Here is a 288,358-nt window from a genome sequence, read left to right on the forward strand (position 1 = left end):
GGTTGCCACCCCGCCCCCACCTTGCTACACCACTGCCGTTGACCTGTTGGGGGTGCCACCAAAGTTTTGAAATGTCTGCTGGTCTGGTGGAGCCACACGTCAAAGTTTCAATTTTTTTTCTAAAAGAAAATCCCAAAACAGGTTTTTGGGGGGGGGGAATGGAAAAGAAAATGCCATGCCTCCTTCACAGTGGAAGTTTCCTCCCATGGTGGAGGGGCATTCAGCACTTTTCAATCCCCTTACCACTAGGTTTTTCCTGGGGGTGACGGGGATTGAAAAACAGCTATATGTCCCCCATCTAAATTAGGAGGGCGGACATGCAGCCAAACCTCCAAATATCCTTACTCCATCATAGACATTTGACAAAAGCAGAGGCTGAGTAGTCTCACCATCATCAAACTATGGTCCACCCACATTTAAATCTGGCAGGCAGACCATAGTGCTTGCAGGAAGGGAACTCTGTCGCCATTGCGATGGAGATTCCTCTCCGCCAAGTTATACATTTGTTCCTCAGTCCTCAGCCTATTACGTTAAAAGTAGGCTCTATGTCACTCTTGCTTAATTATACTTTGTACAGCCTACTTACTTGCTTTGGAAGTGCACCCGTGTGGAGCCCCTTGCAATTTATTGATTTATTATTGGCGAGATGTATTGCTAATGCCCTAACAGATTTCTGGCTTCTGCAGTGATTGTTTTTAATTTAAAAAAACCTTAAGGTCTTTTACTTTAAATCTTGCCTTGTGAAGGTTTTCTTGACGGATTTGGGTGAGACCGGAAATGATGCCGGCTCTTTTTTTCCTGCCATTATGCATTACTTATGCACTGCAGGTTCATGTAACTCCCATATAGCAAACCAAACGTATATTAGTCACAAATGTGGGTGTCCTTTAAAAAACCATTACTAAGACTCAGTAAACTATAAGACCATTTACCTACTGTAAACCCTCCTTAGGCACAGAGAATGGGCCCGATTTTCCTCACCTCCTGGAGATAACACTATTGGGGGTACTGGTAACTCTGGCACATTAGGAGTTGAACACTAAGGGTCCATCAGTCAATACGGAATCACTGGGATAGCTGCAAATTCTGGGCATAATTCTCCCAGTAATTCCTCCTTTTACCCACACATTTACAAGGACATTTCACCTCCTTTTATCAGCTGAAATCTCAAAATTAAATTAAAAACGTATATGTCTGATGAGGCAGGTGACTGCTGTTACCAGTCCTATCAGAACTAATAGGTTGCTCGCAATGAGGGGCCTTCAGTTTCTGTAATACCTGATCACAATTAAGTTAAGTGTTCTGACTGAAGAGGAATTGGCCATATCTGTTAACTTAAAATTGTCAAAGCAGGATTGAGTAGATAAAACAGAGAATGTTGCCTTTAGGCTAAAGAACACCGTCAATAGACAAAAACATTTATTGTATATTAGAACATTGGAATGTTGGGAGCTCCATTGAAAACAATGGAGTGCTCCGGGCTTATAATGCCTGGTATAAGCCTGGAGATCCAACATTCCAATGTTTCTTTGTTCACAGCTCTGGCTGTGAACAAAGGCTTCAAGGACCCTGAGGGGATTCCAATCCCCGCACGCTCCCATAAGGCTTTGTTCTTTTTTGTTAGGACATTCTGCCCTCTAGTGGCAGAATGTTCTAATAGCCTTATAGCCTTTCGTAGCTGGGCTATACCAGCTATTAAAGTCCCTCTCCCTTGTTAAAGGCCCTCGCCTTCGGCTCGGGCTCTTTAACGCTAGAGAGGGCCTTTAATAACTGGTATAGCCCTCTACGGCGGGATATAAGGCTATAGTATTTGTCAATGAAACCATTTACGGACTAAATTAGCAAATGTAACACAATGAAAAGAAGTTTAATTACATTAAAAGTATACTGAGTTATATCTTTTGATTGAGCATTACTTTCAGTGTAAGTGCGAAGCACAAACACACATAATACACATTTTATGGTTTCATTGTGGGCTCAATTATACTCACCTTATTCAGTCCAGTGGCTACACATTTTTATGAGTGCCAGTGATACGCAGATTGTATTAAAAATCACAAACTAGGTGGAATTTTTCCACTACCAAATTGCACAATTAACTATCAGTGAAGGAGCTATATTAAGTACTGAATTTGAGCGGGTGGTTGGAAGTGAGACTCACTGGCACTCATTCTTGGGCACCAGCACTTATCTTTCTTCATCAGGCTTTCACCCAGAGCAAAAGAGAAAAAAAAACACACAAGGGCGAAAGAAGGAGGAGTAGAAAGATGAAAAAACAACATTACAAAAGTAGAAGGGATGAAAAATCTATCAATCAGGGAATTATGACATGTGCTACTCACCCGTAAGGGTCTGAAGGCCCGGGGGCGGGGGGGGCAGGGGGAGCAGATCCGGTCAGTCGAAGAGCCAGGTCTTGAGGGTCTTCCTGAAGATGTGCAGAGTGGGGTCACGTCTGATGTTGATCGGGAGCTTGTTTTGTTTTGGGTGAGGTCGGCGGATCAGAGGTTTTTCTTGGGTACGTGGAAGGCGATTCTTTCATTGAGATATTGGGGTCTGGTGTTGTGGAGGCATTTGTATGCATGGGCGAGTATCTGAGAAGGTTACTCTCTTGTCAACGGGAAGCCAGTGGAGGTCTTGCGGGCGTGGGATGATGTGTTTGTGTTGAGGGATGCCGAGGACTAGTCTGGCAGCAGAGTTCTGTATGGTCTGGAGCTTGCAGAGCAAAGATTTGTTGATCCTGGAGTTGAGGGTGTTTCCGTAGTCCAATCTGTTGGTATGAGTGCGTGGGGGACGGTCTTTCTTGATTGAGGGGGATCCATTTGAAGGTCTTGCGAAGGATGCGGAGGGTGTTGAAGCAGGTGGAGGTGACAGCGTTGATCTGTCTGGTCATGGAGAGGGAGGAGTCGAGTATGATGCCCAGGTTCCGGGCGTGGTCCATGGGGGTGCTGCCTAGGGCGGTGGGCCACCAGTTGTTGTGCCACGCAGAGGGGAGGGTCCGAGTAAGAATATGTAAGTGTGAGATAAAGTGTTAGGGACTGTCTAGTGGTGAATTAATGAGGCATAAAGTAGAATCAAGTCTATGCAGACATGGTATTCAGCAAGCTAGCATTCAAGAGTGCTTAGCCTCGGTTTCTGAGCATAATGTTGGGCTCCAGCACGTAGTCCTTATTTATTTTATGCATTTTTATATAGCGCGGACTTTATCCGAAGGTGTCAGAGCCCTTCACAATAGGAACAGTAATGATACATGAGGAGAAAATTACAAGTGAGCAAATTACAAAAGCAAACGTCACAAATGTAGCACTGCCTCTGGTTGTGCCAGCATCTGTGGAAATTGAATGGCAGCAAAATAGATGCTGCTCCCATTTGCCAATAATCAATTTCTGTCTTTTAATGAGACCCATACCCTTGTTACTTGTATATGAAAAAGGTTGACTCTGAAATGAACATGACTTCTCAAATCAGTTCAATCACAAGTTTGTGTTTTTTCTACCTCTAAACTTGGAAAATAATTCTCAACTCCTTGTGTTGTCCTCACAAGATCATGATTTTGACTTCAATTATATATCCTCGATTAAACCAGAGTAAGATAGTCACCTGCATTTGCCTAAAGTTTCACTGCATAAACTGCAGCTCATAGAGAATGCTGGTACTGTGCTGGTCTACATAAGACTGCTTATGTCTAGCTTTGGTCTCACTGAATTGGCCATCTATTCAGCAGCGAACTGTGTTTAAATAACTGTGATTGGCCAAAAATCAATTAACAACCATAAACAAACGCTTTTGGGGAAAATAAATGGAATTCCCTGCCCCTCCCCTTACTTCAGCAGGGTAATTTCTGCTTCATGTTCCTAACATAAAGCAGGGCAAAGTTGGAGGCTAGTCCTTCTCGATTGTTGGAGTTCAGTAGAACCATCCGCCTTTGCCAATAACCTCAGAAACCAAATCTGGTAAAGTCTAGATGATTTTTAAAAACATGACTATTTCCTTTTTAGAAGTCACATTGACACTCAGCAGTATATCAGTTACTAATATTCTACAGCACGAATATGCAATTGGGTGTACAATTGCAGGTTACAAAGCGCCAAAAATACAAGTTTTGTAGCTAGCTATGCTGATCTTAGTTTGATAAACACAAGTACTCTCACAAAGTGCTTATATTTTAGGGTGCAAAGACATGCGATGTTCAGAAGGTTACTTTACCTTCCTCAGAAGTAAATACTGATTTCTATTTATATAGTCAGGCATAAAGACAGTGTATAAGGTGGTACTGCTTACATCTGTACAAGCTGCCCATTCTGAAGAGCTTGATCTTCTAAACTTCAGGACAACTTCTCAAATTCCATGCATGAATCTCTACTTGAGTCCACATGTTTTCTTTGCTTTCTGTTTCTTGCAGTCCTGTTTATTCCATTCAGGACTACAAATACCAGAACACCCAGAAAACATTTGTACTGGAAGAGCTACGGGAGGAGCTTCTCTCGTGTGGGCCTGGGAAACCTCTGAGTCTTTTACTCTCCTCGCCCTGTTGCCATCTGTTGGAAGAACTCTCTGACCAGGCAAGACTCACAATTCTAGCGCAGCGCGCTGATCAGCAGCGCATTTATCTCTATTAGACTCGGAGTGTGAATAACTTTTAAATTACCCGTTTTGTATCTTATTTAATTATTTGTCAATTCTACCCTATTTTTAACCCACTTACTTGCTCAATAATTGTGTCATCACCGCTTTTGGCGGCCCTTCTTCCCTTGCTTCGTATTTGCAGCGCCATCTTGGGGGTAATTTTCATGACGGTAGCGCCATTCAGGGCAGCGTACTAGGCGGCGTGAATACCGAAGGTATTTAAGGTGGGTTGGGTTTTGGGATCCGGACATCTGACCAGGCAAGACTCACAATTCTAGCGCAGCGCGCTGATCAGCAGCGCATTTATCTCTATTAGACTCGGAGTGTGAATAACTTTTAAATTACCCGTTTTGTATCTTATTTAATTATTTGTCAATTCTACCCTGTTTTTAACCCACTTACTTGCTCAATAATTGTGTCATCACCGCTTTTGGCGGCCCTTCTTCCCTTGCTTCGTATTTGCAGCGCCATCTTGGGGGTAATTTTCATGACGGTAGCGCCATTCAGGGCAGCGTACTAGGCGGCGTGAATACCGAAGGTATTTAAGGTGGGTTGGGTTTTGGGATCCGGACATCTGACCAGGCAAGACTCACAATTCTAGCGCAGCGCGCTGATCAGCAGCGCATTTATCTCTATTAGACTCGGAGTGTGAATAACTTTTAAATTACCCGTTTTGTATCTTATTTAATTATTTGTCAATTCTACCCTGTTTTTAACCCACTTACTTGCTCAATAATTGTGTCATCACCGCTTTTGGCGGCCCTTCTTCCCTTGCTTCGTATTTGCAGCGCCATCTTGGGGGTAATTTTCATGACGGTAGCGCCATTCAGGGCAGCGTACTAGGCGGCGTGAATACCGAAGGTATTTAAAACGGTCATGGCAGCGCGCAGCGGTCGCGCGCAGCGGGAGCACGCCGGAGTTACGCCAGAGTCCAGCCCGTCTGTGCCCGTCCGTGCCCAGACGGGCTCAGGGCATGTCACTCTGTTTGATCCTGTACGTCACATGGATCCCATTATCAGGTACTCTAAGGATACTCTGATGTCACTGCATGCCCCCAGACGCTCTGGTTGTAGCTATTATTGGGTAGAAGGTACCCCCTATTCGAAATTTGCTCTCTGTAGTTCGGCCTGTGGCGCCAGGGATAAAACACAGTTATCTATGGCTTTGCTCAATTGCAGGTCATTACCCTGCCATGCCACGGAAATCCATTCTCTGATTTTAGACCATAATTTGGACGTGTTGTTTCTAACAGAAATCTGGCTAACCCCTAGCTCCGGACCGGATACTGTAAAAGCCCTCCCGCCGGGATACCTCATATTTCATCAGGACAGGCCGGAAGGGAGGGGGGGAGGGGTAGCCATCCTGTATAGAGACAACTACATGTGCAAGGCTGTTGATTGCGGCATCAATAATTCTGAAAGCTGTCAATTTGTGCTGCGATTATCCTCTACTCTTTCCATATCAGGCCTCCTTCTTTATCGGCCTCCCGCCACTATGGGAAACTTTGTCGAAGCGGTGATACCATTAGCCGCTGCATCCTCTAATTTTGTAGTTCTTGGGGACCTGAATGTGCACTTTGATGACCCTCACGATGGATGGGCGAATGACTTACAAGGCATGTTGGGCTCACTTGATCTTCACCTTGTTAATGTCGGCGCCACCCATGAGAGAGGCCATCAGTTGGATGTTGTTTTTGCGAACTCGGAAAACCTGCTTGCCCTACAACCCTTGGCTCTTCCCTGGACTGACCACCGGTTGGTTCCTTTTAGATGGCAGCTGGTGAAGGGGAAAGACCCGGTACCCCAACGGTACACAGTGGAACGTCTATGGTCAAGGCTACCAGTGGAAAGCTGGGCAGCCGAGTTGGCAAGAACCTGTCCTCCCCCTGTTACTGACCCCACTGTAGCGGATCAACAGGTGGGCAATTGGCTCACTAATACTTTGGATTCGCTGATCCCGAAAAAGAGGAGGCCTCTCAGAGAAAGAAGAGTTGGCTCCGCCCCATGGTACACTCTCGAACTCAGGGCTCTTAGAACTTCATGCAAAAGATTAGAACGTGCATGGAGAAGAGAGCGGACCGACGAAAATCGGAACGACTACAAGACAGGGATGAGGAAGTACAAAGTGGCTTTGAAGGAGGCTAAAAAGAACTTTTTTAGTGATAGGATTGAGAAGGCAAGCAATTCACCAGGGGAATCCTTCAAGATCTTTAAAGAGCTGCTGAAGGCTCCGGTCCCCCCAGTTGTCCATGACAACCCGCAGGAGAAATGTGAGGAGCTGGCCGATTTCTTTCACTTGAAAATCGAGAAGATTTTGTCCTCACTGCCTGCGACGTCGCAGAGTTTGGAAATGGACGGCAGCCCAACAATAAGCCCCGTTGAGCTGCCCTCGTTCGGCCCCTTCTCAGAGGAGGAGGTCGAAAAAGTCCTGAAAAGGATGAAGAGTGGGTCTCCAAGTGACCCGGCGCCCATGACATTCCTTAAACAGGTGGCAAATGTCCTTTCCACTCCGCTTGCGGATCTTATTAACCTTTCGCTTGCCCAGGGCACAGTGCCTCAAAGGTGGAAATCCGCTGTTGTCAAAGCACTATTGAAGAAACCTGGATTAGATCCATCAAATCTGGCCAACTTCAGGCCCATTTCACTCCTGCCCGGCTTTTCAAAAGTCGCAGAGAAGCTGGTCAACTACCAGCTCTCTCGCCATCTTGAAGACCACCATCTGTTAGGGGACTCCCAGACGGGTTTTCGCCCTGGTCAGGAGACAGACACAGCCTTGCTGGCAGTGGTGGAGGAAGCAAGGAGCATTCTTGATTCAGGGGGATCAGTGGCAGTGATCCTCCTGGACTTGAGTGCGGCCTTTGACACCGATAATCATCAGGTGCTCCTCCAACGGCTGGCAGAGGTGGGTGTTAAAGGGATGGCCTTGAAATGGCTGAAATCTTTCCTCTCAGACCGGTCTTATCAAGTATGGGAAGGGGGAGAACAGTCCACCCTGTTCCCTCTTCAATGTGGAGTCCCGCAGGGCTCATCCTTGAGCCCTACCTTATTTAACACCTATATGGCTCCACTTGAAAGAGTGGTCTCCCCTTCAGGAGTGAAGATCATCAGCTATGCAGATGATACTCAGCTGGTTGTAGGCCTCACCCAGCTGGAGGAACAACCCGAAGTCCTTCATGACTGTCTTACTAATGTTCATCGCTGGATGTCCCAGTCCGCTTTGAAGCTCAACGGTGACAAGACTGAGCTGATGGTGCTGGGCAAGGCCAGTCCCTCTCTCATCACTAGCTGTTGGCCTCGGTCCCTGGGTGACCCGCCATCCCCCAAGAAGGAAATCAAGAGCTTGGGGGTTTGGTTAGAGGAAGATTTATCCTTCAGGACCCATGCTAGGAAAATCGCGGGGGTTTGCTTTGGCTTGCTGCGATCTGCCCGCAAGGTGTTACCTTTGCTCCCTAAATCATCTAGGAAGCTTTTGATCCGTGGTCTAATTCTGTCGCGGCTCGACTTCGGGAATGCGCTATTTTTGGGCGCACCCGAAGCGACTTTTAAAACCCTTCAGCAGGTACAGAACGCAGCCGCGAGGGTTCTGATGGATGTGCCGCGAAGACAGTCAGCTGCCCCCGCCCTGAAAGCGCTCCACTGGCTCCCTGTTAAGGAGCGGGTGAAATTTAAGGCGCTATGTACGGCCCATAAAATTTTGCATGGTAGGGGTCCTTCTATTTTGTCCGCGATGGCACGCCCCTACAAGCCCACACGTCCATTGCGCTCAGATCAAAGACATCTGATGCAGACTACAAGAGTAAAAAGAGGTCGCTCTGGGGGCCAACGTTTCTCGGTGCAAGTGGCGGCACACTGGAACTCCTTGCCCCTCAAGATCCGCGCTGAGCCCAATATCCTGCACTTTAGGAAACTATTGAAGACACACTTGTTTCCGGTGTAGGACTGAGTGAGAGCCTTCCTTCCTGTGTTCACAGCGCCGGGATGCCCCTGGGTAACTGCGTGCGATACAAATTTTATATAAATAAAATTATATAAAAAATATTCAGTTGGTTTAACTTGCTTGGTTATTCTTCCTCCTTACCCATCCACAATTTGGTCAGCCTATTTGTTTGGGTTCTATGCAGGAAGATTCCACCACAGGCCATAAGCATGCTGCACATTAACAGACGAATGGCAATATTACATGGAAAAATATTGTTAGACCATAAATAAATATCAAATGGTTATCTATCTGTAGGAAACCTTGAAAGATTAAGGGTCAAGAGGTATAATGACTGCTCAGGCTGAGCTAAGTAAAAAATAGGAGTTGGAGAAGAGGAGACAGGGTGGAAGAGATGGAGGACAAACTTCAAATCCACATTTATAGGAGTGGATAGTGGAGTACAGTAAAAGCCTAAGGGAATGGGAATGGAAAAGAAAGCTGAGGTGGAAGAAAATATGGATAGGAGGAGAGACGTGAAACACCACTATGAAAATGGCACCAAAATGGATTCTGATAACTTTTTAGTTGCAGAGCTTTCTTTTGTCCAGGTAGCTCACAAAGAAAAACGGACCAACTCAAACAGCTTAGGCAATAAAACTGGTCCCCTGGGCCATATCCTCAGTAGCATGAGATAAGCCCTGGGCGATACTTCAATTAGGTATGAGTCTGGGATCTTCAAGGTCAAAGGGTCTCAACTAGACAAATGCCAATGCTGTCAGCCCCTCATGTCTTACTACTTTCTCCACCAACCTCCAACTGACCTTTCCTATTCAAAAGAGTCAGGCAGCACTTAACACTCTAAAAATTACCTGACTAGCCTTAATCTATCCGTTGGTAAAATAGCGGAATGCCCCAGACACACTCACACATACTCACTCGCATGCAGAAGCAAACAATTCCAAATGAAATGCAGCCCCCAATGAATAAACAAAACAGGCATGCTGCCTCAAAAGTTATAGCCAGGTAAGGCACACAGTAATAACTATTGGCAAGCCAACATGTCTCACATATAAAACCCATTGGCTTTGCCAATGTTTTTAGCCAGCTTGTAAAACAAAAATATCCATGTCAAAGTTGTAGCACTTTTATTATCCCCCTGGGTTCAGTTATTTTGTGTCTCCAAAGAAAGAGAACAAGAGAGAGAGTGTGTGTGGGGGTGAGGGAGAGAGAGAGAAATAGATAAATGTCTTGAACTTCAAATAGTAACATGTGGGAGATATTTCAGGCAGTTCAGCCGATGGCGGCAAGTTTTTGAAGGCAGTGGGGGGCTAGGGTCATGGGGGTGGGTGGGGGGAGAAGGGTATTAAATTAAAATACACACTTACCTGTCTGCCGCCCGCCGTCGCCTCCACTCGGTCCTCTTCATCGCTTCCAGGGCAGGAAGCAGGATACACCCGTCTCCCAGCCTCCTGATAACCAATCAGCATTGTCATTGGTCTGAGCACCGTAGTTCGGTACTCAGAACACAGGGGGTAGGTGGGACAATCAGAAGAGTAAAAGGCATAGAGTAATATTTGGAATTGCCCTTTAAGCTATAAGTGCATCAGGAAGGGGTGGAACATCCCTAAGCGGGTAGGGTGGAGCCACCAGGGACTAAACATGTACAACCAACTTTTCGGCAAACACCAGGGATGGTGTCAAGTGTTTTAACCTTGACTCTTGCCCGGGATTATCTCTGCCCCCTCTCCCCGGTATGCTAATGTGTGAATATTTAGAGTTCGATCAATTTAAAATCCAAGCCAAAGTTGTATTGTCGCCATAGCCGAATTATTTTATGTTTCCAAATGGATGAGTGGGAAGTAAGATACTTATCTTGGACTTGAAACTGCAAAGGGGAAGGGTGGCGCATAGAGTTGCCTACCATAATCTCAGGGTGTAAAGTTATTTTAAATTGAGCTGTGATATCACGCAGCAACTGCCAGAGCCAGCAGACAACGTGAACGTAATGATAAAGTAGATTTTCATTTTTTTTAATTTCTGTTTTCCTAACATCAGAAAGCATTAGAAGAGACATTTACAGCAGTATGTTTTTTTTTTGCACAGCTGGAATTCATTAGAATAACACAGGGATCTCTCTGCATGATATCAAACAAACCTTGAACTGTAGCGATATTTCGAAAGTGAAATTACATTCGACTGCTTACAATATGTTTTGCAATACATTACCAGCTGTAGATTGGTGTGCCTATTTTTGTTACAGATGTCGCATTCAGTCTGTAACCAAACTATGTCATTCACATGCAAGAGGCAAAGTATTTAGACTTTTTGTGAGACAAAATCTCCAGTGTCTGTGTTTGCATGCACGTATGAACTTGCAAGCACATACATTTGCATGTTTCAATGTGTCTGTTCACATTTCAGAGTTTGTGTGTGTGTGTATGGAATGCATGCATTTGCTTGTGTAGGGCTATGTGTTTATTTATGTGCTTACTAAAGTGTGTACGGCTCGCACATGTCCAAGTATTCAAACATGTACTCATGTTTGTGCGTGGAAAAACAAAAAATCTCACAGCCAGTTCGATCAACAAGGAAACCTGACCTGAGATTACAGATGACCAGGACAATTGCTTGTGCTCACACTGCATCAGTAGTAATTCGCCTTAATGAAAATAGTACAACCTGAGAATCCTTATCTATTACTTCATTTAGTTATTTGATAGCATACTTTCTTCACTTATTGTAGTATAGTAAAACAGAATACATGTTTTCGCAATAAAAGTGTTCCTCTCACATCATTTCCCCCAAATGAAACAAAATCCTTAGTGGTGTCTCTTTATAGCTAATAAAAATGATGCATTCCTGTGTAAGTATTTATTTTTTATTTATTTATTTATAGAGTTTTGTATAGCGCGGACAAGACCCGTGGGTATCAGAGCGCTTAACAGGGAAAGAATAACATGTAGGCATTATAGTAACAGTAAATAACAAAAAACATAGTTATGAGGTAGAAGGTCATGTACTATATAGACATATTAGATATATATTTCCTAATATCTGTGCAATTAGCATTCGGTGACGAACTAGACTTAGCTTGTGTCATGGTAGTAGTCCGAGCATGGAGAGGTAGAGTTATAAGGAATTTCAGTGCATATCAAGGATAATATGGATAAATAAATATGGTGAGGTAATGTTATATAGATTATGACTGTGAGATAGAGTTATAAGATCTCAGGTATATGAGGTAGCAGAAACGGGTCAAGCCTCGGCTTGACCAGGAAAAACAGTCAGTTGTCAGCAATCGATTTTCCAGTTTTATGAAGAGGACCGCCCTCTAGTCGCGTAAATGATCATCCCCGTAATCTGTCGGATTCTCTATGTAGGGTATTTACTCATCAAATGCGACTTCAGTTCCCGTTTGAATGATACTGTGTTTTGAATTTTCCTGATGTTTGGAGGTAGTGAGTTCCAGATTCTGGGGGCAGCTCCGGAGAAAGCTCTGTTGTAGGTCTTTATCTTGTGGAAAAAGGCAGGTCGTAATAGGAAGTCTTTTGCACTTCTAGTTGGCCTGTTACCTCCTGATAGCTTAAGTTTCTTAGCTAGGTATCTAGGCATGTTGTAATGAACCGCTTTATGTGTAATACAGGCTATCTTCATTTGAATTCTGGTCTCATAAGGTAGCCAGTTTAGTGCTTTCAGGTGAGGAGTTATGTGGTCGAATTTCTTCGTTCCGGAGATGAGTCTGGCCGCAGCGTTGAGGCAGGCTTTTAGTGGGGCTGTGGAAGTTTTCGGAAGGCCAGCTAATGTGGTGCATCCGTATTCGATCCTCGAGATAACTAGAGATTGGATAGCCAGTTTTAGATCCGTTGCTGAGATAAAGGGTTTCATTTTTCTTAGGTAATTTAAGTGGAAGCGGGCGCTCTTAGCCATTGAGTTAATGTGTTCTTTCATGTTGAGGTTTTCATCTAGCGTGATTCCTAGCGATTTGGCTGAATTAACTAGGGTCGGGGTGCAATTTAGCGCCGTCACTAGTTTAGTCCATTCCTTAACTTCGGATTGGCTCCTTGTCGGTGAGATTAGCAGGAATTCTGTTTTCTGGGCGTTTAGTTTCAGATGGTTAATTGTTAACCATCGCAAGGATTCCTTTAGTGTCTGGTTTATTCGGTCAATGTCCTCAAGGGAGGCGATCTTCATGTAAATTTGCGTGTCATCTGCATACATATGATAGGATATCTGTGATTTTTGGAGGATCTCTGTGAGAGGTTCTACATACAAGTTGAATAGATCAGGGGATAACGTTGAGCCTTGAGGAACCCCGATTGTATTGGGGCTTGGGGAAGAGATTGCTTGGTTAACCTGGAATCGCTGGGTCCTGTTCTTTAGAAAAGAACAGAACCATTTCAGTACGTTTCCGGATACGCCCATCCTGTCTTGAATCCTGGTCATTAGTATTTCGTGCTTTACCGTGTCAAATGCTGCTGACAGGTCGAGAAGAATCAGTAGGCATGTTTGGTTTCGGTCTAGGGCCTGTAGGGCGTCATCAACAATATGTAGAATCGCCGTTTCAGTACTGTGCCCTGTTCTGAAGCCAGATTGGCAATCATCAAGAAGCGAGAACTTAGCGATGTGTTGGCTTAATTGGCCCTGCACACATTTCTCAATGAGTTTGGCCAGTAGAGGGATGTTAGTCACTGGTCGATAATTATTTGGATCTGTTGCATTGGCTGTCGGTTTTTTGATGATGGGTACTACCTGACCTGTTTTTAGGCAGTCAGGGAGGCTCCCTTGTGCCAGAGAGGCATTTATTATCTCAGTCCAGATTGGAATTAGAGTGTGGCTGATTTCTTTTACACATTTTCCCGGTAGAGGGTCTTGATAGTGGTTGTTTGGTCTAACTTCCATCAGCGTTTTGGCGATCATTTCTTGGTCATATAATTCAAATGTGTCCCATTTAGCATTGTTTTTTGTTTGGAGACCCTCCGTTGCCATGTTGGCCTCATTTTTCAGTGGGGGAAGGGTCGAAAGGTTAGCTGCAGCATTTGTGAGTTCGATGTCTAGTATTTTTGATTTTTCGGCGAAAAATGAGGAGAATTCTTCGCAGCTTATGGGAGTATTTGTGTTCTCTTGAACAGTTTTGGCTAGTTTGTTTGACTGTTGTTTTAAGATCTGGAAGAGTTTACGAGGTCTGTTTCTGGCATTGTCCAGTTCAGCTCTGAAAAATTCTTTTTTGGAGTCGATAATCTTTTTGTTGTATTCTTTTCTTGTTTTTCTGAGGGCTTTCAGCTCAGGGGAAGAAGGATGTTGTCTCCATTTTCTTTCGGCCATTCTCAGTTTGCGCCTGTCCTCGTTCAGAGACTCATTAAACCAAGGATTTTTTGGCTTCTCTGAGACTTTTTTCAGTTTTTGGGGCATGGTGTCGTTGACGATATTTCCGATTGAGGTTATGTAGTGATCCGTCAGCTCATTGACATTTTGCTTAATGTTGGGTGGCTTCAGGTCTTTCTCACACCTTTCAACCAGTAGTTCCATATTGGCTTCTTTTGTGTCTCTGACCAATTTCTTGAGCTTGCGAGGTTGCATGGTCTTTCCCTTTTTCATTGTCGGTATCGCGAATGTTATGATGTGATGGTCCGACCAATCACAAGGGTCTATAGCGAGGACTGATGTCTCTGTATTTTTTTAGATAATCCAGTCTAAGGTCGATCCTTGTATGTGCGTGGGTTGGTTGCATGCTTGTGTAAGTTTTAGCTCACTGAGGAAGTCTTTAAGCGAGTTAACCAGTTTGTCATTGCCGTCCTCCCAGTGGAGGTTAAAGTCGCCTAAAAATATGTTGATAGCATCGGAGTTAGAGTTGGTTGTTATGATCTCTATCAATTGCTCTGTGAATTTTGCGTTCTCTCCTGGTGGGTGGTAGAATGCATGCAAGTTGCATCTTTGATTGTTTGGCGTTCTCACATTGACACCAAGGTATTCACAGGATTCTAAGGGGTCAGATTGGAATTGGCAGATCTCAATCTCTGAGCGGTGAATGCAAGCTATACCTCCTCCTACATTCCTTGGTCTGTCTAACCTGACGATGTTATATTGTGGTGGTATTAATAGATCCATGGTAGGCGACGATGATTCATTGAGCCATGTTTCGGTGAGGATGGCCAGGTCAATTTCCTTGTTAATGATGAGGGCGGCTATGTCTGATGCATGTTTTGTTGCAGACCGACAGTTAAGTAGTAGGCACTTCAGGGGATTCTGTGATTTAGCAAGTTCTCCATTATCAGATTCGGCTGATGATAGCTGAATGTGTTGTAGGTTGTGGTGAATTGCTTTCCTGTCATTCTTTCTAGACGTTCTATTAGGGTCAATAGGTACTGTTTTGATATTCTCCTCTCTGCCGGGGGCAGTTTGTTCATAAGATCGGAGTAAGGCTAGAGCTTCTTCATTTGACAAGGGCTTGGTCCTGTTAGGTCTGTTGGGTCTGAGTACCAGATTCTGGATGTGTGAAACCTTGGTGTGCGTACTTATCGTCATCTCCCAGATTTTTCCAATTGTCTGTGATATTTTCATCGAGTTTTGTGCCAGGTTTCCTACAAGTTTCTGGAGCTCCTTGACTTCTTTCTGTGTTCGGGTTGGTTTCTTGTGTAAGAAAGATCTGGCTGGAAGTGTATTGCAATTTACTCTACTCCGTGAAAGACCTGATCTCGTTGCCATAAATCTTTTCTTGGTATCATTAGTTTGGTTGAGCTTTCTGGCCCTATTAGAGGTATCTCCATTACTTCCTATGTTATGGTATGTAAGGGGCCTTTTTGAGAGTCGGGCTCTATGGACCTCAAGTCTCGCATTCGAGGGAGGGTGAGGAAGGTCGATATGATTCACCTTGTTTATTCCGTTAACTTCGTGGAGGGACTCTATTAGAGCTGGGGTGCGCTCTTCAGCCACTGTGGAGTTGAGCGTTGGCGGCAACTGCACTTTCCTTGGTGCCTGGTTGTTCTCTTTGATTCCAAGGATATTAGATATCTCTATCCTATCTATCTCATATTCTGGTGTTACCATCCCGTTTTCAGTTAAATCTCCAATGTTAGATGTTTGGTTGCTCTGGCTGTCGGTTTGATTGGTGTCTCTAGTGTTGGCGTCGTTGTTATCAAGAGTGACATCTAGTGGTGTCATGTTTTGTTGGGAGCTTGTTCCTTCAATGTATTTCTTTAAGTTTTGGAAAGTTGTCTCAAATTTCTCAAGTTCGCTGTTGGTCGCTTGTATCAGTACTATTCCTGTTCTATACATGGTAATGCATAATTCTGCCTTACTACTTTTAGTTAATGACGTCGTTATTTTTGTCCCATAAGGTATGTTTTTTATAGTTTTAGTGAACAGCATTTTAGACAGGGCGTTACGCCATTTAGCTGTTTTGACTGTGTAGAATATAAGGTCATTTATCATGATGCCCTTAAATCTATCGAAGTATGGGTCAGAGAACAGCATGTCCGGGTTTTTTCTCAGAGTATTGTGTTTAAATTTCTTGGCAGCATTCTTGGATAAGATTGAAGGATATTCTATGCTTTTTGCATTGAGCCCTGTCGATCTTAGATTTCTTCCGTCCATTTCCGCAGATTCCTTTGTGATTATTTGGATTGCTCTTATTAATAATAGCAATGTAGACGTAGAATATATAGCTGTTGACAGTGACTTCCCGACTACTGTTTCAAGTAGGATCCTCAAATTAGATGTTCCACAATAGTTAAATTATCTTATTTTCATCAGTCCTTAGTAATTATGGTGGCCTCAATAGTATTTAGAATAAATACATTGACTAACCCTAAATGTGAGCGCGAGTTGTCTGTAGATAAGTAGCCAGTGTAATGTCAGTGAAGAATTAAACAGTTCAAAATGTCAGCCAGTTTTGTCCAAAGGCGATCTCCTCAACAGCCTTTATCTAATTCCCTTACAAAATTAGCTGTTTGGTCCCTTTTCGCTGTTCATCAAAATAGTCTTACTTTCCAAGCCTGGGTTTGGTAGTCCCTTTTCACTTATGCTCATCAGTTAGGAGGGGGGGGGGTGTCTGGTGTGTCTGTCTTCCTTCCTCTTCCGGGTCGCGAGTCCTCCTTCGCTGTCTATGCCCCCGTGTTAGAGAGTGGCAGCATCTAGTGTTCGAGTAAGTCTGACGCGGCCGCCATTTTAAGGTCAGGCGCGCCGCATTTCCATTGCCTCCGTCTCTGCTGTTGCTCGTTTTTCTCCTATTTTAAGCTGGTAGGGCCGCGATGAGGGAGAGGATGGGCATACCTCTCTCGTCGGTCGAGTCGGTCAGTACAGAGAAATGTTATCTACAAATAGAAATTTTAGATTAAAGTGTACTATGTAGATGGTTAGTGGTGATAAGAAACTTTGGCCTCTATTGTCCATGACTTTTATTGCCAGCCCGTGCTCCACTCAAAGAATAATACATTACAATTAAGGGTGTATTACTTTTTTTGTACTCCAATTCCGTTTAACAGAGTTTTTTTTTTTATAAGTTTTTATTGAAGAAAGGCAGGAGTAAACGTTACACAAATCTGGTGTCATACTCAAATTCCATTACAATAGTAGGCAGGCGTGTGAGGAAATGTAGAGAAAGCAATACATGGAAGCAAATGTATCAACAGAAGGTATTATACAAGCAGGAAAGTCCATACGGTCAATCAGTTCGATAAACTATAGTCTGCAGAACCCTACCACCCACGACACAGGATAGTTAGGACCAGAGTAGACACCAAGATGAGTGAGTGAACACGATTCAGGATATACGATGCACCTCCCGCAAAGAGGGAAAAGAAAAGAAAAGAGGCCATAGAACTAAACAAAGACAAAATAACAACCCCCCCTACCCCCCACCCTGCACCCCTGCAATGGCTACAGCCTTACCCCACTAGCAGCGTGCCTGTTGCCCCAGAACTTGCCCTAAAAGAAGGGAGAAAAAGAGTGGAGGAGGAGAGAACAAACAGGCCCCCGGTCTCCCGTACCCCCCGCCAGAAGCAAACCACCCCCGATCATAAACAGGACAATATTGAGCAAAAGTTAGCAACATCGGGGGAGTTTAAAAGAATCGCCAGACTCCCACATTATTACAAACTACAAATCCTGCGTCAAATGAAACCCTTTTGTCACACCCAGGCAATCAACTCAACCCTGGCCACGTCGACTCTTCGTACGAACCCTCTCCACTCGGACCGCCACATCAATAGCAAAGGTGAAATGTTTAACAAAGTCAAAGTCAATTTGGCGGAAAGAAGCAAAGACATCTGTGCTGGAAGACCACAAGTCAAACGGCAATCGCCCGCAAAAGATAGGTCCAAGGAGAGAGGTTGCAGCAGTAGGGGGGAAAAGGACGATGAATCACTCCCATGGTCTTTGGTAAACTTGGTAAGGCGTACAGGAACTTCTCTGTCCATCTCGGGCGGTGTCGGCATTGATCGTACTGAGCTTATGGTAGTCACGGGCTCACTATCCGTTGCGTGGGAATGGGCAAAAAACACCAGATCTGGCTGCGGCACGGAGCCCTCGATCACGGGCATAATCCGTTCCGCAGGTAACAAAACTTGTTGGAGACATATCGAAGGGCCGGTGTCCGGTATAAGACTGATAGAGTCAGCTTTTTCAATCATTTTCTGGATGATGGCGGTGACCCTCGAGTGGAACGCCCCAATGGCGGCCATTACGGTCAACAACGACAGCTTAGTCTCCACCCGCTCCATCCCCTCTGGCAAAACAACTGAGCAGGTTATGAACCCCGGAGGTCGACTACTCCGGGGTAACAGGCACAGGCGGGGCCGATGGAGACAGTGGGCACTCTCAACGTCGCAATATCAACACCGTCGCCTCCTGCGAGGGCCCGAGCCCGTCGACCCAGAGCGGGCAGCAAAGCCTCCGGGCAACGGACCCCCGACCACGGCAACCGGTGCAACACGCTGTTGCACTTCGGATTCAACCGACCATCAAATCGCCGTTCAAACCAGGCAGGATATACTCCCCTTCGGGGGACCGGACACGGCCCGAGTCTCACAGCCGATGTTGTTCAATTCCAACCCGGATGGATTCAAAATTGAGGCCCTGGCTTTCCGAGCTGGGTAGGCCGAGAATGACACACGGCATATCTCCACTATCCGAAAAGATAGAAATCTCGGGATTGCATCTCCAGACTCAGGAACTCTTCAGCAACATGGGAGCCCGGTGCAAATTCAGGATATTTGTCAGGATTGACGAGTGGCTGGCGGAGGTCGGCGGAGCCGGGAGCTTATGCGGCCATCTTGGTTGCGAGCGTAGCTCCTCCCCCCAACAGAGTTTTCTTAAGTTTAAATCAGCCTGCACAAAATACTGACTAATCATGGAATATAAATTTGATTCTTTGTATTACTATTTAATTTATTGAGTTCGCATCTGATATAGTCAAACAACGTTGTGATGTTATACTCTACTCATAATCCTTTCAATGTAATATTATTAGTTTATTAAGTTTAGATATTTTACTATTCTGCTGCAGATATTTTCGCATCCCCTTAAGAATAGAATCGTAAGGCTTTACTGGTCGTACCTCAAGTAAACTAAAACTATTGGAATTATCAGTTGCTAACTTGTCAGTCATCCCTTAGGTTCCTAAAATCCAACGAATCCGATGTTGGGGTGTTTAGTAAAAGAAACCTAAAAACTCCTCCTTTGACTGAGTAGTAAAGATCACCTTTTAAACACGTTTACTTACAAAAGAGAAGTTGCGCTTAAGCTGTTTTTGATAAAATAATCTATAATTATATGATGCCATCCTAGTTTTCTCCTAATTATTTCTTCTGATTGCATTTGTTCATAATTCAGTAAATTGCACATATATTTTGAAGAATGGCAGTTAATGATGGATTATTTCATATCTGGTAATATAAATAAACACTGTTCATTTCGCCCCAGCTCATCAGTTGCATTATAATAAACTAGAGATGCCCTGCATCTAATTGTGGGTGGCAAAGAGACCTAATAGTCTAAGCTTGAGACTGCTGTGAATCACAGTTTGACTCTAATTGATGTTATTTTAAGTGATTATAGTTACTTGCTAAATCATCAAGCACCTAATATGTGCTACCTTTAAAAGCAGTTCTTATATACATCAACAGGATAGAGAGGTTTTATTTTTTTTAATATATTTATTTCCCTATATAACAAGTGCAGTCAGTCGTTTTCCGCTCTAAATCCTATGAGCTGAATTTAGGATAATCTAGTATTTAGAGAGCTTTGATTCACCTATACATGGAATGTGTAAGCAGCCTTGGGAGGACAACAGGGGTCTTATCCAATAGTCTAAACTGAGAAGCATAAATTAAACAGTGATTTTGATCCCAAAGTACGCGGCGCAGCCCATTAGCGCACACCTCCTGTACCAGATCAGTGGCGTACATGATAAAACAACAGGGGTGTGAATGTATACAAGAAAGTGTGCATCCTGCATCAGACTATTAATTAACAACCTTAAGAAACGTAATTGTCCTTCACAAGCATGGGAGGGGTTAGAATAAACTTTACTAAAAGATGTATTTTATTATTCTGAGTTCAGGCATACTAAATTCGAACTTCTACCATGTTCCCTGAGTTAGTTAGGATTATAAGAATGTAATAATCCAACTGCCCATTCTGGCCTATGAGAACAGGTAGCCTTCAAAAGTGAAAAAGGAAAATGGCTGTAATTCACTATTAGAACATACTACACACATCAGAGCATGTCGTATCTTATACTTACAATGCACTCTGCCCTTGGGCCTACCATAGGGGCGTCTAATATGAAGCAAAGGGAAGGTTTAGGGACTGGCAAGTGGGTGCACTTGGCCGAGTCGACATGGCAGTGCTAGACTGCACATAGGCCTTGCAATGTCAGGCCTGAGACACACTTTACAAGCTGCTTCTGTGGGTGGCACAACCAGTGCTGCAAGCCCACCAGCAGCATTTGATGTACAAGCCCTGGGCACACATGGTGCACTGTACTAGGGGATGACAGGTTAATCAAATAACCCAATCTTGGAAATACCAAATAGTTTATAAATTTAACATAGGGAGTACTTGCACTGTGGCACTGATTAGCAGTGTCACATTGCCCAAAGCATAAAACTAGGCAATCCGTCAAAATGGAAGGGAGACTCACGCCAATGATGCCAGGTCTAACACTCACTGATAACATTTTACACATTCTTTGTTAGGCCATGACAATGGCTTCCTCTTGAAGTTCCAGAAAGACTATTTCCTGAACATGCAGGGATGACAAACCAATGCAGCTAAAATAAATGTAAAAAGTCAGGACTTAAAAAGCAGAATAAACTCACTTCAGGAGACATTTCCTGCTATTTATTTAAAGAGATATTAAAATACAAAACCATGGACCATGACATCAATACAAAACATAGTATGTTCCACATGGTATTTAGGTTTGCCATTCAACCTACTATTGCTATTTACAGAAATAAGAAATGGCACCACTTGAAAATTCAGGAAAGTTCAGAACAACCAATCAGACAACTATGCTATTAGATTTGTACATTCAACAGTATTATTTCAATTGTTTGTGCTTAACCATCCATAGGTCATCCTGCCTAAATGACCTAATAAACTGAACAAAATATAAACGTATGTGGAGGAGTGTTCCTATAGTTATCTGTTAGTCCATTTTAACAATATCCTTTACCGTAGAGCAATACTTCATGCAATATTCCACATTAATAACCATAACAAAATGTACTCCTCATTTAACGAATTGTATTTTAAGTGCAAAATCTCTCGATCAGCCTAGCCAACGCGTTTCGTTCCATCAGGGCTGTAAGAATATATATGTACAATTTTACATACACACAAACACACTTACAAACACATATATGTGTATATACATTATACTTTAAGAAACAGCTCAACATATACAGTGAACATACTCTAAAATATATACATTATACTGTGCATTTACATCAACCGATACAAACACAAAAGAATATAATCATAATAACACCGGCATATATACAGATATTCTACAATAGCCCCTAATTCCAAATATGTGCCAAATTTTAGTCAATAAAACTATTAGTTTTAAATACATAACTGCAAATTAATATATATAGGAAGTACTATCAGAGCTCTGAAACTGAGGATACAAAAACATCATAAAGCTGTAACAAGGTCAGATCAGATAGGGGGTCTCAGGCCTGCTGGCGGTGATCTCCACCTACATGTGCAAATTTACTAGTAATACTCTGTAACCCTGATTTGAGGTGGTGATGACAGGTAAGTCTAGAGTCTGAAATGGTGAATAGTAAAAATTGTGCTTACTCCCAGGTGTGGTAGTAAATACCCATGAATAAACATACATTTATTATCTACCTTTGTATATCTGGCCCATTCACTTGCGGAGGTGCTATATTGCCTGCTAAGGCCTAATTTGGTCTCAACCAAAAAACAAATCCTTTTAATGTAAAATGTATAATGGAGTGTCTTTCACTTCATTTGCTGCACAAAGTACCCACACGCCGATGTATCTCACTTAATGCGTGTAGCCATTCATCTATTGGACGAGCATGTGACACGAGCCAGACTGCAACCTTGCGGTAATTCAATGACCAATCTAAGTCACATCACTTTTGTTCACAAGGTCTGGCCTTAACAAGGGCAGTATCACTTTGAAACTTGGTTATTCGGAAATGATGGACTGCTCTGAAAATAATGGCGCCGAGAACTGCAGCACCTACTGAAGGCAAGATAATTGTTTGCAAAATTAATGTGGGATAGCTGAAAAAATGAATGTGAAAAAGCAGATTGTGTGAAGAGAAAGGGAATCTAAATTAATGGCAAGACATTACTGGAAATGGACCAGGAAGAAATGCGAGACTTTCAGAATTTTGGCACTTGTTATTGAGGCGATTACTTTCCCCTGCTGACACCCAGGCACAAATCCAGCTGTGCACATCACATTATGCAAGGGTCTGTATGCACACAGCTGAGTGTTAAAAGATCCTGTTCATTTAACGAGGATGAAATTAAATTCCTTTAAGCAGCTAATAATTAATTGAGCAATTAGCTTCTACAAGTCCACACTATGTGGGGACATAGCTGTGCGTGTTTCAATAGTGTTCTATGTAGGAGTAGCTTACTATTTGCATTGAATTCCAACATTGCAGATTTATTTTTTTGTTGGATCACAGAAACAAGGAAAAACAAATGCTTTCCATAAGCATTTATGGTTGGTTAGAAATTTTACAGACCAAGCTATTTTGATGAAAAAGTCGAATCAAGCAATAGGGTATTGAAAAAAATGTTGTATCATACAGATGACATTATTTTCAAAGAGATGCAGATTTCTAGATGAGAAAATGTTTAATGGGTCCCTCTCAGCCAATAGCCAGGCCCTCCGCTAATTCCCAGCAAATGAAAACATGCATAACGAATTATACTATTTTATTTTGGATATTCATATCAATAAATTAATAAAAATGTTGAGAAATTAGACGGATTTTGTTTAAATAGTAAACAAATTGTGACAAATACTTGCTTCTGTCTAGTCTTTTGCATTCTAGACGTTCTGTAACGGTCACCTGTGGCATCAGTAACAGGAGACTATCATGCTTGGTAAGGGGACATGATAAGCTACATTTTCATATGTTTAAGTATTAACCTGTGACATGCTGTAAAGCTCTGAAAGGCATTGAGGAATTATCAAGCGTGCACTGCAACGTACACACAAAGGTCCTCACTATTAGTGCCCTGGTAATCCACAGGTTAAATCTACTCCTTGGAGTTACCGTTACTATAGGTATCACTGTGGGATTACAAATTAGGCCGAGGGTCCATTAAAACATGGGAATTGCCAGGAAATCGGGAATACCATGCTTAGTTCCCCCAAAGTTCCTCATTTCCCTCTGGATCTTTGCCAGAGATTTCACCTAGAAGGTAAAGTCTCTCAGACAAAACACTGGGCCGGGATATCTGAAGATCTGGCAGTTCTGATGGGCCAATAATTGGAGATATCGACCCAATCAGAATTAAAGTGGCACTCGTATAGAGGCCCATAGTGTATCGTCTTACATCAAGTACTTTGGTTCAGTAAGTTAAATATTGGTTTTAAATACCCTTGTTTCAAATGAGGTACATAAACCCTATTCACCTGTGCACTGAAAAGCCTAATCTTTACGAGTTCTGTTTTATTTTGATTTCTAATTTCTGACTGATATCAAAAGTAAATTCATTTGCACCCCAGAAAGAACGTACATCTCCAAGCTAGACAGCACATCACATCACATGACTGCACTTAAGATTTATTATACACGGTATACATTTAAATAATGTGAATTAAGTTTGAAGCAGTCCCCAGAAAAGCAGCAGCAAGTTCAGCCAGGATTATTATATTGTCATGGTCCTGAGGTTAAAGTGGGTCATCAATAGCCACACACTCCTGAAGCAGTGTACCACTGGCATGTTGGCTATTTTGGCTGTGCCAGATGAACAGGCTTGAAAGCACCAGTGCGTACACGCTTTTTTTCTGGTCTCATCATGGCCCACAAGCCCAAACAAAATCACACACACACTGTCGCGCGGCCCACCCGCAGTCCGGGTGACTGCTACCTCTCCGGGACTACAATGTAGATGGGAGGGGGTTCCCGTGTTCCCCCTCCAGGAGTCTTATCAAGCCCCAAGGACCGCCACCCCTCACGGCCAGCTCCAGCAATGTCCCAGGGTGCCCACCCATGGGACATTGCAGTTTGCTATGGCATGGTAGGGGCACTGATCCCGCCAAGCCATATCAAACTCTGCTTCGCTTTATGGAAGCAAGAGCAGGAAAAATGCTCTTGCTTCCATGAAGCGAAGTAGGATTGGTTTTGGGCAGAGGGAGCGGCCCCCAATGACCTGGCATGGGGCATGGGGTCACTAGGGCAATATCAGCCTGCGTAGACCCACTACCCATTTAAAAACAAAATCATTTTTAAATAGGCAAAAGCCTGGCGGAGGGGGGTGGGGTCTCTGTGGCTGAAAAGGGTCTGGCGGGGGTGCTTGGCCCCCTCCCTTAAAAACATTAATTAGGAACGTAGTCGGTCCCCGAAGCGGACATCGGCCTGGGGAGAGGAGCGGCACAGCGCCCTCCCTTTTATCAATAATAATATAAATATAGGCCTAGTCCCGGCGGATGGGGTCCCCAGGGGCAAAAACACCCTTGAGAGGGGGGCCACGCAGCCCCCTTCCTTTATATTGAAATATAAATAAAAAAATAGGTCAGGACCCGGGGGATGGGGTCCCCGGGGCTCAAAAGCGCCAAGGGAAGGGGGGCTACACATTCCCCTTTCCTAAATTAAACAAGCATTGGAAATGCAATAGGTCTCACATTAGAAAAGTTGGAGCTATTGGTCTTGTAAATGACAATTTTTTTATTTTTGTTTTGGTTTTGAAAATAGCTAAATTAATATCTTTGTCATTTACAATGCCAATAGTTATAACTTTCGCAAATGTGACACCTATAGCATTTGTAATGCAACATGATTTGTATTTACGTGACTTAGATGTATTGATATTACAAATAACAATGGCTTTTAATTTTTTTAAAGTAATTAATACTTAAATAAAAGTGATTGTAATTTATAATGGCAATAGCTTAAACTTTTGTAAAAAACTTTTGTGAAGATTATGTACAGTGTATTTTATTGTGACGAAAATCCAAGAACAGAAGTGAAATATTAACATCTTTTTGTGACATTTGTAATAAATCTTGAAACATTGAGAGAACATAATTGAACCAGTTGTTGTTGAATGGTTGCACAGATTGATGCTGTGATGGTGCGGTGGTGCTGAGTGATGCTGTGGTGGTGCTGAGTGATGCTGTGGTGGTGCTGAGTGATGCTGTGGTGGTGCTGAGTGATGCTGTGGTGGTGAAGAGTGATGCTGTGGTGGTGAAGAGTGATGCTGTGGTGGTGAAGAGTGATGCTGTCGTGGTGCTGAGTGATGCTGTGGTGTTGCTGAGTGATGCTGTGGTTGTGCAGACTAGTGCTGTGGTGGTGCTGATTGGTGCTGTGGTGGTGCTGAGCGGTGCTGTGGTGGTGCTGAGCGGTGCTGTGGTGGTGCTGAGTGGTGCTGTGGTGGTGCTGAGTGATGCTGTGGTGGTGCTGAGTGATGATGTGGTGGTGCTGAGTGATGCTGTGGTGGTGCTGAGTGGTGTTGAGTGATGCTGTGGTGGTGCTGAGTGATGCTGTGGTGGTGCTGAGTGATGCTGTGGTGGTGCTGAGTGATGATGTGGTGGTGCTGAGTGATGCTGTGGTGGTGCTGAGTGATGCTGTGGTGGTGCTGAGTGATGCTGTGGTGGTGCTGAGTGATGCTGTGGTGGTGCTGAGTGATGCTGTGGTGGTGCTGAGTGATGCTGTGGTCGTGCTGAGTGATGCTGTGGTGGTGCTGAGGGGGAGAGGGAGAAAAAGGAGAGCAGGGAGAGGGTAAAGAGAGAGAGAGAGAGAGGAGAGAGGGGGAGAGATGAGAGAAAGAGGGGGAGAGAGGAGAGAGAGAGACGGAGACAGGGAGAGAGGAGAGGGAAAGGGAGAGAGGGAGAGGGAAGTGAGGGAAAGGGAGACGGGGAGAGAAGAGAGGGAAGAGAGGGGAGGGAAGAGAGGGAAAGGGAGAGAGGGAAGTGAGGGAAAGGGAGAGAGAGAAAGGGAGAGAGGGTAGAGGGAGAGAGGGAGGGTAAGAAGAGAGGGGGAGGATGAGAGCGAAGGACGGAGGGGAGAGAGAGGGGAGGGAGAGAGGGAGAGAGAGAGGAAAGCAGGCAGAGGGGGAGATGGGGAGAGGGAGAAAAAGGAGAGCAGGGGGAAGGTAAAGAGGGAGAGAGGAGAGAGATGGGGAGAGGGGGAGAGGAGAGAGAGAGGGAGAGGGTGAGAGAGGAGAGAGGGAGAGGGAAGTGAGGGAAAGGGAGAGAGGTAGACGGAGAGAGGGAGAGGGAGAGAGTGAGGGGAGGGAGGGAGAGGGAGGACGAGAGGGAAGGAGGGAGAGGAGGGGAGATAGAAGGCAGAAACTGCCTGAGAAACAGACACAAAGAAGGAGTAAGAGAGAAAGGATGGCAGGCTTTGAGGAAGAAGAGTGCCGCAGACAGAGATCATGCGGTGAGAAACAGGAGGGGCAAAGGCAGATATGGAAGACGACGATCCACCGAGCAGGTCAAGCCGCGGAGAGGCACAGGCATAGAGCAGGCAGAGCACGGGGAGAGGAGGGGCACGGGGAGAGGAGGGGCACAGAGAGACTGAAGGGCAGTGGCAGCTAGATTGTAGGTGCTATGAAAGAAGGAGATAGTGAGTCTGAAAAAGGTACCAGTGGGCCAGAGAGATTGCGAGAGAGAAAGACGAGAGCAGACAATATGAATGAAAGGGAGAGAAACAGTAAGACAAACTGGAGGGGGACAACGAGAAGTCGGGGAAAAATGAATGCATGTGGCTAGCAAATGAAGGACTGGGAAGTACGTGATACAGACGAGACAGTGGTAGTAGATGGACGAGTTGAAAAAACGAGATGGGCAAAAGGCAGTACAGTGAGACACAGGGTGAACGAAAGAGAAAGAAGAGGGCCTCATTGGGTAAAAGTGACAGAGAGAGAGAGGCAAGAGGGAGTGTAAAGTTTGAGTCCAAGAGAGGAGAGCTATACAGACAATAAAAGTATGGGTGCACAAACAGACACAGGCAAGAGATAGAATACTCTGGGAGAAATATAGCAGGAGAGATAGAGTGACAGCAATAAAGAGACTAGGAGAGTGAATGGGAAACTCGGAATTCCAATATTTTAAGGGCAGAGTAGGAAAGAGACATGCATTAGACAGGCAATGTGGATGAGAAAAACGAAGATCAACGCACGAGAGGGAGAGAGCAATAAAGACACTAAGTGGAGACAATGAGAAATGATAGAGAAATGTTAGTGCACCCACGGGAGAGACTGGGTGGGGCAGGACAGACAAAGTGCGATACAGAAAAGAGACATGCATCATACAGAAGGGAAGGGGCAAAAAAGAGATAGAGACAGTAGAAAGAGATGGGCAAAAGGCAGTACAGTGAGAAAACAAAGATGAAACAAGGAAGAGGGAAAGAAAGGATGGAGGCTGACGGGCCAAAAGAAGGAAAGGAAAGAATGAAGTAAGAAAGGGAGCAGGGTGAACAACAGAAGGAAGGACATTGAGGAGAAAAGTAGCCGCAGTCTCTTTGGACATTAGGAAAAGGCACGCTGTAGGGTGAGGGAGGCAAGGGAGGGAGGAGAAATGCGAGAAACGTGTGAAGCAGAGGGCGGGGGTAGCGGATACCTTTGAAGGGAAAGCTAAGCTTCACTTCAAAGGCTTGTTGGCACAGCGCATACTGGGGGATGCCTGTGGGAGGGAGGCTGGTGTCTGTGCACGCGCTTTTTATGGCAATGCACATGCGCATTGAGTGAGCTTTTCACGGGCACTGCATGGAATCGCCCGATCTCTGTAAGCTCTGTTTAAGCCCCTTTATATCTCGCTCCGCTCAATGCGCATGCGCATTGATAGGTCACGAGACCTAAAAAAAGGAAGCCAGCAACTCGCCGGTGGTCTCGCCCCCTTTGTCCACTACTCTGCGTGTGCTCTTGGTTGGGGGATAAAGTCCCCTTCGCTGCTGAGGGTCCTTGGGGGCAAACTAGCTCACCTGGTAACTCCAGTAAGCCCCACACAGTGGGACTGCTGAGAGGTGATCGAAGACCATGCCCCTTTTTACACCACTCTGCAAATGCACCACTTGACGCACTGCTGATGGGGGGAATGAGGTTCCCTTGAGCGCCTCAGGACTAGAGTGGTTGGGGGATGAAGACCACTTGGGGGTCAAGAAGCCCTCCTGGTGATAGAGCGCGCAGGTCACCCGACTCACAATTTTACCATATACGCATTGGGCCCATAAATTCAATCTTCCATATTTATTAATCAGGTAACCTTACACTCTACTACCAGTAACCCTGTTGCTTCCTATTGTATTTCCAATGTACCCGACTTACCACTCCACTGTTACGGGTACCTATGATCTCATGGGATCAGGGAGCTAGCTGTGAAAATAAGTAAGCAAACAAAAAATACCATATACAGTTGAATAATATTTTGTACTCTTAAATAACCACAAACTCGGGACATTTTCAAGACCTTTATCTAATCATTATTATCTTCTAGTGTCATGAGCCAAAGGTTCACCCCAATCAAACTATCTATCACGAGAATCATAACAATTGTATAACTATGTATGAGAGTAAGAAACATTTAGAATCATGAAAAATAAAGGAAGGGAAAATAAGGAACACGCTATTTTAGATAAACAGAACTTCACAACTTCACTAAAGGCGGGTAAAGAAAGGGAACATACTAATCAAAGTAGACTGTCGAAACTCACTAACGATTCAGAGGAAATGAGACTCAGACTATTTGATTTATCCAGATATGCTTATTCTCTATAGGAAGGGTAAGAATGGAACAAACATATATGCAAACAGTTTTTAGCATTTACTACAGGTAGGTAAAAAGTGGAACACGCTAATAATCAATAAAACATGAAAATCTCATTTAAGGAGAGAAGGTTAAATGACATATGTAAATGTATACTTTGTTCAAGACAATAGGAAAGAGTTTAGAATGACGGACACCCACATGGATTATATTTACCTAGGACAGATTGAAGAACTAACCCTGGCCACGGGTTAGTTGGGAAAAGCGGGGACAGGACCCTCAAGGACTTAGGTTGCCGCTAGGCGAACAGGTACGGCTCATGGACAGTCAGGACAGGATAACCCCAGGATTTGGATCAGGACCGGATTCGTCTAAGGGTACGGCCAACACCTGCAGCTTCGGATGCAACGCCTGCGCTACTCCCTCTCTGCAAGGAATCTGTCAATAACCCCGATTGGGTTCTCGAATCTCCCAGCAAAGTGCTTCGCCAGCACTTGGGGTTTCCAAACACCGATTGAGTTTCTGGAAATTACGGACAGAGTGCTCCGCAGCTCTCTGTATCAATCACCTATAGAGTTCGTTGGGTCAGTGACAGGTCAGCTATTTGGACAAGTCGGACAATTTCTCTAGCTAAACCTAGGCTAGTTATACTGTTTTCGGGTCAGTGTACCACCCACTAATGTTGCAAGTGAAAGTATCCCCAAGTTCTGATTGGACAAAGGAGGGGATTAGGTCACCATTTACCTAAGATTTTGACTTTCCCAGACTTAATATTCAGTTCTCGTACCCACCCCTTAAGTTCTAGCTTCCCATGACATTAGATTTACAGAATACAATAGAGTATACAGTAGTGAAATACAATTGTAACAGTTTTAGGTACAAGTCGGCTTCTGCAGCTTGGTCACAGTTCAGGTTCCCAGGAGCATCTTGGCTTTGGCTGCCAGCTTGCTGGGCTCCACTGCATCATGAGGTTCTTTCCCTCATCACGTGACGAGTACCAGAAAGGTTTTCAAGATGGAGTCACGAGTGTTCCTCAGGCCCCAAAGAATGCAGTACATGAAAAGTAAGCGAAAACAATTTAGAAATACAGAAAAATTGAATACACTGTATACCATGAATAGCTACACTATACCCCTTACTTTATAATAACTATAGCATTAGGATAAGTGCGGAACGAACGACTTTGCGAAAGCAGCTTTGCAAGCACGGAGCATATGAGAAAACAAAGCGGCCATTTTAGCAGTATTGCGCATGAGCAAACGTTTCCCACCAGAACTGCAAGTGCGTCACATCACGTGATTATGACCGACACATGCGCAGACTAAATTCCTGCGAAGCAGCGGCCATTTTAGTGGCAAGCGTTATTATTGTTTAGTAAACACATAGGCAAGCGTCACTGGGACACCCCGTGTAGTGTAAAATGTGCAATATTAGTAAGACAAACATATTGATTAGACTATTAACACTATTCGAGGTTCATGAGTACAAGCAAGTTGCGTAACGTTCGAATCCTTGCTCCATCAATCCCCGCTTTGATGATATTTACTATCATCACTATTAATGGAACCAGATGCCAACTTCTCACAGCTTTCCCAATTCAATTTCTTCAAACATTCGATTCAATTTTTCTTTTACTTCTTTGTTAGGGTGAGAATTCTTCACCCTTTTGTAAATGTGATTATTCAGTTCCTCCAATTCTAGTTCATCCACATTCCGTTTCATTCCTCTTTTATTCATAGCATATTTCTTTTTGTGTTTTCGATATTTGCAGCAGATTAAGACAATTAGCACAATTAAACCTATACCTGCTATTGGCATCAGTATTTTACTCACAAGATTTTTACCTATGTTAGAAAACCAATGACCTACAGAGGAGAGACCATCAGTTAGTCTCTTCCAGGCACTGTCAACCTCCAGTGGTTTGAGCTCTTTTTCCAAATTTGTAATGTTCCTCACATACCTTTTGATTTCGACACTTTTGTCAGGTATGTAAGTGCAACAATGTTGCGCTTTCAACATTCTACAGACTCCGCCCTCTTTTGCTAATAAGGTGTCAAGAGCAAGTCTGTTCTGCAAAACCATAGATCTGATCGCAACCATTTCAGTATTGACCATCAGGAAACCTGCAGCAGTGTCAGTAGATAACCGATCCACTACCGTTGACAATTTGCAAATTCTGTGTGTGTTCAGAGTCACTCCCACTGCTGGTATCAATGCACTAAAGATATCACCTAGTATTTCTCCTACGCTTTCTCTTTTACTACGCACTAATTCATTAGTGTTTTCATTGCTTCCAGCAATTTCATTCACATGGTATATTTTTGGGAAGACAATTCCAAAATAGCAGCTTCCATACCAGTGATCCGGCAATTTGAAATAAGCCTTGTTTCCACATATGTAATAAATTCCGGGAAACACAGGTTCTGACCCATTTTTGAAACCCCAACCTCCAATTACCTTGTAATTGTATTCACATTGACTGGAACCAATGGAAATGTTATTATAATAACTAGTCTTTTCTCTGTGAAGACAGAGTTTCCCTTTTCTTTCGAAATCCAGCAACAAAGCAGGATTAGCTCCACCATTTGAGGTGCTTCCCATGTTTTCAGCCCACTTAGGAGTTTTCTGTCTTTTATCATTCGCCTTTCTTTGGAAACTTTCTCTTCTTTTCTCTGCCATGTTTAGAAACATTTTTTCATGTTCATGTAATGAACAGGTCAAGTTATCTCTATGTGCTTCACCTAAATCTATGGTACCTATAGTCAGAAAATATTCTCCCATGTAACGTGTTACATCACTTTTTGTATGTACAGGGTTCAGATTTCCACGTATAGGAAGTTCAGAAAATATCACGTCTGAATTAGAGTAATAGTACTGTAACGGTCTTCTTTTATAGAATAAGCTAGCTAAAATACTACAGGAAATTCCATATGTTAGTGGCAAGTGATGGTAGGTCACTCCCTCTGCTACAGAAGTAGGTAGCTTCATGCAAACATAAGTCTTCTATTTCCATGGCTTCTACATAATGTACTAAAAGGTTGGCGAATACGTTTAAATGAGTCCTGTTCTTGATTCTGTGATAATGTAGTCCATCCTCATCTGGTGCTTCTAAGTCCATTTTAGTTTGTCTAATGCTAAGTGCTTTCTCATGTCATGTCCTTCTACACTTTGTGGTGTATTTTTCATTTGCAGCTCTTCTGTGTCCTTTGTCACAGTCTTTGTAGAGTCAAAATTAGTATCTTTACTCATCATATAAGGAATAGTAATTGTTAGTCCTATCCATAATATTAATACTAAAGCTACACTACATACACATACTTTGCAGCATGTTTTACAACAATTGCGTCTAGGTCTTCCATTCACATTGGAATCAGACATGTTCGCTCAAAAGAAGCTTTCCAACCCCTCTTTGTAACTTTGCACAGGTTGCTTACACAGGGCAACTTCAGGTTGGTTCTTCTTCTTCGGTAGGCTGGTCAGCAATCAATTTTTCCTCACTTTCGTCACTTATATCAAGATCCTCGAATTCCTCTAACAACAGGTAAGTCCATTCAGGATCCTGATACTTATTGTTCAGTCTTTTTATTCGGGCACTTCTTCGCTTAGAGTTTTCTTCAGTTTGCTCTGTTTTACTGGAACCTTGTTTCCTTTGCTCAAGCTTCTCCTCTACTGTTTTCAGTCTTAGTCTCAGTCTTTTGATGTACCTTGGTTCTCTATTCTTCTTCTTGAATCTTTTAACTGGCACTGTTGTGTGGCTTTCTTCCAATGCTCTTTTATTTTCGTTCGGTTGTGGCACTTCTGCTTCAACGTCTTCTTCTTCCCTTTCTGTCTGACTAGTCCCAGGTCTTGTTTCAGTTTCTTCTGCCTGGTGGCTAAGCTGGCCTTGTTCAGGTGTATGCTGGATTTGACTTTTGGACGTTTCAATTTCTGTGTCCTGAACACATTCGTCTTTTTCTATCTGATCCTGTTCAAGCACTTCGAACGTTTGATTTTGTTCCGCTTGAACTTTCGCCCTAATTTCTATCTGTCCCTTTTCAGTCTCAGGAGTTCTTGGAGGTGTGTCGATAACCTGTTCTGTCCCTATATGACCTTCCTCCTCATCAGATTTGACATGGATTTCGATGATCTGACTATCTCCTTCTATTCCTGTCTCCTCCTCACTATCCCACTCTCTATCTAAGTAGGTTTGGCTTCTGGTTCTTATTGGATCGAATGTCAGGTCGATTACTGGGATCCATTAATCTTGACTGGTGCTCGGTTGTTCGTCATCAGCTACTTCAGGACCAACATCTGGAGACCCCTCAGCTGGACAACCTTCAGCGTCCGTTTCTTCGTCTTCAGTTACCTTTTTTGTATGGCTGGCATGGATCCACTTTGGCACACCTGCACACTTTACCGCAGTTGTGGTTACCAGAATTACTTGTCTTGGTTTTCCCCACTTTGGTGCAAGGCAACTTGATAGAGTGTGTTTCTTTAGTACCACCCAATCACCCGGATTCAGATTATGGACTGGAGTTGCTGGCCTGGCGACGGCGTCTTCCCCAATCTGGTGAGAGATAGAACGCACTTGGTCACCCAGTTGCTTGCAGTACTCTAGTACCAAATCATCAGAAATGCTTATCAGTTTGTGTCTTGGTACCCATGCTTGTCGCATTACTCTTCCCATCAGGATCTCATGGGGACTCAGGCCTGTCTTTCGGTCTGGAATACTTCTGATTCCCATTAGGACAAGTGGTAAAGCGTCTATCCAGTTCATGCCAGTAGATTCACACATCTTTCCTAGTCTCGACTTGATAGTGCCATTCAGTTGTTCCACCACTCCAGAAGCCTCTGGGCGATATGCACAGTACAGTTTTTGAGTAATTTAGAATGCTTCACAGATTGGACCTATTATTTCATTCTGAAAATGCCCACCTCTGTCTGATTCAATTGTGACCTGGAAACCGTACCTAGGTATTAGTTCTCGCAATAACAATTTAGCTACAGTGATGGCATCATTTTTCTTTGCAGGATAAGCCTCTACCCATTTTGAAAATAGGCAAACAATGACAAGGACGTACCTCATTCCTTTACAAGGGGGTAACTGGATAAAGTCAATTTGTAACCTTATAAAAGGACCTTCTGCTTTCCCAATTTTACCTGGTAAAACTACTGTTTTCTTCCCGGGATTGTATTGCTGACATGTCAAGCACCTCTGGCAGAGTGCCTCTGCTACTTTCCTGAATTTTGAATTGAACCATGTCTTTCTGAAGACACGGATCATGGCATCCCTACCAATGTGTGCATCTCCATGTATTAGCCGGGCCATAGGAGCAAGCAAGCTATCAGGCAATACAGGCATACCATCAGAGCAAACAATGACACCATCCTTGTTCCTCTGCTGACAACCAAACTTTCTCCATCTTCTCTTTTCCTTTGGTCCTGCTGCATTCTGTAAATCTCTCAGTTCCTCTCAAGTTTGTACATTCTCAAACACCATAAGTTGGCAGCTGTTTCCGCTTCCCCCCAATTTGATATTGACTGACATTCTATGTCTTGCACAATGTTGGGCCAGTTGGTCAGCATATCGATTACCTGCTGTCACATTGTCATCGCAAGATTTGTGAGCAGCACACTTGACCACTGCCAATTCTTTTGGTGACTGGATTGCTTCCAGTAATTCCTGTACCACTTTTCGATTTCTGATAGGAGTACCTGAAGAAGTCAGGAACTCTCTTTGCAGCCATAATTGGCCGAAGTCATGCACAACCCCATAACCATACTGGCTATCAGTATATATGGTTATTCTTTTATTTTTCCCAAATTTACAGGCTTTTGCCAATGCAATCAATTCGGCTACTTGTGCAGACTTTACTCCAAATAGATAGGATGCCTCTACGGCACGTGATATTGTAACTACAGCATAGGCAGCACTTAGGCCTCCATTCTCATGTCTCAGACATGAGCCATCTACAAACAGCTCGAAATCTTCTACAGGCAGGGGCATTTCCTAGATATCTGGGCGTGGTTTGGTACTAAACTCAGTCAGATCAATGCAGTCATGCTCGACCTCTCCCTTTGCCTCTGCAATCAGTGAATTTGGTAATAGGGTAGCTGGATTCAGTATGTTACACCTAGTAATGGTTACATTTGCTGCACCCACAAGGATTCTCTCATACTTAGTCAGCCGACTAGGTGTGAGATACTGGGTTTTAGTTCTGGTCAGTAGGATTACAACTGCATGTGGAACATACACAGTTACAGTATGTCCCATAATGATGGATTCACTCTGTTCAAGACTCATGCAAGTTGCAGCTACTGCTTTCAGACATCCAGGTAATCCAGCAGCCACTGGATCCAAAGTAGCAGAGAAATATGCTACTGGACGTCTAGTCAAACCATGCTCTTGAGTTAGGACTGACAGTGCACAATTGTCTTGTGTATCACAGAACAGTGCAAATTCTTTCAAGTAATCAGGCATTCCTAATGTGGGAGCTGTACACAGACATTCTCGTAATTTTGTAAAAGCTGTCATGCTTTCTTCATCCCATTCCACTGGGTCTTTTGCTCCTTTCTTTGTCATTTTTATCAAAGGTTTGGCTAGGACTGCAAATCCCACAATCCACTGTCTGTCGTATACTACAACTCCAAGGAACAATCTGATCTCTTTCTGAGTATTGGGTAAATGCATGTTTCGAATTATCCCAATTCTTTCTGAAGTAACTTTCCTGATACCCTTCTCTATCTGGTGCCCCAGATATTTTACTGAAGAGGTACAGAACTGTAGTTTGTCAGGTGATACTTTATGTCCTCCTTCACCTAAGTGGTTCAGTAAGGCAATGGTGTCAACAACACAGTCTTTCTGACTTTTAGACGCCACTAAGAGGTCGTCTATATATTGCACCAAAACTGATTCTCCAGGTAAAACCAAGGATTCAAGGCACTTTTTCAGAATCTGATTAAAGATTGAGGGGCTTTCTGTGTACCCCTGAGGGACGCGATTCCAGACGTACACGTGACTGTCGAATTCAAATGAGAAAATAAATTTGCTGTCTGGATGCAATGGGATTGAAAAGAATGCGTGACATAAGTCAATAACGGTGAACCATTCAGCATTCCAGGGAATTTGATATAAAATCACTGCAGGGTTCGGAACAATAGGACAGCAAGGAATAACGATGTTATTTACCTTGCGCAGGTCCTGCACTACCCTTTACTTACCACTAGGTTTCTTGATGCCAATTATCGGTGAGTTGCAAGGACTACTCAACACTTCTTGTATGATGTTTGCTTCTAGCAATCTTTTTATTTCAATGGCAACTCCTGCTTTCACTTCTGCACTCATTTTGTATGGTTTATTATTTGGGTAAACTGCATCTTCTTTTATGGCTATTTTAATTGGGTCAACATTTGCCATTAATCCTACATCTTTTCCAGTAAAATCCCATACTTCTGGTTTCACTGTCTGTTGGAGTTCTTCAGGTAAGTCTTGTATTGTCAGTCTTTTAATTTCTGAGTCAGGTCTTATTAGCATTAATTTGTATATTCCATCTTCGTCTGGGGTTTGAATTTCGACGCCTTTTGGTGTGCAAAAGATGGTACAGTTCATTTTACACAGCAAATCACGTCCCAATAGGTTTACAGGACTGGAATCACAGACAACAAATCTATGCATTTCTTTGAAATTCCCTATTGTAATCTCCATGGGCTCGGTAACTGGGGTACTAATCAATTGATTAGATACGCCCACTACTTGGATCGCTTCTCCCGAGAGGGGTAGGTTTGGAACGTCTGCTGTTCTCACAGTAGAACGGGTAGCCCCAGTGTCCAACAGAAAGGTGACATCATTTCCTTCAACCTTTCCTTCAATGTATGGCCCTGACTGGTCCACCGGCAAGGAGGCGCCAAGCACGCACTCCTCATCCTCCCCCCTCAGGCACCGTCAGTAAGGTTCATCACAGAGGAAGGTATCATTCAACAAAAATTGCGAAGTTGCTGCATTTCTATCCTCCTTTCCTTCCCAAACCTCGGTGTCTTCACCCTGCTGTGCTTTGCTCCTAAAATTCTGTCTAGGTGCACGGGGCAACTGATTCTGTTTTACCTGTTGCTGGGTCTTTCTTGGTTTCTCATTCTGCGTCTGTGGATTTAAATCATTAATTTGGACGTTACCATTCTGGACACTCGTCTCTCCAGTGCCCTATCTGTCCGCGCCCGTGACAGGGGAACTTCTTTTTGGCCTCCTCTCGGCTCATTTTTACTCTGGGCTTTCCCCCACCCCCAGACCTTGAATTTGGGTATTACTATTCATTTTACTCAACTGCTTTTCTTGTTGTTCTGCTAATTTTACTTGTGCCCACATGACCTTTTCCTTCAATGCCTTTCGTTTGTCAGCCATCTCATCCTCACAATATTTGGCGTACTTCAGGACCTCATCCATTGATTTAGACTGCCAACAGATTTTATTGTCTTTGATCCATTGTGAAATTTCAGGTCTTAAGCCTGATACAAACCTGTAAATGAAATGGGTCATGTCCTTCATCTCGACGTTGTCTAGACCACTGTACGTTTTGAACACCTGTAACAGTCGTTCATAATAGGAATGCACAGTTTCATCTCTATCCTGGGTAGTTCTATCTATTCGGGTCCAATCAGTTTCCTTTGCAGGCACTTTTCCCTTCAGATGCAACATTACCTGATTGTACTTTTTCATTACATCAGCAGAAGGAGCCCCTGTGTTAGGGTCCCTCGGGAATTCCTCACTAGGCCAATCAATAGCAATCTTACATTCTGTCCATAAATCTACAGGAACTACAATGTCAAAAAAGCCATCCAGATCTTTCCAAAGGCATTTTTGTACCTTCACAAACCTTTCTACCTGTCTGTACCAATCTACAGGTTTTTCTCGTAATTTTGGGAAGTCATTGTGAAAGGACACAATATCCTGTCGGGATCATGGAACATGCACATACTTTCCACCTGGCACTTCTCGCATAGGATATAATTTTTCTGCCTTGTCTGCTTCTTTTAAGACATACTCGGAAGGCATCTGTTTTGATCTAATTTCCTCCTTTTTCTTTGCCCATCTGGCTTTCCATTTTTCTAATTCTCCCCATTTTTGCAACAGGTTCAATAATTCTCTGATCTGTACCTTTTTCCCTGACACATTCATATTTTCCAAATCTTTGTCTGAGAACTCTGCTCTGTAGGGTTTTTGCAACGCTTTAGATTTCCCAATATCTATTCTCATACTAGCCGCGGTGTCCATTAATTTTTCATGGAACACTCTAGTATTACGGGTGATACTCTAACAGATAAACAGCAATTCTTCCTTGGAAAAAAGTATTTAGTCTGTCTAACCCCACATTTCGAGCCATCAATTCTTCCAATTCTATTCTTAATTTGTAAATATCTAATGGTTTTGACTGAGGATTTGGTTTCTCTAATTCTCGACTCCATCTCTCGATTTCTTCAGGAGTCACTACGGTGGCACTTCTAGTACCAGAAGCTGATTCAATCTGTACTTCTCCTGAATTAAAAGGAGTATTCTTCCTCCGTAAAACCCTTTCTGGTTCCCTTATCGGTAAATCCATCAAGGAAATCACAGACTCACATTCACTTTCTTGGTCATCTACAATTAAGGGCTCTTTTCTCGGCTGCACTACAGCTGGGGTAATAATTGGAGTCTTTGGACACCCCTGTTTATCCCCATACAAAGGAACAACTGGTCCAATAGTTACTGGAATTGTCAAGGCTTTAGGACTTGTATTTAGTTGGGAAAGTGTCTGAATTAATTCTGTTCTCTGTTTAGCTATAGCCTCTCGCTCTCTTTCCTGCAGTACTCTTTCCAGGTTTGTTTCATGTACTATTTGCGGAGTCAGGGTTGGGGCATAAGTCGGGGCAGTTGGATGCGTCATACTGGGTCCCTCACCATAGTTAGGTTTCAGAAATGGATTCCCTGTGGTTAAAGGTCTCGGCTCCTCCTGATAAGGAGGTATTTGACAGCCGTCTCTTACACTTACTGGTCTTGATCCCTCCTGGTAAAGGGGTCTTAGACAATCATCCCCTACACTTGAGGATCTGGGTCCTTCATTATAAGGAGGTGGATTCTTCATTAACAATTCCTCCAAATAATCGTCATCTGAATCCCCACCGGTCATCAAATGTTTTGTTTTCTCTGTCCTTTTCTCTCCCATTGGTTCTTCTAGTGCCATCATAGGGTACAGTCCTTCTACTATCATATTCTGTCTCCATTGTTTCATTCTTTTCTCTCGGGTTTCTTGTTTCACTTGAGGATACCATTTGGTTAACCCTTTGTCGATTCTTGGTTTGTCTCGCTCAAAAGCCTCTATCTCCCATTCTTCTAAGGCTTCGTACTGTGTCTATCTGGGTCTGGGATGCAAATCATTCATTCGGGTTCTCAAATTGAATAGAATCCTGCTATTAAATGTACCATCTAATGGAAATGCCAAAATTCCATCATTCTTCGTGTATTCCACCCAATTTTCCAACCATACACAAGAATGGTACCCTTTATCAAACATCATGAAAGATGCAGGAGTATTAGGTGGTGGAATGACAACTCCTTCTCTAGTTTTGATAGGCTTATCCTTCTTAAAATAATTCTTCACCTTGTTTACTAAGGTCATCTTCCTCTTGTTTCCGTACATAATGTCGTAGTTACGACCTTTCCACTGATCTTTTCCAAACCCTAGATATCTTGGATCCGGTCTAGTCTCCGGAGTATACGAATGCCACATATACTTTTCCACTAGCGACCTTGTTTACAAAATCACTCCCTATCCAAATGCGTCTTTTATTCTTCAGCAACCAATCAACACGGTGGTTGCAAAATATTTCTGACCAATGGGTGCGCGGCCTTTTTGTGAGACAAGTTCTCACGCTTCTGCGCTCACCCCTCCTTTACAATACCAGCTCCGCTACACACCCGCTGTTTCTACCAATACAAGCGCGGCACAGAGTGACGTCAGAGCAGCTCCGCAACTGACTCCCTCCTTCACAAGGTAACGGAAACTTGATTTCTTTCTTAAAGTGCAAGTGCTTTATTTAATTTACAACGTAAAACATTCGCCAATGTACTCGAGTGTCTAGAAAGGAAAGATTTGTTTCACTGCAAGTAAACCTCTTCTGTCTACTTTTCATACACTACGGATAGATCTCTTCTGCCCACCCTTCACTCTAGCATTAGAGAACCTGCTACTTCTTCGACTCATCCACTCTTTTCGGGATATATACTAAAGTCTAAAGTTTCACTAGTGAACTCTTTTGCTATCACTCAAGCTCCGATGAACCTACTACTCCTTTCTCGTGTGACCCTTACTAGGTTATATCACAACTGAAGTTTCAATAGCGAACTCGTTGCTATCATTTATTCAACTATTCATACAGAAACCCTAATTAGCGCTTCCAGTTCTGCCTAACCATGCACTAATTTTCCTCGAGCCACTGACCTCAGTGCGAAGTGGATTCTCCTCACCACTCGCTATTCTGCCCCGGGGATTCCAGAAAACATATAACAATTACTAACGAGTTGTTAATTACATATAAAATATAGCAGCATTTCAGAGAAAAATTTCAAATATTTCAAAACATTTCAAAGCAATTTCAAAGCAGTACGATTGAATTTCAAAGCAATTTCAGAGCAGCATGATTGAATTTCAAAGCAATTTCAAAGCAGTACGATTGATCAATCTTTTAGCAGCAAATACATTTTAGCAGCATATAACCTATCTACCTATCTTAACTAGTCCTTACCTATCTTTAACTAGTCCCTAACCATAGCTCTGCTACCAGAAAAATTACTGATAGAGCGCGCAGGTCACCCGACTCACAATTTTACCATATACGCATTGGGCCCATAAATTCAATCTTCCATATTTATTAATCGGGTAACCTTACACTCTACTACCAGTAACCCTGTTCCTTCCTATTTTATTTCCAATGTACTCGACTTACCACTCCACTGTTACGGGTACCTATGATCTCAATGGATCAGGGAGCTAGCTGTGAAAATAAGTAAACAAACAAAAAATACCATATACAGTTGAATAATATTTTTGTACTCTTAAATAACCACAAACTCTGGAAGTTTTCAAGACCTTTATCTAATCATTATTATCTTCTAGTGTCATGAGCCAAAGGTTCACCCCAATCAAACTATCTATGACGAGAATCATAACAATTGTATAACTATGTATGAGAGTAAGAAACATTTAGAATCATGAAAAATAAAGGAAGGGAAAATAAGGAACAAGCTATTTTAGATAAACAGAACTTCACAACCTCACTAAAGGCGGGTAAAAAAAGGGAACATACTAATCAAAGTAGACTTTCGAAACTCACTAACGATTCAGAGGAAATGAGACTCAGACTATTTAATTTATCCAGATATGCTTATTCTCTATAGGAAGGGTAAGAATGGAACAAACATATATGCAAACAGTTTTTAGCATTTACTACAGGTAGGTAAAAAGTGGAACACGCTAATAATCAATAAAACATGAAAATCTCATTTAAGGAGAGAAGGTTAAATGATATATGTAAATGTATACTTCGTTCAAGACAATAGGAAAGAGTTTAGAATGACGGACACCCACATGGATTATATTTACCTAGGACAGATTGAAGAACTAACCCTGGCCACTGGTCAGTTGGGAAAAGCGGGGACAGGACCCTCAAGGACTTAGATTGCCGGTAGGCGAACAGGTACGGCTCATGGACAGTCAGGACAGGATAACCCCAGGATTTGGATCAGGACCGGATTCGTCTAAGGGTACGGCCAACACCTGCAGCTTCGGATGCAACGCCTGCGCTACTCCCTCTCTGCAAGGAATCTGCCAATAACCCCGATTGGGTTCTCGAATCTCCCAGCAAAGTGCTTCGCCAGCACTTAAGTTTTCCAAACCCCGATTGAGTTTGTGGAAATTACGGACAGAGTGCTCCACAGCTCTCTGTATCAATCACCTATAGAGTTCGTTGGGTCAGTGACAGGTCAGCTATTTGGACAAGTCGGACAATTTCTCTAGCTAAACCTAGGCTAGTTATACTGTTTTCGGGTCAGTGTACCACCCACTAATGTTGCAAGTGAAAGTATCCCCAAGTTCTGATTGGACAAAGGAGGGGATTAGGTCACCATTTACCTAAGATTTTGACTTTCCCAGACTTAATATTCAGTTCTGGTACCCACCCCTTAAGTTCTAGCTTCCCATGACATTAGATTTACAGAATACAATAGAGTATACAGTAGTGAAATACAATTGTAACAGTTTTAGGTACAAGTCGGCTTCTGCAGCTTGGTCACAGTTCAGGTTCCCAGGAGCATCTTGGCTTTGGCTGCCAGCTGGCTGGGCTCCACTGCATCATGAGGTTCTTTCCCTCATCACGTGACGAGTACCAGAAAGGCTTTTCAAGATGGAGTCACGAGTGTTCCTCAGGCCCCAAAGAATGCAGTACATGAAAAGTAAGCGAAAACAATTTAGAAATACAGAAAAATTGAATACACTGTATACCATGAATAGCTACACTATACCCCTTACTTTATAATAACTATAGCATTAGGATAAGTGCGGAACGAACGACTTTGCGAAAGCAGCTTTGCAAGCACGGAGCATATGAGAAAACAAAGCGGCCATTTTAGCAGTATTGCGCATGACCAAACGTTTCCCACCAGAACTGCAAGTGCGTCACATCACGTGATTATGACCGACGCATGCGCAGACTAAATTCCCTCGAAGCAGCGGCCATTTTAGTGGCAAGCGTTATTATTGTTTAGTAAACACATAGGCAAGCGTCACTGGGACACCCCGTGTAGTGTCAAATGTGCAATATTAGTAAGACAAACATATTGATTAGACTATTAACACTATTCGAGGTTCATGAGTACAAGCAAGTCGCATAACGTGCGAATCCTTGCTCCATCACTGGTACCTCCTGTAAGTCATATGTAACGGAATTCCTGAGTGCTGGTTGGAGGCCCAGACCCCTTTCTCCACTACTCTGCAAACATATCTGCTAAATAAAAAACCTTAGCAATTCACTGGAAAAAACACAGATTTAAGGAATGCTATAGTTAGAAATTAGCATTTAACTGACTAAGCACTTAATAACAGACACAGCCGACACAGCCATAAAGACTCTCACTCACCCATACAATTTCTCACACACACAGCAGTACCCCATACAGCCACTGACTCACCGATCCATACAGGCAGTCACACACCTCCTCACCCACAAACACAGAAACCCAGACAACCAGAGACGTAGTCAGACAACCAATCTATTACCCATATAGCCATTTACTTACCCACTAACACCCACACACACCCACCCACTGAGACATTAACTGACAGACAGATGTCTTCATTCACACAACAATGTCTCTAGTTTTGTATGAATGAAATGTCAGCCTTGCTATAATGTTCCTGTAACCTTTTTTTTCCCCATAAATATCTAAAAGGTTTTTTAAACGCTCATTTCTAACTATAACGTACATATATATATATATATATATATATAATTCATTAGAAAGATAACTGTTTATTTTAGGTTCAAGACCCAGTGAGTGCTTTAAGACATAATGTAAATCTAGGATTGACATATATAAGTATATATCTGTATGTATAATAAGTTAAGAAATAAATAACTTACTTTGTGAACAGCTCCTGCTGGTTGCGCCATTTTCTTCCGTGACAAATCTATTTTACATTTAAAAAGGCAAATAAAACTGGAGCACTAAATCTCCAGGCTGTGAAATACAGCAGATACAGGACTGCTGTTGCCAATCCTTATGCATCTGAAACAAATGTCTATGTTTTCAAAGTCCTCCGATATGGTAGACGTGGGTTGGTGATATAGCTATTTCCCCGATTTCATAAACATTTTTATGTGACAAACTGTATTCCATTTTCCAGGTAAAACATACAATGATTTCTCCTGTAGGAAAACTATAATGGAAACAAATCACTAGCTTCTGACACTGCAGTCAAAAAGACTATAATTTTGCACATACATAATGTAAGAGCGAATACATTTGTCAAAGGAATGTGGGTACCAGTAGGATTTCACGTTCCCTGATGCAGTACGAGTGTGGCTGCTCGGCAGCCCTCGCAATTAAATAGCTTTAAAAGCCAATGCAAAGGATCTATACAATGAGGGTTCCATTCTGCTTCTGTGGGCTTACTTTACTTTAAAATGTCATTGGGTGCATGTAGCAGAGAATAGAGACACTGTACAGCAATAGGGTATTTGAAAAGTACATTTATGATAGTGACTGAGCTTTTATTTTTTAAACTGCAGTTATGTTAATAAAATGTAAGATTCGTGGACTGCATAGCAATAGAATTTTACATAGGCCCCATTCCAAATGAGGTTTGAATTACGGTCCTTGCACCAAAGAGTTTTCAGCCCCAGTGTTTTCCGCTGCAAAGTTTTGCATGGTGAACCAAAGAAAGTTGTAGGTAGGAGAGGCCTGAAAGTGAGGGACATAGAATAAAACTCGCTCGATACATACCCAATCCCAGGGTACCATTTTCTGTGTGCCTAAATACGTCACTTTATTCCTCGCATGTCGAAATTGACTCCATAGAGGGCAAAGGAATGGTGCAAAACTTCCAAAAGTGCTTTTTGTGACTGGGGCCTTCTCTCATAAAAATGGTGCATTTTGAAGCACAATTTCAGAAATAAATTGACATAAAACATAGGTATTACAAGTAGTTGTGAAGGATCATTCATGGGAAATTCTGCTACTGCCTTGCTGATGCAACAGACCATTAAGGTAAAAAAAATAAAAGAACTCTTGCCCCACAAAAAACTTGATATTGTACGAAAATACAGAAAAAGTGCCCTTATGTAGGAAATAGCAGCTACTTTTCATTAAACTCGCTTGTAAATGTATCATTTTTGCCCCAAACAGCAACGTTCCTTCCTTAGAATAACTCAAAAGGCCACCTTGTGCTACTGGAAATGACAGTATTGCAGGCCCAGAGTTGAGGAAGAGGAACCCTGGCTGGCAGCAGGATTCACGCACCACATTTCTGAGTAAATTCAGAGACGTGGTAGGGGGATTTTTATATCCCAATATCCACCTAGCGGTCCCTGATGGACAGGACATTTCTAAAATGGGAAGCCGAGGCAAGGGAGAGGAACAGGGGTCTAGAGACAAGCCCAGATGATCCTGGCTTCTCAGTGGATACCGGTTAAAAATGACAAATTCACCCAGGCAGGGGTTTTCAGATCCATGTCCACCGGAAGCATAGTTGGCAGGGTGCACTTTACATAACCCCTGCCCTCCAGTGGTACAGCAGCTTAAAGCCATCTGCCAGGCAGTCATTCTTCCGGCTCAGGACACTCCTTCCTTGTTTTCTACTGTGGTTTCTGATCATCTTTGAACTGTGGTGGACATAGCAACCAGTGTGTCTGAATCCTTCCTCTTGGTGGTTGTTCTATACTTTCATTTACTGTTGATAGGGGACCATCGTGCATTGCAGGCTGGATGAATACCATAGTAAACTGACTTCACCCAGACATGATCTTGGAAGTTACAGATGGCTGAGCAGTGGCCAGAAAGCTGCTTTGCACCCACGCACAGGGATGCTGTCTCTAGTGTCCCACTTCAGCTAATTTCTCTGCACCTGATAAGGGGAAACATACATTACAACGCAGTCATTACTTCACACTGCTTTTACAACACAACTGTTACAACGCAACTGTTACAACGCTACTGCCTTTCCATCGCATGCCATAACAACGCATGTCCCTACAATGCATGCCATTACAACGCATTATAAGGTGAGTAGTGGAGATTTTTTTTAGTTTTAGGGTGGGTATGGGTTTTGGGGTAGGTGGGAATAGTTATTTCTACCCCTACGCCAGCCAACACTTTCCCTACTGCTGCCCTAAAAGTATTATGCATTGTAATGGTATGCGTAATGAAATGCAATGTAATGGTAGTTTTAAAAAATGCATTGTAATGACATTGTAAAATCATGCGATGTAATGGCAGTTGCGATGTAAAAACTGCGTTGTAAAAGCATGCATTGTAGATGTTTGCATTGTAACGTCATATATTCCCTGATAAGATGATGACAATAGTGGATGTGCGGAGGATAAGTTAAGGACGCGCAGGTGAAATTAGAGGATGCCAAAATAGAAGAAGGTGTGGCTGTAGCAGACATACAGTAGTAGGAGATTACCTTTGGTGAAACAGACTACAGCCTGATGTTCTAGTGATATGGGTTTAGCTGACATGATGGGATACACTACTCGTGGTTTTAGATTATTTCAGACTTTTTTTTAATTGAAAAACATTTCAAGTAGCAATTCAAAACAAGATTGTAAATCCAAGTAAAAACGCATGTACTAATTAATCATATCTGAAAAAGTATGAGTCATTCATAGACCAAGAAGCGTTACTTGAGATACAACAAAGTAACAAACACTGCTAACAAAGACAGTGAGCAAATGAACCAGTAACCCATCATATATGTAAAACGTAATCTGGTGAGGTCAGAAAGTCTACCTAACCGGCTCCCATACTATCATAAACTGTCTTTGTCTGAGATTGTTTTGGATGAGAGACATTTCCTAGCTGCACAAGGACAGAAATTCCTTTCACCAGGCAAGGGCGTCTGGGGCCTCTTTCTGGAGCCATGCTCAGGTAACAAGCAGCCTGGCTGTAGTAATGGCAAAGAGGAAACCCCCACAACATTGGCTGCGACAATGGAAGGCTAGCCCAACATTGTAATTTTGGGTTGAGGAGTATATCTTCCAGACTTCTTTATTTACTTTTGGGTTGATAGAGTAGTGATTCTCCAGTGAATCAGTGTAACCTCTGAGTAAATCATTAAGAGGCTGATTACAACAGGGGGCAGTTGGACTGCAGTCCACTATCATGGCAGTCAGGAGACCACCAAACAAGAAGGCGGGAGTCCGATCACCACATTACGAAGAGACTGCAGGGCTGGCAGTTGCAAAGTGCTCCTTAATACAGCGGCTTGTGCTGCGGCCCAGGAAAAGGACGCAACACAAGCTGCAGTGCAAAGCAGCACTTCCTGCACATCCATGCACTGTGTGCCATGCACCATGTGGTTCATACGACACAGTGCGTGGAGGTGGGTGGTGGCACTACATGTGACCCCTGGGCCACCTTTGAGTGGTCCACGACGGACAGAGGCCCTGTTTGGGGCCCCCCAAATCCATTTCTAACAGCCTTTTCATGGCAGTCTTTCCGACATGAAAAGGCTGACGGAAAGGGCTATCATAATCCTGATGGCGTTGCTTACCTCGGCATCGCCTTGATTCGGGATTGTGATTCTGACCACCGCCCCATCAGGATCAGATGATCTCGATCATAGGCAGCGGTCTTCCCCCAACCGCTTAGGGTCCGACGGCCTGCATTTAAATGCAGGGGTTGAACCAAAGGCCTGTCGGCGACCAGACCGTCACTGATGGCCTGCCGGAGCACAGTCCAACCAGCCCTGAAATCAGGGCCTAAGTCTTCAAGCACTAAATTTGTCAAATCATTGCTACTGGATTCATTTATTTTAAATCTCACTGTAGTATGAAATTAGAAATATGATGAGCCAGAACCTGTCCTTTTTATTTAAGAGGGGTCTATGACACCATACATTTTTGCTATAGTGAACTGAATAAATATATGGGAGGTGGCCCCTCACATTGCCAGTCAGCAGCTGACCCTAGGAACAGCATTGGAGGTAAATGGCAAGGTCAGGGTGCCAAGCTGTTTTAGTGCCTAGAAGTTCATGGCCATAAAAGCTGCAGAGAACGCGATCATCTGTAATACTGGCCATTCTAGAGATGGCAATATTAGAGGCATCCTTGGCATCATCCTTTGTATTTCTGTCCATTCTACTGTCCCCTCTACAATAGGTACTTCTTCCATCAGTAAAGTATTGTAGTGTAGTTCCTATATTCCCAATAGACTATGCACATTGGAATAATATATCCTATAGATATGACGTAGGACTTAGGTCAGTAGGTCTTTATCGAATACACTAGACTTAATAGTGAGTGCCAGCTAGCTCAGAGGTCACTAGAAACTTTCTTGAATACACAAGAAGGGATTAATTTCTGACAACCGCATAATCATGACAACTTTGTTTCCCTAGGACTGTAACAAATATCTTCAGAGTCGTGGAAACAATAGATAACTATTTTACTCAGTCAATCGTGCATGCTTCGTTTCTACAAAGTTGTAGAGAAATAGTGAGACGGGCGTTTTCAATAAAAGGGGTTTATTGAACAGTCTTATTTCTCATACAAGAGATATGAACTGCTACAATCGTTAGACAGAATGTGAAGTATAATGCGTACAGCGAGAATAGTATTATAAAATAATACTGTTATAGCATTGTATGGTTTCTAAGCAATATAAAAATACATACATAAATAACATAGGCTAAAATACTCAACTGGTGCTTCTAAAATGCGCCTACCTCAATCTACCTAACCTAGGTCCAGTACAAGGGAAGTAGTAAGTATGGTCTTTCGCATAGGTTTAGTTCTGCCAAGACTTGCCAAAGGTTTCTCTAGGTTCTAATCAGCTCCATACCTTTAGAATGAAGGACGCTCTGTATCTCTGTCTCGGAACTCGATTTCCCAACACCCCGCAAGGGGAGTCAGAAACACTGGAGCTGGATTCTTGGCAGGAGGATGACAGCTTCTCGTCAGTGCGTCAGCTGGAGAGTCAGCTTCCTTCAGCACTTGCTGAAGCAAGCTGCGTGGGGCAAGTAGGTAGTCGAACTGCACCGAACCACACCGTGCTTTGCCATAGCAAGTGAAGGTATATTTATACCTTGAAGGTGCTTAGGAATGCCAGTATTGACATAAAAGTCGGGCATATGAACGTCATGAGTGAACCCCTAAGGAACAGATGTTCATGCATAATAATGAGTTCTTGGAGAAATCAATATCCAGGCAAGAGGAACTCCCTAACGGCTTCAGAGTCTGGTTTTCCAAGAAATCGTTGTGAAGTAGATGAACGGATGGAAGTAGCCATGCCCATATTTGGGTAGCATGGGCTCTGTCTATATAATAACTGGATTTTTATGCCTATAAAAGGACAATGTGAATTATACCTATATAAGGGCATGTATCGGGAAATTCATTCGGAATCTAAATCGATACACAACAGTATATGAGGACAAGCCTTGTCCCTCAGCCCCACAAACACGGGAACGCTAAGGGAGACCTCAGGAGACCTTCCACTATATGCTCACAGCCGGCAGACCTCAGTTGAAGAACAGCGTGGAGACCACCATATAATAGTGATCCAGAAAGACAACATGGACTTTAATCCTTTTCCATAGTGGTAATTATCCAACTTTAGAGACTGAAATATCACAGGCCTGTTGACCTACATGCTGCTGGCTTGGTTAAATACTCCAAATATTCGAATGATCTAAGCCATGTGTAGTTTTCCAACAGCAATGGAAATAACTGTGAAGTGAAGAGTACACTAGATTGATTCAGGAGTCCTGACATCAAGAGGTGCTGTAAGGAGGATGACAGTGACTAATTCTGTGAGCTTTCAGAATTTTCATAGGGTGAATTTAATACCTGTGGATAACACATTAGTGCACAGGAGGAATAGCAGTTGCCACTAGAGGCTGCAGCCTGACAAAACACGTTAATAAAATGGGTCTTTGGGTATTACTCTCAGAACTCCCTTCTATGTAATAATAAAAAAAAAGCATCAATGTACATGTATAGTACATAAGTAGGTTGTAGAGTTAAGACTGTTTCTTGCTCAGCGATGGTGAACTGTTTGGTTCTGCAGCAAACTGATTGGGTTTTTTAAATGATGTTGTATTTGATTTTGCAAAAAAATTAAAAAGTACTGCAATCAATTAGTGTAATTAATCAATAATGACCAAGAAGAGCTTGTGACTGAAAATAGAACTATAAATGGTTTGTGATTGATGGTTAAGGCAGGGATAGGTGCTGCTATCTTAAACATGCCCAAATTTGAATGCACTTCAGCTAATTCACAATATTCGTGTGTTGAGGTGTGGGATGGGTTACGATCATGGAGCTGACCAAGCAAATTGTCCTGGTGGGGAAGGAGCAGGGGTGGAAGTGGAAGTGGAAGTGGAGGAACCCGGGGTGAGGGAGACAGATTGTAAGGTACTCTGGCACAATGAAAAATAGAAATTGAGTTAGACTTGAGTTTTGCCATTTTGAAGAGACGAAGGATAGTAGGAGGCCAAGAGACCAGAGGCTATTCAAGAAAAGTAATAAAACTGGTGATTCAAGAGAATCTGCCTCGCCTCTCAAGAAAATGAATTCCAGGGTCTGTAGGGACAAGTCTAAGAAACACAATATTCCAGGGACAGGAGAGTAAGTATTGAGACAAGCAAGCGATGTCCTGACATCAAGGAGGCTCTGCACTTTCAAAGCTAATCTCAGTTACTCAAACTTTGGGTATCTGGGGGCAAGTCCCAGACATGGCCACCTCGCTTGCTAGCACCACAGGTCTCCCTGACGCTGCTGCCTTAACCCCTTGATGCCCTGTGCCACCCACCTGGTAATCGTTCTCTGCTAGTAGCTGTACCTTTTTGTGCTAATTTGTGCTGATTATTTCTACGGGATGACTGCTTGTCTCGGCCGCATGCCATTTCTTGATGGTATTCCCACCTCACTCCTTTTCTAGCCGTTGCTGCTCCCACATCTCCTGCACCCAGAGCTCCTCCCAGGACCTACTTAATGGAGGGCGCAGCACTGCTCCATTGAGCAGGTCACGAACAAGCTCTCCTTGCTGCTAGGCACCACAGATCTCCTTGAAACTGTTGCCTTAACCCCTTTTTGCCTTCTGCTGCCCACCTGGTAATCTTTCTCTACTACTAGCTATGCTGTTCTTTTGTGCCATTTGCGCAGAATATTTCTAAGGGTTGACGGCTTGTCTCAGCCACGCACCATTTCTTGGTGGACTTCCCGTCTCGCTCCTTTTTCTGCCATTGCTGCTCCGGTGCCTCCCGCCACCTAGCGTCCCTCCCAGGACCTACTTAATGGAGGCTTCAGTGCAGCTCAATTGAGCAGGTCCAAGACACGCTCCCCTCATTGCTGGGACCACAGGTTTCTCTGATGCTGCTGTCTTAACCCCTTCATGCCCAGTGCTGCCCACCTGGTAATCTTTTTCTGCTACTAAGTTGTGCTGTTCTTTTGAACTGTTCTGCACTGATTGTTTGTAAATGTTGACTGCTTGTTTCGGCCACCCACCATTTCTTGGTGGTCGTCCTGACTCACTCCTTTCCCGCTGCTCCCACACATCCCACACTTCTTGCCACCCAGCTCCTCTACCAGGACTTACTTCATGCAAGCAGCAGAGCGGCTGCGCTGCTGGCGTGCCAAAGAAAAACCTGTATGCGTCTGTTCACATATGGATTGTGCCCAACACCCGGACCCCTGGCCCTCCAACCACTTGCCGATCCACCGCCACCCATGCACCCATTTGCAGAACCTCTCATGCTCTCTCACATCCATGCACAGACCTTCTCAGACACATGGGTAACAATTACATTGCCAAAAAAACACACAAGGTCACTGGAAAATTTCCTCGTGCTCCATTATGCTGCTCTAGGGTAGAATGCAAACAGGACATTTATCCAAGGAGGTAGCACCTAGCAATTAACCAGTAGAAAGCGAGCCACTTGGGGAGATATTTTGTGCAAAACGGTTGACTGTTTTTGGGTAATAGGGAGGAGCGGTTTTATTCTGGCCCTGTTACTGATACAGCTACTGACACACCCACACAGAAACTTAGACAGACGCACTCAGATACTGATATACCCACTCATATCCCCACTCAGACACACACACACACTCTCACAGACCTACTCAGGCACTCAAACGTACTCAAAGACCCTCTCCCAGACACACTCAGACACTCTTACAGCCACTCAAGACCCCTTCGGTCGCTCATGCATCCACTTACTGACCCACTCAGACACACAAACCCACTCACAGACTCACTCAGACACTCATGCACCCATTTACAGAACCACTCATACTCTCTCTCACCCACTCACAGACTTACTCAGACTCACGTACTGACTCAAAGACCCACTCAGACTCACACACCCACTCACAGACACATTAATACACTCATGCACTGACTCACACACACATGGAGGAACTCGCAAACCAACTGAGACACTATCTCCCCCACTCACAAACCCACTGAGACACTCACTCAAACTCATGCACCCACTCAGACATGCACCCACTCACAGACCCACTCAGACAATCACTCACCAAATGAGATACTTATGCATAAACTCCCTGACCCACAGACACACTACCACACCCACACAAACCCACTGAGACACTCACACACACTCACTGAGACACTCAAGTACACACTCACTTTCAAAGGTTACAGTTAGAAAACAAAATGCAAAAAAAACCTTAGAAATTAACTTAAAAATACAAAGGTTACAGGGACGTTATAGTTAGGAGATAACATAAAAAACGAGCAAGCATCCACACAAACAAAAAAACATTACAGGGACATTCTAGTTAGCAAAAAACATTAGAAATTCACTGAAAAAAGCAAACGTTACAGGGACATTCCAGTTAGGAAATTGCATTTTCTTTTAAAACTTAGAAATTCACCAAACAAAGGTTACAAGGACATTTTAGTTAGGGTCACATTTCACCCATACAAAAAGAGTTAAATTCATCAGTTATACTTACCTGAGCCAACTACAACTTATTTCCCCACAATGCACTGCTTATGACCTCATAAATTACATCACTCATGACATGGTCAGTGACATCACTGATTACATCTCAAATGACACCGCTGATGTTATCACTGATGGCATCATCCACAGACCCACTCATACATTCACTCACATACCCATTTATAGACCCATAGAAGAACTCAAACAACCACTCACTCATCCATAGAGCCACTCACTCACTCATACAGCCACTCATATAATCAGTCGATCACCTATAAAGACACTCACACATCTATGCACTCAACCATACCGCTACTCATACACCCACTGATTCACCTATACAGCCACTCACATACCATTTCACTCATCCATACAGCTTCTTAACATAGCTATTCACTCACCCATACAAGCACTCTCACACGCACACATAACTTACATACCCACGCACCCCTCCATTAAAGCACTCCCAAATCTGCTCACTCACCCATAAAGCCATTAACACATACATTCCCTCTCCAAACACCCACTCACTCAGCCATATAGCCACTTACACACCTAGGCACTCACTCATACAGCCACATTCACACCGATTCACTCACTAATATAGCTACTCACACAGGTACTCATCCACACAGCTACTCACACACCCACTTATACACACCCATACAATCACTCAGAGACCCACTGACACATGGATACACAGGCACACAGCCACTCAAGTAATATATGTTAGAAGTAGCATCACTCATTAGAAGTACACCTAGTTTACTAATTTAACTTTTGTAGAAGCTTAGTATATTTATTTAACAATCATAAACTCTTAGAAAAAACTTACACTGACTAGATAGTGTTGTTAGTGATGTGACTTCATATGTCATCAGTCATGTTACTGACCATGTCATGAGTGATGTAATATGTGAGGTTATAAGCAGTGTATTGCGAGGGCGTAAGTTATAATCAGCTCAGGAAACTATAACTGGTGAATTTCACCAGCTTTGAATGAGTAAAATCTGAGTCTAACTAGAATGCCCCTGTAACCTATGTTTTTTCCAGTGAATGAAAATATATATATATATATATATAAAATGTATTATGCTATGTATTGCCTCCCCAAACAATTGTGCACAGTGCATCTGCATATTTAGCTTGTGTCACAGCATGTTTCAGGTATATATATATATGTGGTTGTCAGTGGTGATCAATTGCATGGAATAAATCCTTAAATATCCACCCTGTTGGAGTGCGGTGTTTTCCTTTTCACGAAGGAGCCTCGTTCTTGGCACCAGCACCCGCTACGCAAAGTGGGCTCTCCTTGGGGCTGTTTGTTGTTCGTTGGTTGGTTGATATATATATATATATATATATATATATATATATATATTACCTACTGGCGGTCGCCAGTAGGTATATATAGTTAGGATTTTTTTGAATAGGGATTTCTGAAAATTCTATGTTGAATAACTTTGGCGTTGATGGACGGAATTGGCTGAAATTTTCAGGAAAATGGCACATTTTGTTTCTGAGCGTCCCCTGAAAGTTTGGGGGGGTTTCGTCAAGTGGGGGCCAAGAAAAAAGGGGGGTCCCAAAACGTGTTTTTAACATTGAGTTTTCCATAGGGCGGTTGGACTCACTTTTAGCTCAAACGGCTGAATGGATTTCCACAAAACTTGGCAAAATTGTAGGGACTGGTAGCCCGATGTGCCTTTGCTATGTCTCAAGATATATGCTCCAGTGGTTTTTACAAAAATTAACTTTGAAAAATATATATTGGGCTACATTGGGCTATATATATGTTAGAGCCCAAATGTAGCCCAATGTAGCCCAATGTAGCCCAAAGATGGCCACCAGAGACAAAAAAAAACAAATGTAGCCCAAATATCAGCCAGATGTAGCCCAACTATAGCCCAGTGACAGAATGTCCCAGAGTGTTCTAAAGAACAACTAGAGCGCTAACAGTCTTACTTATGACAAAAGTATGGCACACCTGAAGTCATCTTGATTGGAATAAAGTGTTAACACTTAAAACATTTAATTTGCAAAGGAACAAAATGAGGGGGTTCATTTTGCCATAGAAATTATGATTAGTGCTGAAGAAAGAAAAATTAGGGCACATTTTGAGTGACTTCTCAAATCCTCTTATATTTCATTAAAAAATTCTGATATGCAGTCTCCCAAGATGGCCACCAGAGACAAAAGAGCCCAAATGTAGCCCAAATATCAGCCAGATGTAGCCCAACTATAGCCCAATGACAGAATGTCCCAGAGTGTTCTAAAGAACAACTAGAACGCTAACAGTCTTACTTATGACAAAAGTATGGCACACCTGAAGTCATCTTGATTGGAATAAAGTGGTAACACTTAATACATTTAATTTGAAAAGGAACAAAATGAGTTGTTTCATTTTGCCATAGAAATGTTATATATATATATATATTACCTACTGGCAGTCGCCAGTAGGTATATATAGTTAGGATTTTTTTGAATAGGGATTTCTGAAAATTCTATGTTGAATAACTTTGGCGTTGATGGACGGAATTGGCTGAAATTTTCAGGAAAATGGCACATTTTGTTTCTGAGCGTCCCCTTAAAGTTTGGGGGGGTTTCGTCAAGCGGGGGCCGGGAAAAAAGGGGGGTCCCAAAACGTGTTTTTAACATTGAGTTTTCCATAGGGCGGTTGGACTCACTTTTAGCTCGAACGGCTGAATGGATTTCTATGAAACTTGGCAAAATTGTAGAGACTGTTTGCCCGATGTGCCTTTGCTAGGTCTCAAGATATGTGCTCCAGTGGATCTTGAGAAATTAACGTTCAAAAAAATATATATATCTGTGACATCGTCCCGGTTAGCGCCCCGGTTCGCGTACCAGACGCGTAACGGAACTTCGCGAGGAGAAGCGGATTGGCTCTCCGGTGACTGTCAACATTCTAAACAGTCCGGAGCGGCCGCCATCCTGTCTCTCGGTAGGATCGAGAGACAAGAGGTGGAAATAAACGAAGGGGGAAATGAATGAAAGGGGGCAAGGTAGACACCTCCTGACCCCCTAGGATTGATGTGGGGGCTATTAAAGGGCTCCGCGGGGCAAAAAATAAAAGAATTTTTTTTTCGATTTTTCGCGGTGGAAGCGCTACCCGGTACGCGAACCGGGTAGCGAACCGGGTAGCTCACCGGTAGCGTAACGGGAGTCCGCCATCTTGTGTTTCGGACGAATTTAGTCACAAGATGGAGGATAAACAATGTTGGGAATGGGTATAAGGGGGCACGGGAGACATATCCTGACCCCCTAGGTTTTCTGAGGGTGGCTGTGGAGGCCCATATATGTAAAAAAACAACACCTTTTTTTTCAAATTTTCGCACGGTTAGCGCCCGGTCTGCGCACCGGGTAGCGTTCCCGAAAGCGTAACAAGGGGAAAACCAAGGGAAATATTAAAATAATATTTTAGAGTGCTTTGAGGTAGGGTAGCTCTGAATAGAGCTGTTGTGTTGTGTGGGTGATGTAAGTACCAACATGTAGGTACCAATGAAGAGTCTAAAATTCAATGTACACCGTCTCCTCTGTAGATATTTTGTATGTTCTAATATGGATTATTTAAATGTAAATGTGTGGAAAAGCACTTCATGCTTTAAAGCAATTGTATTTTTGAACTGATTGTTCTTTCCTCTTAGTCCTCCTCTTTGTTTTTTTTTCCCCACACTCTTCTTCAGCATGATAGTTGATAAATTCGTTCCCTCAAAAAATTTATATACATAAAAAAATTATATTAAATACATATAAAATATATTTTTCCTTTAAAAGAAGAATACATTTTACAGCTTTTGATATTTGCTATTAAAAAACCATAGAAATTCACTGAAAAAAACATAGGTTATAGACCATATATAGTTAGGAATTAGCATTTACAAAACCTTGAAAATTCACTGAAAAAAACATAGGTTATAGACCATATATAGTTAGGAATTAGCATTTACAAAACCTTATTTTACTCATACAAAACCATTGAAATTCGCATATATAGTTAGTTGCACTAACTATATATCGCGCACCCGCAATCCACTGCTGATCATGTCACATATTACATCTTTCATGACATGGTCAGTGACATCACTGATGACATCACTTCACCATTTTAGGTGATTTTAACATTCATCTTGATAAAGCTGAGGATACTGATACCATCTCCCTTGTCGAAGGTTTGAAGGTATATGACTTCAAACAATTGGTGGTGGGTTCGACTCATTTAGCCAGCCATACACTTGATGGCATCTTTACGAATGACGACAGGCTGACTACACTGCCTCCTATTCCTCTCACGTGGTCTGACCACTTCGCTGTCCCTTTCATTGTGAATAGGTCCACGACTGCTGATCCGGCAAATAACAACAATAATCCCTGGGAGGTTGTGAGAAATTATCGAAATGTCAATAACGACACGTTATCATCGCTTCTTCCAATAAGTGATTCCTGTCTAGAATCCGGCTCAGACTTTGCTGCGCAATGCTGGTCAAATGGACTGGAAAGCGCATTAAATATCTTGGCACCGCTTAAAAAACGTTATACGGCCAGAAAATCTCCTTCGGCCCCCTGGTATTCTGAACGACTCAGAGGACTTAGACAGATATGTAGACAAAAGGAAAGGGCATGGCTAGCCAGGCCGAATGAGGTTGAGAAGTCACAACATAAACTATCATTAAAGGACTATAAAAAAGCAATAATTGAAGAAAAAAGGAATTACTTTATCAAAATTACAACTGGCTCAAAATCAGCTAGGGAGCTCTTTCAAATTATTAATTCCCTATCGGTCCCGAAAGCAGCCTCTTCAGTGAGGGAATCACAATTGTTGTGCAATAATATTGCTGACTTCTTCTCGACCAAGATAGCTGATATTTATACAACACTGGACACTCACAACCAGAGGCTGAACAATGAAGTGGACCATGATACAGCGTCCTCACATCTCAAATGTATAGAGACAACTGAGGCCCCTAGCCCTATTCCCTCTTTTGTGAATTTTCCGGTGTTACCCCTAGAGGAAGCAAATTCTATTCTTGACTCCATCAAATCTTGCTCTCCCCTAGACCCATGCCCGCTTAGAATTTTAAAGTCTTGTAGAGCCACCTTACTGCCACCACTTCTTGACATCTTAAATGGTGCCATTACAGAGGGGGTTTTCCCCCAGCTGTGGAAGCTCGCCGTGGTTAAGCCTCTGTTAAAGAAGCCCTCCTTAAATCCAGAGGTGCTAAAAAATTTCAGGCCGATCTCGTTACTACCAGCCCCAGCAAAGATGCTGGAAGTGCACTTAAATCGACATTTGACAGCGTTTCTGGAAAAGGAAAACTGCCTGGATCCATCTCAGCACGGTTTCCGTCCATCTCTTAGTATGGAAACCGCCCTTACGGTGGTAGTAAATAGCATCAGAACTGAGGTGGATAAGGGCCAAACCACGCTGTTGGTTATGCTTGATTTAACAGCAGCTTTTGATACCCTGTCCCCCTCTATCCTAGTGGAGAGGTTAAGGGGGATAGGAGTAGGAGGCTGTGCTCTGAAACTCCTCTCCTCCTTTTTGCACTCGAGAAAACAAAAAGTGAAGCTGGGTGAGTTTATGTCCCCCACTATGGCAGTACAATGTGGAGTTCCACAGGGCTCAGCGCTACGTCCAGTGTTGTTCAACGTCTATGTGACCCCCTTAGCCAAAATTATAAGGGACTTTGGCTATCAGGTGTTATCGTACGCTGATGACACACATATTATTGTCTCGGCAAATCAGTCAGGGAAAGACGGTGCGGCAAAATTCAAGGCCTGTATGGAGAGGGTCGCTTCCTGGATGGTAAGAAACTATCTTAAGCTTAATGGTGAGAAAACGGAGGTGTTGGTAATAGGTAAGAACCAGGATGTGACTACTACCGAGCCTTTTACTCACACTGTAATTTTAATGAGCTTTTAATCGCGCTCGTTTTTAATTTGCTTTTAGCTTGAACTGCTGCTTTGGCGCTTAGCGCGAACCCTCATTAAATCTGCCTACCTTTAGTGTAACGCTGCTCTGCACTGTGCACTTTGGAATTTTGCGTATTTGCACATTTCAGGCCACTCCCGCCCTCAGCGCTCGGCCCCAGCGGTTCCCGGAAGTGAGGCGGGACCGCATTGCACCGGGGTTGGCGCTCTAGTTCCCTGAATCGCCCGCCCCTACTTAATCGGAGCAGGTAGGCGAGTGATGGTCTATGTGACTACTACCGAGCCTTTTACTCACACTGTAATTTTAATGAGCTTTTAATCGCGCTCGTTTTTAATTTGCTTTTAGCTTGAACTGCTGCTTTGGCGCTTAGCGCGAACCCTCATTAAATCTGCCTACCTTTAGTGTAACGCTGCTCTGCACTGTGCACTTTGGAATTTTGCGTATTTGCACATTTCAGGCCACTCCCGCCCTCAGCGCTCGGCCCCAGCGGTTCCCGGAAGTGAGGCGGGACCGCATTGCACCGGGGTTGGCGCTCTAGTTCCCTGAATCGCCCGCCCCTACTTAATCGGAGCAGGTAGGCGAGTGATGGTCTATGTGACTACTACCGAGCCTTTTACTCACACTGTAATTTTAATGAGCTTTTAATCGCGCTCGTTTTTAATTTGCTTTTAGCTTGAACTGCTGCTTTGGCGCTTAGCGCGAACCCTCATTAAATCTGCCTACCTTTAGTGTAACGCTGCTCTGCACTGTGCACTTTGGAATTTTGCGTATTTGCACATTTCAGGCCACTCCCGCCCTCAGCGCTCGGCCCCAGCGGTTCCCGGAAGTGAGGCGGGACCGCATTGCACCGGGGTTGGCGCTCTAGTTCCCTGAATCGCCCGCCCCTATTTAACGCGTTAATGCGTCGAGCGCGCAGCGGTCGCGCGCTGCGGGCGCGCCGTCTGCGCGCCGAAGGAGCGCCAAAGGAGGGCCCGTCTGTGCCCGTCCGTGTCCCGGACGGGGCCAGGGCCCTGCCACCTCCTTATCTACCCCGATGTGTACGTGCTGGCTCTCTGAAGTATACTTCTGAGGAGCTAGTTGCCCTCAATACTTTCAGCTGCGATGCCGCCAAACACTGGGAGGTGCTGGAAACTACGCTGCATTGCTGTCCGGCATGCGGGTTTCGCTTTATACATCAACCGTCCCCTGCTTCTATTCCCAGGATCAATTTAGATAATATTAAAGCTGGACTGATTAATTCAAGATCTATGGTCAGCCACGCGGCCGATATTTTTGAGCTGCTCGATGGCCAGGAGCTTGATCTCCTTTTCATTACCGAAACTTGGCTCACCGAATCCTGCATGCCGGTGATCGAACTTGCTATTCCACGCGGATTTAGGATCGCGAGGATGGATCGACCATCCGGCAGGGGCGGCGGTGTGGCGGTAATCTATCGTGACCACTGGGCAGTGGTGAGTGAACCGCCAGATTTACTGGGCGACTCCGAAATGCTACACTTTGCTGTGGTCCTCTCCCCTCATTTCACTCTGGGAGGCACTCTACTCTACCGCCCCCCCGGCTATGCCGGTAGTTTCGTGGGCAATATTGAGGAGGTTATTGTTCCCCGGGCCCTTAATTTCTCTCGCTATCTCCTGCTGGGTGATTTTAACATCCATATGGACACTGGGGATCTGCCCGAATCAAGGGGTTTGTCCGATGTCCTTGCGCTGGCGAACCTAACACAATGGGTGAACTTCCCCACTCATAAGGCTGGCCACTGGTTAGATCTGGTCTGCTCTAATTTCGAGATCACTATGTCTCCCCCTTTGAGGGTCTCCTGGTCGGACCATGCCTTAATTTTGTTCACCTGGTCTTTGGGTTCTAAAGTGCCGAGGGATTTGCCGGCCCCTCGAGCTCACACCCAGAGAATAAATGTAACCACTTTTTCAGATTCGCTTCTGGCTAACCGGCCAACGTTGCCGTCCAACCTAGAGTCTGCAGTGGATTTATTCAATGCTTGGGTTAAACAGAGCGCCGTTGTGCCCGCCAATAAAGGGGGCAGCAAACGGGTTAGGTCATCGCCCTCTAAACCCTGGTTCTCCCACGCTCTCAGGGAACTTAAATCCGGCTGTAAAAAAACTGGAGCGAGCCTGGCGCCGTGAGTTCTGCCCTGATTTGAAGAGCGATCTGCGGAGGGCGCAGAAGGTTTACTACGCGCCCTTGTCACCCTTCGCCAGTTCGGGGGGGATGCAATCCACCAGCCAATTTTCCACCTTTGAGCCAGCTTTGCAAGCGGACGTGCTGGCCATTTTGGAGTCACTAAAGTCGGGCTCTCCTTCTGACCCGTGCCCCGCTAGGGTTTTGGGGGGAGCTGCGAGCTTGGTATACCAGGAGGTCACTCAGGTGGTCAATCTGTCACTGGCCTCTGCCTCTGTGCCTCCTTGCTGGAAACAGGCGAAATTGCTTCCCCTCCTCAAGAAGCCTGGCCTGGACCCTTCAGCCACGTCCAGTTATCGTCCGATATCGCTGCTCCCGGCACTGGCGAAGGTCTGTGAAAAGGTTGTCTTTAGGCAGCTGAATAATTTTATTGAGTCCTCTCAGGCCCTGCACCCGGCTCAATCGGGTTTCAGGGCGGCCTTCAGCACCGAGACGGCTCTGGTGGAAGTTTCGGAGGCCATCAGGGAGTGTCTGGACGGAGGCGGCAGAGCGGTCCTGGTTTTGCTGGACCTATCTGCCGCCTTCGATACGGTACCCCATGCTCTGCTGCTGAATCGGTTGGCAGAGGTGGGACTGTCAGGCGCGGCTCTGACTTGGCTGTCCTCGTTTCTCTCGGAACGGACCCAGCAAGTTTGGATGCCTCCCTTTGCCTCGTCTCCCAAGAAGCTCAGCACAGGGGTCCCCCAGGGGTCGACGTTGAGCCCCCTGTTGTTCAACGTCTACATGACCCCGCTGATCCATCTGGCTGAACAGTGGGGAGCCAAAATAATGGCGTATGCTGACGACACTCAGCTGTTGTTTACCTGGCCTAAGAATTGCTTGGATACCAGTGTCGTTTGCTCCTGTCTATCCAACGTCTTCCGGTGGCTTCTGTCAGCCCAACTTACATGCAACGAGGACAAGACAGAGCTGCTATTTTATGGCAACTTTCCGGCCAATTTTAAAGATCTTATTTGGCCGCCTGATTTTGCTTGTCCCAGCTCTTCTGGAGGCCCGGCCAAAAACTTGGGGGTCTGGTTTGGACTGGATCTCAAGTTTGAAGTCCACCTAAAAAAACTTACGGCGACCTGTTTTTCGACCCTCAAGTCACTAAAAAGGTTCCTTCCATTGCTCCATAGGGAAGCAAAAGAGACGGTGCTGCGTGCTCTGATCTTATCAAGGCTGGATTACGCCAATGCCCTCTTTAGCGGTCTCCCAAAATATCTCATCAACCGAATGCAGATTATTCAGAATGCGGCGGTTCGACTCCTATTCCATCTTCCGAGAAGAACTAGCGCTTCTGTGCATCTTCGAAAGCTCCATTGGCTTCCAGTGGCCCATCGCATTGTATTCAAATCTCTGGTCCTGGCCTTTCGTGCCTTGCACCAACAAGGCCCTCAATATTTGCACAAGAGGTTCACCTTCTATACCCCTCGCCGTGCACTCCGATCAGCTAATCTCCTTCTGATGTTCACGCCTAAAATCAGATATGTGAGATTGGGTGGCCAGTCTATTTCTGTTCAAGCAGCCCGATCTTGGAACGCCCTGCCGCTCTCTTTGCGAGCATCAGCCACTCTGACAGAATTTAAGAAGGGGTTAAAAACCTACCTTTTCAAACTCAGTATCTAGTTGCTTTTCTTCTCCCTCTGGTTTGGCTCTGTTGTAGTTCACATATCGCGCCAGGATACTCTGTAGTAGCAGAGCGCGTTATAAAATATTTTATACATATACATACATATACATCTGTGGAACGAGGAATGGTGGCCCACAGCTCTGGGCGAATGCCCTCGGCCGGCAAAATTCGTAAAGAATTTGGGCGTCATTATTGATTCCACCTTATCTTTTGACCGACAGGTAAATAGAACGGTTAGCACCTGCTGCTCTATTATCCGTACTATGAGGAAGATAGCCCTGTTCTTATCTCCCGAGGCGCGCAAACAATCGATGGTCGCCCTGGTGCTATCCAGGATTGATTATTGTAACGCCCTCTACTGTGGGATTAACCAGAAGGAGATATATAAACTCCAGGTTATCCAAAATGCTGCCGCGCGATTAGTCTTGAATCTCCCGAGACGTTCATCAGCGACGGCAGCAAGAAAAGAACTGCATTGGTTGCCGGTCCAGGCAAGAATTTCATTTAAAGTTCTGTGTCTTGCTCACGGTGTTTTTTTTGGATCAGGTCCAGAAGGGGTTAAGGGCCTGTTGAAGACCTATACCCCAAACCGATCTCTTCGATCTGCCTCAAGGAATATGCTGCAGGTGCCGAGAATTAGCAAAGCGAGGTGGGGCAGTAGAGCCTTTTCTTGGCTTGTTCCTAGGCTCTGGAACTCGCTCCCGCCTGAACTGGCCACCCAACCTTCACTGTCCATCTTTCGCAAATTGTTGAAAACGTGGTTGTTTCCCTCTTCGTGTTAGTTCCTAGGGAATTTGGCTCTGTTAATCTCCTCTAACTCTATGAACTGGCTATGATTATTTCTGCTCTTGTCATTTCTCAGGTTCCAGCGCCTTGATACCCTTTTTGGGTATAGTGTCACTAATCCAACTCGACTTTTTTTGCGCTATATACATTTTATTCTATTCTATTCTATTCTATTCCATGACATCTCAAATGACATCACTGATGACATCACTGATGACAACATCCAGTGACTGTATGTTTCTGTAAAGTTAAAATATGTCTTACATATTGAAGAATGAGTGGATGTATAAGTGTCTGGATGAAGGATTTAGTAGGTGCATGACTGACTGTATGAGTGAGTGATTAAATGTGTCTCACTGAGTGCATGGGTTAGTGACTAAACTGTCTTAATTTGTGCATCATTATGTCTGTTGTTCTGTAAACTGCTGCATGTGTTGATCAGTAGCTATATGAGTAACTATATGGGTTATTGATTGGTTGCCCAAGTATTTGTATGGGAGACTGAGTGTGTGTGTGGGTGGCTGGGAGGTGTATGACTCTGTGCATAGATGTGTGAGCAGTTGATTCACTAGATGTATGGGTTCAAAAGTGCATGTGGAAACAGCTGTATGGGCGGTTGACTGTGTGCATGAGTGTATTGGTGAGTGAATGGATATCTCAGTGCTACATGTCAAAGTAAGTACATATGTAAAACACAGTACATGTGAGAGTTGACATATATAAATAACTGTGCCTAAGAGCCAGTGAATGTGTGAGTGGCTGTATGGATCATTGTGAACTTGTATCAGGGATTGAATAAGAGAGTAAATATGTGTTAGTATATGTTTGAATAAGAAAGGTGTGTATAACTGTATAGTTGAGGAAATGGAGGTGTGATTGATTCTTTGCATGACTGACTAGGTGTGTGAGTAACTCCATGGATGAGTGACAGTCTGTGAGTGTCTGTTTACACTGAGTGTATCTAAGGTTATATTAGAGTCTGAAGAGGTTCATCGTATTATCACATGAATGATGTCATCAGTGATGTGATCAGTAATGTCAAATGAGATGTCATCAGTGATGTCATCAGTGATGTCATTTGAGATGTCATCAGTGATGTCATCAGTGATGTCATCAGTGATGTCATTTGAGATGTCATCAGTGATGTAATCAGTGATGTCATTTGAGATGTCATCAGTGATGTCATCAGTGATGTCATTTGAGATGTCATCAGTGATGTCATCAGTGATGTCACTGACCATGTCATGAATGATGTAATATGTGACATGATCAGCAGTGGATTGCGGGTGCGCGATATATAGTTAGTGCAACTAACTATATATGCGAATTTCAATGGTATTGTATGAGTAAAATAAGGTTTTGTAAATGCTAATTCCTAACTATATATGGTCTATAACCTATGGTTTTTTCAGTGAATATATATATATATATATATATATATATATATATATATATATAAAACCACTTGCATCCCAGTGATAGTAAATCTATTGTCTTAAAAAAAAATAAGAAAAGATATATATATATATATTTTCTTATTTTTTTTTAAGACAATAGATTTACTATTACTGGGATGCAAGTGGTTAGAATTATATATTAAGATTAAAAAAAAACACTTTGAAAGAAGTTTCATGACTTTTGGGATAGGGGATGTTTCTCTGTGCAAAGTAATTATTACTGTGTGAGAGCAAAACTGTGCCCCTAAACTCGGACACCCCAAAAATGAACCTTATCGGGTTCTACACTTTGTCTTGGATATTGTGTTAAACATTAATTTCATGAGTAAATGTGCCCCTGCGTTAAGACAACTCCCATAACAGTTAGAAGAGTAAAATAGTTCATGGTGTAATGGGGTCCACTCAATAACTAGTTCTATATCAATTAAAAATTTAAGGATTTTATTACAAAAATTCAAAATAAGAGGTACAGATAATGCCATGTAGGGTCTCAGATGCAAACTTATGTAAAGTATGTAAAATCAGATTTTATTCCAACTCTCAATTGACAGCAAGATCATAAGAAAATTGGACAATATCCATAGTGGAATAGGCGAGTCTTCTGGCTGACCCCCAAATATAAGGTATTAGTCTACCCATCCTTGGTGTGGTTTACCCCTAACAGACCTCCCGTTTTGCTGACTTCGTTTTTGCTGGCATTAGGACCCTGCAAACTTTACCACACTACCCAGTGCTAAAGTGCTTGTGCTCTTTTCTTAAAGCATGGTAGTATTGGCTGATACACAATTGTCATATTTAATTTACTTGCAAGTCCCCATTAAAGTGGCACGATCTGTGTCCAGGGCCTGTGAGCTAAATACCACTAGTGGGGTTGCAGCACTGATTGTACCAATCACTTAAGTTGCATTCCCAGCATGCCTCAGACTTGCCACTACAGCCGCTGTGTGAAGTTTTACACTATCTTTTTGACTTGGCAAGATAACCCTTGTGTCAGGCTCAACCCTTCCTTTTTAATACATATCACTCACCCCCAACATAGTCCTGCACAGCCCTAAGGGCAGGGTGCAGTATATTTAATTAAACTGGCATGTACTTTAAAGTTTTACATGGCCTGGTAGTGAAAAACTCTCACACTTGTTTCACACTATTGCAAGGCCTACCTCTCCCATAGGATAGCACTGGAGTTGCCTTATTACATCTAATAAGCTGTAATTTTCAAATGGGAGCAGGTAATCAGTAAGCGTTTGGTGTCTTTGGAATTGTAATGAAAAATCCTACCATATAGTGAAGTCAGATTTGTATTACAATTTTGCAAATACCACTTTTAGAAAGTTGAAAATGTCTTGCCTTAGCCACTTGGTGCCTGCAGCCTGTCGGGGTCACATGGCTGGGTGTAGTTAACAGTTTTGCGTTATGTATTCCTCCTAGACAGCCACACAGAATAGGGAGCTTAGTTGTGCCTGGAATGGCCATCACTGGCAGGACAGGCGGGAGGATCTGGGCACAGCCCCACTTTCACTTGATTAGGATGTGTCCTGCCACACTAAAAGGGATGCATACCTCCTGTAGTTGGTCTGGAGCCAGGACAAGGAAGGCAGTGCACCTGTGCACTTCAAAGGCATGCCTCTAGAAGCTGCTCCCCATTTCAAAGGCACAACTGGATATCATTACTGGACTTCAGGCACCAACCCTACAGCACACTTCTGGACCTGTGGATACTCTGCCAGGATGAAGGACTGCTGTGCTGCTGAAAGGACTGCCTCTCCACTGAACTGCTGCTCTGAAAGACAGCTGCCCTAATGCCCTCTTGCCTGAGCGAGAAGGAAGTAGACCTGCAACTCGTTAACCCGAGTGACTCCAAGGGCTAGTTGTCTAGCCTCCTGATATGAAGCCTCAGCGACACAAGAGGCTTTCAATAACCTTTCATCTGCACCTGGAATCTCATCTGTGAGTCTCTCCTGTCAAGTGGTGCCATCCCAGTCCTGTACCCTTGGAAGTGTACTTAAGGTGCTCTGCCAGCCTCTGTGAGGCCAGTGGAACTGACGCATTTCCTCTGCTGCCGGGGCAACTTTGATCAGAACTGCTTCATTGCTGCTGCGCAGGTCAGAAAGATTGTAAAAACCCACATCACCTCCCCAGCCTCTTCAAAACCACTGTTGCATGATGTATTCTTGGCGAAGGCCGTCACATCCATGGTCAACGCCAGCCTCAATAACAAACTCTGCATTGCAGCTCCTCGACGCCTACTCATCGTCTCGACTGCCCAACCACAAACTGTGCACTGCAGGCACTTTCTGATGGGAGCCTCGATGACGATGCTGAACCGCAATTGCAGTTGCAAAACAGTTGGAGTTTACCACCCTTCACAGCAGGGTGCTTAACCACTTACAAATGGCAATGGGTCCCCAGGGGCCCCCTTCCCCTTTGTGATTGGCTCTAAAAATATGTTTAAGGGCAGGCAGTGGCCCCAGTGACTGCTGCCTACCCTTAAAAAATGAAACTGAATTTTTTTATTTTTAAATGCATCGCGTATTTTTTTAAGACAAACGGGCTGCATTAAGAAAACTGCTTTATTTAAAAGCCGTCCCAGACATGGTGGTCTGCTTACCCCAGCAGGTCACCATCCCTGGGAGTGCCAGCCATTCCCAATGGGGTCGTAAATTGTGACTGTCTCATTTATGTGCATGAGGCATGCAATTTGCGACCGCATTGGGAATCACAAACAGTGTCTGACCCTAACACCCCTGGATGTGGTCATCTCAGCGGCTAAAATGCTGCCCATTAGCTACTAGTTCCCACACACCTAACTTCCCTAAATTTAGGACTGACACCAGAACCTCAGTTCTGAACAACCTGTATCAAAGAGGACAGAAGGGACGTGTGACAGCAACAAGCCTTGCACAAGGTAAATGACGGATACCCTGCACCTGTGGAAATTCTCTTAAACCTGCTTGATTGAGACACATCCTAGGCTATCCCTCAATTCCCCCAGACAGAGGGAACCCTGTAGAAGCCTAAAGCACCCTCAGACTCCCCTATACTAGTGGCACTAGTCTCCTACAAACTGCAGGTAAAACAAACACTTCAGATCTTTAAAATCACAGGCCATCAGTCCCTCAATGTGAGAGCCAAAGTTTAGAGAGTCTAGTGCATTGTGGGAACTGTGGTCCTGCCTTTCACGAAGTTACAGGCAGCTCCCACGTACCCCTGGGCCACTGGACATCGAAGTTACTTTCTCCTCTTGTTACCGCTGCCAAGGCTTGTTGGTCACCAATCCGGTAGCCAACCAACCCCTTTACTCGATGCTGCATTAAGAGGGAATTCCATTTGACCAATGTCAGCAACCATTCGGGTGTTTTCTTTTGCATCTTTTTCTCCCGCAGTACCGTTGCAGTGGTACAAGCAGCTCTTCCACAGCTCTCGTTCAGCACCGGAGACAGCCAGGACAACTCTGCATCAAGCCTCCACGGCCCAGGTAAAATCGAACTGATGGTCGTGGCTTGGTCCTGGGACCAGAATCACCTTTACCCTACAAGGGTACAATGCAACTCGACCTGCAAGTGACCGATTGTCAATAGTGATTATTCCCATTGACACTGTATTATTTTGCATTGATTTTCTATTTGTTCTAAAATTTCTAACTCTGACTGTATGTATACAATTCCGTTCATTTTGATGTCTAAATTCAGATAAAAATACACTTTATTTTCATAAATTGGTGTCAGATTTCTCGTGAGTCGTGTCAATTACTTATTGTCCGTGTTGGTACTCTGAAATGCTTAATACATGTTTCTCTAGTTAAGCCTGACTGCTCTTTACCACTCTACCATGACTTAGCTAAGGATTTATTAGTGTGAATCCAAGGACCATTTTTGAGGTATCATGTAGTATTACATGGTGAGGGCTAACTCCCACACCACATAATACTCTACTTTCCTACAGAGGTGGTCACCTTAAATGTGCTAAAGCATGCAAACGGCATCTATGCATACCTTTGTATGCATAAACACTAAAGCCAGACCTACTGGCTTGTCATTATTTGTTTTCTCTCATGCTGCAACTCCTTTACGTATATACAGCACTAAATTCTACCCACATCGTGTAAACAATGGGCATATTAGATCACTGTCCTATTCTGCCTTCACCTTTTAAGCTTGATCCATTTAATGTTTACTACAGAGATAAGGGATATACATTCCTTTTACATTTGAAAACTGTTAAAGTCTCCCATTACAAGATGGCAAGTAACTGGGTTGGTTATCCAGTGGCCAAAGCTACTGATTGGATAAAAACTCCCCCCCCCCCACCCCACCCCCCCAGAGGTGGACTATCACGTGTTTTCAGGCCCAGAATTGGGGATTACCATATGGACCTGGTATTACCAGTTCTTCTATCAACTGCAGTTTCCCAGTTTTGGCCTGGGGTGTGCTGTAAACTCTGCTTCACTGGTGGAGCTTGCAGAGTTTTTCATACTTTGCGTTCCGCATGGAACGCGAAGTTCAGCAAACTCCGTCAACTGCCATTGGAGAAGAGTTTACCATCATGCTTGTTGCTCACTCGCCCCTACTGACAAGTCATGCAGCGGCACAGACATGCCGAGGCCCATCCATCCTTAGACAGGCTCGATAAGCATCAGGGTCCATCCAACATCCTGCCCCACCACCCGGAAGGTTTCCCCAGATAATGCTCTTTCGTCCACACACCCCGCCGCCTTAATTTTCACCACAAGCTGAAACACGATTCTGGAATCATTAAAAATCCTTCGAGTCGAAAAACACGATTCCCAAAGCAGCAGACAGGCTGATGCCAGAAAAAGAGGCTCATGGTTCTGCCAGTTAGCTGAATTAACACCTTGGCTGCTAAGGCTTTTCCCGTCCTGTGCTGACTGATTGATAATCCCATTATACATGACGAGTTCACCTTGTCATGAGCACAGCTCGTGTGCCTCCGGACGAGCTGACCTTGTCATTAGCATAGAAGGGGTTAAAGAAACAGCCTGTCTGGCATGGCACCAATAACAGCAAGATAGACCTGTGGGTCAATGGGCACTGCCGGCGCCGTGCTCTTGTGCACAGTGCTCGCCCACTGCAGAACTAGGGTGTTGCGGGCAACTTCCTGGATGACAAGCAATGGTTGACCACTGTCTCCCAATATGACAAGGAGGCCGGGCAGTGGAACAAAGACTGAGATGTAAGTGCAGCTCTTTAACAGGTATTGCCTGTTGGGCAGGCTGAACAAGCTCATACGGTACAGTGTGAGATACTCTTGCCTCTGGAGGTAGGGAAGGTATGTGTGGGTATTCGGGCACCACCTCACTGTATCTCATGTCGATGTCCCCTCCAACTTTACGACTAAGACGCGCTGACTCTCTAGACATTGTGCAGCATCCTTTTTAAAGGCGCATATGTGCAGAGCACAGAGCCACGCATGGAGCGCGAGCATCAGTGCAACATTACAATATGCCTTCTGTTTGCATTCTATGGACACTTGAGTATAAAGTTACCACTCGAGTTTCAGATTCAGAGATGATCGGATCTCTAGGTTCTGCTGTTTTTGCGCCTGGGGTAGTGCACAGTACAGTAGGTGGTCTCCTGCTGAGGGTTGGCAAGGACTAGACAGTGGAGCTATTCTGAGCTGTCACTAAGAGCACAGGCATTCTGTGGCTGTGGAAGAATATACGGGCAATTGGGCATGTGAAGTAAACCATTGTGCAGGGGTTGTACGTGTATGAGCCTTTAAGGGTCCTTTACTGCAGCTGTGTAACTCTCCAGTCTCTCACCTCAAAGAGGGCTCTGGATCCTGAGGCCTGGGCAAAGCAATGGAGAATCTGGGTTGTTCGTCAGCAAGTAAAGCAGTGACTGTGTAGGTGTGAACTGTAATCTACCCAGAAGGATGGAGGAGGTGAGAGGCACTGCAGTGCATACACAGAACCTATCACTGGATGCCTAATCTTTGTTTTGTGGTGTAAATCTAATAAAACTCTCTTTCGGGCATCGAGTGGAGCTTTTTTTTTTATTTCAAGAGCATTTGATGGATTGATCATTGGCTTTGGCGCAACTGCGGAAGTGGGAGGGCGATTAATCTAGTTCACACTTAGGGGTGGCCGTCGGCTGAGCAATACTCCGCCTGCATGTTGAACTCTGCGGACTTTGGCAGAGTTTTTCACTAACTCCACGGAATTAAACTCTCCAACCTCCGCCCAGGCCTAGTTCTGGCACCCTTTCCAAAATACACTTTCCAGTGGGAAAATAGGCATGGAAAAGCATTTTGGCTTTACTAGTAATGTAATAGGCTATTTATATAGCACATGTCATGTTCTTGTACTGGGTACAATTGTACGACCCATTATCAGGGCCGACGAGGGGTAAGATAAGTTGTTCTACATTTGCCAGGTCACTTCCCAGGCAATTTTCTGGGCATTCCTGCTGGTAAGAGCTAAATCAAATTTGTGCATACAAAAAGTTGTGTGTACTGCATGGAAACAGCGCACAAAGACGCAAGCCTGATTACATATATTGAGTGTATTCAAATTTGTGATTTGTAAATAGATTCACAAATGTGCACTTATTTCACAAATTTCCCAGGTGGAAGGCCAACGTATTCCATGAAACAGTTTTGCAAATCTGTTCTTAGTGAAGGTTTAGAATATGTTTCACATAGATTCATTAGTAGTTCGGAAAGATAGTTGCAAATGGTGCAAGTGTAAGTTGCTGCATGAACTAGAGCACAGTGATGTCTTTTCCCTCTCGTTAGTATAGTGGCAGAACAATAACACCAGGGGCGTAGGAGACACTAAAATTCTGGGGGGGACAAGGACAACCTTGTGGACTTTCCAGTGACCCTATACAAATCACCGCCCATTAAACAAATACAATCGCATACTTTCAAAGTGAAATATTGTGAAAAGCATGCATGTTGTCACAGTTTGCATGTATGCTTTATTGTTATTTACATTCATATAGTAATCAGACCAAATGTTTAAAAAAAATGTATATGAATCTTGCATCTTCATGCACTAAGCAAACAAAGGACGCTGACTTAGGTTGGGGGCGTCATGTTTGCAAGTGCATTATGGTTTGAAAAGTACCTGCTGCTGCATTCCTGGTCTCCAGCAATTTTCAGGTAACAATACAAATGTGAAGATAACTTTGGTGATGAATGTTCTTTATTGAGAGAGATCGGAGGTTTGTCTAGTGGTAGTTTTGACTCTTGGTAAGGTAGCCACAGTGGTGTAACATGCCTGCCGCAAAGAATGTGTACCACGCAGATCACAAAAGGCATATCATGTAAATAGGTCAGTGAGTTACTGCTTTTGTCTGAGAGATTCTTTTGGTATTTGCAGTTTATAAGTTAAAATCCTAACATTGAACAGTGAGCTATTAAACGTCATCAAAGAGCTGCATGAAAACTTCAAGGTATAGATTAGAACGTTATGATTTTCCCCAGTCTTTCCTTATCCTAATGTTGGAAAATGGGTTCATTAGGATAGACATCAATTCTGATTATTAAAGAGAACCCCCCAACCATGGTGTTATGTTTTAAATTCTGAGTTTGTGCTTCTTTAGTGTTGCAAAGCCATCCTGTGCCCTTGGCACTTCCCAATGTTTTGCTGACTGGTGCTGGTGGTACCTGACTCTGACTGACCCTGGCCTCCGCCTGAACAGGCCCAGGGCCAGTGCTGTTCTGAAAGAGACACTTAAAGATATTGTGAGAACCCCCTCATACACTAGGGTTCACTATGGGTCAGGGTACCCCTTTGATTGGCATGACCTCTCCTATAAGGCCCTAGTACATAATAGGGCAAGGGGATTAGACCTACCTTTAAGTCCCTAGAATATAATAGGGCATGGCAGTTTAGAGGCCAGCAGCCCTTTCTGCGTTGGCATGTGTGCACTGCTGAAGCCTGAGGTCAGTTTAAAAGTAGCCCTGTGTTGTAGGACTGCTTTTAAAATGCAAATTGTGCCCAAACTCGACTTTTGGGTTTTGGGAACTTATAAATTGATCAACTACAATGCTGGGGCAAAATTAAGTTAAGTGGAAAAATGTTTTCCACTTAACTATGGCTGTATCATATTTGACACATAATACATCATCAGCTGCATAATCTAACGATTTGACCCAAAACAATTTTGGAGCTCAAACGGATCAGAAATTACTGAAAGAAATGTGATTTATGTCGCTGTGAAGTGTAGGGCCCTTTGCAAAGGTTGACTGGTCACCTTTCCCACTGCTACATTTGTATGTTACACAGGTACTAATATGGCAAAAGCTTTGCTGAGGCTGTTAGTATGTATAAGTATGTCAAAATAATAAAGTATCATAAAATGCACTGCATTACACTGCAGCCTTTTTATTGTTGCATCATTTAGTCAACACTGCAACATAATATTGGCCTCCATTGCTGCATAACTCCAGTGGTCCGAAAGCAGGCTGCAAGTGTTTGTGCATGAAGCAGAGACCATGAAGTTTGCAAAGTTAGGGACTGATTACGATGGCAGGCGGACTTCAGTCCATCCGCTATCGAATCGGGGAATGGGACTGCTGGCCTCCAAGGTGGCGGCCCCACGATAGGCATTACAATGTGACCGCCACTATGGCGTGCGCAGTGCGTATCTTTTACATTGCAGCAGGTGCTGCTGGCTGCATCATCTGCCGCAATGTAAAAACTGACATGTTACATATATCACTGCACTAAGTGGCAGGCATAATGCGGTGCCTGCCACATGGTGCAGTGATATGTAGGGGGCTTCTTAGATGCCCCCTAGGTCCCATGTCTGGGGGGAAGGGGCCTGCTACAGGCCTCCAATGTCCCTTTCCGCCAATTTTTCCATGGCGGGTGAACCGCCATGGATAGGCTGGCGGGTAAGGGGTATTGTAATCCCTACTGTAGTGCCTGGTAGGCACCACCAGCATTGTAGGAACCACAAGCCCCTCCGCCGCACTGGCGGGCTCAAGGAGCCAGTCGAGTGCGTGGCGGTTGGTATTTCCGATCGCCAGGGAACCACCCGCCATTGTAATATGGTTGGTGGTGATGCAGTCACCGATGGCGGTGGGACCACCACTGACGGGGTGACGTGACGTGGCGGTCCCACCTCCATTATAATCACCCCCTAAGTTTGGTGTGCAAGCAAATCCTACATTGCCAACCCCTGGTAAGTTGCACCACTACTTCTGAAAAAGGCCAATGGAGGTACCGATGGGTGCGGTGGACTGGCCTCAAGGATCTTGTGACCTCAGTGTCACTGTCGATCTAGGGTGTGCTTCTTCGTATGCCTGCTCGCAAGACTGGAGATGAACTGCAGTATGGATTGTGGTGGACAGGCCTTCAAGGTTGGTGCTAAGACATGAGGGCTTCCAAGGTCTATCGGGCCTTCTAAGGTGTAGCATCGGAATGAGCTCGGTCAGGAGTGCGGTCTGGTGGACTGGTCATGAAGGCTGAAAATGGTGCTCCAGTTCCAAATTCAGCAGCTCTGGCCAGAGTGCCACATCCTCTCCCACACTGAACACCATACTGCCCCACTGAGAAAAACGTGCACTGCCTTCAGCTACAACTCAATTGTGCTGCGACTAAATTCAAATTATGCACTAGACAACAGTAAAATGCTGCCTGAAAAAATTGAATAACACCCTAGAAAAAGCAAACACTCATAAGGAATGCAAGAATAAGCAAATCATGTGAAATGTATTCAGGAGCAACATGGTTACCGTAACAGTTTAAAACTCATTATTCAGAAATCAGTAAGTGATTTAGCCTGAAAATTTCAGGACATGGCTACAGGACCAGGAAGGGGCCTGTTTCAATGTCCATTGTTTATATGCTTTCAAAACATAAGCAGTTTGGTTTAAAAAAGACCACAGCCCCGGACACAGAGCCGCAGTACACATTTTATAAGCTAAAATAATTAAAACAGTTGAAAATGATCATATTAAACATTTCCACTCCATCCTTCAACCAGGCATTTCAGTCCCTTTAGGAATGGTTCCCCACCCTGGAAAAACAATGTTGTTCAAAGAAAGAAGAAAGAAAGTAGCGCTTTCACTGGCAAACACTGTAAAGTGGCGCTAATGTGTGTGGCAGTAAATAACAATCTGGCCTGTCTGCTGACCACTCTGTATTGCTTTATTTCGGTATTTCAAAAGGAGAGGCAAGAGAGGTAAGAGCTCTTGAAATCAGAACTTAAGGAGGAGCGAGACAGAGACAGAAAGAGATGGTGGAATAAAGAGAGAGAGGGGAGGAGGACAGCTGCCAGAGGCAGGACAGGAGAAGTTGACACTGTCCTTCTCTTCTCCGGGGTTATGAAGGAAAAGAGACGGAGTTTTCTTTTCCTTCTCTGCCCTTTCCAGAACGCTGAGCCTTCCTGCAGCATAACAAAGGGCAGAGGGCGGGTGGCCTCTTTGACTCCAGGCAGGTCAAGTACAGGGCCATTAGGTAGCGCTTTGCGCTAATGGCCCTGCGAATGACAGAAGGGAGAGGGGAAATTCTTTTGTTCCCTCGCCCCCCCCACCCTTGTCCCCCGTGTCCCCCCCACTCCAAAATCTGGGGGGGATATGTCCCCTGCGTCCCCCACACTTCCTACGCCCATGAATAACACGATTAAAATGTCTGACAGCCTGTTGAATTATGAAGTGCATAGTTGCACCGCTGTGTTGCTCAACATTCACCAGAAAGCACAGATGCCAGCCAAGCCATTGCTCTTTTAATGAGAAGTCTGAGGAAGAGCTCCAATGATCTCAGACACTTCTTCCTGTGACTAAACTGTACTTCTGTCAGATGATCAGCCTAGTCAACCATCCATACTGCTCATAGATTGAACCATACAGAGCTCACCCAAAGATTCACCCAGAGATTCACCTAAATATCCACAAGACCTGCCAAGGGGTACTCAGATATTTTCGCCGCTCACCAGGATGACTCTGAAGATAAGAGGCACGCACCAGCACAAGAGCCAAACCAAATGTGAATCAACCATGCAGTCTTCTTGAAATGTATGACTGACAAAGGATCAGGAATAGAATAACGTCCAAAAGGATAACCTCTTGCTTAATAATAAGTTACCAAAGCTAAGACAAACAAAGCAGAAGAATATCATTTTGATACGGGTACTATACTTACAATGTAATGTGTTAAATAAGAGTAATTATTCTAGCTCCAGTCCACTCTAACGCTACCCTAGATGGCGAGGAGAAAACCTGAAAGCTGTTAAATAATTACCCTGTCTTTATAAAAATAAACCACGCATTGGTAAAATCAATAGTTATGGACTTAGCAAGCTGGTGTTATAGTTAATTATATGGTTTATTACAATCATAGGCCACAAAAAAGAAGGAAAAGGGACGTGCAGGCCACATGCTTGCATTAGCACTTCTAAAATGTAAAAATAGACACCATATTCAACTTGAATAGGACAGTATGTATATATGACAACATTTTAGAACAGGCAAGTGGGAGATTTATAAAAGAAAATAGTCTGGAGAATGTATTTTCCCCCTTGATTTAGACTGAAGAAGAGGCAATCTGTCTGAATCGGGACTATTGGCATGTAAGGTGACAGACAATCAGTATTTTATTTTTGCCAGTTTAACAACATAGCACAAACAAAAACAGAATTCTAAACGCTGATTTTTGTATGCATTATGTAAAACTGAAAAAAATCTCGAGACCTGACTTACCCTCTTTTCTCCCCCTCCAAGAATTAGGGGCAAAGCATTCTGGCTCAGGTTATATATTTTCGAGCTCAAGCTTCCTTGTATCCAGCAGATCATGATTCAGCAATCCGAATAGGTTTTCTGGGTGCAGGTATCAGAAGGCTGGAGACTCCCGAATCGGTAGCCTCCCACCTAAATCGGGAAGGTTGGCATTTATGCAGTATGGATGCTTTTTAGCAAGCAAGGTGTGCTTAAAACAGGCATAGAAATCCTTTTTAACTTTAAAGCACGTTATAGGAAAATAACATTGGTGCAAAGAAAAGTTACAAACACATTTGATTTGGGGGGCGTGGCCAGCTGCATGGCTGAGTAGGACGTGCCTCAGCGCAGCTCCTGGCATGACGGCAAAATACTGACCCAAACAGCGTGTAAACAGCAGGAAAATCGGCTGTGGCAGCATCTGAAGGTGTGAGGCGCCTGAATAGCCCATCAGCTCCGTTTTACACCCAGGCGGAGGCGATTTATTCGCTAGTTTACCCCCGGAGCCGGAGACCATGAACTCCAAAATGGCGGCACCCGGAGTCATCGGGTCCGACTGCTGACGGGGAGAGGCGATGAGGACGGAGAGGCGGTGAAGACAGCGGGGGACTCCCCTACCCCCGCGCAGCGGCGGGCGGCCCTGGGACTTGCCTTTTCCTCCCCCCCTTGACGTTCCGGCAGCCCCGGGAGCGATCTGCGGCCTGTGAAGCCGGGGCCTTGATTTCCTGCCTGCTGCCCCCCAGGTGAGCTGTTCGGCCTGCGCGCCCTGTGCGGGGCTACAGTCCCCTGGGCCTGGCATTGCCTCGTGGGGACCGCGGAGGGCCGGTAAGAGGCTTACGGGGGCTGGACATCCGGGGATTGAGTGAGGCCTGTGGCGCCGGGACCTGGATTTTCTGCCCGCAGCCCGCCTGGTGGGCTGCCCGGGCCCTGAGACTCGTGTGGAGGTGCACGCTCCCCTGAGCCCGGGGTTGATTTGTTGGGGCCGCGGGGGGGCTCACAGGCGGATTGCATTTACCCCCCCTCCCCCCCCCCCCAGAGACTGTGGTGTAAACCCTGCGAGGTCCTGCCTTGGATCAGGAGGCGGCGGGCAGATTGGGGCTTTCTTGTGCTGTCCTCAAGCTCAACACCCGCCCTCTCCCCCCCCCCCTACCCCTCTGGAGGGTGCGGGAACCCATCGGAGACCCCACATCGTGAGGAGGGCCCAGACTGGTTTTGCCCGCCCAGCTGGGGCCCACTGGAAGGGACATTGCGCAGAGAATCCCCGGCAGTGTGAGGGGGCCCACAGGACTAGTCCCGGTCCTGGGCTGTTGTCATCTTGAGGGGCTGTGCTTCCTACCCCCCCCACCCCTCCTGCTACTGGACCCCAGCATCGGGGGGCCACCCGGCGGACACCATGGGCAAGAGGGATCCGGTGTCAAGGCCCGCGAGGCAGGAAACAATTGAGACCTACACCACCAATACGCGGACACACAGGGACGCGGCCGGGGGGGCCCGAGAACCACAACCAGACACCAACATGCTCCTAGAGGCGTTCCAGGCCTCGCGGACCGACATCCAGAATTCCAGGGCGGCCCTTGAGACCAAGATCGGGGAGGTGGGATCTGAAGTCCTCCTACTACGTCAAGATTTCAGGAACTTATCCGACAGAGTGAGCACAGCGGAGACCAGGATCTCTGAAACGGAAGACTCCGTTACCTCACTCAAGAAAGATATGGCAGAATTGCAGGCCTCCCATAGACAATTGTTGTGGCGAGTGGATGACGCGGAGAACAGGGCACGCAGAAACAACCTGCGATTCGTGGGCCTGAGGGAAGGAATTGAGAAGAACGACACTGCAGCCTTCCTCCACTCGTGGCTGGCGACTATGTTCCCCCGAGCTCAATTCTCCAATTGCTTCGTGATTGAGAGAGCACACAGGGCGCTCCTCGCCAGACCACCGGAGGGAGCGAGACCTCGCCCAATCATTGCGAGATTTCTCAACTATGCGGACAGGGATCTCATCCTTAGGGAAGCCCGGAAAGTGGGGGAAATCAAGTTTGAGAATACCGTTGTCATGATCTTCCCTGACTATAGCCAGGAAGTGCAAAAGCAAAGACGCTCTTATGACACTGTGAAGGCCAAACTACGGGAGCTGAACATATCCTATATGCTCCTCTTCCCTGCGAAACTGAAAGTCCTGTTCAAGGGCAAATCGCACTTTTTCAACCGCCCGGAGGAGGCCTGGCACTGGCTGGAGGAGAGACCGCTGTTGAGGGAGGCGGAGGAAGAGGGCCGCAGAATTCGAGATGAGCAAGCGGCGACCAACTTCAGGAGGAATCCGAACGGGTCACAGCGGACGCGACATCACCGGACGGACAGGCAGTCACAGCGAACACCTTACCCGCCTCAGCAGGTGGCGACCGGAGGAGCCCGGGGAGACTGCGCCACTGCCACCACTGGAGATACCACTCGGGGGTCGAGATTCAGGTGCCTGCTCCCGGAATCGGAAGCTGCAACAGATCAGGAGGATGGCACGAATATTTCAGATATGGAGGATCAGACAGAGCAATCCTTACACCCGTTAGCTGTTGCCATCCGAGAATTGGAACAGGGAGTGCCGGGCAACGCGGAGGCTACTGATCCTGACACGCAGGACTCCCACTCCTGAGAAGCTGAGGGACTGAGATCCAATGTAGCAGTCCTTTGCCATGGGGCACGCAAGTAACTCTTTTTTTTTCTTTCTTTTTTTGTTCTTTGGGGTGGGCATACGCCACTTCCAGACTCGAACTCTGAACAGCTAGACTCTTCTTAGTTGGGGTTGTTTGAGGGGTGGGCGACAGACCTTGCTGCCTGGTGGCCCACACCGTCGATGGTTGCACGGGAGGGACAGACGGGGGTACAGGTGGGGTGGGGGTGGGGGGCATGGGGGTTGTTCGTACAGTTTGGTTGTTTGAGGAGGGGAGGGGGGGAGAGATGTGATGTTAAGTGAACACAGTCATGGGGATCGACACATTCCTTGGCTCTTCCGATATGGGTGCTGGCCCGCCTGCCTGCTCCCTCGTCCTGGAGTAAACATGCCTCACTGTTGTACCCATGGCCGCTGAAAAACTGAGTATATTGACGTGGAACGTGAATGGCCTGGGCAACAAAATTAAGAGAGGTCTGGTGAACAACTTCCTCAAGAGAATAGGCCCTGATGTCATTTTCTTGCAAGAAACTCATCTGAGGGGCACGGCCTGTGCGTTCATAGCCCGGGGTAGGTATAAGGTATTGGGCCATGCGGGGTACACAACTGACTCCAGGGGCGTGGCGATTCTTGTTAAGAATACTTTCCCGTTTCAGGTGACACGGACATGGGGGGACCCTCTAGGTACATGTGTAGGAGTGCAGGGTTCTTGGCGCAGGCGTACTTACACCCTAGTCTCAGTGTATGCACCACCTAAACTGCAGGCGAACGCGCTAAAGATGTTAGCTACCATACTTTTAGACACCTCCGACACAATACAGATAGTGGGTGGTGATTTCAACGACGTAATGGACAGGGGTATGGATAGATCAGGAACGGCTAATCACCAGAGTACTCAGACTCCCCTGGCTCAAATGGTGTCAGAGATAGGACTGACCGATGTATGGCGACTGTTGCACCCGAACACTGTGGCCTACTCATTTTACTCGGCGGCACACAAAGTGTTCTCCAGATCGGACCATGTCTTTATGTCTAGGCAGGAGCTGACTATGGAAGGTGCAGCGGAATATTTGGCAAGGGGCCTTTCGGACCACTCGCCACTGCTCGTTTCGATGGGAAGGTCTGGGCACAAGAAAGAGGCACAGTGGCGCCTCGCCGCTTGGGACCTGGCGAATAAGACAATACTTAAAGGTGTTAGGGCGGACACTCGGGTCTACTTGGCTGAAAATGTAGGGTCGGTGGACTCGGCGGTAACCCTGTGGGAAGCACTGAAACCGGTGTTGAGAGACAGGATAAATGGTAGATTGAGGGAGGAGAGAAAGAGATTAGTGGAAGAGGTGGAGACTGTAGAACGCACTATAGTGGAGCTGGAGAGGGACCACCTGCGTACAAAAAATACGATCAAATTGCGTAAACTGCTAGATAATCAAAGACGCTATCGAGACTTGGTGTCGGATGAGGCGAAAACGCAACATTTGGCCACATTACACCGTCTTTACGACGTGGGGGACAAATCTGGCAAACTGGCTTAGCCGTAGGGAGAGGGCGGCGCGATGGGTGGATGCAGTCACTGACGAGAGGGGGAAGACAGTATGCTCGGACCTCCACATAGCAGACGCATTCGCGGCTTACTATGGCCGCTTTTACGAGGCCAGGCAACTGGGCTCGTGTGAGGACTCACTTCTCTATATGTCACGGGTTGACCTCCCCGTGGTGGAGGCTGAGGCCCTACCCGCTTTGGAGGCCGACATCTCCCTAGAAGAAGTCAAAACCGCCATCGCCGGACTGAAGCCGGGTAAGGTGCCAGGACCGAACGGTTTTCCCAATTCTTTAAGTGCACGGCCGACATTTTGGCTCCACACCTGAAAAACCTCTACCTTGAGGCGTACAGAGAAGGCAGCCTACCCAATGACCTCACCCTGGCGATCATAGTTCCTATTCACAAAGAAGGCAAACCACGGGATGACTGCGCGTCCTACCGTCCCATCTCCCTGTTGAATAGGGAGGTGAAAATCCTTGCCACAATCCTGGCGCGACACCTTAGGACAGTCCTACCTGATCTAATACACTTAGACCAGACCGGCTTCCTACCGGATAGGGCCACGAAATTCAATCTCCGACGCACGCACAATTGGCTGCAGGAGGTACGAGATAGGGACCCGCCCCATTGGTTCCTCTCATTAGATGCGGAAAAGGCCTTCGACTCCGTGCATTGGCCATTCCTCGAGGCTGCCTTAGAAAAATGTGGTCTTGGCCCCAAATTCCGCTCATGGGTACGCCTGCTCTACACCAACCCGCGGGCCAAGGTGCGGGTGAACGGGAGGCTCTCTCGCGAAATCTTGATCCAACGAGGCACCAGGCAAGGGTGTCAAGGGTGTCCCCTATCACCGCTTCTCTTCACATTGACCATTGAGATATTGGCGGACAAAATCAGGCAAAACCAGAGGATCTACGGCTTCCGACTTACGGATGCGGACGGCCCGCAGGAGAAACTGTCCCTCTACGCGGATGACGTACTCCTATATATCACTGCCCCGCAGACCTCAGTGCCTGAATTGTTCCGGGAGCTGGACGGCTACGGCAGCCACTCCGGCTACGCAATAAATTGGCACAAAACCGTCCTTTTTGACCCAAGGGGGGACACGAGTGAGGGGGACCTTCCGGACAGACTGGTGGTATCCACAGAGGGCTTCCAGTATCTGGGAGTATTCATCACGCTGGATAGGCAACTGTCACTTCTCAGAAATGTTGAAAGGATACTTGTGAACTCCGCGGCTGATATGGCCCGGTGGCGCCAACTTCCTCTGACTCTCCTGGGTAGGGAGGCAATGTATAAATTGATCATATTGCCCAAATACTTATATGCCCTACAGAACGAATATTATCCGATACCAGACGGTCTCCTCCGTAGAATACACGCCGACCTCAGATCTTTCATATGGCTGGGTAAACAGCCGAGAATAGCAATGACCACCCTCCAACGTCACCAGTACAGTGGGGGTATCTCACTGCCGAATCTTGAAGCGTACTATTGGGCGGAACACTTGTCCCCCATTAACGATTGGCTCCACGCCCCGGCGGACCACCCAACGTATGCATTGGAGCGTACCAAACTGGCCCCACGTCCTCTGCTTTCGTACCTATACGGTGGTGCGCGAGCCGGTCCTTACTCCCAGCCACGCATATTACACTCAGGGCTTGGAAATTGGCGACGAGACATACGGGATGGGAAAGGAAACCCACCCGACAGACCCCACTCTGGCACTGCACGTGGCTCTCTGAACTCCACAAACTTACAGGCTTTAAGCAGTGGGATGACATTGGGATTTCCACGGTGGGTGATGTCATCGCCAGAGGGGAGCTAAAATCCTACGCCACCTTGAGGGCAGAATATGGGCTCCATCGCTCGCAGTTTTTTAAATACATTCAACTACGCCATGCATGGAGGGCACAGGCTCTGACCTTAGAGGGCCTGCCAGAATATGCGCCTCTGGAAGGCAGACTGCTGCAGGAACAGATACCACACAAGGCCGTGTCACTCACCTACAAAACACTCACAAACAACATGCTGGGGGACCTGGCGAGGCTTAGGACCACTTGGGAGCAGGAAGTAGGGACACAAAGACATTGACTGGGACTTAATCCTTATGCACCCGAGAGAGGTGGCTATCAAATCCCGGCTCCACCTGATCCAATATAACGTGCTCCACAGGACGTACTTTGATAGAGTGCGACTGTTCAAAATGGGGAAGACACCGGACGATAGATGCCTGAGATGCCATCAAGAGGGAGGGGACTTTTTCCACATATTGTGGGCCTGTGTGAAAATACAATCCTACTGGACGCTCATTTTCACCGAACTGCGGGAGGTCCTGTCTGTGTCGCTCGACCAGGAGCCCAAGCTGGCCATTTTGGGAATGACCAATGATGTTGACCTTCCCCGCCCCCTCCTGGTGTTTCTGACATTAGCCCTAGTGGTGGCGAAACGTGACATTGCAAAATATTGGGGGGCTGAGACGATACCCACTATAGATGAATGGAGAAGGGGACTAGACCTTTACATGGCGGCAGAGCGAGTGACGTATAAATCAAGGGGTTGCCCAAAAAAGTTCAAAAAGGTTTGGTCAAAATGGAGGCAATATCATGGGCTAGATAGTGGTCTTGGGGAGGGAGGCCCCTGAGTGGACCCGGAACGGGAAGATGAGCGAGTTCAGGATGAAGGACGTACTAGGAATGGACATTGCTCGTCGATCACGCTATGCATGCTTGAATGTTTTTCATACCATTTTCTTACCAGGTATGGGGGGGGAGAAGGGGAAGGCGGGAGATGTATGTGCTCTTAACGTGACTGTGATGTTAGACCTTGAATGAGCGGATGTGCTACCGACTCTACATTCACATTAGTGCTTGTTGGGGGGGACGGGGGGGGAGTTCAACAAAACTAAAAAGCAGATGCCCAGTTGCCTACTGTGACCACTAATTATGCTGAGGCGGGGGTGCACCGAGAGGGACCCGAAGACTCGGTCAGACTGACTTATGGACTGTGCATTGCTACGGCACCGGGGGCTCCACGAAGTGTATCTTGCTATGTACTTGTTTTGCCTGAATACTGTTGCCACTGTCACCCTTTTCATGTCTGAGCATCTGCAATACAAATTGTTTAAAAAAAAAAACCACATTTGATTTAAAAAAAAAAAAATGGGTTCGAAAGGCTTTCCAAAAAAAGTCATATTGATTATATATTTTTGCACCTTTAAAATGTGGTGCTCTTTGGTGGACATGGAGGTTGTTGAGACATACAACAGTGATTATGATGCCCTCAAATTAACCATTACTAGCATGGGGGCACAAGTTCAGCCACAGGCCACATCTAAGATAGTGGGTGAGTTGCGTATCTCCAATAATAGGCAAACCCTAAAATTGACCTTTGTGTCACATGACACAAATCTATTGGCAAAAAAACTTGGGGTGGTCGCAGATAATCTGGAGAAGTTGCAAAGCACCACTTCTCCTGACTTCCTTGCTGGATGTGTACATAACTGCCAAAAAACAGATTTATAAAAAAACTTCAGGCATTGCTACACAAAGCTGGGAATAAGGCAAGTAACCCACACTCATTAGGTGCCTAGTTTAATAGCCAGTGCAGAGGAGCCTGGGTCAATCGGAATAGGACACTCAAGGTGGGTAAGAGAATAGAAATCGCCTCTGCCAGAAAGAAATATAAAGAAACCAAGCCCGGAGCTAAAATTATGTGGGAACTGGGGGTGTGGGAGAACTTAGCAGAAGCAGTCAGGGCAGGTGACACGAAACATTTTCAGGGCATATTTGCACATGGCAATCAGCATAATGTTCCCTGCACTTATTTTCAACTTCAACCCCAAACTTGAGTCCAATTTTTCAAGAAGGCATACACAGCTATGGGCGCTACTCCATTGAATATTATCACAGCAAGGACAGCTCTTTCGATCAAAAACAATGACAAGCTAGCCTTCATGCTTAAACATATTCTAGAGGCGATAAGGTAATTCGGCCAAATAAAGCGTCTAGTCCGGACTCTGTGCCAGGTGACCTTTTTTTGTTGGAACCTCTTGTCTGGGTGTCCTATTTTATGAACTTTTTGGATCAATTTTGTAAGGTGGACCTATACCTAGGTCGTGGTAGGAAGCCGAAATTCTGCTGATTTTCAAAAAGGGCAGTAGAAATGATTTTGGCATCTACAGACTACTTAGTCTAATTAATGTGTCCCAGAATGTTTTGTGCAGGCTTATACTTGGGAAATTGACAGAATGGGTGCAAGTTATAAAAAAAAATCCGAATTCCAGGAGGGTTTCACAAGAAACATTAGCACAATATAACAAATTCTATGCTTTTGCACTATTTACTGGAACACTGTAGCACTGGATCGAGGCCACTTTTATGTGGTCTTTGTTGACCTGAGATCAGCGTTTGATTCTATGCCTAGGGCTAAACTCTGGGAGGTGCTGAAGCAGATTGGGTTCCCGATAACCTTTTGACAATTCTCATTAAATGACATTCTAGGAATTAAGCACGAGTTAGATATGGGAAGAAAGGTGAATTGAGAGCCCCCTTTGAGATTGAGTCCAGGTGTACACGAGGGGTGTGTTCTGGCACCGATCCTTATTACACCTTTCATGAATGATATAGTTCAAGTACTGGACTTCCCTGGAAATTATGTTCCTAAACTGGGCTCTCTCATGGTTTGTACCCTACTTTTTGCAGATAATACCCTTTTAATATCTAAAACCCTTTGTGAACTCCAGGCCATAGTAGACCCGTTCAGGAGAATTCTGCAGCGATAGGCGATTGGAGTTAAAGTATCCAAAAATGAGGGGGAGATAGAGGGACAGAAAGTCATGTCATTTAGGCTCGTCCTGTCATATATACCTCTTTTTACATACACTGTCCCATCCACATGACAATAACGGTTCTGAATAGGTGACCTTTTACCTAGTAGCTTGCTCCTGTCTCTTCGACACCAAGCTCTTAGTATTCTATCATAATCCCTATCCCTGAAGTACATAAACATGTCCTCAGGCATGGCATAATTATTCTGTATAAGGGTCCCCATTCTTTTCATCTTTGGCCAACAGCCCGCTGTGCATGATCGCATTAGTTTGGAAAAACATTTATGATTGATTTCTAAACATTTATGATTGTTTTTAAAACATATCGATTCTAGAAGAAACCCTGGAGTATATAAGACCCTTGTTCCCCCCTACAAATAGGAGAATTCCTTCCAAGCTGACACAGGGTCCTGCATGCTGAATCTTTGACACGCAGTGGTCTGACATCCCTTGTGGGGTGTCATCCTCGAAGCAGAGACGGGGTCCTTCATTTTCTACCATCAGGTGAAGGGAAAGGTTCTTCTCCAGGGGATTCTTAGCTACATATACGCATATGCATGCTACACATACAGATCTAGGCTAGGTACATTTAGGAAAATTACTTACGGCACACATTTTAGGAATATGCAAGTGCTACTGTTTTTGTCTGAACTGCTTATGTTCATCTTATTAGCACTATGGTAGAAATGTATCCATTATTTACTATATTGGTACTTGAAATCTCTTACGTATGCTTCTGTCTCCCGAAAGTCACAGCAAATATGTTTTACACAAGACTGATGCTGGACCAATAAATACTTATTGAAATGTCCTAATTGCCATCATTTGTATTTTCTAATAATAAGTGAGCACGAATGACTGAGCGAAAATTACTGTACTGTTTTCCACGATCCCTGAGGAATCAGGGTTGTCATGTTCAGTGGTTGCCAGAAACTACCGACATCACTATAAGATACAGGGGGGTGGAAGTCGCACTGTAGAGCTAGCTGGTCTTATGACTGACATATCCTGTGGGTGTGTCCGGAAGCAGTTTGGACCCCAAACCCTAAGTTTAAGACATGAAAAATGCGCAGGTCCTGGGGATTCCTAGGAACTACACGACAGTCCTCCTACCAATAAGTAACGAAAATATAGGGAATATTCAGTTTGCTGCAAAATAACCCTCCACAAGGTGAAGAAAACACACTTATTTTCTTATGTAACCCTCACCCAATGGGGTGTACCTTAGTGGCATGCTTTATCATCGGGTCCATCCCATTCTGCTGCGGAACGAGGCATGCTGCGACCTTCGAATTACATGGGAGCACTTACAGATGCATTAATATGGTGTAGAGTAATAATAATGGGAGTGGGGATTTAATGTGGAAGAAAAGCTTAAAAATATCTGGTGTAGGTAAACTATTATTTCTTCTGGCCTTTGGTTGGTATGAATACAGAGAGGGAAGGGTGGATAACTATGTACCTGCCTTCCTAAGGGTCAACACGTTTCAAGCCATTCCCTTGGTTTTTCATGAGGACCAAGGATCTACCTCCTCGATACCACTCCTGTAGTGCTGTTGGCGCTAGCCATGGTCAAATACTCTGCATGCTACATATAAGAAGGAAATTATGCCTACTTGGTTGCTACTATTTTGTAATCTGAAATGTATAATCATGAGAGGATTAGTCTGCCAAAGATTTTGTAGAAAATATACTTAAACCTACACGCATATATATAGTACTCCAGATACGTGCCATTTATATACATTCTGAACACCACCTATTTTTGTCATAACTAGTGAACTAATACTTGTTAAAAAAGGGGTTAGCACTTCTAAAACAATAAGTGTACCTTATGACACACAACACACAGGACATAAAACATAGAAATGAATGTGAGACACATACATTATTTAGGCAAATGTTTTGCTTCATGAATCCGCTGGTGGCAGAGGTGAACTTATAATTTCATTCTGCAGGGATAAGAAATTGTGCCCATTATGTCAAAATAATGCCTAAATCTGTACTCAAGGAGCGTTCCTTATATCGAAATCGGCTGTGCCATACTCACTACATCAAAGCATCCCCTCGACCATTCGCCTAAAGGACAGATAATCACTGGGGACTGGATATAAACAAGTCTCATCCCGTGCGCTGGCTTAATAGTCGGTATCTCTGTTGGTAGTGCGTTCCTTCTGCACTGTGTTGATCTCTGACTGGGAGACTAGACCACCTCCAATCCACAGTTGCTGCGAGTGGAACCACTTCCTAGTTTCACTCATGTAATAGAAAAAAGCCCATGTGAGGGTGTGAAGCTCCTTTCACAGGTTATCGCCTGAATTTCAAGAGGGGGTTGTAATGTTTTAACAGAGGGGTTGGCTGAGTAAAAATAACTGAATACAGATTATGTGGATATGAGATGCATAATATATATATAAGATAATGAGAGATATCACCATTTATGTCAGCATGTATATTAACAGGTGGTCAGTGAGCATGTTCCCTATCAAGAGCCCATACGAATATCCCTAATATACCAGTTTGCAGATATATTATTCTCTCCTGGTATGCAGCCTTGCAAAAGCTTGCTTATTAATACAATTTGGCTTCTATTGTATCTGCTTCAAGATTCTAAGTTCCATGTATGACCTCTTCCTGTCTAGTGGTTAGACAATAAATTGTTCCCATGGCATATTGTCATTAAGACCCTCAGTGTGGGTTTTAAGTTTAAACACCCACCATTGTTCTCAAACTGTTTGGACTTGAAGTCTAATGATTCAGTCAGTAGTTCAAGGACCACCCATTGGTAGTCCTGTGTTGTGTGATTCATCTCAATAAAGTGTATTGACATTTTAGTTGTAAAATGGCTGCATTTACGATTGCTGCAGTGTTCAAAGATCCTTGGCTTTACCTTGCAGGTCATCATACCCACGTAGTGTAAAGTGCAGGGATAGGTTATGAGATACACTACCCTATGTGTGTTACAGTTCGTAAGCTTTCTGAGTTCCCAAGTGGTGGTGGTTTTAAATGAGACTGTCCTCATGGCTTTGGTTAAGTGTCAGACACTGCATCCAACACATGGGTAATGGCCAATGACGGGGGTATAATACCCTGTGGTCTGTCTGTAGTACTTTTGCGGGGCATGTGTGCACTAGCATATCCCTAAGGCTTTGCCCTCGGTTGTGTGAAAACATTGTTTTTGGGATTTGCAAGGTGCCAGTGTTTAGGATGCGCCAATGCCTGTTGATGATCTTGGTTACTTGATTAGAGACTATATTGAAAGTGTTGGCACAAATAGGTCTCTCTTATTTCTCTTCATGTGGGTGGCTGTCCAGTAAAGCTTCCCTGTTATTATTTTGGGCCTGTTTCATAGCTCGTGATACTAACCAAGAGGATATTTCTTGGCCTCAAGTTTAGTTATTGTCTGTCCTGCCTGCACTTATTAATTGTGCAGATTGTAGCAGTTTCTTCTCAGTCCAAGGAACTGTCAAAAATTGAGGTTTTCTCTGAGGTGGCGGGGATGGAAAATGTCGTACAGGAGTAGGCAGTTCTTGGCCGTATGTTTCTCATGTGTTGTAGTTCTGAGTATGCCCTGGTCAGATATACAGGAATACCAATTCCTCTTTGCTGATTGTATGGGAGAACTTAAGAAACTTGTTCTGCATGTTCAACCAGTGTAGGCAATTCTTTGATATGTCTTTGTAGCCCTCCCATATGACCAGGACATTGTGAATATATCTTTTCCACAATTTAATTTGATAGTGATAGGGGTTCTGAGGGTTTAAAATCCTGTGTTTCTCCAAATGGTAGACACAGAGACCAGCAATGGTCGCGCGAAGGTGCTGCTCATGCTGGTCCCGTGTTTCTCTAGATACAATCTCCCTTCAAATTAAAAGAATTTAGGTTAGGGCCCACTTGCAACACTCTATCACCACATTTCTGGATGTTTAATAGTCCCAGTCTACCTCACAGAGCACATCTTCGATTATGTTCAAGGTCTCATTTTTAGGTAGGCTTGTATAAAGGCTCTCAATGGTAAGCCCCATGAGTTTGTGCATTTCAGGGTTACACAAGGTATATCTTAAAAGCCATAAAATGTCCTTGGTATCCTTGAGTTAAGTATCGGTGTTTTGAACTAGTGACCTCAAAAGTGCACCAGCAAACTGGATAGTGGTTCTAAAATAGAACCTATCCCCGCTACTATAGGCCACCCGGGTGGGTTCATCCCATTTTTGTGTATCTTTGGGATCATGTAGAAAAAAATGGAGTGACCAGGCTTTTATTGGTAAGGAACACGCCCTCTTTTTCTGAAATCCAGTAATATGCTAGGTCTTGTTCTGCCATGTGACCTATTTGTGTGCTTAGAAACTCAGTTGGATCTGTTAGTAGAACTTCATAATTCCCCTTGCCATTGAGACACCTCAGACATTCTTTCAGACATGCCTCAATTATTTGTAAGACAATGGCTCTCCCTTTGTCAGCTGGCTTCATCACTATGTATTTGTCATTAGCCAGTTCAAAATAGGTACTTTCAAATTTCAACAGGAGGCTGGTGCTGTGCTCTAGATGCGGAGGAAAACTCCGGCCAGTACGCTGGCATCTGCACCGGAGATTTACAGCGTTAAACTAAAAAGTGCAGCCATGTATGGGTCAGAGATATGGGGACATGTGAGAACTGAGGCACTCATTAGGTTGGAAAACAAGTTCATTAGGAACATATTTAATCTACTGCAGGGTGCACTTTGTCTCCCTCAACTTCTAGATGCTGGCATTGCTCTGATTAATTTCTCCCTGATGCTTAGACCCCTGCTTTACTGGCATAGACTGTGGTCCACAGAGGAGCTGGGATCATACAGACTGACGCTTAAGCCACTACTTAGACACAAAGGTTGGGAGAAAATGTTCTAGTTTGCGTCTATTAAGTTTATGTTCCTATGCTCTATAAAATGGGGCTACCACAGCTGTGGGAAAGCTCTTACAAAACTAAGCTGGTCCTGTGCTCATTAATAAAAGAGCACTGCAAGGAATATCTATTGGTGCGCGAAACGAGGGGTGTCCAGCCAGGTAGTTTCCATTTTACATTTTTTCCTGCAAATGAATTATTTTTAGATGTTATCCCAGGGTGTCTTGGAAAGAACTTTTCTTGAAATTGAGATATGGAATATTTAATGTTAAAAGCTTCTGCCTAAAATGGCCTAATAATAATTCCATCCCTCTCAAGTGCCCTGCATGTAGCCAGAAGATTTTTTTTATTTCGAAATAAACTGATGATGATGATGAAAAAATATATAAATGAACAATAATCTAACTTATTAGACTCCAATTACTTTTTGAATTGATTTCATCATTACAAAGGCGAAACTGAAATTTACATGTATTGTCATGTTTTTTTAAAAGCCTATCATTTGACACCTTCAAGACCTGTTTTCCACAAAAAAAGCATATTAGTATTCCATCTCCGGCGTGCATTTTCAGATTAAACAAGTTATGCAAAATTGTGCAAATACTGACACAATTCAAAGTTTCACTCTTGATTTAAGTTCTCACCTATTTCCTCATGCTCAGAGAATAATTAACTTTCAATATTCATCTGGCACCTAAGCTGCTGTAATGAATGTGCCATTTATATGGTTGAATGGCCTGATTATGACCGTTGCCCATCACCATCTTAGTCTTACGCTAGGTTGGTGGCAGCTGCCCAGCTCTTTGGGAACCTTTTTGACATATTTACCCTAACGCACAGTTAAGGGTCAGATCGGAACAGCTCTGACGTGAATGTGACGCCAGCGCTCGTGAAAAATCTTAAGATCGTTTTTTAAATGAAAATTACTGTCTAATTGTAAACTTACTCACTGTGTGGTTTATTTGCCTGTACCCCGCCCTGTTCCATCGCGGCTGGTGCCGTTTGTGTGGAGGGCGAGGCGAGCCGCCATCTTGGGTGGGGCCGGAACTGATTTTGCGGTCTAGTTCCCACGGGAGGCAGGGCATAAAACCAAATGTGCATACGGGAGCGCAGCGGGCGCGACGAATGCGCGCCGAAGTCGCGCATAAGTCAAGCCCGTCTGCGCCCGTCCGCGGCCGACCGGGGCCAGGGGCTGTAACCCCTGGCCAAATATACACATATTCTTCCCACGACTTGAGACAGCTTAGACCCACTGATAATTCGGTCCCTGCTCTACCAACGTATGTACTGAAGCGGTGATGCACCGTTACATCGCAACTTTTACAACGGGAGTCTATTACAACGGAACTTTTACAACGCAGGATCCATTACATCGGATGCCATTACAACGCATGGCATTACATAGCAGATGCTATTACAACGCATGGCATTACATCGTAAGTATAGGTAAGTATTTAATTTTTATTTAATAAATTTAATTAATATTAATTATAATTAAAGGGTTTGGGTTTTGGGGTACAGGGGTGTTTTTAGGTTTTAGGGCAGGGTTTGGGTTTTGGGGTACAGGGGTGTTTTTAGGTTTTAGGGCAGGGTTTGGGTTTTGGGGTACAGGGGTGGTTTTAGGGTAGGGTTTGGGTTTTGGGGTACAGGGGTGTTTTTAGGTTTTAGGGCAGGGTTTGGGTTTTGGGGTACAGGGGTGTTTTTAGGTTTCAGAGCAGGGTTTGGGTTTTGGGGTACAGGGGTGTTTTTAGGTTTTAGGGTAGGGTTTGGGTTTTGGGGTACAGGGGTGTTTTTAGGTTTTAGGGCAGGGTTTGGGTTTTGGGGTACAGGGGTGTTTTTAGGTTTCAGGGCAGGGTTTGGGTTTTGGGGTAAAGGGGTGTTTTTAGGTTTTAGGGCAGGGTTTGGGTTTTGGGGTACAGGGATGTTTTTAGGTTTTAGGGTAGGGTTTGGGTTTTGGGGTACAGGGGTGTTTTTAGGTTTTAGGGCAGGGTTTGGGTTTTGGGGTACAGGGGTGTTTTAGGTTTCAGGGCAGGGTTTGGGTTTTGGGGTACAGGGGTGTTTTTAGGTTTCAGGGCAGGGTTTGGGTTTTGGGGTACAGGGGTGTTTTTAGGTTTCAGGGCAGGGTTTGGGTTTTGGGGTACAGGGGTGTTTTAGGGTTCAGGGTTGGGTTTGTGCTTAGGGCTAATTAAATTATATTTACCATTTATACATTAATTAAAATATATTTATTAAATTAAATAATTATATTATATTAATTACATTTTTTAATTAAATTAAATAAATTAAATAAATTATTCTAATTAATTTAATTTAATTACAATTTTAAAAATATTTAAATTAAATTAATTTCATTATATTAATTAATTAAAATTAATTACAATTTTTATTAAAATTAAATTAAATAAATAGATTTAAATCTATTAAATTAAATTAATTACTATTTTAAAATGTATTTTAATTAAATTAATTAAATTAAATTAATTAAATTAACTTTATTACATTTTTTTTAAAAAGGTATACTTACCTATACTTACGATGTAATGCCATGCGTTGTAATAGCATCTGCTATGTAATGCCATGCGTTGTAATGGCATCCGATGTAATGGATCCTGCGTTGTAAAAATTCCGATGTAACGGAATGCGTTGTAAAAAACCGCGTTGTAGTGACACCAATCCACTGAAGCGGGCCGCTACCTATGGTATTCTTAAACTCGAGTACCTTGCTGGTAAAGCTATGTGCCCTAATCCTTACCCTCCCCCGCTACCCATACTGGATTCAGAGACCACGCTTAAATGTTACTATTTGAACACCAGGTCTATGGTTAAACACCATATGGATATATTCTTTCTGTTACAAGCCGAGCAACCTGATCTTCTACTCCTTACAGAGACCTGGCTTAACGCAGATTCTCTACCTTTTATTTTAGCAGCTATTCCTTCTAATTATTATATTTTAAATGTTAACAGACCTGATGACAAACGTGGTGGAGGTGTAGCAGCTATTATTCGCAACACCCACACATTTTCTCTTTTACCTTCTCTGGACCTTAGAGGATCAGACAATATGATCTTCAAAATGGATACTGACAGCGGATCACTATTAATGATCCTTATTTATCGCCCCCCTCAAAGTATGCCTACATTCGAGGCATCTCTGGCAGAACATCTAGCCCCTTTAATCATCAACTATAAAAAAATTGTGTTGTTGGGTGACTTTAATCTTTGGCTGAACTCTACTACGCTGGACACTCAGGCAGCTGCGTTGAAAGAGACTTTACTAGACCTGAACTTGACCCAACAGATTCACTCACCCACCCACGAAAAAGGGCACAGCCTTGATCAAATATGGTCACAGAATATCCCCTTGTTTATTAGCTCCATTACTCCTTGTATTTGGACAGACCATTTTTTTGATACATTTCACTGTCATCATTACGAAAAGTAGAAAGCAACCTTTTCAGAAGGGTGGGAAAGTCAGAATTTGGAAGAATGTAGACACTTCAGCTTTTATTGACACTCTGACCTCATCCCTCCCCTCATCGGATCAGGACATTGATGGGATTGAAGAAGCCTTTTCCAACTGGCTACGCCAAGCAGCCGACGTCCATGCCCCTTGTTCTAATATTCCCCGCTCCCGCCCCAATGACGCCCACAGGTGTTTTACACCTCACCTGAAGGTTCTAAAACTTGAAGTCCGTCAAAAGGAGCGGAAGTGGCGAACGGATTATTCGGCACAAGACAAAGGTAATTATTGCAGGGCCCGAAAGGACTATCTGAAACTTGTCAAAAAACACAAAACAGATTACTTTTCGGAAAAAAATCTGAACTCCCGCAATAAATCAAAGGAATTGTTTAACATCGTGGAAGGCCTCAGTGGTAGTGACAGAACTACTCATTCTGTGGCTCCCACTCAGGACCTTTGTAACTCACTGAATTCCTTTTTCTTGGAAAAAATCTGTACTATAAAACAAAGTATCTCTACTACTCTGTCCTCCCCCCTTTTTGCTGATGTGTATTATAATTCCTCGACCTTGGAATTTTTTCCCCTCATTGATGGTGACACTTTACCCAGGCTGCTCACTAGGGTGAAATCGGGATCACCCGATGACACCTGCCCTCCACACATTTTCAGAGAGGTGGGAACTGCTATTCCTGAGAGCATGCTCTCTATGCTGAATGGTTCTCTCTCACAGGGAAAAGTCCCCAACAACCTTAAAAAGGCTCTACTTATTCCCCTCATCAAGAAGGCCGGAGCAAACCCGCTTGACCCGCTCAACTATAGGCCTATATCACTGCTGCCGTACTGTGCTAAACTTTTGGAGGCTCATGTCTGCGACAATCTGTCTAAATTTATTGAAGAAAGTGAATACCTCGAGCCTAACCAAGCTGGCTTTCGCCCATGTCATTCGACTGAGGCAGTTATCCTTGCGGTACAAAATACCCTGAGGCGGAATGCGGATAACGGGATCCACCAGGCCCTGGTGCTCTTGGACCTCTCGGCCGCGTTCGACACGGTTGACTATTCCATCTTGGTCAACCGTGTCGAGCAAGCTGGTCTTAGGGGTCTCGCATTGAGCTGGATTCGTTCATTCATCTCTGGCCGCACTCAAGCTGTAAGATTGGATACCTTTACAGCTCCCACCATCTCCACTACTTGCGGAGTTCCCCAGGGCTCATCATTATCACCTTTACTTTTTAACCTATATTTACGCCCCCTTCTGTACTCCTTAAGAAAAGCGAAAGTTAGCATCTTCAATTATGCAGATGATCTGCAACTCATCTTTCCGTTGAACACCGAGGACTCAGTGGAGGTATTTCAAAACACCATGTCTCACATCCAGGGCTGGATGAGTTGCAATCATTTAAAACTTAACCCCGGCAAGACCGAATTGGTCTTGCCTGGCCAGAGTGTACTTAGCTGGAATCCAGGCTTCTGGCCATCCAGCTTGGGGGCGCCCCCCTCTAAGTCATCCTCAGTAAAAAGTTTGGGAGTACATATCAGTGAGGATCTGTCCCTGAAAAAACAGGTAGGCGCGGTGGTGTCATCCAGTTTTTTTCAACTAAAGAAAATCAAGAAAATTGCTTGTTTCTTTTCTGCGGATGCCCTTACCCAGATCATCATTGCCTTGGTCCTGTCGCGACTAGATTTTTCTAATTGCATTTATCTCGGGCTCCAAATTGGAGAACTAAAACGCCTACAGCTGGTCCAAAATCAGGCTGCCAGACTTATCCTGAAGCTTTCTAAAAGGCAGTCTATCAGATCAGGGTTGAAACAGCTACACTGGCTGCCTGTTGAGCAGCGAGTCGCTTTTAAAACAGTGTGCATCTTATTTAAATCCCTACATGACGTTGGCCCTAGGTTTGTTAGAGATCTGTTCATTAGATATGATCCCACTCGCAATCTTCGTTCCGCTCACAAATCCCTACTGAGTGTCCCTTCTTATAAGAGAAAGCGTCTAGGCGGTTGCTGCTTTGACCATCTTGCAGCATCCTTCTGGAACTCTCTTCCTCTTCAATTGAAACTGAGCGGTAACATTTTGAGTTTTAGACGCTCTCTCAAAACCTGGCTCTTCTCCCAGGCTTACTGCTGAGATGTTTTGTTTCTACCTTTAACTGCTGCGTCGAGTTCCTTTCTATAGCGCCATGAAGCCCTTGGGCGTACGAGCGCTTAATAAATAAATATTAACATTAACATTAACATTATTTAGCATATTTTAACATAATATAGTGATGTGTAGGCCTGCCTAGTAAGAATAAGCTACCAAGTAGGGCTTGATTATGTCCCTTTCTGTTTCCGACTTTATCTTGCTTAACGGCAGTGCTTGCTATTGGTTTTGGCATAATCTTATGTCGTCTTGCATACTCATTTTGATCTTTTGCGGGAATAGAGGCCTATGCTTGAGCGACTCCATTTTCTAAGCTGTTGCCATCTTCTGAGCCTCTCTAGGTGCAAAGGCATGTTTTACTTTTCACTTGTTTTTCACACTTTTTGGACTAGAGAAAACAGGTTCTTGTCAGAGGAATGTGCTCGCTCTGCTCTGAAGCCACACAAGACGCCTGGCCAGCTGAAGCCGTGGCTTTGGTGCGGAGTGGAATGGAATCTGATGGTAAAAGGGGGCGAGGCCCACAGGAGCTTCGTCTTGTGTCTCCACTTGTATTAAAGGAGGTGTCTGGGTTCTGTTCGGTGGAAGTCCAGCACAGGGCAGACGTGCAGCTGTGGGGCGTATAGTGTCACCCTGTCTCCTGGTTCGGCCGGAGAAACGGGCTCCCCTCTGGCAAAGTGGAAACGGGATGAAAAGACAGTTGGTGAGGTGTTCCACTAATTCTTATTTTCCTGCTGTTCTTGCTTAACTATCTTCTTCTGTTTTCAGGTACCATACTTATATACATATTTCTACATATGTTTTCCTGATTACGTTTAATGAATGCCTACGTGTTAGTTGGTTGTTGGCTACAAATAGTACAAATTGGCCTACCGTGTATCATGTACTAATAAATATATATATATACCACGTAATATCAATTTGCCTGTTTTTCTTGTGGCGGGAGGTGTGGATTCTTCTTGGCCAAGTGCTTATGTTCAGAATGATGGATAAATTCCCTTCTAGCAGGTAATTGTGTAATGGGAAGTTGTTCTAATCCTAAGAAGGGAAGTGCAAATTCTAATTATTCCACCCCCAGTGTTGCGGTGAGATGTATTGTGTTTGTTGTATGTGGTTCTTCCTAGGCGAGTATTCTGTGATGGAGAGGACCGCCTAATTGCCTCACGCGCAGCGCCTGTCGCTAGGAAGATTGTTATTGTGCGAGTCCTCTCAGCAAGGGCTAAGGTATAAATAGTGCTGTTATTCCTACCTTGGATAAGTATTGTAGAGTGTAGTATTGTGTCATATTTTTGGGGTTCCAAGGGGTATATTCCGGTGTGACCGGACTATTGGCAGAAATCGGGTCATTACAGCTGCTAATGAATTTCTCAATGTGTGCAGGAAGAGGAAAATTATATTAATAAAATGGCACTCTATACATTTTAACAACACTCCAGGGAAGCATATCATATTGTGAGCACATTTTTTTAAAAGGCAAAGCAAATATGGTTCATCTTTGCGACTGGGTGCCGATCATTTTGCCTTTTTATTTTTTTTTGCCCCCAGATGCCCCAGTAAATGCGCATGTGTGGTGATCATCTTGCAACAGAGTTAGAAAAAAAGTATTAAACTCCATTAAAAGACGGCTGCATGCACAGATGCTATTTAATAATGGAGTTTCACGGTATTGATATTATATATATATATATATATATATATATATATATATATATATATATATAATGTTCAATTCACTTACACAATAATCACGAGATCAGTGCGGATTCAATCTGTTTGTTTCACCATCACCCCCAGATAAATGTGTTATGGACCTGAAATTATGCACATATGTTATATATTTATATAAATATATATTAACTTGTTCGAAATGGGGGGTCTCTAGTTGGCAGAGGTAGGTACCTTTGTCCAAATATGGACCCTTGCTTCTTGTCAGGGTAAGTGGGATACACTTCCAAAATAACCCCTGCTCACCCCCTGCTTGGCACGAGCAGACATGCTTATCTCGGAGGCAGTGTGTAAAGCATTTGTGAACACATACAGTAATACAGTGAAAACTATACAAATGGACAACATACCAGTCTAGAAAAATAAGTAAAATTTATCTAAACCAAAACGAGACCAAACGACAATAATCCACAATACAGTAATACAAATATGACTTTCAGATGGTAGAAATAGTTCAGTTAAAAGCAAATTACAGATGCGACACTTTTCTCACAAAGTACCTGGGATGTGTCACTCAAAAAACAAAACAGGCCACAGGGAAGGTGATGGGTCGGTTCCTTACACTCAGGGAAGATGATGCGTCGGTTCCTTGCTCTGGGGGAGGTGATGCGTTGGTTCCTTACTGCAGCGCAGGGGAGGCGATGCGTAGGTTCCTTACCGGAGAGGAGGTGATACGTTGGTTTCCTACTGCGTGGGGAGGTGATGCGTCGGTTTCTTACTGCACCCCCAACGATGCTTGAATTCTTGCAGCTGCACAGCAGGCCTTGCCTCGAACTCGGTACGATGATCTCGGACTTCAGAGACCGGTCCACTCAATGCGGCGTGCATCGAATTCTCGAGTCTCAGCAGGCGCTGCAACAGTTTCTTCGGTGATGCGCGGAAACAGGTGTGGATGCGTCTTGCTTCTTCGAAGTTGCACTGATTATCCAGCTTCTAGTGGAAAACAGTTCTCTAGAGGCCTAAACCAACAGCAGGCACCTCTTTGCAGGTCAGAACTTACAGCAAGGCAGTTCAGGGGAGCTGGTGGTGAAGTCTTTGTGTCCTTGAGACTTCAGAACAGGAGGAAGCTCAGTTTCAAGCCCTTGGACATATTTTCCTCAAGCAGGGGACAAAGCAAACCGCAAAGTCCTTTTCTCCTTTCCTTGGCAGCAAGTAGCCACTGAGGCTAACTCCAGACAGCAAACAGCACAGGGGCAGTTTTCCTCCTCAGTTCCTCTGGCTCTTCTCCTTGGCAAAGGTTCCTCTTGATAGAAGTGATCTAAAAGTCTGGGGTCTGGGCCCCTCTTTTTATACACAAAAATCCAGTTCTGTCCTGACTGGTGCAGCTTCCTGGCAGGGGGTGGAGAAAGCATTGTTGAAGGCAGACCTGGCCCATTCAGTTGAAAGGATATCTCCTCCCCCTACTTTAAATGCAGCCCAGGTCTACTCAGCCCAGCCCTGACTCATCAGGCTCTCTTGAGCCACTGCCCCTCTCCAGCCCCTGTCATCCAAAAGCCAGACATGCAATACACAAACCTAGCAGAGGCACACTGGATGGTTAAGCAAAAAAAATCTACTTCTAAAAGTGGTATTTCCAAACACAGAATGTAAAAATCACCCTCACTAAAAGATGCATTTGAACATTCTGAGTTCAGGCATACTAAACTTTATTTTTCTACCTTGTTCCCAGGGGTAGTTATGTTCATAAGATGTTATAAGCAATCTCCCCATTTTGTCCTATGGGAACAGGTAGCCTTGCAATAGTGAAAAACGAAATTGGCAGTAATCCAGTATCAGGACATGCCACACACATCAGGGCATGCCCTACCTTTCACATACACAGCACAGTGCCTACAGGGGTACCTTGGGCCTACCTAAGGGGTGACTGACATGTAAGAAAAGGGAAGGTTAGGGCCCGGTAAGTGAGTGCACTTGCCAAGTCGACATGGCAGAACTTGACTGAACACAGGCTTTGGAAGGGCAGGCCAGAGTTACATTTTACAGGCTGCTTCTGTGGGTGGTACAATCAGTGCAGCAGGCCACTAGCAGCATTTGATTTATAGGCCCTGGGCACAAACAGTGCACTGTACTAGGATCTGACTAGTAAATCAAATATGCTGTCCCGAGGGGGTCGGGACGTGCGGGGTTACAGCTACTGAGCTGGGACTGACAGGAGATGTCGGGGTAAAGAGAAACACTGGCGCCTTGAGTAAAGGTTTCAGGGAAGGCTTTATTGGTATGTAAGTCTTTTTCATTAATGGGGTTGCTCGTTCTCTCGCAAGCACTGCAGGGTCCAAAGGAAAGGTAGCTTTCTCCAGCTCATTGCACAGGCGGTCCTTTCAAAGTTTAAAAGGAAGGCGTCCGGGTCTTCGCCGTGCACATATTTCTGGAGGGCCATACCGGTGGGATGGGGGCTGTGCAGGCGCACCTCACCGGGGATGGTCTGGGTGGGAGGCGGCACATTTCTAATACTTTCCAGCTGGGCCGTTATGGTTGTTGTGAACAGTTCTCGGTCGGCCTGGGCTAAGGTAAGCTGATTTTCCACAGCCCATTCCAATTTTTCTTGGCCTTTGATTATGTGCTCGATCAGGGCCTCCATCTTTTTGGTACAGACGGATGGTGGAGGGGATCCCACTTCTGACACCAGTTGTCCCGAGGGGGTCGGGACGTGCGGGGTTACAGCTACTGAGCTGGGACTGACAGGAGGTGTTGGGGTAAAGAGAAACACTGGCACCTTGAGTAAAGGTTTCAGGGAAGGCTTTATTGGTATGTAAGTCTTTTTCATTAATGGGGTTGCTCGTTCTCTCGCAAGCACTGCAGGGTCCAAAGGAAAGGTAGCTTTCTCCAGCTTGGCTGTTCCCGGTATGTGGACAAGGGTGGTCGTGCTCAGGGAGGGGACGTCTCTCTGCTCCGTGTTCCGCTCCGGTCCCGAAAAGAAAGGAAACTTGAGTCAGACAATTGCGTGGTTCCGGGAAAACTCTTAAGGGCCGGGAGTGAGGGACAACAACAGTGATACGGTGCACAATTCTGAATCAAAGGGGTGTGGTAGGAGTGCACGTGAACGGACAGGGTGTTATACAAAGGGCTGCACACTTTTATACACGGGGCTGATTCCTCCGCCCGACCCAACCCGCTACCCGGCCCGTACCTCTTGTAGCCACGCTCCTCCCGTGGGAACGTGGCGGGGCGAAGCGTTGAAACGTTGGCCACCTGGCGTGTCGCTCTCGGTCTCTCTCGGTTCAGGATACCGCCGTCCGTCTTCCTCCTTGTCAGCTTCCTCCAGGGAAACGCCGTCCGTCTTGTCTCTCCTACTTCCTCCTTTTGACTTGGTGACGCTGTCAAGGGGCGGGGTCTCTTCTTCTTGGTCCATGTTCTTAAAGGGGCCAAACGTGTTGTTGTCACCCGGCCAGCCGGACTCGGGTTCCTCGTTCCAAGGACAAGGTGGTAGCTGTGGGGAAAAGGGGCAAGGTGAGAGGGGGGTGGCGGACCACCAGTCCGTTGGGATAGTCATTTTCGGTCCGCACACCCCATCACATATGCCAATCATGGAATCACTAATCCATAACAACAATTTACAAAAGGAGCACTTGCACTTTGGCACTGAACAGCAGTGGCAAAGTACCCAAAGCAGCTAGACCAGCAAAATGGAGTCAAACACACAGCAAAAACACAGGACGCAAAGGCAAAAAATGCAGGGGAGACCCACACCAATGGTGCCAAGCCTAACAGAACTATATGCCTTACTTGTATTTAAACTGTTATTGTCGTCACTTTTGTATAAAATGTTAATCTTTTTGCCTCTTGAGAATATTGATGATCCAGGTCGCTACACTAAGCGATTTGTAGTGTTCTAAATTAAATTTAATAAAATTAATTAAATCCTTTTCCTATTTGAACAAGGAATCAGTCATTCCTTGCCTGTTGCTGTTGTGGGTGGATGTCTTGGTCGCTGGGAACTAATGTAAGAATAAACACGTCAGCCTACCTTCCTGCTGTTTCCGTGTTCACTTCACGATCACTATGAGTTAAGAATAATATTTGTATGAATAATTCTGTAGAGCACCCAAGATAAAGAGTTCAACTTAATATTTCTACAGGCGTTGACAGCAGCCTGCTTTTCAATTTTGAATTCAAAGTTAGCACTTCTTTCTATGGTTGCTCAACATGTTTGAGTTTTTTGTGACTTGACAGACAGAAAATCAATTTTGGGAAAACGAAAGTAGAAAGCCCCATATAGCTTACTAGTTCCAGTTGTTTGCTATTTTGGCAAAAAATGTCTTCAGGTGGTACCTTATGGTAAGGAACTACATTTATTGCATTAGCTGCTATATTTTCAAACTGCCAATACATCTGGAATGGTGCTAGGAGTTTTCCAAATTGTTTTAACTATGAGTGACCAAGATGGGGTCTTATACCCACAGCAAACATTGAACAGGCCAACCATTATCAACAGGGCAATCACAATCAGCATTACATTTTCTTAGATTATCATGAAAATCATTTATGAAAATAATGAATGAGCTAGTAACCAAAGAATAGCCCTGCCTAAACCATTTTGCGATTGGCAAGTATTCCATTCCTTTCCTCTATGGATCATAACACACAGGTGCCACCTTCTGCGCAGACATGAAAACATAGCATCAGCCAGTACAGCCGGAACAGAGTTCTGTTCCTAGACTCCCTTAAAAGCATTTTATGTTATCAGAAAGAAGGCAAAAAAATCAACTTCATTTCCTCAGGATGACATATGTCCTAACAAAAGAAAAAAACTAAAACCCATGCTGAACTGTTCCAGAGGGTGGTCTAATACCTGTCTTGCAATCATTAATTATTTTAAAGTAGACAAATGGGTCCGTTTTTTTCTAGGACCTTGCCTGATAACGAGCCTGGAATTTTCATATTTTGGGAATATAATGGTAAATTACCAGGAGAGAAGTGTAGAATCAACTTCAATTATTTTATTAAACAAGGCCAAAGGAGTTGGCTAGATAACAGTGTCCTAGGCAAAAAAATAATCAAAGGGAGACAAATTTGGTCATGAAGCTGCCTCTCTCGTTTGAGTCCCAATGGCAAAGTCGATCTTTTGAGCTGTAAAAGTGGTAAGAATGCATTAGCTACAGGGTGCATGATTCCCATACAGCTTACAAAAATGCTAGCACCAAAAACCTGTAGAGATGTAACATTCCTTGGTCACTTCATTACCCTCTAATAACCTGTGTCCATTATTGACCAAAAAGGTTGCCAATTGGTCTCCATTACTGCCTCCTGTGGTTGTTGCCAAGTTCGGACTGAAAAGAGTCTCTTTTCGTCAGTCAACAGAGTCTTATTTTTAGCAGCATTCAAAGCCGTGTCTTTCAGCCGCCAGGTATTTGATTGCCTGAAGTAACTTACTCCCCCCCCCCAATACTCCACTTTTGTTCCTACTTTCCTCAACTTGATTTTTTTGACCATTGTTCTCAATAGGGCAGGAAAAAGCATCATCCTCAATAAACAAATCCAACATACTTTCAAAGATAGCAGTGTTCTTCGGGTTTGCAGGAGGGGTCATCAACCAAATCCAAAGTCTCAAGGAAGAGGAGGCTTTTTGAATAATTCCAGGATAACTAGAACTTTCTACAGCATTATCTCATGTAATCATATAGAAGCATTTTCACAGCATTCAAAGGTTGGAGGATAGGGCCAAAAGGAGCCATAAGATGTCCCATATAAAGGGGGTGCTGTGGGTCAATCAGCTTTGAAGTCGTGCCTGCTGTGACAGCCATCCTTTCAAGGAGAAAGAAGAAAAATAGAAGTAGACACTTCAAAAAGTAGCAGAACTCCCACATTAAACTTCAACCACTCAGACCCTAAATCACATTTTGAAGTCTGGAAATGGACAATAAAAACAGGAGGTTGAGACCCCAAACGAGATCATCTGCCAAGCATCCAGACAGGCAGTTGAAGAGGGGAAGCTCTGGAAGACTTCAGCTTGTGACCAGGACTGGAGGCAAAGGCCTGCAAAGTCTCCCTTCTGGATGAGAGGACCTTAACCCAGGGAAAGAAAGACCATCTGCCCTAGAGTCTGCAGCACCAGCGTCTGTCTGCTTGCCAAGACAAGTGTACCCTGTGAGGAAGAGGAGAGCTTTCGAGGGACAGTCCAGTGGGGAACTCTACCAAGAGGATTCCTTGAGCGAATTGTGAGGAGAATGGCTGTGCACCGATTGGGTCAGTGCTGTGTGCCAGAGTGGACTGGTGTCCCCCAAATGTGAGGAGAAGGCCTCTGTGATCTGAGCCATGCAAGGAGTGTGGTGTAGAAGCACCAGGGATGCACCACCTCGCCACAGTGACCCTGTTTGCCCGAGAGGTACCCCCTGATAACTCTGTTCATTACTCCTAGCTTAAGGGCATTAACAAGAGACTGGAAAAAACTTGACATGACTGTCTTAAATAATATCTTGTGCTCTAACATGTCCATCTCCAAACATAGGGTGACTATGCTTTCTGACACTGTGCAAAAATGGCTTCTCAATGCCATAGGCACCTTTCATCCTCTTTCAAAAAAAAGGGTCAATAATCTTTGACCCCCCAGTGCCCTGGTTTACTGACACTCTAAAAATAGAGAAAGCCAAATGCAAAGCGCTGGAATGTAGATGGAGAAGGAAGTATGCTCCCGAATCTAAAACTATCTACAAAAAGGCCAAAAAGGCATACCACAATCTCTGCAAATCAGCATGTGCTGAGCACGTCTCAACAACTATCTCTGATGCCCTAAACTGCCCCAAAACACTTTTTGGTATGGTAAAGGAGCTCGCCGGTTCTGCCACCCTTGATAGCCCCCCCCACTTAATAAACGACAATGTGAGGATCTAGCGTCCTTCCTCGTCCAGAAAGTCGAGAAAATTTACTCGGATATTGCAAGCTCATGGTGCGACAAACCCCCCCCATCTTCGCAACCTGCTAGCTCCTATCAAACAGCACTTGCACTACCCGTAGCAGACTCTACCCATCCTGACAAGGAAATGTTGCTTGCGCCCACTCAAACTACCTGGACACTTGGCCACTACTAAATGCAGCCTCCTTTAAAAAAATCCTAGATAGTGGCGAATCTGGATCACCCAAGGACCCCCTGCCTATCTCTGTGCTCAAGCAGCTTGAGTCACCAGCTCTGCTTGCCATTATGGACCTTGTAAATGCCTCCCTACAGGAAGCCACAGTTCCACCAGACTGGAAGCATCTCCAGTTTTGTCAAAACCAATAAGCTCCTTCCCATCACAATCTGGCTTCAGAACTTGTTTCTCTACAGAAACTACTTTACTGGGGGTAACAGAAAGGCTGCGGAGTCACCTGGATGCTGAAGATACGGTAGCCCTCATTTTACTAGACCTCAGAGAGTCATTCGACATAGTATCTCATTCCGTACTAGTAAACATGTTAAGATCTCTAGGCATCGGTGGCTCAGCCTTGAACTGGCTTATTTCCTTTCTCGCCAACCATACTTTTCAAATCTTTTCCCCAACATCCAGCTGCGACATCCATCCCTCACCCTATGGGGTACCTCAGGGCTCCATCCTTAGCCCTCTACTTTTTAACCTATACGTAAGACCTTCAGCCGATGTCGCAGAAGAGGCAGGGCTGTCCCTGTTTTCCTACGCGGACGACTCCCAGATTATTTTTTCTCTCTCCATGGAGAGTGCGGCCGGGCCATCCCCCCTTCAGCTTGGCTTGGATAAAATTGCATCATGGATACAGAACAATTACCTTACGCTCAACGGAGAGAAAACGGAGATTCTAATCCTTGGTAAAAACAAAGACCTCTGGGGCCCTCAACACTGGCCCGGTGAGATGGGAGCACTTCCGCGGCCCTCTAGTCAAGTCCGCAATTTAGTTGTCATCATCGATGACTCGCCTACTATGCACCATCAGGCAGTCAAGGTAACTGCCACTTGTTTTACTATCTTGAAGTGGCTAAAAAAGATCATCTGGATGCCGCCCGAGTCTACTCAGAGAACAGTAGTCCAGGCTCTTATCACCTCGAGACTGAACTATGCCAACATTCTCTACCTCAGATCCAAAAAGGAAGTGACTCAGAGGCTGCAGATGGTGCAGAACTCTGCGGCAAGATTAATTGCAGGGTTCCTAGAGCTACCTCTGTCTCAAGTCATCTGCAGGACCTACATTGGCTCAGTGTGGAGAATCAAATTAAGTTCAAAGCCCTGAGCTACATGTTCAAAATCAAAAATGGAGCAGCCCCTCAATATCTGCAATCTTTGGTCAGCCCCTATGTTCCTTCCCGGTGCCTTAGCTCATCTACTCAAGAGAAATTCTCTGTGCCCAGAATCAAATTATCTCGGATGGGAGGCAGATCGTTTGCATACCTCGGTCCCTCATTATGGAACTCACTTCCCACAGCCATCCGGAACGAACCAGTATATACCCTGTTTCGCAAATCTACTTTGTGCCTGACTTACTGTGCAAAGATTACTTAGACATTTTTTCAGAAATGTATATTGGAGGATATTCAAAAAGTTGACAGTCATATTAAGTGTGACAATCTTACTAAGATAGAAAGGAAAGAATTGCATACTTTACAAGATAATGTTATTATGATAAGTAAAGCTGACAAAGGGAGTAACATGGTTGTTCTCAATCACACAGATTATCATCCAGAGGCCCCTAGCTAAAAAAATTCAAGATTGTTATGTAGAGACCAGTAGAGATAAATACCAATCAGCTAAGAGAAAGATACCCATCTTGATACAGGAATGGTATGATTTAGGGTTGATCACTGATGAAGAATGAAGGTATCTCAATACTGGGACCCCACAAATACCAATCATATATTTTGTTTTACCAAAAGTGCATAAAGGGGTGGTACCTGTGATGGAGCAAGGGCTCGTAGAAAAGAGACTTGCTCAGAAGTAATCTTCTCATTTAACTTTTAATAGTGTATTCATTATGGACTGTGTAAAACTAATACGCACCACACTGAACATAAAAGACATAGAAGCTTGCCTACGTGTTTACTAATAAGTAACTCGAGCAAAATTCTAAAATGGCTGCTAACGGGAAATCTTTATTGCGCATGCGTCACCTGCATCTACGCAGTATGACGAGCGGTTGCTTGGAGGGAATTTTTTGCGCATGAGCAGATGCTATTAAGATGGCGGCTTGGAAGCTCACATGCTTGGCATCTGCTTTGCTGAAACTAACACAAGCTATTTTACTAATGCTAATGCTAGGAAAGCATTAATAAATGAATGGGATTAGAGTAGAGATAGGTGGTATACAGTGAAAGCATTTATTTTTTAAACTAACATTTGTCTTTTTGACTCTTTTATTAGTGCATATTTGGGCCTTTCGAATGAGTCCAGAGTCTGTTAACCACCTGACCTCTACACATGCTTAGTGAGATTGAGACGGAAGAGTGACGAGACTCTTGAATGCCATCCAAGGACACAAAAGAAACATACCCCGGGAACTAGCATCGAAGACTCCTGAATGAATTGACATGCATGGAAAATGTAACATTTGTTTCTAATAAGATGTGAATATGGGTGGGGATAAAATAATTTGAATAACAAATCAAGGGGTTGGATTTATGAACAAAAGACTGATAGATTAAGAAGAAAAATAAGCATGGTGTGATGATCTTTCCCCCTAGCCTGTCCAATCAGAGTTAGTATTTTTACGATATTGAAACATTACTGGGAGGTACATGAAGATCGAAGAGTATAATTGAAGTAGTCTTAGTTAGTTAGTTAGACAGAGATTTGCTGAATGCTGCAGAGCTCGGGATGCTGTTGGAGTGATGAGAGATGCTGATGAAGAATCGAATGCAGAACCATTTATCTTAACTTAATTTAATTTAGAAGAATATCGCGGAAGAATCTCGAGGAGGAAGAGAGTGTCAGAGAGGGGTGCTCCGCAAGCGTCCGTGTTAGAGAGGTCATCCATCCTATCCTAATTCCAGTCCTGAAGCCTTTGTCGCCTGAAGTTTCCCAGGGGACCCTTCCCAGCTCCTTGGCAAGGTGGTTGGTTTTCACACTATCCTAGGTAATCAATATTTCCGTGAATGTGCAGATGTTCTTTTCTCTATATCCTCTCCTTTCTGAGCATAAGTCATTGCCAGATATAAAGTATAAGTTTGATGATTGATTAATTGAATCTTCCTTCCTATGAGTGACTGAGACTGTACTGTACTTTGTAAGTGGTTCACATTAAATTAATTTTAGATAAAGTTTTAAAATATTTTCTGAGTCTGTGGTCATTTCGTAAATGTAAGAAGATTATTTTATGTAATTTCACCATCAACTAGCTCAACCAATGGTACATTGACCAGAGGAAAGAACTTTTTGATCAGTGAATAGGAGGTGACTAATCTTGAAATGATAGAAAATCATAAACTTTGACTCCAGCGGTTATTGCCAGGCTGTGTGTGTGTGTAGGTGTGTTTATGGGCCCAGGTGAGTATTTGGTATTGGAGTACCTGTTGCTGGTGACCCGCTGGATCACCTGCTCCTGGGAGGCCTATAATAGTAGGTATGGAATCTCTTAGTGAACATATGTCAGAATATAGTGATTCTTTTCTTCATCCTTTAGTCTGTGATTTGCTATCATACATTCAAGATGCATGTGACTTTTTAAGAAGATATTGGTTACTATGAATATGAAATCCTTGTACACATGTACTATACAATACAATAGGATTTGTAGAATGCTGCTTATCAACCAGGAGGGTATCCAGATGCTAAGGGGTAGGGGGGAGTGTGTGCTGCTGCTGGGGGATAAATGTTGAACAGCCAGGTTTTCAGTTTTTTTCTGTACTCTTGAAGGGTGGGTGTAGCTCAAAGTTGCAGAGGAAGTGTGTTCCAATATTTGGCGCCCCCCTGGGAGAAGACATGTCTGCTACTCTTGCTTTTTTGGATACAGGGGTTTGGGACAGGTGGGGCAACGTGGAGAGTAGTTGTCTGGTGGGTTGGTGGAAGTTAACTCTGTGGTTGAAGTAGGTGGGGCCCGAGTTGTGGGGTCTTTGTAGGCATTGGAGAGTAGTTTTAACTTGCACCGTTTGTTTACAAGGAGTCAGTATGGTGCTCTGAGGTGGGGGTAATGTGGGCTCATCTCGGGAAGTCGAGGATGAGTCTTACTGCTAAATTCTGTATGATCTGGAGTCTGTTCAGAAACTGTGTGGTGATCCCTACATAGATGGTATTGCCATAGTCCAGGCGCCTGGTGATGAGTACCTGGGTGACTGTGCATCTGTTGTCAGTGGGGAGCCTCAAGAACATTTTCATCAGCATGTGGAGGATGTGAAAACATGCTGAGATGGCGTTTATCTGCTTTCTCATTGAGAGCTTTCTGTCAAGGATGATGCCTAGGTTTCTTGCTCGTTGTGTGGGTGTGGGAGGGGGGTCCCAGTTAGGTTGACCACCAAGTTTCATTCCAGGGGGAGGTGGTGCTCCCAAAGATGAGGTCCTCCACTTTGCCTATGTTGAGCGTCAGGCACTTGTTCTGCATCCAGCTGGTGATGTCAGCGAGGCATCTGTGGATATTTGCTTTGGTGGTAGGGTGTGCAGAGAGGGACAGGATAAGCTATGTGTCGTCAGCATAGGAAATGATTTTCATTTTGTACGCTTTGACCAGGGCGGCTCGAGGGGCCATGTAAGTGTTGAAGAGCATTGGTCTTAGAGGTGATTCTTGGGGGACTCCCCAGAATATGTCTTTTGAGTCGGGGAGTGGTGGAAGCTTTGGATTCTTCCTGTGAGGAGGAAGAAATCCACTTGAGGTCTTACCCTTAAATTCCCATCTGGTGGAGGCCAAGTAGGAGGGAGGAGTGGAACACGGTGTCAAAAGCTGCAGATAGGTCAAGTAGGATCAGGGCTGTGGTTTCTCCCCTGTCCATGAGAACTCTGATATCATCAGTGGCAGTGATTAGGGCCGTCTCCGTGCTGGGGTTTGCACAGAAACCGGACTGCAAGGGGTCCAGGAGTTAGTTGGTTTCCAGGTTGTTGGTTAGTTGGATGTTTACAGACTTTTCTAGGACTTTGGGTGGGAAGGGGAGTACGGATATCGGGCAGTAGATATTGAGCTCTGTTGGGTCTGCAGAGGGTTGTCTTAGGAGCTGATAGACCTCTGTGTGCTTCCAGGTGGCTGGGATCTTGGTGGCGTTGATGGTTGTGTTGATGATGGTTGTGAGTTCCTTGCTGATGGCATTGACTCTCTTGTTGAACATGTGATGGGGCAGGTATCTTTGGGGGCTCCTGAGTGTATAGAACGGATGAAGGTGGCAGTGGACTGGGGTGTGAGTGGGTCCCACATAATGATGGTGGTTAGGATGTGGTAGCTGTTGATGGGTGGTCATTCGAGGATGGCTAGGGGTGGTTGGGGGTCAAAGTATTCATATATAGTTGTGATTTTGTTGTGGAAAAATTCTGCAAGGGAGTCACAAAGATCCTGGGAGAGGTTGATGGCATTCTCGGTTGCTGTAGGGTTGGAGAACTCCTTGATGATGCAGAAAAGTTCCTTGCTGTGGTTGGAGCTGCCTTCCAGGTGGGTGTTGAGGACGTCAAACTTGGCGTTCTTCAATTGTGAGTGGTAGTTTTTAAGTATTTGTTTGAATTGTTCTCTGTCAGTTTTAGATTGCTGGTGTGTCAGATCCTTTCCAGTCTTTCACAGTTGTGTTTTGGGGTTTTGAGTTTATCTGTGAACCAGTTTGTGTGGGTGTGGGGTCGGTTGGGGGGGTTTGAGGGGTATGACTTAGAGGGGTGTGACTTTGTCAGCTTAGGTGGTGATCCAGGAGTTGAAGTATTTGATGGCTTTCTCTGGGTTGGAGGAGGGGCAAGGCAGCGAGGAGTTGAGGGTGAGTGTCCAGAGGTCCTCTGTTACTTTCCTCCAGCTCCTGTGGGGGGGTGCTGGAAGGGGGGCTGACGTGGAGGAGATGTAGAAGTGGATGACTGAGTGGTCGGTTCAGGTGACTTCGGTGGTGTGGCTATACCTGATCCTGTTGCTGGCTGAAAATATTGGGTCCAGTCTGTGTCTGGCGATGCAAGTGGGGTCGGTAACTCGCTGGGAGAGTCTGAGGATGTCCATTATATCTAGGAGGTTCACAGTGTTTGTATTGGAGCATCTTCCAGGTGGAATTTGGGATCCCCTAGGAACAGCAATTCTTCAGAGTTGATGGCAAGCGGAGTGATGACATTTGCGACTGCCTTGCAGAAGGCAGGGCAAGGTATGGTATTGGGGTCTGTAGGCAAAGTTGCCTCTGATGGTGGTTTTGCAGTTGGTATTGATCTGGAATATAAGGTGCTCCCTCATGGAGGTTGCGTTGTCTGCTGTGGCAGTGCAGTTGATGCTCACTTTATGGATGATAGATATTCCACCTCCTGCTTGCAGGTGCACTTGTGGTAGATTATTTTGTATCTGTGTGGTATGGCGGTGGCGAGGTCGGTGCAGATGTATTGACCATATAAATGGTTTGGAAGCTATGAAAACGTATTTTGTTACTTTGAAGAAGGGGGGATGTGTTATTATATGTATTATACAGTAGTCTGTGTTCTATGGGTCCGTTCTGGGGGAATGTAGGGGTGGGTGACATAGGAGGGTTCCACAGCGGTTGACAGTTAGAGCTGTGGGGTCGGGCTGTGGAGAAGCAGGTTTTCTCTGCTCGAATAAAGCCAACTCTTACAGCTAGCATGAGTGGATGTCTATTATTCAAGAAGAAGTAGTAGAGTGATGGTTAAGTAAGTCTTATGTGGTGAATGAAGATGTAGGTTCAAGACTGACCATTGCTTTGCTTTTATTTTAGTTTTACCTTGACCTGATTTATCAATTTGAAATTAGATGTTAGATTAAAACAGCTTGTTCATTATGCAATATTGAGTTTTTAATTGTTTAAGGTCTCTGTGGTTGAATTTTGTCACTCCTGTATTTACTTTATTGGATTATATTTGAGCAGTAACAAAAAAAGTTACAGTAACTGTTAAGTAAGTGTTATGCGAGGAATGAAGATGTAGGTTCAAGATTGACAATTGATTTGCTTTTATTTTAGTTTTACTTCACATGATTTATCAACTTGGAATTTAGATGTTAGAATCAAACTATTTGTTCATTATGCTGTATTGAAATTTTACATGTTTTAATGTCTTGTGATTATGTTTATTTAGTTATACACCTTTGCTGTGTGACAGTCCCTTTTTCCAACCATAGACTTGTATGAAGCTGGCATGCACGTGGTGACCTCAATTTTGGTAGTGTCAGATTATATGAAGTGGCCATTTTGTAAGGTAGTCTTTTGCTGATACATTGATGGTGGAACAGCATTATACTGGTTACCCTTCTCGTTATACTAGGTGAGGAACAGTCTCATGGTAGAGAATGAAGTTTTAGTTCTTATGTACATTCCTTCTAGTCAGCACTTAGATCTGTTAAGGTTACGATTTATTCTATATTTTGTTTTTTATCTTATAAGTGCCTTTAATTTGGAACTTGAGTACATTACTGCTATTTGAGAAACTTTCTTTGAAAATACAAAATTAGGTAATTATTATATCATACATTGCGGTGTGTTTGAGTGTATTTGATCAATGTGGTTTTTATCCATGGCATGTATGTAACTACACATATGTCTTTAGAGGAAGCATAATAGTGTCATTGGTATTTACTGATGTATTTTTTGTAACCTTATATTTGACTGTGACTTATGCTGTGATATTTGATATATATAAAGACAGTTACATAAAGAATGTTATCAAAATAAAGCACTTTTACTGTGACACTTGATGGAAGTAAATATAATTAATGGAAAGAACATTCTTAAAGTAAGATTTTTGAGACGTGAATTTTTGTTAGCTATATTATCTGAATGCCCTATATTTATTTAGATAGAAGAGACATTCTTGTTTTTTAATTATGTGTTTAGTCTTTTTAGCAGTCTTTTTGAATTGATCAGCTCTCTTGTGCCATGTCTGTATATGCTGCACAGTTTGATTTAGTTGGGTGCTTGGGAGTGATAGTATATATTGTTGAGGAAGTGAGAACTGTTTTAGTCTCTCTTACTTTTTTGAAGTATCCATGAATTTATTAGATGTTGTATATGTTTGATTTGTGATAGTTTTTTTCTTTTTTTTTATGATGTACTGGACTGCTTCGACTGTTATATAGGCCATGAGGAAGCAATTTTTATTGTGAAACACGTGATGACTGATTTGTGTTTGGAATTTTTTTTTTCTTTTTGCCCCTCCCAATTCTTTCTGTGTATGAAATTATGAAACATTAATTCATTTGTACATGCTGAGGCACGAGGCAGCAGTAGCAATAATATAGAAAACTTATTTTCATGTCTCTCAGAGGTCATAGATACAGTGCTCTGTGACAGTTACTCCAATATGTACCCTCAGGTTTATCGCTTACCCAGACATCCAGGAAGAGGTTAGTGGTGATGTGGCATTTAGACAGTGAATATCGAGGAGCAGCTTTTCATGGCTTGGTAGTTGTAGAGCTCAGTAAAGCCCTAGTCTCTACCCTTGCCGAGGACACTTCCATGGACATGACCAACCTCTATCTTGTCTGTATCACCTACTATTGTTCAGATCCTCAATCAGATAAGATGCCTTTTTGCCAAGAGCATTCTACCTCCTCTCCCCATCTGATTTACAAACGTTGCATGCCTTTCAGAGTCATGAAACCATTGAGAATTGTTTTTTATTTTCTCATAGGCTACTCTGCCTCAGCCTGTGCTAAACAATTGTCCTATTGTGCTTAAAAAAGAATTATGGCCCTTTTAATCAAAAGGTGTTATAAATATACATAATTAGAATGAAACAACATAAAAGATTATAGACTCTTATATCCATTAATAGTCCCAATACTATTGAAAAGAGACTGTACTTACTAATTCTTTATGTAGGCCTATACTGCTAGGCACACTGCTCTACTGGGGCCACTAGTGCTTTAAATCCAGGGCCATCTGTTTCTTGGCATTGGCAGTACATTGATGGTGAAGGCACAGACACAGTCATGTGTGCAAGTGTTGTCAACATCCTTGAGACGATTAGTATGAACACAAGCCAGCAGCCAACTAGGTGTGCTCACATGTACAGTCTGGAGTATGGGTACCTCAGCAAGTGAAGAGTGTGCAGCAAGTCATACGCAACCTGCAAAAAAAAATCCACAAACATCTAAAATCTGAAAGATACCTGTCACTTTAACTCTTACAATCCACTGAGAAGACTCAGGGTATACAACCAGAATGAGCTGCCACTACTTTATTAAGAATGCAAGAGAGTTCCTACCACTTAGGTTGTAGATAAAATGAAATGCACATCAGGAACAAGTACTGCTCTTATTACACAGAGTGGGATGCAATGTATACTGGGCAATGTATTGCTGGCTTTGTTATTACGTGCAATGTTGTATTCTCATTATCTAAAGAAGCAAGAGATGGTAGTGATCTTAACGACCACTGAGGTTCTCCTAGGACAATAGAATGTACAACAAGTTTCTGTCCTTTCACCGTGTGTTTATACAACATTCAGTACATATACTCAATTTATATGAACCTGGGCCGCAATTTTTATTATGCGGGACACCACATACATCTGAATGGGCCTCTATCTAGTCACGCAGGACATTTTCCACAAATTACTTCTTACTCAGCCGGGAATCTTTTGATCATGCCAGATAGAATGAGAACCATGTCGACCTAAGCCTGGACCAGTAATATACAGGAATCACCAAATAGAGGGCACCGATCTCTGCCCGAGTCCCTCTATAATACAGAACACAAACACTTGCTATAGTTGTCTCTGCTGGGGCACTGTGATGCCTCTATCTTGTAGGATACTTCTTGCATAGAACCTACCTGTGCCTGTATCTCTCTATTTGCTAAATACTACATATACACATCATCTCATCTGGGGACTGCCTACTCTATTACACAGGATAATCTAAATACACAGCACATCTATTTCTGCATTAGCAATACAAATTTATGAGTGTGTGTTTTTAACTTAATTTGCTTTTTCCTAATTACATGGAAATATGCAAAAAATCTGGGAAATTCCACAAATTGTAACACTGTCAGTTAGCACAGTATTTTGGTTGCAATATGTGTTTTGCACAAAAATAAAATAGCACAAAAAACAAAACACAACTGCAGTGAACAGCAGCCACTAGTATTCTGGTCATTAACATTGTTCTGGGGCACAATGGAGTAATAGCAGGAACTCCAATTAACAAAGGAAAGTGACATTATTAAAGATTATATCAGCATAATGGACATTTAGCCAGCCTAGAAAAGTTGTGAGTACCTTATAACACTGCTCATGCCCTTGAAGGCTGCTGCACAGGTTTCAGGAGGGATGTTATTACAGACCTGTGTTCCTTGGAAATTAAACACCTTTTACCATTAAAAGTTAACATAAAAGCCTGAGCAAAGAGAAGTTTGCCAGCAGCTCTGATGGGACGAAGAGGCGAGTAGCAATGTACTTTGGATAAGCATGTGAGATAAAATACACACAATGCTCTGTATTCAAATGTGTACAGAAATCTTGAAATGGCATTTCAGCATCGAAATTGACCTTCAGTTATATTTTTTACCTTGTTTTAAAATGAATACTGTCAGTGTTGCTACCAACACTAACATCAGAACTTAAAAATGACCACCAATGCTGGTAAAATAGTGGTGAGGTGGCAACTCAGTTTGGCTGTATTCGAAGAGGTTCTTGGACAGATAAAAGTGGCATCTTATATGTGCTAATTGGATAAGGCTGTTGATCAATGGCTTGCTACACAGGTGTGTTCCAGAGGCAGGTTTAAAACTTAGAGGCTGGGCGAGAGGAGTTAGCCTTTCATCATTCGAAGTTTGAAAAACTTGTGGGGCTCTAGACTTAACAGCAATGGCACTCTTCCTCTTACACCACATCCCACACACACTTTTTCTTTTGCTCTCTCTTATTACTGATGCAGCGTAAAAGCTGATCATGCTTTACCCGACACAAGCTCATCTTGACAACGAAAAAATAAATGTGCACTTTGCACAAGTCTACAACATTGAAACTGAGTGAAGTCTAGCACTGTAAAAATGTGCTTGACTAGGTAGATACAGTAGGATTATTCAAATAGTGAATTTGAAATATTTAGTAACGGAGTACCATATAAACGTAACAAAGATATCAAGAAAAATAATGATGAAACTTCGCATTTATATAAACTTCAATTGTAGATCTCCATAACAAACTTGACAGTCGAACAATTTATGCATGCAATAAGTTAGATGAATGAAACTTTTAGTATGTGTGCCTAACATTATAAAGGTCATGTAGGCATAGAAAAGATTTTATTTTAATGATTTTTAGAAATAGTTTATATGTTGCTACTTTCTTAAATTGTGGTAGTAGGCCACAATTAGAGTTGAACATTTCCATATAAAACTCAATTACAATAATACAAAATGCTTATATATGACATGTGTAATGTATTTTGTTATGCTTGAACTTAATTAAGAGTTAATTTTGATAAATAAGAAATGTTAACTTTAACAAGCATTACATTGATTTTTTCATAGCTTTGTGCAATGGACTTTGATACGTTTATTCAAATGTTTCTTTATTTGTTCTTGTTCATGCAACATTCCTTAAGTGACAAGAGTTCTTCTTAATGCACTTTTGTTATAAATAGTGGGAAGATGACCTTTGGACTATATCCATGGAGAGAAACAAAGTAAATAAGTTCTTTCTCAAGTAACCTGTGAAGAAGGACTGGACAGTTGTTTTTCATGATGAGCATGGGAAAGTATGCTGGAGTATCAATTCGTACCTGGAGAACAGAAGAATCATCACATGATGATCAGATCATTGTGGAATGACCATAGATGTCATAATGAAATACATATGAACTATAAAGAGTGACTTTCCTAGGAGGAGGGAGGCTTCATGATTCCCACTTTCATTGCAGCCTGACTGCTGGCAAGACTTCCTCTATTATGCCCTTTGCCCTTGCAGATGTACTTGCCTGTTGGATAATTTGAAGAAGTTTGATGAGAGACCAGACTTGAACTTTCCTGGTTTATGCTCCATTCCCCTTACCCTTCCCCTGCGGACTTTAACTTGATCCCTCTGCCCATGCTAAGCAAACCCTTGTGAAACTACCCTCCTGCTTTTGCTGGTGGTAGGAATCACTAATGATTTGAACCATCCTCTTATTGATGCCTATATTTAGCAATAGATTTACTTTAGCTAGATGTGTGATTTTATATTTCAAGCTGTGGGACTAATGACTGAGCTTCTTAAAATGTTACTTGTATGTATTGATTTTGGGTCTTTAATGCAATAACCAAACTATCTAAATTAGTCTGAGTCCTTTATTGTGTTTTGATGCTCTTTCCACAGAAACTTTGCCTGCATTTATCTGATTGTTTTTTTTAAATGCCTAATAGAGAGTGTCATGGATTATTTTCAGAGCATCAGGTTATTTTGCTCTTGTTCTGTGTAGCAGCAGGAGAGCTCTTTGGTTGTATGATTCTTGTCAGACTAAACTTCTTTAGGAGGTTGGGTCTTCCAATTGCAATAATCTATATCTAAAGCATGGTTCTATGAGTAATATATTTTGAACCCGATCATTAATTTGTGAGTTGTCTACCGATTAATGGTCCTCAGTGGCTGGTAGACAGAGGGTCATCCTGATTTCTCACCCCTCACTATGACAGAGAAAGACTCATCAGTGGATCATTGCCTCAGAGGTGAAGTATAGAATCTGAGCAAAAATCCTACCCATATGGGCCCAGTAGGAGTGTAAAGTTAAATTTGAGTTTATTGCTTCGGCTGCAACAAAACTATGTAGCAGAGGACGGTTTTGTCTGGTGATGTGAAGGACATGGGGTTTCCAAAATAGATTTCCCTTGTCCAGTGCAAAAATTTCAAATCCCATGGTTCGACTAAAGAATTGATGGAGTACTGATGGATTCCGATAACTTGTAGGAGCAAAGGAGTGTAAGTATTAATAGGGATTCACGTTGCGATTGCTTTGGCTTAGATTGCAGTGTTTAAAATGGCTGTCTGATGTTATGGAGCAAAGTTGAAAAAAGTTGTATTCACTATATTGCTTAATGCACAGAAGTTGAAGTTGCTACCAGGTCCATTTGTGGCTTAAGATCGCAGTTGATACACCTACATGGTGGTCTTAATGTAGAAGACACTAAGTTAGTTGTGTTGTGGTGTTTGTCATGAGAAGTCGTCGACAACATCTTACAGAATTGGCACTTCCTTTTGAGTGTAAGTGGTAAACGATTGGTTCAGTTGATATGAAGTGCACAGAAAATAACTATATAAATTAACCCGCTGGTTGGGTTTTCATTTGAACTGAAGGAGAAAATAGGTATAGAAATAAGATTGTTTCGTATTACCTTTGAGCGACATCTTTCCTTTAGTGGAGCAGAGAGTTTTACGTTGAAAATACTTGGATATTGTCCTGTGTATTTGCTTAGAAAACGCGCTGAAGAAAGGTAAGAGTTGGTGAGCTACTGCAAGGAGTGAGATTGACATCACAGTATGTTGTGCTGTGATTGGTCGATTGGTGGAAGCCATGCTGAGACTGGTTGACCACATCATAGAAAATTGAACTGTTATTAGTTGTGATTGCAGAACTAGAGAATTGTGGGAGAATTTTATTTCCTGATTTTGTGGAAGACATTTGTGAAATACGAAATTGAATAAAATGAAGCTTTTCAAAGCTTTATGAAAACTAATACAAGGAGATGTACCGTAGCTGTTAGAATCGGAGAAGGTGTACTGCCAGAGAGTACGCCAGGATACATCGTATTGATGGATAAAGGATTACATCCATGTCTTTGGCTTAAATATTAGCATAAAATTACAGAGAAAGACAAGGCTATACAGTTTCCTCGTTATGGGACATTTATCTTGAGAATCATTGACAATTTGAGGAGGAATTTAAACACCATGAGACCACCTCCTAGACCAATTCAGTTTAAGGCATTAAATACTTGGGAACACCTGGCTCATCAAAAAGAGAAAGAAAAGTATCAGGGAAAATATAGAACAACCATAGATCGGTATGCAGGAGCTAGATAGGATGCACAACAGAGAGTATGGAGATCAGATGCTATTCAGGCAACAAAAATGTACCCCTTAATACCTGTTGAAGGAGAGATTATGGGGACACTGAAAAGAGAAAAGGAAACTTAGTGTGACAGAAAATAGTGACATAGAATACTATCTTTTAAATTAATTATTGTTGAATCGTCCACCAATATACAATGAATCTCAGAGTGAGAATATGATACACAGAAATACAGTTAAGATACCAAATTCCCCTGTTATGCCTGAAGTACTGAAAGAAACTACACTGGTTTTTCCTGTAAGAGGGGGAACAGAAATACAAGCTCCATTGAACCCTTTTTAATTGAATGTTCCAGATGCTTTAACCTTTCCTGTTACTATTGATCCTGTTGTGCCTCTTCATATATCTGAGTCACAGATAAATAATGCACATGCTCTGACTATACCTGCAGGAATAAATACTGCACATGGTAATCCATTAGATTTGACAACAAGGTCTTTGCTTCAGACACCAAAGGTTCTGACTCTAAGAAATACTACTGGTATTAGGAGTACAGATTCAATTTTTTAATAAGACAAAATGTGTTCCTTGACACAGAATGGTTCAGAGGTTACCACCTTTTTATGTTCCCAGTAGCACATGAACCTCCTCAGAAAAGTTACCATGCTACTGAAATACCTACAACACTGGGAATTTCAGTTCCTGATAAATCCACATTAAATACACAACCTGGAACAAGTAGAGATTTGACTAACGGAGATTTGAATTCAAATACTATGAAAGAAACATCTGGATTTACTGCACAAGAAGTAAATGAACGGCTCAAAGGTTTTAGTATAAGCCTGGGTGGAGTTCATGGAGTTCTGCTACGCAGAACACCGTGAAGTGCAAAATAAAAACTCTGCTGCGCTACGCGGAGCTCCGCAAGCAGCAGTGTGTTAGATAAATGTCGTTCGCGGTGATTTTCAGCACCGTGTGCTTGTCCGCACTGTGCAATCATTGGGAACAGCACCATGCACAGTGCAAGGGGTACTGCTTCCTTTCTGACGCTCAAGTAGATTTTTTACTTGAGGGGTAGCTTTCTCAACACGAACGGACAGTTTCTCAATGAGACCACTCGCAATGAGAAATCTGACTACCCGCATTGAGAAATATTGCCAGGAGGTTGATTTTCTAGGCTTGAGCTCGCCAAACTGACGTTGACGATTGTGAACGAGGAAAAATATCACTAGGAGATGGATTTTGGCTCGCACTCCCCAGCTTGATGTTGACGAGCGTGGAAAAAATCTCTGCGAGCTCCACATAACACAGAGTGCAGAAAACTCTGCAAACTCCGCAAGCGTAGTGGAGTTCACCGCCCAGACTTAGTTTAGTACCCCAATTAATAATCACAGTACTGAAACTGTTAAAGTCCCAGTAAAGGGTAAACCTTAGATATGGCCATGTTTATTTTTATTTATTTTATTTTTATTTTAAAAGTTTTATATAGCGCTGGCTAGACCCAGAGGTATCAGAGCGCTTTACATGAGAAGATAATATAAAGCAAACATGGCATACAAGTAGTTAAAAAGATAATGAAACAGTATGTGAAATATACAAATCAAAATAGATATACAGGTGCAAGAGCTATACACTTAAAGTAATTAGGTAGATGATGTGAGGGAAATGGACAAATGTTACTGGACTAATATAACATGGTGATTGGAGATCAGGTGCAGGTCACAGGTTAGGATCCCTAATAATAATTGAGGAGGTGGATTTTGAGGTATTTTATGAAACTGAAATAGGAGGGGTTACAGCGCAGGTTTTTTGGGAGGCCATTCCAGATGATAGGGGCATTACCAGAGAAGGAGTGTGATTGTGTGGCTTTCTTTTTATGCAGTGGTGGGATTAGGAGGAGGGTGTTGGTGCTTCTCAGAGGTCGTGTAGTGCCCGCAATGAGGAGTTTCTTGGAGAGGTACTGAGGAGTGGTTTGGTGGAGGACTTTATGAGTAATGCAGGCAGTTTTTTAGGCAGATCTGCCTTCAATGGGGAGCCATTTAAGAGATTTGAGAGCCGGGGATATATGATCAAAGCGTTTGCAGTCTGTGATGAGCTTGGCTGCAAGGTTGAGCACAGCTTTGATTGGAGCAAGGTAGACCTTGGGGATTCTGTTGAGGATAGCGTTACCATAATCAACACGTGAAGGAACAAGTGACTGAACTACAAGTTTAAAGTCATCAGTAGGTATAAAGGGTTTGATTTTCTTGAGGTGACAGAGAGTGAAGAGGGCCCCTTTACAGAGTTTTTGATGTGGACGTTAAGAGTTAGGGTGTTGTTGATAGAAATACCAAGAGATTTGACGGAGTTAGACAGGGTGAGTGAGCAGTTGAGTGCGTTAAGGTCAGAGATCCAGGATTGAATGAGGAGAAGGTTAATTTTAGGGGAGAAGAGAATGATTATGGTTTTATTAGGGTTAAGTTTGAGATGATTGGAATGGAACCAGGTTTGGATCTTGGTGAGGCTGTTGTTAAGGTGTAAGATGTCAGCATGCGTTTTAATCTTGTAATAGATTTGGGTGTCATCAGCGTAGAGGTGGTAGTTGGTGCCTGCTTGTTTAAGAATGAGGGTGAGGAGTTCTATAAAGAGGTTAAAGAGGGAGGGAGAGAGAATAGATCCTTGGGGGACTCCAAGGGAGACAGGAGTGGGGTTAGAAAGACAGTTTTGAATTTGGATTTGCTGAGTTCGGTGTTGTAGGTAGGAGACGAACCATTTGTAGGAAGTAAACGGGTCCTAAGCACATTAAGTAGGGCTGAATGGTTGACTGTATTGAATGCTGCAGAGAGATCAAGGAGGATAAGAAGGTAGGTATCGCCATTATCAAGTGAGTGGTGGATGTCATCGACGACATTGAGCTTTGCCGTTTTGGTGCTGCAGCCTTTCCTGAAGACTGATTTAAAGGAGTCGAGTAGGTTGACGTTTTCGATGTGTTTGTCTAGTTGTAGTAGGGCACATTTTTCAAGGACCTTTGAGAGAAGGGGGAGGTTAGTGATGGGGCAGAGATTGTTTAGGTCATTGGGGTCAGCATTGGGGTTTTGATTATGGGAGATATTTGTTTAAGTTGAAGGGAGGTGGGGACACAGCCATTGGAGAGAGAGGTGTTGATGATTGTGGTCCAGTATGGGGTGATGATGTGCCGAAGGGCAGGGACAAGGTTAGAGGTTAGGGGTCTTTTGTGTGGGAGGACGGTTTAAGATCACCAATTACTTTAAGGACTTCTAGCTCAGTCACGGAGAGGAAGTTGAGCAAGGAGGCATTATTCTTTAATAGTTAGGGGAGTTGGCTTCCGGAGATATGGTAGGGGATAGGTGTGGGGAGGGGTTAGGGGGGTGAGAAAGTAGGTGGGTGAGGAGCAGTAGAATAGTGGGCAGAAGAAAGAAAGTGGTCAACTGGTCAAGTGGTGTGGAGTAGGCCTTAGAGGTGAGGACGGGTTTGCATTCGGAGTTGAAGGGGAGCTGTGTGGAAAAGAAGGATTGATCAATTTTGGCTATTTTTTCCAAGAAGTGGGAAATTTCTTCACATCTGGCTGAGGAGGCGATCAGATTTGGAGGTGCGGGGAAGTTTGGCTTTGAATGATTTTGAAGAGTTCCCTAGGTCTGTTTTTGAAACAATCAAGTTGAGTGCGGAAGAAGGATGCCTTTTCCTTGAAGATATGTTTTTTGTATGTGGATCTAGCAAGTCTGAGGAGTGCAAGATGGGAGGGAGAGGGATGGTGTCTCCAGGTTCTTTCCGACAGTCTGAGTGACCGTCTTTCGTTATTAAGCTCGATATTAAACCAAGAGTTGGAGGAGGTGCTTCTTTGGTTTTTGAGTTTTGGCGGAGCTAAATTGGTCAAGAATACCGGTGACAGTATTGTTAAAGTGTTCAGTGAGCTCATTGGCATTTTGTAAGGGGGAAATGAGAAGAAGTTGAGCTTGGAGTTTAGACTCAAGAACACCCGGGGGGGGGGGGTACGTTTTAGATTTCTGGTCAATTTCTTAGGTCTGTTAATTTTGGAGGTGAGGATATTTGCAGTGGTAGCAACGTACCGCATCACCACACTTGATCCCTCACAGCCGATTAGGTGCTGTTGTGGGATACGCCGGGGGTAAGCTGCCATCTTGGTGGTAGTTTCCGGGTTGCGGCCCAGTTGCTTGGACCACCTGCCTTCATTGGTACTTAAATCGCGCTAGCACTCTCGCACGCTGACTAGACCCTGAGCACTTTCCTGAGGTGGAAGCCGGGAAAGCTAGGCACTGAATTTTAAATCTTAACTTTGCTTTTTAAAAAATTGCCATTTGCACTATTGTTTGCGCATATGTACCGCATCACCACCCTTGATCCCTCACAGCCGATTAGGCGCTGTTGCGGGATACGCCGGGGGTAAGCCACCATCTAGGTGGTAGTTTCCGGGTAGCGGCCCAGTTGCTTGGACCTCCCGCCCTCATTGGTACTTAAATCGTGCTAGCACTCTCGCGCGCTGACTAGACTCTGAGCACTTTCCTGAGGCGGAAGCCGGGAAAGCTAGGCACTGAATTTTAAATCTTAACTTTGCTTTTTTTTAAATTGCCATTTGCACTATTGTTTCCGAATATGTACTGCATCACCACACTTGATCACTCACAGCCGATTAGGCGCTGTTGCGGGATACGCCGGGGGTAAGCCGCCATCTTGGTGGTAGTTTCCGGGTTGCGGCCCAGTTGCTTGGACCCTCCTGCCCTGATTTTGCATAAATGACCATCATTACCCGGCTGCGCAGCGGCCGCGCGCAGCGGGCGCGCCGGCGGCGTGCCAAAGGCAAGCCCGTCTGCGCCCGTCCGCGCCCTAGGGCTATGCCCCCTGCTCAAAAATCTACGATGCGTCTCTCTTACTCTGCAGCGCAACTTCATGCGCTAAAACCCATGGACACACAGGACTGTTGCACCCTCGTTCTGGATGTGCAATACCCTCGGTCTTGCCCCCACTGCACTTTTTTTCTGGATGCTCCTCAGTTATGTCAATGTTGTGCACCTCGTTCTACTGCTTTTTTAAAGCCCACTTTTACGTTTCTTAGCCTTAATTGCCGTTCTTTATCTAAGCATAAACAAGAGATCTTTGACCTTCTTGTTGATGAGTTACCTGACGCATTGTTTGTTACTGAGATATGGCTTCACGATAGTTCCGGTCTGGACATCGCTGAAGCGCTGCCCTCCAACTATGCCATCGTCAGGATCGATAGACCCAACAAAACTGGAGGGGGCATTGCCATTATATTTAAGAATATCTGTCAATGCATGCTTGAACCCATTACTTTGAGTAATTGCGAGGCAGCGCACTTTAAACTTGCCCTTCACCCTCACAGGACTATTGGTCTATCGCCCTCCTGGCCCTGTAAATACTTGGACGTCCGAACTATCAGATTTCATAGCCTCTATACTTACGAACTCCAGCAATTTCCTGATCCTGGGTGACCTTAATATACATCTGGAAGATCGTAAAAACTGTCCGGGTAAAAATCTAATCGCTGATTTTGCGGCCATGAATATTACATTACATAACTGTGGCCCCACGCATATAGGCGGTCACTTACTAGACCCTATATTCTCTAACCTCCCCCATTTACACTGTTCTCTGCACTACCCCTTCACTGGTCTGACCACTTCCTTGTCAAATTCAATCTCACTCTCACTGATGTTTTAATTCATCCTAGCGTGCCATTAATTTCTAGCAAAAGAGACTGGAAAAAGCTAGATATCGTCTCTCTTAAAAATGTCGGAGACACACACCTTCCTACTGACTTGCTCATGTTGGATGATGTGGAAGCAGCAGCCACCAAGACAAACACCTGGCTCACCGAGGCTATTAACGTCTGCCTTCCCCTCTCCCATAAAAAATTGGTAACTCATAAAACACCTGCACTCTGGTTCAACGAACTATTAAAAGCAGATAAGGCCAAATGTAAAAGACTAGAACTTATCTGGAGAAAGGACTATTCTCCCACAGCAGGTTCCGCCTATAAAAGAGAACTGAAGCTTTACCATAAGGCTTGTGCCCTGACTAGGGCCAGCTATGTTGCGAAAACCATTTCAGAAGCATCTAACAAATCTAAAGTACTCTTTGGTCTTGTGAAAGATCTTGCGGGCTCTCATACCATAGCCAAATCTCCACCCCTGAATAGGAACCAATGTGACGAACTTGCACAGTTTTTTACAACGAAAATAGATAATATCTACCAATGCATACCTGATCCGAACTGTAGCAGCTCTTCACTTTCGCCGGCCACAGGCCTGAGAGATATAACTCATCTCTCAATCCCCACTCATGCTCCTTTACTTTCATGGCCTGACCTCAATCCTGAAACTCTCCTTGAGATTCTGGGTAAAGTTAAATCGAGTTCACCTACCGACCCTCTTTCCATTCCCATACTCAGACTATTGGACACCCCACAGTTATCCATGATCTGCAAAACGCTTAACCTATCTTTAAATAATGCTATAGTCCCAGCTTGTTGGAAACATGCCATGGTAACTCCCTTGTTGAAAAAGCCCACTGCCGACCCCAAAGTTCCCTAGAATTTTCGCCCAATCTCTCTGCTGCCGGCCTTCTCCAAAGTCTTGGAGAGACATGTCCATCTCTATCTAGCCCAGTTAATTGCAACCAATGGCATATTTCATTCCTCCCAATCTGGTTTTCGCCCGGGTTTTCCACCGAAACTACTCTCCTTGGCGTTACTGAGAATCTTCGGCATCTTTTAGATAGAGGAGACACAGCTGTACTGATCTTACTCGATCTCAGTGCAACTTTCGACACCATCTCTCACAACTTACTCCTCAGATCCCTCGCCTCTATGGGCATTGGTGGCCAGGCCCTTCACTGGCTGGCATCTCTGACCGACAAGACTTTTCAGATTTTTTTCCAACACGGCCACCACCAGAATCCATGCGTCTCCTCACGGAGTTCCTCAGGGCTCGATTCTCAGCCCCCCTCCTTTTTAATTTATATGTCACACCTCTGGCTCACATTGCGGAACGTATAGGGCTTACTCTGTTCACCTACGCCGATGACTCTCAGATTGTTTTCTCTCTATCACAATCCGACCAAGCCTCCAACTCTCTCCTTCAGTCAGGTCTTAGGGAAATATCCAACTGGATGAACCTTAAGCTACTTAAACTGAATGGAGAGAAGACTGAAGTCTTGGTCCTTGGTCAAAAGCAAGACCTCTGGAGTTCAAAGCATTGGCCATCAGAGATAAGCCCCCTTCCATCCCCGTCGGAACACGTGCGCAATCTGGGAGTGAGCATTGACAATGGCTTAACAATGCAATGTCAGGTTAACAAAGTGGCAGCCACCTGCTTCACTATTTTACGTTGGCTGAGGAAAATTTTCTGGATGCTGCCACCTGACACCCAGAGGTCCGTAATAAATGCCCTGATAACCTCTCGGCTGGACTATGGAAACATTCTTTACCTAGGGGCAACCAAGGCAGTTACGAGACGCCTCCAATTAGTTCAAAACGCTGCTGCGCGCTTGCTTTGCGGCAGTCATAAAACTGATCACATCACGGGGCGCCTCCGAGACCTCCACTGGCTTAAAGTGGAGAATCGAGTCAAATTCAAAGCCTTGAGTTATATGAATAAAATAAAGACAGGTTGTGCACCCAGTTACTTGCAATCTCTTGTTAAAACCTACTTACCTGCACGCTCTCTCAGCTCTTCATCACAGGGCTTTTTCTGCGTGCCTAAATACAGACTTGCAACAATGGGTGGAAGGTCTTTCTCCTTTCTAGGCCCTAGACTTTGGAAGTTCCTTCCCCTTAACATCTGCCTTGAGACCTGCTACGTTCGTTTCCGTAGAGCCGATAGATGTTGTGTAGATGAATTGGGTGGGAATTTTGAGTTGTCAGTTCAGCTTCCAGGTATTCGCAGGAGGAGTAGCCAGAAATATTGACAAGGGATAGCTGAAATTCATTTTTAGGATAATGGGTAGACCACGCCCAACTCTGTCAGGTCTATCTTTTCTAAGAATAGAGTATCCCGGGGGGGGGGGGAGGGGGGGGGAAGAGTAGGTCAAGTATGCTCGTTGAGTGGTCATTGAGCCAGGTTTCTGTGAGGAATGCAATGTCAATGGATTCACTCAGGATAGTTTCCGAAATTTCTGTGGCATGTTGGACTGCAGTGCGACAGTTGACAAGCACACATGTAAGTGGTGTGGGGTTGCATATGGTGGGTGGGCAAGAGTGGATCAACGTGAGTTGGGGCGGTGGTCTGGGGGAAGCGGTGGAGGAGGAGATTCTAGTAGTCCCTAGAATAACAGGGATGTGGGAGTAGGGGAGTGGAGGATTGGTGGTTGGTAAACTAGGAAGGTAAGATTTGCATAGGTCGGAGAGGTCGGACGGGGAGAGATGGTTTGAGGTGCGCCGAGGTTTATGTATAGGGCAGCGGAGAGGAGTCGATCTCCAATGATTGTGTTTGGTGTTAGGGATTTTTAGGGGGATGGGTGGGGATTTTATGGTGAGGGAGGGTTCTGGAGCTGAGGAGGATAGCATATTTCCTGAATTGAGAAAGTTCAGTAATCAAATTAGATAGGTCAAGTTCAATGTTGTGTAGGCTCTGAGCAATTAAGGTGAAGGGAGGAACAGAGGAGGCGTGGTCTGAGTTAGTTGCAGAGGGTGGACTGATGTGTTAGGTGAGAGGGGTTCATAATCAAATTGGGTAGGTCAATTTCAGTGTTGTGTAGGCTCGTGGCAATTGGGGTAAAGGGGGGTACTGAAGGGGCGTGGGCAGAGGGTAGGGAATGGTCTGGGTTAGTTGCAGAGGGTGGACTGATGTGTGAGGGGGGAGGTAGGGTAGTGGGAGTGGAGTGAGGGGTGACTGGGCTGTTAGGTGGGAGGGGTTCAGTAATCAAATTAGATAGGTTGAGTTCAATGTTGTGTAGGCTCGGGCAATTAGGGTAAAGGGAGGCACTGAAGAGGTTTGGGTGGGGGAAGGGAATGATCTGGGGGTAGGGAATGGTCGGGGTTAGTTGCGGAGGGTGGACTGATGTGTGAGGGGGAGATAGGGTAGTGCGTGTGGAGTGAGGGGTGTTTGGGGCTGTTAGGTGTGAGGGGTTCGGCTAGGTTAGGCAGGAGGTTAAGAACTTCAGGAGATGTGGTCAGAGAGGATAAAAGGGCATAGAGCAAGTGGAGAGCGGATATATTAGGATGGAGGGGTTGTGTATTTATCGGGGTTGGGATAAAGGATTGGGAGGCGGAGTTAGGAGGGCCTGATGGGAGGGGATGGGGAGGAGAAGAGGGTGTTCAGGATGGGTAAGAGGAGGGGGGTGAAGAGTTGGGTTAGGGGATTGAAGGGGAAGGACGGTGGAGTACATGAGTATTTGGGTAGGGGGAGAAAGGTTGGGGGTCAGGAAGAGGGGGGTGATGGGAGGGGAATGATAAGTAGATGGCAGGGATTGGGGGCTACCGTTTTTAGTGGAGGGGTCAGAGGAGTGTGAGTTCCGGAAGTTAGAGGGAGAGAGGGAAATTAGAGGGGGATGAGAAATAGGTAACAGTGGTTGGGGGATGTAGTTTGCTGTAGAGAGGTCCAAGGAGGGTGATGGTGAAGTCAATTGTTGGACTACAGTGTTAGTTGGATTGTTTAGAGTGGAGGTGGAGCGAGGGGAGAGGGGGAGGTTGGAGGGGCCTTATTTAGTTGGGGAGAAGGAGTGTTAGGCGCAGAGTGGTCAAGGAGGAGAGACATAATGCTGAAGTGGTGTTCAAAGATGGAAAGGTGGGATACCGTGGCTTGTATGAGGAGGTTACCTGTTTTGAAGATGGAGATATCAATATCACCATGAAAGGCTAGGGAGAGAGCGGGGGATATTTTGAATCCATATAATATTTTAGTTGATTTAGAGATTGGAAGGTGTTGTAGGAAGATGCTTTTCCATTTGGAAGGAAGTTTGGAGTAAAAGATGTTGTTGGTTATAATGAGGGAGGTGAGGCTGAGGTAGTTATCAACAAAGAGTGTTCAGGGTTATGGATAAGGGTTTTATGTTTGAAGTTTTTATTTGCATGTTTAGAGAGATTGGGTGGTAGAGAATGGTCCATGAGTTGGGGCCATGTTTGGAGAGAGTAGGGTCCTGGGGCTGATGGTCAATGCTGTGAGGGAGCATGTTGGGTAGACGTGAGAGGAAGAGAAAGTGGAGAGGGAGAAGTTAAGGAAATGGGGGTAGTGCAGGAGAGGAGGATTGGGAACCGAGGGGGGCACTGGGAGAGTGGGGGGTAGAAATATGGGTCTAGACAAGGAATAGGGCAGACAAGCGAAGAATTATAATCGGCAAAATGGAGCAGATCAAATAGATAAGTAATCGGCACAAATGGAGCAGATCAGTATACCAGCAGCAATGCTTGAAATAAAATAGATAAACAATCGGCAAATAAGAGCAGATCAGTAGAAGACAACAACAATGCTTGCGAGGGCATGGTATGTCTAAATTAGAGAGGGAATACCGGAAGAGAAAGTAATACAAGAGCATGAATATAGAAAGAGTTAGAGGGACATATGGATAAATCAATTAGCCAAGAAAATAATAAGCAGTAAAAAAGTTAGAGTAAGAGGTTAGAGTCAACAATCAATAGAAAGAACAACAATACTTGCGAGGAAGGTCAGATTTGGAAAGGGAATGCAGGAAGAATAAGTAATACAAAGAAAAAGATTAATACAGAAAGAGTGAGAGAAACTAATGTATAAAAAACCATAATAGTAAGTTTAGCAATAGGGCATTGGGTCACATAAGATTCACAAAACAGATACATAATCAATGTTGAGGGACGACATAGTGTGGGGTCAGAGGCATCTCCATTTTGTAGAGTTTGAAGAGATGTAGTGACTGTCTTGTGGCAGGAGGTAGATTGTGGCGATATATTGAACTTGTTTCCCAGGCTGATATATTGAACTTGTTGCCTCATTGTTGGGATCTTACAATGCAGTCCTATTTCTATAATCAGCAGTTTTCCTATCTCCCAGAGGGTATATGTCCTCTTTCTATTACTGTTACTATTGGAGGGGGCGTGGCCTTGGTCAGTTCACTGGAATATGTCCTCTTTCTATTACTGTTGTTATTGGAGGGGGTGTGACCTTGGTCAGTTCATGGGAACGTACAATGGAGTCCTGTTTCTTTGTTCATCAGTTTTCCTAGCTCCTTGAGGGTATAAGTCCTCTTTCTACCACAGTTGTTATTGGAGGGGGTGTGTCTTTGGTCAGATCACGGAGACCATTTTGTTTCTTGAGGGTAATGGGGGGAGGAAAGATGTCTGGGGCAATAAATCAGGTCACTCCCAAGTGAATCTCAGCAGCTTTTGTGGTCTGTTGCTTTGTAAGACAGTCTTTACCTGCTTATTCTTTTCTTTTTTTTTTCTTTCTCTTTCATTTTCCTGCCATCTGCAGGCAGCAGCCCCCAGTGCTCCCCGGTTGCTCCTCCATTCCTGATCCCACCGCTCTGGCTCTGATTTAATACGCTATGCTGCTCTGTCTCGTCCCTAAGTTATTGTTATTGCATTGCAGTTTCAAAAACTCCTTAATTTGAGCTCAGACAGAGTGCAGTCTCTGCAATGTCTGGTTCCCCACCGGCTGAGACTGCTGCTGTGCGGGAGAAACCCCCCAGAAGCCATCCGATTTGGCTTTAATTAATCTCTCTTCAGATCAGGAGCAGCGCTCCCTCGGCAGCGCAACCTTTCTGTTCCTCGCCGCTGATAGCTGCAGTTAGGCAGGAGAGCTCTCCATTAGCCTTCTTCCTTGCCCTTAATTGTATCACTATCGCTTCCTGCAGATCAGGCAGTCTGCTCTCTGCAGCGCAACCCTCTCAAACCTCATCTCTAACGCTGCACCTCAGTATTGCCCCTGGGGTCTCGAGGAAGCCGAGGTGAACCGGGAAAGCCTTCTCCCAGTAGCGCGATCCTTCCAGCTCCTCACCTTGATCATCGTGTTTCAGAACTGCCTCGGGCGGACGCGACGGAGCAGGTGGCAAAATCAGGACATCCGATGAGGCGATTTTGTCAGCGTAACGTTGAAGTTGCGGAGCCTCTGGCAAACCGGGATGGCCCTCTCGCAGCTCAACCCTTTCAAACACACTCCTCGCTCGCCACCCCCAAGTTAAAGGTAGAGTTTGAAGAAATGATTTTGGGAGCGATCAGTCCATCTACGTTACTTGCCTACCAGGAGGAGGAACTATTGTTCCTTTGTAAACATATTACCAGGCGAGCTAGAGAGACACATGAGAAGCTAGTTGAATTGGCTCAGAAATATTACATTGATGTTCGGAAATCAAAGGTTTTCCAAAGGATAAAACAGATTAGACTTCAGCGACAAAGATTTTGCTAACATGAGGTCAACTGGAATGAAATTACAGGTTAAAGAACTCATGACACTGATCAAGAAGTGGAGTGAGAGAGAATAATGGGAAAGTATATGGTCAAAAAAGAAGGAAACACAGAGTAAGGATGCAGACACCTCCAGTTGTAATCGATGGAGGAGTAGAAGAAATACAAAGTCTTCCTTTGAGGGAGTAATCTGGTGGTGTGAACGTGCATGTGCCATGGACTAGAGCTGATATGTTGTCATTCACAAATGAATTCCAAAATTGAGAAATAATCCGATGGAACGGTACAGACAGATTGAAAAGTTTTTGAACATTTTCAAAAGTTCTGTGGATAGATTTGAATACCCTGTTTGTCACTGTGGTTCCTGGAGATCTGTGGAACAAGTGTAAAATGTCTGTAGATTGGCATGAAACAGAACCAGAGAGGGATCCTAGAATGGGTGCCCCATCTCCAGTGGTATTGAAGAACTATCAGCAAGTGATTACTTTACTGAAAACCAAGACTGCTCCTAAAGAAATTGACTGGTTAAAAATTGAGAGAACAACCTAAGAACTTAAAGAATCCGTCCATGCTTTTGAGAGCGATTGATACAAGTTTTCAGACTGTACAGTGGAATGGAAAATGTGGAAGAAAAAGATGTGGGACATTTTGTTTACAGATTCATAAATGGTTTGCGACCTGAGATTTCTTCCATAATTTATCAGCGTTTACTATGCTGGCAGAATGGACCGATTGATAAGATGCTGCGTTATGCAAAGTACTGCTAAGATGAATTAGAGGTGAAACACAAAAAGTTGAAAGAGGAATTAATGATAGAACTGATGAAAGCAGTACAAAGAGGTCGAAATCCTTTGGGTTTTTACAACACAATTCCAGCACAGGGAGGATTTAATATGGTTTCTGTAATGCAGTGCATTAATGGTTTTCAGCAGCAGAATATCCATTCACAAGGTAGAGGTAGTGGTAATCCAGTAGATTTTAGAACGGGTGTTAATTTTTCATCTTTGAAGAAAACTAATCCTTGTCGCATGTGCAGAAAATTTGGGCATTGGAAATGCAAGTGTAAATTTAATGTGAACAATTTTGGAAATCAGATACAGAATGGAGGGTATACACAATCTCAGGAAATAACATGGTCCAGACACAACAGACACAAAGACAGATTTCAAAATCCTAATACATTCCACTCCAGGCAAATACCTCAAGTTTCGATGTCTCAACAGAATTTTCAGGTGCAAAGGTACAATATGAATCAGAGTCAGCAGACGCATAGAAATTCTTTCCCAAATCAAAATGCATCACAACAGTGTTTGATTCAAACAGACGATTTCGACCAGGACCCGTCAGCCAGGTAGTGCCTGATGGGGTAGGAGGCCTGCGTGCTTGGCACCGCCTTAGAGGTAGACTAGAATGGTCCATGTGAGGATGGAGAGGTAAACGGGAATCATGTCTCATTCCTCGTTTACACGGGTGCTACCCGCTCTACTGTAAGAACAGCAGAGGTTCCTAACCTACCCCTCTCGAAAGAAAGTATCCAAGTTGCAGGAGTTTCGAATAAAACATTGTCGACGCCAATTTTAGAACCAGTTCCCGTGAAAATAGGGTCCTTAGAGGATCAACATCAATTTGTGGTGTATGATTCAAGTCCAGTGAATCTACTTGGACATGACTTACTGTATAAATTGAATAGTTCCATCTATTACATTCCAAAAGGTATTGAATTTTATACCAATGCTGAGGTTTTAAATAAAGGAAAGTATTTTGTATTGCAAATGTTGTGTATAAAACAGAAACGCTTTTTTGTGTTTGTTTGAGAGTAAGCAGTGGTCCCATGGATCACCTGCTAGTTCCCAGCAACCTTTTTTTTCAATACACAAAAGGAAGGGTTTCCCAAGGGGACCTCCTTCCTTTTGTAAACTCGTTTTGATTCCGGGTAAGTATTCAATGTTTTGCAACTGGATTTCAGTCACAGAACATATAATACCGATTTGGTATTTGGATGGGACATACACAACACATACTGAAAAGATATCCATTCACAATCCAATTTTAGGAGTTGGGAAAACTTTTCTGACTCCTACAATTGGAATAATACATCTAAAAAAAGCCCTTTATGGGGCATTTCCAACAGTAAATTAGCTTACAATATCTGACACTAGATCCATAAATATGTTACTCCAGGCTACTGCAAACGGTTGAGGGTTATGGAAATACTTATTTTTTGCCGCTTACCATCACATTTTTGGATTGATGCTGCTGGATTTTCAACACTGAGAGTGTGCTAAGGCCTGCTAACCAGGCCTCAGTGATCTAACCCACTACAAAATGTATGTTGAATTGGCTACCCCCGAATGGCAGAGACTGACTTACTTATATGTACCAAGTATATAGGAGCTGTATATTATTAAGTAGGATATGTATTTTATCTGTATGCCCTAACACCAATACTTCAAAATTGCCATTTTTCTGTAGGAGAGTTAGTAGCCCCATTGTCTAACACTGAGTTACCGGTTGACCACTTAGTACAGATAACTTTTTATTAGGCCTACTGAGATGAGTGCTGTAGGGTATCAAATTAATCGTGGCATTAAACCTAACTTTGTGCCCAAGTCAAATTAGATGTCACTTTTATAGAAATTTAACAGTTAGAAAGTTTCCACTCTGCGACCCAATGTGTCCAGTTGCCTCACATGGTCACTGGCGACCAACAGCTTTCTACACTTTGGGGAGTTTTGTGAATGACTCAGAGATTTAGAAACAGTAGCAACCTGCTATAGGGTGGGGTGTTACCCCCCCCTCTCCCCTTCGCTGGAAGCTGCTCAGAATGTTAGCCCAACAAGCGAGCTTCAAAGACTAAGCCACCTTTTGGGCAAATGGTGATCTCACTCTTGAGGCATTTCCCTTTGTTCAGGTAGAAAGGCTGACGGCAGGAACAGAGAGGGGAGACCAGTGCCCAAGCCAGTTTTTCTGTGGGCGTGTAGCCGACAGGTAGCCACACCTCTAGGGTGGGGGGTCCGAATTCCCAACATCTGAGAAAGTGTATAGACATCTTGAGAGTGGGCAGAATAGTGCACTCTGGGATTGCTAGATGCCACACACAGCTGGAAATTCATCACAGAGTGGGAGAGGACCTGGTAGTCCATTGACTAGTGAATGTATAATACCCCCAGGGTACTTTTTGAGCATACATATGGCACGGTTAGGCACCCTGAACCTCAGACCATGCCAGAACAGGAGAAAGAACCAAAGGAAGACTGCCATGCTGACCACTGGACTTGGCAATGGGAGGCTGCACCACCTGCTGGACTGCATCTGTTGCACCTTGGGATAGCTCAGACAGGACTGTGCCTGTGATTCCTGGCCTGGAGAAAAACATTTCTCCCAAGCCCCAGACCAAAGAAGTGACTAAGGATCAGTTGGCTGACCCCCTGAAACCAGGGCCATCAAAGCTGAAGTAGCCCAACTCTGCCAGTCAGTCGATACTTCTGTGGAATAGAACAGAATAGACTAGAAGGATTTTTATATAGCGCATGGCTACCCGGGAGCATCCCAGCGCTGTAGTGGTCACCAGAGATAGACCTGCCTTCCAAGGAAAGAGACAGGTTTTTAGTTGTTTCCAGAATGCTAGATGGTTGGGCTGTCTCCGCAAATGCGGCGGCAGGCCGTACCACAGTTTGGAGGCATTGTATGAAAAACACCGGCCGACACTTCTGGCCTTTTTTATCCTTGGAACCAATGCTAGGTACATCTCATCTGAGCGAAGGCTTCTGTTGGCCTTGTAAGGGCAAATCATGGATTTGATAATAGGAGGACCATTTCCTCCTAGGGACTTATGGGCAACACAGAGGGCCTTAAAATCAATTCTCTCCTGTACCGGTAACCAGTGGAGCATTCGTAATGCCGGCTTAGCTGAGCAGCGGTTCTGGGTTCCCGCGAGCAGTCTTGCAGCTGAATTTTGTACAATCTGCAGTCTTGTAATGACTGCATTAGGGGCGCTGCCATAATCTATCCTAGAAAAGATGAGCACCTGGATCAGCATTTTTTTTAGCTTGGTCCGGTAGGAGTGGCAGCACTTTGCGGATCATTCTTAACATGCCATCACATAGAGCAGTGGTCTTCCTGGTTGGACTTTAAATGAGAGCTCTTGGTACAACCAGACACCCAGACTTTTTATCTTGGTTTTTGGGATGGGTGCCAGTCCCATGCAGGCTGGCCACACAGAATTGGATTTGAAGTTTAACTGGTTGCCAAGCAACATAAGCTCAGTTTTTTTCACCATTAAGTTTTAAGTGGGACAGGCTCATCCATATAGTGACTTCCTCCAGACAGGCATGGAGGCCAGAGGCGATGTGATCGGCCTGGGTCAGTGCCACCACCAACTGAGTATCATCGGCAGGGGGTGACAATATCCGCCAATGGATGCATGTAGACATTAAAAAGGGTCGGGCCCAAAGATGAGCCCTGTGGGACTCCACACCTAAGTGGGACCGGTTTAAAGGAGACATCACTTTCAGACACGTGGAAACACCTGTCCTCCAAAAAGGATTGGAGCCACCACAATAACGCCTTACCGGACACTCCTATATTCCTGAGACGGTGAGCCAGAGCACAGTGATTCACCGTATAGAAGGCAGCACTTAGGTCGAGGAGTATTATGGCTGCCGTGCCTCCTGAATCAAGACTTTTTCTCCCTTCCTCCACCACCGCTATTAAGGTGGTCTCGGTACCTTGACGAGGGCGGAAGCCTGTTTGTGAGGGGTGGAGTAGGTTATTGGACTCGAGAAACGTAGAAAGTGTATAGTTAGCATGTTTCTCAGCAATTTTGCCAATTACCGGGAGGAGCAAGATAGGACGATAATTGCCCAAATATGCCGGGTCCAGGTTAGTTTTTTTTTAGCAGAGCTTTTACCAATGCCTCTTTCATTTGGTGGCGACAATCCCCCATGAAAGGGAGGAATTGATCAGGCTGGTCATAATGGGGGCCACTGTGGATGATACCAGTTTTAAAATGTTGGGTGGTGCATGGTCCAATGTGATCCCAATTTGACCGAAGTTAGAGTGACTAAGAATGACTCCTGAGTGAGCGGACTAAAAGACTCCAGATGGTGTTTATTTTCATACTGGCCCATGGCGGTCGGCTCAGGTGTCTCTTTGTGGGAGATGCTTGAGAATATTATGGACTTTGGTGGCAAAGTATTCCGCAAGTTCGTTACAGCGGTATCCCGAAGGATCGGGTGCCGCTGGGAGATCGGGAACTTTGAGACTTTTTTTGCAATCAGAAAGGTCTCTCTGGAGGAGTTGGCTGCTTATGTAATCTTTTCCTCATAATAAGTGCCCTGGGCTTGTTTTATTTCAGCCTTATATTTTCCAATCGCTGCCCTATATTCCTGTTTCTTAATGGTTGAGAAATCTTTCCTCCATGTCATCTCTAGTAGTTTGCATTGTTGTTTTAAGATACGTAGCTCTGATGAGAACCATGGGGACTTGTTGTAACCTGCTTTCTTGAGGATTGATTTTTATGGGAGCACCGTGTTCAGTGACTCCTCAATCCAGTGAGTGAACATCTGATAGTCGATGACTGGGTTGGTTCCAGATCCTTTTTGGAATTTTCCATTTCCTGGATCCAACCTTCCACTGGGAGTTTGGGCCAGGGACGGATTAGTATTCGGGTTGTCTGTGTGCAGGACAGGGGCCGGTGTGGGCCATATTAAAGGAACTAGGAAATGGTCTGACCATGGTATGGGGATAGGTACTTAACCTTTTAGTTCCGCCAGGTTAGAAAAAATTGGATCAAGAAGGTGACCTTTAATGTAGGTAGGTTGGGAGACCTTCTGGTGAAGCTGGAATGCCAACAGGTCTTGTGCTAGTTCGATCACCGAAGATGCCCCGGGATCGTCGAAATGAAGATTAAAATCTCCAAGGAGAGTGAAATTAGCCGGGGCGCTAGCCAGGTTTATAACTGTTTCCAACAGAGATTTACCAAATTGGCCCATTGACCCAGGTGGGCGGTAGATCAATATACCTGAGAATTACAATGAGGGAGCGAATTCCATTGCAAAGTGAACATTCTCACAGTCTAATAATGGACACTCTAGTAGTCTACAGATCAAATGGTCTCTATAGATCTTGGTGATCCCCCGCCCACTCCTAATGTTCTGTCTTTCCTCTGGATTAAGTATCCCGGAGGAAGTAATTTGACAATGTCTGGGTCTGAGCTCACGGTGAGCCAAGTCTCCGTGAGAAACAGCATCTCCGGATCCAAGTCTTTTTTTTTTTTTAAGTTTGATTTATTGAGGAGAAGAAAAAAGGGGGGGGACAAAGAGAAGAGTTACAGTAAGCTGATCGGATCCAAGTCTTTTAGCAGCATGAAAATCTCAGTAGTATGCTTGGGCAGGAATCTGCAATTGAGTAAGAGTAGTTTGTAGGTGGGCCCCCCTGGGAGTGTGGGGAGATCTCGTGGGGTGAGTCTGAAATCGCAATGAGAGCACCTAACCTGGGGCTCCTCCAAGGAGATGGTCTGAGTACACTTGGGACCTTGGACTCTATTCAACTGCTTCAGCGATTAACTGGAATAGTAAAGCCTTTCTGGGGGCTCAGATCCAGGGGTTCTGGCCCCTGGGCCCGGTCGGGGGCGGACGGGCACAGATGGGCTTGCCTATGGCACGCCATCGTTGCGCTCACTGAGTGGGTCTGCTGCGTGGTTGCGCCATCTGGCATATTTATTCCGTCAGTTGTGCATCGGGTCTAGCTACTAGAAAGCTGACCCGGCGCCTACACAGCGTGAGGCCGTGTAATTGAGCAATTCCCTCAGGTCCCCACCCGGAGCATTAAATCACTCTGACTGTTGCTGGGTGCCCTAAGAAACAGATCCTCGATGGCTAAAAGTTGCACCTGATTCTGCCCGACCCCGGAAATGTCACCTGAGTCCAGATTGGTCGCCCAAGAGGGACACCATTCTCCACTAAATGGCATTGTTGGAAACCCTGTGGACGTACACCAGTAGCCCTGCAGTAGTTGATCTTCTACTGGCTCAAAGAGGACTTTGAGGGACCCCGACCTCTATGGACAAAGTTGTCCCAGCTCACCCACAGACAGAGGAATAACCGCATAGATACCCCCGTCGACAGCACAGCACCCAGTGCATCTTCCATCACCTGCAAACATAGCATGATCACCACTCAATTAAAGTCTATGACGGCAGAGCTGCAAAGTTTAGAATGGGACTAGAGAACGCTTTAGTGGCCAGGTAACTATCCACAAACTCCTTCCTGGCCCTCTAAACCTTCTCCCCACCCAAGTCGAGCCGGAGAAGTAGAGCACAACTCTTACAAACTTTTCAAACGTTTACAAACTTTATGGTTACCAACACCTGTTTGCTGTTAAACTGAGATTTAAGTTTTTTTTTTCTACTTCCTATCTCAAGAACCCTCTATGAATTCTACTGATCTTAGACTCTAGAAGTTCCTAAAAATCTGTTTTTAAAAATTGTTGTTGGATTTCTTTCGCGTTGTGTGGTTTTCTTCTTTTGCTGTTTAGTACTCTTAAATGCTTTACACTAGTTCCTTTGCTGCTCGAAGCCATAGCTACACAGGGTTAAGCTTAAGGTTTTACAAACGAGCCTAAATGGACCCGACAGTTTTTGCGAGTGTAGTGCCGAATAAGGCCGCAAATCCATACCATATAGTACAGCCAAATCCTCACATCGAGTTGAAAAACGTTCAATTTAAATGTATGACAGAGTTACTAACAAGATCGTCAAACTTAACCTTGATGAACAATTCAAATGCTTAAAAAAACCTGCCACACAAGATGTCTTGTCACTTTGCCAAAGAAATGGTGTTTGCATGTCCTCACACGTATGTCAATGCTTTTCGCGCTGCATTCCAAAGTGTATGTACAAATAATGTTAGTGCTGAATATGTTTCATTTCTATATATTGCTTAGAAATGTGAGTTTTTCATTGCTATAAGAAATTATGCATGATGGTTACAGAGCATTAGAGTGTTTTTAATGAATGGCATAGGGGGAATATTGAAAAGAAGACTAACATGCAATGTCAAACCATTAGGTCTGGCTACAACAATATGGGAGCTGGAAGTAGGGCCTCTTTGTTGAACAGACTGCATTAGCAAAGTTCAAATTTACTCTCCAAGGAGAGTATTATGAGAAGGAGTCAGCGAACATAAAAAGCCTAAACAGCGTTCTTGCACGTTCCATTTTCCCCCTCGTGTCCCCTTGCAACCAGTATGGTTATCTCTCTGCCCCCCTGGTGATGAGAGTAGATATAAGATCCAAAGAAGAAGAAGTCTGAGTAGAGAGAGTTGTAGGCGCTATATGTTGTTGAGTAGGGTGCCTGTGTAATTTGTAGTATTGTCTTGTCTGGGTGGTTAGGGTGGCTAATTTAAGCCAATGTAGACAATGCTTGACAAACCCCCCCCCCCCCCCCCCCCCCCGGTGCTTTCTTCTTCTTTTCCCCATGTGTTTCACCCAGTACCATGTAAATATGCTCTTAATTTTCAATAAAAAATTACTGAAATTAAAAAAGCCTAAACAGCGAAGTAAGGCATAGTAGATAGTAGTTACATACAGCCAGTACATGTATTGAATCTTTAAGAAAGCCTATTTATGCACACGTCTTCACTTTGTGAACCAAAAAGGCTGCATTTTGAAGAACATGTTATCATGAGAGCAAAGTACAGAAGACATGAATGATAAGGGGCGATTAATGGTGTGCGCTGTGACTTTATGACAGGCTAAAACATTCAAACAGCAAACTCTTGCTAAACAAAAATGCCACAAGTCCCCGATTTAAAATGTAAAATGTGAGCAAAATTACTACTTCAAAGAGAACACACTGGCTTTTGATTAGAAGCTACAAGTTGTGCCATATCTGCAGTCTAACAAAATGACGAATTAATTGCATATTACTGAAACATATAATGGGAAAGTAAATCGGACAATATAACCACCCTTGCAGTATAATAGTCTTGATGTATAGCCCATCCAAGCAACAGCCAACCATGAATACACATAAAAACCTTTGGCTGAATTGGGCTGACCCATTGATCACTCTCTCTATGCATTTCCTATTGCACATTTTTGAAGAATTAACAAAATATGGCGTATGTAGTGTTGGAGTAAAGAGTGGTTATTAGTGACATGAGTTGCCAAGCCTTTCATTCAAAGTCTAAAACTACTAAAGGGACAGAAACTGCAGGGTCAGCAACTAACAAAGCTTGAAATGCCTCATGATGTGGTTTGTGGGTTTACATGGCGCAGCATGTGAACAGGAGTATTAGAACCAGATGTGTGTTGTGGGTTAAAAATAAGAGCTGCTGTCACTTGGCCAAGCCACGCTCAGTCAGTACATTAGAAGGCAGGGCTCTCTGGAAATAGCAGCCGAGACCATGAAACGGGGCACAGGCGGAGCTTTCTGTTTTTCCGCACAGCCGTGCAACCACATCAGTGGCCCTTCCCACCGGTGATTTACTTATGATAACCAGCTTCAGCCGGCCTCAGCCTCGCCCCACTCCAACACATGCACAAAACACGTCTGCAGGGTCCTCGTCGGAATATGAGCGCCCTCCGCGTGGGATTCCCGGCATCTCTGTGACAATGGAATAGCACGTCTCCAAAGTGTGCTTTCTTGTGCTGTGAAAAGCGATGCCACACTGTCAGAATCATACGACCCCAACAACAATCTTTTCTTCATACCGGTTAAAATAGGTCCTAATCCCGCGTGGACCCTCAAAACCTGAACACATCGCCTCACTGGACTTGACGAAAGTCATGAAAGAGGAAGCAAAAATGTTGAAAGAAATAAAAAACAGTATGGTCAGGTTTATTTCACTCGCACGCAGGGATTTTTCACATTCTCTTGGCTTTTAGTAATAATGAATCCACTGGCAGTCTTGAAGTGATAAGTGAGGAGTTGTGAGGGAGGCACCAGAGATAGGCCTGGGTTTGGAGGAGTTTAAATGCACATCTGCCTTGGCCACTTAAAAGCACGGTTTCATTTAACCTTGGATATGAATTCAGTCACTGGTTTCTCAGAAGGGAAGCTTCGTGGAATAAAATATCCAACACTTCAAAACATGATGATTAAACTGGAGAAGCACTTAAGTGGGTGGAGGTTTGACCTTGGGTAGAGAGTCAATCAATCATGTTGCTGTGTTATCTCCTTGGGTGCAGTTCTCACAAACTCTGAAGGTCTCAAACACGAGAAGGTCACGTTCTTGGTGTCCATTGACATTGAACTTCTGCTGCAATTTGCTGTAAAGAGGATGGTGATGAGTACTTAATGTACTTACATTGGTATGCAATGGAACGGTGCGTTTCTGCTCTTCTGTTACATTGACTGACTTTTTTTTCTTCTCCGTTATTGTGATCTCTTTCTCCATTGAAGCTGACAGAGATCCTAACTTCTAAGCTCAGCTCCAGCCAAATACCAGGGCTGCCAACATGTAATTCCACCATTATGCGTCTTTCTTCCACCACCGCGCACTTTGTCTCCTTATCTCTATGTTGCAGTTTCGAAGTAATTCCTGCTATCTTTCTTTGTCACTGCTACCCTAGATTTTGCTTCCTCCCCCTTTGTTGCTCTCTATCTCTCTCTCTGGCTCAGCATCTGATGATGACGATTGAGCCCAGTCCTCTGAAATGAGTGTCCGTGCCTACGACCTTAACAAACGGAGCACTGCTTCTGCTACATTCGTGCCACACCCTGGTTCTCTATGATCATCAGACCATCACACTGGTCTCTATGGTCTCTTCCATTGCAGCAATGGCATAACATGTCTTGCTATGAGTATACACATTAGAGCACAGCATTTCTTTTTCATGTTTACACCGTCCACCAAAAAGGAAATATATGTTACAGAAATGTTCTACTGTGGTCAAAAAAAATATGTGAGGATGGCAAGAGAAGAGGTATGGGCACCGAAGTGCCAGGAGGTTATATGTTGATATCCTGTAAGATGACACTTTTGTTTGCAATTTGAGTTTGCAAACCCTTTTGCTATTTTTCTTTAATTAAGAACATGGAAATTATGAGAAGGATGACCAGCACTGCTGGGTGGATGGCAGTACATAGGAAAAAGAACTAAACTTCAATTGAAACGTACATGTATTTAATTGGAGATTTTCAACAAATGTGGAATGCACCACCGACACCAAGAAAGAATATGTCCATCCACTGTTGATAATAGAGTGATCCTATATGGAAGCTGTACCTTCCTGGATCCAGGGACAGCTGACAAAGTAAAGGCTACTGTGCCGCGTCAAAACAAAAACAGGACCATTCGTGTTCGCGTCCTCTCCAGAAGAGGACGCAAACACGAACGGTCCTGTTTTTGTTTTGACGCGGCACAGTAGCCTTTACTTTCTCAGCTGTCCCTGGATCCAGGAGGGTACAGCTTCCATATAGGACCATTACAGTCTCCGACTGTAGATGATCAGGCTTATTTGCGAAGACCTGATAAAGTCCACACCTGGTGGCTGTTTGGCTGTTATTTTATTGAACTGGAAGAATAAAGAAACTATTTATATACTATCAACAGTGGATGGACATATTCTTTCTTGGTGTCGGTGGTTTATTCCACATTTGTTGTGAATTTGGAACTTGGTCTTGGAGACTGCTCCATGGAGGCAGCAGGAGCACTGGATATGCACACCATTTGAGCAAAAAGGCTCACAATTTGGGACTTCTTTTTGGGCGATTGCTGTGTGGGGAGGTGCGTCACAAGTGGTGTGTTTGTCTTGGCTTTCTGTTTCAAGTTGGGTAGTGTATTAATAGGAGAGTTTGTTGAACCATTCTCTTGCAGAAATGAATAGGTGCACCTTTACCGTAGCACTCAATTCTCCCTGGCTTTGTGGGTGACACCAGCCCTGGGGTGTGGGGAGGGTCTCACACTCGCTCGTCCACCAGCCATGCTTCTGTGAGCCACGGCTGCAGAGGCAGTTCCAAAACTCCGACATTGAACAAGAGTGTTGTTCCCAAATTGCATTCAAGCATCACTCTGCACAAACTGCATGGCAGAATAGCTTCATAGCTGGGTCATGGGGGGTGCATTAATGAGGCCATGTAACAAAATAACATTGGGATAAAGAAATTGGGTCTCCCGCCCAAAATTTAGAGTAATGGCATTCATTAGACAACGTTTATAACTTTCACCCCCAAGGCTGGTGGGAAAGGTTGAGTGGTACGCCGTACACAAAATGCACATAACAGCCACTTTGGTCATGTGCGCCACTAATAGCAATTTACACAACAGAACAGCCACTTTCTTACCTTTTAAGGAACTGAAACTATTATCAGGACAGAATGGAAGTAAAATGGTGTGTCAGAGAAGAGGATGACAGAATGGAAGTGGAATAGTGCGTCAGAGAAGAGGATGACAGAATGGAAGTGGAATACTGCGTTAGAGATGAGGATGAAAGAATGGAAGTGGAATAGTGCTTCAGAAAAGGGGATGACAGAATGGAAATGGAATAGTGTGTTAGAGATGATGATGACAGAATGGAAGTGGAATAGTGCGTTAGAGATGAGGATGACAGAATGGAAGTGGAATAGTGCATCAGAAATGAGGATGACAGAATGGAAGTGGAATAGTGCGCTAGAGAAGAGGATGACAGAATGGAAGTGGAATAGTTCTCTACATAAGAGGATGACAGAACGGAAGTGGAAAAGTGCGCTACAGAGAGTGTGAGAGGTTGGCCTGGTATATGATGCTCACTAGTTCTAGTGATCACCTTGTACCATGCCAAGCAACCCTTATGGTGCAGGTTGTAAAGTCAACCTTATAGACAAGCTATCCTAGGGGTAGCATGGACTAAGCAGTCTTAGGCTAAACTCTGTCAAGGCATGTGAAGCAAGCTGTTTTACCATACACAATCCCTTGAATACCAAATGAAAGGACACCACACAGATATATATTGAAAATATATATAGATTTATTTCTACAAATATCCCTGATACTCTTTATGAGCACAGAAGCAAATGCGTTAAAACAAAACACAGTTTAAATACACAAAAGTTGCACAATTTTGGATGAGCCCTAGGGGCCACCTAAACCATATACTAAAATAGTGGTATAAGAACCACTATGGGGAAAGTGAAGAGGCCTAGGGCCTGGGGAATCGCTGGAGCTGTTCGGGACTAGCAGTGAAGAAGTCGGGAAAGGCCCGCGGGACTCGGGTGCAGTGCGGAAAGTGCACGCTTTACCAATGCAATGTCAATGGTGCGTAAAAGTTACAAAGTTAGTTAAAAAGGAACCTTCCGAGTGACCTAGAAGGACGAAACTTTAGACACAGACACTAGAGCTGTGTACCAGTGTGGGAACACCGGCGGAGCTGAGTTACCTCACCCACAGGAAGCGGGTGCATAGGGTCGAAGTAGTGTCGGGTTTCGTCACGCAGGTCGATGGTGCTTGGAGCTGAAGATGCTGCAGGCGACTCGATGTGAAGAGTTCCGATGGATCCAAGGGTGGATCTGAAGAGGTGAAGACCTGAAAGCAGAGTGGACAATGTTCAAAGTCACTAGCCAGTGACTACCGTGGAACCAGACTGGAACCAGGCAATGTCGGGTGCAAACAGGCGTCGAGGTGTAGCTTCTCTCTGCAGCCACGTGGACACGAGGGGTCGAGGACGTCCAGGAGTCGGTCACGAGCTGTCCCACGCAGGCTTCTCACTGTTGGCTGTATCGGCAACTTGATTGGAGCAAACAGGCCTTGGCTAATGCAAGCCACGCAGGAATCAAAAAAGGCTTGTTACTCGGACCAGCAAGGTCAGAGCAGGTGCTCCTTTTTTACAGGAGCGAGGGCAAGTCTGGAGCAACCAGACACGCAGTGTAAGTTGAAGGTTTCGTCGCCAAGATGGCCGCTAGCCACGTGGCAAGTGGACGGGATGGCGCGTCGAGTGGCACAGTGCAAAAGGGCCCCACGCAGATCGTGGAGATGCTGGGGGGCTGATCTTCGGTGCAAGGGCTGCTCGAGGTTGAGGCTTCTCAAACCCCAAAGCACAGCATCGAGGGTACCTCTGATGCTGCGCAGTCAGCGTTTCGGGGGTCTTCCAAGAGGTCCGGTCCCACGTCTCTCGGTGCCTCCACGGGTCCCTTCTTTGCAGGGACTGTGGATCGGGCGGTGAGAAGTCTGGGATTTTGGGTCTTGTCAGGCTCTGGGCTCGGGCTCCGGTGGGAGGCGGCGGCAAAGCAGACGTCGAGTTGCTGGTTGGTGCCTGTATTCACAGGGTGGTCACTCCTTGGCCACAAGGGAGATTCTCTTCCGTCTTCTGTGCAGCAGAATGTCGAAGTCCAGTCTTCTTCTGTATTTCAAGTTGATTCAGGATGATCTGAAGTCTCAGGACACAGCTCCCACTCTTATTCGAATCTGGGGGCCGGATCACCTACTAGGTCCCTCCTCTGGGTGGAACCAGGAAGGGGGGTGGTTACACCCCCTTTCCTTTGTCCAGTTTCGCGCCAGGACTGGGGCTGGAAAGCCCCAGCACCGGTTTGAACTGGCCTATGCACAGGGACACCTTGTGTGCCCCAGGCATGTCTGATTCTATTCAGCCCTGTCCTACCCAATACACAAAATCCTGTCTGGAGTGGTGCTAGCACCTCCCCAGGCAGGAAACCCTTTGTCCAAGCTGCCCTCGCTGGAAGGACTCCCAACAGCAGGAGGTCAGACTTGTGTCTGTGGTGGCAGCATCCATTTTGTGATGCTAAGGCTCTGTTTAACTTTAACCGGGGTTCAGGCTAGGTACATGTCGTGTCCCTCTAGAAGGGTGGAATGCTACCCCCGTCGCCAGAACTGGCGAGGGGGTGGTATTCCAATTCGTATGACACCTTACTCGACATGTTTTGATAAAGCCAAACCCAAGATAGCATTTAACCGCGAGGTTCATAATGCACTTAAGAGTATATGGTATGGCAATATCATGAAACAGCTAAAGGACATGGTTCCGAAAGCTGCAGACAGGCTCAGCTCATGCCAGAGCACCATCTCACATATTTCCAAGCACTCTGCCTCCAGGATTGATGAGGCCTTCTATAGGAGTGACTGATAGGAACATATGTGTCCATTTTAGGTTAGGTATAGGCATACTAGACCTAAGTAAGGGGTGGTTACACCGACTTACCCCAGCTGAGTGATCAGCCAGTTGTGTCAAATATGGAGGCCAGGCCAGGGGTGGTACAATACATGCTGCAGCCCCTGGTAGGCCTTGGAAGCACCTATGCCCTGGGTACCTGGGTACACTGTTACAGGGGCCAATAAGGTGAACCAGTTCCAATTTCGTTATGCACCTAAAGTACATGGGTAACAATTTAGAGAGAGAACAGCAGGCTGTGGGTCTGATTAGCAGGCCCACAGCCACATTAAGTCATAAACCAGTGAAGCAAAAAGCAAAAATTTGGGGTGACCATAGGATAGCAGACCCTACTCTCCTACAAAGAGGATGACAGAATGAAGTGGAATAGTGCGTCAGAGATGAGGATGACAGAATGGAAGGGGAATAGCGCGCTAGAGAAGAGAATGACAGAATGGAAGTGGAATAGTGCGTTAGAGATGAGGATGACAGAATTTGAAGTGGAATAGTGCGCTAGAAAAGAGGATGACAGAGTGGAAGTGGAATAGTGTATCAGAGATGAGGATGACAGAATGGAAGTGGAATAGTGCGTTACAGATGAGGATGACAGAATGGAAGTGGAATAGTGCGCTAGAGAAGAGGATGACAGAATGGAAGTGGAATAGTGCATCAGAGATGAGGATGACAGAATGGAAGTGGAATACTGCATTAGAGAAGAGGATGACAGAATGGAAGTGGAATAGTGCGTTAGAAAAGAGGATGACAGAATGGGAGTGGAATAGTGTGTCAGAGAAGAGGATAGAAGAATGGGAGTGGAATAGGGTGCTAGAGACGAGGATGACAGATTGGAAGTAGAATAGTGCGTCAGAGATGAGGATGACAGAATGGAAGTGGAATAGTGCGTCAGAAAATGGCATGACAGAATGGAAGTGGAATAGTGCGTTAGAGAGGAGTATGACAGAATGGAAGTGGAATAGTGCGTTAGAGATGAGGATCACAGAATGGAAGTGGAATAGTGCGTCAGAAAGGGGGATAACAGAATGGAAGTGTAAATGTATGTATTGCGACTTATATAGCGCACGTATCACCCGAAGGTATCAAGGCGCTTGCTTAGGGAACCCGTCCTGGTATTCCCCTGTGAGATACCCCGGCAGGGTATCCACAAGGTGAAAGCCAGGCATCCTGCCGCGAGGGGCCGTAGTGGAGATTAAGCAAGCTATTGCCCAGAGTCGCAGAGTGTGACCCCGTGAGTCGAGTAGGCACCGGAGCGAGAATTGTCGAGTCTGTGGAATTTTTGAGCCCGAGACCCGCCTAGGCGGGGAATCGAACCCTGGTCCACGGCCGATCTCAGCATCCGGGTCTGCCGCCTCTAACCACTGAGCCACGCTTCTCCACAGAATAGTGGAATAGTGGAATAGTGCATCCGAAATGAGGATGACAGAATGGGAGAGGAATAGTGCATAAGAGAAGAGTATGACAGCATGGGAGCACAGAATGGGAGTGGAATAGTGTGTCAGAGAAGAGGATAGAAGAATTAGAGTGGAATAGGGTGCTAGAGACGAGGATGACAGATTGGAAGTGGAATAGTGCATCAGAGAAGAGGATGACAGAATGGGAGTGGAATAGTGCGCTAGAGAAGAGGATGACTGAATGGAAGTGGAATAATGTGTCAGAGACGAGGAATGCCTGTGCTAATATAATACCTCCATAAGATGCTTTAGTAAATTCCTCCCGACTGATTTAACATTTTCCTCCCAAAAAATGGACAGATAACAGTCACCTACACATCGACATAGTTAAAACAGACAGACAGAAGTGAAAAATGCAGATGAAGACAAACAAACCTACAGCCCCCATGCACCCAGACCGATAGAAAAACAAGACCCTTCACGCACAGATCTTCAGGCACCTATGCAATTGCTCGAAATGCATTGGAGCTTTTTGAAATATTAATAATTGTGAAATGCTGATCTAACATAAAGGATGTTATTGACAAACTAAGTAAGAATAACAAGATCAAAGCAGAAAAGCAATAAAGGAACTTTAAAAAGTTGAATATGTGAACTTTATTTAGTTTCTCTGAAGAGAAACAGAAAGGAGTGTGCAAACAGGGGGATGCAACCAAATATATTGGAAGCACAATTTGTACCTATGCAAATAGACCAAATGACATGCAGGCGCCCACGCCCACGCACACAGACAAAGATACATGGTATTTTGCTTTCTGTTCTCGTAAAGCAATTATGGTGCTTTAAGAACTTTCAAATCAGCAGACCTGAGAGAAGAGGAGGGAACAGGACAGAGGAAAAGAGGGAAAGGGCTTGCAAATCCAGTGCAGTTCCCAAAAATTTAACAGTAGCTATTATCGGACCTTAGGAGTCTAGGCAGCAAGGAAAGAGCAAGACAGCAACATCGGATTCAGGAGAGAGAAGGATGGAAGAAGAAATTGTATGAGCTATACATCAAGACAGACAAATTATACACTCTCTCCGGGCCGCCATAGAGTTAAATAATGGCAGACTGTTCGATAAAGGTTCTTGGCAATCCAGGGAGCAGCAAGTAACCCATTACACAGACCAAAACAGAGGTTTTCACATACAGACAGCATACCAACACATTTAGAATCCCACGCAACACGGATATACTCACAGCCAATGAACAGAGAGGTGGATGGATATATGTGTACAGGTTTAATGACAACCTCTTCTTCAGACTCTGATGAAATCTGATATGAGGAAGAGGAAAGAATGGTCTTAATTTCTATTGAACCCTTGGCTCCTCTTTCGATAATCAGCTGGATGATAGATTGCCTTAATCGTTATGCCCATTCAATCATTGCCCTCTTTGGAATGGTTGTCTTTCGGTAACAATGCAGTGCTCTCTGCACACCCTTTTCATCCTTGGAATCTCTGCTTCAATTCTACACATGGAGCACTGCAATTCAGTATCTTCACTTCTTTAATCCTAACATATGGCAAGTTTAGGTTTGCCACATTGCTTTACGTACACCGAATGTTGTACCCTAGTCAAAGAAGATTTACAGTACCACGTAGGCTTACTTTTTATCTGCAATTCAGAAAACCTTTCAAGGTTATGCGTGGGGTAGTGCGCCAGACGCAGGTTTCGGAGCATATTCTTTGGAACGCTTTCTATTTCTGTTTTTATTGTCGCACTTGTTTTTGGACAGTGCACAACTGCATTCAGGGTGAACCTGTACATTATCAATTGAACCCCGACCTTGTGTACACGAGAAAGCCAAGCACCATTCCATAGCCATTTATATTTATTTTTAACACTTTTACAGCTGCACAGCAAATAGTGCCAGCTGCACCGTTTAGGCCTTTTACAGCTGCGCAGCAAGTAGTGCCAGCTGCACCGTTTAGGCCTCCTACAGCTGCGCAGCAAGTAGTGCCAGCTGCATCGTTTAGGCCTTTTTTACAGCTGCGCAGCAAGTAGTGCCAGCTGCACCGTTTAGGCATTTTACAGCTGCGCAGCAAGTAGTGCCAGCTGCATCGTTTTGGCCTTTTTACAGCTGCGCAGCAAGTAGTGCCAGCTGCACAGCTTAGGCCCTTTTTACAGCTTCGCAGCAAGTAGTGCCAGCTGCATCGTCTTGGCCTTTTACAGCTACGCAGCAAGTAGAGCCAGCTGCACCGTTTAGGCCACCAATCTGATGTACAGCAAGTAATGCCAGCTGCATTGTTTAGACCTTTTCACAGGTGCACATCTAGTAGTGCCTGCTGCACCTATTAAGCAACTTTCTCCGTGGGGACAGTTCAAATTGAGTCATGACTACTGCTGCATCAGAGGTGGTCTGAAGATGACGAGGTTACTGTGCATTTTCTAGACATTGCTAATCATTTTGTGATCCACCCTATGCTCTTTGCCCTAACGTTAGTGTCTCACAGGAGCTTAGGGTCATATAGTAGTCTGTTGAGAACTTGGGCATTCATGGCGGCTGGTACCGAATATGGTTCTATTAGCAGGCTGGTACTAAGTTCAGTGTTCTCCAATGGTCACTGGGTGGTCATTTTTATTTTGTTCTACTTTGTCTGTATTTGCTCTGTGATGGGTTCCTACTATTTGCAAATATTTCCGTTGTAACTTTTATCTAGTGCTAGGTGGCACCTCATACTCCTAGATGAAGGGCCCAACAAATTCCCACCTCACTTCCCTGACGGCACATTAACTGAGTTATCTCACCATAAACGTTTGGATTATAAAATGTAAATGTGGGATACTTGTAAAGCCCACTGTTACTCTACCCGAGTCTCCTGGCGCTGTAGACCGCTGGGGAACCCGTCCTGGTTTTCCCTGTGAGATGGTCCCTTTCTGGGTATCTCCAGGGTGAAACCAGGCATCCCCGGCATCTGTGGGGGGCCGTTGTAGAGATGAGGCAAGCTTAATGCCCAGAGTCACCGAGTGTGTTCCCTGGTTAGAGTGGGCACCGAGGCGAGAATTATCGAGTCCGTAGACCCTGGTCCAAGACCCCCCTTATGCGCCCCCTTTTTGCCCTTTTATTTCTCCTCACCACCGCTTTCCCAATAACACCCCTCTCATCCCTCCCCCACCCTTCTTCGCCTCATCTTCCCAACATGGCCACCTCTCGAGTTAAGTCTGGAGCCAATTGCTACAAAATCATTTATCCTCCCGACCAGACTAAAGCTACAATAAAACGACTGAAGCATAACACTATTGAACGTTTCCCGGACTCCCTTTTTGTTGATCAATTTTACAATGGTTGTCTTGGGAGGCTCAAAAACGATTTCATTTTCTTCACTCGCAACACCCCCTCTTGGTCCAACAGTTTTTACAATTCCCTTAACGTCACCTCCTCCTCCTGTATCCCTTATGGGAAACAACTAAAAATGTCCCCCTCTGAGTGCTTCAATGGCTAACTCACTATCTCACTCTATAACAACGGTACTGCATGATCCAAGGCAAAGACGCCTGCCTCTCGCTCTTTGACCACCTCTTCCCCACCTTACTCCCCTCCTCTGCAACCGGGTTTCCCCCTGTCTCTCCTTCCAGCTCCACCCATTACTCCCTTTCTCCTCCGCCGACCCCACCCCACTCCAATTGGCTGCACTCTCGAGAAGCACAGGTCGGCCCTCTTCCCTCCCCGCCCCAACTTACCTCATCTCTTATTCCTCCCCCCTCACAGTATGTCCCCTCCCACATTACTTCAGCCTTACCACTAGCTAATACGCTCCTCGTCCCATCTGCACTATCACGATACTCCAATCTCTTCTCCTCCCCCATACTTCTTCCTATCACCCCCCTTTTTAGTCCACCTCTCCTCCAACCCTCTCCCCCAATTAACCTTCCCTATGCTCCCCTTATCCCTCCTTCCATCCCTCCTCTCCACCCCTTCATCCCCTCGTCATTCATCCCATTTTCGCCACATTCCCACTGCATCTCTTTCCTCCCTCCTACTCCTCCAGTACTGCTGCACTACCCCCTTTCCCCTCCTAGTAGCCCCTTCCATCTCCCTCCCTCGGGCCCAGCAGGACCACTTCCTTTCCTCAACTTCCCTTTCTCTCAAACCCCCTCACTCTGCCAGATGACCGTTCCCTCACTGCCACCTCTCCTAACTGACAGGACCTCCACAACCACTGCACCTCTTTTCCTCCCAAACCTCCTACATTCCCATGACGCCACTCAGGCCTCCCCCCTCCTACTTCCCTACCGCCGTGTTCCGCACCTTTCTCCCTCTAAATTTGTCCTTAATTCCTCTCCCTCTTGCAACACCAACAATGACAACTCTCCCTTAACGCCCAATTCACTTACTCCACCTGTGAACCCCACACCCCAACTTACCACCTGTCCCCCCACCTCTCCCCAACTTACCTCCTGTCCCCCTACCTTCCACCACCAATTCCACCCCCCCTTGTCTCAATCGAGCCACCCAACCTTCCGTGCTCTGCCTCATTCTTACTGGAAAATACGCTAGGCTCTCTGATCACCTCCATCTCCCAGCTTACAGCTGCCATTTCACTTTTATGCTCTAAGATCTCCACCCATCCATGCACCTCTACTCCCTCCCAACTTCCCATGAGTTGCACCTCGCCCCCTCACCCCAATACAGCCAAGCTCAACCTCTCGTCTGCATACGTCGTTAACTCACACAAGCCCTTGAACGCCACCCTTCTTCAACAGACATACCCTAGCAACCCCACTATCTACACTATTCCGACCATCACCTCTGTCAGAACAAAGCATCCACCTAAACCTTCCCGAGCACCCCCACATAAGTACAATATCCCGATCACCCTTCAGAGCCCAAGTGCCCCTGTCACCAAAACAGTCTTGACAGAGCTGCGCTGTATGCTTCACAACTGCAGATCTGCAGTAAAACACAAACTTGAAATCTCCGATACCATCACCCTTCACAAACTTGACATGCTCTTCCTCACAGAGACCTGGTTCAAAGATACCTCTCACTCTATGTTTGATCTCCTATTACCCAAAGGTTATTCCATTTTTAGGAATGACAGAACTGACAACACGGGGGGAGGTGTTGCAGTCATCTTTAGAAGCGCCCTCTAACTTAAGGCTTCTCCAATCAGTTCCTCCCTCACCTTTGAATGCCTTTCTCTTGAGCTTCAATTGAAACACCGTTCACCGCTCAGATTCCATATCATTTACCGCCCGCCTCGTAGTGGCCCTTCGTTTATAGAAGATCTCACTGACTTCATCAGCGACCAATACACACAAAGTGACAATCAGACCTTCGTGGGTGACTTCAATCTCCACTGGGGCGTACCACAAGACTCCTCTGCGAACTCTCTGGCCACCTTCCTCTCTACAAACGATCTTATTCAACACTGCATTGAACCAACCCACTCTAAGGGCGCAATCCTGGACCATGTTATTTCTAAAGCAGGCATGCTTTCTACCACTACCCCAATTCATGTAGATTGGTCTGACCACCACCTCATCCCATTCTCTCTTCAACTTTCACACTCTATAACTCTTGGCCAACCCAAGAGGGCCATCTCCTGGTTCCGTGATGCCAAAAATATTGATGTCGGTCCCCTCTGTGAGTCAGCTTTGCTATAACTTCCAAGGCTAGACCCGAACATAGCTGTTGACGACCTCACCTCCCAATGCCTCACAGTTTTTGCAGCTGAAATTAATAACGTCGCTCCACTCAAAAGCAAACGGATAAGGCCCACACCCTCAGCACCTTGGTTCAACAAATCCCTTTATGAGGAAAGGAAGCAGCTGAGATTCCTGGAGAAGCAAAGGAGGCAAGTGCCCTCCACAGACAATTTAGCCATGCTTCGCACAGCAAGATCCAAGTACCACAAGCATATCTTCCTTGAGAAAGCGGCGCACTTCAAAACCCTCCTTGACTCCGCCAAAAATAGACCCAAAAAACTATTCGATCTCATCAAGATTCCGAGCTGCTCTCCCCCATCCTCCGAGGTGGAGGATTCTACTAAGAGAGCATCGGATTTCGCTATTTTCTTCAATGAGAAAGTGAAATCACTTGTGGATCAGGTCGCTCATCCTACACCTCCAGAGGAGCCATTTGGCAGAGCTTTGACCCCATATCTGAAGATGCCCTTCTCAAGTGTATACGCGAAACAAAGCCCTCCAACCATTCTCTTGACCCTATCCCCAGTGCCATTGCCTTTGACTTCTATACCCATTCCCTTTCCTATTGGACCACTCTGATCAACCTCTCCCTCTGGCAAGGCTCCCTGCCTGTCTCCTTCAAAACTGGGCAGGTCACCCCTCTGCTTAAAAAGCCCACTGCTGATGGGAAGGACCTCAACAACTTCCACCCCATCACTAACCTTCCCTTTCTTGCGAAGATCACAGAAAGATGTGTAGCTAAACAACTCTCTCGTCATATCAAGGACAATGATCTTCTTGACTATTGTCAGTCCGGCTTCATCCAAAACTGCAGCACTGAAACAGCCCTACTGCAAGTGGTTGATGATGCGCTGAGGATACTCGACTCAGGGGGGTCCTGTCTGCTAATTCTCCTTGACCTTTCTGCAGCCTTTGACACTGTCAATCACAACACCCTCCTCAATATCCTTCAACAGAGAATGGGCATGGAGGGCACTGTGCTTAAATGGTTTGCATCCTTCCTCTCTGACAGATCTCAAATGATCAAAATAGCGAACAATCTTTCTTCTCCTGTGGCGGTGGGTCAAGGTGTTCCCCAAGGCTCTATACTTGCACCCACATTGTTCAATCTCTACTTAGAACCACTGGGAAACCTCCTAAGCAAATCCGGGATTCACTATCATCTCTATGCAGACAACACTCAACTCTACCTCAAGGTTGCCTCCACTCATGATCTCTCCATCCTAAGCTCTACTCTTGACTCCATCCAAAACTGGATGGCAACTCATCAATTGATTCTGAATCCCTCCAAAACTGAATTCCTCCTCTTCTCCTCCTCGCTCTCTCCTCCCCCGGTTCAATCATGGATGGATCAGATGAATCTACTAAACAATAAACCCATCATTGTCGACAGCGCAAAATCCCTTGGTGTCATTCTAGACAAAAAACTCAATCTAACTCCCCACATTAATTTTATTGCAAAATCTGCTCGTTACCAACTGCGCCTTCTTTGGGGAATCCGACACTTATTCCCGGAGCAGGACCTTATAACCCTGGTGCAATCGCTGGTCCTCTCCAGATTAGACTACTGCAATTCTCTTCTTACTGGCCTCCCCAAATCTCACCTGTCCCCACTTAAGTCTGTTTTCCATTCAGCAGCTCGCTTCATTTTTGGGGCCAGAAGAAGCGATCACACCGATGTTATCCACCTTCCGCTGGCTCCCTTCGAGGCTAGAGCTATCTACAAGACCGCTTGTATCACTCACAAAGCCTTGCACTACTCCTCTCCTTACTACCTGGCGAATAAACTGAAACTCTCTGGAGGCTCTAGACCTTCACGCAATGCGGAGAAGCTACTGCTTGAACCTCCCACTTTCAAGAAGGAGAGAACAATGGCCCAATCCTTTTCAGGCAACGCGGTGAGAATATGGACCTCACTTCCGCCTCAGCTCCGGACCACCGCCTCCTCCCAGGCCTTCAAAAGGGACCTCAAAGTTCTCCTCCTCCAGAGACACCTCCAAAAGTAATTCACGTCCTCATGTTATTGGAGGAAGACTTCCCACTACTGAACATTTCTACTTTCCATGACCATGGAAGTGCCTTCCCCAGTGTGTTCTTGTGGTTGGAGTGTCTGCCTTTTTTCAGTATTTTCCATGTACTTGTGTTTGGTGCCCTTTTGTAACATGCACACACCACTTTGCCCTTGTATCACACGGTTTGCTACCTCTCACATGTTTTTACCTTTGATACTTGCACAAGTGCCACCTTTGCCTACGTAACGCTTGTTTTTGTGCCTGAGTGTCTAGCACCTATTGCAGTATTATACCTCAAATTATACTTTGTTTTCTCTTGTAACTGCACACTTGTCCCTCTTGTGCACTTTTTACTACCTCATGTATTTTTAGTTGCTCACAATGTTTACTACCTCATGTATTTTGTTTGCTCACAATTGTCACTATTACCTTATGTAACGTAACGTATGCTTTTGTAATCTGTTCTTGTGTAATGTTTCTCATGATGTTTCATTTCTGTTCCTATTGTGAAGCGCTCTGACGCCTTCGGGTAAAGTCCGCGCTATATAAAAATGCATAAATAAATAAATAAAATAAAATAGCCATGGTGCTTGCACAGCTCTCCCTCTCTCTCTCTCAAACAGTCACAAGTTATACTAAAAAAATTACAAATAATTGTGCAAATCACATAAAGTGAAATCCAAAAAATAGAAAAGAATGTACTCAGTGCTCAACAGATGGTGGGTAAAGAATGTACACTATGCATTGTAAGGACAAACACAGCAGTTTGCCAACAACTTTTGCAGCAGTTTAGGAAGTAAAACTGTTTCTTCAGGAGAGTCCCATTTTTTTTAACCAAGGTATGACATGTTTTTCCCTTTCTGTTGTGTATTTGTGCCCCGAGCATAAAGCACCCTGATAAACACTAATTGAAGTGCATGGCGTATTTATACTCATGCTAATGGATTTATTTCTGCTGCACTTTTTGCCCATGAGGGAAAGGAGCTATTGGCATACTGGAATGACAGGCCAATCAGCATCTCGTGCCACATAAACAAAGTGCTAAGCAACAGGTTATTGGTTCGAGTCCATGGGCCGTATCGTGATGCTTGTATCAGTGCTCATTTAAGAAGGGTCCTGTGCACTTCTTTTTGGCATCTTCAGTGTTACATTAACTTGAAAAATCTTCAAGTTAATGCATAATTTGCAGGCAACATAGCTCAGAAACACAAAGAGGCATAGATGGCATACAAAGTGCACTCACCCCATCACCATTTTCTCCCCTCCTCTCAAGTGATACACCAGAGTCTTGTTTTGGTTTTCGCAGTGTGTACATTTTTATTAAAATATTGTTCCAGGCCAATTACTCCATTGGCCTCTTTTATTTATTGCAAAACTCTTTAAAAATTGTTTATCCACATCACAGTATTAAAATACTCACACGTATATACATAGACATAGTCATTCTATTTACAGCCCGTTCTCCAATGGGGTTTTGCTTGACCTCGGGCTGTGCCAGCAGGCCACAACCAAGTTAGCCTGCTCCCTTTTCGTTAAATGCCCTCCGGTCAACAGAGCCGCAGGTAAGAATCTGCCACCACTTGTGGCAACCAACGGCTTCCAGGGTAGGGCTAGAGAATCCAGGGCCACCAGCAGGTCAGCCCCAAATCTCCCGCCAGCCCAGAGCCCATGATGATTTTAAGACCTATTCTAGGGTAAGAAATGGCATTGACCAAAGGAGTCCCTGTGATACCTCTTGTCCAGGACCCCGCCTAAATGAAGCCTTAATTCGGGGATGGGTGGGTGGGTGACTTCTTTCCGACGTCCGACTCTTGGGAGGCGATGTGGACAAAGAGGGGGCGTGAACTGAGGTGCGGGCTTTTCAAGCCTCGCGCTCTCAAACTGCTTCCGGGTCACTTCGACCCCTTCTCCTGACGCACTTCCTGTTTTACCGATGTCCCTTCCGGGTCGCGTGACCCGGAAGGGGACAATCCTTTGCCTGTGCGGCCCTTTGGTTGCCACTAACGGGGCCACGCCCTTTATGTGGGGTGGCCCCTTGCATAGATGGCATACAAAGTGCACTCACCCCATCACCATTTTATCCCCGCCTCTCAAGTGATACACCAGGGTCTTGTTTTGGTTTTCGCAGTGTGTACATTTTTATTAAAATATCGTTCCAGGCCAATTACTCCATTGGCCTCTTATTTATTGCAAAACTCTTTAAAAATTGTTTATCCACATCACAGTATTAAAATACTCACACGTATATACATAGACATAGTCATTCTATTTACAGCCCGTTCTCCAACGGGGTTTTGCTTGACCTCGGGCTGTGCCAGCAGGCCACAACCAAGTTAGCCTGCTCCCTTTAAGTTAACCGCCCTCCGGTCAACAGAGCCGCAGGTAAGAATCTGCCACCACTTGTGGCAACCAACGGCTTCCAGGGTAGGACTAGAGAATCCAGGGCCACCAGCAGGTCAGCCCCAAATCTCCCGCCAGCCCAGAGCCCATGATGATTTCAACACCTATTCTAGGGTAAGAAATGGCACTGACCAAAGGAGTCCCTGTGATACCTCTTGTCCAGGACCCCGCCACGGGGCGAGGCGCTCACTGGCAGACTCGACCCCCCCCCCTGCACTCAAGAGCTTCCGAGATGGCTCCTAATATGGTTTGTATGAAAAGTTCATTGCCCGCTTCCGATAGGTGCACTCCGTCTGTAGCGTATAGTTCCGGCCTTGACGTATGTATCAACTTGTGTCTAATGGTACGAATGCTCGATTTCTGAAGAATTTCCGAAACTGACTGATTTAACCTTTTCACCAATTTGTTGACCGCTTTTTGGGGCGCGCCCCTTGACCATGTCTGTCTTGGGATTATTTCGGACCATAGCAAGATCGCGTTCGGCAACATATTCCTGATTGCTGCCAGCGCAGTGAACAATGCCTCTTTTACGCCCCTCCTTCCTGTCGGGATTATGTTGTTGCCTCCAGAAAGTAGCACTAGTAAGTCAGGGGAGGGCATGCCTCTGTTCATGGCCGCCCGCAGATCACTGGGGGCATCGGCTAAGTGTTGACCTCCCACCCCCACCCAGTGATGGTCAACTCCTTGCAGCTCCCCCGCTCTTAGTTCGTGCGATTTTGAGAAGACCAACCCAGCCCTGCGAATAAAAGAATGGCCACACCAGCATATCTGGGGTCTGTGGTATGAGGTACCTAGGGCAAGATTGAAATAAAAAACCAGTCAGGACTAACTTTTTTATGAAGAGAAGGGGGCGCGCTGCGACACTTACACTAATTGCGGGCGGACGTAACGCTCATAACAAGCTGACTTCCAACGACCTAACCTCTTAATAGTTTCCTCTGGGAGCCCCAGGCCTGCAGCTGTAGTTGCTGCCCCAATACGGAATGAATGGGATGTGAAGTCAGTTGAATAAACCCCAGCCTACTTAATGCCAGCTTGACCACCCTTGTGAACTGAAATCTGGTGAGGGGTAGCCCGTCCTTATGCAACAGGACTCTGTCGTCACCCCCTTGCGGCCTTAATTGCAAGAATTCTCCTGTTAATCTTACCGGGCAGTATGTCACCCCCGCTACTCTGCCTAATTGCAACCATATTCCTTTACCCAATGGATCTGTCTTGGATCTACGGACCCTCAGCCTTAGGACGTCCTCTGCTACAATCAAGTCCCCGCACCTGATGCCCCTTCACTATCCGCCTTAGAGGCAGGGAGCAATTCTGATATCCTGAGTGCCCCGCAAAAAGCTAGTACATAGGCTACCCTGAATAACTGTGTTTCGTATGGGGAGAAGCACATTTTTGGCAGAGTCTCCAGGATATTTACCAACTTGCACACGTCAATGGGTCTTCTTGAATCCTTCACACCCGGGGTTAAACGTTCCCATCCCTTTACAGCTCTCCTCACTCTCTGATCTTTTGTTGGGTCCGCCACCCCCCTTAAGCTCGCATAGAATGCCATTGCCGACAGTTGTCTCTTCATCATCGCTACTGATTTCCCGCTAGATCTCTGGTGCACTATGAAACCCAAGACACTCAAGGGTGAGAATGTTTCAACTACCCCCGCCCCTTGTAAGAAATCTTGATAAAACTGCCACGACCTCTCATACATACTCTTAGTCTTGGGGGCCAGGGATGCTGTTATCAATTCAGGGGCTGCGGGGCACCAAGCTTCCATAGCCCACTGGGAAGTTCGTCATCTCTCTGTCTGCTTGCGGCCTGTGTGTGCGGAATTCTGCCAACTTAAAACGGGACAAGGCGTCAGCGGCCTGATTGTCTACTCCAGGTACGTGCTTTGCAGTAAAATTTACATTGCGACGCAGACATTGCAATACCAATTCTTTCAATAGGCGCAACACCCATGTGCACGTTGCTCTCTGATTGTTAATCACCATCACCACCGACATGCTGTCTGACCAGAAAACTATGTGCCTGTTTGCGAGCATATTTCCCCCCAAGTGCAGTGCCACCACTATGGGAAAAAGTTCTAAGAAGGTAACATTGCGTGTCAGGCCCTGAGGTAACCATTCTTCCGGCCAATGCTGCATGCACCACTTGTCACCCAGGATTGCCCCAAAGCCTACGCTCCCTGCCGCTCCAGTGAACAATTCAAGCTCAGCGCTGGAGCAGCTCGGTCTCCGCCATATTACAGACCCATTAAAGTTCTCTAAAAAGTCTTTCCAGATGTTTAGCTCTTTCTTTACTTCCGCTGACAGCCTAACTCTATGATGTTTTGCCATCAGACCTGACATTGCCCTGGCTATGCTCCTAGAGAAAGCCCTGCCCATCGGTATGACTCTCAAGGCAAAGTTCAGTTGTCCTACTAAGACTTGCAGCTGATGTAATGTAACCTTCCTTGCCCCTAAACAGGTGTAAATAGCATCTTTGAAAGCGGCCCCCTTCGACATGGGTAGCCTGCACACCCCTTCCTTAGTATCAATTTCAATGCCTAAGAATGTTAAACATGTAGTAGGCCCTTCAGTTTTTTCTGCTGCCAGTGGTACTCCTAGGGCCTTTGCCAGGTGCTGGAAGCCCAGCAGGGCCATCCTGCATGACAGTGAGCCCTGGGGACCCATGAATAAAAAGTCGTCTAGATAATGTACAACAGCATGGGATTTGTCTGTAAAGAGAAATTGCTCTACCGCCCATTCTAGAAACCTGGCAAAAGACTCAAATACTGCGCAAGCAATTGAACAGCCCATGGGCATGCAAAGGTCAATGAAATAATCTCCTCTGAAGGTGAAACCCAAAAACTTAGTATCCTCCGGGTGCACTGGCAGGAGCCTAAATGCCGCCTCGATATCTGACTTGGCCATTAAGGCCCCTTCCCCCATGGCCTGCAACTTTTAGATTGCGGTCTCAAACGTTGTGTAGCGCACCGTGCATAAGTCTGGATCCAGCTTGTCATTCACGGATAGACCAGGGGGGCTAGACAAATTGTGTATCAGGCGGAATTTCCCTATCTCTTTTTTAGGTATTAACCCCAGGGGAGAGCAGACAAGATCAGGTTTTGGCAATTGTTTGAAGGGGCCCGCCACCCTGCCCAAGGCAACCTCTTTCATTATTTTCTCTCCAGCTATTTCCATGTTCTGCAGCACTGAGCTCTGATTGCGCGGGGAGACATTGGTTGGAGTAGCTAAAGACGGGATACGGAAACCAGACATAAAACAATTCTGTAGAAACTGAGCATCTTGTAGTTTGTCGTATTTGCTAAGGAGGCGTGCCAGCACGTGGGTCCTAACGGGAGTTGGCAGATTTTTCGGATGTCTGAGGGGGCCGCCCTTTAGCTGCAGTCTGGGCAGGCTGTTCCTTTGGCCTTCCTGACTTCCTAAAACATCTGACCTCTGGATGTGATGGGCCCCCACAGAAGGAGCAGCAATGCTTGAATCTACATGTTGTCCCTCTGGTGCATTCGTTCTTGTTATACAGCCAGCAGGCCTGCTTTTTATCTCCTGCCCCCCTGTCACTCCGAAAGGACTGGTTATGTGAAGGGGAACTAGTCTTGTTCACCGGAGCAGAGGAATGGAATACCGCATACCAAACATTAATCTCGCGTTGATCCCATGCTATGTTAGAGTGTACTGCCTTCATTTGTCTGAACTTAGTGTCATATTGTAACCACCCTGTGCGTGGGAACTCTGAGGCCGCTCCATGTATCAAGGATATGTAACTGATTATCTGAGGGGCCAGTGCGGGGTACCTCTCAACCATGATAGCCGCGTAAATGGTGAATCCTGTAATCCAATTCCTTATAGACCATTCAACCCATACCTTTTTCTGCTTTTACTCGCCTTCCTTACCTACTCTAGCTTTACCTGGGACCACCCCTGCATTGATGAGGTCAAACACATCAATATACTCTCCCTTTAGAATCTTTTCTTTTGTGTCTGAGGGTACATGCCACGTGATCTCCGCAGATGGCGATAGAGTCATGGACGAGGAACCGTAAATGAAAGGACTGTAAGCTAATGACGGCTGCCCTGTCGGCACCGGTCCTCCCTGAATCTGATTAACTACTGGCCCTGCCCCGCTTACACTGGTGTTTGCTGTCTGCCCCTGATGGGACAGAGTTACTACATTTGGGGATGGACCCACCGCCACCGGTCCTACTAATCCAGGGTAACCTGTGGAGAGAACAATTGCGCTAGAAGGGCAGTTACTAATTGCCTGCCCTTGTGAAGTTGTCGCTAGTACACCTGGGGATTGCGCTACTCCCCCCGATTGTACCCAAACTTGTGCTATTCCGCTACCTGGCTGAGCGACCACCGGAGGTAAGGGTGTTTGTAAAACGGGCACTTCCGCATTTGCTGCGGGCGCCGCCACTGACTGCGTAATGTTAGACTGGGTGTTGTTTCCCCCGACTGCGCCCGATTGAGGGAAACTTTTGTCGTTGGTTGTGTTAGGGATCAAGTCTATTGTCTCTGGCACCTCTTTCTCACCTGAGGATGCTGCTTGGGCCTCGACTGCCCTGGGCCGCTTTTCTTTCGTGGCCTATTTAAACCTTTCCGGTGTGCGCCGAGCTCGGTTGCCTCGCCCTCTTTCTTCCTGCGATTCCGCTCGTGCCCCTTCTCTCATTGTCTTTAATTCCCAATCGACGCCTTTCTCCTTTGTAAACTCCAGAAGCTTCGTCAATGCCAGGTAGTCATCTCCTTTGGCCATGGGCCCCTTGCCCTTCGTTGGCCGTTTCGGCGGCATTCTGCACTTAATAGAATAAAACATGTTAGACATTTATTTTAATGACAAAAACGCATCCTGATTAGCCGCCCCTTTGTTAGCTGGCGTCAAGATCCTTATTTTACATTAAAGATATCGCAACTCTGAGCATTCCGATTTATGTATATGCATTGATGGGGTTCAGTATCACTCAGCAAGATATTCTGTGATACATGCTGTGCTGCTGACATGTGCTATCAACCAATAACAGTGGCTACTAGTATGCCCATCTCCCTCAGTTTTTTAAAACTGAAGATACCCTCCCAGCGCTCAATAAGTATGCCAGTCAGGCAAGGAAAAAGGGAACCCACGACCACAGTGAACATCTTTTGCCCTTATTGATATCGCCCTTAGTCTAATGAGAGATTCAAATCGGCTGCTGCCGAGGCCAGGTGTCATATACTGCTGGTAACAAAGGCTAGGCGCTGCTGCATGACGCGCAAAATTGGGCGCTGTTCTAAAGGTTGAATACCAGTACTGATGCCAGCTGATAGGCGCTGCGGCACGAGATGCCAGATAGCGGCGCTGGTTTACGGTATTGTACTATTCTGAGGAAAATTGTAATGGCTTTAGAAATAAAAATGTTGACTGTAAGATGTTTCACCATCATATACACGCCTGACTGCCATGCTGCGAATAGTTTGCAATGAGAAGCCTGAGCAACTGGTATTTTCAGAAAGCAAGAATATTTCGTCTTTAAAAATATTTTAATTCTTCTCTTCGATTGTAGAAGCACAATTGCACACGGGGGTTCACATCGGAATCAAGCATGACCCCATTCACGCACTCGAGGCGCTCGCGAAGGCGAAGCCGACCCGAAGGTACCAGAGCGCTTCACGTGACCACGCACACATTACGGTTGTTGTTACGCACGAAAGATTTACATTATGTGGTTTGCCCTGAATCACGGTAAGTTGAGCGTCCCAATCCAGACTCGAACCCGCCTCCCCCGATACGAGGGCTGGCCTGCGGCTCTGCCGCCATTATGCTGGTGGATCGCCGATACCGTTAAGGTCTCACACGCGGTGAACGTCTTTCGCTTTTCAACGCTCGCTCGCAACGTCCCGAACACTGTTTCTGGTCGCACAACGTACACTCGCTCCCATCGACCAGCCCCGCTGCTAAGCTGGACGCATAAAGTGTAGTCACTCGCCTTGACCAGCCCCTTACTCTCCGCATGGATCAGACACACATTTCATTCGCGCACGGAGCACCTACGCTTTCAATACACCATCGCACTGCGAGGCCCACTCACCTGCACCTGAGATTGGAAGACCTTCCACGCACCCCGGCTGCCGTGACACGGTTCAGCCAGTGACTTCTTTCCGACGTCTGACTCTTGGGAGGCGATGTGGACAAAGAGGGGGCGTGAACTGAGGTGCTGGCTTTTCAAGCCTCGCGCTCTCAAACTGCTTCCAGGTCACTTCGACTCCTTCTCCTGACGCGCTTCCTGTTTTACCGATGTCCCTTCCGGGTCGTGCGACCCGGAAGGGGACAACCCTTTGCCTGTGCGGCCCTTTGGTTGCCACTAACGGGGCCACGCCCTTTATGTGGGGTGGCCCCTTGCATTTCTTGCCCTCTGTTTTCGAACTCTACTGCCAGCAAAACGGGTATTCAGTGGCGGTCGGTGAAATATAAAATGGACAAGCGGTGCATACATAAAAACAAACACATACATTATGAAAGCACGTTACATTAAAAATGACAAGAAAGAAAAAAATAAAACTTTCTCTTATCTTATCCTGCAGCACGTCCTCGATGCTCTTTCCCTGACTCCAGACAACTCAGAGCGAGATGTGAGGTCACACAGTCAACTATTTATCCAATCCAAATGCTGCTTTCATGCTGTGAAGCAGCATTAGTGAACAGCAACAGTATTGGATGGACCAGGCTGCCTCAGTGCTCCAAAAGGCACTAGAGTTCTTTGCCTGCTCTTCAACCCAGCTGTCTAAGACAGCTAGGTTGGAGAGGTTTGAATTGTGCATTCAGGTTGGCCGTCAGGGCCGGACTGGCCATAACGGGCACCGGGCGTTTCCCCGGTAGGCAGCTAGGGTGGAGGCCGGTTTTGGCCCCTGGGGGGCCGTTTTTGTTACCGGGAGTCAGCAATATCGGCCCCCTGTAACAAAATCGTCCGAAACCGGCCCGCGCAAACTGCTCGGCTGCACTCCCCCTCAACCCAGGGTAGGGCCTGCTGAGCAGTTTGCCAGGGCCGGTTTCTGTTCCCAGTCTGGCTCTGTTGGCTGTATTAAGATAGCAGGCCAAACTTAGATGCACAGTTCAAACAAAGGGGCCAGTTCTCATTGCTGCCAGGCAGCAGCAATGGCTCGCTTGCCCCGTCCCCACACTCCATCCGGCAGAGAGTAGAAAATAAAATGGTAATAAAATCATTTATTCGCATTTTCTTTTCCATGTTTTCTGCAGCAGTGGGAGGGGGGATGCTCCTCCGCTCCCATGGAGGAACCACTGCTGCATGCATTAACTCTGAGATTATCCTGAACCAGGATGTGAAGCTTCCACTAGATTTGTGGTCCCCAGCCAGGATCCTAGGGTGTCATGCTGGGGAAAGTGAATCCAGTCCAAGTTAATGCATGCAGTGAATATGCCAAAAAGAAGCACAGATCCCTTCTGTGTTGCTGCAGAACAGAAAATGGCATCATGATATGGCCCCCAGCCTTGCCAATTCGGGTTTCTTCACTCCTGAAGCTCTGAAAATGAACACCATAAATTCGGTAATGCTAACTGTAAGAAACTGGATTATTGCCAGTGTGACCCCTCAAAGTCCCTAAATTAACCTGAGCTCAACACCCTGGTAGCTATGACATGCAGACATGCTTAACTTAGGGCCACATGTTAAGTATTTATTATACAGTACCAAAACAGTAATAAAGCAGAAAGTCAAATAGATAAAAATCCCAAAATGAATTTGAAAAATAGTCATGTTTAACAAACAAATTGACACTGAAATGACAAAAACTGTTTTTTTTTTCATTTTTAACTAGAAATAGCACCAAAAAACATAAAATACTGATGAAAGTGAAGGGTTACAGAAGTCCGGGATCTAGGTGAAATTTGAGGCTGACCACAGTGGAGAGCAGGTCAGATAAACAACTAGGTTTGTCCTGGTCAAAGATTTTTCCTTCTAACTTTTGTGTTTTATTTCCCAATCCTCCACAAGAATACACGTCTAAAGTCCCCCAGGTACTCAGGGAAGGCCCTATGAGACTTACAAGGTTTCAGGCCGAGGCTAACCCAAGTCCAGTTGCACCTGATCAGCTGTGCAGCTCCAGGAAAGGCCTCTTGTACCTTTTTGTATCCTAGCAGTTTGAATAGGAGGTTAGACGTATGCCTTTCGGAATCCATCCCTGTGTCCTGGGTACAAGAGAGAGCAGGTCCAGCAATTCAGGCTCTTCTCAGGTTGCAGGCAGCAGGTTCAGTCCTCCTCTGAACATTCCCAGGCCCAGGAGCGTTCTCAAGTGGATGCCTACAGGTGCCACAGTTATGCCTGAGAAGGAACAGTTGGTGGGAATGACTATGTATATGCCCCAACCAATGGGCTAAAAGTTCACAGGGACCAATCACAGCCACTTTGGACATTTTCAAGATGAATAAAGTCTTCAGCCACACTAAACTCTGGCTCAGAGGGCTGGGTGGGGGATGTACTGTGACCATTCTAGTGTTCTCCCATAACTAACACAGAAATCAAGCTTGGGGCAGTCACTGTACCACAATAAAACCAGAGACAAGAGTCTGGTAGAAGAAAAATAGGATTAAAAACAACTAGCCAGTGAATAAACAAGAATTGTTTTTGCATCTTGTTTCGTTAATTACTTTTCAAATGTGTTCTAAAGTTTTACATGTATCCCAGCAGACCTGCCAAGCAGGATATGACATTCAAGCAGTATTTAACAGTAATGTCATAAAGGATGCTTACAGTACCCAAGAAGCAAATTATAGGAGGTTCAGAGGAGTTATCTCTGCCCATGCAGGTCGGTCTATTGTTTGCTCCTGGGATGCATATTGCACTTTTTCACACTTATTTAAATGCTAAATACTGGCTGGCAAAGGGAGAGAGCAAATGCAAATTTAGCCTCCAGAAAACCCGGGGGGGGGGGGGGGGGGGTAGAATTATAAAATGTACTTTTCTGCAATATTCATAACAAAAATTTCACCATTGAATTGGATATTAATAACTATTAAAATCGTGTTTTAACTATTTTTCTAGCTAGTCCCATTCCAGAGATAAATTATTAGAATTGTAATCTGTACTCAGATTTTCTACATAGGACAGCTAGCCCACCACAATGAAAAATAGATTTTGGGAGCCGTTTACTGTAAGGACATGTTAACATTAACATTTCTCGTGTCCTACATTTAAATACTATGTACACTGCCCTGTGGACTACAAAGCCTACATATGGGTGACATATTAATGTTTAAAAGAAACGTTCTGATCTGACAAAAGGCTTTTTTTCATATGTCAAACTGCAGTGTTTAAACTGCCATAGTCAGGCTATAATGGTAGGCCTAAAGCCATGTTTTTTCATCTTCACTGTAGTGTATGGCACATTAGGTGCTGCACTCCACTAGTGATGTTTAACCTACAGGTCCAAAATTCATTTTGTACCATATACTAGCAGCTGCGGTTGCTCCAGTGAAACAGTAGTGGAGTGGTGAGGGGGGAACGGCGGGAATCACTTACCTGCCAGCCGACACCGCCTCTCTTCCATCCTCTTCCTGGCTTCTGTTTGAACAGGAAGCAGGATAGGCTCCCCTAAGCCAATCACAACACTGCAATGCAGCTTTGCGATTGGTCTAGGCGCCGTGGTTTGGCGCTCAGATGGGGAATGTGAGCCTGGGCATGCAAAGTGCGCATGAATGTTTGACCGGTCCCAGAGGACCGGCCAAACATTAATGCGCACTTAGGACTGTGCCTCCCCCTGCGCAGTCTAGACCCGCCCAACAAAACTCCCCAGCACAGAAACATAAAATGATAATAACATTGCAGTATTATCGTTTAATTTTTCCTTTTTTGCTGCATTGAAAGAAAGTGGGGTAAGGCTTCTCCACCTTAGCGGAGGGGACGCCCCTGTATACTAGGAATTAGAGATAGGTTAAATATACCAATTAAGAGAAAGCCAATTCAACCATGTTTAATGGAGGAGCACAGGCACTTTACCACTAGTTAGAAGGTTAACAGTGCACAGAGCTCAAAACCAGCAAAAATATAGGGTCCAACAAAAGTTTAAAAAACAGGGGTGGCCACGTACAAAAAGCAGATTTCCTACATTAGTTATCAGTAGAATTGCTGTAAAAGGAAAACAAAAAACAAGTTATTGGAATTTTACTCAGACCATGTGGCCGTATGAACCTGTTTTTTGAGCTGCTTGGCGCAGAAGGGATCTGTGCATTTCTTTATGGCATTTTTAATGGATACATTATCTCAAAATATCTCCTGGTAAGTGTTTTTGTTTTAACTGACAACAATCTTGGAAACACTAAGAGACAATTAATGCCCTATTTTTCCAAGCTTTGCTGTCCATAAAAGATACTTTATCTCGAAGATATTTTAATGTAATGCATGAGCTAAATATGCCACAAAGAAATGCTCTGATTCTTTCTGTGCTGGAGCAGGACCAAAAAAGGGCCTTATGCAATGACCCTGATAGAGCGGAAATCTTGTTTCATTTGTAAGACAGGGAACGCTGTGTGTATGGGATGTATGTGAATCATCTATGGAGCCTTATGTACAGGGGTTAACTATACAAATTCGGGTGACCCACGCTGGTCAAGGGTCATCGTATGTGAATGTTATTGAGTGGTTGAATTCTATCAATCCTTTTAGAAGGCAGACAATTACGGATTTAAGATGACTGTGTGAGTAAATGCGTATGAAGACATTGTGAAGGAGGGTGTGCCGCTGCGAGGAATGAGAGTGACGTCATAGGTCAGTTGGTGTAACGTGATGCTATGATTGTTTCGTCGTAACTTGGGAAACAACAAATTGTAATTAGGAATCATGCAATGTTTTACAGTGTTGTGGGATATTTTCAAGGTAAATGAAGGTGTTGTTACTCAAGTGGGCGAAGAGGCCCCACTCCAGCACACTACATGACAATGAAAGTTGGGCACCACACTATAATTTGGCTTCAGACTCAACATAAAATCACTGAAAAGGAGGGTGAATTGTCATTTCCACGCTTTTGTTCATTTTGTTTGAACCTATTGAATCAGCTTAGAGGAGCAATGTTTGCACTGTGACCTTTTCCTAGACCAACACAGTTTGAAGCATTAGATGCATGGATTTGTGCAGCTCATACCAAGCAGAGGGAGATACAATCAAGGGAGCATGAGGAAAACTGTGAGGGTATAGCAGGATGAACAGTGGGATGCAAAGCTTAAAAGGTGGAGAGTGGATACCATTGAAGAATAAAGGTTTTACCCAGTGCTTGTAGAAGATGGAGGATCACATGATAGGAGAAGAATGGCAAATGGGAGTGACAGTAACGACAACGAAGACAGCTTGTTGAATGGTTGGTTAGTTAAACGTCCTCCACCTTACAATCCACAATCGGGGGAAGGGGGGGGCGGTACTCAGGAAGCACAGACAATGTCGGAGGTGTAGCAGCTCCAGTGACTTCAGATCTGGGGTCATGGGAAGGATATCAGCAGGAGTAGGGGGGCAGGAGTGTCTACCTTGGGAGGTATGGAACCAAATGGTGTTAATGCCGCTTTGTGGTTGCCGGAAGCTCTTACATTACCCGTTACTATTGGTCCTGTTGTTCCTCCTTATGACCCGAGCTCAGTGAGAAGCTTTAGTCAAAGACAGCCTACATGCTAAAGGGACCGGATTGGGAAGAGTAGAGCGACTGAATGGGAATTGCTCTTATTTAGTGCCTGTGGAATTTAGTGCCCCTTTAACGACCACTGCTAAAGTATGCATTGGCTCCAGTACTATACAGTCTATCCCATGGTAAGCACTAGTTCAGATCTATGGATGTGGGAAACTCCTGTGAGAGGACCAAGTGGTGAGACTTTAGAAGCAAGCACAGGTCAGAGAGCCTCTAAAAACCAGCATGTCCTACACGTTGCGGACTTGGAGTCATGGTTGAGAGACCATGACAGCCTCATGATCCAACAGCACCTAATTTATTGGAAAAACAAATCCATGGATGAAATCCTATGGTACGCCAGGCACTGCAGTGATGAGGTGGATTCTAAACATAAAAGGAGAAAGGAGAAACAGATGCTGGTTCAAATGCAAAATGCCCAGAAGGAAGAACAGGTGCAGGCAATGATGGGAACTTTAGCTCGTGGCCAAGAAAATGTCCCAAGATTGCGTCCAAGTGACATCAGTCGCAGGGTTGATGGGACAGGGAAGAGGAAGAGGTGTCCCCATAGATCAAAAGACAGGGATCGATGTTGCAACTCTGAAGAAAACCACTGCCTGTCATTTTTGTCACAAGATCGTGACTGGAAGCGCGAGTGTTGCCTTAACCCTGTGAATCCAATGCAGGAAGGAGAACTCATGCAGGTGGCAGATGGAGTAAATCAGTTACCGACAGTGACTAGGCCAAGATATCTTAATGCAGGAGGGAGTCAGAACCAGTTAGTGAAAGTGTCCCAGCCTCCAAGAATCTCGCAGGGCAACCAAACTTATCATCAGAAGCCCATAATTGAAGCTCTGGACGGATTTGATCTGGACCTATCCTTATGACCGCGCTTAAGGGGAGGATCCTGTACACTTGGCGCAGTCTTAAAGCACTCACTTTCACCGGAAAGAGACGGTGACGTTTTCTAGGTGAGTCCCAGAATATATCAAGTTACCACTGATGGTGCACATTTAAATCACCGTGGTGGTATAAGTATACGAAATAAATTGGAATATGGGCACAGTAGTTGAGAGTTGAATAGGATGCATGTATGTGAGTTAACCCAAAGTTATGAGATATAGTGGTGCCACTACACACACAGACTGAAAATCAAGTTTACTGCATGATGATTGAGCTTTTTTTAAAAGAAGAACAATATATTGTTGTTTTAATTGCCTGGTTTTTTTTTTGTTTGAAATGTTCCAATTTTAGAATATTTGATTAAATATATGATTGCTTAGCAAATATTGAAGAGGATTGGGTATATATGGTACTTGTTTTTTTTCCTATGTTCAGGCGCCCAGTACTCTTTTTTAAATAAAAAAAGAGAGAGCTATTGCTATGGGCTTGAGAAAGATGGTGTACACCAATGGGAAACCATCAAAATGAGTTGACATATTAAAGCTTAATTTGTAGAATGTATGGGCACAATAGATGACAAAGTGGGTATTAATCATGTGCCTACCTTGATTGAATTTCTACACAGATTGGCGGTTCTTGATGACAAAGTATATTGTCTTATGTATTTTTGCTTTGATTTTTTATTGATTTTATTGTGTCATTTATTGATAATATTGGTGTATTAATGTTCTATTGTTTTGTGATTACTGTAGGAACTGGCTTACAAATCAATGTACCAGGGAAGGAGTACTTTGACTTTAAAAAAATATATATTAATAACATTTTTAATAAAATCATTTCTATACATAGGTTCTGTGTAGTGGCACCATATACATCATATATACATAAAGGCTTTATACACATATGTGGGGTTATATTAGAGGATGAATGGAAGTATGATGCATGTGTGTTAGGGTGAATATAGTTGCCAGAGGGAATATGCATATCTTCTCATTTTTATACAGAACACCATCCCTTAGTCTGAAAAGGGTCCCTTTCACTTTATATTTCTCTGTCTAAACTAAGTACAATAATTGGGTCATCGAATCAAAAAAGGCAAGAGGAACGTGTCTCCGTAAAGAGTGGAGGCGAGCATGAAAATGAATCCGCTGAGTACCAATAAAGTGGTCGGAATGTTCTCGGGAGTGGTTGGCTGCTGCCGACAGTGGATTCCTAAGTTCTCCTTGATTGCGAAGCCTTTACAGATGCTGCCCCACAAAGATGCATATGATCTGGTACCTTGGGATAATGACTGTCTGCTTGCTTTACTAGAGTTGAAAGAGTGTCTGTGTCGCACTCTGTCTTTAGGAATTCCTGATTAGAAATAGGGCTCCCGGTTTTTATGGTATTTATTTTTTTACAATTTCGGTCTGTATTTATCCATATTTCTTTTTTGCTAATTTCATCTGTATTTTTCCATATTTATTTTTGGTTTTGTGAAAACATTAAGCTGAAATCAGTTTATTTCCACATTTATTTTAACCAATGAATATGCAGTAATGCTTGAATGTTTGCCAGGTTTCAGTGCTGTAAACACCCGCAGAAGATAAATCAGTGCACTTATTTGAAAATATGTAAATTTCTGTATCAACCATGTGCATATCTACTACTGTTAAAGCCTCTTTACTTTTCTTTTTTTTAACCCCCTGATCTGTCAGTCCACACATCTATTGGCCAGGCAGTCATTTTAGTCAGTATTTAGAATTACTCAAAAAGCAACCCAATTTCCGTTTTTATCCGCATTTAAAAATAAATACAGACAAGAATTTGAATGTTTTCTGTCTGTATTTATCTGTAAAAATCAGTAAAAATGGAAAACAGGGAGCCTTAATTACAAACAAAGCATTCTTACTGTTCTGCCATGAATGAGAAGGTTGTGCTCGATCTGTATTTACCCAGGCACATAGAGGTGCCCGTAGACCAGTGGCCTATTTCTCAGCTAGCCTAGATCCTTTAGCTTCAGTGTTGCCCGGATGTCTCAAATCCTATGAGGCAACAGTTGTCAGAATTGAATGATGTGAAAGCATTGTGATGGGTCATTCTTTTACAGTATATTTACCTCATTTAGTTGAGCTCCTGATGAGGAGAACCAAACTGCATCATTTGACAAATAACAGGCTGACAAGGTATGAGCAAGTGTTACTTGCTGCCGTAAATGTCACTCTGAAATGGGGTTTAGTGTTACCTCCTGCTAATTTGTTGCCTGTTCCAAAAGCTGATTGGGACAAATGTAAAGACTATGACTGTCTGGATGTCACTGAGCTTTGCACGAAACTGAGACCTGACATTGTCGATGAGCCATTTTCTGATCCTAAACAAGTCCTTTTTTTTGATGGTTCATGCTTAGGAGATAATGAAGGAAATTTGAGAGCAGCGTTTGCTGTCTGTACCATTTCTCGAGTGGTGGAAGCTGCTTGATTACAGGGAGTACACTCTGCAAAAGTGGCTGAAATCATTGCCTTGACCCGTGCATGCTGAGTTTCTTAACAGATCAGAGTCCCCATTCATGCTGATAGCCAGTATGGTTTCGGTGGGGTTCATGACTTTGAACAGCTATAGTCGCAGAGAAGGTTCCTAAGGTCATCAGGATCTCTGATAAGGAACAGCGAGTATGTGAGACAACTGCTGGAAGCATTGCAATTGCCAAGAGAATGGCTGTCGTTAAGTGTGCAGCCCATAGAAAGGGAGATGATTTTGTTGCCACCGAAAATAGGTACGCAGATGAAGTTACCCATTTCTGTGCTATTCACGCATGTGTTTTAGCTTTGGGAGTATACTGGCGAGAAGTCAGAGAAGACCGATCTCAGAATGATGTTAACTGTTGCTGACACATGGGATGAAGTGAGACACTTGCAAATGGAAGCCACAGACAAGGAAAAGGCAGGTTGGATCAGAGCAGGTTGTGAGAAAGGGGAAAATGACATTTGGGCATCAGTCAATTGCAGGGCTGTATTACCAGATTGTTTGTTACATCCAATGGGAAGACATATTCATGGAGCAGATCATATAGGAAGAGATGTGATGGTGAGTTGTTCAGACAGACTTGGTTCAATCTGAGGTTTCGAGTGATTGCAGCAGCTGTCTGTCATCAGTGTGTCATATGTCAACAAATGAATGCAGGGAAACTCTGTTGTTGCTTTGAGACATATTGGCAGATCAGGGGGTCCCTTTAATCGGACCCAAAAGGATTTTGTTGAGATGTCGGTGTGTAATGGGTTGAGATACATCCAGGTTGTTGTGTGCATCTTTTCTTGACGGGTCAAGCCTATTGTAAAACCGCCCTATTACCTGGTTACCAGTTCCAGCTAAAATTCTGGAGAAACATCTGAATTGTCACAGCACGATGACAGCACTAACCTCAGTAATCAATAACATCCGTGTTCAGGTTGAGGCAGGGCACACCACGCTGTTGATTCATCTTGACCTTACCGCAGCCTTTGATACTCTATCTCCCATGAGACTGGTGGAATGGCTCAAGGAGATAGGGGTTGGGGGCACGGCCCTCATGCTATTTACCCTCTTCCTTATTAATAAGGCAAACATGATGAAAATGGGTCCATTTTATTCGGCTCCCAACCATCTGTTATGTGGGGTCCCGCAGGGCTCCTCTTTGAGCCCGACCCTCTTCAACATTTATGTTACCCCAATAGACAGGGTTGCCAGATCCTTCGGATTGGAGGTGTTGTCCTATGCCGATGACATGCAAATCATGCTGTCTATTGCCCACAGCATCAGGGAATCAGCCACTAACTTCAAAAGCTGTATGCAGGCAGTCTCCTCTTGGATGGTTGAGAACTATCTTAAACTCGACGGGGACAATACAGAGGTCTTGATCTTTGGGAACCAACTGGATGTTGGGTCCAATGATTGGTGGCCAGATATGCTTGGTTCTTGTGCTTGTCCTGTATCACATGGAAAGAATCTAGGGGTAATAGTGGACAATTCTCTCTCTCTGAGCCTTCAGATTAATAGAACGGCGTACACCTGCTGTGGGACTATTAGGATTCTCTGGAAAATCTCCCATTTCCTTTCCTTCGCCTCCCTAAAACAGGCAGTTATTGCCTTAGTGCAGTCCAGACTGGACTATTGTAATGCCCTTTATTTGGGCATTAATTAGGGCCATGTGCGTTGTCTGCAGCTAGTGCAGAATGCAGCAGCCCGGCTGGTGATGGACCTTCCTATATACCGGTCAGTCTCGGTTTCTCTCAGCAAACTGCACTGGCTCCCTTCAAATCGAAGAATTTTGTTCAAGGCTCTTTGTCTTACTCAAAAGGCTTTTTTTGACCTAGGCTAAGATGGCATAAAAGGGCTTTTTCGGAACTATGTTCCCTCTAAACAGCTTAGATCAGCCAGTAAATATCTGCTGATAGTGCCTAGGTTTAAGAGAGTTAGATGGGGAGGCAGAGCTTTCTCCATCGCTGCTGCCAGGCTCTGGAATTCCTTCCCTGCTGATATTTCTGGACAAGTGTCTCACTCTCTGTTCCGCAAAGCTCTTAAGACCTGGCTTTTTACAGGTATTCCAGGCTGAGCCCTACTTTTACTTCTGTCCGACAGCCCCTCCCGCAGCACCTTGACGCCTCTGGGCAAAGTTTGCACTTTAGAAAACTAATTTTCATTCATTCAAGCTTATCTGACTAGAAGTTGTGATAGTTTCACAGTCGCAAAGTTGTTGTTGAGGGAACTTATTCCTAGATTCATATTTCCAACTACATTAGAATCGGATCGAGATACACACTTCCACAATGAAGTCCTGAAGTTGCTGTGCACCGCCTTGAGTGTGGATCAGAGACTGCATTGTAGCTGTAGTCCAGAAGCATCGGGAATGGTGAAGCGGATCATCAGTACCTTGAAAGGGAGGTTGGCTAAGGCACATGCTGCGACATCTCTGAAGTGGCCTGATGCATTGCCTTTAGTGGTGAGTCTGAGCAGCATTCCTGACAGGAGAACTGGATTGTCGCCTCATGCGATCCTCAGGGGTAGAGCAATGCATTTGCCTGCTGTGCATGCTACTGCATTAGTGAACATCACAGATGATTTGGTCCTTGACTACTGTAAAGGATTAGCTGACGTGGTTCATTCTGTGTCTCATGAGGTTGAAGCAGCAACTGCACAGGCCTCAAAAGACCTCTGCCATGACCTGAGCCCAGGAGATTGGGTTCTCATCAGAAAAAACATCAGGAAAAACTGTCTTGACTCTCTGTGGTATGGACCATATCAAATGATACTGGTGACTAACAGTGCTGTGAAGTGTGGCAGAGTGCCGAATTGGATCCACGCTTCTCATACCAGACAAGTTACAGGTCCCTCTGATGAAACATCTTTCTCTCCCAGAGGTATTTCCAACCGTGACCGAGGGGTCACCGGAAGAGACAAGCCAAGCTGTAGAGGTACCTGAAGAGGCTGGATACACACCAGATCGATCTGAGGCGGGGTCAAGCTACACAAGACCCTGCTATAGATTCTGTCTGAGGGAGATAAATGAATCTTCAGAGTCTGAACTGAGAAAAATTGAGCAAAACATAGAAGGTATGAGAAGGTCCAGGAGAGCTTGAGTGCCGTATCAGAGATATTCCTCTCCTGAGTGGATTTATATGGTTACAAATGCTGGGGAAAGCGAGGTCTGAGATTTCAATACTGGTTGTCGAGATTTTGCTGAGAGTTCCTGGAATTGAAGCTAATGCACTTCTGTCACTGACTGTACCTTTCCCACCAAGGTTGAGTGGCTTACGGACTCTGATTCCCAAGCTTTGGAGTTCCACAACCTCCTCAAGAGATTGCAGCATTGACAGATGAGATGTTACAAGTTATTGAGGTTGTTGGCTCTGATCTCATAAGGGATGTAAATTTTCCTGTGAACTGTAAATAATTGTTTAAAGAAGATAACCTAGGCCCCTAATAGAAAAAAATTTAAAATAGGGATTTTCATCTAGAAGAAGGAAGAGGGTTAGGGAAGTCTTCCAAACTGTGTAAATACTGTACAAGAGGCTATTGAAAAGATTTTTTCACGACTTCGAAGGGAGAGTTGCTCCTGAACATTGTTATACTAATTAAGAGTTGGAGAAAACAGACTCTGTGCGGTTGATACTCTTACGAGCTGTGATCCGAGCTACTTTGAAAATGGAGTCTGGACATTTGAATCGTAGGCACAGATGTATTATAGGTACACCCATTGTACAGAGTAATTATAGTAATAGCTGTAGTCATTACTGAGCCAATTTTAAGCGCACACAAAGGTGAGGTACATGGAGTGGGGGTACATGGGACATCCACACCTACCAATGCTGCCTCAAAAGAGGGTACATTAGGATCTGAAAAAGGCTTAACAGAGCAAACTAGTCGCTTTCTTCATGTAGATTTGTCCAAGGGTGATTATACATTGATCTTTATGCTAAGCTGTTGTATGAGTAAGTTGAAGCTTTGGAAGTGAGAGACTTAAGTATGCACACAATTACCGGCTTCGGTTGAGGAGGGAATCTTTTATCACCACTTACGGTATTAGTTGTAGTTTACTCCTTAGTATGTGCTATGGAAAGGGCCATTATGAGTACTACTTCTTGAATTATGATGTGGTACTCCCAGAAATACCAGTTTTTAAACACATTAACATATATGATTATTATAAGCAAATAGAGAGAATGGAAAATTACTTCGCACCATCAGTAACACTAGACACTACTTACGCGCATAGACATAACCTAACTTCAACAGTAACAGATATAGAAAAGAAATTCATAGAAAAAGTAGAAGACAGACATAGGGGATTAGTTGTTAAGTCTGATAATGAGGAAGAACTCAGAGTGGACCAAGGAAGTGTAATCCTGCTTCCCTCGGGATCGGGTAACTCGGTAGGAACCCACACACCACACCTGTTAACTCACAAATGAGGTGCCAAACCGATATAGGAAGTTAACAAGCTCTTTATTCAGACTTGTTTAATGGCCAAATCATAAGCAAAGCAAGAGTGTACAAAGGTTCGGATAGCGTCTCACCGTCCTCTGCAACGATGCTAGTCCTAGCACCTTCCAACAGAGGACCCCGTGCTAAATACTGGCCGAAAATGCCACTCGAGCGTCTATCCTCGTAATGGATATAGCGTAATCGTCCTCCGCATGCGTGTCAGTCCTGACCCGCGTCCAACGGAGGGCAAACGCCAAAAGCGTCCTCCACACTCGATACCCTCGAGCGGGGACTGGCCACTGGTCACTGCAATGGACCTTAACTCGATACCCTCGAGCGGGGACTGGCCACAGATCACCAATGGTCCTTCAGCTCGATACCCTCGAGCGGGGACTGGCCACTGGTCACTGCAAGGGACCTTAACTCGATACCCTCGAGCGGGGACTGGCCACTGATCACCAATGGTCCTTCAGCTCGATACCCTCGAGCGGGGATTGGCCACGGGTTAAGTCCTAGGACCTTCAGCTCGAGAACCCTCGAGCGGGGACTGCCAAAGGGTCGGAGCTAACCGGAGTTCAGGGAATGCTCGATACCCTCGAGCTGGGACTGACAAAGCGTCGGAGCAGAACGGATTACAAGAAAAGTTCCACCGAGCGTGAAGCGGAGCCCCGCTGTCACTGACTCGGGAATCAGATGATCCTCACCGTATACTTCCGACTCCTGTTCCCAAAAGCCGCCGAATATCACGGAGCTCGCCTTCCGCTCGACCGCTTCTCCTGACTCGCGGGGAATGTTCAAAATATTCGACGCCTACCGCTGGCATCCTGGTTCCTTAAATGGGCACGCCCTTTCAGCGCGACTGTCTTGCACGGCCTTCTGGGGATCGTAGTTCGGGCGGGCTTGCTCCTGGTTCCTGTAGTTCTCCTCTACCGTCTCGCCTCCGACGGTTGTCTTAACAATACATCCCTCTCCCGTCAGGGCCTCTCGCCGGGCCGGGTTTGGCCGGGTACTTCCTGTGAAAGGCCGCCAGCAACCGGGGAGCACATAACCCAGCCACTGGCTCCCATGAGTCCTCTTCCTGCCCGAACCCTTTCCAAGCAACCAGGTACCACAGCTTGCCTCTTCTCCATCGGGAATCCCTGATGCAGTGTACCTCGTACTCCTTCTCCCCGTCCACCAACACTGGAGCAGGAGCTCTGTGTCTAGGCTTCACAGCGGGTTTGAGCAACGACACATGGAACACAGGGTGAATCCGGAGATTGTCAGGCAAATCCAACCGTACATTCACTGGGCTTAGGCAGTCCTTGATACGGTAAGGCCCTATGAAGCGGGGATGGAAAACGCTGTGTTTACGGAACCGTAGGTTCCTGGACGATACCCAGCTCGATACAGCGGGCCTGGTCGCCTTCGTTTATCCGCTGTGGTTTTACATTTCTTCTTGGCCTCCACCAAGCACTTCTGTGCTTTTTCCACTGTCTCCTTGATATGTGCCACCCTCTTGGATGTTTCAGGTACTCCCGACGTTGACGAGGGGTGTGACAATGGGATGAATCGAGGATGGTGCCCATAGTTGCTGTAGAAAGGTGACACCCTGGTTGAGGCGTGTGTGGCGTTGTTGTACGCGACGTCAGCAAGCCACAACAGGTCCACCCACTCTTCCTTTCCCTGATCTATATAACAGCGGAGGTATTGCTTCAGCGTTTGATTAAGACGTTCCGTCTGACCGTCTGTTTGCGGATGGTAGCTGGTCGATAACGCTGAGGTGACATGGAGTGCTGAACACCAGGTCTTCCAGAACCTCGCAGTGAACTGCGATCCCCTGTCCGACACGATGACGCTGGGAAGGCCATGAGCCCTTACCACCTCTTTCAGAAGTACTACAGCCAATTGTCCGGCCGTGGGTACACCCTTACATGCGATGAAGCGACCCATCTTGGTTAGATAGTCGACGACCACCAGTATAGCAGTACATCCTTTGTCACTGGGCAACCCCACGATGAAATCCAGGGATATGCAATCCCATGGCCTGGTGGGAGATGGCAATGGAATCAGCAACCCTTGTGGGCGTTGGTGGTCCGATTTCATGGCGGAGCAGGTCACACATGCCAGGATCCACTTCCTCACATCCGCCCTCAACGTAGACCACCAGAACTGACGTAAGGCGTAGTCGACCGTCTTCTCCAGTCCGAAGTGTCCTGCACTGGCCGATTCATGGCACCACCCGAACACCTGTTTCTGTAACCGTGCGGTAGGCACCAATATCCGTCCTCCCTTAACCAGAACGCCGTCGCGTACCTGCCGTTCCTTGTGTCTACGCAACCAGGCTTTCCATCGAAAGGTATTGACCCCTTTCTGCACGTCACGTAGAAAGTGTCCAGGCTGGACAGCCCCCACCACCTTGCTTGGGTGGATGATGGACTCAACGGTTGGTTGCGGACTCCGCGCCTCTAAATTTTGCCTCGACAATGCGTCGGCCTTCTTGTTTTCTGATCCTGGTCTGTAAGTAATGGTGAAATGAAACCCCGAAAAGAATAACATCCACCTCATTTGACGAGGAGACAATTGTCTAGCGGCCGTCATGAACTGAAGGTTCCTATGGTCGGTGTAGACCATCACCACGTGTTTAGCACCCATCAACAGGTGTCTCCACTCGCCAAAGGCATCCTTGATGGCCAGAAGTTCCTTTTCGGCAACGTGGTAATTTCTTTCTGCTTGGTTCAGTTTGCGGGACATAAACGCAACAGGATGGAGCACCCCCGTCTCAGGGTTCTTCTGCGACAAGATGGCTCCCACTGCCATGTCGGACTCGTCCGCTTCCACCGTGTGTTGCTGTTCCGGGTCAGGGTGGGCAAGGACAGGTGCGGAGACAAAGGCTTGTTTTAATGCTCTGAATGCCCCCTCCGCATCTTCAGACCAAAGGAACTTCACTGACTTCCTCAGTAGGCTTGTAATGGGCGTTACCAACCCCGAGAACCCCTCTATGAACCGGCGGTAGAAGTTGGCAAAGCCAAGAAAGCTTTGTACGTCCTTGATGTTCTGTGGCGTTGGCCATTCCATTACCGCTTTCACCTTTCTCTCAGCCATGGTTTGTCCTTCTGGGCTCAACATGACCCCCAGGAATTTCACAGTCATCACGTGGAAGTCGCATTTGCTGAGCTTGCAATAAAGCGAATTGTCTCTGAGGATCTGTAGTACTGAGGCCACATGTTTCACATGTTCTGCTGTGGTGTCTGAATAAATCAAAATGTCGTCGATGTACACGACTACGTATACATCCAGGATGTCTCTCAGCACCTCATTCAAAAAGAATTAAAACGCGGCAGGGGCGTTACATAGCCCAAAGGGCATGACTCTATACTCGTACAGGCCGAACCTCGTTTTGAAGGCCGTCTTCCACTCGTCTCCGCGACGCATGCGGACCAGATGGTATGCCCCTTTCAAGTCGAGCTTGGTGTATACATGTGCCTTTTTTACTTGTTCCAGGAGCACGTTGATGAGAGGCAAAGGGTACCTGTTCTTAATCGTGATGGCGTTAAGCGCCCGGAAATCCACACGCGCACGCAGTTCCCCATTAGCCTTAGGGATGAAGAACAGTGGCGAGGCCGCTGGGGATTTGGAAGGCCTGATGAAGCCTAGGCGCAGCATCGTATCCAGGTACTCCCGGAGGTGGATGTTTTCGGCCTCGGATAAGGCATACAACCTGCCGCCTGGTATTGTTGCTCCTGGGACCAGGTCTATTTGACAGTCGTATACCCTATGTGGCGGGAGTGTTTCCGCTTGGTTATCATCGAATACGTCCATGTACCCCTGATAGGCTACAGGGAGAACCACCTCCTTTTCAGCTGCTGTGGCCACTGTCCACCCCTGGTCCACCTGAGCACCCTTCTTCTGTGTGCATACCCTTGAGCAGTAAGGGGAGTCCATTCGGAGTTCCTGTGTTTCCCAGTTGATTGAAGGGTTGTGTCTTCTCAGCCAAGGCAAGCCTAATATGATCCCATAATGCGGCGCACAGATGATGGTGAAATCCAGAGTCTCTGTGTGTTGAGTCCCGTAGACTACCTTGATATTCCCAGTGTGGTGTCTGATGGGCCCTGAGAGCAATCTGCGCCCATCCACAGCAAAGACTTCCTCCGGGACCTCACACTCCTGCAGCGCTACACCTACGCGATGCGCTTCCCTCTTGTCCATAAACATCCCTGTGGCACCAGAGTCGACCATCGCCGAGACCGAAACCCATCGGTTCCTAACCCACAACTGTAAAGGAATGAACAAGTGCTTTTTGCTCTCATAGGAGTGCAGGTGAGCAGAAGGGATATAACCATGGCTCCGAGAATCCCCTTCGTGGTTCTGAGAGCTCTTTAGTTTGCCGCCGGTTTGTCCACTGAAGCTGTGGACAAGCGACCGGGACGAGGACGACCAGTCTTGGGTTTTGCAGGGCATTCCCGAACAAAGTGTCCTTTTTTGCCGCAATACAAACATAGTCCTTGCTTTCTTCGCGACTCTTTCTCTGTGGCCGTGAAGCTCGCTCTAACGGCCCCTATGTCCATGGAGTCCCCTCAGTGTGGGTGTGGCATAAGTGAGTGTCGTTTGACCTGACGTGGCATGTAACTTGTCCTTCTTATGCACCTCCCCTCGTCTTTCGCTAAGGCGATGGTCGAGGCGAAGGGCCAGGCTAATCAGATGCTCGCAGTGCACCGGTTGGGGATCTATCTGAGCGATCACGTCTTTCAAGTCCTCGCTCATGCCTTGGTGAAAGAGCGCTGTTTGCTTTGCAGGGGGCCATTTGGATTCAGCAACCAAGCGTCTGAACGCATTCAGATACTGGACCAGCCCTGTCGTGCCCTGTTTCAGTTCCAACAGTTCCCTGTCCGCCGTGTAGGAATCCGCTCTACGATCGAACACCTTAATGAACTCTTCCTGGAACTGTTCCCAGTCGTATAGTAGCGGATCGTCCCGGCTTACCAAAGGAACCGCCCACTGAGCCACGTTTCCTGCCAGGTACGAGATCATGAAGGCCACTCTCGCCTGATTGGTTGGAAACGACTTCGGTTTACAGGAAAAATGCAGCGCCACTTGTGTGATGAACACCTGAACCGTGGTAGGATCCCCACTATACCGTTCTGGTGTGGCCAACGGAATAGTTACCGGCATCTCTAACACCACTGCAGCCGGGACTCCCGTGGTGGATGTCCCTGCGTTGAAAGGATTGCGCTGTTGTTGATCCACCCTAGCCCTTAAATCCGCTGTTTCTTGTCGTGAAGCAGCCAATTCGTTTTGGACGTCTAGTAACGCCGCCAATACGTCTTCCAAGGAGGCCATGACCGGTTACTCGACCAGGAGGTTGATTGGTGTTGTATAGGTCGAATATTGTGTAATCCTGCTTCCCTCGGGATCGGGTAACTCGGTAGGAACCCACACACCACACCTGTTTACTCACAAATGAGGTGCCAAACCGATATAGGAAGTTAACAAGCTCTTTATTCAGACTTGTTTAATGGCCAAATCATAAGCAAAGCAAGAGTGTACAAAGGTTCGGATAGCGTCTCACCGTCCTCTGCAACGATGCTAGTCCTAGCACCTTCCAACAGAGGACCCCGTGCTAAATAATGGCCGAAAATGCCACTCGAGCGTCTATCCTCGTAATGGATATAGCGTAATCGTCCTCCGCATGCGTGTCAGTCCTGACCCGCGTCCAACGGAGGGCAAACGCCAAAAGCGTCCTCCACACTCGATACCCTCGAGCGGGGACTGGCCACTGGTCACTGCAATGGACCTTAACTCGATACCCTCAAGCGGGGACAGGCCACAGATCACCAATGGTCCTTCAGCTCGATACCCTCGAGCGGGGACTGGCCACTGGTCACTGCAAGGGACCTTAACTCGATACCCTCGAGCGGGGACTGGCCACTGATCACCAATGGTCCTTCAGCTCGATACCCTCGAGTGGGGATTGGCCACGGGTTAAGTCCTAGGACCTTCAGCTCGAGAACCCTCGAGCGGGGACTGCCAAGGGGTCGGAGCTAACCGGAGTTCAGGGAATGCTCGATACCCTCGAGCTGGGACTGACAAAGCGTCGGAGCAGAACGGATTACAAGAAAAGTTCCACCGAGCGTGAAGCGGAGCCCCGCTGTCACTGACTCGGGAATCAGATGATCCTCACCGTATACTTCCGACTCCTGTTCCCAAAAGCCGCCGAATATCACGGAGCTCGCCTTCCGCTCGACCGCTTCTCCTGACTCGCGGGGAATGTTCAAAATATTCGACGCCTACCGCTGGCGTCCTGGATCCTTAAATGGGCACGCCCTTTCAGCGCGACTGTCTTGCACGGCCTTCTGGGAATTGTAGTTCTGGCGGGCTTGCTCCTGGTTCCTGTAGTTCTCCTCTCTCATCTCGCCTCCGACGGTTGTCTTAACAGGAAGACTTACCTCACAATGCTAAGAGAAGTTCTGGTCCTAAACCTTTAGATTGAGAACAACAAGGCAAGCTTTGTGTGCGCCAAGTTCAGAGTCGGTGTGATGCCGCATTTGTGGGAAAGAGTGTATGTGATCATATTTTTCTAATAAGTGCTCCTTGGAATTTGTTTTTGCGAGAGTCAGTTTGAATAGTGCCACAAGTGTATTTTGTGTTTGGTAAAAATATATATGTTCTACTTCCAAGCAAACGTTATGGTACATGTTATTTGGGAGTTGTGTTTCCAAAGATATATCATGTTGAAGATCTGGAGGGTTTGGAAGGAAAATCGAACAGTAGGAAAAAATGTGGACTGAGTGCTGGTGAGGTTGTGGGAGATATATTTGCAGCGATGATACCTAGCCTGGAAGTGGTACTGAATGACATCAAGATTAGAAGGCTGTCTACCATAGTGACTAAATTATCTGTTAACACGGCTCAGTCCCTGCTGCTCATAGATGTGGAGATGGGCATGATAAGGGTGATGGTGATACAGACTGGCTTGCTTTAGACATGTTACTGGCAAAATAAGGCAGAGTCTGTCAGATGCTGAAGGTCCAACAGTTGTGTACTTATATTCCTGATAGATGTAAGTATCTGAGGGGATATCTTAACAACATCACTGATATACATCATGAGATACAAGATCTGGCAGCCAAAGGAGTTTGTAATAAGATTGGAAAATAATTTGGTGAAGTTGGTTTGCAAACTTAGGAAGTGAAATATTTAGATAAATCTTGAAGCTGATAATTTTTGCGATCTGTGTCCTTATCTTAGTAGGGATGATAAGGGCATATAAGTGGCACAAAGCATGATAAGTGGCTAACTCCTTAAGGGTAATAGAGAGAAGGGTGGACAGACTGGAGGACAGTCATTATGAAAATTTGAAGTGACTGGGGGAGTTCAGACAGAGGAGATTAGCTATGACAACTGTTTAGATTGGTCTACTCTACAGGGGTGTTTTGGAGTGTTTTGTGATGGCTCAACATCATCAGAGCGGGAACTGAAAGAGTGGAAATCTTGTTTTCATTTGTAGGGCTACATCATATTCACATGTAGAGCATACTCCCAAATAACCCTTTGCTGTATTAAATTGAAGTGTTACAATTGTGAACATGTAGTAACATGAATACGTGAAGTATTTAGGCCATTGACGAGCAGCATGGATAATCAACGTAGAAAATAAATGTAACTACCAGAAAACATTAACATGAAGAATTTGTGTTGTGCACTGACAAACATTTGAGCATTAAATGTGTTTATTAATCATGTTATTTCATATGTGAGTAAATGTATTGGTTGAAATTGCATTAATGTTCTTCCATGATACTTACTTATGTTAGCTGGAATTTGCTGGCCTGCAATCCCTAAAAACGTTTGCTTAAGAATTTACAGTTTGAATTTCATGTGTGCTGTTAAATCTGTTCTTTCTCACGTTTTGTGTTGCAGGTGAAGAAGCACTCTTTTAAGTAGAATAATGTCTCTGTTTTACTAGTTAAGCAAGGAGAGAAGAAGTTACAATCATGTGGCTTGAATCGATAAATGAAGGGTGTAATACTTCAATAAGAGATGGGATGTGAACCAAGGACAAACTGTTGCGAGCGAGGTACACGGTCAACATTGTGAAAAAATAATTTCAGTATTGTACCCAGAGAGGATGGCATGACTCGAATTGCATCAAGGGAGTGTCCCACTTCAAGGTAATGTGCCACTTCTTTCTTGCCTTCAGAGGGAGAGCATCCCAGAACAAGCTGTCTTTGTGATGGTAGTTTATGCTACTTGATCCACTGATAGTGGGGAGACTTCTTAGGATGACTTCATGCACTGACACGTTTTATCAGTCCTTCTGAAAAAGCGTATGCAAGGGTGTCACCTTAGTGTTAGAGTAGGGTTAACATTAATGCTTTTCACTCACCAACCCTCAATGCAGGGAAATTTGGACTCATGCTTCTTGATTTTCTGTATCCTACTTCTAGAACTAACTGTGTTGTTCAGGCTGCACCCTCTACACTGGATGTGCAGCTATGGCTTCATTCTAATTACTTTGTATTTCTATACCCTCATATTGAGGAGTCTTTATGTTCAGTTATTTTTGACTTTGTAATAAACCTAACTAACCTTAATTAGTTGTGCGTGGGTTATTATGTATGAAGGAGAATTATTGGCTAATTGATTGTGTTCCTAACAACTTTTCTCCCTTTTACCCTTTACTGCTGTGAAAAAGAACCATCTGATTGCGGCTCTAGAACAGGACTAGAACTTATGGGCCCGGCCCTCTCAGTCCCACGTCCGTTGCAGCAGTGTGGGTAAATAAGGGATGCATGCTGGTGAGTAGATGCAAAACAGCCCAGAGCGGTTTGACCAGTCATACAAGGATGTGGGCAGTAGTGTTGTGTCCTGCGAGACACGTTCTAGTGTCTCGATAGACACAGAGTTAGTAGCCACTCCCCCTATGGGAGTGGGCACACTAGCACCTCCACATACATCCCTCACAGGCATCACGAGTGAAGTGAGCCTGTTAATAAAAGGGCCCGAGTGCACGTGCTCGAGGCCAGTTATCGCACTATAGTACGGAGTGTCCGTGTCAATGCTTTTGGTACCATGTGGGCCTGAGGCCCAATATCACAAGTAGTCGCCTGAATCAGAACTTTGGGGGCACAAGTCTAAACCAGGCAGCTGTACTAGTGGTGGAGCAAACCACGCACTCTCAGTCATTCACGGTCGCTTATAGGCCAGCCCCTGATGAATGAAGTCATCACAACCCGGAAGCAAGGAGGGAAGCGGCTCCGGGCGGAGAGGAGGCATCATCGCAGGAGAGCAGGCGGAACAAGACGGTGGAAGGAAGAACCATGGAACGAGGAGCAAAGAGGAAGAGGACCAGAGCTTTAAGTGGGCCGGGTCTCACTGGGTCTGAGCACCGGCAGCTTTTTTACGGAGGCCTCGAAACGGGTCTCTATCGGGCTCTGTTTTGTGCTCTGGCCCAGGAGGTCCTTCTTTTTTCGTGCGTTATAGGGGAAGAGAAATCCTTTAAAGAGAGTCAGTTTCTCTCTGGATTTCTCTTCTCTTTTCGGAAGTAAGGAGCAGCAACATTGTCGATGTGTCACCAGGTCTTTATGTGGAAGCTTTTTCAATATTATATACAAGCCGCAGTTGCTGCTTATTTATCTTATGCAACTAACAACCACTGACAAAGCCAAAAGTCCTGATTTGTTGTACGTATGATGTTACTTGTTTTATCATATATCTGGATTTAACCCCTCCGCTGCACCAAACGTTCCGCGCTGGTGCGGAATGTTCTATTGCACGGGCGGGGCCGGAGCGTTCAGCGGACGTGCGCAGCACTACCGAGGTAGTGCACGGGACGTCCTCTGAACATGCGCCGCACGGAAAGGGTTAAAGACAGAAACAACAAAATACCAGTCGGGCGGCACACTATGCTAAGCACAGATCTTTAGCGTACGTGTTTTTAAGCCATGCCCTTAATTACATTGGCCTCACCCGCTTGAGAGACCCCCCAGTTTTTTCATCCCACTTAAAGCCCTGAAGAGGACACAAATCTCAGCGAGATGGGCGGACCAGCCAAGACAAGTGAAGCGGAGCAGTGACAGCAGACAGAAGAACTCAACCAGACCACAGAGAAAGGCAAATAGACTACTGTGACTCACGGACAGAGTAGCGAGAGAGGGTTCTCACTGTGTGGTCTCTTGGGCACAGGCGTGGGGTGCACTAATGTGGTTAAGAGGGTAATGTAAATTGATACTTGTACAGCACACTACTCACCCGCAAGGGTCTCAAGGCGCTTGTACGAATACTGCTGTGGAACCCATCCTGGCTTTCCCTGTGAGGTGTCCATTCCTGGGCACCCACAAGGTGGAGGCCAGGCATCCTTAGCATTGTGGGGGCCGTTGTGGAGATTAAGCAAGCTATTGCCCAGAGTTGCAGAGTGGGACTCCATGATTGGAATAGGCACCGAGGCGAGAATTATCAGGTCAGTGGAATTTTGAACCCAAGACCCGCCGAGGCGGGGAATTGAACCCTGGTCCCAGGCTAGACCTCTGCATCAGGGTCTGCCGCTCTAACCATTGAGCCACACTTCTCCACAAGGGTGGGAACGGAGTGACAGGGAGGGGGGCTTGTTGGCACCAGACCGCTCGGACTTATCAAGCACAGCACTACTCAAGGGGTTAGGGGCGTACAGGTGACTGAGTATTAGGGCCAGCGGGGCAAGAAATGCCCGTTTTCTTCCTTTCTTTATACCTGATCTACTGGATGGAGAAAAGCAAAGAGTGAGTGACCCTTGCACTATACACACTAAATCCTCCGGACAGCCTGCACGGTGTAGTGGCGGCGATTAGGTGGAGTAGCAAAATACCTGATTTCGAACAGTCTCTCCTGTATATGTTTTCCCTGAGGACCAATTCCAGGCGTACCAGGAAGGAGAAAACGCCATCCACCAGTAACCAACCCGGAGGAATAACCAAGAACGCGACTTCGGATACAATATTCCTTGTCTCTATTACGCCAATGACTGCCTCGGCATTTAATATGCTAATAAACCTTGTCATACGGCTTCCATCTGGTCTGAGTCATCATTGTAACCCCGTTACAAGCGGGTTTGTCGAGAGGTATGCAGCAGTGCACTCAGTTATACAGATTGTTTTGGTTACTGCTGCACTGCCAGAAGAACAGTGCGCTTTGTGTTACAAAAAAGTTAGCAAAACAGTATGCGTTGCACAGAACAGAGACGATAAAACACTTTACCGAAGCAAAAAGAGACAATAAAAGCACTGAATTCTATCCTGCAAGGAAAATAAAGACGCCACTGCTGCTCAGTGATTTAATCTGCTTTTTAAGCATTTTGTGGCTTTTCTTCAGAATTTAGTTGCAAAACAAAAGAGAACAGAGACACAAATTATTATTTTTAATTAATTCTGAACGAAGTACAATCAGGTGTAAATCTAATATTCACATGGTAAAGCTCTCTTCCATTCTCAATTAAAAAATAATGAGCGCAGGAAGATTTTCTATGGAGTGGAACGTCGTAAAACCGAATTTAGAAAAAAAAGAGCCGAGCTAGAAAATATACAGTGTCGCCTATTTCACTGTTGGATTAAGCCTGGTCCGCGCCATTAGAGCTCTAAAGTCTCTAAATATGGGTGCCTCATACTGTAGCCTATCTGTCAGCCTCTCTACTCTAACTTCATTTGTAGTTCATCTTTCTCCTTTCTTCTACTCTTCCTTCCAAACATTCTACACCCCTCTGTACGTTTCCTCACTATACGTAAACTCTCCTCTATCCTACAGGAAATGGCAGAGTGATGTCATCTCTATGCGTTGTAGAGTACAGACTGGTAAACAATAGATGGCAGCAGTACAAGCTTTATTACACACATCCCAATTCTCCACAACCATGTGCATCAAAGCTGTAGCGGATCAAGCTTTTCATTCGAAACAATAAATGTAACTCATTGGGACTCATCTTCTCCAGGGTAAGGAAATAACAGATACAGTCTTCTGTCCACCAGACGACTCTGAAACTGGGAAAACCAAAACCCGAGAGTAGGTATGAGAACATGGTGTTGCCCAGTGCTGTATGGCCAGCAATCCGTGGACTTTCTCCTTATTTGTACAGGATTACTGGCCTGTACACATAAGGCGAAAGTCCAAGGAACATGGCAAACAGCTATACAAGTAGTTAATTTTAGGGCCTGTTAGAAAGGCGTCCCCGAGGGAGGCAGAAGATGTCTGACTAACCACCCCTAGGTCCACCTCTCCGTCGAGGAGTAGCCGAGCGGTTGCTGAGAGGCCTCCTGAATGAGGGTCCTCTCCTAGGATCGTACAGCAGAGTAATCACAACACTACAGATGGACACCACACAAGAAGTTAAGTTCTCAAGCTTTTATAGGGAATAAACGGTTGCTGGTTCTTGGCAGTATGTACAAGCAGATCGAGGGATCTGGAAAGTCTCTTAAAGGGGGGTAAGGTAGCGGGCCAGTCTTACTCTGGGCGGAGGAAGGGATACCCTACGCACAGCTCTCAATCCTCGAGCTGGGGGGTTCCGAGATGTTCGAGCCGCGGCAGCGCCAGCAGGCTTGCAAGGTGGTTCAGCGAAGTAGGCCGCGGCAGCGCCAGCAGGCTTGCAAGGTGGTTCAGCGAAGTAGGCCGCGGCAGCGCCAGCAGGCTCTCAGATGGTTCGACAGGATAGGCCGCGGCAGCGCCAGCAGGCTCTCGGAAGGTTCAGCAAGGTAGGCCGCGGCAGCGCCAGCAGGCTCTCGGAAGTTTCAGCAAGGTAGGCCGCGGCAGCGCCAGCAGGCTCTCAGATGGTTCAGCAAGATAGGCCGCGGCAGCGCCAGCAGGCTCTCGGAAGGTCGTCGGGTTACGGATGAGTTCGTCTGGTGTCGGCCGTGACAGCGTCAGCAGGGCTTCCAGTCCAGGATACAACTGAAGTCTTAATCCAGGGCTGCCCCAGATATAGGTCTGGAGGTCTTTGAAGTCCGGACCCTCGCGCCTGGGGGTCAGAGGGGCCGGGATGATGGTGTCCAGACACCCAGCAGGGGGGTGGAGCCAGCGCCCAGGGAGGCCGGAGGGCGATCGATACCAGGCGTCGGGGACGGCTGGAGGCCCATCGAAACTCCCCTTCCTCCGGGATTTGTCGAGTGGCTACTCGACCACCTGGGTGGATCTTGGTGCCTCGATGTGTGGGCTGCGCTGGGGCCTGGGCTGGGGCCGAGGCCACGTGGTTGTGACGTGGCGGGTCCAAGATGGAGTCGGGCACGGCCTCGTGCTGAGGTCGTGATGGGCCTACGCTGGGGTCAGGCCTGTGCTGGTGGACCGGGATGGTAGCCGGCCCTGTGGAGTTGGGGCGTGCAGGATCGGGCCGAAGGGGCCGCCCGAGGTCTGGTGGAGGGCGGATATCGTCCTGGGCCCGCCATGCGGGAGGGGTAGGACCACGCCATGAGGCCGGGTCCAACACGCGTCCCCCCCAGCTGAAGGCAGGGGAGAGTCACCCATCTTCTTGGGGATTCTCCTCGGCAAGGCGGAAGAATCTGGACAGGCCGTCAGCATTAGCGTGGTCGTTGCCGGGGCGATGCTCCACGGTGAAATCCATTCCCTGCAGCGAGATGGACCAGCGCAGCAGCTTCGGGTTTTCTCCCCGCATCTGCATCAACCAACGCAGGGGCTGGTGGTCGGTCTGGACCCGGAAGTGGGTGCCGAAGAGGTAGGGCCGGAGCTTCTTGAGGGCCCACACCACGGCGAAGGCTTCCCTCTCGATGGTGCTCCAGCGTTGCTCTCTCGCCAGCAGGCGTCGGCTGATGAAGGCCACAGGTTGGTCGATTCCTTCGGGGTTGACTTGGGACAGGACCGCCCCGATGCCGTGCTCCGAGGCGTCGTTCTGGACTACAAACTCTCTGCTGTAGTCGGGGGCCTGGAGCACAGGGGCGGTGCACATGGCAGTCTTTAGAGTCTCAAAGGCCGTTTGGCACGCAGGGGTCCAGCGCACCCTCTTTGGTAGCTTCTTGGAGGTCAGTTCGGTCAGGGGCACCACAATGCTCCCGTAGTCTTTTATAAACCGCCGATAATATCCAGTGAGCCCCAGGAAGGCGCGGACGGCGGTCTGGGTGACTTGGGGCTCCCAGTCCCGGATGGCGTCGATCTTTGGTTGGAGGGGAGCCACGTGGCCGCTCCCCACTTGGTGTCCCAGATAGGTCACAGTCCCTTGGCCTATCTGGCACTTACTGGCTTTGATGGTGAGTCCGGCCCGCCGAAGGGCCGTCAGGACCGTCCAGAGGTGGGTCAGGTGCTCACCCCAGTGAAGGCTGTACACAGCAATGTCATCGAGATAGGCAGCACTGTACTCCTCTAGTCCGGCCAGCACCTGGTTCACGAGTCTCTGGAAGGTTGCTGGTGCGTTCTTCATGCCGAAGGGCATCACCTTGAAGTGATAGTGGCCATCGGGGGTCGAGAAGGCTGATCGTTCTTGTGCACCCCGGGTGAGGCCGATCTGCCAATACCCCACCGTGAGATCGAAGGTGCTGAGGAATTTGGCAGCTCCTAAGCGATCGATTAGTTCATCTGCCCTGGGGATAGGATGGGCGTCGGTTCTGGTGACTGCATTCAGTCCCCGGTAATCAACACAAAACCGGAGCTCCGGAGCTGTCCCGGGGGCGGCGGCTTTAGGGACCAGGACAACGGGACTGGCCCAGGGACTGTTGGAGGGTTCGACTACCCCCAGAGCTAACATCTTGGCCACTTCTGTTTGGATGCAGGCCCGAACCCGGTCGGGTACTCGAAAAGCTCGGTGTTTCACAGGCGGGCTGTCTCCGGTGTCCACATCGTGGACACACCACCGGGTGACCCCCGGAGTGAGGGAAAACAGGTCCGCAAACTGCCCCAGCAGCTTCCGGCAGTCTTGTTGCTGCTCTGGGGTCAGGGTAGAGGAGAGCCGGACCCCTTCGAAGGAGCCGTCTTTCTCGGAGGTGCTGAGGAGGTCTGGTAGTGGGTCGGAGTCGTCTTCCGCTCCGTCATCGGTCGCCAGCAGCAGACTTAGTTCAGTGCGTGCAAAGTGCGGCTTGAGTCGGTTAGCGTGGAGAACCCGGAGGGGGTTCCTGGGGGATTCCATGTCCACTACGTAGGTGACGGGGCTCTTGCGCTCCACCACCTTGAAGGGCCCCGTCCACTTGTCCTGGAGGGCACAAGGTTTGACCGGGGACATGACCCAGACCTGCTGGCCCGGCTCGAATTCGATGGATGAGGCGCTCTGGTCATACCAGCGTTTCATCTCCTCCTGACTAGCCTCCAGGTTGGCCTCGGCAAGTTCCCGAAACTTCCGAGTCTGATTGCGTAGAGTCAGGAGGTACCGGTAGACATCAGGTGGGGCATCTCGGACTGCCGTCTCCCAGCCTTCCTTGACCAGGCTGAGGGGGCCTCGGACCGGGTGCCCGTACAAGAGTTCAAAAGGGCTGAACCCCAGGGACTTCTGGGGTACCTCTCGGTAGGCGAACAGGAGGCAAGGCAGTAGGACATCCCATTTGCGCCGGAGGGGCTCCTCTAGGCCCTTGATCATCCCCTTCAGTGTCCTGTTGAATCGTTCGACTAGCCCATTTCCTTGGGGATGATACGGAGTGGTGAACTTATAGGCGAACCCGCACTGCTGCCAGAGGGACCGCATATGCTTCGAGATAAAGTTGGAGCCCCGATCACTCACGACTTCCCGAGGGAAGCCGACTCGGGAGAAGATGCTCATGAGGGCTCGGCCCACCACGGGGGCCGTGATGGTTCGGAGGGGGATGGCCTCGGGATAGCGGGTAGCATGATCCACCAGGACGAGGATGAAGCGGTGCCCCTGCGAGGTGCGAGGATCCAGGGGCCCTACGATGTCGATCCCCACTCGCTCGAAGGGGGTGGTGACCACGGGAAAAGGTTGGAGCGGGGCCTTCACCTTCCCCCCGCTCTTTCCGCTGGCTTGACAGGTCGGGCAGGTCCTGCAGTGGTTATGCACATCGTTCCGCATTTTCGGCCAGTAGAAATGGGTCACCAGGCGGCTGTAAGTTTTGTCCTGCCCCAGGTGCCCGGCGAGGGGCACATCATGTGCTAAGTTTAGGAGGAAGTCTCTGAATCGGAGGGGCACGATCAGCACCCGGCTGGCCCCTAGTTCGGCAATCTTCTGTTCACTGTAGAGAAGGTCGTTGTCCCAATAGACCCAGTGGGACCCCGCGGGGTCTCCCGCGGCTTGAGTAGCGGCTTGCTGTCGGACCCCCTCAAGGGAGGGGCAGGTTTTCTGCTCCTGCCGGAACTGTTCGCGAGTGGGACCCCCTTCTTGGCGCCATTGCGCGAGTTCGGGGAGGTGTTGGAGTTCGGGGAGATTTTCTTGGTCGGGCTCTTGGGAGTCGTGTTCCAGGCCAGGGTCCTCGGGGAAGACGGGTGGCGGCGGTGCGGGCCACTCCGGCTCTTCAGTCGAAGCTTCCCCCGCTGAGGTGGAGGCTCGGGCGGTCATGGAACGGGTGGTCGCGCAGACCCACTCGGGAAGGCCTAGCATCCCTAGGTGCTCTCTTCTTTCGACGCCTGCCCAGGGGGAACTTTCCAGGTCGTTCCCAAGGAGGCAGTCCACGGGGCATCGTCGCGGACAGTCACTTTTAGCATGCCCGACACTCCCCCCCCACTCGAAGGGGATGCGGGCCATCTGGCACAAAGTCTCTGAGTTATCTGCGGACCGGACTGGGCACAGGACGTTAGGAAGGATCTGTTCGGAGGTCACCAAATGGCAGCGGACTGCTGTTACGCTGGCTCCAGTGTCACGGAGGGCTTCGGTTCGGCGACCATTGATGGTGACCCACTGGCGGTACTTCTGGGTGTTGCCGGGGATCGGGCCTCGGGGGATTAGGTCGTGAGTCCCCAGGCAGGCTAAGGTCATGGTGGCGGGCTCCCACTCGGCCTGCTCGGGGCCGTTGTCCTCTTCCTCACTACCTTCTTCACCCAGGGCCGCGGCCATTATCTGGCGGGCTGGGGGCCCGGTGGTGCCGGGTCGCTGATTCATCGGGCAGAGGGGGTCATTCGCGTAATGACCCTGTCGCTGGCATCTGTGGCACGTAACATTCGGGCGGAGCCCTGGTCTGGCTGGGGGGCCCCCTCTCTGGCCCCAGGGTGGCGACGTGGAGGCAGGGGATGACCCCTGGGGGGCGTCTCGTCCCCGGCTCTGGCCTACTCTGCCGCCTCGGGGTCGTGGTTTCCCGGAGATCCCCGGCCGGAGTCTTCCGTCGGACCCCGGCCGACTCGGGTGCTCGCCCATCTATCCGCCTCGACAGCGAGTTTTCGTGGCTCAGTCAGTTTGCTGTCGAGGAGGTGTTGCCGGAGTTCGATGAAGCAGTTATTGGATAGATGTTCCCACAGAATGAGGTCGACCAACTGCTGGTAAGTGGTGACCTGACAGCCCCGAGTCCACCCCTCGAAGGCTCTGCTGTAATAGTTCACGTACTCCACCCACGTGGTACCGGGGATTTTTTTGCAGTCTCGGAATCGCTTCCGGTACATCTCGGGGGTGAGTCCGTAGCGAGTGAGGAGGGCGGTCTTCATGTGCTCGTACGAGGTCATCTCGGCGTCGGGGAGCTCTAGCAGGGCGTCTCTCCCTTCGTTGATAAACTTCCCCCACAGGCCGGCGCCCCAGTCCTTGAGGGGTACTCGATGGGCGGTCATGGCGACCTCGTAGGCTTTGAACCACTGTTGGATGTCGTCGTTCTTATAGTACTCTTTGACGACATCCTTAGGTATGTGCACCTTTGTGTCCCCCAGGGGAGGTGAGGTCTTCCCCCCGGAGCGATCAGTCTCGTTTGCCTTGGCTTTAAATTCCATTTCTTTGAGGACGCGCTCGTGCTCGAGCAGGTGTTTCTTCTCTTTGAGGTCTCCTTGTCTTCGCCTTTCTTCTAGGTCTCCTTCTAGCCGTAGCTGCTCGAGGGCTAACTTCCTTTCTGCCAGTTGGATCTCTCCTTCTTGCCTGAGTCGAACGAGCTCCAATTCGTGGAGCCGGTTCTTCTCTCGTTCTCTGGCATCTTCGTGGGAGAGGCCCGTGTCTGGGTTCGCGAGTCTCCCTCCCGCTGGGTTTGTCGCAGCCTCCGTTCGGGCCCGGGTTATCTTCCCTCGGGGGTGGCGCCTCGCCGGTGTCCACCCAGGCCTGCAGGGCCGATTTAAAGTCTTCTTTAGTACTTAAGCCAGTGGTAGCGATGCCTAAGTCCTTGCAGAATTGCTTTAGCTCCTTGTGACTGTAGTCTTCCATTTTCTCTTTCTGGAATTCTGTGCTCATGGTTGCAGTGGTTTTTTCTTGGTAGTGAGCGAATTACTCTCTGTACGATCTGCGTGGGCTCGGATCCCAGCGCTTGCCACCAATGTTAGAAAGGCGTCCCCGGGGGAGGCAGAAGATGTCTGACTGACCACCCCTAGGTCCACCTCTCCGTCGAGGAGTAGCCGAGCGGTTGCTGAGAGGCCTCCTGAATGAGGGTCCTCTCCTAGGATCGTACAGCAGAGTAATCACAACACTACAGATGGACACCACACAATAAGTTAAGTTCTCAAGCTTTTATAGGGAATAAACGGTTGCTGGTTCTTGGCAGTATGTACAAGCAGATCGAGGGATCTGGAAAGTTTCTTAAAGGGGGGTAAGGTAGCGGGACAGTCTTACTCTGGGCGGAGGAAGGGATACCCTACGCACAGCTCTCAATCCTCGAGCTGGGGGGTTCTGAGATGTTCGAGCCGCGGCAGCGCCAGCAGGCTTGCAAGGTGGTTCAGCGAAGTAGGCCGCGGCAGCGCCAGCAGGCTCTCAGATGGTTCGACAGGATAGGCCGCGGCAGCGCCAGCAGGCTCTCGGAAGGTTCAGCAAGGTAGGCCGCGGCAGCGCCAGCAGGCTCTCGGAAGTTTCAGCAAGGTAGGCCGCGGCAGCGCCAGCAGGCTCTCAGATGGTTCAGCAAGATAGGCCGCGGCAGCGCCAGCAGGCTCTCGGAAGGTCGTCGGGTTACGGATGAGTTCGTCTGGTGTCGGCCGTGACAGCGTCAGCAGGGCTTCCAGTCCAGGATACAACTGAAGTCTTAATCCAGGGCTGCCCCAGATATAGGTCTGGAGGTCTTTGAAGTCCGGACCCTCGCGCCTGGGGGTCAGAGGGGCCGGGATGATGGTGTCCAGACACCCAGCAGGGGGGTGGAGCCAGCGCCCAGGGAGGCCGGAGGGCGATCGATACCAGGCGTCCGGGGACGGCTGGAGGCCCATCGAAACTCCCCTTCCTCCGGGATCTGTCGAGTGGCTACTCGACCACCTGGGTGGATCTTGGTGCCTCGATGTCTGGGCTGCGCTGGGGCCTGGGCTGGGGCCGAGGCCACGTGGTTGTGACGTGGCGGGTCCAAGATGGAGTCGGGCACGGCCTCGTGCTGAGGTCGTGATGGGCCTACGCTGGGGTCAGGCCTGCGCTGGTGGACCGGGATGGTAGCCGGCCCTGTGAAGTTGGGGCGTGCAGGATCGGGCCGAAGGGGCCGCCCGAGGTCTGGTGGAGGGCGGATATCGTCCTGGGCCCGCCATGCGGGAGGGGTAGGACCACGCCATGAGGCCGGGTCCAACAGGGTCCACTCCAAAATCATCCTCCCCCAGTTCTTTTGCTCTGGAGGGGAAGCAATTCCAGTACTAAAAATGTGCGAAGTGCACTACCTGGGGGTTGGCAGGGCAGCCCTGTGCATCACACATGCCACCTTCATGGATGCTTGGGGTTAAACACAGGATCAGGAATGGGCTGCCAGGCCTGAGTTCTATGCGCTGAAAGAGATTTTAGTGGCAATACTGGGCACAGGAGGAGGAGCCATAGTTCTGGAAAAGGAGTGTCTGGAATTCCAGGAGTAAGTCTCACCTATTACCTACCTATAAGTCTTGTCAAGAAATCCCACATCAAGGAACCGAATAGATTTAGTAAGTGACTTCTGTAGAAACAAGTGGAAATGCATCTGTTAGACCTGGCATCCTTGGCATGGTCCCCCCTAACTTTTTACATTCTGACCTGTTTTTAACTGTTTTGCAGAACTTCGTTTCTGCTTTTTTACTGCTGACTGGTGCTAAAGGGCATGTGCTCTGTTTAAAAAATGTGATAAGCACTGGTTTAACCCTGATATATGGAATCCCCCAAATATGATTGGCAGAGAAGTCCCTAGTACAGTGCATTACATGTTATGTTAATTTTATTTCTTAAGCGCAACGGTTACCGAAGGGTGTCCTGGCGCTAGCTAATGCCTTTCGATCAGAGAGGTATGTGATGACCTATGTAGTGAATAGCCTGGTTTTCAGTACTTTCCTAAATGTCATCAGCTCAGTGGCATTACTAATGTGGAAAGAAAGCTCATTCCAAGCCCTTGCGACACATGTGATGAAGCTTCTTCCACCCCAGTTGCCTTTTTTAATGGGGTATAACCACCCCTTTGGCTTCAGAGGAGCGAAGAGCTCTTCTGGGGATGTACCATTGAAAACGCCATTTCAGGTAGTCTGGGCCAATTCCTTGAAGGGCTTTGAAAACCGTGCACATGGATTTAAATTGAATCCGTTGTTTGAACGGGAGCCAGTGTAGCCTTTTTTATTTCTTTTGTAACAGAAACAAACTTTGGTATCCCAGTCAGCAGTCTAGCTGCTGCATTTTGCACGAGTTGGAGTTTAAGTGTTTCTTTTGGATATTTAAATGAAGGCTGTAACAGTAATCCACACACAACAGGATTAGAGATGTTATCACTATCCGATGACTGTATACCGGTAAGAATGACATTATTTTCTTAATCATTCTGAGGAGATGGAAGCTAGCCGAGGCAACCGCATTTACTTGCTCCCCAAACGTAAGTTTATTGTTGACTACGACCCACAGGTTTTTTGCTTTCCTAATTGGTTCAGGGAGAGTCCCTAGTTCTTCTGGCCACCAGTCTGGGGTCCAAAGTTGGCATAATTTCCAAAAATGAGGACCTCAATTTTGCTGGAATTTAACTTCAGGCAGTTCATGGTCATCCACATCTTGACCACTTTCATGCATTCATGGAACATCTTCCCTTTCTCGGACTCCTGTCCTGGTCACAAAGACAACACGATTTGCATGTCATCCGCGTAAGATGTCAGCTGAAATCCAAAGGATCTGATCAAAACCACCAAGGTCGCCAAATAAACATTAAAAAGTGTGGGACTAAGGGAGGAGCCCTGTGGTACTCCAAATAGAAGGGAGAAAGGTTTCGAGCAGGCTTTGTCTAAATCCACAGTTTGAATTCTTTCTGTAAGGGAATATTTCAGGAGGTTCCAGGCAGGTTCCAGGCATTGTCTTGCACCCTGAAGGCTGACAAACGGTCCATCAGAACATCATGGTGGACCATGTCGAAGGCCGCGGAGAGGTCCAGTATGATTTGTGCTGCATTACCTCCTTGTTCCAGGGCTTCTCTTAATTGTTCCATGGATTTTATAAGGGCTGACTCTGTACTGTGTCCTGGGATCTAGTATGTTATTTGCTTGGAGGAATGTATTGAGTTGAGTATTCATGGTTTTTTCAACCAGTTTTGCTGGCAAGGGTAGACAAGAGATTGGCAGATAATTATTAGGATCCTCGCAGTAAAGATTTTATTTTTTAAGCATTGGAAGAATGGACGCAGTTTTCCATCTCTTGGGAACTGCCCAGCATCAAACATGACATTAAATAAGGGGGTGAGTGCCATACCAATGAGCTAAGGAACTTGTTAAATCACGGAAACTGGGCAGGGATAGTAAGGGGATCCGCTTTTCCAGTAGTGAGAATTTGTCAAGAGTAGGCTGTGGATCGGTTGTAATACTGACCATCACAGATGGCTTGTCAGCTCCTTCTATCGGGGAGAGTCTGAAAGAGGAAAAAATGGCTTCCACCTTCTGTAAAAACAAAATGGTGACTTCCTCGCATAATTCTGGACTACACTGCGGTTTAGGATGGCTAGGAAGGGCCAGTTTGGTTACTGTCCTGAAGAGTTCTTTGGTTAAGAATTTAGGCTGTATGATTTGATCTGTGAAAAAAGCTCTTTTAGTATTAAACAGTATCTTTTTGTAAAGAGGGAGACTCTGTTTGTAAGATTCTTTTTCTGCCTCATTACAGCCTCTTCTCCAGTTGTGTTCTAAGCGTTTACAGGCAAGTTTTTGCCTCCTCAGATCTTCAGAATACCACAGGGCTGAAGGTTGGGAACGCTTGGGGACCCATCTTTTCACCGGGGCTAGTTTGTTACATGCTGTTTCTATCCACTCTGTGTAGCATGTTGTGGCATCTTCCAAATCAGTGGGAAGAGAGCAGGCCATTGCCCTAAGAAGATCTTCTAGCTCTGTGCTCTTTATTTTCTTCCAGTCTCTTGTTTCTATCTCCTTCTTGGATACTCCCTTGCTATGATGAGGGTTGGGAGGTGCTAACTCTAACTGAATAGCAACATGATCTGTCCAAACAAGTGGCAGCACCCCTGTGCATGTCAGTTGTGGGTTGTTGGAGAAAATCCCATCCAAAGTATGCCCTGCGACATGTGTGGGACCCTCTACAAGTTGCCTAATTACCCACTGTTCATCACCTCAGCCAGACTAATTGTTTCCGGGTCAGAAAGTGGTTCCAAATGAAAGTTAAAATCTCCAAGGATCGTGATTGAGTCGGAGCAGAGCTCATCCTCTAACAAAGTTCCGACTGAAGTTAGGAATGCACTTCTTGGGCCTGGAGGTCTGTACAAAAGGATGCCCTTGAAAGAGTTGTGATGAGGGGTGTAGAAACTAAAAGAAAGTGCTTCACCAGCGGAGTTAGGTGCTGCCAAGAAGGTGGCATGTAAAGAGTTGTGATATATAACTGCCAGTCCTCCCCCTCTCCTAAGAGGTGTGTCTTGTGTGTAACAAAAAAAAACATGAAGTGTAGCTTTAGCCAGATCTCGCCCTCAAGCCTTTTCTGACCATGACTCAGTGATAAATGCAAGTTTTATGTTGTGATTCTCTAGGAGTAGTGCACACTCCATGCTGTGTTTGACCAATGACCTGGCATTTAGCAGTAGACAATGCAGTGGGTTAACTTCAGGTCTCTCTTTTTTTGCCCCCTCCTTGGGTTTAGGAGGTTTAACAGAGTGAAATAGACTTTGGGGGAGAGTGAGGACATGGTAATAGCAGATCGCTGGGAGTTGCACAAAGTGTTAGACATGAACAGCAAGTGTCCTTACCTTTGGGATTCCTAGCAAGAAGATCGACCCTTGAGTAAGTCAGGATTTCTGGCTTCTGAGAACCAGGGGGGCTGGCCCTGGGTATGATCAGAGCTCGGACGAGCGCCGACAAGCTTGCCTTCGGCATGCCAGCAGCGAGTCCACTGCATGGTCGCGTCAGCGTGCACATTAGGTAGTGTATGGGCTGAACAACTAGCCCGCTGACCAAGATGGCAGCCCCGCTCAAACTTGCGAGGACCAACCTGTTACCCCGCTTGTCAAGGCAAATGTGCAACGTGCGAATACAGGTGAGTGTAAAATACAATATCAGTTATCACAATTTTTTAAAAACCATACAAAATTAGGGACAGGTTCCCTGGTGAGTTATAACACAGCTCTGCTTCCAGGAAAGGCAACACTGTGGGGTCGTGTCAGCGTGCACATTAAGTAGTGTATGGGCTGAACAACTAGCCCGCTGACCAAGATGGCGTCCCCGCTCAAACTTGCGAGGACCAACCTGTTACCCCGCTTGTCAAGGCAAAAGTGCAGTGTGCGAATGCAGATGAGTGTAAAATAAAATATCAGTAGATGTGCTGAGGGCTTATAAATCAAATGCTACTGGTGTGCCTGCAGCCGAGATTGTACCACCCACATAAGTAGCCCTTTAAACATGCCTCAGGCCTGCCACTGAAAATGTCACTTAAGAAAGTTGGCATTTTCTTACTTAAATGATTTCATGCCTTCTGCCTGTCTCTCGAATACACGTCCCAGTTGGTTGACAGCCGGATTTCGGAATCCCCTCCAGACAGCCACTCACAAGGGAAGGGTAGGTATGCCTGAGTGGTCATCTGCATGTTGAAGTGTCTACCTGCGCAGGATAAGGGAAAGGAGCTGACATTTCAGCCTGAAAGGGCTGTGTCCTGTCCCTAAACAAAGGGTTTCATAGCCCCCTGCAGCGAATCTGGAGCCAGGGCAGGGAAAGGCTCGTTCTTGGGCACTGCTAAGATCATTCATCAAAGTCTCCCTACTCCCTGCTTCAAAGGCTAAAATGGGTATAAGTACTATGACACCAGGTACTGGTAACACAGCTGCAACTAAGGACATTCTCCCAGGAAGAAGAGCTCCTGTGCTGTACGAGGGACTGCCATTTTGCTACCTGCTTTGCTGTATTGGCCTGCTGCCTGAAGTGTCTTGCCTGGAAGTGAGACAAACTAGACCTGCTCTCTACATCCTAACAACTTATTTTTCCAAGGGTTTGTTGGCATGCCTCCTGCTGCTGATATCTGAGAGGATATCAAACACTTCACCTTTCAACTTCATCCCAGGACCTGGACTTTACTTTACTGTAAGTCTTGCTTTGCCAAGTAGTGCCCTTGGATGGGAGTTTAATGTGCTACATCTGCCAGAACCTGCCCTTCAACATCTCTGCGCCGATCAGAAACTGAGGTAACGCCTACCGTGACATTGGGATCGATGCATCACCACTACTGCGAGTTTTGGACCTGGCGTATTGCACTCAGCATCACTGCGTCTTCGGAATCACTTTTTCAGGGATCAACGCATCGCCACCAGCATGAATAACCCATGCATCTCCCTTGCAGACGCCTCACCATTACGGCATTTCATTCTGCAACAAGGATTAAGGTACTTTGCTCCTAGGGACCTGTGTAGGTCCTGTAACCACCCTGCGCTCCATCACGGGCGGTCTGAACCCTTGACTGTGTCTCAGTCCAGCACAATCTACTGTAACCCCAAAGTGCTATTTTCTTCTAAGTACTATGTTTCACTAATTCTTTAAAGATTCATGTCACGTCTTGTACTTATTGGATGTTTGTCTCAATAGTCGTGTTTTGTTCAGAATATAATAATCTATTTCGCTAAACTTGTGTGGAGTTTTTTTGTGATGTTTTCACTATTTTACTGTAGGTGCACAAATGCTTTACACCCTGCCTCTTTATATTAGACCAACTGCTCTGAGCCAAGCTACAAGAGGTTGAGCACAGGTGATCTTTTAGTGTACCTCACTTACCCTGATTAGGACTGTGGTTCCTGCTTGGACAGAGTGCATAACTCTGCAAACCAGAAGCCCAATTTCTAACAGCACCCATTCCACAAATATAAATGTAAGCGAAAGTGCTTAACCAGCAATATCCCACATTTCTCTCATTGCCTTTCTCTACCTATCTTGCTCTTTCTCTTTTACTCTGTCTCTCTATGACTGTTTCTTGTCTTTCTTTCTCTACGTCTCTTGCAGTCTTGTTCCCTGTTCAATTTTTGTTCTGTACCTCCAGCTTCCTCTATGCCTTTCTCTATTTCTTTCACTATCTCCCAAACATTCTAACCTTTTCTCATATTTTTTCTCCATGTCTTTCTGTCCTATTCTCTTTTTTATTGAGGTCTCTTTCTCTGAATGTTCCTGTCATTCTCTCCCTGGCTGCCACTCTACTTTTTTCTCTTCCTGTTTTCTGTGGTTTTGGCCCATTCTGTCTCAGTATCTGCTGTGCATATGGAGACAGAAATCCATTGTGGACCCAATATGATCCAGAACCTGCTGGGACTGAAGTGCGTTGTGGGCCAATTCTTTACCCAAATTAGCATTTATAGGTGTATCAGTTTTTTTTGGGCTCTTGTAATTTTCAAAATTCCCAAATTGTGTCTTATGCAACTTTTAGGAACTTTCTTGAGATTTCACCATCAATACATTTTGAGACACATTCCTACATTTAATAAACAACATGGTTCCATTTCGGGATCTAGCCGGCCACCCTCCAATATGAATGATTACTAAAGAATACATTAGTCTTTACTACCCCAGTTGGTAACTGTCATTGTCAATATATGTAACCGATTACTGTACCAAACACACCTAAATGCAAGGTCCTCAGACCACCATCTCCACAGACAACAGCAATTGAACTAACATATTTGGTGCCCATACTCCACTAGTGATTCAGAATCATGAACAAATGTTAGAAGTGGGCTATGGTATGCCAGCAAATTACAGAATTTCGCTTATGGTGAAAAATGCAGCTCCCTCCTGGCATGGAAATCAAGAACAGAAAGAGTAAGAAACAACATTAAGAGTTTGGTACAAAGGGGGTCAGGTGTCCTGTTACAAGAGGATGATAAAATCAGAGAGGAGGCCAGGTCATTTATGCAGGGTCTATATCAAGAGGACATCATTTACAGACCAGATGAAGTTAGGGCGTGGTTAGACCTAAAGGATCTCCCTCAATTGTCCGAGTCTGATAGGGAATATCTGGCTACCGGTATCTCGGAGGGGGAAATTATAGAACAAATCAGGAAAATGAGTCGGGGCAAAGCCGCTGGCCCCAACGGTTTACCAATTGAAGTTTACCTTGGTCTTTTAGAGAGGGTAGTGCCGGTATTAAAAGCACTTTTCAATAAAATATTCTTACAAGGTGAATGTATTCCCCCATCTTGGTCGGAAGTGACGGTATCATTGATTCCTAAACAGAATAAAGATCCTCAAAAAATTCAATCATATAGACCAATCTCGTTACATGGCTAAAATTATTAAAACCATCATACATCCGGATCAGAGGGGTTTACACCCGGGAGGCAGCTCAATGAGCTTACTTTTCAAGTTATTGGAGCAATAGACTTTGCAGAGGAAAAAAGGTTGCCACTAGCTATCGTCGCAATTGATGCCGCTAAGGCATTCGATCCATGAACTGGGAGTATCTTTGGGAGACCATGAATAAGTTTGGCGTTCCATCGAAATTTTTTGAAGCTGTTAAATCGCTTTATTTGAATCCTAGGGCAAAAGTTTTAGTCAACGGTGTCCTAACGGATTGGTTTAGCATTCTTAGAGGCACAAGGCAGGGTTGCCCCCTGTCGCCTCTGTTGTTTAATGTATACATCGAACCCTTTGTATGTGCACTCGGAGCAGATCATATTATTAGACCTTTCAGAATTGCAGACTTGGAACTTAAAACCGCCCTATATGCAGATGATCTTCTCTTGTACACCTCCAATCATATTGATGCGATTCCTCAGCTGTTCGAACTGGCTGAGGAATTCGGCAAAATCTCTGGATATAAGATCAACAGAGAAAAGACCGATATAATGGGATGGAACAGCTCAGGCACTATACAGGGGGCAAGGGAGCAGATGAGATATTTGGGGATTCACCTAGCTCAGAAACTGATGGACATACCCAAGATCAGCTGGGAGAAGGTATCCCAGGAGGTCTGCAAGTTATTACTGAGATGGGGAATCTGCCATTGAATATATATGGGAGAGTCAATCTCGTTAAAATGACGATCTTGCCCAAAATAAAATTTTTGTTCAATATAATTCCACTACGTTTTCACTCTAAGGATCTTGCTACTCTCCAAGGGAAAATCGGTTCCTTCATATGGGCTACAAAAACTCCCAGAGTAGCTTGGAAAAAATGAAGGAGAGGGTTGAAGCAAGGGGGTTTGGCCCTACCCGACTTATTTTCCTACTGTCATGCCTTCCATTTTAAGAATTTTATAATACTAGCCAATAAATTAGATTCTTCTTCGCAGGGCCTTTTATTTCGGGCAATGCTATATGATGTACCGCAGGGACAGGAATTTTTTCTTTTTAAATTTGGTGACCCCAAATTCTATAAAAAAAAAAGTCTGGCTTAGGACCCTGTTAGCTGCTCTTAAGAACTGGGGATATATCAGGAGAGTTTTGGGAATATCGTATTATACTTCACAGGCTCCGATTTGGAACTCTCCTGACTGTCTCCGGGACCAATTGTGCCAGCCGCAACAAGATTTAAGTTTTACCAGCTCTCTGCTTGGTGGGCAACCCAATCTTGGGGCAACGAGGATGCCAGTATGATCATCGATTCTGTCTCCAGAGCGGGTCCATGGAAACATGAGGTCTCTTTCTGGTACAGGGCCCTCATTGGAGCAGGAGATAGTTTGGACTCTGAGTTGGAGAACCTTTGGGGCAATGTTTTTACAGATAATAGATAGGGGGTACGGAAATTCTGGTGTGACTCCTTTAATATTTACCAGACAGTGATCAAACCAGCGACTCTGAGGAGGAACCATCTTTACACCGCCCATAGAGTGTACTGGACTCCAGGTAAACTATCTAAGATGACCTCAAGGACATACCGTTGCCCCAGATGTAAGTACCCAGCTGCAGATGACCAACATATGTTTGCGGGATGCCCAAAGATTGCTTCATATTGGACTGAGGTATGTGGCTTTTTGGAGAAGGTTTTATTAAGGCGTATTAAAGTAAGCCCAAGATTAATTTTTTATGGTCTATTGCCGGATTACTGCAAGAGTACCCCTGCTTCAAAATGTGTATTCTACGTAATAGTTATTGCCAGAAGGGAAATTTGTAGAGTATGGAAATCGGAGGCTCCACCCTCATTCGCAGATTGTCTTAAAGACATTATTATGATTAGCCAGTCAGATATGGCCAGCGATGAATCCAGCACCAATAAGATCTGGGCAGCTCTAGAGACCTGGAGGAGGAACTAAGATTGGTCCTATGATTAAGCCAGAGGATTGTTGTACAGTCCTCTGTGTAACTTGTGGTTTGTCAAGTCTGGTGAACAGGAGTAGGACCAGGAGACAGCCTAACCTCTGCATGAACTCTGCCTGCTCAGCACAGGATTCCAGGACGGTTATTGAATATGCTTGTGTGGAAGGCGCAGAGGGATCCCATCTAGAGTATTTTTGTTCTGGTGGCATGTATGAGGACTAGAAAGAAAAAAAAAGAAGTGGGATATGGAAATGTTCATAATGAAACAATATATATTGAGCTTTGCACTACTTGTCTTTTATATTATTCAGAATCCATAGGTGAAACACGGCCCCCTTGTTGACAGCTAAAAATCTACAACTCTATACAAGCTGAATAAGAAGGCTTAGATGCAATTAAAACTGAAGGGTGAAATCTGGTGACAAATGTTGAATCACTGAAGAACTCAAACGTCATGCCATTTGCTATGTGAGTGCTACTCTGAATTAAGAGCACATAGGTAACCTTGTCAAACGTATGTGCCCAAGAGTTTGGCATGTGCTACAGTTTCCCAATAGCAGCTGGTGTCAGGGAACAGTGGTGGGCAAGGGGGGGGGTGACTGCAATAAAACAAAATAAACCTGCCGCCCACCGCATCGCCACTGTCTGCTCCTCTTGCTCCACTCTATCACAGATTGAGGCTCAAAGACTCCCCTGTGCCTGCTCTCTCCAACCCAGCAACGCAGCTCCGATTGGAGACTTCTCAGTGAGCATGTCGGTTTGGCCATTCTAAAACAGCCGACCAAATCGACATGCACACTTGTAGCATAATTTACCTTTTCTTGCCACATAATCTAGTCAACCTTGCCACATAATTCTAGTGACCCTGTTAATGGTCAAGCACAACCCCAGATGCAATTTAACTGTATGAAATTCGACTGAGGAAAGTTATATACCAGTTTTGAGACATTTATTATTCTCACAACTAAGCTGAGCAGTGAGGTATTCCCTTGGTAAACTGTGTGAGGAATTCAGGATGTTCTGGACGGCCGGTCGATACAAAAACTTTGAGAGTTGTGCAGTTAATTCAATGAGTCAGTTTAACTTGCAGCAAGAGATTGATTTGAGTCCTGCTGTATAAATCCGTCTTATGCTCAGATAAACGGTACTAATATGACAATGAATATAATGCAGAATTTACAAGACATCGAGCGGTGACAACGAATGTTTAAATTTCTGCTAAGTGAGGGCAGCTGATGACAAATTGGTCAAATTAAGGATGCCTAAATGTTTTTAGGCATTATTTTATTATTTTTTATATGTTTAGGTTACATATTCAGAAATAACTTTTATCTAGAGAAAGAGAATTTGATGTGCCCTTAAAAATTGGGAAAATAATTAACAGGCTGAAAATTCTATATTGAAAACTCTAGAAGCTGTTTTTACTCAGTTGTGCACGTTCGGTTGCATTGTACACAATCACACATGTAAGCCTTGTTTCCATGTACTGTACTATGTCAGTATCACTGGAGATTCATGCGAGCAGAGGCACTGATGTCAGAGATGCCTTAGAAGATACACCCTCACTCTGTCGCATGGCTGTATCACATGACAACAGTACTGCATCCACTACTACCGTGAACCTCTCAAGCTTTTAAAGTAGCTTGGTGAGGCAACCGATTCTGGCTGGAGAGACTCAACATTTTTTCCCTTAGTATGACACTGTTTTACCTTTCAGCTGTGTATGTTTAAAGCAAACTGCATAAAGATTCAAGTGTGATGGGACATTTAACGAAATAGTAGCATTTGCATACATGTTATGCAGCACTTCTCTCCCACCTGTGCACCTGTCAGCCTGCCGAGGGGATAGCTCAGTGAGCTGAACGTTCATCACTGGAACAAAGTGGTGATCAAGACTAGTGAATCCAGGCATGCCAGCAAATTTGCGGCATCATGAATTGGGTGATAGTGACATGTGTTATTTTCAATGCATGAAGTGTTATATAAATGAACAAGTTATTATTTTTGCATATAAACTCTTCACAGCCCCTGCTGTGAACAATGTGGCTGAAGAGGGAAAGCTGGTGGGTGAGCGGAAGTAAGACCATAAATCTGGGTGAATTTCAGAGGTATGATCAAACCACTGCCTCGCAATACAGGTAACATGAGTTAAGAATAGTAAACATATATTTACCAGGACTTCAATATACTGTATGCAGCCGCTCGGAAACTGTGAAAAGGAAACAATACTGTTCAACTAGTACACAATTTTTGACCCCGCATCCCCAAACTGATGCAGTTATAAAGGCAGCAATTAATTGCATTACCATTCAGATTGTGCACGCCACTAAGCATTTCGTGACATTTTTCTCAAATGTCAGGAACTATTGCCTGTGACTCTGGGCTGTAAAGGTTAATTTTTCAGAGCGCACTCTGGCTGCTGTGCCTGCCACCTTGATCCTTGTACTGTTCCATTTAACTCATGTAAAGTATCCTGACACTTTGGTTCATGAATATCATGAATAAATTATCATAAGTAATAACACGAGCAACAGTGTGCTGTGCTGATGATTGTGTCACTGAAACGCCAAGACTGCTGACTCTTTCTGCACCCGAATGCTGCTTCTTCCTACAGTGCAGCCAGCTCAAACATATGGCACTGTATGATTTAAATGCACGTGCATCAACACAACTCCCATTTTATATTTTTTCGGAACCCCCTTCCGCTTAGGGCAAAAGTGCTAATGTGGTATTTTCTTTTACACTTCATATGAAAATTAATGTTGATGAGCTTGATAAAAATGTGTCCTACTCGTTTTTAGGTCGACAGCACGACTGTCTGTTTTTTGTGCTGTCTAGTTTGCTAAAGACATATTGCAGACATCCAGAAAGCTGACCTAGTAATGCATTCCACCCATTGCTTACCATTGGCTTTGTGGTTTATGACTCACATTTTCAGGCTTTCTATTTGCTGGCTTTATTTGTTTCAGGCTGTCCAGTTTGTATTTTCTCCTCCCGTTGCCAAAACCTTCTTTACTGTCATATTCCACAAACTGGCTTTCTGTAACCAAGTCTTTAAACATTGTTCTTATCTTGTCACATTTGCTGTGCATTCAAATACTGGTGTCAAATGTGTAGCTCTCTCTTCCGAGGAGACCTGGTATTTACTTTTCTTTATCGACTTCAAAGTGAAACAATTTAAGTTACAATCCTGCTGAGTATCCATGTAAAAGGAAAGGGTGTATGTTTTGTTTCTAGCACAGCAAAAAATTAACTGTGCTGATGTTTCAGAATATATCAGAATTAGTACAAATGAGGCACTTTGTTTTGTAATTCTGAAGTGTGGGGTAAACAAATATTTGAATATGATCAAAACACATCAATACACTAGGTACTGACATTTGCACACTTCCTTTGTGTGCAGTAAAACCGTATTTCAGTGCAAATGTAATGGTCATATCATTTTAAAATGTGCTGGCTGTAATGCAGTAAACTACCACAGAACGCAAACTCTATACTACAATACTTCACTCCATGCCCTTGCACTCTGTGCCACGCCACCCCACTAAACTCCACTGTATGCCACGTCACTCCATTCTATGACACTCACCCCACTCCACGGCATGCCACTTCAATCTATACCCCTCCACTCTATGACACGCCACAGCACTTGACTCCCCACTTCTCACTCCATAGCGCAACACACCACTCTACTCCCTTCCACTTCATACCACTTAATCCACTCTACTCTACCCCACTCCATTGTACCCAAATCTACCCCACTTCACTAGAATATACCCCAATCTACTCTACTCCAATCTACCCTACTCCACTCAATGAAGTCCACTCTAGAGACCATGTGCAGTTTTCGCAATGATCACCCAGAGACGGCGAGGAAGAGGAGAAGGGCAGCCCGGAGACGTCGCAGTACAGATAAGTATTTTTTGTTTTGTTTTAATATTAATTAATGTCTAATTAATTGTGAATAGAGGGGTGGAGGCGGGGGCTGGCCAACTCCGCTCCTGAGTGTACAGAGATTTGCCTACTCCGCGTTCTGCGGAGAACGCAGAGTAGGAAAATCTCCGAACACTCTACGTGTGGAGTGGAGTTCTCCGCCTGCGCCTAGGGCAGACACCCACTCACTCAGTGCTTTACCTTGGCCACACCAAGTGAACATTGGAGGTCTACGAAGGAGAGGGGACATTCTGGACAGAAGGGCCCCTACTCCAATTAAGATTGAGGCCAAGGGCCCATGGCTCCCGATTTACCTAGACAGGGAGGCAGCCCTGCATTTGCAGTGGGGGGTTTATTGAAGGTTTCCGGATAGGATTCCAAGGGCATGTCGTTGGGCAGAAAACTTGAAATCAGCCAAAGAATTGCCGACTGTGGTAGCAGCAAAACTGGGGAAAGAATTTGAGGAAGGGAGGATAGCAGGTCCATTCACGGACAGGCCATTTAAAGAACTGGTTGTGTCACCCTTAGGGGTGGTCCCTAAAAAAGACCCGGTGAAGTTCAGAATGATTCATCACCTATCATGGCCAGAAGGAGAATCAGTCAATGACTTCATTGCGAAGAAGACTCTAGAGCACTGTATGCCTCGGTGGACGAAGAAGTCCGCTTGGTGAGGGTGTGTGGAAGGGGAACAGAAATGGTGAAGTGTGATGTCAAGTCTGCTTTTCGTCTACTGCCCATACACCCGGTGGATTTTCCCCTACTGGGCCTGCAGTTTGAGGGGGCCATCTATGTGGACAAAGTCTTGCCCATGGGGCGTGTGATCTCCTGCACACTATTTGAGATGTTCAGTACAATCTTGAAGTGGGTGTTTATCAAAAAAGTGGTCACAGAGAGGTGTCACATTACCTGGATGATTTCTTGTTTGTGGGGAAAGGGGGCTATGGAGCTTGTGAAAGATCGTTACAGCAGTTTGAGGGGTTGACACGAACATTTGGCATGCCCTTAGCACCGGAAAAGACAGCTGGGCGTAGAACTGGACTCTGTGCAATGGATGGCACGATTGCCCAAAGAGAAAGTGGATGACATTCAGGCTTTCCTGTTACAGGTGATGGGGGAAAAGAAGATCACATTGAGAACTGTGCAGAAGTTACTGGGCTTCTTGAATTTTGCTTGCAGGGTGGTGAGAGCAGGGAGGACTTTCTGTAGGCGGCTTCGCATGGCCATTTGAGGCGCGGTATCGCCACACCACAGGGTCAGGATCTCAATGGGGATCAGGGCAGATTTGGGAGTATGGCGGACATTTTTGGCTGAATTCAATGGTGTATCATTGGAGTTTGTAAGGAGCACATAGTGTGGCAGGTACAGATATTTTCGGGTACTGCAGGCGCTTCAGGTTTTGGTTTGTTCTGGGATGGTTGTGCGTGTGCGGAGAAGTGGCCGGAGCATTGGTTGAGCCAAGGACAGAGAATTGCATTCCTAGAGTTATTTCCTCTGCTTGTAGCATTGGTGGTGCGGGGTGGTGAACTGCAGAATCGGACAGGGCTTTTCCACGTGGACAATACCACAGTGGTGGAACTGGTAAACAGAAAGAAGGCGAGGGATCTGAGGGTGTTGAGACTGCTATGCAGGTTTATCTTCAGATGTCTGAAGTTGAATATGGTTTTTCATGAGAAACACGTGCCTGGGGCTAGCAATGACCAAGCGGATGTTTTGTCTCATTCCCTATGGCAGCAATTTCGGAGACTGGTGCCTGGTGTGGAGCAATGCAAGACGCAGTTGCCGGACAACATCTGGGCCTGGGGGGAGTGAGAGTAGTAGGCCTGGTTTAGAGATCGCTGGCAGAATCCATTTGACAGTTACAGACTGGCTTGGTCCGAGTTCAGAGACTTTTTGGGTCCTGGGGTAGCTAGAGGGTATAGCTTTCTACAGTAAACTATATCTTGATTTTGACACTGCCAAAGACGAAATGCTGAAGAGAAGCTGAAAGGTTGGGAGCGGGGGCGGGGCGGGGTCTTGAGGGGAGCCATTACATGCGATTTGTTAAGGGAATTGTTGGGGGTTCAACCATGTTTGTTGTTACGACACAGTTGAGGTGTCCATATTTAGATTATGCATGATCTGGATGTTTTTTCGGGGCTTTTAGGGACTCAGAATTGTTGGGATCACCATGGTGGGCTGGACTGTCATATGGTGAGGTGAGGTCAGATCAAGGTAATTTGGGAATATGGTTCAGGCAATCGAAAACGGATCAGGCGTGGAGGGGAAGATGGGTGTGGTTGAGTAAGAGTGGGTGCAGCGAGGTGAGCGAGAATGGCAAGCGTTTGAGTTAAACAGGAGGCAGTCTGGAGTAGATGTTTTCTGCCATGCTTCTGGGGTAAGAGTGACAGCTTTTCAGTTACTGGCGGTGCTGATCCAGGTATGTCGGGTACTTGACAGAAGGGTGGCTGACAGAGAGGCAGATCTGGTGGTCAGCAGAATAGGTGTAAGAATGCACTCCATAGATGGGAAGTTTTAAAGACCAGTAGAAAGTCAGATTAATAAGGATAAAGGACTGAAGATATTGTGACGAATGGATATCTAAATAGTCAAACTGAAACACAGGGAATATAGCCATTCAAATGGAAAGACCTCCAGCTATTTTTAGGGGTTGGTGTAACCTGCGTAATTTGCTGTAGTGTTTTACACAACATTACAGCAAGATAACGTTGAATAACTCTGCTTCTAATGCTGTTCTCATAGCAAAAAATGCACCTTCGGGTCCAAGATGGACCAGATGATGAATCTTGTGCCAAGAAAATAGCGCTAAATGGAACAGAACATAAATAGCAGCAGAGCTTGCGCTTTGTTGCTGTACTCATAGGTAGGAAATGTTGGTCAAAATTATGTGAACTATTGGAATTGTGCAATTTTTGATAATTTCACGTGAAAAGAGTAACAAGAAGAAATTACTCTGATTACTCCAGTATAATTAAAATGCTGGCATAATTAAAATTAGCAGGATGGTAGATGGTAGGCAGATGCTTTTTTGAAAAAAAAAGATTAAATAATTAAACACCAGATTTGAATATTAGTTCAACAAAGGGTTGTGCCCTTCTCGCAAAAACAGATGATGGGGTACAAATCGCTATTGTCTCAAATAATTACTGCCAATGGAATTTCAAGGGTCTCATAATTATCTACCCTGCCAACATTTGCCATAAGAATGCCATTACCATGTGCATTTCTATATCGAGACAAGAGAGCAGAGCAGGTCAACTGACAGAGGATAGATCAGTGGAGCCTCAGCCGACATATGGCACGTCTGTTTTCATTGGTTCGCCTGCTCCTATGTATTTTTAAAGACTATATTTTTCAAATGTAAAATCATTTTTTGTATTTGGGAGACGTTTTTGAACTAGTGGTTAATAAAAATAGACGGTTTCTGATTCATATGCAAATCGAAGCTGTCAACTTTAAATTGAGAGGGTGAATTCCAGTTAGTACACACCTGGAAGTGATTACATATTCAGTTGCTAAGTGACATTTACGTGCTTCCATATGCAAAAAATATGAGTGAAAAGAAGAGTATCAAGCATATTAACGGAGAACATACTATTGGCAGAAGATGGAATGACGTCTCCCTATTTGCCAGCCAAACATGTGCTTCTACGACAGGGGAATAGATATCAGTGGTGCCGCAGGTGCAGTGATACCAGGGCCGAGAGCCTGAGGGACCCACTGAACCTTGATTGTTGCTTTAATTTACCTCTAGTCAAATCGGGGGGCATTTTGCTTGCTTGCACTAGGACTCATGGCACCTTTCCTGCGCCGCTGCTCCACTATCCTTCTCAATCCAAATAACTGAATAACAGCCATCACTCAAAGTACATTCATATTTTCAGTATACTAATGCACTACTAATCAGGTTCTGGAGTACTGTGCTACTCGCCGAAAAAGCACGTCAACACCTTATCAGTGGTAGCAAGAGCTATATAAATGCAAACCTTTTTCCCTCTTTTATCCCTCCACTATGCTTTTCAATCCAAATAAATGACTAACATATCCACCACTCAAATTACTTTCATATGTCACTATACTATTCACCACTAGTCATTTATGAGTTCCGGAGTAGTGTGCTACTTTGCAGAAAAATGTTTCAACACCTTATCAGGGGTAAGCAAGCGCTATCTAAATGCAAACCTTTTTCCCTCTTTTATCCTCCACTAGGCTTCTCAATCCAAATAAATGATCTAACATATCCACCACTCAAATACCTTCATATGTCATTATACTATTCACTACTAATCCTTTACAGGTTCAGGAGTAGTGTGTTACTCGCAGAAAAATAACTTGAACATCTTATCAGGGGTAGCGAAAATGCAAACCTTTTTCCCTCTTTTATACCCCCCACTATGCTTCTCAATCCAAATCAATGACTAATATATCCACCACTCAAATTACTTTAATTTGTCACTATACTATTCACTACTAATCCTTTATGGGTTCCAGAGTTGCGTGCTACTCGCAGAAAAAGCGCTTTAACGCCTTGTCAGGGGTAGTAAGCGCTATATAAATGCTAACCTTTTTCCCTCTTTTATCCCTCCACTATGCTTTTCAATCCAAATAAATGACCGACATATCCACCACTCAAATTACTTTCATAAGTCACTATACTATTCACCACTAATCATATATGAGTTCCGGAGTAGTGTGCTACTTGCAGAAAAATGTTTCAACACCTTATCAGGGGTAAGCAAGCGCTATATAAATGCAAACCTTTTCTTCTCTTTTATCCTCCACTATGCTTCTCAATCCAAATAAATGACTAACATATCCACCACTCAAATACCTTCATATGTCATTATACTATTCACTACTAATCCTTTACGGGTTCAGGAGTAGCGTGTTACTCGCAGAAAAATAACTTGAACATCTTATCAGGGGTAGCGAAAATGCAAACCTTTTTCCCTCTTTTATACCCCCCACTATGCTTCTCAATCCAAATCAACGACAAATATATCCACCACTCAAATTACTTTAATTTGTCACTATACTATTCACTTATTAATCCTTTATGGGTTCCAGAGTAGCGTGCTACTCGCAGAAAGGGCGCTTCAACGCCTTGTCAGGGGTAGTAAGCGCTATATAAATGAAATTACAATACAAGATGACAAATTAAGTCTAGATGTTATCGAGGCCAGCAACATACACATTACACAGAAGATCCATTTGGTCCGGCAGCGGCCGCAGGTTCTTACAGGATTTTACCAAATCAAGTAAAAACATAAAAGATGGAACCTAATTACGATGTTCTAAAATAAGTTACACATTCCCCACCGGTCTACCTGCAGTGGCAGCGAATAAAAATAGTCCATCACAAGAAAGCAGAGAGTCGGAGCTTGGCGAGCACAATGCATAATACGAATAAGATGGAAGGAGATGAAAACCCATTTATGGCCCATAAGAATCAAAGCCCAATTGAGTGAAATTACAAATGAGTCCCTTCACAGAGCTGAGCAAATACGGCAGAGTGGCATTTGATAGCAGGCAAGGCGGTGTTTTCAATGCTCAGGGGTGACACTCAAGGCTGCAGCCCCCCTTATTTATGATTATATTTGATCAAACGACTTTCAGAGATGCACCCGCGCCTGGGTTTTCCTAGCTGCGAGCAGAGGGAAATGAGACAATATAGCATGAAATAAAATGGTCAGGATGTGTGAAGCCTCCATCAGTACTTGCCTGGCTGGATTTTATGCAGGCCCATCTACAAGCCTTCTTATCTGTTAACCATTTACAGCTTAATTTCTTACTTTCGCAGCTCATGCCTGGTGAGCTAAGAAGCTGTCTTCATATGTGCGCCTGTGCTTTCATTTTTGGCCCGCCAGTTAATAACTCAAGACCCTCTTTCTCAGACAGAAGGAGCAATTCAATACCTTGACCTTAACAGGTAAGCAACCCTTTCTGCTTTAGTGAAAGTGTTTTGGTGTGTTTGAAAGGCTTTCAATTTAGCGCAGGTCTTAAATTTGGTGCAGGCTTTTTTTGAAATTGAAAGATCCTAAAGAAGAAAAATGTGTTATTAGACCCGGGTGAAATTTCCATGAGACCAGCGTAACCTCTTTAAATATTGCGCTTGCTACGGGAAGTTTAAAAAATTGCGCCAATACACCGGCAGCCAGATTCATCAATGTCCCGATTTGCGAGTCCTTAATAGCGATTATTTGGGAATCGCTATTAAAGACTCGCAAAACGGGATTCATGTAGAAATCGCAATATTATTTGCGATTTCTACAGCTTCCTTATTTGCGATTAGCAAATTGCTAATCTCAAATAAGGAATGACTCCCCATTCATTGCTTATGGGCCTGAATGGGGAGTCATTCCTTATTTGCGATTAGCAATTTGCTAATCGCAAATAAGGATGCGATTTCAAGGGTGCCAGGGGTGTTCAAAGGACACCCTGTAGCACCCCTGAAATGTAAATGTAGACTGATGTTGCGCACACACATGTCCAAAGGACATGTGTGTGTGTAACATACAACTTAAAAAAAAGCACTAAAGTGCATTTTTCTAAGTTTTCGCTATTTACCACGAAGTCAGACTTCGCGGTAAATAGCGGCCAAAAATAGCGATTTCGCAATTCAAAAATGGTTCATGAATTGCATTTAAGGAATCTCAAATAGAGATTCCTTAAATGCAATTCCTCGCAATTTAGCGATTTCGCAATTTGCGATTTTTGCATTTGGGTTGATGAATCCCAAATGCAAAAATTGCGCTCGCAAAGGGACAGATTCTCAGAATCTGGCCCTTTGCGAGCCGATTTTCCGTTGATGAATCTGGCTGCATTTCAGATAAATACGACCGGCTTGTGACCAAAGTTTAGCATGCTGCACAGGAATGGCCAGAACGCAAGTGGCTCTTTTTGCAGAAATAGTGTTTTTGCCCTACTTTAAGGACAAAATGTGCACTCCAGTCCGCAAGTAAGCATTTTGAGCTAAGATATAGTGTCAAATGCCTTTTTTGCATTTTACATAATTGCATGTAACTTCAAATTTTTTCTTTTTGAATTTTTGCGCACTGATGCAAAAACAAATTAGGACATTTTGGCAAACTCCTAGTTTATATTATGAAGATGGCTCAAGGCACCTGCTTTATAGAAACTAGTGTCATTTACAGTTTCATTCATTATGGACTTAAGAGGTTGTTGTTTGCTTGTAAAGCATATACACTCAAGTTAAAGTCATCAGAGTGCTGAAACCACAATGCAACATTCCAATCATGAATACAAGCTAGCAAAGGTTCACCGTTATAAACATGTTGCTTTTATGTGTCTTTTGCAAGGGTGACTGACTAAAAGGGATCCAAATATACAGAACGGTGACCAAATAGGTACTCACAAGTCTCATCTCATGTTAGAAGGTCCATCTGTCCAGCCTCCTATGGTGGCCCTAATATTACCCTTTGTAGAAAGGTGGAGTAATATGTGGTGATGCTGGTTTAGGCTTCACTATGCAATACTCCCATAATACCCCAAAGATGGGTAATTGACACGACTCAAAAGAAATCCAACATACATTTATATAAAGAAGATTTTTACATAAATTTAGACACCAAAATGAACGTAATAGAATGCATATAACCAGAGTTGTAGATTTTTGAAGCACTATAAAATCAGTGCAAAATAATATAGTGAAACTTTATCATTGCGGTCACTGAGAAAAAATACTTGTGACAACGGGTCACTTGCAGGTCGAGTAGCATGGATCCCTTGCAGGTTAACGGTGATGCGGGTCTCTGGACCAAGCCACGTCAGTCAGTTCCATTTTACATGGCCCTTAGAGCCCAGGTGCAGTGTTGTCTTGGCTGACCCTGGTGCTGAACAGGAGCCGTGGGAGAGACGGTATGACCGCTGAAATAGTGCTGCAGTAAAACAATATGCAAAAACACTACAATGGGCCACTGCTCATGAATGTCAGGTGGTGTTCTCTCTTGGGACAGTGTCGAGTGTAGGGATCGGTTGCTGGATTGGTGACCAACAAGCCTTCACAGCGGTCAGTGAAACAGATAGTTACTTTGAGGTCCGGTGGCCCTGGGGAACGCAGTAGCTGACCATAACTTTGTGGAAGGCAAGAATACAGGTTCTATAATGCACTAGACCATATGGATTTGGGGGATCCCTTGGAGGGACCGACGGGCAGCGATTTTTCAGATCAGGAGCACAATTTTACCTGCAGTTTGCAGGGGACAAAAGCAAAGTATAGGGGAGTCTAAAGGTGCTACAGGTTTCCACAAGCGTCCTACTGTCTGGAGGAACCCAGAAGTAGCCTAGGACAAGTCTTGATCAGGCAGTTCCAGGAGTATTGCCACAGGGTCACAGTATCCTTCTGTGGCTTTGTCTAGGTCCTGTTGTCGCAGACATGGTCTCTTCTATTGCCTTCTCCAATATAAGATGTTCCAAACGGAGGTTCTGGTATCAAGGTTGTCCCTTAAATCCTATATTTAGGGGAGTTATGGGTGTGGGAGCTAGTAGCCTTCATCTAGTCTGCCTTGAGATGACCACATCTGGTAGTGAGTGTCTCCTTTTCTGTCACAGAACCCTCTATTCTGCCACTTCTAAAAAAGGCAAGACCCTTCTTTCAATGTACAGACTGGGATACCCACCCTGGAGGTGTGGCTAGCCCTCTGTGGGTGTACACCTCCTGGCATACTATGTTTTCGGCCTGCTCGGGTTCAAAAGTGCTTGTGGGAGGGCTGTTTTCTCCGCCAGGAGTCAGCCCTGATGCATATCAGAGGCTATGTAGCCTTTGAAGCTCACAGCCTTGATGTGCCACTTCACTAGCCTGCCTGGGAGGGAGGAGGTGTGACCTCCTTCCTGCCCAGGCCTTTGTTCCTGACTCCTGGGAGTGATCACACTACCTGGCAGAATGCAAGAATCCTGTCATGATAGCAACCAGAGCAGGGTTTCAGCCAGAGCATAGAGAAGCTGGGTAAACCAGATAGGCAAACTCTAAGGCAGTCACCTGGGTGCATGCCACATCGCCCTCGACTCGAAATTCATGTAAGGGGTGAGAAGGCGCATTGCTTGACACCAAAAATAAAATATTTAGGCAGTACCATAATGGAGATGCTAACCTCGGGTTTGCCCGTGTGCCCGCCCATGTTATTCTATGGACCGTCTATCACTTATATTGAACTTTAACAGTAGACCAATATAGGGACATATAAGCCTGCACTTACATGCCCACACCCTTAATATACTACTGCCACCTGCCTTCTGAGCTTAGGAGGCCTTCTTTAGGGATGACTGATGTATAATAAAATCAGTGCATTGACTTTCCCACACATGATGAGGGCAAGATCGAAATAGAGCAGTTTGCACTGCTCCTACAGTCTGCAAAGACAGATCTGCTGTCAGTAGTTTACATGGGTTACTCAGAGTGGCGTGGCACAAAAACAGCCCTGGGGACCCCTTTACCACCCATTCCCTTGGTATCACTGGTACCATATACTAGGGGCTTATAAGGGAGGTAAAGTCCTTGCCAATTGGGGTTGCCAATTACATACATCAGTTTTAGGGAGAGAGCATTGGCACTGGGGCCTGGTTGGCAGGCTCCAGTGCACTGTCAGAGTAAAAAAACAGCCTCTCGTAGTCCAACTGGGGGCAAAAAGTGTGGGACATCTGTAAAAAGGGCCTGTTTTCTTACACTCGGAGTTAAGACATCAAGAATTGAGTTGTTCCTGAGGGAAACTGGAGGTAGCTCTATGGAATCTGTATGACCATGCTGAAATTTCATTAATAACCGACTTTGTATTTGATGATGGTTTTCTAGACACCTTGACAGTGAATGATGGTATTAAGACCATTATGTCAAACCATCTCACTCGAGCAGCAGGTCATATAATCTTCCTGCTGTAATTATCAAGAGTAATCCGTGGTGGATGGCAGCTCAGTTGAATGTGTTATTGTGTTGGATAACTAACTAGGGTTGTTCACAGGTTTATTAATCGGTGCAGAGGCTAAACCAATATTGGAAAAGGACAACCCCTTAAACTCTGCCAACCATCATCTAATTAGTTTAATTGACATCATAGCAAAAATGCATGTTAAAATGCTTCTGTATATTAGCAGTGTGAGACTGGGTTAGAAAACTGATTCCAAAGGAATAGAAAATGTTGCGCCCTGGTGGACAACTTATTTTCCCTTTGGGTCATAGCACGAAACTCAACATAATATAACAATTTCTTCTATATTTGACCTTTGATCAGCCTTTCATTTGATTGCCAGGGAGAGTCTGTGACCAAACATTTAACAGTGTTCTATCCTTAGATGAAATTGATCAATATTGAGCATCTGGCACTATGTTAATTGGGCTTGCGTGGAACTTGATTCTCAGCATAAAATGTCAACACAAATTCCAGTCCTCAATGGGAACTCACAAGGATTTATTGAAGTCTTCTTCTTGTTTTCCCTCCCTGATAAACCGAGTACCACCAATTCTGCCCCCACCTAAAAGATGTAAGGATTGCATGTTGGTGCTTACTTTATGCTGGTGACTTTGTGATTTTTGACTTAAGCACAATTGGTCTTTAGCGGAAACCAAAAGTATTTGGTGGCTATTAAGTAAACCATTTAACTGTTAATATTGAAAAATCTAAGGGTCCCCTTCACAAACTGCATTTTGTAGCACACATGGGAAAACTACAGTAATAACACCCACATATTACAAAATACAATCCACAAACCTACAGCAGATGACCTCGGCATCTCATCTTTTCTGTAAGGAGATCTCGGCACATGTAGAAGCACACTTTAGTAAATGTGGAAGAGACCAGGAGGGATGGTGGTATTTAAGGAAATTTAAGGAGGGTTTAGGGTTGGCCTGGGCGAAGTTTGTAAAGTTTTGCTTCATAGAACTCCACTAAGTGCTATAAAGACTCTGCAGCGCTCAGCGGAGTTCCGCCAGTGGCGGAGTGTGGCAAGTCACGCTGCTTTCACAGATAGTGCCGGGCGTTTATTGTGCACTGTGAAATCACTGCGAAAGGCACTACTTATCATGCCAGCGGGTGCTGCTTCTTTCTGCCACTCGAGTAGATATTCTTCTCGAGCTCCAGCATCCTTAGCGTGGGCAGCACATTTCTCAATGTGAGGGATGCGACCTGCAGCATCTGCCCGGGTTGAGAAATTGCCGGGAGGAGGTCCAGCACACGATTTTTATCGCCCGTGCTCCCCAATTTAACGTTGGCAAGCCACGCAAGTGAAAAAAATTTGCAGGTTATGCAGAACTGTGGGGAGTGGGCAAAACTTTCCAAACTCCACCGGCGAAGTGGAATTCTTCAACCACCCCTAATTTAGGGAGGGAAATGCTAATACAGACTAATACCAATAAAGGGGTGTTGGAAACCGGCTATTTCTGGTAGGCTAAGGCTTATGCCAAAGCCAGGCAGAAACCACCATTCCAGTCAGGGCAAGGAAGTCACACGCCCAGATAACCCCTGCTCGCCCTCTAGGTAGCATGGCGCGGGCAGTCTAGGCTAAACTCGGAGGCGATGTGTAAAGCATTTGCGTCAGCGCACGACAGCAACAACATACTAGGCACACCACAAAAGAGACTCCACACCAGGTTATATTAAAAATAACTTTTGTATTGTCAAAACATATCAGATAGAAATTACACATGTACATTGTGCCAACTGGCACGGCAATATTCACAAGGGATTATTTACAAGACAGGGCCACATGGGCCACTGTCTGAATCAACACTTTGCAGATATAGAAATACTTGTCAGAAATTAGAATAAAAGTATATAAACTTCACTGTAACACAAAGTAACAGTTATAGATCACATCCCGTAACTACTGGGAACAGGTAAGTACCACCTACGCAACCCTAAACTCCTTGGGAGACTGTCACGCAGGGGACCAGGACCTCACTAGGACCACCTGTACTAAAAGAACAACCCCCTAAGTATCACACAGCATTTAGGGGTCTAAGAAAAGAACACATTACCCATGATGTATGAAGCACATTCAGAGGAGTAGTAAAGGAAAACCACCTAAGTTGCACACAGCGTCTAGGGGTCTAAGAAAGAACACCGTACCCATGATGCATAAAGATACATTCAGAGGAGTAATAAAGAGAAACACATAATGTATAAACCTACACATTCAGCGGTGTTAAGAATAAAGCACATGATGCAATAAAATTACATTCAGAGGTACCAGAATAATACAGTAGCGCAAAAGTCACATGATGTCTAAAACATTCAGAGGTGCAGGAATCAAACATGATGCAAGGAAATACATTCAGAGGTGCAATAACCATACAATTGCGCAAAACCTACATAAGCCACCACCTGTGGCAGTCCCTAGGCCAACTGGCCTTGTTGGGGCTCAGACGCCCTGAGTCTCAGTGTCAGGGTGCGCTGCCATGCAGCGCCAGTCTCAAAGTATAAAAAGCCTAAACGTGGCAGGTGCCCACAAAGTGCTGGGCACCTGGAGAACAACAAACTTGCGTCAGGGCCCTCACTGGCCCTTAGGCGCCAACTGCGCCACTGCTGGAGCCACACAGGCTCTGGGCATATCACACATGCCCCAGACGTTGGAGCCACAAAGGCTCTAGAACACCATGCCAACCGTTGGAGCCACACAGGCTCTTAAAACAATGATGCCCCCAGGAGCCTCACCGGACTCTAGCCCTCACACTCGGGGGCAGGAGGGGACGAGCACCGACAATATGCCCTGAAGCCCCCCCCTCTCGAATATGGCCCTCTCTGGAGCCAAACGGGCTCTACACACCGTTGGGGCAGCCCGCTGCCATCCGGGGCCGCCCTGAAGCAGTGCCTCTAAACCGGCACCAACGCGAAGCAATGCGGGCCCTCAAGAGCCCCTCGCGGGCTCTGTGCTCACAGTGGGGCGACCCACTGCCATTCGGGGCCGCCCTTCCTTGGTGCCTCGACCGGCACCACGAGAACCCATCTGCTCCCTCACGGAGCAGCAGCATCACGGAGCCCCCCCAGCCCTCTTGACTCACCGGGCTGTTCTCGGCGGGGGCTCCTCTTCGCCCGGTCTCCCTCCCTGGGACCGGGTCTCTTCACCGGCAGCGGGTGGGGCTCTCCTTCGTTCGCGATGGGCCAGGCACCGCCAATGTGCCTCGCGCCCCCGCCGCAAGTCTCCGCCTGCCGCTCCTCCTTCACTCGGGGCTCCCTCTGCACACGGGAGCCCCAGAAGCCGACCACACGCCTCTTCAGAGGCCGCCGGGTTCCCTCAGATCACGGGAGCCCGGCCGACCCGCCGCCATACTTCTCCTCCGCCTCATCCCTCTTGCCCCCGGCCTCAGGGCGGCCCAGCCAATCCCGTCGCGGCTCCTGCGACGAGCCCCTCATGACGCGAGGCCGCCAACCAATGGCAGCGCGGCCTCGCCGATGACACGACGATCCACGGGCCAATCCCGTCGCGGCCCCTTCATGGTGGTTTTTCTCCGCGGCAAATCGAGGTGGGCACTCGTAAATAATTAAATCAATGCAGGCAGGAATCCTCAGCGCGTCCAGCGCTATAAGCAAGCAGGAAGGCGCTCCTAAGCGCAAGAGAGTCCAGAGAAAGCGCTCTCAAGCGCTCGGGGGAAATGAAGCGCTCCAAAGCGCTAGACAGCAGGCAGAGCGCTCCCAGGCGCTCAAGGCGAAGCACAGCGCCTCCAGGCGCTAGGAACCAACTCCAGCGCTCTCCACATGAAAAGGCAGCCTCTCCATGCTGCCATGGTCCCAGAACTTCCCCAGGGGTAAAGCCAAGTCCCCCCTTCAGCCCAGGCAGGCAGAAGGGTCCCCCAGGAGTCCAGGAATCCAGGTATCCAGGGGCTGGGCAGCGCCCACCCCTGGTAGATCCAAGTCAGCCACAAGAGCAAGGACAAGAACCTTTTGGAAGGGGAACAGCCCCTTCTTATACACAAAAATGCCTTTGAAGTACTTTGAAGCTTTCGTGCAAGGGGCCCTGAGTACTGGAATGTTTCTGGTTTACGTCTCCCTGACAGCTTCAGGGCCAGAGGTGACAGGGGGCCGTCAGGATGGAGAGCCAGCAGGGTGGGCGGCAGGCACGGCCCGGCACCACCAGACGCTCTTTCCTCCCATCCCTGACAGCAGAGGGGCCTTTCATCTACGGCTGACTCAGACCCCCTCCTCCGGGGCCCTGCAGACCCTGTCCTACTCAAACCAGACAGTCCATCTACCAACAGGCCCAGGCATGCCTGGGCCAGGCCCATCAGCCAATCACGTGCTAGCAGACTCACTACACAATTATGCCAACTTCTAAAAGTGGCGCTTCTGGACTAGATACAGCCATGCCGCATACACCATTCTGCAGCATTCATTCTCACGAGTTCATACATATCAAACTCGCCCCTGCACTCCCCACGCATCAGGAATCTACCATGGGCATACATATTTCCCATTCATTCCTATGGGAGGGCAGGGCGCTCACTATCCATACACAGAAAGCACACGCACTTTACACTGTACCACAGTGAAAAAGTGCGCAGAGGTCTAAAATCACCAATCCAGGTTCCAAAAACAGGCTAGGAAAAAGCAAAAAGTCACGGGGTAAACCTGCCCAAAGGACCGGGTCCAACAAGGGGTAAGACAATTGCTTTATATAAACTACACTCCTAAAGTAACTACAGCCCTAAAAGTGTCGAAGTAGTTGTAAATGTATTCTAGCCCTGCCTTGGGGTATGTCCAACACCACGTTTGGCCAACCACTAGTACTGCAACACACACTCCTAGAAGTGAATGCAGGCAGGGAAATAAAATGACACCTCATAAAAATAATGCTAGATACATTAAATTAGCATGACATTTAAATTGTATATCTCTAGTTTCAACTGATACAAATTGCACACATTTATTTAAAAATATAATAAATCTTATTAAAATATACATTACATTTTTAAAATGCTATGAAAAAAAGTAACATTTAAAGAAGTTAAATATATTAAGTGTGGGCGAAATGTATCGAATTCGCAATCCGCAAAATCCGCGAATTCGTGCTAATTTGCGGATTTTTGTTTTTTTGCGTGTTCGCGGAGTTTTTTGCGTGTTCGCAGGTTTTTTTGCGTGTTCGCGGGCTTTTTGCGTGTTCGCGGGCCGCTTGCATGGCGAAGTTACCCTTGCGGTCGTGTATGGGCACAGCACCCTCTGGTTCACCACTGCCACCCTCTGGTTCATCACTGCCACCCTCTGGTTCACCACTGCCACCCTCTAGTTCACCCCTGCCACCCTCCGGTTCACCACTACCACCCTCTGGTTCAGCACTGCCACTCTTTGGTTCACCCCTGCCACCCTCTGGTTCAGCACTGTCACCCTCTGGTTCATCACAGCACCCTCTGGTTCACCCCTGCCACCCTCTGGTACAGCACTGTCACCCTCTGGTTCACCACTGCCACCCTCTGGTTCACCACTGCCACCCTCTGGTTCATCACAGCACCTCTGGTTCACCCCTGCCACCCTCTGGTACAGCACTGTCACCCTCTGGTTCACCACTGTCACCCTCTGGTTCACCACTGCCAACCTCTGGTTCACGACTGCCACCCTCTGGTTTATCACAGCACCTCTGGTTCACCACTGCCACCCTCTGGTTAACCACTGTCACCCTCTGGTTCAGCACTGCTACCCTCTAGTTCATCACAGCACCCTCTGGTTCACCCCTGCCACCCTCTGGTACAGCACTGTCACCCTCTGGTACAGCACTGCCACCCTCTGGTTCATGACTGCCACCCTCTGGTTCATCACAGCACCTCTGGTTCACCACTGCCACCCTCTGGTTAACCACTGTCACCCTCTGATTCAGCACTGCCACCCTCTGGTTCACCCCTGCCACCCTCTGGTTCACCCATGCCACCCTCTGGTTCACCACTGCCACCCTCTGGTTCATCACTGTCACCCTCTGGTTCATCACTGCCACCCTCTGGATCCCCACTGCCACCCTCTACCGAGACCTTTTGTGACGCAGCGGCAGCACAAAAGATGCGCCATGATGCTGGGTATTAACAACGTGACGCATCTGAGAGATGCGTCACGTTGTAAAGCCCTGCGCCATCAGGAGGCGTTCTGGCGCAGGGGAGGGCGTTCCCGCGTAGGAACGCCTCCTAAAAGTGGCTGAGTGAAATCTACAAGAATTCACTCAGTCACGTTTAGGCCAATGCTGCGTCGAAACCCTGCGCCTGCTTGAAGCAGGCGCAAGGGTTGATGCAGCATTGGGGAGATAGGGCCCCCCAGAGCATTGCTGGAGCTGCGTCGCAAGCAATGCGCTGCTTTTACGGCACAGATGCGTGACGCATCTGTGCTGTTTTTGCCACATGGTGCGCCGCATTGTAAATGCGGCGCACCATGGGTGGCGGAGCTGCGGCGCACAATAACTGGCGGATTGTAATGTGTAATATCAATACAGCCAAGTACCCTTATGGTACTCTACCGCCCCCCCCACCCTATGCCGTCTTTTCCCTCAGCTTTCATTGATCAACTCACCAACATTGCTACCTCCTCCCCCCGTATCGTCATCATTGGTGACTTTAATTATTGGTTTCAGCACGAGGACGCTGGCCCGCATGCTTCCGAATTGTTCGAGGGTCTCTCGAGCCTGAATTTTATTCAACTAGTCAGGTCTGCCACCCATAAGGGCGGCCACATCCTCGATCACATCTGGATCCATGGGGTCAAGTCCTCCCGCCCATTAATAACACCTTGTGTGTGGTCGGATCACTCTATGATCGACACCACAATATCGGCGGTTGGCCAGATTAGGGTCCCCCCACGGGAGGGTGGTATGGCCTGCAAGTGGAAGGCTGTCGACCCCCCCAAACTGCTAGCCCACCTGTCTCAAACTTGTCCCTCGCTACCCAATGACACCGGTACCGATAAGCTCTACGGGTTGGTAGCAGACTGGCTCACGACAGCCAGTGACATCTTTGCCCCCCTAACCAAGTTCCCCCAATCTCGGCACAGTAATTCCCATAAACGGTTTACCCCCCATCTCAAATTCCTCCACCTGGAACTCCGTCAACTTGAGCGCAAGTGGAGGAGAGATTACCACCCCCTAAGTAGAGATGCCTATGTGGCCGCCCGCCATAGGTACAAACTTGCCATTCTCACACCAAAAAAAGCTTATGCCTCAGGAAAAATGTTATCTGCCCCCTGCCAATCTAAAGAAATCTTCAAAGTCCTTAATGAATTTACCTCCGACCCCAGGACGCTCCCTACTCAGGCCGCCACACAGGAAGCATGTAACGCTCTCAGCACCTATTTTATCGAAAAAATTGTATTGATTAAGGACACCATTCCAGTCATTTCTCCTGGCGCTGGTTCTGTCCCCCCCCCTCACAACACTTTTTCATTCACACAATTCCCTCTCTTAGACCCCACTTCTCTGGCCACTCTCGCCACCCGCATCAAGTCTGGATCCCCAGACGATTGTTGCCCCCCGTCCATACTTCGGGACATCTGCCACTCCTTACCCGACTGCATTCTCCCCCTGTTAAACTCTTCTTTCTCTTCCGGTACGGTGCCTGGCTCCTTCAAGGAAGCCGCATTGGTGCCCCTCTTGAAGAAGCCAGGGGCCGATCCCGCTGTCCCAGCGAATTACCGCCCTATTTCCCTTTTACCTTTCTTTTCTAAAATCCTGGAGGCCCACGTCACTACCTGTCTCTCACAGTTTATCGAGAGTTCCAACTTTCTCGAGGCCAACCAGGCTGGCTTCAGACCCGGCCACTCTACGGAGACAGTGATCTTGGCGGTGCTGGATGCCTTGAGAGACGGGGCTGACAAGGGTACCCCCCAGGCCTTGGTATTATTAGATCTGTCTGCCGCCTTCGACACGGTGGATCATAACATCCTTTTCCACCGTGTCGAGCAGGCTGGCATCCAGGGCTTGGCGCTGGCCTGGGTCAAATCCTTCCTGACCGGCAGGTCTCAAACCCTCAGCCTGGGCACTTTCAGGGCTCCCAGGGAGCACTCGCCCTGCGGGGTCCCCCAGGGTTCCTCTCTATCCCCTCTTCTTTTCAATCTTTATCTTCGCCCCCTTCTTCTTTCTTTGAGGCAGTGGGACGTCACCGTGTTTAATTACGCGGACGACCTGCAACTCATTTTTCCTCTTAACTCCCCTTCTGCTATTCCCAATTTTCAGGCAGTCATGTCCCACATTCTCCAGTGGATGGGCCACAACCAGCTAAAATTGAACCCCGGCAAGACGGAGCTCCTCCTTCCCGGTAGGAGCGCCACCTCCTGGGGGCCACAATTCTGGCCGGCGGAACTTGGTCCCCCTCCCACCCCTGTGGCCTCGGTGAAGAGTCTAGGGGTCACAATTGACTCCGGTTTATCCCTTGGGCCACAGGTGGGGACGGTGGTCTCGTCCTGTATCTACCAGCTGCGCAGGATCAGGAAAGTGGCATTTCTCTTTACACCTGATGCCCTCCTGCAGGTCATCATGGCCCTCGTCCTCTCCCGCTTAGATTTTTCTAACGCGATCTATCACGGTCTGCCTAAAACATCGGTGGCTAGACTGCAAGTGGTTCAAAATCAAGCGGCGAGATTGGCCCTAGGGATCCCGAAGTGGCAATCTGCCAGGCCCCTCCTTGCCAAACTCCACTGGCTCCCTGTCACCACAAGGACGGCCTTCAAGATCGGCTGCCTTACTTTCAAATCGTTAACCGGTCCCTGTCCCGCCTTCGTGAAATCTCTTATTAGACCTTACTGCCCGTCCCGGAATCTGAGATCCTCTCATCTTCACCTTTTGACTGTCCCCTCTTACAAGCTCTGTAGATCTGGAGGCCGTAGATTCGCACACCTGGCCCCCAAGCTTTGGAACTCTTTTCCTTTTTCTCTCAAAGCCTCTAATTCTCTGACTCTTTTTCGTAAGTCCTTAAAAACCTGGCTCTTCCCTCAATCTGGTTAGTTCCTCTGTCCTCTCTATGTCCATCCAGCGCCAGGAAACCCATGGTGTCAGTGCGCTCTATAAGCACCCCTTACAATACAATACAATACAAGTCACGTAAATACAAAACATGTTGCATTACAAATGCTATAGGTGTCACATTTGCGAAAGTTATTCATCCATATAGGAACAAAGAATCGCAAGCACGTTCATTGAGCATAATTATGGATCTCTACTAACAGTTACATCTCTAACTATCTGTAAAGGTTAACTGTCTCTAAGCAACGTTGCATCCAAGGAAAATTCAATCACAGGGCTAACTCGCATTTTTTATGCTATACACAGCATGATATCAATCTAGTTGCATTGCCCCCAACCCCCCCCCCCCCCCGCCCCTGTTGTTGTGAATTATTTTTGCACTCTGAATATTTGGAACTTTGGGCAGCAGGGTCCACTAATTATGTATCAGCTGCATTTGCTTTTCTTAGAAATGACAATATTTACATAACATATGATCTCCACCTACATGTAGTCAAACCTGAAACGGGTGCAAGTACACCAGCTTTCAATGCCCATGAAAGGTTTCCTACAGCTGTATTTAGTTACAGTATGAAATAGAAGTTATTTGCCCATGCATATTTATATAACTACAATGGAATAAGAAGTCATGCTTTGTTCAAAAGCTGCAGTAGGTTGCATTTTAAATAAAAAAATAACTCAGTGCTTGCAGATATTGGTAGGAAAACACTCCAAGCTCAATGTTTGCCATTTGGAGGCATAGATGTTTGAAAAAATCTATGGAAACTTTTGGACTTTGATTATCTATCCTTCTTATTTGAGAATGATTTAACTTAGGCAACTTTAACTAGTCTTAACACAAAGGATAACCCCTTTCCTTGGCAGTGTTCCTTCAAGTGTGCCCCTAACTGCCCTTCCTCACGCCTTTGTGTCTGAGAAGTATTTTCTCTAACTGTCCAGCTTCAAAGGCAGGAAACATAAGACTTCAGAAAGATGTCTGTCTGAAAGCCACCAATAAAACGTGCTCTCTTTGTGCAGCAAGGACCACCCAGCTGTAGCACAGCTCTTCCCACCACTGACTTGAGGATGAATACGGAATGGTGGATGAATGGGCAATGAAGGTTGCGGATTGTCTGTGATCCTTTGGAGGATGGAGTTTGAGGAGAGCTGGATAACAGTGTTGGGAAGTCTGAGGAGTTGCATCTTTTGTTGACTTTGACACAAATCACTATGTGATAGCTTTGACAGTAAAGTTTACCTTTTGAAAACGGGCGCCTCTGACGGGTGAATCAACATCTTGTATCCAATCATGACCCATTGCCAGTAACCCTTGGAACGTGTCTAGGTCCTGGTCAGCCAGCCCCCCCCCCCACCCCCCCCGACTTACATTTATTATGAATCCTTATGGGATTTTTTTTAATTCATTCTAGTTTCCTATATTGAATGTTCTTAATGTTGCTGGGATTTTAATCTCTAACAAAATTAATATCAAATGGTTAATTATTTCTTAACTGTACTGTTGTTTTTTGTGGATTTACAAATACCACATGCCTTTTCCTTTGATGGAGACCTTTTGTCTGTGCCAATCTAATAAGGATCAAACAGGGATTCCTTTTAGGAACCGGTTCACTTAAGAGGAGCAGGGGTGTTTTGGTTTTGTGGGATCTCAGTTACATCTTCCATTAAGACTGTACCTCTCTGCCTCGTAGGTTAACCGTCTAATTAACTACATATTTAATAGGCCTGTAAATGTCTATTGGTCTATATACTGCAATACAACATGTTTAATACCCAATGCAGCTAAAAGTATATAGGGTTTTAAAGCTAATTATTTTTCAAGGGCATAGACTAGATCCATGGGGCTATCATGAGAACAACATTTTCTGCTAAAGAAACTGAGGTCCAGTTTGTTTATTCCAAAGTGCAGCCTGGAACGGTGCTCCAGCTACAGATGGATAACAACAAAACTTGAGATGTACAAAAAACCTACAGGCTCCCCAACATGCTCAGACATAGAGAGGCTGCCACTTGATGTCTTTGCTTCTCTGAACCTCAAACCCAAATAACCAGAATGTGAAGCAACATTACTGTTGTTAGATAGCACTGTACTTCATACCCAGAAAATCTAAACTTTACTTGAATCAGTATTAATAATCTCTGATTAACTGTACATATGTTAATATGTCCCTAGGGACCTATATCGGGAAGAACCCAATGTCTGGGGCACATATTTATGTGTAATATTTAATGCCATACTAAACTCCAACCAAAGACTGCTGCTGCTGAGGACCATCTCTGCCAACACCGTAGCAGTTTTTATTGCTCTTTTAACACCACAGGCAGAAACCAATCCGCTTTCTCTCAGAGGTGCCACCCCATTTTAAGCTGCTATCCTCTTTGCTTATTTACACAGCATATCTCATTCATTCTATGAACACACATTGCAATAAACCATCAACTGATATTTACTTCTCACGGGAACAGTTAAAAAATTCTGCCTTGGGAAAAGACAACGAGGACACTGGTTTTAGAATACTTTGGGAATCTCAAACTTATTTATTCGATTTTACTTGTAACGCTCTAGTCCCTCACCTACCTTCTAAAAATTGAGCTGTTTTATTCTTTCTGCATTTTTTTGTAATGGTAATGGTTTTAATTAACTATATACAGTAAAGATTACTTACACCGTGGTACACTTGAATCCTACGTTTGTGCTTCTCCAGAGCAAACACTCCTAAAATATAGTGTTACTAGTTTTGATGACAGGCGGTTCCTACACCTTGTAATCCTCATTGTTTTATGTGACACTTCCTGTGGTCTGATTTGTACATGTATGATTCACTTTTCTGTATAATGTGTGTGTGTGTGTGTGAGAGATATAAAGTGCTCTGATCCCCTACACTAGCATGAGTAGCGCCATAAAAACAAATTAAATGCATGTGTGAGAGGGGTATGGAGAGATGTGGGCACTGTTGGAGGGTGGTAGTGAGGAAATCTGCTGAGAAGGAGGTCATGGGGGAAGTGGGAACATGGGGGGGTCATCAAAAAATATTGTCGCACTGGACGCCACAGGCGCTAAAGCCAGCCCTGTGCCCACATAATCAGTCGAACAAAGTAGCCTTAGATATGGCAACTGATTTAGTTGGCTCTCCAACTATTGGTTCGCCTGAGAGATGCTTACATTGTTCACTGTCAGTCACCAGCTGCCATCATGGACACGTCCATTACACCAGCCAGTGTGAAGAAAATGATTCTTGTCTTAGTCTTACAGAGTCTATAATACCTGCCATTTTGGACTGGAACTCTACAGTTAGTATCTAAACCTTGATAAATGTGTGTCTGTTTAAGGATACATTACCCTGCTACGTTTCTTACCAAATTCAGAGCAAGATGATGAGAGCAAAGAGAAGTCAGGCTCCCTACTAAAAACTGGTGCAATGGCTAACACACCAGAGAGCTGAGCCGGGCCTTTCATGTTCAGTTTTTGAGCAGTGGCAAGGGGAGTAGCCTCTTGTTGGAAAGGAGAGCATGAAAGAAAACGTCTAATTGCCATGCGCGCAAGATACTGTGCCGCACTTTCTGGTTCACAAATCAGATGACAACATAGATGTAGACACCTGAAACTCCAATCCATCTTCATTGCACAGGCCCCCAATTCACACAGATTAATCCTATTTATACTTCCTGAACTTAGGCATATAGATTTGACCCGTTTTGGGGGGTTCTTAAAATCACAATTGTTACACTAAAGAATTTAACACAAAATTGCAGACTTCCATGGGTATTGCTGGACCTTTAAGTGCAAACGTTTAGATTGCCCGCCAGAGTGTACACACTCACAGCAGAAACGTTGAAAAACACATCTCCTTTTTTTCCTCTACATGACAAAATAATTACTCAATTAGAACCCCCCCACCCACAGGCAACCATAACACAGTGGGGTGTACCTATTGTTTTCACTTCGATGAAAGGGATTTACTCCTGCTCTTCTGGAGATTATCTTTCCGGGGTTTGAAACAACATACAAAACATTTCCGAATACCCATAAACTCATGATTCAAAAGCTTTTTGCTGGGCCCCGCCCTGTGAAGACAGATACAATTGGATGGGCAGGCTAAAGGCAGAGGCAGTCAGTGGTGTGACAAGGAACCTCAATTGCCCATCCTAAGACTTCAGGCTTCCAGCTTAAGTCGTCGAAAGTATTGGAGGCGGCAGCTACTGCTGTGACCCATTGAGGGTCGATGGGTAAGATGTCAAGGACACCCACCAGAGAGTAGCCCCCCAAAATACCACAACAGTGCTGGCCTGGTCTCAGAAGTGAAGACTCATATGAGCCAGTCTTCCTAGAAAAAATTAAATCTGCAATCAGAATGTAGAGTATATACTTTTTAGTGCTGCTGTGGCTACTTAACAGGACCAGCAATTTCAGCAGAAGCACACGGAAACTCTTTCAAACTGCCCACCATTGAAAAGAGAAGCACTCTGCCTGTTTAGATGAGCTCAATAAGGGGAGAGGGGCTCGCTGGAGTCTAAGATGGCGGGGTCTCTTGGAAGCTCCTGAGATCAGTTTCCATTCCTCCCACCATAATGCGGATAACATGACGCCTTGAGCCCATAAGGGCTGAAGAAAGACTCCATTCAGCAGGATGATCCTTAAAAGTAAGGATATGGAGCGAACTCCGGTGGAAACACCGACTGCTGTCCCTCTCTCCCCACCTGCATGGTCAATAAAAAAGAGGTGGGATGTGTGCTTGAAGCCACTGTGAGCAGAGGAGGTTATCTTGTGGTCTGCAGCTTCCAGGCATGGCAGGGAAGGAGCCCACATTTAAATGTACCATTGACAGATAGGAAAAGACGTGCCTCAGCTTCATAGGACCGTGGCAGGGCAGAGATATTGCCCTTGGAGGCAAGCAGAGGGTGGAAATTAACAAAGGTGAAAGGATGGTACACCCCAGTGTACAGAACAGATCTCAGGATCACAGGGCGCCACCGCAGGAGATTTATATAGGGTTTCCAGTGGATGCTCCTACCCTCGCAGTGCCCTGATGGTGGAGCACCCTAGGCAGGAATTATTCAGACAACGCCTTTATCAAAGACACTAGGGTCATCTTTTATTCAGCATTTGGGTGAACTTCGTGCCCACAGTTTCACAGCAATGGATGAACAATGAATGCGCAAGGAGGGCTTTTTTTAAATGTGTAAGAGGTCTATTAACTAAGGTCATCCTAAGGAATTTGAAACTCCACTGCAGATGAGGTGAGGAGGTCATTCTACAAGCTATCAATGCACCTAGGGTGCACCTGGTTCAGTGCTAAATTTGAGCCGGTGGTTGCTGGTGGGGGCCACCAGCACTCAATTTTGGGGACGAGCACTTATTTCCCACATCAGACTTTTGCAGAGGGAAAAAACACACAAAGCAGGAACACAGAGAAAGACAAAGACGGAAAAAACATCATAAAGAGAGAAAGTAGTAACCTGCAAGAATAGGATAAAGGGGCAGGGACTGTCTGGTAATGGATTAAAAAGGCATGAGGTGGAATAAAAACTGTGCAGCCTTGGAATTCAGTGCACCAACATTTAATTGCATCGGCCAAGGGCTTCTGAGCAGGCTTTTGGGCACAGGCACTCATTGTTTTACAAACTAAGCACTGACTGCCCTGGTTGATAAGTCAGTGGGCATTGAAGCAACTGTTAAGGTGGTGCATTATAAGTTGGAGGACTTGGCAAGCAGAGCGCAAGGTGCTGAACAGAGTTGGCAGTGTTCGACCGAGACAGAAACTCCTGAACGTGATCTTATTCCCTCCAAATCAACCGATCCTTTGAATGGATGCCAAGTAAAAAAGCTAGATAACCTATGAAGGCTGAACCTTCTCGCAGTATTGGGGGTTCCAGCACAAATGCAAGCTGAGCTGTTAACTGCTGATATGAACAGATTGATAATGGAGCTTCTGGGAACAGAAGGAATCTGAAGTTTGAGTGGCATGCTTGGTCTGTTGGCTTTCCATCAGGAAAAGAGATGATTCTCCAGCAGCCTGCAAAGCCACAGTGGAATTGACTTCCCCTGAATAGAGTGATGGACTCCTGAGGTACGGATTAAAGCCAAAAAAAATGATGCCGTTGGGAGATGACTGACTTTTGCTTTTCCCTGTCGTAAACACCTCTACTTTGGATTGGAAAATGGAACTGTTTGCGATAAACAAACTGAGTGTAATGACATCTGTTGGTTTCCTTTGTAAGGTCATGTGTCGATTAGAAAGGGAAACTTATTAATTCTCCAATGTGGAATCTGCCAACATCCTTCGTTAGAACGCACTGGATGGGGAAACAACCCCTTAGTACAAAGCCAGAATCATGATGTGCCTTTACAGCATCAGCAATAGAACAAATGCATTGTTTACACACATTTGTTTAGCAAGCAAGTCATTACATTGACTTGCTTTAGGGGGAGCACTGGCGGGTGGTGTTGGATTTAAAGTCCAACATCTTCCCTACTGTTGAACAGACTGGAGTAGGAATAGTAAATGATACTATTCCAAAGTCTAGCGCCCCACTAAGGGAAGTCGTTGAAATAACTTGCGTGCAAAAGGAATGCATCGTAACGACAATCTCACTCAGACAAGCCGATCACTAACCATGCATTCATTCGTCCTACTCTGCACTAACATCCGCACCCAAATTCATATGGTCACCTCACTTACCCTGCAGTCACTCCTCTTATCTTACTCTCACACTGTTGCATCGCTCACCGTGCACTCACATGGGCAATCCTGCCACCCACCCAGCGCAGAGGGTTAATGAGCCTGCTACAAAGAAAGTGTACCATGCAGACCACAGAACTGAGTGTAAGTAAACTATGAGGAGCGCTATAAAAAAAATACAATTTTCGTCAAAAAAGTGCTATAGAGAGATGAGGGGCATTTTTGGTGAGTGGTAGTGAGGGAATTCATGGAGAAGGAGGAAATGGGAAAGGGGGCGCCAAAAAAGACTTTTGCAAGGTGTGCAACCAGTGCTAGGGCCAGCCCTGGCTGGGAGTGTTAGCCACCTACCCCCACCCTTGAGGTTTGGGACTAGTTGCGCCCCTGGCTATCATGAATATCCCGCCACTAAAAAGTCCGGGTGAGACAAGACGTGTGGAAGTGGCATAATGGCCAGAGCTACCGCCTTTGGAGCTGGGAAAACAACGTTTCGGCGTGGCTCAACAACATCATGTGATTCTGGGCAAATCACTGAATCTCCCTGTGCTTACCAAAAATTGAATTAATGTAATGTAACTGGTGCTCATGTAAAGCCCTTCAATACCTTCCAGTCGAGTTCATGCTATATAAAAACTGCAAAATAAGAGAGACATTTCCCATCTTCACCCTAATCCTCGCCCTCGGAGGCCACACAAAACATCCTCCACAATTAAAGGGACACGCATTCTTATTGTCTCTAGTCCGCAATAAAAAAGTCGCCCGCTCACTGTACAGTTAATTCTGTAACAAATAGGCTGAGTAATCAAAGGGAGAATTCGAGCCCACCGTGACGTTGTCTTTAGGCGTGCCAACATTTTATGAGTATTTTTTGACTTGGTCTGTTTCTTGTAACTGCACGCCCCCATCTCGGGTTAACCACAGAGCACCATATGTTTCCAACAAATCATTTTTTATACTTGGGCCTGGGTATCTCAGCTGAAAAGTAAGGTTTCTTAAAATGGAATCTGGTGCATAATAATATTACACGTATTTTGCCTAATTCCGCGGCTATTACTAACGGCTGTCTACTGCCACCTACTGACCTTCTTCTCAACTGGGGCTCTTCAACAGAGATTTCAACACTCTACTAAACGAACTAATTCAAAAACAAACTCCATATTATTTATAGGGCCTATTGAGACGGCGGGGAAAATATCCGCGTTACATTACATTAGAAAAATAGTAGGAGGCCGTGTGATTCCTTTACAGGAGGTGCAAACCCAGCACATATTGTGGGCCCTTTAGCAAATGACCGCGGGGCTTGTAGCTTGTCACGGGGTGTCTTTTCCATTTCCCGCCAGAATCTGTTGCATTCTGAAGTGATTCCAATTCTCAACCCAGCAGCAGAGGTGGAAAACTCAAATTATTTTACTGGAACAAACCAAACTAATATAGTATAAAACTTCGGGCTCAACTGTAAGGGCAAAAAAGCTGACATTATCATATCTGTTTTTAAGAGGCTCGCTAAATGTGTGTGCGCACTCGTCTGTGTCTGCCAGCACATCGTTTTGCTCCCCTGGTCGTGACACTAAAGGGTTACACGTAAAGTCTCGATATTATTGGCCAGGCCATCCACAAATAAAGGAATGCGATTGAAGCATGGCATTTCACGTCCATGTGCTTTTCTGTTAGTTATTTTCTTGTCTGCACTCACTGCCTGGAACTGTCAAACACATGCTTGGCCGTACTACCGCCTCCTCTAAGACTCGATGCGCATGCGCTCTTTCTTAATAAGCCACCTGAGACCACCGCACCTCGACCTTTCACCCCGCTGAGGGGGACACTGTAACATCTCTGTCACCAGAGGTCACTGGACCACTGGACCCAGCCAATGGCGCGCCGAGCAGTTCACGCGCGTCGCCCCTCCACCTGCTCCCACGAGGCCTCATTGTAAACGAGACCGTAGGTGTCTGCTCTCAGTGCAACACTTAATGGCTGGGACACGGCTCTTTCTTGGCGAGGTGCAGCGGTGCCTTGCGCTCGCGGATGGAGGCTGTGACAACGTGGCATTGTGCGGCTCAGAAATGGTGACACTTTCCAATGACTGACAATGCGCCTTTCAGCACTAACATCCTCCAGCGGCGCCCTCTGGCCCTCTCCTCTCTTCTTCCCGCGCACGTTTCACTTCTCATTCTCTGCCGTCGCTCAGACCCGCTGTGAGACGACAAAGAACATTCTCCCAGGTTGAAAGTTAAGGTCATCAGACAAAAGGTAGACGGTTTAAAGCACTGCAGCCGCCTTTCAGCAGAGTAAGGCAAAGGAATTTTCGAAGAGGGGAGAGAGCCAACAGCATTATTGTGTGTGAAAGCAGCCACGATATTGTACCTTGTCTCAAATCTAGCAATCTTCAAAGCATCCACAGTTTTTAGGAACCGCTAGGGCCGCTTCCTTTCAGCTAATCCCAGGTTTAAACTGGTTTATCAAGCACGAGTTGAGGGGCACCCATGACTGAGACCAGGGGCGCAACTAGACACGAACTTCGGGGGGACAGGGGGGCTAACACTCCCAGCCAGGGCTGCCCTAGCACGGGTCGCACACGGAGCAACAGTCTTTTTGGCGCCGTGTTCCTCCTTTTCCATGAATTCCCTCACTACCACTCACCAACAACGCACCTCATCTCTCTATAGCACTTTTCTGACAAAAGTCATTTTTTATAGCGTTACTCATAGTTTACTCACACTGAGTTCTGTGATCTGCATGGGACACGTTCTTGTAGCAGGCACATTAACCCTCTGCGCTGTGTGGGTGGCAGGAGTGCCCATGTGAGTGCACGGTGAGCGATGCAACAGTGTGAGAGTAGGGTAAGAGAAGTGACTGCAGGGTGAGGCGACCATATGAATTTGGGTGCGGATGTAAGTGCAGAGTGGAATTAATGAATACATGGTTAGTGATGGGCTTGTTTGAGTGAGATTGCAGATTGAGCAGTGAGGGGAACAGGTGAGTGAAGTATCACATGAGTGCAGAGTGAGTAGTATGCTCATGTGACTGAAGAGTGAGGTACAGGGTGAACAGCGCAAGTCCATTGTGAGTGCAGAGTGATCACTGTGAGTGCAGGGTGAGCGGGTGAATGGTGTGAGTACATGGTGATCAGTGCAAGTGCATTGTGATCGCAGTGAGTGCAGGGTGAGCATGAAAGGGTCCTTGTGTAACATAACTGGTGCTCATGTAAAGCCCTCCAATACCTTTGGGTTGAGTTTGCGCTATATAAATCTGCAAAGAAAAAAAGTGAAGGGCGAGAATGAGGAGTGAGTTGTTCGAATGCAGGGTGTATTCTCAGACACTTGAAGTAACTCAGCATGATATTCGCAGCAGCGTAGGGTTTCAGTTACAAGTTAAACTATTGCTATTATGGTATTAATCAGGGATCGACGGTAGAGGAAATAAATAATGTGCTGATCCTGAAACAAACTTCCAGTCTTATGATTGGGGTTGCCAGCTCTTTATTTTGATGACCCAGACAGTACAAAAATAGGCAATCACCTAAAGCCGTTTTTGCAGCGCTTATCTGTGCATACTTCGAACAGCAAATATAAATAGAAAGCACTTTTAATTGCGTTCTAGGGCTTCCTAAATGATCCATGACTGATAATTAAAGCGAACAAAGACAGAAAAGTCACATTATAAATGAATACGTACCTTTTATTTCTAACCCTATTCAAGGTCAAGACGAGGTCTTTGCAGGTTCTTTAAACACCACATGGCTGGCATTTTTTTTTTTGGCAACCCTACTTTATATTCCTTTTCATGAAGTGCATTCTCACACTACGGCAGTAAATGTAAAATGCAAATGTAAGGAATAGGCAGCACTGGCGTAAGAAAACTTGAGGAGACCCCCCCCCCTGCAAGGTACATGGAGGGGCCCCCTCTGGACTCATTAGGGAGCTCTCAGGGCAGAGTACTGTGCTCAGGCGGCCCCCTAGAACTTGAGGACCTGTGTTACGCCACTTATAGACAGCATTGGGGCCCAGGGGGTACTGTAACCTGGAAAAAAACGAAGCCTCGGTAACCAGTTTACAAAGGTATGTAAATATGCAAATGGTCTTTAAAGACCTGTGAAAAACTCAGCCATGCCGGAGATAAGACTCCAGACACTGGCCAGCTGAGTCCACAGCAGCTCAAGCTGAGACACAATGGGGTGGGGTGGGGGGGCTGAAGCCCTTTTAGCCCTATGGGTATTGAGCGCCTGACTTAGACTATAGTTAGGACCACAAGTCATAACTCCCACAACAGCCATGCTAACTATAACTCGCACACCAACTGCAGTACTCATGCCCTCACCCTGAATGTGATAAATGCAAATACAAAACTTATAAATCAGCTTACATACTAAATCACATATCTCGTTACATTTGCCACCTAAAATGAGATAGCCATGAATGAGTTATTAGTTATTGGTTTAAGTTATTTAACTAAATTTTCCTTTCAGATGTTATTATTTAGTGGTGTAAACAGTGTGAGGTCATGAGCGTTGTATTTGGTGTGCGAGTTATGGTGTGCAAGGCTGTTGTGTGAGTTATAGATTGTGGTCCTACCCAAAACTTGTAAATGTTAGTGATTTTTCGTTGCTAAATCAATGTTAATTTCTTAATTTCTTTTTTTTAACATAATAGAGCCAAAGATAACTCCACTTCAACTTTTGGTGATTTTCTGTGATTTTCTTTTAATCATAAATAAACTCAAAACGTTCTGTGCTCACATCCCTCAGCGGGTGGTCATCTGCTGCTGCATATGGCCTTTGGTCATGAAGAGAGGGCGTTGGCCAAGGGCCTGGCACACACCCACATGCAATGGTCAGCCAAGCTGAGCTGCACACAACCTTTGGAATTGCAAAATGGGAGTTGACCTCGGGGCCTGTCCTCCACCCGGATTCTTAACATTTCTTAAATATCGCTTTCAAAGGTGTGGTGGGGGGCTCTTTGAGCCTGCCCCCCCCCCCAAAAAAAATCTGTCTGGGGTTAAAGTTGTGCTCATTAATGTTCCCTTTCATAGCATGTTTCGGGATTCAGGATCTTAAAAAAAAAAGTACACTTACTTGCAGGGGAAGACAGTTTCTGAATCCTGAGTGATGCCCTGCACCTTAAGGACCCTAGAGAGAAGGAAAGAAAGCAATGGTTAGAAAAAGAAAATGGACAGAAACAAGAGAGGGAGGAGGAAATAAAAGAGACAAAAGATTCTTCAGTGTAAGCCTATAGACATCAGAGGGAAACCCGGAAGAAGAAAGAGAAGACAGATGCTGACAGACGGGGGAAAAAAAGCTGGAACAAAAGACACAGAAGAGGAGCCCAATAGGAGTAGAAGGGGAAACACGATCCAACACAGAGGAAACAAAACAGGGTCCAATACTGGAGGTGAGACAAGAAACGGAGAGACCCTTCTGGAGGCAACCTCCTCCTGCTGAGTACCCCATAACCCAGGAAGAGAGCGACTGGCACTCGCCTCCTGCCATGCTCCCAGAGAGGCATGGCTAACCCAGGTAAGTGCCTGCATATGATACTGGTCACATCAACTGGTTGGGGGAGGAGACCTAGAGTGGGGGAGAAACATTCTAGTACTGAATAAAATTACTGTGAAAGGCATTGGTTGAAACAACCCTGAAGTACTCAGCAAGTACCAACTCATCTAGCGGTTCCCCTTCCCAGCCAAAGTCACTGAGAAGACCGACAACTCGCTGACCACCTAGAATGCCACAAACTCATGGACAACTCGCAATCAGGATTCTGAAACAACTATAGCACCGAAGTAGCCCTCATCGCAACGACAGCTGACATATACACCATCCTCAACAGTGGACAGCCTCATGTTTCTAAACCTCTCCGCCTCTTTCAACATGGTCGCCCACCACACACACATCGCCAGACTACAAACAGCGTGAATACAAGGACCAGCACTCAAATGGATAGCTTCCTTCCTTTCCAGAATAATACAGGATTCATACCTAGGTCTTGTCCAGGACACCAAACTCACCATGAAGTTCCAGGTCAATGCTGTCACTTCCGCATGCATCCACATCCTCCACAGGTTACCCTAAAATCTTCAAGTGACTCCCACTGGACACTAGATGCTGCTTCACGCAGGCCCTAATCCCAAGCAGATTGGATACGGTAACGCACTCTATGCTGGGATCCCAGCCCATCTTTACAGACTTTAAACCATCCAAAATGCTTCCCCCAGACTCGTCCTCAACTTCCCAAGCCAGTCCCACATCATGCCACCCCTCGGGGAGCTTCACTGGTGATGGAGCAAGGTTGCGCATGTAAAGCGACTTGCTTGGATTCAATCTTCTCAGAATAAATTATAATATGCTAACCAATATGTTTTGTTTACTAATAACTGCACCACACAACATTTCTAGTATCTAGGGGAAGCTCACCTGTGTGCTTTTACTAACCGTAATCCAAATGCATTAAAATGGCCGCCGCAATGCGGGATTTTCTATTGCGCATGCCTATGTCACACTCACATGGCATGACTTATTTCTCCTCTTGGTGGGAATCTTTTGCTTCTGCGCACTAGAACTAAGATGGCTTCTCTATGTTTTAACGTGCTAAAGCTTGCATCGCTGCTTTTGCTAAATTGTTCGTTCTGCTTAACTCTTAACGCTGTAGTTAAAATAAAGGAATGGGAATAGAGTAGAGATAAGTGGTACAGTGCATCCATTTATTCTTTGTTCTAAAACTGTTTTCTTTGACTTTGTTATTAGCTCGTGTTTGGACCAATCAAGTACATTGTTGCTCCATCTTAGGTTCTGAAACTGAGCATGCGCTGTCTTCACCCGAGTCCACAAGCCATGGCATTGAATTCATGCCAAATCTTGACTTGCTAGAAGATGCGCCTGGGGAACTGACCTCTCAACCCGACAAGAGGAAGCTGGACTGTACAAATGTATTATACAATGTTATTGATATTGATACATTCACTGCCGGGTGGAATAAAAGTGCATGGGAAAATAAAGTTATGGGAGGGAACATTAATTTGAATATATGGAAGAGGTAACCTCATATTTGGTATGGTGTGATGACCTCTCCTCGTCTTTTGACCAATCAAATTGCGGGAATACACAAATTGCAACATTGGGGGGGTGGTACACTGCCCTGGAAAATGGTATATCTAAGGTAGGCTTTGCTAGTTAGATTGTCCGACTTGTCCAAATAGCTGACCTGCCACTGACCCAACGCACTCAATAGGCGATCAAGAGCAGAGGTGCTGGCAGAGCACTCTGTCAGAAGATTCGATAACCCAATCGGGGTTCTGGGAAGGAGTTTGATAACCCAATCGGGGTCCGACTGTTAGTTGCAGAGAGTGGTGCGACGCTGGTGTTGCACTTTAGCTGTGGGAAAAACCAAAGGAAATGATGGACGGAGCGTTGACAATACAAGCACTCACCCCCAGTCAACTGATCTGGGTTTAATCCATCACCGTTCTTTAGCCCACTCTGCCACCCCAGTTCAGACATGGCCATATGCAAATCAGTCTGACCCTGTGCCTCATGGGAACAGTCCAGCCCGAGCTGCCAAGCCATGCCTTCCCTGGACCGGAAACAAGCTACCGAGGACCGGTTTCTGGCATTTCAGCCTTCTTCAGCCCGGCTTACTTGTATCCAGTGGCAAAATGAGCAAGGGACTCACGTCTGAGCATACCCTGCCAACTTATGGCGAACAAAGAAAAACCAAAGGAAATGATGGACGGAGCGTTGACAATACAAGCACTCACCCCCAGTCAACTGATCTGGGTTTAATCCATCACCGTTCTTTAGCCCACTCTGCCACCCCAGTTCAGACATGGCCATATGCAAATCAGTCTGACCCTGTGCCTCATGGGAACAGTCCAGCCCGAGCTGCCAAGCCATGCCTTCCCTGGACCGGAAACAAGCTACCGAGGACCGGTTTCTGGCATTTCAGCCTTCTTCAGCCCGGCTTGCTTGAATCCAGTGGCAAAGTGAGCAAGGGACTCACGTCTGAGCATACCCTGCCAACTTATGGCGAACAAAGAAAAACCAAAGGAAATGATGGACGGAGCGTTGACCATACAAGCACTCACCCCCAGTCAACTGATCTGGGTTTAATCCATCACCATTCTTTAGCCCACTCTGCCACCCCAGTTCAGACATGGCGATATGCAAATCAGTCTGACCCTGTGCCTCATGGGAACAGTCCAGCCCGAGCTGCCAAGCCATGCCTTCCCTGGACCGGAAACAAGCTACCAAGGACCGGTTTCTGGCATTTCAGCCTTCTTCAGCCCGTCTTGCTTGAATCCAGTGGCAAGGTGAGCAAGGGACTCACGTCTGAGCATACCCTGCCAACTTATGGCGAACAAAGAAAAACCAAAGGGAATGATGGACGGAGCGTTGACAATACAAGCACTCACCCCCAGTCAACTGATCTGGGTTTAATCCATCACCGTTCTTTAGCCCACTCTGCCACCCCAGTTCAGACATGGCCATATGCAAATCAGTCTGACCCTGTGCCTCATGGGAACAGTCCAGCCCGAGCTGCCAAGCCATGCCTTCCCTGGACCGGAAACAAGCTACCGAGGACCGGTTTCTGGCATTTCAGCCTTCTTCAGCCCGGCTTGCTTGAATCCAGTGGCAAAGTGAGCAAGGGACTCACGTCTGAGCATACCCTGCTATGGCGAACAAAGGAAATGATGGACGGAGCGTTGACAATACAAGCACTCACCCCCAGTCAACTGATCTGGGTTTAATCCATCACCGTTCTTTAGCCCACTCTGCCACCCCAGTTCAGACATGGCCATATGCAAATCAGTCTGACCCTGTGCCTCATGGGAACAGTCCAGCCCGAGCTGCCAAGCCATGCCTTCCCTGGACCGGAAACAAGCTACCGAGGACCGGTTTCTGGCATTTCAGCCTTCTTCAGCCCGGCTTGCTTGAATCCAGTGGCAAAGTGAGCAAGGGACTCACGTCTGAGCATACCCTGCCAACTTATGGCGAACAAAGAAAAACCAATGGAAATGATGGACGGAGCGTTGACAATACAAGCACTCACCCCCAGTCAACTGATCTGGGTTTAATCCATCACCGTTCTTTAGCCCACTCTGCCACCCCAGTTCAGACATGGCCATATGCAAATCAGTCTGACCCTGTGCCTCATTGGAACAGTCCAGCCCGAGCTGCCAAGCCATGCCTTCCCTGGACCGGAAACAAGCTACCGAGAACCGGTTTCTGGCATTTCAGCCTTCCTCAGCCCGGCTTGCTTGAATCCAGTGGCAAAGTGAGCAAGGGACTCACGTCTGAGCATACCCTGCCAACTTATGGCGAACAAAGAAAAACCAAAGAAAATGATGGACGGAGCGTTGACAATACAAGCACTCACCCCCAGTCAACTGATCTGGGTTTAATCCATCACCGTTCTTTAGCCCACTCTGCCACCCCAGTTCAGACATGGCCATATGCAAATCAGTCTGACCCTGTGCCTCATGGGAACAGTCCAGCCCGAGCTGCCAAGCCATGCCTTCCCTGGACCGGAAACAAGCTACCGAGGACCGGTTTCTGGCATTTCAGCCTTCTTCAGCCCGGCTTGCTTGAATCCAGTGGCAAGGTGAGCAAGGGACTCACGTCTGAGCATACCCTGCCAACTTATGGCAAACAAAGAAAAACCAAAGGAAATGATGGACGGAGCGTTGACAATACAAGCACTCACCCCCAGTCAACTGATCTGGGTTTAATCCATCACCTTTCTTTAGCCCACTCTGCCACCCCAGTTCAGACATGGCCATATGCAAATCAGTCTGACCCTGTGCCTCATGGGAACAGTCCAGCCCGAGCTGCCAAGCCATGCCTTCCCTGGACCGGAAACAAGCTACCGAGGACCGGTTTCTGGCATTTCAGCCTTCTTCAGCCCGGCTTGCTTGAATCCAGTGGCAAAGTGAGCAAGGGACTCACGTCTGAGCATACCCTGCCAACTTATGGCGAACAAAGGAAATGATGGACGGAGCGTTGACAATACAAGCACTCACCCCCAGTCAACTGATCTGGGTTTAATCCATCACCGTTCTTTAGCCCACTCTGCCACCCCAGTTCAGACATGGCCATATGCAAATCAGTCTGACCCTGTGCCTCATGGGAACAGTCTAGCCCGAGCTGCCAAGCCATGCCTTCCCTGGACCGGAAACAAGCTACCGAGGACCGGTTTCTGGCATTTCAGCCTTCTTCAGCCCGGCTTGCTTGAATCCAGTGGCAAAGTGAGCAAGGGACTCACGTCTGAGCATACCCTGCCAACTCATGGCGAACAAAGAAAAACCAAAGGAAATGATGGACGGAGCGTTGACAATACAAGCACTCACCCCCAGTCAACTGATCTGGGTTTAATCCATCACCGTTCTTTAGCCCACTCTGCCACCCCAGTTCAGACATGGCCATATGCAAATCAGTCTGACCCTGTGCCTCATGGGAACAGTCCAGCCCGAGCTGCCAAGCCATGCCTTCCCTGGACCGGAAACAAGCTACCGAGGACCGGTTTCTGGCATTTCAGCCTTCTTCAGCCCAGCTTGCTTGAATCCAGTGGCAAAGTGAGCAAGGGACTCACGTCTGAGCATACCCTGCCAACTTATGGCGAACAAAGAAAAACCAAAGGAAATGATGGACGGAGCGTTGACAATACAAGCACTCACCCCCAGTCAACTGATCTGGGTTTAATCCATCACCGTTCTTTAGCCCACTCTGCCACCCCAGTTCAGACATGGCCATATGCAAATCAGTCTGACCCTGTGCCTCATGGGAACAGTCCAGCCCGAGCTGCCAAGCCATGCCTTCCCTGGACCGGAAACAAGCTACCGAGGACCGGTTTCTGGCATTTCAGCCTTCTTCAGCCCGGCTTGCTTGAATCCAGTGGCAAAGTGAGCAAGGGACTCACGTCTGAGCATACCCTGCCAACTTATGGCGAACAAAGGAAATGATGGACGGAGCGTTGACAATACAAGCACTCACCCCCAGTCAACTGATCTGGGTTTAATCCATCACCGTTCTTTAGCACACTCTGCCACCCCAGTTCAGACATGGCCATATGCAAATCAGTCTGACCCTGTGCCTCATGGGAACAGTCCAGCCCGAGCTGCCAAGCCATGCCTTCCCTGGACCGGAAACAAGCTACCGAGGACTGGTTTCTGGCATTTCAGCCTTCTTCAGCCCGGCTTGCTTGAATCCAGTGGCAAAGTGAGCAAGGGACTCACGTCTGAGCATACCCTGCCAACTTATGGCGAACAAAGAAAAACCAAAGGAAATGATGGACGGAGCATTGACAATACAAGCACTCACCCCCAGTCAACTGATCTGGGTTTAATCCATCACCGTTCTTTAGCCCACTCTGCCACCCCAGTTCAGACATGGCCATATGCAAATCCGTGTGACCCTGTGCCTCATTGGAACAGTCCAGCCCGAGCTGCCAAACCATGCCTTCCCTGGACCGGAAACAAGCTACCGAGGACCGGTTTCTGGCATTTCAGCCTTCCTCAGCCCGGCTTGCTTGAATCCAGTGGCAAAGTGAGCAAGGGACTCACGTCTGAGCATACCCTGCCAACTTATGGCGAACAAAGAAAAACCAAAGGAAATGATGGACGGAGCGTTGACAATACAAGCACTCACCCCCAGTCAACTGATCTGGGTTTAATCCATCACCGTTCTTTAGCCCACTCTGCCACCCCAGTTCAGACATGGCCATATGCAAATCAGTCTGACCCTGTGCCTCATGGGAACAGTCCAGTCAACAGTTTAGCTGTGAGTGCCAGTCCTGACCTGCAGTGGTCCTGTTTTGATCCAATTTGGTCCGTACTTATCCCGATTTCTGGTCTGCACCTGTTCTGTCCTGCTGGCACCTGCACTATCGGGGTCTCCTGTTCTTTATCCCAGCCCGTGGCCAGGGTTGGTCTTCACACCATTCTAGGTAAATATGAAATAGAGTGGGGATGTCATTATACTGTTTCCTTTTCTTCCCCTTCCTATATTTCAATGCTCAAAGAAGGTCTCGTAATATTTTTACATCAGTTTATTTTAATCATATTCTTTCAAATTGAACAAGCTTTGACTAAATTAGTATGGACTCTGACACTTAAGAATTTACAAAGATAAAAGTGTTTAAACCTTTCCTGAGTCTGTGGTTATTTTATAAATGAAAGGTTGTCATACTATCTATAATTCTAACTCCCTTTATCCCTTAGGATTCTAGGTACCGGTGACTAGGATTGGTAAGTCAAATGGTATAGGTCCTATCTGATAAAACTTAAACTTGGTGGAGTGTAAAGAGTTACCTGTTCAAAGTGTGAATGTTGTTTTTATGGGCCCAGGTGAGTATGGTAAATGAGCAGGTTAGCCCACGCTCTATCAGTTTCTTTTGGTAGCAGTAGTATGGTTAGGGTTTAGTTAAGATAGGTAGTTAGTCGTATTAGGATTATTGATTTGTATTTTGAATTTGATATGTAGGAACCAAACTTGTTCGTACCCGTTATATGTTTGTTTTGGAATCCCCGGGGGAAGAATAGCGGGTGGTAAATGGAAGCCACACTGCAGTGAGGTCACTTGCCTGTGGAAGTAAGTGCATGTTTAGGTAAAACCAGAAGCACTATTTAGGGATTTTCTGTATAAATGTGTGAATAATTGATAGCAAAGAGTTCGCTAGTAAAACTGAACACTGAAGAAGTAAAAGGTCCTTCTGAGCTTGTTTGACAGCAAAGGGGTTAGTTGGTGAAACTTTGGTCTTATATTACCTAGAAAGGGTAAGCCCAGGGGAGTAACAGGTTCTCTAATGCTTGCGTGAAGGGTAGACGGAAGGGATCTACTCGTAGTGTATGAAGACTAAACGGAAGGGAGTTACTCGTAGTGAGTGCAAATCATCTTTCCTTTGAATCAGTCACTCAGGCACAGTGGCAAATGTTTTTACGTTGTTAATTAATGAAATGTGCATTTAAAAGTGAAAAGAAGTAAGCTCTCGTATTAACTTGCAAAGAAGGAAGTCAGTCACGGAGCTGCACTGATGTCACTTAGAGCCGTGCTGGTATTGGTTGAGACAGCGGGTGTGTAGCTGAGGTAATACTGTAAAGGAGGGGTGAGTCCAGGAGCATGAGAACTCATCTCACGAGAAAAGCAGCGCAACTATTGTTAGAATTTATTTGAATTCTAATTGCCGATTGGTCATTGAAAATTAAGAAACGTGCTGGTATTGGAAGTCTTTTAGTAAACAATTGAGTGTCTTGCAAAACAAAGCAGCATAAAATTACATATGGAATTTAGATCCAGGATTCATGGGAAATCGACCAGATAGAAAATATATAGGTTTTGCTAAAGAACAGATGATTAGAGGGAGACATTATATCATGTACGGAGCTAAAAGGAAAATGTCGTTCATTAAGAGAGTTAAAAACTTCTTTAAGAAAGATAAACCGATTTAAACCAGAAAAGGGATTATTATTCCACCACCGAATACGCCCGCATCATACATGATGGTTGAAAGGGGTTATCATACTTGTGTGTGGTTAGAGAACTGGATAGAATACACAGAAGATCATGGAGTTTTGGCATTTCCAGAAAATGCTACCTTCAATGGAAGGATTCTGTATAATTTGAGGACTCGCATGAATGAATTAGATCCCAGACCTAGATTAACACAGTATGAGGCATTAGAGGAATGGGAAATTGAAGCTTTTGAGCGAGATCGACCCAGAAGTGACAGGTATTTAGGCACGTTTTATCCAAAATTTCCACGAGAGACAAGAGATAAGCAAATGAAACAATGGAGACAGTCTATGATAGTGGAAGGATTATATCCTGTATTAGCCCTAGAAGAACCGTCAGGAAGCAAGAGTACAGAGAAAATGAAAAATCTAATGACTAGTGTTGATCCAGAAGATGTTTACATGGAGGATTTGTTAATGAAAAATCCGCCACCTTATAATGAGGAGTCAAACTTAGTTAATCCTAGTGCCAGGGCGACTGTCGCTGGAATCTGGAGATCAGGGTTCGATCCCCGGCTCCGACGGCAGGTTAGCCCAGCACCATGTGACTCTGGGCAATAGCTTGCTTAATCTTCCCGACGGCCCCCAGCGCCTAGAGACCCTTACGGGTGATTGTGCGCTTTACAAATGTGGATTATTATTATTATTATTATTATTATTATTATTATTATTATTATTATTATTGTTATTATTATAATTATAGCCACCTTTGGTTCCACAAGTAATACATGAGACTTCATTAGAAAAGGTGTTACAGGAAAGGGAACGAGAAGCAATAAATAAACAGAGAAATTAGTTAATTCAGAAAATATCCCAACTGAATACAAGCCCTGAAGCCCTAAAAATCCCAGTGACTATAGGTCCTGTTGTTCCCTTATACGGAGATAAACAGACTAGTCCTAAACCTCCTGTTCTGACTAAACCTGTAGTGCAGCCCAGAAAAGAGACATTAACAGTGGATGATCAAGCAAGTGAATTGGAGTCAGAAATTTCTCTAATGGATTTACCTATAAGAGAACCTGTAAATAGTTCAGCCAGGAAAAGTAGTCCCGCAAGTTCTAGAGAGGTACGAATGGAAACATCCTCAGGTACAATAAGTACTACTGTAGTTACCCCGGAAGAAATTGAGAGATGATCCAGAGAAATAGAAAAGCCAAAATCACAGCCAAAGGCATTGGATATTTTTAAATTAAAAGTTGAATTGGAAGTATTGCTTGCTGGAAATGTGGGGTTAGATAGATTAAATACATTAAATGAGGATGAATTGTTGTTTATATGTCAAAGTATCACTCGAAATACAAAAACATTTCATGAAAAATTAACGAGTTTGGCCTCTGAAATGGGAATTGATATTGGTAAATCTAAAGTGTTACAGAAACCTTATCGAGCTGAATTTTCTGACAAAGATTTAGAAAACATGAATGTGTCAGGTCGTACATTGCAAATTAAGGAACTATTATCACTATTGCAAAATTGGGGTGATTTAGAAAGGTGGAAAGCTAGATGGAAAAAGAAAAAGGAAGAAGCCCAAGCGAAAAACACTGTATCCAAATATTTATTAAAAGAACCAGAAAAAGTAGGCAAGTTGTGCCAGATGAGAGAAGTGCCAGGAGGAGGTTAAGTGCATGTCCATTGGTCCCGACAGGATATTTGATCATTTACAAATGACTTTCCAAAACTCAGAGAGAAACCTGTAGAATGGTACCGACAGGTCGAAAGATTTGTAAAAGTCTCAAAAGTGTTGCTAAAAGATTTGGATGGGTTGTTTGACATTGTTGTTCCTGTAGATCTATGGACAGAATGTAAAATAGCAGTCGATTGGCCTAATGATGAGTACCCTAGAGACCCGAAGACAGGAGCCCCATCAGATGAGGTTATGAAGAAGTATAATCAAGTAAAGGAAACTGACTGGACAAGAATAGATAGAACTACCCAAAATAAGGATGAATCAGTACATGCATACTATGAGCGCCTTTTGCAGGTATTCAAGCAGTACAGTGGCTTGGAAAGTATTGATACGAAAGACATGACACATTTTATTTATCGGTTTATAGTACTCCCTCTCTCCTTATACACTAAGTCTTCTTTTATATTTGTCTTTTCACCACATTTTTGTCTCTCTCTCTCTTTATATTCTTTCCTCTTTCTTCATATATACACTTCTCTTCTTATATTCTCTTTTTACATTTATTCTCCCTCTTCTTTGCACATACTCCCTATTCTTTTCTCATACTTTTCTTTTTCTTCTCATACTCCCCTCTCTCTGCTCACACTTTTTCTCTCTTTTCTTATACTTCCCACTCTCTACTGATATTGCCCTAGTTTCTTATTGTTACATTCCTCTCTTCATTGTCCCCCCTGTCCTTATACTCCCTCCTGTTTTTATATTCTCTCCTCTCTTCTCTTACTTCTCCATGTCTCCTCATACTACTGCCTATTTGTTTCATTCCCTTTTGTCCTATACTTCTTCTCTCTGTGTTCATATTTTTCTGTTTCTCTTTATATTCTTTTTATATTTTCATTTTCTGTTCTCTCTGTTTATACTTCTTCTTTCTGTTGATAGTGGTTGCTCTCTTGTCTTACTCCTCCTCAACTCCCTGCATATACTCTGCAGCACTTTCCTCATACTCTCTGTCTTTTCATACTGACCTCTCTCTTTATAGTTGTTTCTCTTGTCATACTCCTGCCTCTTTCTTAATACACTTTTCAATCTTCATATTACTTTTTTTCTCTTCATTATACTTCTCTCTCTTTTTATACTGCCCCCCTCTCTGCTCACACTCTCTTTCATTACTCTTCCTTCTCTCCTTAAACTTCCATCTTTCTCGTCATACTCCCTCTTACCTCTTCATACTTTCCAGCCTGTTCATACTCCCTTTATCTCTTTATATTGCAGTGTCTGCTTATACTCCCCTTTCTCCTCATATTTTCCCTTGTGTCATACTCCTTCTTTTGTTGTAAGTCCTTCTATTTTCATAGTCCCACCTTTGTCCTTATAATCCTCCTTCTCTTCTTATAAGTAATATAGTAGTATATTTCATATATTTATTTTTGTAATGTTATACATCTTTTGTACATACTGTGTGAATGTAATAACTAAGGGCTGTCTCTCTCCTCCATCCCCTTTTTAACTTGTTTATAAATAGCTTTTATACTTTTATGATATTCTATATCGAATAAAGTTATACAAACGAAACGAATATATATTTTTTATAATAGATTCTGTTTATCAACACTGAAAAAAATTAATCATGCCTATAATAGCTCAAAAGAGGAAACAACGAAAGAAAGGTGTTTATTTAAAGAGAAGTCATCCACAAAATTTACATGAAGAACAATGTGTTAAAAATAAGAAAAAAAGTTCTGGTAAGAGAACAAAGACTTTTCTCAGGAAAATATCAAACACTAAGACTAGTGTGCACAATGTGAAAAATATAAACTGTGTATCTGCAAATAAAAAGAAAAGCAAGAAGAAAGAGAACAGCCATGGAAATTCACCTTGTAGAAAAGAAGTGTATAGTAAAAGGAGAAAGAATCAATTTCAGGAAATTAGAAAAAGAATGTTTTATAATAGAGTTTTGTCGAACTTGTTGAAAAAAGTCAAGAAATGTAAAAAAAAAACCCTGCTTTTTATAAGGAAAGAAAACATATAGAAAATGTAGTTGAGAAAGCTTAAGAATTGAAAAAAAATTTGTTTATTTTAGTAATCAATAGAATTCGATCACTAGATAAGCCAATCCATTTAATGAAGGCCAAAAGTAAGTGGAGAAGAGTAATTAACAGGAGTAATTTTTCAGATGTTTTTTTGGGTGAATGGAAACAAAGGGGCCTGCCATGTTGTACTTTGAAACGCAGGGGGGTGTGCACCCCCCAACCCCCTTCACCCTGGGGGCCCGCAACGGGCCCCCCAAAGGAAAGACCGTATGCCTTTCCACGGCGGCAATGCCGCCCTGGAAAGGCATAGGACCGCCGGCATCGTAATATGGTTGGCGGTGTCTCGCAGACACCGGCACCATATGTAAGCACTTTTTTCCGCCGGTCGCGAAGGTGACCGGCGGAAAAGCGGCAGACAGTCTTGCCGTCCGACGCGGACTCCCCCGCCATCCTAATGGCGGGGGGTCATTTCTGTGAGGATGGCGGATGGATTGTCCCCGCCGGGCCGGCGGTGGCTACCGCCAGCCCGGCGGGGGCAATCCGTCCGCCATCCTAATTGGCCCCTAAGTTCAAGTTCTGAGCCTTTTTTTAACGAAGAGAGTTATCTTCAAAGTAATGATTTGTTGCATGCAGTTGACACAGTGGTCGTGCTTATGAGGTTAGAAATGGTTGTGCTATTGAGAAAGAGAAAATTGTTCCTAGAAATGCAGAAGAGGTGTTAGCTGATGAAGTTTTAGGGAGACGTCCTAAAGCTCCAGTGTACACTTGGAATTGTAGTAGTATTTGTAGTGTACGGAAAGAATCTATTGATTTTTTACGCAATTTCTTACGTAACTATAGTAAGAAAAGTGTAAAGTGTAAGAAAAGTGTTAAACAAAAGATTAAGATGCTGCAAGGACTAGACCATTGCAGAGTGAGAGAAAATACTGGTTTGCAAGGTCATCCTCTGGCTTGTTTTTCTAAAAAAAATGTCGAAGTGTTTTTCACCATTTCAGGATGTTAGCAGTTCATCATACTCAAATGAGGAAATTAGTCAGAACATTGTATGATGCAAAAAGTCCAGCACTAATGTTAAAAAAGTTGAACAGTGCTCTTTTGCATGGATCTGTATCAGATGTAACAAATGTTTGTGATGAAATTCAGCTTAGTTACTTTGGTCCTCAGGAAGACAGTGCAGAAAATGAGATATTAATAGAAGAAAATGTGGAAGAGAATGTACAATGTTGTACTGTAGAACGTTTTGAACAAGAAATTACAAAGTTTAAGGTGATTTCAGGTGAAAGGCCAAATTATTCTTGTATTTGGTGTCGACAAACTCATTATAAAAATCAGACCAGGACTGTTGATCTGTATTTAAAAAGTGAAAAGGAAAATAATTATGAGTGGAAGGATTTTGCAACTTATTTGTTGGTAGAGAATTGTTTTTATTTGGGTTCTGATCAGCGTATTTGTAAATATTGTTATAACAAATTAGACGAGAACAAAATGCCTGCTAGAGCTGTGCATAATAATCTTGAGTAGGTAAGTATTCCTTCTGAACTGATGGATTTAAATACCTATTAGTCTATTCTTATTCAATGTGTGCATCCATTTCAGGCTATAGTTTGTATGGAGCCTAAGACAGGGATTTACAGAGAGGATTAAACGGAAGAGTTGTATATTTGCCTCTAGATTAAAAGAAAAATATTGAAACAATTGGTGTAGAAAATGTAGAAGATGAACCTCTAGTTATTCTTGTTAATGGAGTTCCTACAAAGCAAAGAGTAAAAAAATCTGGCAAGAATTAGTGGATGTTAGGAAAGTGAAAACGGCAACGTTGTATCTGGTAAAAAATAATCAATATTATAAAAATGTGTATGTGAGAGAAGAAGAAATATCTGTAGAAAAAGATAGTGAGTCGCCATCTGGACAAATTGAAAAAGTAGATGTGTCCAGAACTGAAGAAATCTACGAACATTACAGTGTTCAACCACTTCATTGTAAAGAAGTGATGGGGAATGCTATAGAGTTATTCCAAATGAAAGAAGCAAAAGGAAGTCCCATTAGTGTATGGGAAAAAAGCTTGGAAGCTTGTTGTTTCCCTCAGTTGTTTCCCACAGGAAAAGGAGGACGATATGATGACCGACCTGTCAAGATTGTATGCAGAAGATCCAAGATTTCGACAATGTATTCCATATTTGTTTCATCTTTTGTTTGAGAGTGATTTGTCTGGACTTTCTTATGCAGTAAACCATATATTGAAAACAGGTGTACATCTGCAAAATGTTTCGGCTAAGAAATTGATGGATAAAGTACTGCAGAAAGATAATGTTCTGGAAACTCAGCTGATTAATCTCATGGCATGTCAGCGTGGTACTAATGAGTACTGGTACCGTCGTCATGGAGAACTGAAATGTATGCTAAGGAACTTAGGAACTCCTACATGATTCCTTACTCTAAGCTGTGCTGGTACGCTTGCGGGCAAATCCAAATATACTAAATATTGAATACAAGACACCTGGCTAATTTTGCTCATTGGATCCAGTTAATGTATGCAGGTATTTCAATCATAGATTCAAAGCTATGATGTCTTTTATCACCAATAAAAAAATCCTCCTCTTCGAGAGGTTCTGGATTTCTTTTGGAGAAAGGAGTATCAAGCGAGAAGTGTTCCTCACATACATATGCTAATATGGATCAAAGATGCTCCCAAATTTGGAACAGACTTAGATGATACTAAGTTGTGTTTTATTGAAGAATATGCTACATGTGATATACCCAAAAGTACACAAGATAAGGACTTAAGACAAAAAGTCTTACGATTCCAAAGCCATAGTTGTGGGAAATACTGTCGTCGAAAGTACAAATCGAAGGACAAATTCTACACCAAATGTCGTTTTGGATTTCCACGTCCTGTAATATCGAAAGGAAGAGTGAACAGTTTTATGTCATCTTTGGGACATACCATCACAGGAAAGTCTCCCAAAAATACCTACAACTTAAAAAGAAATGAAGAGTAAAAATACATAAATGACTACAACCCAGTCATTTTGTCCATGTGGAATGCTAACATGGATATTCAATATGTTGCAGACAATTCAATTGCTGTTGCTCGATATGTAACATCCTACATAACAAAATCAGAAAAGACAGAATTGAAGGAGATGTGGGAGGAGATTTCCCACGAGAAGAGTCTAAGTAAGAAATTATATAGTTACAGTTTGAAGATGTTATCTCATCGCGAAATTGGAGCGTAGAATGTTCAGATCGCTTATCATCTGCAAGTCTTTACTCCAAATCTAGAAGAATCATTTGAGTGAGTCTAGGTCTTGCTGCAACATGAAATCGAGTACTTAAATATGTACAAGAAATTGAATATTTAGCTGAAAAAGAGCCAGAAAGTACAGATATTGTGAAAACAAATATGTTGGATACATATTATCCAAATAGAAGTCATCATCTTGAGAACATGTGTCTCTATGAAGTGCTTCAAAACTATATTTTTAAACGGCATGTTACAGAAAACATCAATAATGGTATATATGCCTTGGTTGGTTCTGAAGAAAGTTTGGTGAAACAAAGAAAAGGACATTTGATTATTCACCGTAAACTGATTTGCGAAACTCCGGACAAAAGCGAATTTTACTACTTAGCTCTTTTGCAACTTTTCAAACCGCGGCGTTCAGAATTGGAATTACTTGGAGATTTTGAGAGCTATCAAGATTCCTTCAACGCAAGTAAAGATACTATAGAATGTCCTGTTTTTGCTAATTATGTGAAAATGTTGAACGACGAAATTGAGCAAGAAGCTAAAGTTGCAGCTGAGATTACAAGAGACAGTTCTCAAGACAGTCAAACGTCTGCTCCGTTGATTCAGGACCCACTAGGAGAACCAATTGTTCAAAATGAAGCAGCAACTGCTATGGAAGAGGTGGAAACAGCAATGTATCAAGCTCAAGGAGATGTGACAAACTTAGGAAACTTGGAAGAAAAAATAAATGTTGAGCAGAAACAAATATATGAGCAAGTGAGAGAACAGATTCACCATGGATTACTTCATGAGAAGAAAGAGTGCTCTTGCTCATCAATTGAACCTATCCGAATGTACGTGAGTGGACAAGCTGGAACAGGGAAAAGTTTTCCCTGTCGCATTTGTCTTGTGTTGTCACTGCTCCAACTGGATTAGCAGCCCACAATATTAAAGGAATTACTTTACATCGTTTATTAATGCTACCAGTAGAGCATGAAAACAAATTAGAATACCACAAGCCATCTGGAGAAGCTTGTTGTGAAGTTTCAAGAGTCTTGAGGAAAATGAAACTTCTCATTATTGATGAGGTTAGCATGGTATCAAACTTAATGCTTGCCTTTGTGCATTTAAGAATGCAGCAAATTCTTAAAACAGAGTATGACGTATTATTTGGAGGAAAACACGTCATAGTTTTTGGAGATCTACTACAACTTACTCCTGTAAAAGGACAACCAGTGTTTAAAACACTGACGCATGAAGATACCAGAAAGTCTTTGGGGAGCATTGGAAATGTAAACATTTGGTCATATTTTGAATATAAGGAACTTATTACAAATATGCGACAGGCAAATGATGTTGATTATGGAACTATTCTTCAAGATATAAGAATTGGGAAAGTGACTACACATGGCAAAGGAGCTTTACAGAGAAGATTACCTGCTAATTTGTTTCCAAATGAAAATATGGTCCCATGGAAAATATATATGAGAATTGCAGAAAAGAAATCTGTAATCGGCTTAATGCCAACACTGCGTGAATGTTCCCTATTCAATGAAGAAATGTTAAATTTAGAAAATGAAGAAATTATAAAATTGGAAGCTATTGATAAAATAGAACATGAAGGAATCACTATTATTTTGACTAAAAAGTTGAAGAGGAAATTGGATTCTTTAGAGAAATCGATAAGTAAAACTGCTGGTTTCGAAAATAATTTATATGCATGTGTAAACTGTAGGGTAATTTTACGACATCATTTGCATGTGGAAAAAGGTTTAGTAAATGGAGCAATGGGTAAAATTGTTGATTTTGTTAATTATGTCAATAGAGATGGTATAGAATTTTAGAAAATCAAATTTGATGAAATTGAAATAGTACAACAATTTAGTCGTTGTTCATCTCGGTTTTTTGCTTGTAAACGATTTGTATGTTCGCAGAAAACAGTTTCCTATTAATTTGGCATATGCGGTGACCATTAATAAATCTCAAGGTTTAAGTGTAGATAGTGCTTTAGTGAATATTGGAAGTACTGTGTTTAAAGAGGGTATGGCATATGTTGCTTTGTCTCGAGTGAGAACTTTATCTGGCTTGTATTGGATTGATTTTGATGAGACAAAGATTAGTGCAGATGCAAGTTGTGGGAAAGAGTACAACAGGTTAAGAAGAGAATATGCACCCAATCTAGGTCAATATCCAATATTTGAAAAGCGTGTGGTAGGTACAAAAAGAAGATTTGAGAATATCTGTAGTGAAGCTGTACAGAAAGAAAAAAAAACAAGATGAAGTTGTGATTGGAGGCAAAAAGAAAAAGAACAGTGTTGAACAGAATGTCGGTTAACAGTTTGAAAAGAGTTCTGGTGTCAACTGCTATGCTAATGTAGCTGTTAATGTTGGTTTTTTTCTTGAAAGTTTGCAACAACAAATTGTTGAAAATCGGAAAGAAAGATTCTGTTCGTTGTTGTATTCTGTTTATGAGAAATGTAGTAGTGATAAAAGTAAAATAGAAAGTGTTTCTGGTATTCGAAGTGTTTTGAACATATGTTCTGGTTCTACTCAATTTACGCAGAATATTCAGCAAGATTGTCAGGAATTTCTAGGCCCAGATGTAGGTAAAATAGATTTACCGATTTTTAATTACCGAATCCTACCGATTCGGTAATTAAAAATCGGTAAATCTAAGGGGTGGATATGTAGGAACATCCAGATGTTCCTTTTACCGAATCGGTAAATATCTGTATTTACCGATTCGGTAAATACCGACCGGTAATGCCCCATTCATTCCTATGGGCTTTGAAGCCCATAGGAATGAATGGGGCATTACCGGTCTGTATTTACCGAATCGGTAAATACCGATTTTGACAAGGGTGCAGGGGGTGTCACTTTGACACCCTCTAGCACCCCCAAAAAAGATTCGGGGGCCATGTGGCAGGCATACCTGCCCTAAGGGCAGGTCTGCCTGTCATATGGCACAGGTGTGCATGCACACATGTGCATGCACACCGGAATCGGTTTTTTACCATGAAGTTGGATTTCATGGTAAAATACCGATTCTGTAAGGCTTCTGGGACTCAGAAGAGTCCCACCTACATATCAAAAATACCGAATAGGTATAAATACCGATTCGGTATTTTACAGATTCGGTAAATTTACCGATCGGTAAATTTACCGAATCTGTAAAATTCTGGGCCCTACATACCATTTACTAAATACCGGTCGGTAACGGCCGAAAATACCGATTTTCGGCCGTTACCGACCGACCTACATCGGGCCCCTAATGTATATGCTTGTTGTGTTGGAAGATGAAGGTATAGATATTGAACATTTTTTTGGCCTTTCTTATAAATGGGAAAATAACTGTGAAAATTGTTTGTTTACATGTAGCAGTAACATTGACAGTGAAAGGTTCATATATTTGACTTTACCGGACTGTGAATCAGTGTCTTTTAACAATCTAATTAGAGGAGCAAGTCAAAACATGGAGTGTAGACAATGTAAATCAGAAATGTCTTCAACATTATTTATACAAAGATATGGACAGTATGTTATTTTAATGCTGCAACATTGCAGAGCTGATGGAAGAAAATTGGAAACTTTAATAAAAACATTTGTAGCTGGTTAAGTATCAATATGAGGAAGAACTTTTGTAGCTGTTCCAATTATTTTTCATGATGGACCTTCTACAACATGTGGACATTACACTGTTTATTTAAAATGTCTGAAATGTTTGATACATTGTAATGATTGTCAATTGGTTTTCAAACCACGTTTGCCTAAAGAGATACCAAATTCTTACCTAATATTTTTAAAGCCAGCATTTTAAGAACAAAATTTGGCCTTTCAGGATTACTGCTGTTAAGATTGGTTGAACTGGTGTTGTAGAGTACTTTGTAAGTGAGGGTGAGCAGCTTGAACGTGATGCTCTTGTTGACCTGCAGCCAGTGTAGGTCTCTCAGGTGGTGGGGGATGTGCCTTGATGATCAGTCGAGCGGAGGTGTTTTGGATTCGTTGAACTCGTTGTAGATGTTTGTTCGAGTTGAGATTTAGAGAGTTGATCCTTATGCATTTGGTTACATCTTTCAGTGGTGTGTGGCTCCTTGGTGAGGGAGAACATGAGTTGGGTGTCGTTGCCTTAGCAGATGATGTTGAGGTTGTGATGGTGGGCCTTTTGTGTAAGGGTGGCATGTAGATGTTGAATAGCGACAAGTTGAAGAATGATCCCTAGGGATGTTGCAAATGATGCTCGCAGGTCGGGTCGCTCCCCTGCCGCACCGCTCCCCCTGTGCGCCTGAAACACTTGCCCCGCTGCTGCCGCTGCCGGGAGTTCACCACTGGTGTGCTCTTTTGCTGCCTGCTTTGTGGTTTGTTGTTGACTGTTTTGTACTTTATTTTTTGTTTTGTATTCTGTTTTGGGCTCTCAAACGGCCCTTGCTCTCTGTACTCCCCGCTCCCCGCACCCCTGCGGCCCCTCCCACTTTTGCCATCTGTGTCCCTTCCCTCAACGCCCATTGGCCACCCCGCTCCCACCTCCCAGCTGCTCCTTCCTCCCACTTGGCCTTTTATGGAGGACGCCGCACGGCAGTGAGTGTGACCCTTTACCCTGCTCGCGGGTCGGGTCGCTCCCCCGCTGCATGGCTCCCCCTGTGCGCCCGTGACTCTTGCCCCGCTGCTGCCGCTGCCGGGAGTTCGTCACTGGTGTGCTCTTGTGCTGCCTGCATTGTGGTTTGTTGTTGACTGTTTTGTACTTTATTTTTTGTTTTGCATTCTGTTTTGGGCTCTTAAAAGCCCCTTTCCCTTTGCCCCTTGCTCTCTGGACCCCCCCGCTCCCCGCTTCCTGCTGCTGCACCCCTGCGGCCCTGCCCCCTTTTGCATTCTGTGTCCCGTCCCTCAACACCCATTGGCCGCCCCGCTCCCGCCTCCCAGCTGCTCCTCCCTCCCACTTCGCAAGCCCGTCTGCGCCCGTCCGTGCCTGGACCACGCCCAGCACCAGATCCCCTGGACCTCGCGCCCTCCGCAACGCCAGAGTCCGATACGACGCCAACACCCTCCTCGCTCTCAACACCGGCCGGGACCGCCGCTGCTTCCAGGCTGCCCGAAACATACCCACGGACCCTTCTCCTGCCACACCTGCAGCTTCTCCTGTGACAGTACCACCAAGCCTCCAAGGACCGGACCCAACCACCTCCGCTGCATACTCCTCAACACCCGCTCTGCACGCAATCACGCCGTCGAGCTTTGGGACATACTCGACAAAACAGCCCCAGACGTAGCATTCCTGACCGAGACATGGTGGATCGAATCCTCGGCACCGGACATCGCCATAGCCATCCCAGTCGGCTACAAGATCACCCGCAGGGATCGCACCAACGGAATTGGAGGAGGAATAGCCATCGTCCACAAGTCCACACTCCAGGTCCACACCCTCGCAGACGACTCACTCAACTCCACCTAACACCTTCACTTCCGGATCCACACCGACCCCAACACCACTTTCAGAGGAACCCTCGTCTACAGACCTCCCGGACCCGGGCCCTGTTCAGCGACTCCATCGCTGACCTCGCCAGCACCCACGCACTCGCCTCCATGGACTACATCCTCCTCGGGGACCTAAACTACCGCCTCGAGAACAACAACGACACCAACTCGGCCACCCTGATCGACAACCTCAACAACCTCGGCCTCCGACAACTCGTCACCGAACCCACCCACGCCGTCGGCCACACGCTCGACCCCATCTTCTCCACAAGCACCCACGTCGCCTTCAACCACACCACCGAACTCCACTGGACCGACCACCGCTGCATCCACTTCACATTAAAGAAAGCAACCACGCACTACCACACCCAATAGATACCTTGCCGCTGCTGGGGAAAAATCACCCAGAACCAACTGACCACCGCCCTTGCCCTGGACCCTCCAACCGACCCTACCGGCCCAGACACCGCCGCCCGAAACCTCAGACAGTGGATCGGAGACTGCGCCAACACTCTCGCCCCGCTAAAGAAGCCCTCCATCAACCACTCCAGCAAGAAAGTCGCCTGGTTCACCCTAGAACTCTAGACATCCAAACACACATGCCGGATGCTAGTAAAGAAATGGCTCCAAGACTGCACGTCAGACAACCACGCTGCCCACAAAGACGCCATTCGCAGACACCACCAACTCATCAGAACAACCAAGAGATCCTCCTTCAGAGCCTGCCTGGACAACAATGCAAACGATTGCAAAGAGCTCTTCAGCATCGTGAAGGAACTCTCCAACCCCTGCGCCAACACCAACGACATCCCGCCCTCGCAAGGACTGTGCGACTCACTGGCCACCTTCTTCCACCGCAAGATCATCGACATCCACGACAGTTTCAATGTACCGCCAGCCCCGACCACGACAGACCCCACCCAGAATGCCACCTGCACCAACCAGCTGACCTCCTAGGCCCACGTCAACGACAACGAGACATGAAAGATCATGAACTCCATCCACTCGGGAATGCCAGCAGACCCCTGCCCACACCACGTGTTCAACAAAGCAGATGCCACCATCGTACCCCAACTACGAAAGGTCATCAACATCTCATTCGACTCAGCGACATTCCTGGAATCAACGCCCTCCTCAAAAAGCCCAAGGCGGACCCTAAGGACCTCAAGAACTTCTGCCCCATCTCCCTGCTCCCCTTCCCGGCGAAGGTCATTGAGAATATCGCCAACATACAGCTGACCCACCACCTCGAGTACAACAACATCCTAGACCCGTCACAATCCGGATTCAGACGGAACCACAGCACCGAGACAGCCCTCATTGCCGCCACAGACGACATCCGACCCCAACTAGACAATGGCGAAACCTCAGCCCTCATCCTCCTGGACCTGTCAGCCGCCTACGACACGGTCTCCCACCACACACTAAGAACACGCCGCCAAGAAGCCGGAATTCGGGAGAAAGCCCTGGACTGGACCACTACCTTCCTCTCCGGCAGAACCCAGAGTGTCCGCCTCCCACCCTACCGATCCGAAGCAACCAACCTCATTTGCGGCGTCCCCCAGGGCTCATCCCTCAGCCCGACGCTATTCAACATCTACATGGCCCCCCTCGCACAAGTGGCCCGCCAACACGACCTGAACATCATCTCCTACGCCGACGACACCCAGCTCATCCTCTCCGTTACCAAGGACCCGCATACCGCCAAAACCAACCTCCACGAGGGTATGAAGGCCGTCGCCGAGTGGATGAGGAGCAGCCGCCTGAAGCTGAACTCGGAAAAGACGGAAGTCCTCATCCTCGGCCCTACCCCGTCTGCCTGGGACAACTCCTGGTGGCCCACAACACTAGGAACAGCACCGACGCCCACGGACCACGCACGCAACTTGGGATTCATCCTCGACTCCTCCCTGTCCATGTCCATGCAGGTCAGCGCAGTCTCCTCCTCCTGCTACAATACCCTCTGCATGCTTCGCAGGATCTACAAGTGGATCCTGATCGAAACCAGAAGAACGGTGACCCAAGCCCTCGTCAGCAGCCGGCTGGACTACGGAAACGCACTCTACGCAGGAATCCCGACCAAACAACTACAGCGACTACAACGCATCCAGAACGCCTCGGCCCGTCTGATCCTCAACCTTCCCCGACGCAGCCACATCACCCCCCACCTCAGAGACCTTCACTGGCTCCCTATCAACAAGAGGATCACCTTCAAGCTCCTCACCCTCGCACACAAAGCACTCCACATCTCCGGACTAGCCTACCTGAACAACAGACTCAACTTCTACAACCCCGCCCGCCAGCTCCGCTCCACCAGCCTCACCCTCGCCGCCGTCCCACGAATCCAGCGTACCACTTCCGGAGGCAGATCCTTCTCCTTCCTCGCTGCCAAGACTTGGAACACCCTCCCCACCCACCTGCGGCAGACCCAGGGCCTGCTCACCTTCAGGAAGCTCCTCAAGACCTGGCTCTTCGAGCAGTAGCAGCAACCACCCCCCCCAGCGCCTTGAGACCCTCATGGGTGAGTAGTGCGCTTTACAAGTTCTGTGATTGATTGATTGATTGATTGATGTCGGAGGTTTTGCATCAGAAAGGTGGGAGACGGATTGTGAGAATTAATATTGAGGAAGTTCTTTACTAAGAATGTGAGATACACTATTTGGCCATGAGGAAACGTGTATAAAACTATTAAGGAGTATTTGTTGTCTATTTTCTCAGCATATATTTAAAAGTAACTATCTTTACAGTGTTTGAAAATTAATGATAGTGTTTTGGTATTTGAAGATTTTTTGAGATATTTCATAGTTACGTAAAAAATTGCTGTTTGAAAAAACATTTAACATATGTTTTATTTCAATTTTTTCTATTATTGAGAATGTTGATTGGTTTTTTTTAAGATAATCTTATTGATTGTCTATATTTTGCCTGCTGTTATGTGATGAGTACTATTGAATTCACTATTTCTAGTGAAATTCAATGTATTCTGAGAACAGCAAAAAAGACAAATGAAATGTTTTACAAATTATTTGGTGTTGTAAAGGATATATTGTAACTGTATTTTGTTTTGTTTTCCACAGATGCTAATTTTATAATATATAATTTTATTATTATTTATTATGTTTAAGGTAAGTATAAATAACTTAAGAATGGCCAATGGAGTGTGCTTCTACAGAGGTGAAATAACAAAACATGGATGGACTACAAAATGGTTTGTATCTTTTATATACATTTGAACATTTTTAAATATAAATATACTGAGTGTTCCAGTATTGTTTGTATTTTACTACAACACATCTACTAGTTTGGACCAGGTAAGGTGAATAGACATATTGTACTTTTTTTAGTACTGCATTTTATAATAATAGCCTGGATTTTTCCGATAGTGATAAGGAGTGACTGGTTTGATAATTTAAGAAATTTAAAACTGAACTTTCATATAAATAATTATAATTATATAATGTTATAAAGTAGTTGAGAATGGTAATTATGTAATATTTTTTAAATGGCAAATTAGTTGTTAAAGCTAGTTTTGTGTTATGTCTTAGGAAAAATGATAAAATAAAGTGTTTATGTTTTTGTAGAAGGACTTCAGCATAACAAATTTACAATGGAAAATCAAGAAAACAATATGGAACATGATTTCGAAAATACTAACACTGTCGTAGAAGAGATGAACATATCTTTTACGGGCAATGTTAATGAAGTGGAAGAAATTAATTCTGAGATGTCAGCTGTGATTTTATTGATGAAACCTTGGATGATGCTTTTGTGGAAGCATTAGATGAGATTGAGATTCATCAGATGACTTTTGAAATTGATAACCAGGAAAATAAAATACCTGATGAAATTATTTTAGAAGCTGTATTATTATGAAGTGTTACAAGAATACATTTATTATTTTATAATAATAATGTTTTGAGACACTCTGCTTCCAGAATTGTAATAATTTAGCTACTACCCAAGTACTCATGGTGGAAAGTGGGCCTTAGGGTATAGACTGCTTCAAACCCTTATAGACTACATATGTATTTTTTTATGCACCGGCAAACTTGTCTTTTATTGCTTCTATTCCCCAGTCTGTATCATTAGACTTTCACCAAACATTCTCACACTACTGTTTCAATGTTGTAGTGAGTTATTCAACAGTATATGCTTATGTATATACATATAAAAGTGAAGCTGCTATACATTCAGCCAGACACTGTCACTTTCACTCTCACTTGGCACTTTCACATTCACCAAACAGTACTAATGTATGTTTAATTCATTTATGAACTACACATTCATTTTGACAAACTTTTACACACTAACATAGACATATAGTTCTTTCCTTAACCAGTGAAGGTAGTTCTGATAAGAACTGTTTTTTTTGTCTTTTTAGTTATCTATTTTTTTTTTAAGTTAAAAAAAAAAAAAATAAATGGAACTGGAAACAAAAAAACTGTGGAACAGGAACAAAATAGTAAAAAATAAAATTAATGTTTTGGACAACGGTGCTCTTCTTTCCTCTTCACAATGAGATCAATATTTACAAAGAAATTTCAGATCCGCAAACTGTGGCACAATAATAGGATGCGGACTGCTCGGAGGAGGTGGTGGTGCAGTTGAGGTACTAGGAACTGCAGGTTGAGGATTCTCCTGCAACCTTTGTGTTGCCATCCTTGCATAGTTATTTGGATTCACATTTTTGACATGGCGAACCATGCTGGCTGTACCGAAAGAGTACTATTTAGTGGGATCACCCCTGGAAAGAGTAACCTCACAGATCTTGCAAGTTACTATCGGTGCATTGACTTTTTTCTGTCAGTCAGGATATGTAAAAAAACTTCGAAATGAAAGCTTATCTCTTTTTCTGAGGTTGCTCAGCAACAAATTCTTCCTCGGAGGAATGTTCTGATGCAGTCTCAAAAAGAGCAGCCATTGTATAGTTTGGTTCTAAAGGACTACAGCTCCACAGAATAGATGCTTCTCCTGAGAAAGTCCAAGTAGAATGATTATAATGCGCGTACGTATGACGTACCATTGCGATTTTTGTAATTGCTTTCAAAAGTAAAATACGCTTATTTAAAGTTTAAAAAAGTATTTTCATGATTATCCCAGATAATATCTTCCCTTAGTATGTATATTAAATACATAAATATATGTTTTTAACAATTAGAAACTGTTGCGCCGTACATGACGTCACACGGAAGCGTTGATGTGACACGTAACGTCAAAGCGCATTCGTATCGTATGCGCGGGGACGCACAGAGTACGATTTGCTGTACAAAGTAAGGTGCGATCACAGTAAGCGTACCGTACGATTAAAAAAAAACCAATAAAAAAGGAATTATATAGAATTTAATTTTGAAATACAATTTAAAAATGTAATCAATAAAAAAAATTGAATTTAGTTTTATTATTTTACATTAAGAATGTGAAATATAATTATAAAAATAAAATAAATATAAATATTTATAATAATGTAAGAAATTAGTATAAAAAGAAAGAATACAAAAATTAATACATTTAATTATTATCATTTACAAAACCTTTGAAATTCACTGAAAAAAACATAGGTTTCACACACGTTATAGTTAGGAATTAGCATTTAAAAAATCTTGCAAATTCACTGAAAAAAACACAGGTTTCATACACGTTATACATCAGTGATGTCATTTGAGATGTCATCAGTGATGTCATGAGTGATGTCACTGACCATGTCATCAGTGATGTAATATGTGACGTCATCAGCAGTGCATTGCGGGCACGCGAGTTATAGTTAGCTGAACTAACTATAACGGGGGAATTTCAATGGTTTTGTATGAGTGAAATGTCCAGCTAACTATAACATGTGAGAAACCTATGTTTTTTTTCAGAGAATTTCTAAGGTTTTTTTAAATGCTAATTCCTAACTATAATCTGTGTGAAACCTATGGTTTTTTTCAGAGAATATATATATATATTTATATAATGTGAGCAAGGCTCCAAGGAGCCGAAACGTCATGCAGCATACTCTGCGATAAATAAAGAAATACACCTTACTTGGTCCGTGTCCTGGTGAATCTTTGGCGTCCCACCTGGCGTTGAATTGGATGTTCGGAATATATATATATATATATATATATATTCACTGAAAAAACTATAGGTTTCACCTGCGTTATAGTTAAAAATTGGCATTTAAAAAACCTTAGCAATTCACTGAAAAAACCATAGGTTTCACACACGTTATAGTTAACTGGACATTTCACTCATACAAAACCATTGAAATTCCCCCGTTATAGTTAACTATAACTCGCCCGCCCGCAATGCACTGCTGATGATGTCACATATTATATCACTCATGACATGGTCGGTGACATCACTCATGACATCACTGATGACATCTCAAATGACATCACTGATGACATCACTGATGACATCATCCTTGTGACAGAGTGGCAGTCCTCCTCTCAGCATAATATAACCCTTGAAACACACATTCAAAAATAGAAACTAACATTTTCAAAAAAATGGAGATACCAATACCAGTTAGAACAATCTATTCAGTAATTCCAAAATCTACATAAACATCAACTCATTCACCACCAGTTCTATATAGGCACTCATACATGTACTCACTCATCATATGTACTCATACACCTATACATCTTATTATACACCGACACTCATCTATAAAGTTACTCACACACATACTCACACATGCAAATAAACTATCAAACATCCATTTACTTGCACATACAGCTATACACCCACCACTACACTTACTTCTTCAGAAACATACACATCCTTACTCTCTTAAACAATCACTTATAGAAACACATACTTATTTATACAGGAACTCTTACAATCTGTCGCTCTCACATATACTCACTTATATACATCAATACTCACGTATACTCATTTAAAACATATGTAGTTACTCATAAAGATACTATTGAGACAGTCATTCACTCACTAACATACACACACTCTTCCACCCATACAGTCCTGCACACATGCTGTCTTCAAAACACATACAAACAGTGAGTCACCCATTCATGCATCTATGCGGTAAGTAATACCCCCCACCAAACCATACAGACACTCATACTGATACTCAAAAAAACAATTAATAATGCATATCGACACTCATGTAGCTCATCACCAACCCATGCCGCCACATATACACAAAGTGAGACACTGATACAGATATTTACATATTTAAACATTACTCGCTAATACATGTATTCACTAAGATACACTTAATAAGTCACTTATGCAATCATTTTTATAAAAAAATATCAATTTCGACACTTATTTACCCATTTATTCTTCCGTCGACCTTTAGATATACATATATAAAAAATATTTATTTTTCAGAAAGACCCACATTTACTGGATGATGTCATCAGTGATGCCATTTGAGATGTCATCAGTGATGTCATGAGTGATGTCACTGACCATGTCATGAGTGATGTAATACGTGACGTCATAGTTAACTATAACGGGGGCATTTCAATGGTTCTGTATAAGTGAAATGTCCAGTTAACTATAACATGTGTGAAACCTATGGTTTTTCAGTGAATTTCTAAGGTTTTTTAAATGCTAATTTTTAACTATAACGCAGGTGAAACCTATGTTTTTTTCAGTGAATTTCTAAGGTTTCTTAAATGCTAATTTTTAACTATAACGCAGATGAAACCTATGGTTTTTTCAGTGAATTTCTAAGGTTTTTTAAATGCTAATTTTTAACTATAACATGGCTGAAACCTATGGTTTTTTCAGTGAATTTCTAAGGTTTTTTAAATGCTAATTTTTAACTATAACATGGCTGAAACCTATGGTTTTTTCAGTGAATTTCTAAGGTTTTTTAAATGCTAATTTTGAACTATAACGTGGGTGAAACCTATGGTTTTTTCAGTGAATTTCTAAGGTTTTTTAAATGCTAATTTTTAACTATACCGTGGCTGAAACCTATGGTTTTTTCAGTGAATTTCAAAGGTTTTGTAAATGATAATTTTTAAATGTATTGTTATATTTTTTATACCGATTTACTACATTATTTTAAACTATTTATTTTTAGAGATTTTATTTTTTAAATTACATTACACATTTTTAATATAAATTGAAAAACAATGTTTTTAAAAATATTGAAATTGTAATATATTTTTTTTTTATTTAATATTTGTTTAATTTATATATCTTTTATATAGCAGGCAATGATATCCTATGGAAAGAAATTCAAATTACTGGTAAGTACAGTTACATTTACTTTTCAGGAATAGTAGTGAGCTATATTGGGGAATTAATTCCTCTTCAATCCTGAAATGCCCTATGAGCCAACTAGCCCACCAGGTACCTCCAGTATGCGCCAGGCAGCTGTGTTGAGACGTTCAAAGGGCATGCCCCCTTTTTACAACACTCTGCAACACAGCTCTGTGGCGCTTACTGGAGATACCTGTTGGACTAGTTGCCCCCTAGGGGACCTCTGGATTGAACAGGAATTAATTCCCCAACTTAAAACGCGCCTCAGGGCATGTTTGCACTCACATCACCTCAAGCCCCGCCCTCTACCTTCACCACTGTGCTAACGCGCCCTGTAGAGTGTTTTAAGTTGGGGGATTAAGTCCCCTTGCATACTGGGGGTCCCTGGGGGCCAACTAGCCCACCAGGAACCTCCAGTATGCGCCAGGAGGCTGCGTTGCAGAGAGGTGTAATGAGGCCATGCCCCTTTTTACACCCCTCTTCAATGCAGCCCCCGGGCGCGTTTGCAGAGGGGGAACTAATTACCCTTGCATACTGGGGGTCCATTGGGGCAAACTAGCCCACCAGGAACCTCCAGTATGCGCCAGGGGGCTGCATTGCAGAGAGGTGTAATGAGGCTACCCTCCTTTTTACACCTCTCTGCAACGCAGCCCCCTGGCGCGTTTGCAGAGGGGGAACCAATTCCCCTTGCATACTGTGGGTCCATGAGGGCCAACTAGCCCACCTGGAACCTACAGTATGCGCCAGGGGACTGTGTTGCTTTGCCCCGGGGGGTGGTGATCCCCGGGGCAGTGTGGGGGGGATTGGGGCCCCACACTTCTTTTTAACTATGCCCTCGGGATTTGGTCCCCCTGGGGGGTAATTTAAAAAAAAAGCAGACCGGGTTTAAAAAAAAAAAAATGTGGTCCTTGGGGGTCCTTGTGGGACCACCTGAGCAGGCCTAGGGGGTCAAGCTGTTTCTACCTTGCCCCCATTTTGCGTTCTACACGTTTGTTTTTCTGCTTTCTTGTGCCTCGGTCTACCGAGCACAAGATGGCTGCCAACACTTCCTTGTTTAGAGTGTTTACAGCCAATGAGTATGCAGCTCGTACTCGGAAAGGTACGCGTACGGTACTCGTACCCCGCGATTTTCGTCCCCCAAAAAATTTGGGAGGGGTCCTTGGGGGTCCTTGTGGGACCCCCTGAGCAGGCCTAGGGGGTCAGGGTGTTTCTACCCTGCCCCCTTTTTGCATTCGACATGTTTATTTTTCTGCTTTCTTGTGCCTCAGTCTACCGAGGCACAAGATGGCTGCCAACACTTTCTGGTTTAGAGTGTTGACAGACAGTTGACAGCCAATTAGCATTCAGCTTGTGCTCAGGAAGGTACAGAGTACAGTAAGCTTACCTTATGCACCTCTAGATATACTTATGATTTTACTTTTGATTTTCTCAGGAACTACTGAACGGATTTACACCATTTAACAAAAAGGCCCATCTGCGAACAGAACTCTACCTTTTTGCCAAGTTTGGTGTAATTCCTTTCAGCCGTTCGGGCTGTAGCCCCGGCTAAAGGTCCTATGGGAAATTGCATAGGTTAAACACGTTTTGGGACACCCTTTTTTCTCGGCCCACGCTTCACGAATCACCCCCAACCTTTCAGGGAAGGAGCGGAGCGGAGCAGGCCATCTTCTTGGAGAAAATCGAGAAGATTCGTCCACCGGCGCCAAAGTTATTCCAAATAGAATGTTGCGGATTTCCTATGGAAACTAGGTTTTAACTATAACTACCTACTGGCGACCGCCAGTAGGTAATATATATATTAATTTAATTTTAAATTGAATTAATTCAATTTAAAATGTACATGTGATAATGATGGATACAATGCACACTTGGGCTAAATAAATGTGTGTAATGGTTTCACAGCGTATGAAAAATTACTAAAAGGTTTAACATGTTTAAAATGCATTTAAGCAGTAATTTATCATGTATAACCGAATTATAAAAGTACTTGAGGTGTAGTGATGTATATGCCTTTAAAAATAGGGAAGAAATGCCACAAACTACGAGTCTTTTCACTAATGCACTGAGATTGTAGTTCTTTTTAATGAAACCATGTGTGATTTGTGTTTAAAATAGCTGCGAATCCGGAAATCTCCTTGTCAGTGAACAAGGGTGCAACGCACTTGAAATGCGTTTGACAGTAGCTGAGGAATAAATTACTCAAAAGAACCACACACGGCTTCGTTTCCTTCCTAGGATTGAACGGGAGGTTTGGCGCATTTGTAAAGCGAACCACTTCTGTGGGGTCATATTTTAACGAAGCAACTCTCGCTTTGGAGGTGGTATTGAATGCGCGGAAGGCTTTGGAAAGTTGATGTGCTACCATCCTTCCTGACGCGACGATGGGAGAAACCGTTTGGAAGCAAGCCAGCACGAGAGAGTAACGCACGGCCCGAGGTGGAGGAGGGGACCGCGCTGAAAACTCTGCGGTAAGTCTGGCCGAAAACTGTAACGCTAAGGGAGAGAGTGAAGTTTGTCGTGCCTAAGTAGGTTTAACGTGAGCACACAAGCGGTTGCTGTAAGAGCGGAAAGCTTTGGAAAATGTCAGCCGTGGAGATGAAAGAACGCGAAGAAGCAGCTTCGCAGATTTTTGATGACACAGGTACAGGCATGAGTCAAATAGCAGGACCCAGTTCTAAATCTAAAGAAACAAATGATTTAAATACAAAAATGAGATGTTTGGTGAAACTGCAAAGAGCAGAACTTTCGAAGTGGTGGGAATCGAAGTCTTTGCAGCGCTATTTGGAAGTACAGCGCGTACCAAGAGGCCTCCGAATAATGGTTACCCCGACCTATGAGGAACCCAATCCCGAGATGTTGCGGGAATGGGAAGCGAATAATAACGATGCATCGAGGAGAATGCTGGCCATATTAATAAAATACGCAGATATAGACAGGAAACTAATATTTTCGGAAATGGAAACCCTGTTGGAAGAACTAGCCAATGAAGGTGATCAAGAACATGTAAAAGAATTCCAGGTGGTAATGAAAGAAAGAATGAAGCAATTTGAGGCCACCATAAGGGAACGGAAAGCGCAAAAGTTCAACAGGGATAAATTAGATTACGAACGAGGCCAAATCTATACTTTTGCAAAGAAATTCGAATCCATAAGACGCAATAAACAGGCCCAAAAAAGTAAGCCTATTCAACTACCAGAATCTGGACAGAGCAGTTTACAAAGTTCAGAAGTTGACACAGACCTTGAAGATGATTCTACAATGCAAGGTGTGGTTCCATCTGTAATTGAGGAATTCGATTTTTTATGCGAACCAAGGCCACCAGCACAGATGCAAAAACCAACAAGAGGAAAAGGCAGAGGAGGTAGAGGAGGAAGGGGGCAACAGGCCGGAGGAGGGCAACAAGTGCAAAAGAAAAAGAACAACTAGAAAATGAGACATCAGAAGAAACCACCATAATAAATTTGACGAAAATAAAATTAACTGAAAAAGAAACTGAGATCTTGAAGCTGGGCTTGTCATTCTGTACAGAAGCAAATATAGACTATGTTCAGACACAAATTGACCTCTTTAAATTCATAAGAATACTGAAATTGAGAAAACATGTTTTGATAAATCCTTCACAAAGAATGATTCGTGATCACGAAATGAGACTTGGTGAGGAAGGAGGATTACAAGTGGAGGACTTTGATCTAATAATGGAACTTAGAAATATGTATATGAATGAAACATCTGAGAGCAATATAGCACTGGCAGAGAACATAGCTTTGGAGGAAGGCGTGAACATTGCACAAGGACTGAGAACAAATTTCAGACCAGCTTCCCGTTTTTTTCCAACAGGAGCGAAGGATGGGATAGATATATTCAGTGAACTGGTCACCAATGAATTGAAAAAACTACATAGCCAATCTGATGGGAAGAAAGCAAATAATAAAGTTGATACACAGTAGAAACAGTATCAGACTTTGATTAAAAAACTAATGGATAACGAAAATTGCATAGTACGAAATGCTGACAAAGGGGGAAATATTGTCCTTTGGGATAAACAGAAGTACCTAACTGACGTATATAAACAGTTAAATAACAAACAATGCTATGTAAGAATCGATGAGAATGTAATGCTTTCAAGTAATGAGAGTTATAATATACAGTTGACGAGATGGTATGAACAAGGTTTACTGTCCCAAGATGAATGGAAATTTTAAAAAATTGATCACCAAATAACTGCAGTATTCTTTCTGATACCCAAAGTTCACAAGGATTTGATAGACCCTCCAGGGCGTCCGATTATATCGGCCATGGGTAGTGCATTAGAAAACACGTCCAAATTCATAGATTCATTTATCAATCCTCTTGTCCAAACTTTACCATCATATGTCCGTGACACAGGGGACTTCCTTAAAGGTATATACGATCTACCATGGGAAGATGACTACCTTTTAATAACAATAGACGTGCCTACATTATACACCAGTATACGTCACAAGGATGGCCTAAGAGCAGTAAAACATTTTATGGGAACTAGACCTGCATCACTCTGGTCTCATACTCAAATGCTATTGACAATGATCGAGAAATGTTTAACTAGCAATTACTTCTTATTTAATGATGAACTGTTCCATCAAACCTGTGGAACTGCGATGGGCACCTGCTTCGCCCCCAGCTAGGCGAATTTGCATATGGGCTGGTAGGAGGAGCAGGTGGTCCAATCGCAAAACCATCAGCAATGGGACAACCATGTCCTACACTGGAGTCGATACATCGTCGACCTGTTTTTAGTGTGGAGGAGCACCGAAATTCAAGCAAAACAGTTAATCGATGAGTTGCAAAACAATGATTTAAATTTAAAGTTTACCAGTGAAGTAAGGAAAGAAAGTGTAAAATTCTTAGATTTAACGATCTACATTGACAATGGCAAAGTAGAAACGAAACTGTTTAGAAAACCCACCTCTACTAATACACTGCTACATGCCAAAAGTTTCCATCCTGTGAATTTAAAAAGAAGTATCCCTTATGGAGAATGTTTACGGACAAAACGCAATTGTAGCAATGAGGTAGAGTTAAAAACTCAAATGAAAACTTTGAAACAAAGGTTTAAGATGCGTAAATATCTGGATGAATGGATTGATCAAGCAATCCTTAAAGCGGATAAAAAGAAACGAGAAGATATTTTATTTGAGAAAAAAAGTATTGAAAGGAATAATGATTCCGCCCAGCAAGCAAGGTTTGTGACCACATATAGTGTTCAGCATGAGAAATTGAGAGGCATTCTAAACAAACACTGGCACGTGATTAAAAACTATCCCATTCTAGGAAGTTCAGTTCCCCGTAGACCTCAAATCACTTTTAGGAAGGTGAAATCATTTAAACAAGCCCTAGTCAGAAACACTCTATAGAAACCACTCCCGAAAAGCAATTGGCTAACTAAAGGCCAAGGCTTTGTGAAGTGTGTCAAGTGTAAAGCTTGTAAGCACGGCATTAACAATGAGACATACAAGACAGGCTTGAGTAAATATCCAAAAAAACTAGAGGCAAATATAGCTGCAAAACAGATTTTGCTGTCTACGTGCTCAGGTGCCCATGTACGTAGGAAGTACAATCTTGGAGGTACACAAAAGAATCCTCCAACATTTGAGAGCTGTAAAAAATGGTGATAGAGCATATCCCGTTGCCCGTCACTTTGAAAAATTTCATGACAAAAATGTACAAGGGTTAACGTATTATGTGATCGATGTGGTAGAAAGGAATCCAAGAGGTGGAAATCGTGAGAAAAAGTTGAGGAGACTAGAATCACGTTACATTATAGAATTAAATACAAAACAGCCAGGAGGTTTGAACATGGAGGAAGACCTGTACACACATCTTTAGAGTAGTATTTTGTTCGAGTTGGTTAAAAGCAAGGATATTCAAATTATGCGAATATGTAGAACTCTGAAAAATGAAATGTTTTTAATTCACCTAGTACTTTGTTAGGTAGTTTGTGGTTACTTCAATGAATAATGTTATAGGGTTGGCATGGGCCCACTTGGGCTATATTAATTCAATTTTAAATTGAATTAATTCAATTTAAAATTTACATGTGATAATGATGGATGCAATGCCCACTTGGGCTAAATCAATGTGTGTAATGGTTTCACAGCGTATGAAAAATTACTAAAAGGTTTAACATGTTTAAAATGCATTTAAGCAGTAATTTATCATGTATAAACGAATTATAAAAGTACTTGAGGGTAGTGATGTATATGCCTTTAAAAATAGGGAAGAAATGCCACAAACTACGAGTCTTTTCACTAATGTACTGAGATTGTAGTTCTTTTTAATGAAACCACGTGTGATTTGTGTTTAAAATAGCTGTGAATCCAGAAATCTCCTTGTCAGTGAACAAGGGTGCAACGCACATGAAACGCGTTTGACAGTGGCTGAGGAATAAATTACTAAAAAGAACCACACACGGCTTCGTTTCCTTCCTAGGATTGAACGGGAGGTTTGGCACAGTTGTAAAGCGACACGCTTCAGTGGGGTCGTATTTTAAAGAAGCAACTCTCGCTTCGGAGGTGGTATTGAATTCCAAAGCTGAAGGCTTTGGAATTAAAAAAAATATATATATATATACCTTACTCTTCGCTGACGATACCTTATTAATTTCCAAATCCCCTGTGGGCCTGCAAAAACTCTTGAACCGGTTTAGCTCCTTTTGTACCAACCGAGGCTTAACCATTAACACGTCAAAAACTAAATTGATGGCATTCTCCCCTTCCAAGAGATTTAAAAACAATTTTCTACTTAATGGTGTTCCTTTGGAGTTGGTTAAATCCTTTGATTACCTTGGTGTCAGGATAAACAGTCGTATGACCTGGAAGAATCATTTGGCCAAAATGCTACTCAGTCACCAAAGAGTATCCGGGGTGACTTTGAGGGAGCTCCGTGAATCAAACAGCAAGCCTGTCTCCCCTGCTATGGCTATTTACGAGGGCCAGATTCTCCCTGCGGCATTATATGGCTCTGAACTCTGGGGGTTCGAAAATGTGTCTGATTTATCGGCAGCGGAAAATATCTTCCTAAGGAAGGTGGTGGCTCTCCCTATTTCCACCACATTGATCCCCCTGAGACTAGATCTGGGTAGAAGAGCATTAAAGGATTTGGTAAGGCTCCGCCCGTTGCTCTTTTGGACTCGATTGAGAAGAACTGCCGAGCTTGCAAAATACGCTGAAGGGCTGGACGATCTTCTGTTATTGGACACGGGCAAAAAAATAGTATGGCTGAATAAACTGAAAGACCTGGTTCTTAACCTAGGGTTAAGGGATGCATGGGAGTCACAATTGCCACCGCCCAAGGAAATGATTAAAAAGCTATATTGGGACTGGGTCCAGAATAATGCGCTGAGGGCTGCGGATGGGGGCCCACTCACGGACCGATTCCTGTTATTTAAGTGTGTGAGGAAATGGGAGCCCTTCCTCGATCTGATAACTAAACCCCTAGATCGTGCGTTATACCTAAAACTGCGATATGGGACGCTTCCAGTGCACGAGTTTACGGCGAGGTGGTCAAACCCTGGTGCCCGCCAGCGTGCATGCCCAGGTTGTGTGGCACCTAAGGAGTCTGTGGCCCATTTGTTTTTTGCTTGCCCAGCTTATAAAGGAGCTCGGAAACTTTGGTTGAAACCAGTTTGCAGGGAACTTGGGTTGAGGTGCCACAATCAGGCACTACGTGTTCTCTCTACGGACAGCTCATCTTCCATCATGATTTGTGGGGTTGCAAAATTCTTGGGTAGTGTGTGGTTGACGCGTTCCAGATTATTGAAACTATGTCCGGGGGTATAATGGTCTAATGCTGAATGCGCTGGTAGTATAAATTATGTTTATCTCTAGTTTTTATTTTGCCTATCTTGATAACTATTTAGGTTTAATCTATTCTTAGCTGTAAATTTTACTGGACATGCTATTTATTGTTTTAGCTATTCGTGTTTGTATGTATGCATTTTATCTGTACTTTTATGGTCTGTGGTGACCGAATAAAGTTATCAATGATGATGATGATATATATATATATTATATAGATCAGGGTTCTCCACCAATGTCAGTCCTGGAGGGCCGGATCCATGCCAGATTTTTAGGATAACTACATTTATCTAAATGTGGATATGCTAAAATATCTGGCATGGATGCAGCCATCCAGGACCAAAAATGGAGAACCCTGATATAGATTTATGTCTGGGGTGCAAGTTCTTTTGTGCTGCAGTTCTACCTTTGCTCTTCGGTCTATCTGTAAGTTTTTGAAAGCACAATGAGCATGTTGAACATAATGCACATCATGCAGTCTTTTATTACTGTCTCAGGCATGGACTATGCACTGCAACTGGTGTAAGCTTTGTTAAGTTTGCATCTATCTGTGCATGCCTGCCAGAGTGCATATATTAATAGGGAATGACCAGCATGCCTTTATTTACTACAGTATCTGTGGCAAGCTCATGGGAGAAACTTTATGAATATTGCAATGGGTGTCAATTTCTGCATTTGTGTGTGAGCAGTGACATATTACCTCTTGTTGTATTGGAATGCCAGGTGGGATCTGGTGGTTGTGATGCTGAATAATAATTTCTATTGGATGTTGATGTGTGAGTCTGTCTTGATTCAGTTTCCAGCTGGAGTTTACAGCAACAATCCCAAAATTAAAAGCAACAATATTCCTTTGGAACATACCTCAAGCAATTCTTTCAAACTGACTTCCCTTTCTCAGAGACCATCATGTTGTGTTTAAGTCAATTGGATCAGCTGCGCATAGGCTGGAAGTAATCCTTGACGAGTGACACACCTCTATTAGACTGCTTGAGACCACTTAGCTGCTGCACTAGCAATTTGATCAGACTGAAAAAGACAATCAGTTGCTGTCCTCTCAAGCAGAACTTGTTATTTGACACAGTAACTCCAAAAAGTACCAACAAGTACATTGCCTTGAAAAAGACCTAGGCCTGTGAGCCACAAGGCGTGAAACATGTGTTGATTGTTCTGAAGGAAAACAAAATCCATGTTACCGTTAATATTCTTTGAAGAACTACCATCATACCTAAACTCTTCCCTCTGACTCTTCCCTGTCCACCTTCTCTTTACTCATCCTATGCCTACTCCTACTGCTATGCATTCCCAAAAAAACAAAAAAAAACAAATTCTAAATCCTGCCCTCTTCTATCCCTTTCAGTCCCAATAACAGACCAACATATCCACCACTCAAATAACTTTCATATTTTACTATACTAATTCACCACTAATCCTTTATGGGTTCCAGAGTAGCATGCTACTCGCAGAAAAAACGCTTTGACGCCAATTGCAATACCAATAGCTATGATGGTCAGGTGAAAAGAAAGATGGTTGCATATCATCAGGTGATTGTCACTAAGTAATTCAGGTGTTTGATAATCTATCACATACTTATTAGTATTTCTCTAAATCGGATAAAGGCCCTACCCTTGGTTCATCTGCTTGTTTTAAGGCACACTTTATTGTAATTGTATCCATTGATTTCCTCAAATAATACTTCTTCACTAATTGTGGCAAAATGTTAACGTCATCACCATCCTCCGACATGATGTGTGCCCGGTGGGGCACAAGAAACACTGGGGCGCAGGAGGAGCCATGGGGGGCAGGAAGCAGGCCGCATATGATCTCATACACTATAGGGTTGTTGTGCCACAGCCATCTCTTTCTTTTGTGGCACCCAAAATCCATACCTGCCCTGGTCCCTAAAATTACCCCCTAGCACCCCAAAACCCATACCCACCCTGAACCCTAAAATTACCCCTGCCTCCCCAAAACTCATACCCGCCCTGAACCCTAAATTACCCCCCTGGCACCCATAACCCATACCCACCCTGACCCCTAAAATTGTCCCCCTGACACCCCAAAACCCATTCCCACCCTGAACCCTAAAATTACCCCCCTGGCACCCCAAATCCAATACCCGCCCTGAACCCTAAAATTTCCCCCTTGCACCCCAAAACCCGTACCCACACTGAACCCTAAAATTTCCCCCTGGTATCCTAAAACCCATACCCACCGTGAACCCTAAAATTATCCCCCTGGCACCCCAATCCCTAACCCACCGTGAACCTTAAAATTACTCCCTGGCACCTTAAAACCCACACCCACCCTGGTCCCTAAAGTTACCCCCTGGCACCCCAAAGCTGAACACTACATTCTGATTGTGTATCGTGCCGCCTCCCTGCTCAGGGAGGATCTGCTGGTCCGGATCGGCTCGCCCTGGTCCAGTTCTGCTCGCCCTTCTCTGGAGCGGTTCTGCCTGCCCTGTCCCTCTTCCGGACTTACCGAGCCTGCCTCCGTGCACACGCCGCAGCGCTAGGGGGGAGGACCGCACGGCGCTCCCATGCTCGTGACGGAACCGCTCCGTCACGAGCCTCGGGTGCGCTGTGCTTGTGACGGAGCAGTTCCGTCACGGCCCCGCCCGCTTAATAGAACGCGCTGCGCAAGTGCACCGAGCGGGCTGTGACGGAACCGCTCTGTCACCAGCACAGCGCGACCGAGGCTGGTGACGGAGCGGTTCCGTCACCAGCATGGAAGGGGTTAACAGCAACTGTTCTTGGCAGTACATCACTATAATCCAATAATTATTTGAAAAGACTTTGCCTCAATATTGTTATTGTGTCAGAGCGCGCTATAAAGTCTGAGGTCTCCTGGTGCTTCTGACTAAATTATAAGATGGAGGGGGAGGGCAGAGAGTACTCAGAAGGATCTAGAAAAGAGCAGAATCTCCAGGTGTTGTCTTGATGTGACGTGCAATGAAATGCACAGGAGTTCACCTAGAAGAGAGTGCCAAAGGGATGGTGCAGGAAAATGAAGCCCGCGTCTTGTCCTACTGAGCCCTGAGATGCAGAGGAGCTTCAGACTAGAACAGAGAATCTGAGCTGGAGAGGATCAGTGGCTGGAGCACCATGTGTGATGCATAGTGGCATGGACGTCCGCAGGGGGCAGTGCCGGCTTTAGCGCTAGTGGCACCCAGTGCGACAATGTTATTTTGCGCCCCCAATGACCACCTCCACCACGGATTCTCTCACTAGCATCCTTTAGCAGTGACCAAGTCTACATAACCACTCTCTCTCAGATGCATTGAATTCGTTATATAGTGCTACTCATACCATTAAAGTATGTCAGAGCACTTTGCATCACACACACAATCAATCATACATGTGTAAATCAGTGTATAGAAAATGTTACATAAGCCACAGGACTAAAAGTGTAGGAGTCATATGTCATCCATACTGGTAGGCAGTATAGTTTAGGAGTGCTTGGTGTGGAGAAGCACACACTCAGAGTCGAAAAAGAAGCAGCATAGTTGGGAGGTTTCATTAATAATAAGAATCAATTTCTACCCGAATTAAACATTTCTGCAACATTAATCAATGTTCTGTACTTAGCAGAGTGTATGCACTTCTATGATGAAAGTTAATACCTCACTATTCTATATTAGGACTTTAAGTTATAAATTGCAAGTAACAAAAGGATGGCTCTTTTAAAAGCAGTAACCTACTGATCTGTTTACATTAAATGCACTTTAATCTACTTGGTACACGTTCTTTGCAGTAGGCATATTAACCCTCTGTGCTACCTTCACATAAGTCGAAATTAAACCTCAACTACACAAAACTCTGATCTCTGGCCAGGAAAAACATTAATCACAGGAGTTATCTTGACATTTTTGTGAGGCCCCATAATCGTAGGAGGAAAGGAACGCTCAGTAGATGCTTTTAAAATCATAAGTAATGTGTCAACAAGGCGCCCCCAGGAAGCCAGCACCGGTATGATGGCACTGGCCGCACGCCCTAGAGCCAGTCCTGGCAGGGGGGCAAGGAGGGGCGCTCCAGGGGGGGCAAGTGCCCCTCCTTGCCCCCCCTGCGGACGCCCATGATAGGAGTACATCCCATTTACCTAATATAATGGGTTGAATTTTTGTGCTTCTATTGTATACCAATATTACAAAAAGACATGCTTTTTGGTGGCAAGCCAGGTCTTTGCTGCGATATTTTAGAAAGTCGAATGTATGCTAGTTTGCTGAGAGACTTTAACTTAGTTTGAATCAGTTATGCGATTTTTATGATCTGACTTATTCCCTTAATTAACACATTTTTCTTTCTGTAATTATTACGTTGGCTATTGAATACAAATTTCTATGAGATTTGTGTTTCAAGCCTCTCCTTAATAGTAATGATTATTGTCTGATAACTTATATTGAGAAATTTCCCCCAATTTGACTCCGCAGAATTAATTTATCTGGGCTGATCAACACTGTCATGCACTTTTACTGCAGTCTGAAGAAAACGTTAGCTCTCTGAGGACCTAGACAGTTTAAGGTAATAATAAAATAAAAAGTTAACTCTTCTGAATTTGTTCTTGATTGTCTGTCTTTCAGAATTTTCATGCTTCGATAGTTTGGTGTCCGGTCCAATGAAAAAATAGAGTCTGCTTTTATATTACAGACCTTTAGAGTTGAGGAACTGAGTTTCAGATATTATATTTTACTTTTGCATTCAACCTACATACCACCCTGTGCTCATTAAATGTGTATCAACATATCTGTTTTCAACTGGGGAAGAGGTGGAGCACAGTGAGAGGATGAAGCAAATGAGAGCAGATAAGAGAAGTCAGTAAACATGACTATTAGTATACTGAGTAAAATCGATACCTGAAAAAATGAACGAGAGACTTTTCTATTGAAAAGACAGTTTTCCTACTGTTAAGAAAGACTATACTGTTGAAGTGAAGCCTACACTGTAGTTTGAGACTAGACAACCTGTCAAAAGATGTTAGATTCTACATCTGCTCATTTCGGAGGTCATTACACAGTGGTGAAAATCTCAAGTCAAAGACACCTCTAACTCTGCCAGTGGGTCAAACAAGGTACATTTGTAGCTCCTGCAAACCCAGCCGCAGTGTAGCCACTCCACGTGCCATCACACATCTTTCACCAAGTTTGATAGGTGGAAACTCCATCCAATGATGCAGACAATCATGTGATTACAGGCTTCCTAATTTTATGGGAATCGTCTTTTACGCACTATGTCAGGAAGGTATGTTGGTAATGAGTGTATGTCCCTAATTTAGGTTATATGAACAGCAACCACATTGTCTGAAATTCCACCATCTTACAAAGGCATTGGTAGAATTTCCACCAAAGACTCCCCCCAGATTGGATCTTACCACGGCAGAGACTGCCATGTAAGATAGAGGAACCTCTTCCTTCAATGCTACAGTCTTGGCTTCAAAACACCACCCTGCATGATTCCATTGCAATCGTTCAGTAGGTTGTGCACCTATTAGATATTGTACCATTGTCATGACAACGAATAAGACCTTTTGCATGTGAAGCCTGCGGCCTCCTCATTCAGGACCCTCTTTTGAAACATACTGCTGTTCAAGGTCAATAAATTCTGCACTACATGTAAAAAATGAATGCATGTAGCACAGCCGTGTATGGCAGCACAGCACACAAATATTTTCAGAAAGATTATTTAACAATTATGAGCCAGGTCTGTCTCTAGGAGACATTTGTGCACTGGTCGAGGGATGTTCATCAGTTTTCTCCAAAATCACCCATTAGTCAAGCCAATGCTGCTTGCTGATACTGCAAATCCCAGGCAGATGATGCCTGCAGATATCGCATATCCCTGATTACCTCCCCATTCCCCCCCCCCCTATCTGAGGATAGACATAGGTACCTGTCCTGACTTACGCTATATTAGGTTTTTGAGTATTGATGCATCTAAAATAACCTGGAACTGCTCCCTTTACAGTACCTTTGTTCTTTACTGTCCTCCCCATTCCTGTCTGTTCACCCCTATCCTTGGATAGAGGTAGGAAGTTATTGTACATACCCCTTTCTTAGTTTTAGTAATTTGAGGTAATTACAAGCTCTTGGGACTGCTGCCGAATATGAATGTGAATATCCACTGATTTGAGATGTTACCTAGGTTACTTGTACTCTCATTTAATAGACGCAACTAGGATTATCCAGTTTCCATGACGTACGTTCTCTAATTCCTACAGCTTGTATTTTCACTCTTGAATTAATATCCGTTCGACCGACATTTAGCATACATTACCGGGTTGGAATTATCACCAGCTTTGGGGTAAGGATAGCCGCATCTGCTATCTTCCTTTAACTTTAAAATGTGAATCTCATGAGAGATCTGGTTGGTCAGTCTTGTACTGATTAATTTTCCCCTCCATTTTTCTTTCATTTTCTACCAGATATTACAGTTTTGGATCTAGCAATAGAGGTATCTCATTTCTTCTGTCCAATTGGTGTTTTAACAGAATAAGTTGCGAACACACTGTATCTCACTAACAATAAGTACATGCGTGCATGTTCACCTGTGGCCCCCTTGTTCAGATGCAGCAACTCACGGGCATACAAGTGTCTTATTATCTCAATATGACTTTTTTACATGAACAATAGTATTGATATAAGAGAGGGGCGGTTAGTACTTTCAAGTTGGAATTTCCATCTAATGTCCTGATATTCCACTTAGACACAGAACTTCATGGTCATTTGACCACACAAACTGTTGTAGGGTTCTTTTGTTATTTTAAGAATTATTCTTAAACTTTTGGTTTCCACGCATGATGGGTAACGTTCTACTGCCCACTAATGTGGGAAATTGTGTTTGGCAGACATTGTCTTTCTATGCCTTATTCTTAGGTCATCTTTTGTATCTTTCCCAGCCCTGAAGAGTCGGAGTGCACTGTTTCTCTGACGAAACATGTGTCGGCTGGCTGTGTGTTTTTGTGCTTGATGACCGATTAAAAAAAACAAAGATCTCAACGTTGGATTGTTTCAATTTGCTTTCAACATTAGTTTACATGATATACTGTCTTGAATGAGTGCACCGGACTCTTGCTATATGTATCTGCCTCATGCTTAAGTGAATTTCTCACATGTCCTCTTAATAAGCGATTTCAAAGCCATAGGGGAGAAGGTTAAGCAATAGCAAACAAACTGAATAGTTTTTCTATTGCACACCCATTAAGCTAACCGTGTTTGTTTCAGTCTATAGCTCTAAGCCATCATCTTAGTCTTGATTTAATTACCGATTGGTATTTTCTGTGCTGTATTTTCCCCTCTCATCAAGATCTGTTGGAACACATTAGATGCATGAACTGGCAGCAAACTCGAATTTATAAAACATGAAAGGGTTCAACCCTAATATCTGAACATCCTAATATATAATACAAATAGAGCTAACATTAGGGTGCACTAACAACATGTGTGCACTATGTCTTTATTTTACTATCTCTTTGTGAAAATTAGATTTCTGACCTTAAATTTACTGTTCTAATTCGGGATTTACACTTTTTTTTAGATAATACATTTCGTGGAAACTTAAAGTGCTGTCAACAGCGGGAGAAATATTGGTGTTCATATTTGAGGACTAAACGCCTGGCCAGTTGTGTTGAGAACTGGCTGGAACCATCTCTAGCAGGGTGGTATTTTCAGGCCACATCTTACAGCCAATCCTAGAGTTTATTCAGAAGCAAGACTCAGAGTTTGTTACATCACAATTAATGGAACTGTAGGGGCGTTATTTAACGAAACAGGGTATGGTACCTAAATTGCATAATTAGAACATATGTTATGCAAGATAAGGATAAACAAGCTTATAGAACAGTTTTTTGTTTGGTAATTTTTTTTTTGAGCAGAGCATTAAGAACATAATATACATATGATCTGAGCAAGCATAAAAAAACATTTTAACACAGATACAATAGCTTCTTCTTTCCACGACAGATTAAAAAATATAACTATCGCAGATAATTGATGTAAAATCAATAATAGTTCCAACATGTCAATGTGCAAAAAGTATAATAAAGTGCAGTGGCAAAAAAAGTGCTAGTGCTTTTTATAACGAACTGCTAATATATATATATATATATATTTTTTTTTTTACATCAATATCGAGTGATATTATCCCTCCTTTATGTTTTCTAGGTTACTTAAAAACTTCCAATTTTTATTAAATTCCATAATAGCTCCCACCCATCTTGCATAAGCTTCTTCAAAATCTTGTGTCCTTTTCATTTTATTAAACCATTTAACATGGGAAGGAACATCTCTGGATTTCCAATTTTGAAAAATTAAAGAACAGGCTACAGTACAAGAAATAAAGAGACAAGCTTCTTCGGCCTCTGTTAAAATCGTTTTGTTTCTACATAATCCAAAGAGGGCAGCCTCAGCCTCGGGCTCAATTCTCTTCCCGATTACCTGATCTAAGTCTGAAGAAATTGCCTCCAAAAAGGACCTCAACATTGGACATGTAAAAAACATGGTGCCAACCCCTCTCTCCATCCGCCTGGCAGCGGAAACACCCATTTTCCGCATCCGATTATCTCTTTTCCAATGCTTCCGGAGTTAGGTAGGCCAGCCAGTGTGATAGGAAGGCCATCCTTTTGAAGTTTGCTGCTCACAGCGATTTACTTCCTAGGAGGCATAAGACTTCCCATTCTTTAATGGAAAAAATACATTCTGTCTCACAGACTATTTTTTCCAAATGATTCTCTATCAAGGGTAATTGACCCTGATCATGTAGCAAACGATACCATTTCCCTGCACCATTTACTTTAATCCCACAAAGAGCTAAAACTAATTTATTGGGAGTATCAAAAATGCCACTAGTGTTATTTAAAAAATGAACAATTTGTAGGTATTCAAAAAAGGCAGTTTCCTTAGAGTCCCAGCCCTTACCACTACCTCCTGCCAGGACATCACACTATTGTGAATAAAGAAAATATCTTAACTCCCCTAGCCCACAACCTTCCCAATTATTCATAAGGCTTAATCGAATCTGTAGGCCGAGACTATGGCATTCTCCTAATCTCAAGTACTGTAAGCCCGAAGAGCCCGTCTTTTTAAAGAAGGAATGGAGTCTAAAAGAGTAGTCCTTTAAAGTCTGGTATCTAGTTTTTTTTGGGACGTTTTTAAAAACGTTCCGATTTGCAATCCTGTTACCTGTGTCATTTTATCAATTAAGAAGCTTTCTCTAATGCACTTGGATCCCAACAAGCACGCCACTATGTCTAGAAAGGCAGCCTCATAGTAAGTTCTTAAATGAAGTTAAGCTAGACCCCCCTGTGCAGTCGATAATTGTAATGCGGTCAATTTAACCCTTGAAACTTTCTTCCCCCAGACAAACTCTCTAATCAGAGTTTCCATTTCTTAAAAAGAAGACACATTTATTTTTATTGGGACATTAATAAAAAGAAATATAAGTAACGGAAGTATAGACATTTTAATCAAGGAAACTCTTCCCACCAAAGTTAGAGGGAGTAAAAGCAACTTCTAATTTTTTCTTTCATCCTTAAATAATTCAATTTATATAACTGTTGGTATTGATTGGACACATAGATCCACAGATATCTAATTGCATCAGACTTTGCAGCTTGTGCCCTCAGACAAGATGGAGAAAAGTTTAAATCTGTATTGAAGGCTAAAACTTCGGTTTTATTAGAGTTTATTTTATAGCCCCCGATTACCTCAAAATTCCTAAATTCCCTCAATACTACTTCTAAATTATGTTTGCAGGGCTTCAAATAGAAAACAATGTCATCTGCAAAAAGTTTCAACTTAGCCATACCTGAGATTGGAGGTTGATTAGCAGCATTATTTCGCATTTTGAGTATCAAAGGTTCTATGAAAAAGGAAAAAAGTAAAGGCTAAAGAGGACAGCCTTATCTTGTCCCCCGGTTTATTTTTACGATACCAGCATGTTTCAAATGTATTACTACCTGAGCCGTAGCACCCCTGTTAGATGTTAAGTAGCATAGTAATGACCTGGGGAGGGAAACCGAATTGGCCGAGAGTGAATACCAGGGTTTTCCAATTTATCAAGTCAAATCCTTTCTCCTCATCGACCATCATAATACAGGCCGGAATAGAATTGGTGTTAAAATAATCCAAGGCCTGTATTAAAAACTCGGTATTGTCCGCCATAAATCTTCCTGCTATAAAGCCGGTCTGGTCTTTTTGCATTGTCTCTTTTGAAGCAAATAAAAAGCGCCCATCCCATACCTTCACTAAATTCTTATAATCTGAATTTAGGAGACTAACAGGCCTATAAGAATTAACGTTCATTGGATTTTTATATTTTTTTTTACAAAGCACACGATTATTGCCTATGTAAAAAATGAGGGTACCAGACCGCCCTTTTTAATATAATTGAATAATTTTTCAAAGGTGAAATTAATTCCTTTGAAAAAGTTTTATAAAATTCAATGGAGAAGCCATCCTCCCCACACGCTTTGGCCCCGGCTGTTGCTTTAATGGACGCCAAAATCTCAGCGGGTTCCACGTCAGATCCTAACTGATTTGTCCAGCTTTCTGAGAGTCCAGGAAGATTCACATTAGTAAAATATTCCTGGATAGACTCTTCCCCCACCGAGTATTCGGTAGTGTAAAGTTGCTGGAAATGTTCTAGAAAGATCTGTGGGATCTTGTCACCATTAGCTACTTCTAATCCGGTCTTAGGGTCTAACACTTTTGATATTATAGATGCTTCTTGTTTATTTCTTGTAGAATTAGCCAATAGTTTACTAACCAACTGGCTATCTTCATAAACCCTTTGTTAATACAATTTGGAACTGCAGATCTCTTCTAGAACAAATAAATCCCTCAGAGCCGTTCTAGCCTGCTCCCGATGATGAGAACGCAGCTGGATCTGGTGAGCATACTCCTTTTCAACCGCTGCTTGTAATTCTGCTATTTTAAGCCTCTGAACGCTAGACTGGGTAGCCAAGTAGGATATTATTTGCCCACGGGCTTCAGTCTTAAACCTACCCCACACGGAAAAGGGTTCTGCAGTGTTCTCATTGATCTTAAAATATTCGGAGATCCACTCTCTAAAGTTTTTCACCCAATCTTGGTCCTGGAGGAGGAGGCGGTCCAGCTGCCACCTGGGCTGCTCTCTGCACCACCCCACCCCTAGGCACAAATTCAAGCCCTACATATGCGGTCAGAATAAGGGTGGCACCCGATTTCTGCCTTTAAAAGCCTGAAGAGATCTTGATGCAAGGAAAAAATCAATTCGGGACGCA

This window comes from Lissotriton helveticus, chromosome 12, assembly GCF_964261635.1.
Source record: "Lissotriton helveticus chromosome 12, aLisHel1.1, whole genome shotgun sequence".
NCBI lineage: Eukaryota > Metazoa > Chordata > Amphibia > Caudata > Salamandridae > Lissotriton > Lissotriton helveticus.